Below are 258,581 nucleotides of genomic sequence, written 5' to 3'. Positions count from 1 at the left end.
CGGTGGCCGGCGCCTGTAGTCCCAGCTACTCGGGAGGCTGAGGCAGGAGAATGGCGTAAACCCGGGAGGCGGAGCTTGCAGTGAGCTGAGATCCGGCCACTGCACTCCAGCCTGGGCGGCAGAGCGAGACTCCGTCTCAAAAAAAAAAAATAAAAAAAATAAATAAAATAAAATATGTACTTATTGGCTCAGCACGGTGGCTCACGCCTGTAATCCCAGCACTTTGGGAGGCTGAGCGGGGTGGATCACCTGAGGTCGGGAGTTTGAGACCAGTCTGACCAACACAGAGAGACCCTGTCTCTACTAAAAATACAAAATTATATGGGCGTGGTGGCACATGCCTCTCATCCCAGCTACTCAGGAGGCTGAGGAAGGAGAATCGCTTGAACCCAGGAGGCAGAGGTTGTGGTGAGCCAAGATCATACCATTGCACTCCAGCCTGGGCAACAAGAGCGAAACTCCGTCTCAAAACAAAAAACAAAAAACAAACAAACAAAAAAAGTACCTATTGCACTTTTTGATAGTCTTTGCATCTAGCTGGGAAATAAAGCTCCACCGTATTATGTTGTGTCAAGCTACCATCCAATCACTCAACAAATATTTATTGAGCGCCTTCTCTAGGGCAGGCAGCACTCTAGATACTTGGTCAGTGGACACAAGAGGTGATGATCCTGTCATTGACAGCTTGGCACAGGTGGTACTTTCCTCCAGGTTCACCTTTCTCCTTTGCTCTACCTGGTGAATTTCTATTATCCTTCAAGACTCAGTTCAAACCTATCTCCTCTGGAAGGGTTTCCCTGTGTGCTTTCTCTGTGTTGTCATAACACTTTGTACATATCCCTTTTATTGCACTTCATTACCTTGTTCTCTACATTAATAGACTATTCTGGGGGGCAGTTGTAGTTTTACAGAAAAATTGAGCAGAAAGCATAGAATTACCACATACCGTCCTCAACACCTCCTCTCTCAGACTTTCCCCTATATTAACATCTTGCATTAGTGTGGTACATTTGTAACAACTGATGACTAAATATAGATACATTATTATCAACCAAAATCTATAGATTACATTAGGGTTCATTGTTTGTATTGTACATTCCATGGGTTTGACGAAGGTATAATGACATGTATCCACCATTACAGTATCATACAGAACAGTTTCATTGCCCTAAATATACTCTGTGTTCGACCTATTTATCCCTCCGTCCCTCCCCTGAGCCCCTGGCAATCACTGATCTTTTTACTGTCTCCATAGCTATGCCTTTTCCAGAGTGTCCTATAGTTGAAATTTTGCAGTATGTAGCCTTTCAGATTGGCTTCTTTTACTAGCAATGTGTATTTAAGGTTCCCCCACATCTTTTCATGGCTCTATAGCTCATTTGCTTTTAGTGCTGAATAATATTCCATTGTATGTATGTACCACAGTTTGTTTATCCATCACCTATTGAAAGACATCCTGGTTGCTTTCATGTTTTGGCAGTTATGAACAAAGCTACTGTAAAAGTCTGAGTGGAGGTTTTTGTGTGGATGTAAGTTTTCAGCTTCTTTGGATAAATACCAAGGAGCATGCTTGCTGGATCTTCTGGTAAGAGTATACTCAGTTTTGCCAGAAACTTCTAAACTGTCTTCTGAAGTTGTTGTACCATTTTGCATTCCCACCGGCAACAAATAAGAACTCCACTTACTACTCTTTATTTTGTCTGTTAACTGCTCTGCTCCCACCACCATCTACCCTTCAGATTGTGAGCTACCTGAGCATGATGGCCAGGTGTTATCATTGCATCTTCAGTGTTTGGCAATGAAATGTTTATGGTATTAATTATTTGTCGAGCTTAAATTTTAAATTGAGGCCGGGCGCGGTGGCTCACGCCTGTAATCCCAGCACTTTGGGAGGCCGAGGCGGGCGGATCACAAGGTCAGGAGATCGAGACCACAGTGAAACCCCGTCTCTACTAAAAATACAAAAAATTAGCCGGGCGCGGTGGTGGGCGCCTGTAGTCCCAGCTACTCAGGAGGCTGAGGCAGGAGAATGGCGTGAACCCGGGAGGCGGAGCTTGCAGTGAGCCGAGATTGCGCCACTGCACTCCAGCCTGGGCGACAGCGCGAGACTCCGTCTCAAAAAAAAAAAAAAAAAAAAAAAAAATTTTTAAATTGCAGAATGATCTCTCAAGTAATAGCACATACCTCTGGACACTACTTTGGTAGTGGGGAGGGGATTTAGAGGCATATGTTATGGCCAATGGAAGACCTAGCTTCTGTTCTGTGGATATGTTATTATCTACAGCATGTTAACATCAAGTTTAAATAATGTTCAGAACTAGAGTCCAATCACAGTCTTCGAATAACTTATCCTTTATATTTTCATTTTGTAACTTTTATTATTTTGTTAATAAACTGTTAAAGAATTGGCCATTGTGACCATGAAAACTACACTTATCGGCTGTCACCTAGATCCCACAAAAGACTTACACATCTCAGCGATAGCAATCTTTTGGCAATCCACTGGGGAAGACAGACAATGGAATAGGTAAGGGCAATGGAGAATCCAAAGCTGTAACAGAAGGATGCATTAAGGACCATGGGTGCCCAAGGAGGACTCCTAACCCAGTTTGGGCTTGAGAAGGTGCAGTGGATTAGATTCCTGTTCAGCAAATACTTGCTTTCTCCTTCCCTCTCCTGGGAAGAATAATCTTCCTCGTCAGACCCAGCTATGGGACTTGCTACGGCCAATGGAACATGAGTGGTCATGATGCAAGCAGAGGCTTTTAATGTGCTCATGTGGTGTTGTCCTTTTTTGCTCTCCTAATCCACCATGAGGAAAGCATCTCCTAGGTACTTGGTGCTCCCTAGGTTAGGATTCTGGAAGGAGAGACACAAAAGCAGACCTGAACCCACACCCTGGGCCAGAGCCCCCTCAGCTGACCTGCAGACCTGCGAGTGGGAAAAAATATTTATTAATGTTTGGGAGTTATTTGTTACACAGCGTAATCAGCAATAGTGACTAGTACAGAAATCCTCCTGGGGAAGGAGGAACAATAACAAATGTTATCCAGATGGGCAGGGAAAGGTTAAGAGAAAAGCTGGCTTAGTGCAGGCAGCTGTGAGTACAATGAATAATATTTATAACTGGCATGAGGCCACTCGATAATTTGCTACAAATGAGAAGTAGATAGATGGAAGGCAGACTAGAGCTGGTAACAATCACTATGGTAATCACTGTTAGTATCTAAACTGCTTACTCCTTCCGGGCAATGGCTCATTACTGGTGTGCCAATCATGATTATGCTGTTCCTAACTTTCCCAGCCTCTTTGCAGCTAGGGAGTAGCCAGTGACCCAGTTCTGGCCCTTGAGACTTAAACAAAAATGTTCTCATGGATTTCTGGGAAAGGCTTTTCTTTCCTGACGAGAGATGTCAGATGTGGTTAAGGCAGTCTTCCCCCTTTCTCCTGGCTTAAACAAGGATGCAATTGCCTGCGTTCTAACAGCCCTCTTGCATCTATGAAGAACGTCCAGAATTTCAGAGACATTGAGCCCATCAATTTTGAGCTCCTGAACTGAAACCTGCAACTACCTACTTCTAGACATCTTACTGTATGCAAAAAATAACTCCTTCTCTGTTTAAGCATAAGGAGGACTTTGTGTTAGGTATCATGTTCTGCATTAGCTCGCTTTCCTAACTAATATAATAGCTAACATTTACAAACACCACAAGCCTGGCACTGTGTTAAGCATGTCATAGCTATTATGCCATTTAACCTTAGGAATAATCCTATGGAAAAGTTGTATTATTGCCACATTAGAACTTTTCCCAGAGGTCAGATCTGCTAAAGGCTCTGCTACTCCAATTCTACCTAACTCCGGGGGTGCAAACCCTAGTCCGGCTGTACCTACTCCAAAACAATAAGCAAAAGCTTCACTCCACCTGGATATAGGCTGAGCCAGAAATCACTCTGAGAAACAGAGATTTGGCCCAAGGTCCTCAATCCCTTCCAATGACAAGGGAGAAAGTTGTGAGTCGGGGCTGAAGATCTCGGGGTTCTGGGGTCCCCACAACATTTCTGAGCTCCCTGCTGTCAAGTGGGTCACTGGGATGAGTAGAAAGAATGTTGATGATTCTCCAAATATTTCTGGATCCTGGGGTTAGCCAGTGTCTCTCTAGAAGCTCTGACAGAGGAGAGGGTTGGGTGTGTATGGAAAGGGTTGGGTGACTCTGTCAGAGTCAGCTTCATGATACTATTTAAACAAGACTTGTCTCCACTTGCTTCTGCTATTACTGCTTGATTTCACCAATCAGTTCAAGAACCAAACACCTTGGAATAGTTAAGAAGAAGGTGAAGCAGTCATTAAAAAAAAAAAAGACAGAAAGAACAAAATCATGTCCTTTGCAACAACATGGATTGAGCTGGAGGTCATTATCCTAAACTAACACAAAAAACAGAAAACTAAATACCACATGTTCTCACATATAAATGGGAGCTAAACAATGGGCACACATGGACATAAAGATGGAAACAATAGACACTGGGGACTCCCAAAGGGGGGATCATTAGAGGTGGGGCTAGAATTGAAGAATACCTATTGGGTACGATGTTCACTATTTGGGTAATGGACATGCTAGAAGCCTAATCCCTCCAGTACACAATTACACTTCTGTAGCATACATGCACATGAACACCTTGAATCCAGAATAAAATACATTTTTTAAAAAAAGAAAAAAATTGAATCAATATGTATGCATCATGAAATTTTTATTCCATTCTGATCAGGCACTAACAGAATGAATTTTTCTAAATGAGAAAGTTTGTCTTCTGAATTTTAAGCAGAGCACACTTGAATTTTGATGCTGATAATAAAATGCAGTATAGTGATATGTAATTCATCACTGTTTTAATTTTCTGACTGGTGGAAATTAGGCCAAAATAAATGCTACTCTCTGCTTTAAAAAATGCAGGTGAGCACTATCAATAATTCACTCCTTAGTATGCATTTCGTTTGCTTCTATTCTCTTTGTAATGCCTGGGTAAAAAATGCTCTAAAACGAAAGTTTTGTTAGGGGATGCTGAATAAATGTTGCAGAATGAATAAATGTGTGTATGAATGAGCTGCATTCATGGAAGATTGTTCAGAAACCTATGGGTGGGCTCCTCAGAGTTGTACCCAGGGGTGTGCGTGCAAATACACGCACATGCACACACATACACACACATTTTCAGAGGAGATGTGGAGCTTTCTAGGTCTTCTTGGGTAACAGAAGCAAGACTCAAAAGGTTTGAGAAGTTAAAACAAGGGGACTAGTGTAATAAGATTACATTTAACAAGGGCAGGTGTTGGACTCTGAACATTTGTTGAAAACTGCCCCACACATGGAGACGATGAGGGAGGTGAGGCTTAACAGACTCACGTGTGAAAAAGACAGGGGTCCCCTAAGTGGCCAGCCAGCTTCTGCACGTCAGGGGTAGGACCTGGCTGCCAAGAACATTAATGAGCTCCCAAGCTGCTTTAATACAAGCACGGTTTTCAGAGGGAGAGAGCCGATAGGACATGAGTCAGACCACACCTGAAGTCTGGGACTCACTTCTGGAAAGAAACACGGGCAAAGTGGTGACCAAACCAAAAGCCACTTGACAGAAGAAGGGACAAGGTGGAAACGCAGGGCAGAAGAGGTGGCCGTAAAGGAGCGAGAATACCGGGAACAGCTGGAGGGCAGGAATTGTGTCTGATTCGTCTCTGTATTCCCAGCTTCTGGGATGTCTTTGAAGCTTTGTAAAGATTTGCAGAATGAGGCCAGGCGTGTTGGTGGCTCACGGCTGAAATCCCAGTGTTTTGGGAGGCAGAGGTGGGAGGATGGTTTGAAGCCAGGAATTTGAGACAAGCTTGGTCAACATAGCGAGACATCATCTCTACAAAACATTTTTTTTTTTTTTTTTTTTTTTTGAGACGGAGTCTCGCTCTGTCGCCCAGGCTAGAGTGCAGTGGCCGGATCTCAGCTCACTGCAAGCTCCGCCTCCCGGGTTTACGCCATTCTCCTGCCTCAGCCTCCCAAGTAGCTGGGATTACAGGCGCCCACGACCTCGCCCGGCTAGTTTTTTGTATTTTTTAGTAGAGACGGGGTTTCACCGGGTTAGCCAGGATGGTCTCGATCTCCTGACCTTGTGATCCACCCGTCTCAGCCTCCCAAAGTGCTGGGATTACAGGCTTGAGCCACCGCGCCCGGCCTCTACAAAACATTTTTTAAAAAATTAAAAAGCTAGCTGGGAGTGGTGGCACATGCCTGTAGCCCTTTGCTCCTGGGAGGCTGAGGCAGGAGGATCACTTGAGCCCAGGAGTTCGATGTTACATTGAGCTATGATCACACCACTGCATTTCAGCCTGGATGACAGAGTGAGACCCTGTCTCTAAAAAAATTGAAAAGAAAATGTGCCGAATGAACAAACTGGGGTGTCCCAGATATAAAGAGCTTTCCCATAAAGGAGAGAGTTCCCAATCTGTGGGGGTATTTAAGTACACAATAGACAGATGTTTGCTGGGGTTGCTCTAGGAGAGAGTCAAGTGTCCAACGAAGATAGGGATAGGAATAGATGCTAATGATAGAGACAGGAGGCAGCCAAATGTCCCGGGTGAAACCCCACCTTCAAGACTAAAACAGCCTGAAGTCTGAGAAACCGGATTGCTGGTCCTGGATGAAGTCTGCCCTTTCCCAAATGATTTTCTCTAAATGCGGCCCACCTGCTTACCGGGGGAAATGGGTAGAGCCAGGGGAAGTTCACGACATTTGCAGGGGAGAGGAATCTGGCTTATGTGGTAACCTGGGATTCAGTTTGTGAGGAGGGAGGTTGTTGGCAAGACCCCCTCTGACTTTGCTGAGAGTTTTTCCTTCTTTTTCCTTTTCGCCCAATAAATTCTGTTTTCCTCACCCTTCTATGTGTCCAAGAGCCTAATCTTCCCTGGTCGTGTGACAAGAGCCTGGTTTTAGCTGAACTCAGGAGAAAGCTCTGCAACACTAAGTTCTATTGGGTCCCAAGGATTTTGTTCCATAAGGCTAGATATTAAAGCCCTCCCCATGTCTACGTCTCTGACATCTACTTCTCTTTTATTAGTGATGTCCAAAGAGAAGGGAGGAGGAAGGATGAAAGGAAAGATGGAGAAGGAAGGAAGAGAGGAGAGGGGAAAGAAGAGTGACCGGCACAAGGGCTTGGAGATCCCTGAAGCTGTTTTCCTTTCTCCTCACCCCCACAGGGAGGGATCCACACCGTTATGGGGTTTTTGTTGTTGTTGTTGTTTTGTTTTTTTTGTTTTGTTTTTCCTTTTTTGCATCCCTTCATCACGACATTCATTGTAGTGTACGGTAATTGTCTCTGAATGAAACAGCCTTTCTTTCCTGAGGCCTGGGTCTGTTTGTTTCATACCATCTTGTCCTTAACACACAGTGCTTGGTAAACAATACCTGTTAATAAACATTTGTTGAATGAATGAACGAATGAATGAATGAATGAATACTGCACTCTTTCGACTTGGTTAGAGACATGTCTTGTAGGCTGGCATGTACTTCACATAGCACTCTTAGATAGAGTTTGTATATGTTATTCCTTTGAAGGGAAAAGGAAGCCAGACAGTCAGGAGGAAAAAAAAAAAAAAAAAAGACATTCTGAAGAAGTAAAAACTACCCTTGTGGGTTTCAAAAATGTCTGGGCTATTATGCCTGAAGCTGAAACATTAGGTCATATTTACTTTTTCTTTTCTACAAACAGCTTATAGGTTTTCTAAAAAACAGAAAACAGACAACGAAACCTCTTGTTACTTTCTGCATGCCTCCTTTCCATGTTATTTTCTTTTTGTAATGAAATCTTATGAGCATCTGTCCCTGAAATTCTGGCTCTTGATAATCTCTCTTTTATTTGCTTTGCTCTTCAAAGTTTATGCAAATTGTACATGGATCTTGTACCTCGCGTAGGGTTTTAATTAGCAAAAGGCCTATAAGTACTTGAAAAAATTTCAATGAGGACAGGGCTATCCTAGTCTCTATTACAGTTCCTGCAGGTAGGGCGATGCCTGACACATAGTAGGTGCTCAATAAATACTTAGAGAATGAATAAAATATGTGCTGTCTACCTCGATGACAGATATTATATCATAAGCACATTACTAACATTACTAGTTAATCCACCAACACCCTTGTGGTTAAGTGTGATTCTGTTCTTAAGATAAACAAGAAATAAGATAAAGGAACTAGCCGATGGTGGTAACTCAATGAGTCAGAATTCAAACCCAGTGCTGCCTGACTCCAAAGCCAGGCTCTCTCTGCATCACAGGCTACTAAGGGGACAGCGGCATGTGGCTTCATTGAAGCTCATCCTGGGCATCTCCGGTAACCTGCCCAACCCCTTCCCTCCCCAGCTGCTCTTGGGGCCAGATCTCTGGCAGCCTGCTTTGAATGACTTTGAAAACAAAAAAGTATGTGTTCAGTGGATGGCTGGATAAAGGGTTAGGTAAATGATAAAGACATGACAGTAAAATCAATGGATGGATACTTACATACAAACACACGCTCCTTCCCCTGCCTGTAATCCTGGTGTTGGGAGGCAGAGGTAAGGGGATCACTTGAGCCCAGGAGTTCAAGGTTACAGTGAGCTACGATCATACCACTGCACTCCAGCCTGGGTGACAGAGTGAGGTCCTGTCTCTAAAAAACTTTCTTTAAAAAGATTTGCTGAATGAACAAACTGCGGTATCCCCAGATATAAAGTGCTCCCCTTCTTTACAGAGAAAGGCTGTACCTACAGTAGCAGCCTGTCCATTTCAGTCTGGCAACGCATCCTTAAAAAAACAGATTGGCCTCTAAGTCTTCCCTGCCAGTTCCACCCCTGCTGCCTGCCCCACCAGGATGATAAAGGCCCTGAAGTCTTGAAAGCGAAGCATACTTTTGTGCTACAGTTTTTGCCCAGACCTCATTAATTCAGGAAGATGATATACTTCAGCCAGTGGAAAGATATCGAATGCGTGCAAAGCCTCTTTAATTGTGGGTTTCCTTTCGCTGTCTGCTTCCTTAATAAATTTGGAAACTATTTTATGTAAATTATATTTTCTAAATGAGGTTGTTGCATTTTCGTGCTCTAGGAGCTGGAGCAGAGATGGAGCAGAGCAGGATGGAGGAAAAAAACCACCTCATGAAAATGCTCCTTCCCTAGGAGGCGGCATTGCCCCTGCTTTTCTGGTCTTGGCCAAATTCCTCCTAAGGATGCTGCGTGTCAGTGTGAGCCTTGAGGATGGGAAGGCAGGAGAAAAATGGTGAGACGGAGATCTTGGCACCAGGAGTAACTTCGAGGGCAGGAAGTATAAACTAAGCCTGGAGATGCCTGGGGTGGGATTGGGTGGCTTTAGTAAGGAAGATGTGTGGGCAAGAGGGAATGAAACTGAAATGGAGAAAAGGAGATGTTGATTCAGCCAGCAAGGCAGAGCTGGAACAGCAGCCCAGTGGGGCCAGGAGCCCAAAGGGTGAGACGGCTCCCTAAGCTCCTTCTCCAGGTCACACTTGGCCTCAAAGCCAGAGTCCCTGCCCCTGCCACTCTACTTTTCCACCTGGCTGGTCCACACACACTTGTGGCCTGATGACTCTTCCTGAGACTTTGGGGCTGAGTTGCCTGGGTTCCATTCTTTTTTGTTGTTGTTGTTGTTGTTTTGTTTGTTTTGTTTCGAGACAGTCTTGCTCTGTCACCCAGGCTGGAGTGCAATGGCGCGATCTTGGCTCTCTGCAACCTCCGCCCCCGGGTTCAAGCAATTCTCCTGCCTCAGGCTCCCAAGTAGCTGAGATTACAGGCGCCCGTCACCATGCCCAGCTAATTTTTGTATTATTAGTAGAGATGGGGTTTCACCATGTTGGTCAGGCTGGTCTTGAACTCCTGACCTAAAGCAAACCACTGGCCTCGGCCTCCCAAAGTGCTGGGATTACAGGTGTGAGCCCCCACATCTGGCCTAATTTTTGTGTTTTTAGTAGAGATGGGGTATCACCATGTTGGCCAGGCTGGTTTCTAACTCCTGGCCTCAAGTGATCTGCCCACCTCAGCCTCCCAAAGTGCTGGGATTACAGGTGTGAGCCACCATGCCCAGCCTTTTGGGTTCCATTTTTTCCTTTTTCTTTTTTGAGACGAAGTCTCGCTCTGATGCCTAAGCTGGAGTGCAGTGACATGATCTCGGCTCACTGCAACCTCCGCCTCCCAGGTTCAACTGATTCTCCTGCCTCAGCCTCCTGAGCAGCTAGGACTACAGGCGCGTGCCGCCATGCCTGGCTAATTTTAATTTTTGTGTTTTTAGTAGAGACAGGGTTTCACTATGTTGGCCAGGCTGGTCTCGAACTCCTGAACTTCTGATCCGCCTGCCTCGGCCTCCCAAAGTGCTGGGATTACAGGCTTGAGCCACTGCTCCCGGCCTTGGGTTCCATTCTTGCTCTGCAACTTACTAGCTGTATGATCTCAGGTATGTGTCTTAATCATTCTGTGCCTTGATTTTTTTTTTATATCAACGAAATGCATATGACAAGAATACGAGCCACATAGGATAATATGATTTATTCTCCCTCAAGCACTTAATAGTGCTTGGTACTTAATGAGTACTACATAGGATCAGCTATCATTATCATTATCTTCATCATTATCTATCTTTATCAATGACAGCTGTTGCCCAAGCCAGAAATTTCAGAATATTTTCCAGTGGGGAATGGATTTTCCATTATATTCCCATCCTCAATTTCCTGAAACTTTCCCTCCTCAAGACTAAGACAAATAAAAGACAAACTAAAGAGGAAGGAGGCAGACGTAACATAGAGAAGGCGCTTGCAAAGCTTAGACTTGAAGCACACAAATGAAAGGTCTGACTCAACCCAGAGTCCACTCTGACAACAGTACCTAGGGGGGCACAGCAAATTTCCTTCAGCCCTGGCTTGAGCAACAGAAGCAAAGACAAATGACAACCCAAAGAGGACAGGACCCAGGGGATCTCCAGGGACTTCAGTGGACCAAGAAGCAGAGGAAGGAAGAAGGGAGGAAGAGAAAGAAGGTCTTCAGGGAGGAGATTTCGGTACCGACTACAAGAGTGCCCACGGCCGTGTGTAAGGAAAAGAGGGCTAAGATTTCATGCTGGCTATGGGGCTGGGATGATGGCTGCTTCTAGGGCAGCTGCCTCTGCCTTTCTTCCCTCTGTTGACCCTGTGTGAGTAGAAACTTGAAGTAAAATGACTGCTTGCATATTTTTCTGGACTCTGTGGGGAATTTACTGGAAAAGAGCAAGTCTGTTGGTTTATAGATACCATCACCCAGTTCCTCTACAGCAGGGGATCGAAGGCCTTGAAGGGCTGATTCGGAGCCACCAATAGAGGCCTGTGGGTCCGACAGGAGGCAGCCAATATGTGAAAGTCCCTGGGCTACAATCAGGGGCTTTATCAATGAAATTATAGTAAATGAGACATTCTGGACAAAACAATTTGGGGTGTATGGGGCATATTTAATATCTGCCAACATACAGCCTCTTTGTTGAAGTCCCTTACAAGGGCTAGTTATTCAACTCTAAGTTTATTTAAAAATAAAAATCTAACCCATCATGGGCTACTTTTGGGGTGAGGGTAACCCAAAACTATTCGCTGTGATGCTCACAGTGAGACCTTTGTGTCCTGACTTTGAACTTAGAGCTGCTGCAATTTGCCTGCCTTTTTGATGTACAATTATGAAAACTAGTGGTTGGCTTAAAACCTTCTGAAATTAACAGCTAAAGACTTAGCTTCCCTGGGAGGGTAGGGGAGAACCCCTGCGGTGTGGTCAATGCCTGGTTATTGATAACTTATGCCTACAAAGCAAAGGAAGGTGAAGACAAGTAATAATGGAGACCTAAAAATATATCAACAAAAATAAATGCATTGTGAGGAAATTCCAAGCTCTATTAAATACACTTTTGGTGAAAGAAGCCCTGCAGAGAATTTCTTAATAAACTTCAAGGAGGGGAGGTGTTTGGTCACTGGAGTAGCCTACATAAGCAATCGTGGTATTTGCGGAATGTCAAACTGCAGAATGCCAGAGATAATCATCCAGCTCCTACCACAACCATTTCTTATGCTAGAACAAGGTTTTGGACAGTGGTTTGGGGTTGACTGAGACTCATATCCTCACGTTAGAAGATCCCGTTAATGTCATAGACTCTCCCACTTGGAAAGAGTATGTGAGTGTAGACACTCCTGCATAGAGCCAAGGCTTCCAAACTTCAAGATCTGCAGCCAGAGAGACACTGTCCTTATTTTAGACACCTTGGTAACTCATTCCAAAGTCCAACGATACCCACATCCAGGAAATTCTTCTTCATGTTTAGCCTAAATCCCTCATGCTTCAATGTAAGCTCATTTCCTCTCCTTCAGTCCAAAACAGAAATAGGGAACAGCTGCTCTCCACCACTGGTTCATGTGCTTGAGGACTTTCATTTCATCCAACCCCCAAATCTTCTCTTCTCCAGAATAAATATTCCAAATCCCAGAAACATTCTCTGAGATTTACCCAAACCATGTGCCCGATTACTTTCTAAGTGCTTCCTTTAATTCCAAACACTTGTCCAAGGTACCGTCTCAGCCTTCTCTCTTGAACAACACACATTCGTTGGGTGATACGGAAGACTGAAAGTAACCAAGCTTCCTTCCAAAATCTAAAGAAGACTTCTTACCACCTCCAGATGCCTTGGCATTGCCAGTCTGAAGTTTCTTCTGTCTAGTTTCATCCTCAAAATCCCCATTGCCACAATAGCTGGATTTTTTATGACTAACTGCACCAGATGCTGTGCTACACACTTTATATAGATCATCTCATTTAACATGTTGATATGGTTTGGCTGTGTCCCCACCCAAATCTCATCTTGAGTTGCAGCTCCCATAATTCCCATGAGTTGTGGGAGGGACCCAGTGGGAGATAATTGAATCATGGGGGTGGTTTCCCCCATACTATTCTCGTGGTAGTGAATTAGTCTCATGAGATCTGATGGTTTTATAAGTGGAAACCCCTTTCGCTTAGCTCTCATTCTGTCTTTGTGTGCCACCATGTAAGATGTGCCTTTCACCTTCTGCCATGATTGTGAGGCCTTCCTAGCCACGTGGAACTGTGAGTCCATTAAAGCTCTTTTTTTCTCTTTATAAATTACACAGTCTTGGGTATATCTTTATCAGCAGTGTAAGAACAGACTAATACACATGTACAACAACTCTGATGGATGTGTTTTTATCTTTTTTCATAGATGAGGAAATAACCTCGCAAGAACCCATTACTAATAAGTGACTGGGATTTGAACCCAAGCTTGTCTGACACAGAACTGAGGCTCTTGCCACAATGCCAGGCTAACAGGTGGTTCCTGCTCCAAAGAGTTCCATCAAGACAGAGATAATGAAAGGGCCAGAAATAGACCACAAGGAAAGCATCTCTCCAACTCTATTTCTGGAGTGCTGATCATGTCCTGTAGCTTTTTAATTTCATGCTTTGAAGCTGCTATGGAAAAATAACAAACTCTATTATCACATTTATGTTTAATTATGTCTGTACACACTTGTCTGTCCATTTTCATTACTCCTTGACTTGCTCCAAGGCAGGGACTTCAGCTTTGCTTTTATATTTTCAGCACCCAGCACGTGCCACCTACTGAATAGACACTGGAAATATGTTTAGAATATGACTCACTGACTGGCTAGCTTAATGGATGAATGAATGAAATACACACAAATCCACACATACTGGTTACTCCAATTCTCATATTCAGAAGGGCTTACAGATACATAGGGATCTCTTTGAATAAATGCTACTTTCCTTACTCCTACTCTCGCCACAAAACTATTTGGGGGACATTAAACAGTTGGAAGATAAAGATTCTAATCTTATTTTCCCCTGCAACTCAACATGTGATCTTGGACAAGTCATTTGTTTTCTCATCTGAAAAATGAGGGAGTTTGGCCTGGATGATATTTAAGGTTTTTTCCAGTACTAAATTTCCATAATTCTATGGCTGCCTACGTACCATAATCACACTAATCTAAATAATCACAAAAAACACTACTTCATGCTGGAGAAACACAGTCATAATAAACTAAGCAAAACCAAATGCCCTTCAATATCCTGTTGTGAACTATAAAATGCCCCTTAAAATCACATTTTCCCCTTGAAACAGGATGTAGGAAAAATATTTTCCTATTAAATCCTTTTAAAGCGCAAGGGAAAGCATTTATTCTGAGATTTGCTGTCCAACTCAATAAAAAGTAGAGGATTCAGCCATCTTAATCATGGAAGATACTGTCAAAAAACCAAAGGTGGTGGAAATTCAAGTTGGAAACCAAGATGCCATGCCAACAAAACAATGCACACGTTCTCTGGAGGGGATTTCCAAGTGTGTATCAAGCAGTTTATTTCTGCCATTATGTTGGGGAAACCAGTAAATGGGGTTTTATGAGGTGCTTTATGAAACTCCTGGGGTGGACGAAGTCAGCCCTGGGAAGAAGTTGCACCAAACTTCCCAACCTGGGGGCCAGGAGAAGGAGGGGAGAGAGAGGCCTTGAACTTTGGTGACTGTTGATCACATTGTTGTGAGTTGATGCCTCTAAAATGGGGTGAACAGGGTGGGATAAGTACCTTAAAAGAGGCAGAAAGGACTAGAAGCTTTCAGAAGAACATTGCCTTGTGTTTGGATATTGGTGTGTCTCCTACTAGGTTAGATCCTCAAAGGGAAAAGGTTCTGTTTTCTTAATTTCTGTAGACCCTTGGAATATCACCAGAGCAGGCCTACAAACATTGAGAAATGGAAAAGAGTAGGTGGATCTCTCTGTCTTCCAGGAAGACACAAAAGGGGTGTCTACCCAGCTCATAATCACCCTCTCTTTTTATTGGAGCTACCTCCTTGTGGTAGACTGAATAATGGCCCCCCAAAAATGTCCAAGTTAGGACTGAATGTGTGAATATGTATTTCATTTGGCAAGGGGCACTCAGGTTGCAGATGGAATCTGTGATGTTGATCAGCTAGCCTTCAGATAGGGAGCTTATCTTGGACTATTTGGGTGGGCCCATTGTCATGACAGGCGTCCTTAAATGTGGAAGAGGGAGGCAGGACAGTCAGTGTCAGAGTGATGCAATGTGAGAAGATCTCCACCCATCATACTTGGCTTCGGAGAAGGAGTGTAGAGCCGTGAACCAAAGAATGTGGGCAGCCTCTAGGAGCTGGAGAAGGCAAAGAAGTGGATTCTCCCTCAGAGTCTCCAGAATGGAACACAGCCCTTCCAGCTCCTTGATTTTAGTCCAGTGAAACCCATATTAGACTTTGATCTCTATAACTGTAGGATAACAAATTCGCATTGGTTAAGCCACAATGTGATCATTTGTTATAGCAGCAATAAAATATTAACATATCCCCTCCCCACAAATCCCCAGCCAGAGAGTGTATCCTGACAGTCACATTGGACCCAGATGCTAAAGCCTAGCTGACCAGACCAGGGCAAGGTCTGTCTCAAGCTGGGCCAGTTTGGGACTTGGGATTGAGACATCAAGTTAGACCCTTTCTGTGACTAGGGGTATATTAGTGTATTTTCATGCTACTGATAAAGACATACCTGAGACTAGGAAGAAAAAGAGGTTTAATTGGACTTACAGTTCCACATGGCTGGGGAGGCCTCAGAATCATGGCGGGAGGTGAAAGGCACTTCTTACATGGTGGCAGCAAGAGAAAACGAGGAAGCAGCAAAAGTGGAAACCCCTGATAAACCCATCAGATCTCATGAGACTTATTCACTATCATGAGAATAGCATGGGAAAGACCGGCCCTCATGATTCAATTACCTCCTCTTAGATCCCTCACACAACATGGGAATTCTGGGAGATACAATGCAAGTTGAGATTTGAATGGGGACATAGCCAAACCATATCATTCCGCCCCTGGTCCTTCCAAATCTCATGTTCTTATATTTCAAAACCAATCATGCCTTCCCAACAGTTCCTCAAAGTCTTAACTCATTTCAGCATTAACCCAAAAGTCCACAGTCCAAAATCTTACCTGAGACAAGGCAAGTCCCTTCCACCCATGAGCCTGTAAAATCAAAAACAAGCTAGTTACTTCCTAAACACAATGGGGATACAAGTATTGGATAAATACAGTCATCCCAAATGGGAGAAATTGAACAAAACAAAGGGGTTACAGGGCCCATGCAAGTCCGAAATCCAGCGGACAGTTAAATTTTTTTTTTTTTTTTTTTTTTTGAGACGGAGTCTCGCTCTGTCGCCCGGGCTGGAGTGCAGTGGCCTGATCTCAGCTCACTGCAAGCTCCGCCTCCCGGGTTTACGCCATTCTTCTGCCTCAGCCTCCCAAGTAGCTGGGACTACAGGCGCCCGCCACCTCGCCTGGCTAGTTTTTGTTTTTTTTGTATTTTTTAGTAGAGACGGGGTTTCACTGTGTTAGCCAGGATGGTCTCGATCTCCTGACCTCGTGATCCGCCCATCTCGGCCTCCCAAAGTGCTGGGATTACAGGCTTGAGCCACCGTGCCCGGCCTAAATTTTAAAGCTCTAAAATGATGTCCTTTGACTCTAGGTCTCATATCCAGGTCACACTCATGTAAGAAGTAAGTTCCCACGGTCTTAGGCATCTCTGCTCCTGTGGCTTTGCAGGGTACAGCCTCCTTTCCAGCTGCTTTCATGGCTGGCATTGAGTGTCTGTGGCTTTTCCAGGTGCCTGGTGCAAGCTGTTGGTAGATCAACCATTCTGGGGGCTGGAGAAGAGTGGCCCTATTCTCACAGCTCCACTAGGCAGTGCCCCATAGGGACTCTGTGTGGGGACTCCAACCCCACATTTCCCTTCCACACTGCCCTAGCAGAGGCTCTGCATGAGGGCTGTCATCCTGCAGAAAATTTATGCCTGGACATCCAGGCATTTCCATACATCTTCCGAAATCTAGGTGGAGGTTCCCAAACCTCACTTCTTGACTTTTGAGCACCTGCACGTTCAACACCAAGTGGAAGCTGCCAAGGCTTGGAGTTTCAACCCTCTGAAGCCACAGCCTCAGCTATGTTGGCCCCTTTCAGCCATGGCTGGAGAGGCTGGGGTGCAGGCCACCAAGCCCTTAAGCTGCACAAAGCATGGAGATCCTGGGCCCAGACCACAAAACCACTTTTTCTTCTAGGGCCTCCAGGCCTGTGACAGGAGGGGTTGACATGAAGGTCTCTGACATGGCCTGGAGACATTTTTCCCATGGTCTTGGAGATTAACATTGGGCTCCTTGCTACTTATGCAAATTTCTGCAGCCAGCTTGAATTTCTCCCCAGAAAATGGATTTTTCTTTTCTATTGCATAGTCAGGCTGCAAATTTTCTAAAGTTTTATGCCCTGCTTCCCTTATAAAACTGAATGCCTTTAACAGCACCCAAGTCACGTCTTGAATGCTTCTCTGCTTAGAAATTTCTTCCACTAGATACCCTAAATCATCTCTCTCAAGTCCAAAGTTCCACAAATCTCCAGGGCAGTGGCAAAATGCCACCAGTCTCTTTGCTAAAACATAGCAAGAATCAAATTTGCTTACATTCCCAAGGAGTTTCTCATCTCTATCTGAGACCGCTTCAGCCTGGATTTTATTGTCCATATCACTATCAGCATTTTGGGCAAAGCCATTCAACAAGTCTCCAGGGAGTTCCAAACTTTCCCACATTTTCCTGTCTTCTTCTGAGCCCTTCTAACAATTCCCATCTCTGCCTGTTACCCAATTCCAAATTCACATTCAAATTTTCGGGTATCTTTTCAGCAATGCCTCACTCTACTGATCCCAATTTACTGTATTAGTCTGTTTTCATGCTGCTGATAAAGATATACCCAAGACTGGGAAGAAAAAGAGGTTTAATTGGACTTACAGTTCCACGTGGCTGGGGAGGCCTCAGAATCATGGTGGGAGGCGAAAAGGACTTCTTACGTGGCAGCAGCAAGAGAAAACAAGGAAGAAGCAAAAGTGGAAACCCCTGATAAACCCATCAGATCTCATGAGACTTATTCACTATCATGAGAATAGCATGGGAAAGACCGGCCCTCATGATTCAGTTACCTCCTCCTAGGTCCCTCCCATAACATGTGGGAATTCTGGGAGATACAATTCAAGTTGAGATCTGAATGAGGACACAGCCAAACCGTATTAAGGGGTATCTCATATATTAATAAATGTAGGCGTTGAGTGGGGCTCATGTTCAGCCATAGGAACAGAGAAGCACAGAAAACTGACTTGAGGAGATGATAATGACAATGAGGAAGAGAGAGGCAGAAAGAGTTCTGGCAGCGTTCTGGTTTTTAGCTTCTCTATGAGGTAATGTATGAGTCTGCAGAACACAGTCCTCAGCCAGGTCACTGCCTCCCACTGGCTCAGGTTAAAGGGTGAAGGCAAAAGACCAAATGTCCTCAGTTGATAGATTCCTTCAACCAACTGAAAAATGCAGACTGGCCGATGTTGCCTCCCAGAGTCACACAGTTGGTGAGTTGGGCGGCTGAATTCAAACCCAAGTCTTTCCATCTCTGAATCTCAGGTTGTACGGGTGTTGTGTTTTTGTTTCCTATTAGTCATCCTCTGTTAACTGTTTCCTGGACTTCTGTTTTAACTGGAAAGAACTCAGAGATCTGATAAATATCCCTTAGGTACCCTATAAAAATTCCATGGGTATTACAATATTCCAGGCTACCATTGTCCCGAGAGGAAAAAAGTCAATGTGTGATATAGTTGAGGCTGGTCTAGGCTTACAGTGTGCAGAGGCCTACAGGCCAAAGGCAGGACGGGGGTTAATTGGGCAGTGATGTCCCCTTCTCTCTTCTGAGGGCCTTTGTTCACTAGTGCCCACCTCCGAGTAGCTCTGGGAGTAGAAAGCAGTGATGACGGATGCTCAGCTGCCCTTTGGCCTCCATCTTTGCCTGCTGGCTGGGCTTGTGTGATTCCCAACTGAATTGTGACTCTTGGCTTCAAGGATATTTGTGGAGCTCGAAGACCATCCTGCATGGTCAGAGTAAAGGGATGCTGACAGGATGGTCTTAATTCAGGGTGGTCTTAGTTCTGAGAGATTGCTGCCTCCAAAGCCGGACTCTTGGGCTGTGCCACACTGTGTGCATGTCATGCTGAGCCCCCCTGCACTTGCTGGGCTTTGTATTCCTGAATACTAATTTGGAGCAAGAGACAACTGAGTCTTCTTGAGGGCTAGAAGGGAGGAGTGGGGGTCTCCCCAAGGCCATTGCTGATGGCAGGAAACACCACAAACTGAGAAGCAGTTAGTTTTTAACCCTTGTGTCTCACCACAACCAAACACACACATGCGTGTGCACACACACACACACACGTCTTCCCATGTGAAAATCAACAAAAAGACATGTCTTCCTTAACTTCCTAAGTCAAGCTTCTCATGGTGATTGTCTGAAATATGACAGGTAAGAGTTCAAATCACACGTAAATGCCCCATCAACTTTGCTCTTTCTAACCTGACCTCTTGAAATTTAGTCGGATGGACTCAGGATGACAAAAGAAGAATCCTTGACATCTTGGCACCTGTTTTGTCCCTGTGCTGACTCTTGTTATCCAGTGGCTCCTAATGTTGAAGTTCTGGAGGCAACTTCTTGTTCACTATCCCTGGGACTGACTTGGCTGTGTGGGCAACTGTCCCCTTCCTCTCTCTGCACTTACTTGAACTGCTTAGAATGGGCTTTCTTTTATTCATTTTTGAGACAGAGTCTTGCTCTGTCACCCAGGCTGGAGAGCAGTAGCATGATCTCGGCTCAACTGCAACCTCTGCTTCCCAGGTTCAAGTGACATGCCTCAGCCTACCAAGTAGCTGGGACTACAGGTGTGCGCCACCATGCCCACTAATTTTTGTATTTTTAGTAGAGACGGGGTCTTGCGATGTTGGTCAGACTGGTCTTGAATGCCTGACCTCAGGTGATCCACCCACCTTGGTCTCCCAAAGTGCTGGGATTACAGGCGTGAGCCACCGTGCCCAGCTGAATGGTCTTTCTAGACTGAGAAGGGCAGCTCCTTGGGTGCAGACACTCCAGATGCCACAGCCGCTGCCAGAACCGCCATACAAGCTCTCTCCCATCTTCTGCATTCAAATAGCTCCTAAATAGAGAAGTTGGAAACAAGAGTTGAGTATGTCTACCTTCTCTGAGTCACACATGGAGAGTGAAATATTTGTTGCATGGACACACTTTCTGCTGCACATTTGATGAAAACAGCCCATTTTGGTGTGCTTTTTGGTTAGATTCAGTTCATTCTGGCCTCCAGTTTTCCTTGTGGGACAGGGGGCCTGGTCAGTTGTGATTCTCCAAGGGGAGATCAAATAAGAGATGGGGAAGGAAAGAAGAGCACCAGGCTAGGCAGCTGCAGGACTTATCAACCACAAGAAAGGTACAGACCCAGTGAAGCTGAAGGTGGCTTACCTGCAGGGCTGAGAACCCAAACAAGGGCTGAGGGCCACACCCAGGAAGTAGAGAATAGGTAATGGAGGAAGGATGGGCAGGGAAAAGAGTTAGGGTGCACACTAATTTCCTATGGTTGCAGTAACAAATGACCACAAGCTTCATGATTTAACGGAAATTTGTTTTTTACAGTCCTGAAGGACAGAAGTCCAAAATCAAAGTGTTGGCAGGGCCACGCTCCCTTCAGAGACTCTAGGGGAGAATTCTTCCTTGCTTCTTCCGGTTTCTGGTAGTCATCAGCATTCACAGGCCTGTGGCTGTATCTCTCCAGTATCTGCCTCTGTCTTCACATGGTCTTCTGTTCTGTGTGTCTGTTTTAAAGATATTTGCTATTGGATTTAGGGCTCACCAGGATAATCCAAAATCATTTCTTCATTTCAAGGTCCTTAATTTAACTATATCTGGAAAGACTTCTTTTCCTAGTAAGGTCAGGTTCATGGGTTCTAGGGATCAGGATATGGACATACCTTTTGGACATAGCCAACATTTAGCTCATTACAGGGTGGGAGGAGACAGAAAGTAGGATAAAACAAGCCAGTAGGCCAGGGCAAGGGGCTCAGGATCCAGAACAAGAATCAGGTAGGAATGAGGTAGTGGCAGCCCCTCCTTTAGGTACACTCTGTGTATTAGTCCGTTTTCATATTGCTGTAAAAATACTACCTGAGACTGGGTAATTTATAAAGGAAAGAGGCTTAATTGACTCACAGTTCTGCATGGCTGGGGAGGCCTCAGGAAACTTATAATCATGGTGGAAGGCAAAGGAGAAGCAGGTACCTTCTTCACACAGCAGCACGAGAGAGAGAGTGAAGGGGCAAGAGCCCCTTATAAAACCATCAGATTTCCTGAAAACTCACTCACTATCATGAGAACAGCATGGAGGACACTGCCACTGTGATCCAATCACCTCCCACCAGGTCCCTCTCCTGACACATGGGGATATAATTCCGATCACAATTCGAGATGAAATTTGGGTGGAGTTATAGCCAAACCATATTACTTCAATGGGTGGTTGGGGGACAAAGGCCACACCTCAAAGGGCTGGACCATGACAACCTCCCGTTTGCTTCCTGCATTTCCCTCCCTTTTTGTGCACATCTGTTTCAAAGCTAAACTCCTGGGGGAGCTGCCGGAAGAAACTCACCTTGGGCCGAGCTCAATGGCTCATGCCTGTAATTCCAGCACTTTGGGAGGCCGAGGTGGGTGGATCACCTGAGGTCATGAGTTCGAGGCCAGTCTGGCCAACATGGTGAAACCCTATCTCTACTAAAAATACATATTCCACACAAAAATTAGCTGGGCATGGTGGAGGATATCTGTAATCCCAGCTACTTGGGAGGCTGAGGCAGGAGAATTGCTTGAACCCAGGAGGTGGAGGTTGCAGTGATCCGAGATCACGCCACTGCACCCCACCCGGGGAAAAAAAAAAAAAACCTCTGCCTAAAAAAAAAAAAAAAAAAAAAAGAAAGAAAGAAAGAAAAAAAACCCAAAAGAAATCATCCACCCTGAATTCTTTATCTAGGTTCCCTATTGGGAACAAAAGTTTCTTCTTTGAGCTTCTCATCCCTAGAGTCAGGGTCCTTTCCAGAGTCCCTGAGGGGGAAAAAATGGTTTTCTTTTTTTTTTTTTTTTTTTTTTGAGGGGGGGTCTCGCTCTGTCGCCCAGGCTGGAGTGCAGTGGCGCGATCTCGGCTCACTGCAAGCTCCGCCTCCCGGGTTCACGCCATTCTCCTGCCTCAGCCTCCTGAGTAGCTGGGACTACAGGCGCCCGCCACTGCGCCCGGCTAATTTTTTGTATTTTTAGTAGAGACGGGGTTTCACCGTGGTCTCGATCTCCTGACCTTGTGATCCGCCCGCCTCGGCCTCCCAAAGTGCTGGGATTACAGGCGTGAGCCACTGCGCCCGGCAGGAAAAAATGGTTTTCAATGAATTTCATTAAGTTTACTTCCTAATGTGAAGGTATATGTTTTTGAAGGCCTTTCCTCTTGCGTTATAAATTCTACCCTGCCATGGTCACAGTCTTCCAAGGTTTCTGCCACTCTGACCCTGCCAGCCTGGTCTTTTCCACTGGTTAGGTTTAGGCACAACTGTTCTTTCCTCTCCATGCTTCATTCACTGAGGAATAATACTATTAAGATGGTGAGTGTAGAATACATCTAACATTCTTGTTTTGGTAGATACCTAGATATTGGTTGTCATCAGTCAGGACAGGCTAATGATGCTGCAGTTAACAAACACCCACAAATCTGTGGACAATTCTCAATCTTAGTACATGTCTGTGATGGTTAATATTGAGTGTCAATGCCAAACAAATGGAAGAACATTCCATGCTCATGGATAGGAATAATCAATATTGTGAAAATGGCCATACTGCCCAAAGTAATTTATAGATTCAATGCCATCCCCATCAAGTTACCAATGACTTTCTCCACAGAATTGGAAAAATTACTTTAAAGTTCATGTGGAACCAAAAAAGAGACTGCACTGCCAAGACAGTTCTAAGCCAAAAGAACAAAGTTGGAGGCATCATGCTACCTGACTTCAAACTATACTACAAGGCTACAGTAACCAAAACAGCATGGTACTGGTACCAAAACAGAGATATTGACCAGTGGAACAGAACAGAGCCCTCAGAAATAATACCACACATTTATAACCATCTGATTTTGACAAACCTGACAAAAACAAGAAATGCGGAAAGGATTCCCCATGTAATAAATGGTGCTGGGAAAATTGGCTAGCCATATGTAGAAAGCTGAAACTAGATCCCTTCCTTACACCTTATACAAAAATTAATTCAAGGTGGATTAAAGACTTAAATGTTAGACCTAAAATCATAAAAACCCTAGAAGAAAACCTAGGCAATATCATTCAGGACATAGGCATGGGCAAGGACTTCATGTCTAAAACACTAAAAGCAATGGCAACAAAAGCCAAAATTGACAGACGGGATCTAATTAAACTAAAGAGCTGCACAGCAAAAGATGGTAGTTTCATCAGAGTGAACAGGCAACCTACAGAATGGGAGAAAATTTTTGCAATCTACCCATCTGACAAAGGGATAATATCCAGAATCTACAAAGAACTTAAACAAATTTACAAGAAAAAAATCAAACAACCCCATCAAAAAGTGGGCGAAGGATATGAACAGACACTTCTCAAAAGAAGACATTTATGCAGGCAACAGACACATGAAAAAATGCTCATCATCACTGGCCATCAGAGAAATGCAAATCAAAACCACAATGAGATACCATCTCACACCAGTTAAAATGGCGATCATTAAATAGTCAGGAAACAACAGGCGCTGGAGAGGATGTGGAGAAATAAGAACACCTTTACACTGTTTTTGGGAGTGTAAACCAGTTCAACCATTGTGGAAGACAGTGTGGCGATTCCTTAAGGATCTAGAACTAGAAATAACATTTGATCCAGCCATCCCATTACTGGGTATATACCCAACAGATTGTAAATCATGCTGCTATAAAGACACATGCACACGTATGTTTATTGTGGCACTATTCACAATAGCAAAGACTTGGAACCAACCCAAATGCCCATCAATGATAGACTGGATTAAGAAAATGTGGCACATACACACCACGGAATACTATGCAGCCATAAAAAAGGATGAGTTCATGTCCTTTGTAGGGCCATGGATGAAGCTGGAAACCATCATTCTCAGCAAACTATCGCAAGGACAGAAAACCAAACACCACAGGTTCTCACTTATAGGTGGGAATTGAACAATGAGAACACTTGGACACAGGAAGGGGAACATCACACACCAGGGCCTGTCATGGGATGTGGTGAGGGGAGAGGGGTAGCATTAGGAGATATACCTAATGTAAATGACGAGTTAATGGGTGCAGCACACCAACATGGCACATGTATACATATGTAACAAACCTGCACATTGTGCACATGTACCCTAGAATTTAAAATATAATAATAAAATTAAAAAAAAACAACTGAGTGTCAACTCAATTGAAGGATACAAAGTATTGTTCCTGGGTGTGTCTGTGAGGGTGTTGCCAAAGGAGATTAACATTTGAGTCAGTGAACTGGGAAAGGCAGACCCACTCTCAATCTGGGTTGGTACAATCTAATCAGCTGCCAGCATGCCCAGACGAAAAGCAGGCAGAAGAACACGGAAATACTAGACTGGCTTAGTCTTCTGGCCTACATCTTTCTCCCGTGCTGGATGCTTCTTGCCCTGGAATATCACACTCCAAGTTCTTCAGCTTTGGGACTTGGACTGGCTCTCCTTGCTCCTCAGCTTGCAGATGGCCTATTGTGGGACCTCACCTTGTGACCGTGTGAGTCAATACTCCTTAATAAGCTCCCCTTTGTATATACATCTATCCTATTAGTTCTGTCCCTCTAGAGAACTCTGACTAATACAATGTCCTTGGTTGGCTATGCTCCATGTCATATTTACTTAAGGACTCAGGCTGATGGAACATTGGAACATTAGGGGTTGTCACAGTAGAGGGAAAAGAGAGCATGATGAATCATACATTAGCTCCTAAATTTGCTGCCCAGAAATGATACGTTGGTTTTCACTGGCAGCCTACATCTAGTCTCCTTGTATAGGAGTTTCTGCTGTAGGAAGCAATATTTAGGGATGCCAATACAGTTGATCCTTGATGACTCCTTCACCCTTCACAGTTGGAAATTCATGTATAACTTCTGACTCCCTAACATCTTAACTAATAATAGCCTACTGTTGACCAGAATCCTTATCAATAACATCAATAGTCGCTTAACACATATTTTGTATGTCATATGTATTAGATACTGTATCCTATCGATAAAGTAAGCTAGAGAAAATGGTATTAAGAAAATAATCAGAAGGGAAAATAAATTTACTATCCATTAAATAGAAGTGAATCATCAGAAAGTAAAGGTCTTCATCCTCACCATCATCACATCGAGTAGGCTGAGGAGCAGGAGGGGTTGGTCTTGCTGTCTTAGGGGTTACAAAGGCAGAAGAAAGTCTGAGTGTTAGTGTTCGCATGCAGTTCAAGCCTGTGTTGTTCAAGAGTCGACTGTGTATTTTTCAGAACAGTGTCTGGCCCAATGAATGTTTACTGAATGCATAAAGAAAACATAATTTGTGTACTACATCCAACTGGGCAGTTAAGTACTACGTCCAACAGGCCAGGCATGGTGGCACGCACCTATAGTCCCAGACACTCAGGAGGCTGAGCCGGGAGGATCGTTTGAACCCTGGAGATGCAGTAGTATACTCTTATATTTCTGCTCATCCTTTTAATCCACATCCCCTCTCAGCTTTATGGGGCTTAATATAGTTATTAGTCAACTGTCAACTGAAGTCACTTTGCTCTTTGAAATTAAAGAATAAACACAAAATTTAAAAAGCACAACCCCATATCCCACGGTCTGTGGAAAGTTCAGCAGCCACCTCAAGATCTTTGTGACTTATCTAGGAATTTTATGCACTGTGGTCACTTGTGGATTTACAACCTGATGTTTTGAGCTCAACTTGGGTGTTATATCCACCACAATCTTCTCTGCTCTTGCAAATCCAGACAGAAAACTTAGATTTTTGTCCCTACCCTTCTACCCAAAATATCCAACTGCAACAAACACGCTGTTCACACAAGGCACCACTCACTGAAGGCTTGATGTAGTTCAGCCTCCCTCCCACTCAAGGATCCTTCCCAGTTACCTACTTTGTACTTTCCTGGCCCCCTCCCTGGGTTCTGGCTTCTCTTTTTCTCCCCTCAATTCAATCCCCCTCACTTTACTATGCAGGGCAATCTCTCTTTCCTTCTACTCTGCCCCAAGCTTAACTTTGCATAGCCAAAAACTGATTAATGTCTGGATTAAACAAAGGGCCATTTATGCAAGATAGAATCATTGGCAGAGGTTTTGTAATTTCTTTCTCTTTTCCGCAGTAGGTGGAAGAAAGCTGTATGGAAATTCATTTTCCTTAAACTGCAAGAAGTGGCTACAGTTTGGGTTTAAATAATCTTTTCCTGGCTAGGTGAGGTGGCTCACGCCTGTAATCCCAGCACTTTGGGAGGCAGAGGCGGGAGGATCACAAGGTCAGCAGATGGAGACCATCCTGGCTAACACGGTGAAACTCCATCTCTACTAAAAATACAAAAAAAAAAATAGCCGGGCATGGTGGCGGGCGCCTGTAGTCCCAGCTACTGGGAAGGCTGAGGCAGAAGAATGGTGAACCCGGGAGGCGGAGCTTGCAGTGAGCCGAGATCGTGCCACTGCACCCCAGCCTGGGGGACAGAGTAAGACTCCGTCTAAAAAAAAAAACAAAAAACTTTTCCTTCCTCCTTTCTGGTAAATATACACTTTCTTGACATCTATTTCTGATAAACTTTATTTCTTTAACACAGTGGTTCTCAAACTTTTGGTCTCAACTCTTTTGCACACTTAAAAATTATTAAGGGCTCTAAACAATTTTTGTTTATATTGACATTATCGACATTCACTATATGAGAAATTAAAAACTTTTGATGTTTTTGAAAATCTTTTTTTTTGAAGTCTGGCTTAATAGAAAACAGCTGTTCTGCATTTATTCCGTTGCAATATCACAGTCTAGCAAACTCAACTGTATGCAACTCATGAGAAAGTGAGAGTGAAAAGGCAAATAACATCTTAGTATTATGAAAATATTTTTATATTGATGACCATTAAAACCACTATTTTAATACACATTCTACTTGTGCATCCTCTTTATGAAAAAAAAAATCTTGAAGAAATCAATGAGATTTTGAATATCCTTAGGCCAGGCATGGTGGCAAGTGCCTACAGTTCCAGCTACTCAGGAGGCGGAGCCGGGGAGGATCGTTTGTGCCCTGGCGTTCCAGTCTGTAATGAGCTAGGATGGCGCCTCTGAATAGCCACTGCAATCCAGCCTGGGCAACATAGCAGACCCCCATCTCAAAAAACAACACAAAACAGAACCATGAACCAAAAATGCAGAAGAAACTCATTGACTGACTTGTCAATTTTAATAGCTATGGCTCAAGACGGTACAATTAAAAACTATGCATGAAGGAAGAACACAATCCAGCGACACTAGGGCCACTCTTTCACCTTTGCCTCCATCTAAAGTTCCTATTCATCCTTCAAATCTCTGCACAGGTGACGCCTTTTCTCTACAGCCTCTTCCATCACCACAAATACGAGTGATTATAATAATAACATTATTAACGATTACTACCATTTATTGGCCACTTACTAGGAGCCAAGCAACATCAAAACACAGCACGCGTCAGCTCACTTAATTTTCACAGTAAACTCCGAGGAGGATGCTGGCTTCACTTTACAAAGAGGTGACTGAAGGCTGGAGAAGAAAGACCTCTGGCCTCTAGCTCTATGCCTTGCACATCTGCTCTGTCTCAGCACTTATTGCACCCCGAGGGTCACCGTCCAAGTGCCTCTGTCCTGCTCAAGGTGAGTCCTTGCAGTCAAAGGTCAAGGGTGACTCGCCTCCACGTCCCCCGCAACCAAACCGCCCGCTCTCAGTGAGGGAGCCACCAGAAGGGAAGGAGCCTCCCAGCTTCCCGGTCCTCACGCTCCCGGAGCCCACACGCCCCAGAAAAGCACAGGAGAGCTCGCTGAGCTCTCCGCGCTGCTAAACCCTCCAAGCTTTGCTGGGAGAAAGAGGTACCCGTGAGCTCGTCGCGGGGTTCCTCCTCCGCCAGGTGCGCCGCTGAGTTCGGAACCTTTTTCCTCCCGCCGCGGTAGCCGGGCTCAGGCCGGAACCTTTCTTCTCGCGTAGCAGTTGCCGGTGGGGAGGAGTGCGGGGCAGGACCAGTCCTCCAGCTGCCGGGTTCTCGCCGCGGTCGCCGGCTGCTTACGTGGGCGGGCCCAGTGTGGGGCTGCGGGTACCGGTCGCTATGGCCGTGGACATCACGCTGCTATTCCGGGCTAGCGTCAAGACCGTGAAGACGCGGAACAAGGCGCTGGGAGTGGCGGTGGGCGGCGGGGTCGATGGCAGCCGGGATGAGCTGTTCCGCCGGAGCCCCCGGCCCAAGGGCGACTTCTCCTGCCGGGCCCGCGAAGTGGTGAGCTGGTTGCTATGGAAACGGCGGGTTGAGGAGGGGGCAGTCCTGCGACAGGGACCCCGAGCCCCAAACCACACCCCGTCCCGTAAGCATTGTGTGAAGGGGGTGGCCCCAAGGGGGACAGGAGAGTTGGCCTCAGAGACCGGACAGCTTTTTGGGGAAGGAACAGCCTTATTTTGAGGAAGGGGGACGCATATTGGGGAACAGATTTCTCCTGCGGCGGCGGGGGTTGGGGGACGAGGATGGAGACCCTCAGAAATCTCTATCTGGAAAGTGCACGGGCGGCTTTGTGAGGTCATGAGTTCGCCGTCACTACAGACTTGCACTCAGGGGAAACCTCACTGTCCTTCGCTTCCTGTTGCAGAACTGACCACACCGTATTTGCCTGTGCTCTTTACTTGTCTGCCTCCCATCCCTAGTTGAGATTAAAAACCATATTCAACCGAACTCTTTCTTCCCTTTGTCTCCGCAATAAGTAGGGCTCAGTTCCTCTTGAGACGAGTTTAGGGTCATCTTTCGCAAACACAGTGTTACAGTCATCTCAACTACTTTCTGTTCCCTGATCAGAGCAGGTGTCCCTTCATCTCTCTGGGAACAGGAACCTTTTCCTTAAGGGCAGGGACAGTTGTTTTCATCTCACAATGCATGACTCATAGCATTGCTTAGTAAATGTTTGTTGAATGAATGAATGAACAAAATGGCTGTCTTTCCCGTTAAACAGAAAACTCCATGAGGGGAGAGATGTTTGTCTTGTTCCCTTTTGTGTCCGTGACACCAAGGAGGGATCTAGGTTTTGTGGGGCCGAAAGTTTTTATAGTTATGTCTGCCGTCTTTAAGAAATAAAAATCACCAAGAGAGATTCAGAGCTTTGGAAGATGGAAGTGAGGGACCCCGAAGCTAAAACCTCATTAATTTCACAGTAAATCCTACTCTGCTTGGCATACACTTGGCACTGCATAGACACTCAGATATTTTCGAATGAATGTATGCATGCATGCATTAATGACAGTTACAGAGGATGCTTAAACATCAGAAAGGGGTTGGACCAGATGAATACACTCTCCCTATTGATGAACATCTATGAAGCACCTACTTTCTGACCATCCTCATGTTAGAGTAATATGATGTAAAAGGAGTAGTGGAGTAGACGGACATAGACATAAAACAAGTGCCATAAAACCTTGCAAGTGTTATGTAGGGCACAAAGAAGAATGTGGTCAGTTCTACCTGAGGATCAGAAAAGGCTTTATAGAGGTGATGATGCCCAAAACAAATCTTGAAAGAGGATTAGTTGGCTCCAGTGCAGAAGGGCATCTCAGGCTAAGAGAATAGTATGTGCTAAGATGTGGAGGTGTGTAAGAGTCTGACATAAGTTGGTTCAATAAACATTTGAGTGAGACTGGTATGTGGGACTCTCATAAAAATTGGACTGGGAGAGATCTTAAAGGGCTTTGTATATCACTGCGGAGTTTGCATTTTGCCCTCTAGGCCGTCAGATGTTATATGGTAGAGAAAGTACCAGAGAAGGAGCCAGGAGACCAGGTTGTTGTCTGAACCCTGCAACTGTTAGCTATATGATTTCATTAAGCAAGTGTCAAGACCTCAGTTTATTTACCTGTAAATGGTCCTTTTTTTTCTCCTCCTCCTTTTAAAAAACTACCTTGGTCCTCTATATATAACATTAAAGTGGAAGCTTCCTAGGTTGAAATGAGAGGAAGAGAAACAGGACACTCTCCCTCCCAGTTTGGCCTAAGCACTTCCTGGGGTTCCTTTTGTAAAACTGTGGTATGAATATCACAGTATTGGCGTTGTAAGGGTCCCTTCTAACTCTGAAACCACTGATTTATGAACACTATGCTAATTTTGAGTCCTGCTCAGGGAAAGGGGGGATTTGGGAATGGTCGAGACAAGAGGCACAGTTGAGTTGGCAAGCCCTTTGAATAGCCCTGTGATCACTTCCACCTCTCCCTGAGTGGTGAAAATGTGTTTTAGACTTTTGAGTTAATGGGCCTCAGGGACAGTAACAGTCCTGTAGGGTGCTGAGTTCCCTGTCACTGGAAGTAATTAAACAGAGTGATGACTGCTTTTCAGAGATGTTTGAGAAGAACTTTGTGCATATGTCACAGGTTTGGACCGCATGACAGTGAAACTTCCAATTCTGCTGTGTATTGATGTGAGTAGGTGTCACATTACCTTAAGTGAGTACATGGGCTGTGTTGTTCAGGGACACTGTCCCCCTGACGTAGAGGAAACATACATTCTTTTAAGCAATTTTGATTTTGTGTTGTCATTGCTTTGCGTATTATCTCCTGTTCTTCCAACCATTCCCCACTCCCCATCTTCTCTTGTGGGAATTTTAACTAGAAGAGCTAGTGATGGATGTCCTGTGTTTCACTACGATTAGATGTGTCAAAAGTTTGCCTGTTATTTTGTTTGGCCTGGGTGGGAGAAAATAGATGAAGTAGGTATTTAGTATTTAGTAGGTAGACTCAGCAAACTTAGTAAAACTTAGTAACTAATTAGTGGAAATAGAAAGAGGAGGAGGTAGAGTAATTCCCAGTTTTCTGGTTGGAAAAGTTAAATGGTAGAAGATTACAATAACAGCATTTTCAGGGTTAGAGTTGGGTGCCGGTTATTCATGCCTTCTTCTTAATTCTAAATAGTAGAGAATAGATCCAAGGAGCCCAGTGGACACTGAAGTTTTATTAAGACAGCACGTGGTGGATAACTCCCCAGCAGCAGTGCTTACTGATAAATCTGGATTGGAGAACATAGCTGGAACTCAATGGGGTCCTTCAGCTTTGCTATATTTAGACCTTGGAGACAGTTGAGTACAAAATAGATACCCAGTGCATACGTACCTATGCCCAGCCAGTTGCATGGAGATTGAGACCTGCCTCAGCAATACGGCTGTCACTAGGCTGGGCCTTATGGTGGCGAGAAGTACAAGGGGGTAGAGACTCAGGAGGGCCCGTGTGGATGCCAGGTTCTCTCCTGTTATTCTCAGTTCTGCTTTCTTTATTCTTGAATGAAACTCATCCTGGGGGTAGTGATTATATCACATGTTGTAGAAGCATGATTCTCGGGGATAGTTGATTCATTTTCTCCTGCATTCCATGAAGAATCTGGAGTGTGTCAAAGAGTTCCCTCTTTCCTCACTTTTGAGTTGGCAGTTGACCAGTTATTATGTGTATCACCTACTAGGGTAGGGCTTCAGAAACATGTCTTCTCAGTGTGACATTTTTAGTGAATTCTTCCCGTCAGGGGCTGGCTTCATTTTGGAGGCCCAAGAACCAGATTTATTTACATATTGGGTCTAGAACCATCTGTCAGGGCAGATATCAGCCAAGCTCATATTAACCTATGTGTAAGTCAGAATACCAGTTAATTTGTTGTAAGCACTATAAGTAATGTGCAGAAGGATACAAATTTTGGAAACTCAGTCATTTTTGAGCTTCTGCTGTAGGTCAGGAACTCAGTTAAGGACTTTATGTGCCCGATTTCATTTAATTTTTCTCTTTTTCAGGGGATAGAAATATATTATTGAGTGATTTTATAATATTGATTGTATTATGAATAATGTGATTGTTGAATTCACATAAACTTGATGTTTGAGGTCTCTTACTACATGGAAATCCATATGGGCTCCCTCTGGTGGGTAAAGTGTCAGTGAAGTCTACAAATATTAATTACAACTTATGGTATGAAAACCATGTTATGTTTAAAACGTATTACATTTAATATTGACTTAAAAAGAGGCACCTTCAAAACTCCTCTAAAAGAAAGTGAATAAACCAAAGGAATGAAAGTATGGTATATTGAATGAACCCAATAACTCAGATATGGAAAGCTTGCAGCACAGTTGAAATTTTACATTCGGTAATACTTTTTTCTTTCTTACAGACTTTCAGATCCTCAAAGTCTATGAATACTAAAGTTTGCCAGCTTCCACTTATCACCATCTAACATATGTCTGTTTGTCAAAATGTTCTTATGGAATTTGTAAGCTGTATTTAACCAAGAGAGAGACACTTTCCATTTCACAATATTGTAACATTTCTATCTAATTTATAGTCAAATGATAAGAAAACTCTGGTGAAATGAACACTTGCCTTTTCTTGGACATTTTCTCCAGCAGTGAATTCTGTAGTCTTAGCAGAAGTAAGAGGCTACAGCATGTCTTAATCAGAGGAATTGAGACAGGAATTAAAAAGTGTATGTTCTGAATTATAAATACTTTTGGCTTTGCCAGTAACTTACTGTGTGATCTTGGAGAACTCACCTAACCTCTCTGGGTGTCACTCTTCTGATTTTTTAAATGAGAGGTTTTGACTAGATAATCTGTAAGGACCTTACAGATGGTTGCATGACTCAGAACTCTTTTTCTGAAAGTCCCAGGATATATTTTTAAATACTTTTTGCAGTGATAACTGCCCATTACCTTGTGATATTTTCCCAGATTCTCTGAAAGAGTGAGGTTTTTTTTTTTTTTTTTTTTTGGTTTGTTCTTTTTTCAAAGTTAGCATTTGGTGTGTTTTCACAAATGTATTTGATTCAAAAGTGGTTATATAATTTTATAATGGACTTTTATCAGCAGGGCACATTTTTGAAGTTGACTATTTTAAAATCTGATTATAAAATTAGTAGGTGCTCATTAAATAGAATAAGGAAGAAAATAGTTCACATTTAGTACTACTGTCAGGAAATAACCATAGTTAAAATTCTGGTGTTTAACTTTCCAGACATTTTTTCTATTAAATAAAATCAGGATTTTTCTACAATACTGTTATGTAATCCCTCTCCACATGCCCCCCTCCTTCCTTGGGGGAGTAGAGAGGGGTTACATAACAGTATTGTAGAAAACAATATATTTTGGAAATTTTTAAATATCAGTATATATTGCTTTTACCACCAGTTTATTTGGCTGCATAGCTATTAAAAATAGTAACAAAGAATTGATTTATCTGAACCCCTGTTGAAAGCTATTTAGACTGCTTCTAGTTTATTAGTATTTTAAGCAAACTATATTTTTTACCAAATTTGTTTGAAATTGATCATAGCCTCTTAAAAAAGACAAAAATTATAGTTTGTTTTTCATTTAATCTTTTCTCAAATGTAAAAAATTGAATGTCCTAATATTGATAAAAGGAAAATTATTGCTACATTATTTGAAAGTATTAAATGTTTTAGAACTTATTATCAGTTCTGGTTGAGTATAGAAAAAGGCATGTAATTAGAGGCAGACTACTTAGGAAAGCTTTGACTGACCTGGGAACAGATCTTTGAAGAGCAAGTCAAGTGGATGGATGGTGAACATGAGCCTGGTGTGCTCAATGACAGTAAGGAAACCAGCGTAACAAGGCCAGTGGGGGCTTCTTACTCAGCAGTGTGAAAACGGGGAGGTGCTATGGCCTGATTACAGAGGCCTTGAGAGCCATTGTATAACATTAGTGGGCAAAGGTCAATGGTGATCCTATATCTAATTAATGACCATTTAGAATATAATGAAACATTTATAGTAGCAACAAAAGGAGTTTCTAGTAATAACCTTAAAAAGAAATGTAAATGACCTAGTTGAAACAAACTGCAAAATTTTGTAGACAGATACAGAAGATTTGGACAAATAGAAACACGTATACCTGGAAGTGAAGAAAAGTGTTGTCAACACATCAATTATTACTTTAGTGCTCGCTTTGGCAGCACATATACTAAGACATTTTAGCACCAAAAAATAATATATGCATATGTGAATTTTTTAGTGAAACCCATTAGTCCAGGGTGTGTGTGTGTGTGTAAATTTTATCCATGCTAAAGGATGTGTTGTAAATCAGTAAGAAAAGGAAGATTTATTCAGTGATTGCGGATAATTGGTTAGCACTTTGGGAAAAAAAATAAATTTTTAGTTCCTTGTTTCATACATATATTAAAATAAATTTCTAGATGAACTAAACATTTAACTATAACAACCAAACTGAAGAAAATGAAGATAAATGTTGACATACTTTGTAGAAGTGGGAGGTCTTTCTGAGATTAAAAGTTTGGCTGGGTATGGTGGCTCATGCCTGTAATCCCAGTACTTTGGGAAGCTGAGGTAGGTGGATCGCTTGAGCTTAGGAATTCGAAACCAGCCTGGGCAACATGGCAAAATCTCATCGCTATAAAAAAATACAAATATTAGCCTGCTGCGGTGGCACACACCTGTAATCTCAGCTACCTGGGAAGCCGAGGTGGGAGGATTGCTTGAACCCGGGAAGCAGAGGTTGCAGTGATCCAAGATTGTGCTATTGCACTCCAGCTAGGAAAAAAAAAAAAAAGAAAAAGCGAAGTTTGCAGCAGCAGGGGTTGTTTTCTTTTCTTTTCTTTTCTTTTTTTCACGAAGCCTTGGAAATGTTCACAGAACAGCAGCAGCCTTAATAATACAATAATAATGATTTTGATGACGATAGTGATGGCAGCTGTCACAAGTGCCTTACGTAGAGACACTAGCATTATTCCCAAGTAGAGAGAAATTGTTAGCTAAATGTGACATACTGAAGAGTATGTCATGACATGAGAATTATATATTATTATATGTAATTAATATATACTTATATTATTATGTTAGCTTAAAAAAATAACTACCCAAACCAGTTACAATTAAAACTATGTATGCAAACCCAAAAAACTCTAGGCATGGAAATGACTGGAAGGGAATACACCAAAATGTTAACCATGGCTTTTTCTGAGTGATGGGACTTGGGTGATTTATTTTTCTGCTTCTATCATCCAGAATTTCTTTAATGAACACAGATACTTTTGAAATGAAAAGCAAAACAGAACAAGTAAAACTCCTGGCAGATGAGTTTTTATTTGCTGTGGTAGGAAATGGAGAATTAATAGCTTTTGATTGGAAAAATATTATGAGTAAGCAATATCTAATTCTATATTAAATGTGCAGTGGAGGGGTGGGGGCTATTTTAAGGAAGTCTGTGGTAAAATCTTTTGTAAAGGGAGTAATTTTCCTGTATCTCAGCTGGATTTCCAGTCTAGAGTTTCTTAACCTATATGAGAAAATGATCCACAAATGTTGCATTGATGTCTTAACTTTCTGGTTGTTATTCTAAAGCATAATAAATGATAATAATGGCTACCACTTGTTGAGCACCTACTCTACCTGGCCCTTTGTTAAAAGCTTTATAATTTATTTGACTATCCTTTCAAGTTAGGCTCCTTTATTCATGAAGAAACTGAGGTTCAGAAGGTTAAGCTATCTCCCAGGATGACGTCCCTGGTGCTGTGAGATGAGTAGTCATGGCACGTGTGTGCTGTGCTTCTCGGGTTGCCTGCTGCCTCCCAGCTCTTGGGCATGCACAGGTGTCCTGTGGCAAGATTGTCCCAGGCTGGGAACTGTGCTCTACTTGGCGTTCCACAGACCAAGCCTCTGGGGACTTGCTCCTTAGTGTATTATCACATCATCTGCTGTCTTTAGGAGCATATTTTGGTGCATACATTATATATTTGAAAGTGCTTGACTAGCTTTTGGGGAAATACGGCTGCTTCCAAACCAAACTTTTTCTTTTAATCAACAATTACCATGTGACCATGCATTTTTTTTTTTTTTTTTTTGACACGGGGTCTCACCCAGGCTGGAATGCAGTGACCAGTTCTCGGCTCACTGCAAGCTCCACCTCCCGGGTTCACGCCATTCTCCTGCCTCAGCCTCCCGAGCAGCTGGGACAACAGGCACCCACCACCACGCCAGGCTAATTTGTGTATTTTTAGTAGAGATGAGGTTTCACCATGTTAGCCAGGATGGTCTCGATCTCCTGACCTCTTGATCCTCCCGCCTCGGCCTCCCAAAGTGCTGGGATTACAGGCATGAGCCACCATGCCTGGCCGACCATGCATTTCTTAAAGATAAGTGTTGAGGCTTACTTTTGGGGAAAAGGGAAAAAGATTTGTGGTTTTAGTTAGTAAAATCATTGAGAGGGAAGAAGACCCAATTTATGGATTATAGACATTTGAAAAATTGTAATTCCCTTTTCTGTTGTTGGGATACCAGTTTTTAATTTTATTTGTTCATTAAACAGTCAGTTCCATGGAGATCTCTGGAGCTGAAATGGCTTTTTAGAATTGCCCAGTTGAGGCAAAGGGCCAGGGCTTTTTAACCACTGCATTGGCTAGCCATTGTCTGTGGGCTTCTCCCAGGGAAGGGCGCTAGCGTTGGGTGAGGCACCTTCCTGCTGCTTGAGACTCACATGGCTGTGAGCCAGCAGCAGGCAGTCCTCCTAGTACGTGGGGGGCCTCACTCTGAAAGGTGTGGTTTAGCCACACAACCTGCATTAGTTCATTTTTTGCATTGCCATAAAGGAATACCTGGAGCTGGGTAATTTATAACGAAAAGAGGTTAATTTTGGCTCATGATGCTGCAGACTGTACGAGAAGCATGGCATCGGCATCTGCTTCTGTGAAACCTCAGGAAGCTCATAGTCATGGCAGGAGTTGAAGGGGGAGCAGGAGTGTCACATGGTAAGAGAGAGCAAGAAGAGAGAAGGGGGATGTCCCAGACTCTTTTTAAACAATCAGATCTTGTGTGAACTGAGCAAGAATTCACTTATCACCAAGGGGACAGCGCTAAGCCATTCATGAGGGATCAACCCCCATGATCCAACACCTCCCAGCAGGCCCCACCTCCAGTATTGGGGATCATATCAAGAGGCTGATGTTTATGGGCTGCATAGTGGGGTTTCCTTGCCCCCTGGCTTCTGATAGGGGTCACTAATGGGAGGCTCCAGCAGGAGATGGGAAGGCTGGAAAAGAGGAGTTGGCTTGGGAACTGGGTAGAAGCTTTGCATCCACAGCCCATGACTCAGGTTAGGTGTCTGCCCACCAGCTCTAGAATTTTCCCCTGTGTAAGTCTAGCATCCTGGGGGTTAGGATGATTTAGCTAGTAGGCTAGAACCAGCCAGCAATGGACAAGGCAGCATTGCAGCCTCACTCAGGGTGACCCTGAAAGACAGTGGCAAAGAGAAGTCTTCCCTATGCCCAGAACTTGGACCAAATCATCACTGCCTTTTAATTTAAGGTAGTTTTAAATGTGTGTGTGTGTGTGTGTGTATGTATATATATATAATTATATATGTATATAGTTTTTTTTCTCTACCTCTCTTCCTTAGGCTCAGCATTACAGTGGGAAAAGTCAGGTATTTTAGGCTTACACAGATTTTTCTCTCAGTGATGTGGCAGTTCACACTTTCCCTCCAAATATGACCTGGTAAATGACTGTGTGGCATGTTGACTGTAAATCTGAACTGAAATGAAATCTGTAACCCATTATCAGATTCTGAATCAAGCTGCCTTGTCCTTCTCCAGTTTTTGTTTCAGTGGAAATGTGTGTTTTTATTCTGTCAATGGACAGTATGCATACCTAATATTAAAAGAGAATTATATAATGAACACGATGTAAAAGAGACTAGTTAAATACTTCAACTCCAAAGGTTTCCATTAAAGTAATAAGGAAATTACATTTAATTTTAACTGGTAGGAAGATTTTTAAAATGTTATTGCTATTAAGCATTTATTACCTACACTCAACCCTTTTTTTGCAAGTGAATTCCCAAAGCACAATTCATCTTTATACAGGTAGAAAGGAAATATTCTTGCAAAATATATGTAGTTTGATGTCTTCTTCTTAACTGTGGAGAGAAGCATATTTTTCCAAAGAATAGAATGTGATGGTTGATTGGAAACTTTTGGAGTTACAGGCTAACTCTACCTCTTGAAATAAGAAAATATATATAAATTGGTCCTCAGATGAAGGCGTTGTGGGGTACTTTACAGCCCTAATTGGCTCCAGACACAGAGGCAGTGATTTGTAAGCAAGCAATGACAAGAGGAAGTTAAATCAAAATTAGATTAAGAGAAGGAAGAAAAAAGAAGAACTATCAAGGAGAGGTGATGAATTTCCTGAAAGCTTCTAAATACCTATCTGTGGGTAAATGATGGAAAATCTGTGAATATATCTTACTTATGTCAAAAGATGAAATCTGGAAACATTTCAGTCCTAAAAAAATGCCTTACTTCTACCTATCTTTGAAGTCTTTTTTTATTTTTTCAATTTTTTTTTTTTTTTTTGGAGATAGAGTCTCACTGTGTTGCCCAGGCTGACCTCAAACTCTTGGGCTCAAGCATCCTCCTGCCTCAGCCTCCTGAGTGGCTGAGATTATGCATATACACCACCATGCCTGGCTTCAGAAGTCTTTTAAAATATTCATTACTTGGCACAGTTCAACCAGTGCAAGCATATTGGCTTCTATACTTTTCCATTGACTCAACTGCAATAAAATCAGCATCTTCCATGGTACACATGAAGTGGTATATTGGGAGGGTTGGTTTTCCTGTTTACGTTTTGACATTTTGTTGTTGTTCCAGCTTGTGTGAATAAAAATTTAGGAATTCCAACTCACCAGAGAGCTCCTCCACCCTGACTGCCATTTTTGCAGTTACATCTATCATTCTCCCTTTTCCTGTCCTCCTCTATCCAGTTAATTAACAAGCCCAAGAAGATAGACACTGTGTACCATTCCCCTCACAGCACAGAGCACAGTTCAGTACATAGTATTTGGAAATGAATTAAGTGAATAAGCACTTGCACTTTCTCTCCATCTCATGCATTCTGCTGCTTCCATAGGAGTTCAGACTCCTACCATCTTGTGCCTGAGCTGACACAGTAACGGTGAGCCCTCAGTCCCTTTCCATGCTAAGCCACTGTGTGGAAAATGTTGCTTTCATCATTACTTTGACTCAGAAGCACTCGTAGTACCACTCATTCTCCATGCAAAGATTCTAAGATATTTGGTCTTTATAAAGCTAGCCTAGCCACCTTTCCAGTGTTAAACCCCACACTTCCTCCATCATCCCACCAGTTTTCACCACACTGCTCTGTTAGTAGTCCCCTCAGCTTCTTGCCTCCTTCTTTGGTTCCTGCTGTTTCTCTTGCCTGGACTGCTTGCTCTCCTTCACTTTCTCAAATTCCATTGGTCTTGAAAGGCACATTCTAGCCTATACTTGTCTCCTCCTGAATTGAAAGCATTCGCTGCCTGTATTCCTTACTATAGAAATATGTATGGCCTGTGACATCCCTTGCCTTATTATTTTGTGTTTTTATTTAATAATAACATTGTCACTTAACCTTTTAGCTGCTACTGTGTTATCTCTCAAATGATATTGTTGATTTTGGGGCTTATTTTTGGCGTGGGGGATGGAAAAGGAGAGAGCAGGACTCTATTTTCCTGCTTCTTTGTATTTAGCACAGTGACTCTTGTACCCAGTAACATAGCCTTTAGACGGAACAGACACCATATTTTCTTGGTGTTCGTATTCCCAGTGCCTTGCAGAGCATCTGGCCCATAGTAGGGATTCATACATGGCATTTGAATAAATGAACAGAAGGCACATCTCAAATATTTGTTTAGTAGTTTTACCCCCACACTAAAAGAATCAACATAGGTAATTTTCCATCTTTTAAAAGCCATAAAGATCCAGTTTTCCATTTAGTTTTTTTCATCATTAACCATTCTCCCTCAAGCACTTCTCCTTTGCCTGCCTTGAGCTTCATACTGAAATTTAAATCAATTTCCTGTCATTCTTTTCCCTGTGAAATTGGAGAACAGCTGTTTAGTCACCTCCTTATAAATAACCCTTCAATAAGTTAAATTGCCTCTAGGATTTGCTTTCTCCAGATTAAATTATCCCAAAGTGTTTTCTTTTTTTCTCATAAAGGCCATTTCAAACAGAAACATTGGTTTTTTTAATTTTTTTTCTAGCTCTTTATAAAACTTTATTCTTTTCATAAATGTACCACAGGATACCCCTATATGGGCCTGACTGATGCTGTCTGGAATGGAAAGCTTTCTTTCCACATCTGGAATCTCATTCTCCTGTTTGTGTTGTAGAGTGCCTTGTTAGCTTTTCTTTTCTTTTTCTTTTCTTTTCTTTTCTTTTCTCTTCTCTTCTCTTCTTTCTCCTTCCTTCCTTTCTTCCTTCCTTCCTTCCTTCCTTCCTTCCTTCCTTCCTTCCTTCCTTCCTTCATAGCCTATCACATTTAATTTGCGGTCCCCTCTCACCCTCTCCCTGTTTGTCTCCTTTTTCTGTACATTTCTTCAAATGTGTAGCTTGATTTTCTTCCCATAAACACTAACTTGCTTTATCAGAAGTCTTATGGTTATAAGTTACAGAGAACCCAATGCAAATTAGCTTAAGTGATCAAAGGAATTTATTGATTTATATCACTGAAAAGTCTAGTGGTATGACTTAACCTCTGGCATGGCTGGATTCGGTGAACCAAACAGTGTCACCACAGGTCTGGTTTTTCTTACTCCCTCTGTTCTTTCTTGCACACACAGTGTTGGCCTCTCCTTTAAGGCGCCTCTAACACCCTTGCTTTGTGGCAGCCACTGAGCTGCAGCACTTGGCAGGCCTCACTTTCTCATAATGCCCCCTCTGGAGGAAGAGAGAGGCTGTTTCCTTGACTGGGATTCACTTTCTCTTACGGGCTCAAATTGAGTGATATTCTTATCCTCAATCCACTCCTATTGCCAGGAAAAGGATATACTGCTTAGCTTGGTCCAGTTAGGACCCAGCTCTGCATCTGACACAGTATGTTACTTCCACTCAATACATTTTTGGCTGAGAATCAGGGAAGAATTGTTTCCAAAGGAAATTTGGGGAACTCTTCCCAGAAGGAGGGTAGCAATGCATGTGGGTGGCCAGCAAGAGATGTACATTGCATTAAAAATTGTGCCCATTCACTCTGCTTTAGACATTATAAGTATCAGTTTGAACTAAGGGTATCTCTGAGAATGAATTATTCATTCACTTATAGTCACTTACTATTAAGCACCAACTATATGCCAGGTATACAACTAGGTTAGGTATTGGGTGTACAAACATGAGTGAGACAATGTCTGACTTTGAGAAACGCATAATCTAGGGAAAAAATAGACTTAGAGGCATATAACTAAAGCATGTTCTAATAAGTGCTGCTATCAAAGTGTATATGGGCACAGGTGGAAGTGAAGAGCTCACTGGGAGGGGTTAAAGGGAGAGGGCATAATAGGAGAGGTGAGTTTTGAGTTAAGCCTTGAAGGGTAAAAAGGGATTCCCCTAGAATGGGAAAGGAATGGCATTATCTTGAAGGCCATGGTGAACTATAAAAAGTTTTCAGTAGGAGACTAACGTGATTAGGTATGTATTTGAGAAAGATCATTCTGCTGGCAGTTGGTGGATTCGGCAGAGGTGAGAAGGACTGGCAGCAAGGAGGAGGACCAGTTGAGCTGTTGCAGTAATCAAGTATAGTCAAGATATGGCAAGGACCTGAACTCAGCTCGTTACTATAGAGCCAGGGAGTAGACTCAAGATATATTTGACAAGAGCTGGGACTTGTTCAATGTAGGAGATGAAAATCAATGGTTATAGATGACTTTGAGGTTTTCATTGTGGATAACTAGGTAGGTAGTTAAGATGAGTTTCGTTTTGTAGTTTTTGAGGTGCCTGCTGAACACCCAAGGGACACGTTTCCCAGGCAGTTGTAAATATAGAAATGTACTGGAGGAGAGATTTCTAAGCCAGGAATTTAGAATGGAGAAGACATCAGAATGTAAATGGAGATTGAAGCGTTGAGGACAGAGTGGAATGGCCCAAGGGAAATTTCAAGTCAGAAGAAAAGAGGGCCTCAGAGTAGTCCCTGGGAAAAGACTACATTTGAGAAGCCAGCAGAGGGTAAGAAGTCCGAGGAGGCAGCTATGGAGAACTTAGGCCTGTGGATCCCTCCAAGTAATAGGCTTGTTTTTACTTGGATTAGAGGTAATGTCACCCAGAATGATTTGTACCCTGATGGTTAAGAGCATGGACTCTGGGCTCTACCACCTCCTGTGGCTGATCTGTGGGTAAAATATTTAGCCTTATTTCCTCATCTATGTAATGGGAATAAAGTAGTACCTAATCTTGGAGGATTAATGTGAGTAAAGCACCTTGAAAGTACTTAGCACATAAGAAGTGCTGTAGAGTGTTTGATAAACACACGTGCCAGTAAACACATGTGTTTGTACATTTCTGTGTCTCTGCACTCACCATAGCTACCGGCCAGTTAATCTGAAATCCAAAATTAGTTTATTTGGACTTAAATAATTTGATTTTATGGAAACTCTACTAGTTCCAATGCAACAGTGCGAGTATCTGAACTTCTTGAAGTTTTCCAGATTATTTACTGGATTATTTTTTTTTACTGACGATTAATTTTTCCTCTGACTTTGATATACTTTTCTTTGTTTCTTCCACACTTCACATATTTTTATTGTTCCTAATACTTTATAGCATACAGCTTTTGTTTATTTTTAAAATTTACTTTCTCAGAATTATTCCTAAAGTTCTGGAATGCTCTGTGAGTTGCTCCTCTACATTTCAGTCAGTTTCTAATGTGTTACTTTTAATCAGGCTACTTTTCTCATGCATCTGTAGGAATTGGCAGTATTCTCAACTCCTTCCCATTATGGTCAGGGATATGAACTTACTGTCTTCTTCTTTCATTTTCCCAAGTAAATGTCTTGAACCACTGATTAGATCTGTGTGCCCACAATAACATAAGCAGGCACAAAGCTTAAATCTGATTTAAAGGAGAGGGCTCTATAGTCTATTACTCCATTACACTTTTTTAAGTGTCTAGATTAAAATAGAACAGTATTCAGGGTGTGAGTATGTTGCTGAGTCTCTAACACTCATTGAACCAGACATCATGTGTGTTCATTTTTAAATGATGGGGTGGGTCACTTTTATATTTATTATGAACACAAACACTGATGCTAACAACTGACATGTGAAAGGAAAGCAGGCAATAGTGATGAAAACCATTTAATGATTAGTGAGGAAACAAATATTGTTTAATGAAAATAAAAACCATGTCTAAAGGGCCTAATGCTGACTTTTGGAAATATAACCATGTTGCGGTCTTTTGTGTACCCTGTGTCCTGTACAGTAGATATTGTTTAAAATTGCTTGGGAACTGGAGCTTGCAATTGTGAGCCTGGAATGTCCTGCAGATAATTAAGTTGTGGTCAGGCTTTGGAAAAATAAAAAGTTCTCGAACTATGATTTTATAAACATGCTACAATAACATTTCTTTATATTTAACAGTTTCTTATAGAAAGTTGATACTCTCATGAGGCATTGATTAAAGGTAAAACATCAAGAAAGAAAAAATATTAAATTAAAACTTCACTTAGGATGTTGACAGTTGGCTTGTAATATTAAACAGATGTGTATGTTCCTGGGGATATTCTTCTTTCTGAACTGAATTGCTAAGTTGTATTTTTTTTTAATGACAACTACAAATTTTTGATCAGTTAATAATTTTAAATACCCTTTCTACAATCTTCTGTATTCTAACTTCATCTGTAGTTTGAGCCCTCTCAATGATATAATGATTGGTGAAAGCTTTGCTGCTTCTTAAGTCTTTCATTTTCTTTCTTTCTTCTTTATCCTCCCCCCTCAAAAGCTTAACTGGGCTCTTCTGATTTCATGATGCATACTTGGAGATTGATTCCTTGAAATAATTTTAGGATCATTGGGTGGAATTCTACCCTCGCAGATTTATGTCTGTAGTTTACTTCCATATAAGCTTCACTTTGGCATTTGAGTGCACAAGTTGACCTACATTGTGGTATTGTGTTTGTGTGGTCAATTGTAAAGGCTTCATAATACGTCTGTATAGCCAGCCATGCACATCGGCCTGTACCCCATGCTGTGGGGCCAAAGAAATGTCAGTGAGGGGACCTAAAGGAAACCAGGCCTTGGAGTCAAAAGAGATTCAGTAACTTTTTCTTTTTGCTATGAAGATTTTGCCAGACTTTTGCATTTTACTGGACAAATAACAGAGTCTAGTGAGAGCTGTAGAGTGGGGTGGAGGGGTGGGTTAGGTGGGTGAGTAGTCTTTGGTAAATGAAGTCAGGTGGGATTTTATAGGATGTGGTGAAAATGTTTTGCATCTTCAAAGATTGTTCAAGTCTTTTTGGAAGACTAGATAAATTCTACAATGTTTTTGGGATGATGAATTTTTTTTAGATACTAAAGATCATTTTGATTGTAAGTCTTCAACATGTGGACATCTTATGTTTTCTGAAAGATATATTTCACTAGGCAGGAGTCTTTGATTAACCTGGAGGAAGTTTTGTTGCTTTGAGTAGATTTATTTATCTTGGAACTATGTATTGTTTGCACAGTCTTCTTTTTGGAATCAGTGTTTTTTTTTTTCTCTGCAGATTCCATTTGGGAAGCTTTGGTTTGGGGCCTTAAGTATATGGAAGGCATTTTCAGTAAACACAAACAAAGGCCAGCTAGACTGTCTGAACAAATGCACCGATGTATTTTATAATACAAAACTTCAACTTCAAGAATAATGAATTCATTTTTAATAGCACATTACTTAAAACTGGCTATTTGTTCTTCACATCTAATAGTATAGCTTTTTAGGTATCTTATTTCTTAAAGTCTGTATAGAAGCAAAAATATTTAAAGTGCATTTTTATGTGAAAGTATTTGATGAGTACACATTTCATGTCTTCAACTTTTGTTCTCTAGCTCACTGTTTTAGAATTGCACTTACTATATTTTGTGTGTGTGGAAGGAAGGAGACCAAATATCTATGTACGACGTCTTAACAGATTTAATCAAATGACTGCCATATTCTCCTGGAATTTGAGATGCTCCTTAACAGCACCCTATTGGGAAAGAGTTGGGTTATTTGAGCTATATGCAAAAATACTGTTTAATTTCAGCATAATTTGTTAGGAGCAACCATTTTACTGTAAGAATCTGAAAAGCAATAAAATGTATCTGTTAAGGTTTGTACCAGTTAACTTGTTTCTGCGATTCATGTTTATTTCACTTCAATTCTCTTCCAATGTTTTACTGTGAAGGAATGTTGCAAGTATTTTGAATCGTTCATTGTAACTGGAATTTGTAATTATGAACAGGTTTAAGTAGAAAATGCTGTTTCGTTTTACTATTATTACTGCATCATAAGATAAATGATATTCTTTTATAGATATTTTGGCTTGGCTCACCAATCCTAATTTCAGTATCATGCCTGACTTAGCAATAAGCTGCTGTGATCAGCTACAGGGAATTGTATTAGGCAGGCTTTATTTTTCTGTATCAGTGTGGTATTGCAGTTTCGTCCACCTTTAAGTTAGAAAAGCATGGTTTTAGTATTTCAGTTTTCTTGTTCAATCATTCTACCATGGGGAAAGGGAAAGTAGAAAGTTTTCTAGAGTAGATGATGATTCAACAATTACACCATTTGAACTACTCATCCTTTTAAAATCTCATTTGAGCATTCTCTTTTTTGCCTATATAGCGTTCAGTTCTTCGCAGCTATTTTACAGCTAATGATTTGGTTCTATTAGGGAGAAGGTAATACATGCTTATTTTTGCAGCATGTTAATTCTATTAACTATTCAGTTACTGACTCAGGAGTGGATGGCACCTATTGGTCCCTAGTGGTCTGAAATGGGAAATGCATCTCCTGAAAATTTCATTAGGACTTTCCATAAAGCTTAACATTTGACTAGAAACAAAAATGTTAGCAGCTTTAGATAGATTGATTAGGTTATTTAAAGTGTTCCTTGAGCTACAGATGAAGTTAATAATTTTCTTAATCTCTTATTAAAAATAGATGAACTACGTATAAAAACTTGAGTCCTAGATTAGCACCTGTATTTCAAGTCACTTAGGGAATGGAGGAAAATTCTGTAAATGCTTGTGTGTTAAGTATATTGAGTAAACTGTCAGGATTTTTCTCTTTGTCATCTTTTTGTCAACTTTATCATGCTTAATTTTCAAGAAAATAATGTGTTTGTTACTGTGGTCACACCGTGATTTTGCATTGGCTTATGCATGATATTTTATTGTCTCTGTCCTAGAAAATTATAGCAGTTTTTATGAAGAGTGGTTTGTGGGTTCACACAACCCACTTGGAGTGCCATTTACTATAATTCTCTTCTAAAAGGACCATAAAACATCATGTAAATTGTTTAAAAAGGGAAAGACCTTTTTTGAGACAGGCTAAGAAGAAATCTTTCCAGGCTTTCTTTTGTTTCTTATAGTCAGTTTTATGATTTTAAGCTCCCAATTTATTTAGAGCGCTAATGTCATAAAATAAAGTACACGTGTGTATAAGTAAACCGTTGTGAGCTAGAGCTGGGCTAAAACTGGGTGGTGTTGATGCAGATAATATCAAATTCATTATTTTATAATCTTGTAAGATATGTTTTCTGTGACTTTGGAAATGAAATTAAAGAAATTAAGGAAGAAAGGAAAGGAGAGAGGAAGGAAGGAGTTAATTTATAGCTTATATATCTTTTTTTTTTTTTTTAACCCTTATGTTTTCTTAAGTAGTGATGTGTTTATAATCTACATTAAGGCACAATTTTTGGTAACCAGTCCTGTGAAACTCACATTTAAATTCACAAATAAATTTACTTAGAGAAATTTTCTTCCTTGGGAGTTTTACCATTTAGATTGGCTTGTTGCACTCAGTTTATATACACCCTTTCGAAGAAAGAATTAAACAGTACAATAACAAGGCCAAAGTTCTGTCATAGTTTTCTATACAAATGCCTTATTCTGATATTATCTTGGCTTTGTGCATGAGCCCTAAGGAGAGTAAGGATGGAAATTGTTAATAATTTTCTACAGCATTTACATGGTTCTCTGTGCTTTTAGTCACTTAATACAGGTATGTCTTATGTTTAACAAACCGTTATAAGAAAATTCATATATGTCTGAAATATAAATTGGGGCAGTTGTTCATTTTGCATAAAGATGTAACACATTTATAATGTATTTAAGTTTTAAAGCCACTTCCTTAGCACATGCAAGATCATTATATTTGCAACATTTTATAAGAACACTTACAGGCCAGGTGTGGTGGCTCATGCCTGTAATCCCAGTGCTTTGGGAGGCCAAGGCAGGCAGATCACAAGGTCAGGAGTTTGAGACCAGCCTGGCCAACATGGTGAAACCTCGTCTCTACTAAAAATACAAAAATTAGCCAGGCATGGTGGCAGGCGCCTGTAATCCCAGCTACTCGGGAAGCTGAGGCAGGAAAATTGCTTGAACCCAGGAGGCGGAGGTTGCAGTGAGCCGAGACCGCGCTTACACTCCAGCCTGGGCAGCAGAACGAGACTGTCTCAAAAAAAATAAAAACTAAAAAACACTTATAAAGGGAATGATGATTGCTATATTCATGTAGGTAGTGAAATGAACTTTTGTCTCTGTAAAATATTATCTTCTTTTGAAATTAGTGGTTTTTAAAAACACAGGATTATCTGTGTGGTTTAGAAACTCTTGATTTTATGACAAGAAGAGGTTATAAGTAAATCACGTTTATGCATTTTGTAAAGAGTGTTAGTAAAATTGCTAGATTTTCTTGAACATGGTTATAAATCTTTTTGTTTTAATTATAAAGCTTTCTGCATACATGTGTGTCTTTATGAAGAATGTCAACTTAGGTTTTAATTATGTGACTATAAATTCCCCTTTTCCTTATGTGTGAAAACACAACACCAACAAAAAACCAACTTCCTAAAATATACAAACTTGTGGGGATTATTCTTTATTCTACACTGTCTTCCTATTATTTTTCTGATGTTGGGGTGTTTCTATTTAGTATCACAGTAGCTAACTGAAGTAAATTTTGGGAATAGAAAATGAAGCTATAATTGGAAAGGAGATTTTGAAAAAACAGAAGCACCTGATGTCATGATGTCGGTGGGAATAAGGGGAAGAATGTACTGATGAGCCCCAGTACCGCTGGTTCGGAATAGCCCTGGGAATTCTATAGCTATTTTCCAAAGGATTGTTTGATTGATACAGTCAGGAGTTCCTGTGACCAAATCTCAGCCTTAGAACCAACTTTCTGTGATAAAGTATACTAAGCAAAGAAGACTGTGGCATTGTAACCGATGCTACTGAGTATGCCACAAATGTTCATACAAATTTTGTGTATTGTCAGTGCTGTTGCATAAATCGTTTTAATATGGGATGTTTGGAAATAAGATAGGCACTACACTGAAGGGACCAAATACTGAATTCTCCAAGTTAGATACTATTTTTCACTATGAATTTATAATATATTGCTATATAATAACATCATTATTACTGCAAGTGATGCAGAATGTTATGTTTAGAGTTTTTCTTTTTTTTTAAATTGGAAAATCGTTTAAATGTTAGCACAGACAAAATGTTTCCTATTTATTTATAGTTATTAAATAAAAATGTGTAGCACATTAGTCGAGTGCATTGTTTTATAAATTATTCAGTTGCAAGTATCTATCTAAGATTACTTTGCTTACAACTTAAATGCAGAATGTTGATGTTTCCTTGTTTCTGTTTTTCACTTGAGTCAGCTAGAAAATATTTTTCATAGACTTTGTATATAGCTAAAGATTTTTTTCTTATGTGAAAATCATCAATATGGCCAATTCCTGTTGGAAAAGAGGCATAATTTTTCAATTTTTTCCTCCAAAACTGCAACTTCAGAAAATATGTAAGAGATGTAGCAATTAACCTACATGCACATTTATAATACTAGAAAATGGGCAGCTAGTTATATTCAAAGACAGGATCTGATAGACCCAAATTGCTTAAAACATCACAGTTATTGAAGATATACCCCAGGGAATTTGAGAAACCATTTAACAGATGAAAGTACATTTTGAAAAGTCTGACCTTACAGGCAATCATAAAATGAATCAAAACAGTGCTTTTTTCCCCCTGAAATGTACAGAGCCCATCTGTGTCTAATCCAGTAATTATAGACTGTGTTCAATTACCTTTTCAAACTTGGAGCAGACTGGAGACTAGGCAGTGAACAAACACAGGGTTTTGTCTAGACCTCAATTGACCACAGTCTAAAACTTGAATTTATATCTAATTTTATTTTTTGTTTGGTTTGATAGTTCTTAAAGGATTCATTTTTGCTACTTGGTGTTTTACCTTCTTAGATTTGAGAAACTGCCTTTTCTCATCACAAAAGGTTTTGTATCTGCTATAGCTTATGCTGTAATCAGATGCTGTTTTCGGAATACTTATTCTTGTCTGCAAATCAATAATTTGCACTGGAGAAAAGACTGCATGGGGTGGGGGAAGGGATTTTACCAGTGAGTAGTATTTTTTTTAAGTAGCCTTTAAAATGTTGCTGCTGACTATAACTCTTTTTTATGTGCTAGGAAAAAATAATTTATTTTCTCCTTAAATTTAGAAAACTATAGGTAATTTCCAGTTGCTTTGTACACTTAATGTCTCCAAAAATATGTGTAGACTGCTAAAGCACATCTGTCTCTCTTTTATCAAATGTCTTATAGTTTTTTCTGGGTACACATTTTTATTTCATTTACTAATCAGACTGGTATCCAGTATAAGAGACAGTGTATAGTATTCAAAGTCCATTTCAAATAATTTCTCTTAATAAAGTCAATTTATGATCTGATGAGTCTTTGAGTAAGAATTAATTACCATGAACCACCACAGCCAGTTCAAAGTATTTAAATTTTATCCGGGAACCTTGGCTGTTCAAGTTTTTCTTAAAACACAAGGTAAACAAAAGATGACCACAATTTTTAGAACTGCTTATGTGGTAGTCAAAGCTCTTTTTTTCCATTATTTAGTATTCGCAGTTATTCGCCTTACAATTAGCACTGGAAACAAATGTTTTGAGGTATTATTAGAAGTAATCATTGCATATTAGGCCATGAATTTTTCTAGAAATTTTACAACCTTTCCTAGTATGTTATATTAATAAGTTTTACTCTTTTAGGTCTCACTATCCTTTGGAACTTTTAAGGACTTTGTCATTGGGGCGAGAAGTGGTTTTATTTGGTTGCATGAATGTACTTTCTGAGAATTATATGGAGAAAGTGAAACTTAAAGAGGATTACAAGTACCTTATGTTGAATGTTTTCATGAGACGTTTACTTGCAAACACTTGGATAATATGATTTCCTTCCCTCCTTCCCAACTATATTCCAAACAGTAGTTTATGGAACTATTGTTATAATTAGCCTCCATTGTGTGCTTCTTCGGATCTTCATAGAGAAGGCAAAAGATTAGCCTTCCTATCTGGGAACTTGAGAGACCCTTTGGATCCTCTTTCATATACCCCCTTATCTGATCCAAAGAAAGCATTCTCTAGTCTTTCTCTTTTTTTTTTTTTCCACTGCCCAGAGCCCCCTCCTAGTTCCTGCTTTCATTACCTAATGTGTGGGTACTCCCTTTGGTGGTTTGGATTTTTTATTCGTTGATTCATTGATTAACCTGTTTATGCCACTTTCACTGGATTATAAGCTCCTTCAGATCAAAGACTAGATGGATGTTATCCTATCCCATTGTGTTACTGCTTAAAACACAGTGCCTGGCTTGTGACAGGCACTTGCTCCTTGTTAACCAAATGAGGAGAGAGTGGATCATCCATTTGAGATCTTAGTATTGAAAGGTAGGAGTGAAGGATTTTTAAAAGTTAGTAGAAATCACATCTAAGTAACATATAACTCTCTTTTTTGCCATAACCAAATAACTGAACAATAGAACTTTTTAAAATTTCTCACTTTAAATTTTTTTAATGAGACCAATGATAGAATGAATTTTATTCATGAAGTCTCCATTTTCCATGGAAGCTATCTGTTGCTGTGCTTAAGAAGTTGATAGCTTTACTTACAGCAATTTTTATGCAGCTGCTTTCTCCATCTGTAGTGAGAAGACTGAGAAACATTTTTCTGATTCGTGTATCTACGTATATCTTTTTCTTCATGATTCATAAAGAAGCCTTCAGAAAGAGTCAGTAAACAGTATTGAATACTTACTACTTTCAAGGTGCCGCTTGATACAGTGAAGCTGTAATATACAAGTCCTGGCCATGTGGATTTTGAAGTGTGTGGTTGATGATCACATTTCCTTTAGGCTGGATTCTCACCTGCAATGGAAGGTGCCCTCTCAACAGTTCTTTCTCCAGTACTGACTCTTAACGTAATTGCATGTCCTTACCCCCACTGAGGTCTTCAGTGTCTTTATCACACCCCTACCCTCAGGTTAAAAGGGGAAGAAATCACACCATTTATAAAAGCAGTGATGGAACATCGGTCTTTATAAGAAAAAAACAGAAGTTTGTGATTGCCTGATCACAGTCAACTGGCAATTCATTACCGCATTAGCAAGGAGATATCCCAGACCTCTGGCTTTGCTGTCAATATGGAGTGCTGGGGTGGTTTTGACTCAGCATTAAAAATTTCATCAGCCATGCTGTTTTGTCAGGTATCTGTTTAAGATGTAGCAGTGTGATTTTTACTAACTTGATTTTAGAGATTTTCAGTGTGTCACATTTAAATAATCTACTTATGACCTTTGAAAATATCACTATACCTTTATGTTGCTCACCAGGGAATGTGGCCCTTAAAAGCAACCATAAGATCCAGGAACAGAGCAGTGAGAGCCATGACCATAAGATGACTTCCACGAAGCAGTCTAACTCTGTTGGTTGAAATCCTCCACACTCTCCTTTCCTTCTTCAAACCTTTTTCTCTGTAGTTTGATTATGATTGGCTCCTGGCCGGATAAAGTGGTGCTGCTTCTGGGATAAAACTGTAATCAGGCACTTGAGTCTTACTTCTACTGGAGGATCCCAGATGAATGGGAAACCCCATGAGCCCTGGCTTGCTTAGACAAAGCCAAGATTGGAGATCCAGGCCAGACAGGAGCCCATCCTCTATCTGAATCTCCACTCTCAAAGTACAGGTACTTCTTTACTTAACATAGAACCAAATTTCTGAGATTTCCTAAAGAGACAATCAGGGAAGGATTTCCTATGTCTGTCTCCTCTCATTCTTTGGGAAGTCTTAAAATTTTTCAACTTAGACTGCTTCCTTCTTTAAATTCTAAATTGAATGCCCTTATGTCCGTTTGATATGTATATTATTATTATATTCCTGGATTTTATTCTCAAACCCAGTTGGAGTTTCAAGACAAACAGTTGGTTTTCTGTCAGCCCACAAATTGAGCAATGGTTGGTCAATGATGGTCTTCTATTGATTGAGGCAGAGTCACATGTTAAAAGTATATTTTATTAATAGCCCACAAAGCATACCAACTGCCAGCTTTTTGCCATGTCTAACTTTGAGCAATATTTAGTAACAATATTCCCAGTTTTCATCTGTGGATTACTTAAATGTGTCATCCAGAAAGTCACTTTAAGATACATTGGTGAAAAAACCTTCAAGCTTAGATATTGTGTAATCTGCTTACCTACTTACCAACTCATGCTTCCCAGAGTACTGACTCACAAATGTGCTTCAAATGCAGAAAAGCAAATCTAGTTCAGTATTATAAAGGACTGTTAATGTCCTGGCTGTTTGCTCTATGGTGTGCTGGTTAATCAACAGTAGATGATTGTGGCAGATACCTATCCTTGGTCCCGAAACCACCCTTCTGTCAACAATAGTACCTTCCTTCTTCTTGGGAACTGATCCCCCCTCTGGCTTCAATCAAGTGGTTTCAGTACAAGCTGCTGTGTTTCCATAATATCTTCTACCCTCTAGGTCACAGACCAGAGGTAGCAACCAGACTCAAATCAGGCCAATCAGAATCCTTTCCTAAGGTTTTTTAAAGTTGAATTAGAAAAAAGAATTATTCTTAGTCCAGAGGCCTGGATTTCAGCAAACAAAGCGCAGGAGCTGTTGGTGGCCAGTTTTCATTGCTAAGCTGCAATGAGAAAATTAAGGCTAAAATGCAGACAAAACAAGTAGGAGTTAAGAGAGTTCTAGAGGAGTTTTAAATATCTGGTTTAGTTGTTTCAGAGCCTAGCAATATCCTTGCCCTTCCCATCTTTTGATCATTTAAACTAGTGGCTCTTGCAATTTTGCTTCTAGGGGATATTTGCCAATATCTGGAGACATTTTTGGTTATTACACCTAGGGGGCTGCTACTGGCATCTAGCAGAAAGAGGCCAGGGATGCTGCTAAATATTCTGCAATGTACAGTTCTCCCACAAACATCCCCGTCTCCACCCCCAAACAAAGAATTATCCAGCCCAAAATGTCAATAGGGCTTAGGTTGATAAAACCTGAACTTTAACCCATCCTTCATGTATTATCTTAGTATTTTTCAAATCTTCTCTCCTGCTTTGGAAAGCTAACTAGAATTAGTTTATGTTTAAGAGGACCTTAACCTAGGGGCGCACACACACACACACACACACAAATCATGAGTGTTGTTTGGTGATTGTACATATTTTTGGTCCCATATTTAAGATTTTTCAGTTTATAGCTGCCCTAGTATACAAATATCCCATCACCCAGGTTTAGAAGGACTATTGATCCCCCTACCATATTGATTCAAATAGATATTTCTAGCCTGCCTTGGGTACCTAAACAATACATATTCCAAACTATTGAAGCAAAGGCTATTCAGGAATTGCTGCTAGAATTGCATCAAAATTATGCTGTCCTCCCTAAGATTTCTTTTATGATTAATATTCAACTTATATATTAGAGATGAAATCACTATTTTTAGGAATGATTATGATAAAAAATCAAACATTCAGTTTCATAGAACAAAACATAGCTGTCGTATGAAGTCCGTGATAAAGTATTGCTGGCACAAGGAACTGTGAGTGTCCACATTAGCATAGTCTGGACAAGCTACATTCCTCTTTGAAACTGTCAGAATGCGTTGTACCTTTGATTCATCTTCCAACCCACGTTCAAGCCATGGCATGGATTTCTTTTTTTAAAGTTTTTAAATTTTTAAGTTCTAGGATACATGTGCAGAATGTGCAGGTTTGTTATGTAGGTCTACATGTGCTACGGTGGTTTGCTGCACCTATCAACCCGTCATATAGGTTTTAAGCCCTGCATGCTTTAGGTATTTGTCCTAATACTCTCCCTCCTGCTTGTCCCCCACCTCACAACAGGCTCCAGTGTGTGTTGTTCCCCTCCCTGTGTCCATGTGTTCTCCTTGTTCAACTCCCACTTATGAGTGAGAACCTGTGGTGTTTGGTTTTCTGTTTCTATGTTAGTTTGCTGAGGATAATGGCTTCCAGTTTCTTCCATGTCCCTGCAAAGGACATGATCTCATTCTTTTTTATGTCTGCGTAGTATTCCATGGTGTATATATTGCCACATTTGCTTTATCCAGTCTATCATTGATGGGCATTTGGGTTGGTTCCATGTCTTTGCTATTGTAAATAGTGCTGCAGTAAACATACATGTGCATGTGTCTTTATTGTAGAATAATTTATAACCCTTTGGGTATACACCCAGTAATGGGATTGCTGGGTCAAATGGTATTTCTGGTTCTAGATCCTTGAGGAATCTCCACACTGTATCCCACAGTGGTTGAACTAATTTACACTCCCACCAGCAGTGTAAAAATGTTCCTGTTTCTCCACAGCCTCTCCAGCATCTGTTTTTTCCTGACTTTTTAATAATTGCATGTCATGGATTTCTTGATGGACAGATTGATGAAAATAATGTTAGTGAATGACTTGACAAAGAGGATCTGAGACATTTAGCAGGTGCCTGCAAGTTAATTACCTAGATTAAGACCCAGATTTAAGATTACTTATATTTTACACACAATCTGTTTTTCTTAACTTTCTTTACTTTTTTTTTAAAAAAACTGTGACTGGGGATGATCTGTGTTTCTCTTCCTCTGCCTTCCTCCATTGCTTTGGTTAAACTAAAGTTAAACTAGCAGAGTATTTTGTGAAGCTGAGTTTCTCTTTCTGTCTCTCTCTTTGGCACACAGTTGACACATAGTAGGCACCCATTATAAAATGCTCATAAAATGATACGTGGTGATTTCCTGTAGTCCCCTAGCTCTAAATATTCTCTGTAGTCCAGTAACTCCCAGATTTATATTTCCAGGTCAGACCTCTTTGAAACCCTACACTTAGAAACATCTACAGATGTCTTCCTACCTGACATCATTTCTGTTACCTGAGGATCTAATAGACAATCTCCTTGCTGTTCATCACACATGCTTGATACGCACCTGTCTTAGGGCCTTTGTACTTATTGTTTCCTCTACTTGGAATGTTTTTCCCCAAGTATTTGCCTGGAGATACCTGTCTGCATAACTTTTACTTCTCCTCCAAACATTTTTTTGTATGTCATCTTTTCAATAAGTTCATCCTGACCACCCTGTTGAAAATTAGAATTCACTTTTTCCCTACACGCTTCCTAGATTTCCCTTACCTTACTTTACTTTTGCTTTTTGTCCTGTAACACTTATCACCACTTACCATACTTTGTTAACACACTTACTATTGATTTTAACATATTGGTTGTACTTATTGTTTATTATTTGTCTAAAATATGGCTGGATTATAACCAAAACCCATGCTCATTTAAATAAGGGTCTTTTGATTCCAAGTTAAATTTTTGTTACAAGACAACCTACAGAATGGGTGAAAATTTTCGTAATCTATCCATCTGACAAGGGTCTAATATCCGGAGTCCACAAGGAACTTAAACAAATTTATAAGAAAAAAAAACCCTTTAAAAAGTGGGCAAAGGACATGAACAGACACTTCTCAAAAGAAGATATACATGCAGCCAACAAACATATGAAAAAAAGCTCAACATCACTGATCATTAGAGAAATGCAAATCAAAACCACAGTGAGATACCATCTCATGCCAGTTAGAATGGCGATTACTAAAAAGCCAAAAAACAACAGATGTTGGCGAGGTTGTGGAGAAATAGAAACACTTTTACACTGTTGGTGGGAGTGTAAATTAGTTCAACCATTGTGGAAGATGGTGTGGCAATCCTCAAAGAACTAGAGGCAGAAATACCATTTGACGCAGCGATCCCATTAGTGGGTATCTACCCAAAGAAATATAAATCATTCTGTTATAAAGATACATGTGTGCATACATTCATTGCAGCACTATTCACAATAGCAAAGACATGGAATCAACCTAAATGCCCATCAGTGATAGACTAGATAAGGAAAATGTGGTACCTATACACCATGGAACACTATGCGACCATAAAAAGGAACACGATCATGTCCTTTGCAGGGACATGGATGGAGTTGGAAGCCATTATTCTCAGCAAACTGACACAAGAACAGAAAACCAAACATTGCCTGTTCTCATTTGTAACTGGGAGCTGAATGATGAGAACACATGGACACGTGTTGGGGGAGCAACACTCACTGGGGACTGTCAAAGTGGGGACTGGTGGGAGGGAGAGCATCAGGAAGAATAGCTAATGGATACTGGGCTTAACTCCTAGGTGATGGGATGATCTGTGCAGCAAACCACCATGGCACACGTTTACCTATGTAACAGACCTGCACATCCTGCGCATGTACCCCAGAACTTAAAATAAAAGTTGAAGAAAAAAAAATTTTTTCTTGTTACACAGCAGTTCCTTCTTGTTAACTTCAAAATAATCCTGACATTTTAGTATCTGGCACTCCTGGTCTCCAAGTAACAAACTTCATATATATATTTTTTATATAATCTTTGTGCAACACAAAAAAAAACCAAGATTTTCACCGAACTTTTGGGATGCTGTCAAGTGAAATACAGGATATGTGCCATAAATGGGAGGCAAGAAGTGACAGTTCAGAGATAGGTTGTTGTATTCTAGAGAAGCAAAACTGGGGGATATGGTGAGGTCCACATATGACATACTTAAGACACCATGAACAGACAATAAACAAAAACAAAATAACGGTGGTTTCAGATATGAGCCCTAAGTTGAAGTCCTAAAAGCAGGTGCTTTTCACATGGGCACTTCAGTGTCCTGTGCACTAGGGGGAATGTCAGCCATGATGTATTTTATTTAGTGGTGATTAATAATTCTCCTGAGCAGTGATAGAAAGCTAGCTAGTATTGAAGTTAAAAACATCCTATATTTGGACTCAGAATGCCTTTTACTTTTGTGTTAGGATAGCCAAGGTCATTTGTTCTGAGGTTGCCTCTGTGGCATGGTGACGGATCAGTGGTAAGCATGCAGTAAATATGGAATGCTTCCTTTCCAGGCTAGAACATAAGGGACTAGGAGACTTGTATATTTCTCTAGCTAGCTGCCGCTTTGTAACTTTTTTTTTTTTTTTTACTGTGAATATATTTTATTTAGTCATTTTTGTTTACAATTGAAACTCTGGGAATTCAAAATTAACATCCTTGCCCGTGAGCTTCTTAGAGACACCAGAAAAAGTTTCAACCTGTGTTCCACGTTGTTCTGCTGGGCTTTGTCCAAATGAACCTTTTTGAGCTGGCTGCCATCCAGTTTCACGTGGATTCTCTTGCCCACAATTTCACTTGGGAAGATCAAGTCCTCAAGGATTGCGTCATGCACGCTGTCAAGAGAACGCTCCTGGGATGCCTTTGCTTATTTTTTATGTGGCTTTTTCGAATTGGCTTAGGCAGAATTCTCCTCTGAGTGATAAAGACAATATGCTTTCCACTGAACTTTTTCTCCAGCTCGCATACTAGCCGGACTTGGATTTTCTGAAACGATTTCAGTTGAGGAATGGGAACAAAGATTATGATAGCTTTCTGACCACCACCAACTTCAATTTCCTTGGCTGCCATAATATTCAGCTCTGTGAGCTAAGCCTTGAGGTCCGAGTTCATTTCCAGCTCCAGAAGAGCCTGGGAGATGCCGGACTCTTAACAGTACACTGTAAAGTATGGGTTGTTTACCCTCATTGCATGGCTGACTGAGAGCTGCTGCCGAGCATCAAGAGGGAGTGTCATACTGCACATTGCAAGCAACACAGTGTACTGTGTTGCCAGCATTCTTTGGAACTCATCTGGCTTCTCGCCACTGGGCTTCACGATCTTGGTGCTCCAAGAGAACATGGCCTTCTCCTTGCTGAGCACAGGCTTAGGAAGAGCTGCTTTTTAAAAATTTAAGTGTTATTTGTAGATTAACATACAGTAAGCTTGACCTTTTTGCTAATACAGTTCTATGAATTTTAGCATTTTATGTACAATAGTCCCATCCCCCACCTTATCCATAGTTTAATTTTCCACAGTCTCAGTTACTCGTGGTCAACTGTGGTTTGAATTTTATCCTCTCAGTTCATCACAAAAAGAAAGGTGATTACAGTACAATAAGATACTTGGAGAGAAAGAGACCACATTCATATAACTTGCGAGAATTCTTCTGTTTTATTATTATTGCATTTATTCTCTAACTGTACCTAATTTGTAAATTAAACTTTATCATAGGTATGTTTGTATAGAAAAAACATAGTATCTATAGAGTTCAATGCTATCCTTGGTTTCAGGCATCCACTGGGAGTTCTGTACTCTCTCCCTTTGTGTGTATGTGTGTTTTGTATAACCATTTCACAATTAGGATGCAGAACAGTTCCATCTCCCTTCAGAAACTCCCATGCTGTCGTTTTGTAGTCACCGCCACTCCCCTGAACCCACAAACTGTTCTCCATTGCTATAATTTTGTCTTTTCAATAACATCATATAAATGGGATCATATAAATGGGATCATATATACCCTTTGAGACTGACTTCTTTTAGTCAGCATAATGCCTTTAAGGTTGATTCTAGATGTGTGTGTATCAATAGTTCCTTCTTTATTGCTAAGTACTATCCGTTATATGGAGGTACTACAATTATCTATCACCTGTTGAAGGACATTTGGGTTGTATCCAGTTTTTGGCAATTATGAATAGAACTGCTACAAATGTTTGTGTGCAGATTTTTGCATGAGCATACATTTTCATTTCTCTAGGGCAAATACCTAGGAGTAAGATTCCTAGGTGAGTGTATGTTTAATGATATAAGAAACTGCCTTACACAAATGTTCATAGCAGCATCATTCATAATAATCAAATAGTGAAAACAATCTGAGTGTTCATCAACTAATGAATGGATAAATAAAATGTATATCCATACAATGGAATATTATTCGGCAATAAAAAATGAAGTACTGATACCTGCTACAATATGGATAAACCTTGAAAATATGCTAAATTAAAAAAAAAAAAAAAAAAAAACAGGAACCAAGGGCCACCTATTGCATAATTCCATTTACACATAGTCTCTAACTTTCTAAGGTTCAGGACATGATTTTTCAACTTTCACAGTGCTGTAAAAGTGATAAGCATTCAGTAGAAACCATACTTGATTTTTTGTTTTTGTTTTTTGAGACAGAGTCTCTGTCACCCAGGCTGGAGTGCAGTGCTTGATGTCAGTTCACTGCAACCTCCACCTCCCAGGTTCAAGCGATTGTCATGCCTTAGCCTCCTGAGTAGCTGGGATTACAGATGTGCACCACCACGCCTGGCTGATTTTTTTTTTTTTTTTTTTTAAGCAGAGATGGTGTTTCGCCATGTTGACCAGGCTGGTATCGAACACCTGACCTCAAGTGATTCGCCTGCCTTGGCCTGCCAGAGTGCTGGAATTACAGGCATGAGCCACTGCACCCAGCCCATACTTCGAGTTTTGGATTTTGATTTTTTCCCAGGCTAGCGATGTGCAGTATGTCACTCCCTTTTGATGCTCCTCAGCAGCTCTCAGTCAACCATGCAATTATGAGGGTAAACAACCCATACTTTACAGTGTACTGTGTTGCCAGCTTTCTTTGAATATGACTTTGTCCAACTGTAGGTAAATACTTCAATAAGTGTACTGAGCACGCTTAAGGTAGGCAAGGCTAAACTGTGATGTTTGGTAGGTTAGGTGTATTAAATGCATTTTTGACTTCCCATATTTTCAATTTATGATGGATTTATTGGGACATAACCCCACCATAAGTGAAGGAATCACTGTATATGAAATGTCCAGAACAGGCAAATCCATAGAGTCAGAAAGTAAATCGGTTGCCCAGAATTGCGGATGTTGGGGGAAATGGGGAGTGACCACTAATGGGTATGGGATTTTGGGGGTGATGAAAATTTTCTAAAACGGATTGGGGAGATATAATTGCACAACTTTCGAATATACTAAAAACCATGGAATTGCACAATTTACATGGATGAATTGTTTGCTATGTGAATTGGAGCTCAATAAGTCTACTATTTTTTTTAAACTGCTGCTTATTTTCTAATGTGGCTGTACAATTTTTTGCTCCCACCAACAATGTATGAGAATTCTAGTTATTCCACATTCTCACCAGCACTTGGTATTGTTAGTATTTTTTATTTCAGCTATTTTAATAGGTGTGTAGTGACACATCATTGTTTTTTTTTTTTTTTTTTTTTTTTTGAGACGGAGTCTCGCGCTGTGTCACCCAGGCTGGAGTGCAGTGGCGCGATCTCGGCTCACTGCAAGCTCCGCCTCCCAGGTTCACGCCATTCTCCTGCCTCAGCCTCCGAGTAGCTGGGACTACAGGCGCCCGCCACCACGCCCGGCTAGTTTTTTGTATTTTTAGTAGAGACGGGGTTTCACCATGTTAGCCAGGATGGTCTCGATCTCCTGACCTCGTGATCCACCCGCCTCGGCCTCCCAAAGTGCTGGGATTACAGGCTTGAGCCACCGCGCCCGGCCCACATCATTGTTAATTAGCATTTCTCTAATAGCTAATGAGGCCAAACATCTTTCATGTGCCCCTTTGCCTTCTTTAGTGAAGTGTCTGTTCAAGTCTTTTGCTCAATTTTAGTTTAGTTTTTTGTTTTCTTAGTTTTGAGTTTGAGAGTACTTTGTACATTCTGAACAAGTCCTTTGTCATGTGTATAATTTGCAAATATTTTCTCTTAGTCTCCCATTTAACTTCACTTTTCCTTCTCTGAAAGTAAATACTTCTTGCTGAGTTTAGAGTGGTATCAGAGCTTTATTGTCTGTGTACTCCTGTATCCTGAGTGCCTCATAGAGTCTGGCACAAAACAGGTATTCAGTTAATATTTAATGGATGAATGAATGAATGAATGCGCTGTTTTCACTGATAAGCAACAGATTTTTTTTTTCTGAGAAATAATAAATATATAAGTAGATCTGAGTGGATCATTTTCCAGATTACAACATTTCCTTCCAGGCATCTCTTTAGAAAAAAAAAAATAATAATATCTACTATAGATTAGAAAGCATGGCATGATCCAGCTTGATTTGTTGAACATTTCATGTTCTCCTCCACCTCACAGCCTTTACATATGCTGTTCTTCTGTTTCAGAGAGCTCTCATAGTATGCTTATGTTTTTGCTTCATAGAATTTTATTTGTAAATATTTGTTTAGTGTTTTTCTCCCTACTAGATGTGTAAGTCAGTGACTTTTACACATTTTTATTCATGTATCCCCTAAAAGAATTTTGAAAAAAAACTGAGTAACCTCTCATATGTATCTATCAATCTGACATCTATAATTCTTCATTGTAAGTTTAAATAATTGCAAAGGATATAATTTTCAGTGCACTATAAAACTTGACATTTTAAGCGGAACTAAAAAGTTCCACTCTTTTAAATATATCTCATGGAATCTGAATACCATATTTGATATCCACCATCATTTGTTGAAAAAAAATTCTTAAAAAAACTTTACAGTCATCAGCTTTTTCTTCTTGAACTCACATTTCCATTTCATTTTCCCCACATAATGTCCTATCCCAGTTTATGCTTGGAAATGTTTTTTAAATTTTTATTAAAGTAATTTTTGGGGAACAGCTTGTTTTTGGTTACATGGATAAGTTCTTTAGTGGTCATTTCTGAGATTTTGGTGCTCCTGTCACCCAGAAATCTTTTCTTGATCATTTTATCATATTTTTGTGCCACAGAAATAGATATGCAAATTGAAATTTAATTTTAAAAAAAATTTCCAATGATGACCAAAAGTCTCTAAGTGTTGTATGTTGTGTTGTTCCGTGTTGAGTTACCTTTGTAATTATTACCAGTGTATGTGGATTAAACGACAACAGTAAAAATACACTATTTTATCAGTAGAGCCTCTCAAGGTGATGCATGGGTTTAGTTTTTGCTACCTAGGTTGTGTGCAAGTAGACGAATATCACTTTTTTAAAGAATCTGACAAGGTTTAATATCAATTTCATTCTTAGCTTTCATTTCTTAGAGACATAAGAGCTGAGAACCCTCGTTTACGTAAACAAGGAGATAAGAAGGGAGCTTTTGTTAGGGCACTGCCACTCCACTCACTTCTTGGAACTTCCTCTGAATTACATGCCAAAACTGCATTAACTTTTTTTAGTGACCTGTCAGATGACAACTCAGTTAGATTCTCTATTAATTTTGTTGGATGGAAAAAAATTGGGAGCCCTTGACTTGTGAGAGACTCTGTTGTCCAGTCATTAGAGTCATTCACGTTCTCAGCTTCCGCAGGATTTCTGAGCGTCGTTATGTTTGAGGTTTTTATATCCAGGACAGTGCAGCATAGTGGGGGCGGGTTTGGTGAGAACTCTGTGTTTGTGTTCTGAAGTAGGAGAAGGAGATTGCATCGGGCATGTGGGAAAGTAGAGCCAATGAAATGTGGGTTATGGCAGGTTCTCATGCAGAGCTGCGTAGGAAGAAGACAGATGAAGGTTGGGGATCTAGACATCAGTTCCCTTAAAATTACATGTGCCCCATACACCTTAGCAATTCAGCCTCCACTTCCAGGGATCCCCATCCCTCCACTGTGTGGACTGCTGCTGAAAGCTACAACAGGGAAAAGAGCTGTGTATTTTTTTTTTTTTTTCCTTCAACGCAATTTCCTCAACTCAAGGCATCTAGTAATAACTCAATAATTTTTTTTTTCACTGATATTGAATACTGGGAAAAACTTTTTATGTAAAATTTGACTCCAAACCTGTGAACCTTTTCAGTTTCATTTGAAAAGATATAAAAGGGAAAGTTTTATCCTTGAGTAGTCTTTTATGCCATGAAGTTAATTTTCAAGAACAGAAATATTCTTTTACAAGTAAAGTTTTTATTGACTCCTAGCTTCTTGCTAACTTAGTAACACTGCCAATTTCCCTAAATTCTTTTTCTCTGTTTTCCCAATTGCATTGTTTTAGTTATTTTTTACTGTTTTTCAAGTAGTAAGGCTCCACTCAAATTCTTTACTAAAACAATGTTAGGGTGTTTTTGGTACATTTTATACTAATGTAATTTTCACAAGATTAAAAAAATAGTGTTGTCATTTGTTTCCCTTTGCCCTATAGTGCTTTCGAGGTATCTAGCAGATACTTTTAGGTATATTACACCTAATAGAGGTCTTTGTGTGTACGTCAAATGAGTATGTTCTATGCTGTTTAGACATATTAACTGCAGATTGGCAGCTTCATCTTTCCGATAATGTGCAGGTTCTTAATGCTTAGGAGTATCCTGGAGGTTTCTGTTTTTCTGAGAAAATCTAATACAGATTTTCAGTTGCCTTTTAAAATGCTATACTTCTCTAGGAAACCTTATCTTTAATATAGCATCTGGTTTTCTGTGAAGTTACAAGTTTGAATCAGAATTTCCAGCTGTGCAATCTAGTTTTATGGAGCCTGAATTGAGAATCAAAAACTGGGTTATGTATTAAAATACCAGAAGTAAATGTTATCTTTCTTTTTATAAAACAGCATGACAATTGTATTTAAGTATTTCCAATTTGCAGAATTATTGTTCATGAACTGCTTCCAGAGAAGCAAGATTAAATAACAGCTGAACAGCTTTAAGTGAATAGGTTACATTATATTCTTCTGTTAGTGTCTTGTGAACCTAAACTCAGTGTCTCCACAGCAAAAGATGAGAATCATAGAATGTTAGAACGCAAAACAGCCTGAGAGGTCATGTAGTGTGACTCCCCTCATTTTCCAGATGAGGAAACTGAGGTCTTATTTTCCCTCGTGTAGAGAAGATATTAATAATTACTAACGAGTGAAATAATTGGGTTTAATTGCGTTGGAATAATCATGTTGTTCACTGTTTTAAAATGCAGTCATTCTGACAGTGAGAGGGAGTTGGCAGCAATGGTCCCAGAGTGTGGCCTGCCTGCCTTGGAGGCTGGGGGCGGTACTGTGAGGCAAACAGAATGAGAAACCATGTAGCAAAAATGTGGCTGTTTTCAGAAATGCTCCTAACTTTTAACTTTGTAACTCCTTTTTAAAGCTGTTATGTTAAGGAATGACAAAATCAGACAAAGGTTCAGTGTATAAAAATACTCTGGTATAGTTTGGCAAAAAGATGTTCATTACAGCATAGTTTGTCCTTATAAAAAATTAGAAGAAACAAACTAGGTGTCCAACAACAGAGAAACTGTTAAATTATGGTAAAATTTTTATTTATTTTTTTTTTTTTGAGACAGAGTCTTGCTGTTGTTGGCCTGGGCTAGAGTGCAACAGTGCCATCTCGGCTCACTGCTACCTCTGCCTCCTGGGTTCCAGCAGTTGTCCTGCTTCAGCCTCCCAAGTAGCTGAGGGTACAGGCACCCACCACCATGCCTGGCTAATTTTTGTGTTTTTTAGTAGAGATAGGGTTTGACCATGTTGGTCAGCCTGGTCTTGAACTCCTGACCTCAGGTGATCCACCCGCCTTGGCCTCCCAAAGTGCTGGGATTACAGGTGTGAGCCACTGCACCTGGCCAAATTATGGTAAATTTAAACAATGAAATGTTATGTAGCCATTAAAGGTAATTTTTTAGAAGAATTTGTAACTACAAGGGGATGTACTCATTATGGTGTTGAGTAAAGTAAGTAGAATATAGAAATTGCATGTCATATGGTTTGCTTATATGAGGGCCATACGGTCATCCCTTGGCATCCTCAGGGGATTGGTGTCAGGACTGCCTGTGGACACCAAACTCTGTGGATGCTCAGGTCGCTGATAAAAAGGTGTAGTATTTGTGTATAACCTACAGACATCCTCCTGTTTATTTCTCTGGATTACTTATAAAACCCAATACAATGTATGTACTTCATGAATAGTTGTTATGCTGTTTTGGTTAGAGAATAGTAACAAGAAAAAAATCTACACATGTTCAGTACAGGTGCAACCATCCTTTTTAAAAAATATTTTCCATCCGTGGTTGGTTGAATCCACGGATCTGGATGTGGAACCCATGGCCACACAGGGTCAAGTTATGTGCATAAAATGGAAAAGAATATATTACAGTGATGAAAGAGTTTCTTTCTAGGTGATGTTATTATGGACTGATTTTATTTTCCTCCTTGTATTTTGCATATCTCATAAACTCTCCACTATAAGCAGAAAATAAGGTTGGAGAAAAGAAATTTTAAACATAATTGAAGAGCTAAATTTTTTTGTGACACCAAGTGATAGAAAACTCTGAAAATCCCATTGAAGATAGGATCATAGACACATAGTCCCTGATGCCTGTGCTGGTATAGTCACACACGGCTGCCTCACCTCTGCCCCCATGGTGAGGATCCCAGTGGTTGGGGACAGTGACCCATTTGGAACATGAGCAGTTGGGTCAAATCCACAAATAACTGTTTTAAACAGCAGTCATTTTATTTGGAAAAAAAAAAAAAAAGTCGATTTGAAAAGCCATTTCCCCCCACTGAACGAACATTCCTTTATTCTTTCATTTAGCAAGCAGTTCGGAGTGCCTACTAGTTAGTTCCTCTGACTTGAAGATAACATTCTGCTACTAGTGATTTTTTTGCCCAGGGATTGTTGAAATTTTCATAAATCTCCTTGACAGAATGTTCTATTGTATAAGTAACTTAACAGTTCCTGTTCTCACCTGGTTTGGGTTTAATGATTAAGTTGGATTAACTATTGAATAATGAATGTTTGTGTAGAAGCCAATCAGTGAATACCTGTGAATCCAAAAATGCAGCTTTAATCAGTGCTAGGCTTGGTTGGGTCCATATTGCTGTTTCTTTGCAGTACAACATGGGCAAGCAGCTGTGCAAATGAAATGCTGTTTTTCTAAAAGGTAAGTTTTTCCAGAGCACAGTATGGTTTTCTTTGCTTTCAGAATTCTTTGAAAAATCTTTGAATATTTTGAAGTCCTCCATTCCACTTTATAATTTCAAATTAATAACTTCTTACTACTGTAATTTCATACGTTTTATACTACCCCCAGGAAAAAAAGTATTTACTTACTTCACATTTCTGATATTGATTTCAGTTGGTCTCATTCCACATTACAATCATGGCTTTCCATTCCACAAGGTATGGTTTAGAGTTGTGTTTCAAATTTGAAATGGGTTGTGCATTAATAAAGCTACTGTTTTTAATTTGAAAGAAAAGATCTTTTAAGGAAAGTTTGTTAGGCACTAGGATAAATTTTTGAAATGTTTGTCTTACATAAATTCATGATAGCCTCAAATTGTTATTCCTCTCCTAAGAAGTGGCACTTTCAGCTTCTTCATTTGCCGATTTGGCTTAGTTGTATATTTTGTTTCATATGCCATAACCAAGGAATTGTAGAGCTAGTATATGCTATCTATGTGAACTTTGTCTTCTTGCAAAAATAACCCTAAATTCTATGAAATAGGTGATGTCTTACTTATTCTTAAAGACCTTCAGAGATAGAAATTCTGTATTCTTCCTAGTGTTTAGTTTCTTTTGTTGTCTACATCTTTCTTTCTCTTTTTATTGAATAAAAAAACCTAGATCTTTTTCTTAAAACTTAAACTGCTTTGCTATTTGATTTTTGCTTACATTAATATAATCTTTTATTATGCTCCTTAAATGTCCTGATTTCCTATTTTGTGTTAGCTGATGGTTTTGCTCTGACAATAGTGTTTGTACACCAGTGAATTAGTATCACAAAACTGTTCTCCTTGGAGAGATTATGAAGTCTTTGATTTTGGATTGGACCAATGATATAGATAGTCCAAACACAGGTGCTTATTTTTATTTACTTATTCAGTAAATATTAATGGAGTACATATTATGTGCCAGTCTTTGGGCTGAGGATTGAAGATACCAAACAAACAAAAACCACCAGTGCTACTGTGTTCTAATTTAGTGTTTTCAGATGTAGCAAGTCTAATAGGGACACGTTTCTGATATCTTGGCAGTAATATTATTTTGGGCGGTTTATTATCATCATTGATCTTATTATCCAGTACTATTTTGCGAAGAAAAGTCACTGCAAATCTACTTGCTTCTTTTTGCTGGGAGTGCCTCCCTTCAGGGGAAAAAAAAAAAAAATCTAAAAAGAAAAAAAGCTTTCAACTTTAGGGAAGACATACATACATGAGTTGTAAGTTTTTCTTTATGAAAAACAGCATGCACTGAGTTTCTGTGGAACAAGAATTCCCCTTATCTAGAAAAGGATGACTAAGTTTGAATTTCCTAATTAATATAGTTATTAAAGTCTTAACGTGACTAATTTTAGTACGTAGGAAAACACAACATCGCTCATTTACATGAATTTGTAATCATCCCTTTCTTTGACAGACCACAGACCTTAGATAGAAACACCTATGAATACATTCTCTCTGGACAGAGGCATATTATCTCCTTACATTCTTGTGTCTTGGAAGGTAAAGTTGATGTTAGTTTACCTCTGCAGGAACAAGATAAATTTTATTCTAAATACAGTTGATACATCTCAGGAAAATAGGACAAGGTGATTCTGAGGATCGGCGAACAATTTTTTTATCGGCAGATCTTATTTGTGTTTAGGGCAGTGATAACATGGTAGGCAGTATGGACAGGAGTTAGGTGCGAAGATTCTAGAGACAGATTAACTGGGTTTTAATCCATTTCTGCTGTGTACTAGCTGAGGGACATTGAGCACAGTACTTAACCTTTATGGGCCTCAGTTTTCTCCTGTGTAAAATCGGGATAATCAGTTTTCTCATGTATAAAATAATGACAACCTTATTAGGTCATTAATGAGGATTAAATGAGTTAATGTCTGTAGGACAGTATAAAACTCTGGTGCATAGTGTTACATAAGTGATTTTGAGTGAGTGAGTAGACATTTAGTTATTCATTGCTGTTTTCAGTTTTAATCACATGTTGTAATAAAGTAACATGTTCTAGTTCCAGGGCCTGATCAGTCAGTGATGATTAAGTACAACATTTCTCCCCCTGGTTTTTCTGCCATGATGGTGCATTATAAGCATTTTAGAAAACAGAAGTCTGTGCTCCTCCTTGGCATGTTGTCCAGTAATCCTGGGAATTCAGCCTGTACTTCTGAGAGTAAATTGGAGGTCGAGCTATCCTGACCCCATACGAAGGAGACTTTCTTGTACTGGGGAGTGTGGGAGTCATCTTGTCTTCCCCGCGCCCCTGGCCCTGGAGCCGGAGAGAGGATCCTGGGCAGTGTCCACCGTGGGCCAGTACAGCCAATCCAGGGCCTAGATTTGGAGCCATCATACTCACAAACTGTTCTGGTTGAAACGCTGGCTTTGTGGGGTTTGTTTCATGTAAAACATGAAGACGCCCACCCTGACATTGTCTAGGCACTCTACTTAAGTCTCCTTTAGATGCAGGCTAGTTTGTCCTGGCCTTATGAAGGAGTTCTCCCCACCTCCTTCGACGGGTATGTAAGTCGCTGCTTCCCATGCATATCATCTAGTTATTTCAGGCATCTGTTCTTTTTTGCATCCTAAGTGCTTAAGGCTTACAGAATTTTAGTCTCCTGCATGACACCATAGTGTAACATGACTGGTGGTAGTTTTTTCCCCAGACTCATGGTGAGACAGCTGTTTAGCATAGAAAGGATTAGAGAGAAGATGTCAGCCTTTCTACCCACGGTTGGATTGGGCGGCACCATCCAAGGCTTAAGAATGACATGCAGAAGCTCCTGATTATAAAATAGCACAAATATGTTAGGCCTAAACTTTTCCTCCTTAGCAGAAAGGCTTGGGTAAGCTCAGTGGGTGGTGTGGGAGAGTGGATGTTGCATTAGAAAGGGTAGAGACTGCAAAGACAGGGCCACAAGTGAGGAATCCAAGAGTGAAGCTGACGGGGTGAGTGAAAGGGAGTGAATTTAGGAGCCCTTAAAGATGTAGAAGCTGGAGGACTTGATAGCAGGTTGGCTGGAGTGGTTCAGCAGGAGACAGTGATCAGCTGTGAGGCTGTTCACATAACCAAGACACAGGATCTCACTGGACTGTGTTTGGAGATGGGGGATTATCAGGTTGTGAGAGCCTCAGCGATTTTTGGGTGCCAGTTCATCCTGCTGCCTAGGCCTCTCCCTTACCTCACCACTGGCATTGCTATTTAAGAAATCAGTGTTCATCTCGCTTATTGGCAGCCTTGGCAAGTCCCTCGGACACTCAGTTTCTTCATTTTTAAATGGAGGATCTTATATTATTTGCTTTACCTTTCTCTTGGAAATGTAAAGAATTTATAGAAAGAGAGAAGTCTCGTTTTTGAAAGTGTATATGGAAAATGTAAACGTGCCTTAATGAAGGTACATTATTTGAGGAAATATAGTTCAACTATAGGATTAAAAAATTGCATTATCTGATAATCATAGATGTTCTTATTCACCTTCCCAGTATTTGAAACATAAATAATTTTTAGAGCCTGTAATGGGAATATGGACAGATAGTACCACTGCTCTGCTATTCTATTTTGCATTTTAACTTGTTCAATTTCTTTGCACTAGGATTAAAAACTTGAGTTTACTCAACAAAATTCATTTGCCTAAAAATGAATTTTATTAGGTTATTTTCCTGTTTAAAAATTTGGTCTGGGGGAGGTGCTGGAGATGGACTAATATAAGATTATCTTTTTTTTTTTTTTTGCATTTAAGTATACAATTTAAATATAAAAGAAAGCAAGCCAAGGCAGGAGGATCTCCAGAGGCCAGGAGTTTGAAACCAGCATGGGCAACATAGCAAGACCTTGTCTCTCCAAAAAAAAAAAAAATTAGCCAGACACGCGTGCCCTTGGGAGGCACTTGGGAGGCTGAGGCGGATGGGTTGCTTGAGCCTAGAAGTTTGAGGCTGCGTTGAGGTGTGATCATGTCACAGCACAGCAGCATGTGTGATGGAGCAAGACCTTGTCTCAAAAAGAAAGACAGAGAGAGAGAGAAGAGAAGAGAAAAGAAAGAAGAAAGCTGTCATCTTGTGTCTCCATCGTTTGTAAGAGAACATTTTAACATTGTTGGCTTACAGAATTCCTTCACTAGACATTTGAGGTCTTCCAATATTAGCCTAGTACTTACATATGCCAGGCACTTTTCTAGGCCCTTTGCATTTCATCCTCACACACACTCTGAGGCATGTACTATTATCTTTCCCATTTTACAAGTGAGGAAACTGAGGCAATGGCAGGTTAAGTAAGTTTGGAATGCTGTATAGTTCATGAATGTCAGCCTGTGTTAGGTCCCGGCAGTCTGATTCCAAAGTCCATGCTCAGCCACTTTCCTGTAGCTCCTGCATCAGTGGCTCTCAACCCTGATTGTACATTAGAATCATCTGGGGGCCTGATGGAGCAGGGTGGGGAAGGGATAAATAACTTCTACAGGGCCCTACATGAGACCACTCAGATCTTCCCTCTTCTGCTTTCAGGTTAAAAGTTACTCTGTCTCTGTTTTCTAGACCTTTGTAATCTCTTCTTGCCTTAATTTCTTGGCACATGTGGGGCTCCTAATGACCTTGTGCAATTAAGGACACACAGCTTTTTGGTTTAGCGCTGTAAGACAGGCACCATGGAGATAGGGAGATGCTTGCCACCTGTATGTAACCTGTGCACAACATTTTACACATAACCTGGCGCTTGATTGTTAATTCCTCAGCATGTGATTCAATATATTGTTATTTTTGCATCAGGGGAAGAACATGGATAGTTAATAAGATAGATCTAGGATTAAATAGCAAGTCTAACATATCTGAGCCACACTGTTCTTACCTATAAAATGGGAGAAGTGAGAATATTAGAGGACTCTTGTGGAGATTCAGTGAAATATGGAATACGCTCTGTAATGTAGTCATCAGAAATGAATGCTAAATACATTCCCTTGTGAGTGAAGCACACCAAGAAGACTTGGATATGAAAAATCACTTGAAACTATACTGTTCAGTCTTCAGTCAGATGCAAGAAGCCAGGGAATTTGGGGAGCTGGAATAGACCTAGGGATCAGGGAATGCAGTCTCTTCATTTTATTAGCAAGGATTGAAGCCTGGAGAAGGAACTTGACCAAGGGTACACTGTGAGCCCAAATATATATACAGTACAATATGTAGTGTACAAATAGTTAATACATACTTTCTTGGTGCTGTGATCATTATTAGTTTTTACTTCGTAGCGTTTGTCTTCTCTGTCACCTCAGTGTGCTTATGTATATGTTATGTAACCCTCAAAACAATTTTGTAGGCCTAGCTTACCTGACCCCAGTGTAAGACTTTGAGAGAAAATCCTTAAGGATACTACCATGGGATATGGGCCTATGGAGGTACTGAAAAATAACATATATTTACCTTGTTGACTTTTCTTGCATGAGAGGGAAAAGAGTTAAAGACACTCAAACCATGTGTGCTTGAAAGCCCACGAACCTCTTTCCAGTTCTTCTGTTTTCCCAAGAAAATGAGCCTGTTGTATCTTCATAATTTCTTGCATGTATAAGATTAAAAACAGAGGGGAATGAAGATATTCCAACTATATTTCTAGTAGAACACCAACATTTTGTTTTTGTAACCATGTTGTAAAAACTTCAAAACAGCATTACGCTCTGCAGTTACTTTTAAACCATTATTAATATTTTCTATTGATGCTTTAGTATAGATTTTTAGATTTTTAGATTTCTAGTATTGTTGATTATTATAATTTGAATTAAAAGTGAAAATTCATGATATGTACTTGGAGGACCAGTTGCTGTGGAAGTGTGCAGCCTACAATGAAGATAATAAGATGCGTCATTTGAATCAGTATTTCTCCCACCTAACAATATTTCTCCCACCTAAACAAAAACAATTTTTTTCTATCATAGAGGAATAGGTTTTAGAACTACCAAGGTGAATATGCTGTAGTGTCAATTAAATACAGTGGAAACTACCTACAATTTACAATTCCTAATCACTCTCTGTCTCTTTCTGCAACTCATTACATGTACCACAATGCCTTGATTCCCTTAAGTGCCTAGTAAATTTTCTCTTTGTAGGACTGTGGAATTAGCCATGGGCAGTGTGGGAGGAAAATGCCTTTGCCTTTTCCAAAAATTGGGGTTGCGTAGAGAAAATGATAATGTGTAGCATTTTTAGTGGTGCCTAAATGTGTATGGAGAAACACCTACTTCAGGCCTCTCCAAAGACTTTGATTGTCTGAAAGCAGAAATATTTGCAGTTTGACTTTACTTGGTGTTTACAGTACACTTTCTGAGCACTTTATGGATATTTAATATTTTATGACATGATCAGCAGTATCTTTTTTTCCAAATAAGTGGGTTTTTAAAAATATAATAATGGGAATCAGAATGTGGCTAACTTTTAAAATTATTTATTATGCAGAGAAAAATCTGAAGCCATGAATTTTAAATCTCATGTAAGTTAAATTTGGAAGTATGCAGATTTGCCCAGAATCTGAATTTCATAAGCCTTGAAAACTTTGACATTTTAAAAATATTTGAGGAGTTTGTCATTACCATCTCTTAAATGCACACATTTTTTTCAGGCTACTCAGGAAGAGAGTGGCTAAGCAGAGCATTGTAGAGTGCCCCAGACATCCTCTACTGGTTTCTAAATCTGAAATAAACTTCTTAGTCATATGGTGATAAGCAGAATTCAGAACATGTCTCTTTTTTAAAGCATGTGAAATAGAAAGTGATAGTCATCACAAAATGAAATTTGATTTATGATGTGTTGATGGATCGTCATACTAAGACACGCTGAAAATTATTTTCAGTTTCCTAATAAAAACAAAGTGAGTTCCCCTATGAGTGATTCTCCTAATTGTTATTGTTAAATGCTTTTCTTTATGCTTTTTTTCTTGCTCACACTCAGATAATCTACAACATTGTTTGAATGCTGTGTTTCACTTTCTTTTCTTACGAAAGGTTTTCAGTGAGTATAGTCCCTGAGCGAATCCCTTCCCACAAAGGACTTAACTTTCTATGCGCACAATTCAAAAGTCAATTACATGTGTGTGATTCATTGATCACGAAGAGTACCACCTTGAGTTAAAACACTTACACTCTGTGGAAAATTCTTTCTGCTCAAAAGAAGGTTCTTATTTCTAAGAACGAGCTCTGATTTTAATTAAATAAAGAGCATTTTATGCAATTTTTCTCTAAAGCTTAAGATTAATTTCTATGGTTACTAGGGATATAAATCTCTAGATTGCTTTAAAACAAAGATTTTTGTTTGGGAGAGACTTGACAGCTCCCTATAAGAGAAGCTATTACTTAATTTTTCTTTCCTAAGTTTAAACACATAAAAATATTTGTAATGATACCCCAAAGGCATCATAAAAATGTAAAATAATTATACTCTAAAATATCTAAAATTACAGGAAATAGACCTCATTTTAAAAAATGAACTGAGATTCATGGCTGGGTAACCGGGGTGTGACATACTTCAAAACCAGAATCTCTTGTCAGGATACTTTTAGTTTTTTAATGGCTAAAAAAAAGAAGTCTTTTGTCAATCATAAAAACTTTAAAATATGTTCATTCTATTAGGAAATCTTACTTTTTAGTTTCTTTACTTTTAACTTATATTACACTGTGGATGCACTAGATAGATCCCTTTGAGAGGCACATTTCAGTCTTTAGAATTAGATGGCATCACTAGGCTTGTGATCAACTATATCACAAGACAACCATTAGACTGTTTTTAATGATTATTTTTTAAAAGTACATAGCCATTTTCTAAACAGCTTCGAAAAAAGGCAGCATAAATCGTTTCCAGTGTTTTACTTACCCAAAGTATACTTCCTCTTTCGGTAGATAATGTTAACTGGTAAATTGTTCCCAGGTTAAAGGTTTGTCATATTTTAATAAATGTAGTGTAAAATCTATAGTAGAGACACTTCAAGGAAAAAACCCTCAACGTTTTCAGTAAATGAAATTAATATATATCCTTTTTCCTACGTTAGTATTATGGTATCATTTCTTTTGTTATTTTTATTTACTAAAACTTTAATTGAGCCTGATATAGCAAAACGTCCTCATGTTTTTAGGAAAAGTGAAATTAGATTTATAAAATGTCCAGAGTGAAGTTTTGAAAGAAATGGCATTTTGTATATAATATGGATGAATGCTGTTGAGGCTAGACGTGCTTGTAGTTTAAAACATGCCTGATCCGGGAATGCTTTGCATTAAATGAGTTTATATTTTGAGAGCAAAACGGGGAAAGAAAACACTTTCCCGCTTTTTTTTTTTTTAAGAGAGAAGAAAATTAAGTTGAATGCATATATTGAAAGTGCTATAAGCTGAATGTTTGGACAACAAAAGTAAACACTGATTATTACAAATGTACATTTGGACCACTTTGCTTTTATCTTTCAAGCAAAACATTTCCCACAGTTTTTGTGGGTTTTTATTTAAGTTGGGAAAACTTTGGAAGTTTGTGTGAAAGTATAAATAAGTTTGGAAATGTAATGATTAGAGTTTGATAATAAACATGCAAAAGCAAATGGGAAACTCTATTCAAGTCAGATGTAACTTTTAATAATGTTTTCTCTAAAAATGTATTTGCAGAGAGAAGAACAGTGATTTATGTGGATTTGAAACAAAGACTTTGGCTGTAATTTGAAATAAAGGTTAAATGTGAATTATTCAGTATGAACGTGGATAAAGTTTTTTGTTTTTAAGAGCTTCCTTAGTGATTGTTATAGGAGTCTCTGTGCCCTTTTCCAATTATGGGCACAGAAATTTTGCATGTATTTATAGATTCCATGTAAAAAACAAAATCCTTAGTGTCCAATAAGTTTTAAGCTGCATTTTACAAAATAAGCATCTGTAGAGAATCTTTTGGAGAAAAAACAGGAGGGAAAATGTTTTAGTTTGTGTAATTATTGAAATATACCACAGTATAGAGAATGAATAAAAATTTAAAACCTTAATCTGAAATTTGTTTTAAATCTCATTGTTATAAGATTGACCTCACAATTGCAAATCGGCATTTTGTGTTCAGTACAACTCCAATTCTTAAGGAAATTTGTCTGTTCTACTAGAGTAATAGTCTAAGTGTAGGAAGATGCCCCCTTTGGCTATTGTTACATATGGGCCGTTTTGAAAATAGTGGTCATGCTAATATTTGATCAGATAATGCTAACTAATGCTGTAGAGCTTTCGAAAGATTTCTTGAACATTGTGAAGTTTTGCTTTCCTTTCTTAGGTACATGACTATGTGTATCTCTTAAAAGTGTATATGTATTTGTAGGGGGCAGATAGTGTTACATTTTTATTATAAATTTATTACTTACAAGTTGATATGTGATTTTGAGTGAAATTCATTGCAATAAGAATGAAAATTTTTTGTATGTATGGTGTTTCAAATGCTTTACCTAATTAATTGTCTGAAAAACTGTTAAAGGGAGTTTAAATTGCATGTACTAGTTTTACATTTAAAGCTTTCACAGTGAGCTGAATTCAGATACAGGACCTTATTTTTTTTGTTCAAAGAAAGTACGAGCTCATGTAGAATGAAAAGATATAATTTGAGTCTCAAAATCAAAAGCTTTAATATACTGCTCAGGACCTATTATTTTTCTAGTAGTTTTCACACATTTTTTTTCTAGCAAATGTTATGGAGTGATTATTTTATGTTATTTTGAACACTTAAGTAGCAATCCATTTTTAGCAGACGAGCCCTCATTTTGTAAAACTAAGCTGTTGGCAATTTGCTAGTTTCTTTAAATTCTAGAAACCACTAAGTTTTACCTTTTCATTTTTTTCCAGGCAAAGAAGATGTTGTTAGACCATTCTGTAACTTATTTCTTGAAATAATATTTTCTGGCCGGTGTGGTGGCTCATGCCTATAATCCCAGCACTTTGGGAGGCTGGGGCAGACAGATTGCTTGAGCCCAGGAGTCTGAGACCAGCCTGGGCAACATGGCAAGACCTCGTCTCTACCAAAAAAAAAAAAAAAAAAAAGAAAAAAAGATTGTTTTGCATGTGTATTGAAGTGCTTTGAGTTTCTTGCCTTGTTTACTCCAAAGACGATCATAATGACTTTCTTCATTATGGGAAAAAGGAAAAAAGGAATCTATATATTTTTGAGGACAGGGAATGATGAAGCAAGACCCTGGCTTTTGCTTGGAATTTGTACATTTGTATTATTGGTCAAGGCCAACATACTCTGCATTTTATTCCCATTCACTTAGTTGAAAGATGACTTTGGAGGCAAGGCCATATATCTTGTTACCAAACCCTCTTTCTCAGAACTTCAAGATAAAATGAACATTCATTCCTTTGCTTTTGTTTTTGCTAAAATAGAAAAAAATCAGTTTGAATAAAGCGAAAACATTTCTACTTTTGGGGTTTGAATGTTAACAAAGCAGTTGAGAGTAAATTATTGACATCTATCAAGCAGAATGGTTGTTGAACGTATGTTCTTGCTATGCGCCACTCGAAGTTGCTTTTGCTATTCTCTTTGCTGATGTGAAGCAGAAACTGAACAAGGTAACGGTTTTGATGGTGAGATTAGAGGTAGCCAGGCTGACTGTCTCCTGGCTCTTAGAGACCCTTATAAGCTCAGGGCCACCCCCTCCCCTTGTTTAGATATTACTTGCTCTTTTGAGTTTCAGATTACAGGAGCAATTGATCTGCATGACCTATCTTAAGAACTTTAACTTTGCAGTGGAAACTTAAACCAAATGTATATCCTCTAGAGACAAATCATCTTAAAACTAGGCTGCTGTCATTTTAATGTACGGTACTGCTCACTGAGGAACAGTGTGGTGGAGAGCACCACCTAGTGGATGGGACCCATACTTGCTGGGCTGGGTAGGAGATTTCATCTACATTGATGTAACTCTTGCCCTTGTCTTGCAAATAAGTGATTTTTAATCTTCTTCCTAGCACATATTTTTAACTAGCGCTAGGACCCCAGGAGAATGAGATTGGGAGCAGTTGTGATACGTCAGTTTTCTTTGTAGTTTTCACACTGCTATAGGTGTATGTACTGGTGATTGACATCTCCACGTTTTCTCCTTATAAGCTGATATTATAATTCAAACAAAGCTTTTTTTTTTTTTTTTTTGTCAGTAGGGAAGTATTTAGTCTTTGGGGATTTTGTGTTTTTGAGTGCTCATGTTCAACCTCAGTAGTAAGAGACGGCTTTGGATAGAACCTGTTTGTTGCCACAAACTTTATGCTATGCTGATAGTCTGTTCACCTCACAAAAGGAGGAGTTGCTGCTGATTATAAACTGTAGGTCATAAATTGTTGCCTGCTTATTATAGAGACTATGTGCCTTTTGAGTGTACTAAAATATTTGCAAAAATTAGATGAAACAATTCCACATTACCAAAAAAACCCAACTTTTAACACGTAATGACCACAAATTTTAGGTACAGCCATTCCTTGATATATTTTTTAGAATGTCAAATTCTTGATAAAATGTATCACCCCTTCGTTTGTTGAATGTTCCTAGACATTTGTTGAGCTAGGAACTATGCCAGGCTTTGGGAATCCAAAGTGAACAAGACATAGTTCTTTTTGGACTTAGAATTTTTTAAAGTTTTAAAATTCTTCAACACAAAAAGGACTGAACATATTCCTGAGATGTGGAGTGTACTATGATGGGGTATAAATGCATTTGTTTGCTTAATATTTTCCGACATCTGGCAAATGCTTTTGAAGAAACTGCTAAATAAAATTGATGGATTTGTTTTCATGGGTTTGGCAGGTAGGAGGCGTCAGAAGGCTGCAGATAACACCTCTTTGGTTTCATTCTTCACTGAGTTTTATCCTCGGAGAGCCCAAGTTTGGAGGCATAGAGTGAAGAATTTAAGAGCACAGGCTTAGAGTCTATTCCAGAGTATAGACCCTGACTTTTCAACTTGCCAGGTGTATGCCTTTGGGCTAGTGTACTCATCTGTTTTCTCATTTGTTGTGAGGATTCAATGAGATAGTCTCCACAATGGGTTTAACACAGTATCTCACACATAGGAAACACTAAATGTTCAGTATGGGTTTAACACAGTGTCCGACACATAGGAAACACTCAATGTTCAATATGATTTATTATGATGATGATTTGGAAGTTTATTATGATGATGATTTGGATGATTCAGTGTAGGTGGTTCTCATGGTACACTCAGTCTTTCCCCACCACCTGCAAGCCCCAGATCCCTACTTAGTGTGACTGGTTAGTGCGACCATGCAGACAAACCCCCACTGATGGCCAGCAGATGTCTGTGAGTGCTGAGCTGGCAAGTTCTTCCTTATGCAGATGATGTTTACAGAAAGAGTATACCCTCGTGTGTCTCGTGTGTGTGTGTGTGTGGAATAGTGTTTACAATTAGAGGTACTTAACCTGATGTCCATGAACCAAAAGCCTCTGAAGCTCAAGATGACAGGCAGAAAGTTTTTTGTTTCTGTGTATGTGTTTATTTCTTTTATAGAAGAGATCAGATTCATAGCTTTTGTCAGGATCTCAAAGGCATCTGTGCCCCTAAAAAGGTCAAGAACTATACTTTAGATGACCGTGACTCTGTGTAGGGCCACTGGAGAAATTTAAAATACAGTCCCCCCTTAGAAAGTGAAACTCAAATATGAATTTTGCACTATTTGTTTTTGAAGATATGTAAATAATTTTAAAGATAGAGTTGATATTTTGAGGAACTCAAATATGAGTAAAATGTTTTTTCCTCTCGCCCCTCTTGTCAAGGTTCTGAAGAATTTTAAGAGCAAGAAAAAGTTAAGAATACAGGCTATGGAGTGGACCTAATTTCAAATACAGCTCCGATACTTCCTAATGAGTGCTCAAGCCTGTTAACTTGGCCTCTCTCCTCTGTAAAAGAGGAATGCTGGGGGTACCTGCCTCCTAAGTTTATAATGAGGATTAAATGCAATAATCTGTAAAAAGCCCTTAAAATTCTTCTTGGCATATAGTAAGTACTATAATAGTGCTTGCTGTGATCATTTTTGTTGCATATTCACTCAAAAACATTTCTAATGTATCCACATTAGTTGCCTGTTATGAATTGTCAAGGTAATTCTTTTCTTGTCTGTTTTACCTCCATCTTATTGGCATGTGAATGATATTTTTAATTTCTTATGAGCAGACTTTCCAAAGTTCTGCAGCTGAATTGCCCTAAGTCAGATAGCCTCAGTAACTGAGAATCCCAAATGTACCTGGAGCCTTAGAATGATTTTGGAAGCTTTGGAAAGCATAAAAGTAGAAAGAAACTGACAGGGTTGGTGGTAGGAGCTTTCAAATTGACTGAACACCCAAAAATTATCTAGAATTTCTGAGCTGGAAAGCATTTGGGGGATCTTTCCATCTGACCTTTGAAGCACACAGGTGAGAATCGTGCATCACCTGGTGACTCCAAGGTCATAGAACTAGCTGGGGGTTACCATGTGCCTGGAGTTGCCTTCCCCACCCTCTGCCTGCGTGCTGACCATCCACCACTCGTGCTTCTAAGAGAGCAAAGGGGATATAGGCTGCTCATGGAATTCTAGTATAAGCAGTGATCCCAGAAAAAGTGTGTGGTGAGTCAAAGACTGTTCTGTGCAGGAAAGTACCAGCAGCGTCGAGAAAAAGGAAAACTTTGGGAGCAGGAGAAAAGATATGGAGGAGAGCGCATAGGGGGCAGGGCAGGGACAGGCTACACGCTGTAGGTGCATCCCACAGAAATCTAGTGGTAGGAGATTAACTGGGTGTGCTTGGCAGAAAAGAAATGCCTGTTTCAACGTGCCTGCCGTCCACCCAGCATGTGTGAGCTCTGGGGTGAGGGTGAGCTGGGGCTCGCGAATCTGCCATTGCAATCATTGGTTTTGTTCCCTAGGGCCTCTTCTAGTAAGAGTATCTTGCTTACTGCCTGCGAGTCTAGCATTTTCACTGCCATCTTGTCTCCTAAACTCAAACCAGCCGCTTCCTCTGATGCACAGCTGAAGAAATGGCAGTCTTTTCCAACACTGGGCTGGGGGCACTGGCTGCTTTGAACCTATTGCAAGAGTGAGTTGAAGTCCAGAGTGGCCTTGTGGCCTTTTAAAATTGTCACTTGAATTGTGTATGTTTTTCACCTTATGCACTAAAGTTCACCTTGCCCTAGGGGTGAGACTGAAATAATGATGAAATGAAGAAGAAAACTTAGAGTAGTTGAGCACCTACTGTGTGCCAGACATAGTGTCAGACTCTTCACAGGTGTTATTTTCATCAGGGACTTGTGGTCTTCAGAGTTATTATTGTCTCAAGTTTATACCTCAGAGATGAAGGCTGGAAGAGTTTAAGCGACACAAGGCCATGTCACTAGTAAGTGGCAGAGCTAGGATCTAAACCAGGTCCGTTTGACCTGGTTTCATCCTATGCAGTATGGAGACTAAGAAGAATGCAGCATGCATGCACACCCTCCACACACAGCCTCCAGACCAGATGGGGTTTGGATTGAAACGCAAAGCAGTGCAAAGTTGGGTTGGATCCTTGGGTGGGAACTTCTTGTTCTGTTCTCCCTCCCCTCTTCCTCTCTTCTTTATTACCTCCTTCCTTAATGTGCCTGGCCCATGCTGGGTCTTACATATTTGTCAAGTGAACAAATGAAAGAAAGTTTTCCAAGCACACAGAAAAGAAAGTAGTGATTATTAACCAGCAAAGATTCAGAAGCCTGAGCCATGTCCTCCCAGCTATTGTGTAGTTTTGGATTGGGTTGTTAGGCAGGTAGGGGAGGAGAATATTTGTTTCTAGGCGGCGGTAGTTAGCAAAGCCTCTCCGTGATGTTTTTGTGGAGGAAATGTTTTTAAAATAGACCACTCGTGCTTCTAAGAGAGCAAAGGGGATAGGGCGTTTGTGGTTAGTTGAGCTGGCTGTCTAAGGGAAGGTTCTATGGTTCTGTGCTACTTTTTTTATCCCATTTTCATCTCATTTTTTGAATGATGATTTTTATTTATAGATCTCTTTAATGGCATAATGAGCAGAATTCCAAATGACAGGAAGCCAGGAAAAATGTGCATATAATGAAGACCTAGTTTATCAGCATTACTCATGGAAAAAGTCATTTTAGTCAATGTAAAGTCAGCTTGACTCAGTGACATGGAAGTGAGCATGCCCTTAGGTGGCATTACTAGAAGCCCAGAGCCTGGAACAAGGGAGGCAGTGGGTCGGCATTACTGGAAGCCCAGAGCCTGGAACAAGGGAGGCAATGGTTCTGTTTTCCTCGGCACTTCCTGCTGACACGGAGAGTACTGATTCTATTCTGGAAAATGCATTTTATTTGGGAGGCCCATGAACTATATTCAGAGGTAGTAAGTATGGCCAGAAGCCACAGATGTATTTCACATAAAAAATTCCTGAGAGCAAGGGCCTGGCACGGTGACTCACACCTGTAATCCCAGCACTTTGGGAGGCCAAGGCAGGCGGATCACGAGGTCAGGAGATCAAGACCATCCTAGTTAACATGGTGTAACCCCGTCTCTACTAAAATTACAAAAAAATTAGCCGGGCATGGTGCGCACCTATAGTCCCAGCTACTCGGGAGGCTGAGGCAGGAGAATCACTTGAACCTGGGAGGCGGAGGTTGCAGTGAGCCGAGATCATGCCACTGCACTCTAGCCTGGGCAACAGGAGCAAGACTGTCTCAAAAAAAAAAAAAAAAAAAAAAAAAAATTCTTGAGAGGATTGGGAATGATTAGCTTGGAGACGAGAGAAGACTCAGGTGGGGTGGATCATAGTAGCTGACCTCAATTCAGAGTAAGAAAGAGCTTTGTACTGTCTGAGGTGAAATGGATGGCCAGGGAGAGGCAGTGGGTGCCCTATCATGCTGCTCATTTGGCATAGCAGGTGTCTTCTAGACCCTTGCTAGTCTTGAGAATCCAAGCAGGGAGGTAGTCACTGCTCTGTGCGTCATCTAGCCTGTTCTAGGTGAATAGTAAGGTCAGATAAACTGGGAGTGGACGGAGCTTCAGAAATAGTGGGAATGTGTTCAGTAATGCCAAATAATTGTAGTTTGGGGAGCTAGAAGAATGGGAATGAAGATGTTTAATTAGAATGAAATTAGTAAGTTGGGGCTGGAAGGAGTGAGGAGGAAGAGTTGAGTACATTTGTTTTTTTCTTTGGGTGTAAGAGTCCTAGAACTCTTTTAAAATGGAAGTTGCATTGAGTTTAATGGGAAACTTAAGCACTATATGGTGCCACTCAACTTTTAAAATTAAATCATGAGTTCTTTGTGTCATCAACACTAAGATTCTAGGTTTTTGTTTTTTTAATTTCTGAATTTCTTTAAAGATGATAGGGGCTTAATATTAGAAAGGAAGCAATACATTCCAGGTAGAAAGTTAGTTGCTAATATGAGAAATTAGACTGCTAAATCCACCTACCTAGCATTAACCACCCGTGTCCCCCTGTTAACCAGCCCCATTGTCAGTTACTTGAGACTCCCTGAAATAAGAAGGTTGGAAATGGAAAAGTCAATCTCCTCTTTTGTGCACATGTTTTCTCTCCTCTGTCTCTTAAAAAACATATGCTGAATTCTGGAAGCCACAGTTCCATAAGATTTGTATTGGTTCTCAGCAAAAATCCAGACTAGGTTATTTAGCTACTGATTATACTTTTCCTAAGTTAAGATGGCCTTATTTTTTCTGATAAGATTTCCAGACTGATGGAATAAAGAACTTGATATATTCAGCTAACATTTATCACTTATTGCTTGCCTCAAGGAAGGTGGAAAGTGAACCCAGAATACCATATTTTAAATATGGTATTGCGTCCTTGGGCACGCAATTTTGAGTAGAAGTTGACTGATGGGAATGAAGACATTCTGGGCAGAGAGAAGCAGGTGCCAGAGTGCAGGGCAGGAAAGAGGAGGGTAGCTTAAGGAAAGGCTCTGTGGTCTGGCACGCAGGTGGTTGCAGGAAGTGCAGGAACAGAAGCTGGTGGGTGGGGCTGGCTCCTTTAGCCAATGTTTAACAAGGTGAGTGAATGGGACTGACTGATCAATTTCATTTGTGGAGTGAAAAAGAGAGAAGAGTCCAAAATGGCCAAGATATTCTAACTTGGAATCTAGAGAGGATGAAGGCTTTCTGTTCGGGGCCATCAGAACAGGAGGGACTAGGAGTAAGCCAGAGGGTGTGAGTGGCTGCATGAGGATACCGTTGGGACACACTGCTTTTGAGGCATCAGTGGGACACACAGTAGCAGTGTCTAAAAAACAGTTGGATACACTCAGCTTGAACACAGGAGGGAGGCAGCAGCCGGGTGGACAATTCTTGTAGACAGTAAATAAAGCTATGGATTGGAATGAGTGAGCTCAGCAAGAACATGTAAAGAAAGAGCCAAGGGCTGAACTTATAAGAAGTTTCAGAGATTAACAAAGGCAGAGGGGGAATGAATGAATGAAGAAAAGGAGTCATAGGTTTTAGAAAAGAAGCTAGACAGTGGTGTTCTGGAACCCGAGGGAGGCTAGTGCTTCAGGAGGGGACAGGGAAGGAGGGGGCAGGAGCAGGGAGGAGAGCCATCTGAGTTTGGTGAGGCCTGGTGAAGAGTGTCCCCCTCGATAGGAATTAGGGGGAAAGTGATAGGAGATAGGCCAAGCCCATAGGAGTTGCTTACTCAACAACTGCTGAAAGAAAAGAAGAAAGCGAGAAAGGAACAGTTCCTTTATGTATTCCCTCAGCAAACTCGCTGCTGTGGTCCTGGGCACAGTGGAATGTCTGTGGCTGTACTAGCCTCTTTTGTGGGCGATTGGTCACTGGGGAGTTTCTCTTGCACAGGGATAGGCCTCAGACAGTCCCCACTGTGACCTCAGCAGGTCAGCGTGCTCCAGAGGTGTGTTAGCTCTAAACTTTAAGCTCTGACTTAGTAATTGCTATTGATGCATTTTTCAATTAAGACTGAAAGGAGTTAGACTCAAAATTTAGTCAGTGGGCTCCAGGTTAAACTTGATCCTTGTGAAAATCACTGTAACTTATCAGTAGTTGGCAAATGTTATACAGCAGTGGGTTTTCTGGCTGTGCCTTTGGCTGCATACTAACTGAACAGCAAGCTGTGTCCACTGATTGAATGAAAAAAAAAATGATGATTTTGTGTTACAGGGAACTTTTTACAATATGCCAGAGGGACCCACTGGAGTCTCTTTAATCTTGAACAATGCTTGTTTCTTGCAGAGGCAAATTATGCAAATCAGTACTTAGTGTTCCATAATCAATCAGGTCTTTGTTGGAAGTGTTGTGAGTGCCAGCAGAACAGAATTTCTATCGTCCTGGGAAGGGTGAGGGGGGTTGCAAGTCAAACCACTGCTGTGATTAGCAAAGGACACTTGCCGACTGCTTTGAACTCTCCCCACAGTCAGAGTGCAGTCGTTCTTTGAGAAGAATCCCATCATTTTGTATCAGGGTTTTTGTTTTACAGTATATCGTGCTTTGGGTAATTCACAAAACACCCACGAAGGAACAGCTAGCAAGGCTGTTCTGTGGGTGACACATAAAAACAAAGCTGGGCCTGCTGCCTGGGATGGCAGCTGGCAGCCATGCTCCCAGAGCTCCCTTTGTGTGGGATCTGCCTAGAGTGCAGTGTTTCAGAATATTCCTGGACTCAGCTTATCCGCGGTGCACATGTATGTTTAAAATCAATCTCATTTCAGCTTCATCCTGCACAGAATGGTGAACCTTTATTAATCCTTTGATTCCAGATCAAAAGAAAGAATCAGAGAAATTTTTTAAGTCTTTGGGAAAAAATTGTGCTGTTTTTGAGAGAGGTCCTGTTACTACTGCTGCTCTAATGCTTGTGTTGCCATCTAGTGGATAATGGGAAGTATGTGGCTGCCTTAGTATGTTTGGAGTTTATTGGATCCTATTACTGATTCTTGAAGGGGATAGAAAATCAATTCAAAAAGTTTTTTAAACAAAGAAAATCCCACGTAGAGCATTAAATAATTATTGAGGAGCCACTTTGGGCTAGGCAGATGCCTCAGCAGCTTATGTCAGACAGACATGAAAACAATTCAGAAACTCACAAGATGGTGACATCTCTGCAAGGGATATATTTACAAGATGGATCCTTAACTTGGCCTGGAGATAGCAGGGAAGCCTTTAGGAGGTGTAACGCCTGAGCAGAGCCTCACGCGTAGGACTGAGTCAGAAGACAGGATTGGGAAGCGGGGAGGACTTTGCATCTGGAGATGGCAGCAGAGCGTAGGGCACTGGTGGGCCTTGGGCATGAGGACGTGGACTTATCCTGGGTTAAAGGGGAAGGTAATGTACAGTTTTAGTCAAGGAAGTATGTGGGAAGATTCACCCTTTTTGATTGTTTAATAACATGTTTTATCTGATTATAAAGATTATACATAGTAATTGTAGAAAATTTTTAAAGTGCAAGAAGTATTAAGAAGAAAGCAGTCTCCAAATCTTACCACCTACAATCATTGATACCTTGATGAGCAGTCTTTTAGATTCCCCTTTACATATGTATACAGCTCTAGGTATGCATTTCCTATGTTTTACGCAAATGGATCACACCATACATGCTTTGGGCAACCTCTGTTTTGTCCCAATTTTTCGCCTCTAGGTAATATGTTTATGGGACTTTCATCCATGTTAGTAGTTCCTGGTATTGAGTCCATGTCAACTGTGTAGATCCACTTATAGGACCAGCTCTCACAGGAGAACTGTTTGCCTATTGGGATGCTGTGTTGTTTTGTTTGGTCTTTCCTAGTAAAACCTTTATGTGTATAAGAACAGGTAATGTAAGAGAGTCTTTTTTTCCCCTGTCAAATGCATCTCATGTAGGGACCATACTACTGCTGTTTTATAATGAATTTGCTTTTATGGTAGATGGGTTTTATGGAGAATTTCAGTGTCTTGATGATCTAGGGAATTCGCCTCATTAAAATATAGCTAGTTAAAAAGTAAAGTTGATTTATCTTTGGAGAAATAATGGGATGAGTCAAATGAATGCCTGTAGTTTTAGAATGGAGTTTAAATAATTTGTTTGGTTAAGTATTAGCCTAATGAAGGAGCCAGAGCCTGGGTTATCCTGGATTGTGGCTGTTAGTTCTGTGCTGGCCCATAGCTATAGACAGTGCCTTTCACCTGAACAAGTTAGATCTCACTATGTCTACAGGTCCGGTAAATGCGACCTTCAGTGACTTAATTGTACTCAGATAGGACAGCAGGGTCATCTTTGTGGGTAGACTTGCAGAAGCTGAAGGCACACAGGCACTCGGTTTGAGACATACCAAACAAAAATTTATTTTTGAATTTATTTCAAGCCATTTATACAGAATGTGTTAGTTTACTGTCTTCTCATCTGCAAAATGGGGTAATAATGATATCTACCCTAAAGGATTGTTAGGAGAAGCAAGTGGGATGCAAGGATTTAGATTGGTACCTGCCGTATAGTATGTAGTACTCAAAAATTGACTATTAACTTGTGCCACTACTATTTTTTAAAAATAGTTTTTACCCAGTTCCCTTTTGTAGTGAAGCCCAGGGAGATTAAGCAATTTGCTCAAAATTTCAGCTGGCAAAGGTTAAAACTTTAGTGGAGCTTGTAAAATATATGCCTTTCTTCCCAGTTCAGCGGAACTACCTGAAAGAAAAATACAGCAGTCAGCAAGAAAAAGCCAAGTGGAGAACCTGGCTTTAGAGTTATGGCCCAATACGAGTGGAGCATGGACCAGAATATACCCTCTGTGCTGGCTGGCTGATCTGAAAAGAGGAGAGGACAGGGCAGCATGCTCTCCCTTCTCCAAATCTTAACACAGGTCTCTCCTCTTCTCTCTAAGAAGACTCAGTAAAGATTGGGAGATAGGCCAGGAAGATTGGTCCAGCTGAAGTCCCTCCACACGATGCATAGCAGTGGGGAATACGGAATCCCTTCACAGTAAGTGGCAAAGCAGGGAGTAGAACCCAGGCACCTTGGCCAACTCCCTGGATTTCATGCCCATCTTTCTTTTGTCCACCCTGATTCATCCAAGCCCCCCACAGTCTTTTGCCCAGAATTTCTCCTCTGCCCTCTATCCTATTCTAAGCTAAAAACTGGATATAGATTAATTCAAACGGGAGAACGAACCATCCTGGGTGTTGCTTTCATTACTTGTTTAAGCCATGTTTTCAGGTGGCTTGATGATTGATACTCAAAACGCACTGGTCTTTCTGACCATTCTTTTTTCTTTCTTGTATTTGTGGACCTTCTTCTCAATATCCCTATGGGCTTGCCAATCCAAAGCCCCCCATGTCGTAAAACACAAGGAACAGTAGTAGCCAACTTCAGAGGAGACAAATGTCCATCAGTGAAAACTTTTTTTTTTTTTTTTTTTTTTTGCCGATCTTTCTGTATGCAAGTGTAGTTAATTTTTTAAAAAGTCAACATATACAAATACTCTCACAATTACTTTCATGAAGCTCAGTTTATTTCTATGAAGAAAAATTCAGACCTAACTAAGCTAAACATAACATGAACTCTGTGAGTCATACAGGTCTGTGATCAATGCCAATTCTTCCATTTATTAGCCTCGTGACCTTGCATAGGTTTGTTTCCATGTTTACTAGGTGGGGCAGGAGGAGGTAATCTGATTCATACGATCGTTATAGAGGGGTGGAAACCACAGAGCATACATGAAGCAGTTTATGCACTACCTGGCACACACGTGGAGGGTGCTCTGTAAGTAGTGGTCACGATTGGGTAAAGTCAAGCGTGTACTGCATGTTGAATGGAGATGTAGTACAAAAAGAAAAGAACAGGTTGATGTTGATATTGCCCACATGGAGGCTTTTTCTCAGTTCCCAGGTGCTTCCTTGCAAATATAGTACTGGAAAACTGTAGTTGTGACTTGCCAGGATTTTGTGTAAATTTGGCAGTTAAGAACTCAAGACTGGTACTTAGACTGGCTGGATTGGATCCAGGCTTCAACCCACATGTCCCTGAGGAAATTTCTTATCTTCCCTCTGACTCAGTTTTCTCATCCATAGGGCAGCCATGATGCTGTCACTGCCTCCTGGGCATTGCTGGGAGAAGTGGGTGAGTAGCACACGCAGAGCTCTTTTGGACTTCCGCCTGACTGGGAGTGAGTTCTCAGTGAAAGTTTTGTTGTTGTTGTTGTTTTTGAGTGGCATTGATCCTGTTAAATGGAATTTAAGCAAAGATTGCAAGTACTTAGAAATAAAGTAGCCAGAGATCGTTGGGATTTAGTTGTTAAGTAAGAATTGTTCCTAGTTTGGTAGCAGAAAATCTCTACCTCAAAATGACTAAAAATGTTAAAAAGAAGAAAGTACTACATGAGTTTGTTTTGTTTTTTTTTGTTTTGTTTTGAGACCGAGTCTTGCTCTGTCACCAGGCTGGAGTGTAGTGGCGTGATCTCGGCTCACTACAACCTCTACCTCCAGGGTTCAAGCGATTCTCCTGCCTCAGCCTCCCAAGTAACTGGGATTACAGGCATGTGCGTCACCATGCCTGGCTAGTTTTTTTTGTTTTTTTTTTTTTTGTATTTTAATAGAGACAGGGTTTCACCATGTTGGCCAGTCTGGTCTTGAACTCCTGACCTCAAGTGAGTCGCCCACCTCAGCCTCCCAAAGTGCTGGGATTACAGGCTTGAGCCACTGCCCAAGCCCCGAGATTTTTTTAAATAACATGTTATTATGGAAGATTTCAAATATATACTAAAGTAGAATAGCACAAGGAACGCCCCATGTAAGCATGTACTCACCTTCAGCCATGAGCAACTGAGGACTCATCCTGTTGCATCTGTTACCTCCCCCTGTCTTATTGTGAAGCAAATCCTGGGCATTGTATAATTTTACTTGTAAGTTGTTCAGTGTATATCTCTAAAAGATAAGGATTCTAAAAACAGAAAGATAAATGAAAACATAATCCTAATACATAATATCATTATTACACCTAAATGAAATTTATTATTTCTTAATATCACTAAATATTAAGTAGGAGATTCTTTAGTGAAATAACAACAATATACAATGGACATGAAAATGACTTCAACATCAAATGAAACTAAAAAACACCAACATAATTTAACAGTACTGAGGGAGCCCATACTAGTTCAGCGTAATGGTTAAGGGTTAAGGATTCTGGTTCCAGCTCGGTCAGTCTTGAGCTTTGGTTTCCTCCCACTAAGAATATCTGTTTCCACAGGTAATCAGAGTTAAGTGAAATAGCTCATTTACATTAGTAGAGAGGAGACATTAAATAAATATTACATTCCTTTCCTTTTTCTTTTACCTACAGTTCAATTCTTGTTTTAAACTACAGTTTATGTCAGAAATACAGAATTCTCTATTCTTTGTCCATACCCTTCCTCTCTGGTGGAGACATATTTAATATGGTGGTGTAATCAAACCATAGCTCACTGATGAAAACTCTTTTCCGTGGTAGACCATCAGTCTGATGGAAGACGGTTCACTTGTGAGGACACATGATCTTGTGAAGCTGTTAGGTTGCCCAGTCTTAGTAGATTTCACATGGTGATGCTGCACCTTCTGAACACACCTCACTGACTTTTCTAGGAGAACTGTTTATTTGCACAGACCTCTAGCTTGTCTCTCTTCATTTTTAAAATTCACTCAGGTCTCTCTTCATTTTTAAAACTCACTCGGTATCTAGGTGGAGTCTATGTGATACATTTGATACCTTTTTGATACACCTAGTACATCAGGATGTATCAGATCTTGAAGCCTTTTCTGTTGGATCTCCTTTTTTTCTCCTCCTCCCTTTTCCCCCCCTTTACCCCTTTCCAACATTTAGGCACTAGTGGGTGTACAAAAATGAACAAGACAGAGATGCCAACCTCAAGGAACTTACTTGAAGTCTAGTGGGTATCACAGATAAATACTTCTAATGTAATGTGGAAAGTGCAAACAGTTATCTACAAAATATAAAGGGAGGTATTAGCGAAGGCTGCGTAGAGGAGGTGTCATTTAAGCAGAGCCTGAAAGATGGAATGGGGTTTGGGATAAAGGAAGGCTTTCCAGGCAGAGGAAGAGCAGTTATAAAGACACAGAGCAGTGAAAATGGTGTGTTCCTCCTGCTGTCCAGGCCTGTGAGGTGCCTCAAAACATGGGTTCAGCTTCCAAAGCACTCCCAGTTTTTAGCCCTTGCATCTTGTTACCTACTTGGTCCCACAGAGACTTCACCAATGATCCCTTTTTTCCCTGTGCCCTTTCCCCGCATCATTCAGTGAGATCAAAACTGTTAGAAATTGACACTAGTTTTAGATCCTTAAAATACACTTTTATTTTACTCTGATTTCCTTATCAAAGTTTACACCAGAATGGCCTTTCTGTTTTTAGAAGTAAGAGGCATTTTCTTTATGTATATACTTATTCCTGCTTTATCATATTAAGTGACTCTTCCAAAATTAGCACTACATATGGAAACATTTAAAGTCCAAAACATAGGCCGGATATGGTGGCTCATGCCTGTAATCCCAGCGCTTTGGAAGGCCAAGGGGGGAGGATCACTTGAGCCCAGGAATTTGAGACCAGCCTAGGCAACATAGCAAGACCCCATATCTGCAAAAAAGAAAAATCCAAAGCGCACAACTACTTAACCTCTCTAAAAATGTGAAAATGTAACAAGCACGTCAGAATTGTATGCACTATAATATGCTCTCTTTGCCAGTTTATTCTGAAAAATAGGACTAAGCCTAACAGTAAATAGATTAAGCTTGGCCAAGAGTCTTTATAAAGTTAATGGTAGTCATGTGATTAAACAGTCAAATCATTCTCTACAGAGATAATTGTGTTATGCTATTTGGGGACTTAGGTATGCCTATGTAGATAAATCAAAGATCTATTGAACTTTTTTCTTTGCTGTTGATTTGTCATGATTTTTTTTTAAAGAAATTAATTGAAAATTCAGAGCTCTCGAATTTCTAAAGAAATCTTAATGTTCCTTTATTTTTTCATTCTTAGCATTTAAAATATCATACATTGTGTTCCTGTTAAGTATTGAGTTATTATGCTGATGTTATTTAGTCAGTAATTACTTAACATACCTCTTGTCAAGAATTCCATTTAATCCTGAACCAGCTGCACTCAGTTTTAATAACCTTATTTCATAGAAGTTTCCCATTACAGAGCATATGAAGTTGGGATCACGTTTGTTAGACTAACTGCAACCTCTTGTATAATAAGTATGTGCTTGTGGGCTCCTGTGGGGTTTGCTTGCTCCTGGCACTCATCCCCAGGCACCATCCCTCCCTTGTAGAATAGAACTAACTAAAAGTAGGAGTGGGCAGCTGGATCTAACCTGTATAGTAGATTCCTCTGGACTTTTCAAAACTTTGTATGGAAAACTTTATGACTTCTTTAAAAAAAAAAAAAAAAAAAAAGGAAAACCTGTTGTGGATAGTAAGGCTCTTAGTTTCTCATTGCTGCTGGTGTGTTCGTTTCTCATTGCTGCTGTAACAAATTGCCTCAAACTTGTGGCTTACAACAACACAGATTTATTGTCTTATAGTTCTATAGGTCAGGTGTCCAAAATGGGACTCCCTGAGCTAAAATCAAGGTGTTGGCAGGACTGTGTTCTTTTCTGGAGGCTCTAAGGAAGGCCCATTGCCCTGCCCTTTCCAGCTTCTAGAGGCTGCCCACATTCCTTGGCTTCCTTTCCCCATCTGCAAAACCAGCAACATTGGAATGAGTCTTTCTCACACTGCCTTACTCTCATTCTCCCTCTGCCTCCCACTTCCACATCTACCGAGCCTTGTGATTACATTGGGCCTACCCAGATAATCCAGGATAATCTCTCTACTTTAAGGCAGCCTTACTCATCTGCTGCATAATTCCCTGTTCTCATGTAACACCATGTAGTCACAGATTCCAGCGATTAGGAGTTGGACATCTTACAGGGGGATGGGACTGGGGAAGCTGGAAAACCATTATTCTGCCTACCATAGGAGGTATAATCCTTCTGGGATTATTCAGCACCCACTATTTATTCAATATTTAGTAAAAGTTTTTGAGAGTCTGCTTTGTGCCGGGAACTGTGCCTGACAAGCTCTGGGGAAAGAGAGAGGACTCTCTGCCCTCTCCGAGCTTGCAGTCTGGTGAAGGCAAATCCGTCTATGAACTAGTCATTGTTATCATGAAGGAGCAGGTGCTGAAATGGATGCACTTGTAGCATTTTATGCGGGAATGAGATCTGACTGCAGCTGGGAGTGTAGGGTGAGTATGAGGAGGAAAAGAGAATCTTGAACGAGGAGGAAGAATTTGCCTGGGAGAGAATGATGGGTTGGGCATTCCAGGGAAAGGGAGAACCATATGAATATGCAAGTGAGGGGAAGGCCTGGGACTTGGAGGCTGAAGTGTTGCGGGATGGAGGCTGGAGTGGTGCAGGGTGTGCGGCAGGGACTTTCAAGGCTGAGTTATGAAGGGCCTTGTGTGCTGCATTTGGGAGTTTGAACTTTTTCCCATTGTTTAGACACTGAGATGACTCATTGGCTGTCCTTTGACAAATCAGTCTGCAGAGCTGCTTCCTTTAACTGCAGTGTATTTTGAAACCAGAATTCACCACTGTCAAGTATATTCTACCTACCCATTTCCCTTGCTTTGCTCATTTATACTGTTCACCTGGCCCCTGGAAGCAGTTGAGTTTTTGACCCCTGGTAGGCAGGGGAGGAGGTAAGGAGATGGAAACCATTGAAGGTTTTAAAACAGAAGAGTAGCTTGGTAAAATCTTGTATGTGATGCAATTAACCCCTTGCTTGCGTATCTCTTAATTTTTTTTCCCAACAGACTTAAAAGTCAGATTTCTGAGTAGGCACGGTGGCTCACGCCTGTAATCCCAGCACTTTGGGAGGCCGAGGCAGGCGGATCGCGAGGTCAGGAGATTGGGACCATCCTGGCTAACATGGTGAAACCCCGTCTCTATTAAAAATACAAAAAAATTAGCCGGGCATGGTGGCGTGTGCCTGTAGTCCCAGCTACTCCGGAGGCTGAGGCAGGAGAATGGCATGAACCCAGGAGGTGGAGCTTGCAGTGAGTCGAGATCGCGCCACTGCACTCCAGCCCTGGGTGACAGAGCAAGACTCTGTCTCATAAAAAGGAAAAAAAAAAAAAAAAGTCAGATTTCCTGATGCAGCCTAAGTGGAAAGCAAGAACAGGGATTGTAAGGCAGGCAGCAGTGGTACACTGGGAAACGCTGAATTTGGACTTAGTCCTGAGCTTTTGAAACCAAGCTCACATACTAAACATGTAACCTTGGACTAGTCACTTAGCTTTTCCCAAATGGTTAATGAGAACAGTAGGAATCATAGCACAGCAGGGTTGTTGGGAAGAGAAATAGCCCAAGTACGTGAAAGTGTTGAGCAATGTCAGGGATGGTGGACAGTCTCTCAGTCCTGATTTGCTATCTGTGAAATAAATGAATATTGTGACCATACTTAATTGTTTTTCTTTGATTTGTTTGCTTACAATGCCTTAGGGTATTTTTCTGAATCACATTTATAATAAGAGTCTAGACTATGTGGGAAATTTAGCTGAACCCAAACTGACATATCTCCAGACAAACCATGGATGTTTCTTTTGTGATCACTGCTACTTTGTATTTAGGCATATATTCATTCCACAGTGTTTATTGATCACCCCTGTGCTGCTTCTTGTGCTTACAACTGTAGGGGAAGCTGAGCAGCTCCTCCATGCATAGTTCTGCCACTGACAAAGAAGTGTGTATTTACAAGTTAGGTCAGAGTACATGGCCATGAATAATTGAGTGCCAAGAGGGTAGTGTGCAGAAGTCCTTTTAAGATCAGAGCAAAGTGAAAATTAGCCTGGATTGGCCTTGACAGAAAAATTTCCATGGAAGAGACGAAAGTTCAGCAGACCTTGCAAGGCTGGGGCCACGTGTTTAAAACGAGTGCAAAGTGTGTGAATCGGAAGCTGAAGTAAGATGTCGTCAGAGGACCAGCAGGTCACTGGCTAGTAGTCATTCTCCCTCTGGAAACATGTTTGTCCCCATTGACTGTGGTCTGAGCTTTCTTCCCACCACTTTTTATTTATTTGTGAATTGCTAGTTCCATGCACAGTACCTGACAGGTGCTTTAGAATAGGTTTTTTATTATACTAGAAACAGCCATCACAAACACAACGCTTTGTTCCTGTACGTTTGAGTTCTTTTTCTTCATCCATGGAAATAGCCCAGAGGAAAGACAGATATTTGCTATGTGGGGATAAATTGTTACCCCTGAATCTTTGCTTTAACTCTGCTGCTCTGCATGGACCCTATTTACAAACCCAACAGCTTCAGCTTTAGAACTGTCCCTTAGGACACTTGGAAGAAGGAATACTTGCTGTACAATTTTAGCTATAAGAAAAGAAAAGGAATTAACCTTTATTGAATGCATGGTATGTAATTACTAGACATGCATTATCTCATTTCATCTTTAAGTTACTTAGGAATCACCTACTTGTAGTGTCATAGGTCCTAACAGTCAGAGGTAGAAGAACCATCGATGAGAGACTGAGGCCCAGGAATGGTAACTAATTTGTGACTGTAGGAGAGTCTAAAACCAACGGTGCTCAGTTTGTAGCTTCAGAATCTTTCTGCAATTTGTGTTTTATTCTCTATTGATTGAAAATTCATTACATGACTGTAACATATCTATCTATATAAACTGTTGGCTTTCTTTTTTAATTTTAGATTTCTCACATTGGCAAACTGAGAGATTTTCTTCTGGAACACAGGAAAGATTATATTAATGCTTATAGGTAAGTACATTATTTTTTTACCAGGACTTTGGTGACTGTGCTCTTTTCTATGCCTATGTTTCTTTTGTGCTTTTTGCCCTCACCTTTTTGTTAATAACTCAGAGTTGTAATGAGGAAGACCAGTTTGGCAGTGGAAAAATCTCCTCAAAGCAAAAGACTCTGCAGTACTGCATGTCCTCAAAGTCATGAAATCACAGTATATCTTCCAGTCTATTTGTATCTCTATATATACCATTATCTCCTGTCAAATGAAACTCCATAAATACTTACAGAGCTGTATTTGAAGTTGGGGACACATGTATTTGTATGCCCTGAACCTGTGGAAGAACAAAGTTTTCAAGCCTCTGCTAAGCTATTTTTGCCCATCTCTTGCTGTCCCAGTCTGTGACACCAGTTTTGCTGTTTTGGTGACGTTCTCATGAGCACATTTCAGTCCTTACCCTCATGTCGCTGGGTCATGACTCCCTCACCAATTCCCAGTCCTCAGTCCTGATGGCCATTTTCTTCTTTTGTCCTTCTCCCGGGCTTTTGACACCTGCTAGAGGCAGCTACACACTCACTTTGGCATAGCCTTCATTTCTTAGGGCACTTTTGATGAATCCTTCTGTTCATCCCCTAATGTTACTCATGGTGACATTCCTTCTGGTGGCTAGGTCCAGTTTCTACTCAGTAGCCAGAGTCTTTTTTAAACTTTAACTGGATTATGTCGCCACCTGAGTAAACCCACCATGAATACCACGTTGCAATTAGGATTAATACCAGCCTCTACACTGCGGTCTCCCTGCTCCTGACCTAGCCCCTGGCCTCATTTCAAACACCGCCTTCCCACCATGGTGCTCCAGCCATGCCAGCCTTCCTTGAAGGTGCCATGCCCTTTCCTGGTGCAGGGCCTGGGCGTGTGCTGTTCCTTCTCTTCCCATGGTGGTTTCCTTTTCAAACTTAAAGGCTCAACTTAATACTCCCTCTTCCGAGAGGCCTTCTCTCACTACCCTTTATAAAATAGGTCACTTCTGTTAGTTTCTCCACCCTGTATATTTTCTTCAGTAACTAAACACAATTTGTAATTATTTAATAATTATAGTTTACGTCACCAGGCTGTACATGTCATGAGGTCAAGGACCTTGTCAGGTTTCCATCATGTTTCCGTAGTTCCTCACCCATATTTGGCACTCAGTAAATACTTGTTGAATGAATGATTTCCTCCTAGTCCTAAAGTCCATGACTAGCACAGCAGTTCTCAAGTGTGGTGATTTTGCACTCCAGGGGACATTTGCAATGTCTGGAGAAATTTTTGTTTGTCCCAAGAGGAGTGCTGCAAGCATTTAGTGGGTAGAGACCAGGAATGTGCAAAACTCTGGACAACTCTCCACAACAGGGACTTACCCAGCCCCAAACTGAGGAGGTGCTGACATTGAGATCCCCTGCTCCAGCTTGACCCCTCACTCCAGATTAAACTTCCTGGTTCGTCACAGGCTTATTGAATTCTAGATGCTTAGGGCACATCGGGGAATAAAATACAAGTATTCCTGCCCTCATGGCGCTTGCATTCTCGTGGGCTGGCAAACACAAGCACTACATGTATAGTACATTAGGTCATAGGTCCTACAGAAAGAAAAGGAAGAGTGGAACCAAGGTAACAAGGATCGGGAGTGCTGGGAAAGCTCGTGATTCTTACACAGAGTAGTCAGGATAGGCCCCATTGAGGTGGCATCAAAGCCTACTCCTCTGTGAAGTTTGGAACCTCTGATAGGATCTCTCAGTTCCCTCCTCACCTCATCGCGTTCTTTCCACCTGTCATAGAGAAACCCCTCTCTTTGTTTTTAAGGATACTGTCCTACATGTGTATAAACTAAAGGGAAGAAAAGAGCCAGATGACCAAAAATAGCTGGGAATCATGAGTGCAGCGGTGCCTGAGAAGCAGTGCAAGCGCATCCTTTATCTCATCACTCACACCGCCTCTCAGGTACTGCTGTATTCATGATTCCTGGCCAGTTTTCATCATCTGGCTCTCTTCTTCCCTTTAGTTTATACATGTGGTGTGAGTGCATCCTTTGTCTCATCACTCACACCGCCTCTCAGGTACTGCTATATTCATGATTCCCAGCTATTTTTGGTCATCTGGTTCTTCCTTTTAGCTTGTACGTTTGACCTTGCTTGCTCCTTAAGCCACAGGCACTCTCACTTCATTTCACGTCAGTGCCAAACACAGGGAGAAAGTCTAATCAGGGATCAGCCAACTTTCTGTAAGAGCCAGATAGTATAGTTTAGGCTCTGTGGGCCACGTATGGTTTCTGTCGCATATTGTTTTGTTTTGTTTTTTTACAACCTTTAAAAACCTTTAACCATTCTTAGTTCTCAGACCACAGGGAGCCATGCCTGCAGGGTAGACTTGGGCTACAGACTGCAGTTGACGTGACCTCTGCTTCCTCACCTTTTACTCCGCGCCAACCATATGGCTTGGTTTCCATCATTTTTCTGAAATTTTTCTCCTAATGCTCCTCTGTGACTTCCTAATCACCAAATCCAGTGGCTTTTCCTTAAGGGGAATATAAATAGACTTGTATGGTACACACTCTGGTGTGTCTACCTTCTTTTACTCCACATGTTTTTGAAGTTCTTGCATGTTGTGTATACCAGTAGTTTGTTCCTTTTTGTTGCTTTATTATTTGTAATATTCCATTGTGTGAAGTTACCACAGTTTGCTTATCCATTTATCTAATAGAGAATACTGGACTGTTTCTACTTTGAGACTAGTAGGAATAAAGCCTTTGTGAGTAGCATCTTCCACAAGTCTCTTTGTGGACATACTGATTTATTTCCTTTGAATAAATACCTAAGGGTGAAATTAGTGGGTCATACAAATGGTAGGTGCATGCTTAGCATTAAAATAAACTACCAAGCAGTTTCCCAAAGTGGTTTTTCATTCCTTGTAGCAATGCATGAGAGTTATAATTGCTGTCTATCCTTGCCAGCATTTGGTGTAAATAGGCTTTTCGATTTTAACCGTGATAATGTAACCGAGCACAGGCTCTGCTACTCACTGCTTGCAAAGCCAATAACAAGGACAAAAGGAAGGTGACTTTATTTCCAGAGCAAGCAGTGGGAAGGCAGGAGCGGTGCTGAGTACTAGGTCTGTGTGTCTCTTTCTGCTGGTACCTGTCATCTCAGGCTGGCGACATGTCAGCAATGGCCAGGTTGTAGACTACCCGCCTTGAGGTAATCTCTGGAATTTTGCGGTTAGATCTCCATGCTCAGTCTATCTCAAGTTAGCCCCTGGAACTTCCAGGTAAGCACATAATTAGATACATACAGTTAGGTAAATATGCATGTGTGGTGTTTCAGAGAAAGTATGTTTCAAGGCTGTATTCTAAGAATAAGGAGGAAAAAAAGGGTTTCTGCAATAAGCCATAGGATTACATCTTGAGACTAGGGAGAAAAGAGAAAAAGGAATAAAAAGTTTTAAAGTGTGCTTTCAGGCTATCCTGTCCAATTCTGGTGATAAATGTGAAATGGCAAGTCACTGTACTTGAAGCATGTCCTTCTCTAATGAGAATGGTGTTAAGTGCCTTGATGGTTTTTTCTCAGCTCTTCTACTTTGCCACAGTTTTTGATCCTGTTGACCATCATCAGTTTCTTGAAATTTCCTATTTCCTTGACTTCCACTGCAGTATTTTTTGGCTTCTCTCACCACTCATTTTTGCCTCTTTGTCCTTCATCTATCCCCTAAGAACTCCAGGGCTCTGTTTCAGGCCCTTTTCTTTTATTTGTCTCTACTTTGCTTAGGAAAAAAAGTTCTACCTACCTAGCTACCCTCCCACCCATCCCCCACCCATGCCCACCTTGTTTCCATCCTGAATGTTTATTCTGTATTAGGTACTCTGATAAGCACCAATTAGTCATATTTTATCTCATTTGGTCCTCACATCAACCCTGTGAGGGAGGTACTGCTGTTAAGCCTGTGTGGCAGGCAGGCAATGAAAGCGTAGTGATGACATAACCTGAAGATCACAGCTGGTGAGCCTCTGAGCCAGGGCAGGCCATGGAATCCTTGCCCTTCCCCACCACACATTCTTACTACCTACTGTGGCTTCCTCTCTCACCAGTATGCCAGTAATGAAACCACCTTTGCAAAGGTTGTAACAGTGAGAAAATTATGACAGCAAACGAGATCTAACCTAATCAACTCTGTCTTGCCTTTAACCTCCCAGATGCCCTTGATCATTACCGGTCGTAGGCCAAACTGACTTTGGGAGGAAGTTAATTTATAGTTTTAACTTTGAAACAAACACGATAACAGCCCCTCCTGGAAACAAACCCCCTTCTTGCTTGAGAACAAGGCCACTTTTGTAAAACCAACAAATTACCCACGAGATTAGAAATTATGGCTCAGGAGTCATGTAGCCAGAAGCCGGAAGACCACTAACCTCCCCAATTGCTCCTATAGATAGCATTACTGCTGTGAAACCTAAGATTGATGTTTGAGATATTTTCAGACCCCACATTTTGATGGATCAGCTGGCACTATGCAGACCAGGACACTGACTCATCTGGTCTTATGGCCCCCACCCAGAAACTGACTCTGTGCAAGAGGACAGCTTCGACTCCCTAGGATTTCATCCTTAATCCGACCAATCAGCATTCCCCATTCCCTAGCCCCCTGCCCACCAAACTAGCGTTAAAAACCCAGCCTCCGAATCTTCAGGGAGGCTAATTTGAGTAATAATAAAACCCCAGTCTCCCTTTTAGACAGCTCTATGTATATTTAACTCTTTTTCTATTGTAGTTCCCCTGTCTTGATAAATCGGCTCTATCTGGGCAGTGGGCAAGATGAACCTGTCAGGCGATTACAGTTGTTCCAAAATGCATGTCATTAGCACAGGCTTCTCCCAGTCCCCATTGCCACTGTCCTGCTCGCCCAGCACCTGTGAGCAGCACCGTTCCCATGCGTGCTGCCCACTCCTCCCATCCGCTCTAGAGTGCTTCAGTACAGCCTTTGTCACTTGCCTGATCTTTGTTCTCAACTCCCTGCTCTTTGGCCCTTCCTCTCCTGGTCTGTCTGGAAGGCACAGGTGTAGTCCTTATCGTTGTAGATGGAATCACACGCTTCCCTCTTCAAATCCCTTTTCTGCCTGCAGGATGTGGCCCATCCATACTTCTTAGATAAGCAAGACTTTTCATTACCCTCACCCACTTTTCCATCCTACCCCTTTCCTTCACGTGCCCTGCAGCTGCATTCAGAGTTAATATGTGTTCTGCCTCCAGGCCTCTACTCACACTGTCATCATGGCTGGTTGCTCTTCGCTCCGATCCACACATGTCACATGTTCACATGCTTCCATCCTGAGAGACCCATTTCTCACCACCACCTTCTCGGTAGAGCCTGCCCTGGCCCTGCCTTCCTATCTGAAAGCCATCTCTCCTGCCTCTGAATACTGACAGCTCTTTTTCTGTGCTTTTCTTATGGTACTTCTGACATGTGCCTGGTAGAAGAGTTATTTGTTCATAATCACCTCTACCGCATTTCTTGAGGTGAAAAACTGTCCTACTCATCTCTGCATGTTTATAGTGCCATGATTTGATCAATTTGATTAATTCATCAGTTTATTCATTCTGCAGTTATTTATTGAGTGCCTACCATGTGCCACAGACTATGCCAGGCGTGGAGTATAAAATAGTGAACGAACACAAACATGTTTGTCCCTGCCTTCATGGAGCTGCTAAAGTATTCATGCCAACAGGTAACATTGCAGATATGACAGGTACTGCAAAAACAGAGTACAGGTAGCCTTTTATTTTTCCAGCTTTTAAGTTCTGGGGTACATGAGTAGGATGTGCAGGTTTGTTACATAGGTAAATGTGTGCCATGGTGGTTTGCTGCACAGATCATCCCATCACCTAGGTATTAAACCCAGCATCCATTAGCTATTCTTCCTGATGCTCTCCCTTCTCCCACCCCCCACCCTCCAACAGGCCCCAGTTTGTATTGTTCCCCACCGCCTCGTGTCCATGCATTCTCATAATTCAGCTCCCATTTATAAGTGGGAACATGTGGTATTTGGTTTTCTGTTCTTAGGTTAGTTTGCTGAGGATAATGGATTCCAGCTCCATCCATGTCCCTGCAAAGGACATGATCTCATTCGTTTTTATGGCTGCATAGTATTCTATGGTGTATATGTTCCACATTTTCTTAATCTAGCCTGTCATTCATTGATGGGCATTTAGGTTGATTACATGTCTTTGCTATTGTAAATAATGCAGTGATGAACATATAAGTACTTGTCCATGTATCTTTATAATAGAATGATTTATATCCCTTTGGGTAGACACCCAGTAATGGGATTTCTGGGCCAAATGGTATTTCTGCCTCTAGGTCTTTGAGGAATGGCCACACTGTCTTCCACAGTGGTTGAACTAATTTATGCTCCCACCATACAAAGATACCAACATACCAGAATCGCTGGGATGCAGCTAACGCAGTGTTAAAAGGAAAATTTATAGCACTAAATGCCCACATCAAAAGCTAAAAAGATCTCAAGTTAACAACCTAACATCAAAACTAAAAGAACTAGAGAGCTAAGAGCAAACTAACCCCAAAGCTAGCAGAAGACAAGAAATAACCAAGATCAGAGCTGAACTGAAGGAGATAGAGATGCAAAAAAAAAAAAAAAAAAAAAAAACCCTTCAAAAAAATCAATGAATCCAGGAGCCATTTTTTTGGAAAAATCCAGGTTTTTGTAAAACATTAATGAGATAGACTGTTATCTAGACTAATATAGAAGAAAACAGAGAAGGTTCAAATAAACACAGTCAGAAATGTTAAGAGGGATGTCACCACTGACCCCACAGGAATACAACTACATGGAAATCGAACAACCTGTTCCTGAATGACTCTTGGGTAAATAATGAACTTAAGGCAGAAATCAAGAAGTTCTTTGAAACTAATGTGAACAGGTAGCTTTTGAGGAATTTAGCCTTGTCAGAGAAAGTGTCCTTGAAGAAGTGACATTTGAGAAGAGCTCTGAAGGAGTAGAGTTACCTAGGTAAAGCAAGAAGGAAGGAAGGGAATTCAAATGCAAAGGGGTTAGCACATGCGTACACCCTGTGGACAGCGTCTGCCCTATTGTGAAACATGCAGAGATGAAAAAGATAGTTTCTCACGCACTAAATATTTAGCGAGCAGATGAAGGAATGATGCAAGTCATCAAAAATGCCATTCGGAAAGAAAGAGAAAAGAAACATTCTAACCAACACTTCTAAAACAATTTCTGGAATAGACTCCAGCTCTCCACAGGCAGTGGCAGCACGGGTGTCTTGTCTCTGTCTCTTCCCCTAGCTCCATTTGCACTGGCTTTAGGATGGCATTTTACCGTAGGACTCATCTTCAAATGTGTTATGTAAATTAATGAAAAAGTTGGATTTGACAGATAAGGTAACATCATTAGGAGCATCTTTTTAGGATTTCATCTTTATGAAACAAGGAGTGGTTGTATTTCAGAAGCCTTCCTGTCACAAAGATAGAGAATATAAAATAAATCCTGCTTTTTTTTGACTTTGTCATTATATGCAAAAATGGAAATATGTCCTATAAATTCTCCAACAGAGAAAAATAATTATACCCCAGTTGAATTTTAAATAATCCTTGATGTTTTGTCTGCTTACACTTAACATACATAGGCAATTTTATGCTTTTTAAATGCATTTCATTTGCATTATTTTGGAATATACTAAACTAATTATATAATTATTCTGATGCATAGTACCAAGAAAACCTTATTTTTAAGTTCTCAGTTAAAATAGTTGGTTAACACTAGATCGTAGTGTCATTTTTATTTCTAAAGGTGTGTATGTGTATCAAATACTAATTTGATAGGCTGTGAAAATGGAAGCTACAGGGATTTTGTAAAATGTTACAAAACTTGTATAAAGCTCTCAATTTGTAGCTTCTTTCTTTAGTATCTGACAACTTAGGCTGACGAAGTGGTTGTAAATATCTTTTATAGAAATCCCTTTTTAACTTCCCTTTTCCTTGAAAAGACATCCAGCAAAGTAAATGCTTTGAGTGCTGGTTCGATTCACACCACTCCTTACGAACCATATGAATCTGTGAAACTCAGTGTCTTCCTCCAGTACCAGAGGTCAGCAAATACAGCCACAGGCCAAATCTACATTTTTAAATATACATTTAAATGTAGTTACATATTTTAATGTTGGGAAAAATAGTCACGATATTTTATCACATGTGAACATTATATGAAATTCAAATTTCGGTGTCCATAATAAAGTTTTAGTGGCACACAGCCACGTTCATTTGTCTACATATTGTCTAGGGCTGCTTTTATGCTACAACAGCAGAGTTGAGTAGCTATGATGGGCTACAAGGCCCACAAAGTCTAACATGTTTACTCTCTGGTGCTTTTCAGAAAAGTTTTGCAAAGCCGGTAGTGGGAGGGATAATCACTCAGGTAGCAGTGGAGAGGTTCAAAGCAGACAGTATGATTGAAATGCAATGTGAAAAGAACAACACAGTGGCATCCAGGTGTTCTTCTGGAACTTTGTAGTTGTTTTAAGCTTTCAATGTAATAGTGATGTTAAGGCAGTTATTATACTCAAACAGCAAAAGGAGGCTCCTGCACACTGTTTTTCGGTGTTCCCAGACTACCGCAGCATGGACTCTCGTCTCAGTACAGTAAAGAGGGCCTAAGCCTTCCCCTTTCCCAGCTACAAGGGCAGCAAATGCTAGGACTGAGGATCAGGTTCCCTGGGGGCCAGTGCCAGCTCTGCCACTTACAGGCAGATAACTTCAGGAGATTGAACTGTTGTCCCCGAGGCAGTCTTCGTCTTGTTAGGTCCATCGCCTCATTCTAGAAACTCAGTCTTTTTTTTTAAAGGTGGTTTTGCAGTGTTGCCCAGGTTAGCTTCAAAATCCTGAGCTCACGTGATCCTCAGCCTCCTGAGTAGTTGGGACTGTAGGCATATGACATGGTGCTTAGCTAGAAACTCAGTCTTTTACTCATTTTCCCAAAGCCAGTTGTTCATTGCCAACTCATGCATACTGAATTCTACTCCACCCCCTGTTTTGGTCCCTGTGAAAGAGCATGGGCTTTGGGGTCAGTCACACCTAAGTTCCAATCCCGATCCTGCCATGTATTTATCATGTGAATGACTATAACTCACCTTTGTGCTAGTTTTCTTTTTTATAAAATGTGGAAAATGTTCTTGTGAGGATTAAATTAGATGGGTATGAGAGTTCCTGACACACAGAAGTCTCTTGGTGAATGATAATTGAATTGGAACCCCATTTGACCTATGATGCGGTTCCTGGGGGTTGGAGGGTATTGGTTATTGAACAAGACAAAACCCACCTCTGTTTTCTGCCAGAGAGTTGGGAGGAGGCAGAAAGAAAGAAAGAAACAGAGGCAGGAGTCAGATCAACACAGTGGAGACCCTTTATCATTGGTAAAATCTAGGTCGGTAGACAAAGCTTAGGTTTGCAGGCGGGTGGCCTTGCTGATACTCTGCTCCTGAATTAGACACTCACTCAGCCATTAGTGCCACTGAGCAGTCGCAGCCCCTGGAGCACAGACAGCAGGGACAGGCCCCTTTACAACATAGGAGAGAGAGGAACAGAGCAGAACCTCTGCTGTCTCTAAGTAGGCAAAAGAGAGGAGAGAAAGCTGTGAGGAGTAATGCACACCCCGTGCTTTCTGCCGGGGGGCCAGAGGGAGGAGGCTCTGGGAGGAAGCAAGGTGTCATTCGGGGAAGTTGGTTCCCACAGAAACATGAGGATTAGGGAATAAGCAATCCCCCCAGTAGCCCAGGTTCTGTCCAGATGAAGAAAGGCCACCCTTATTATCTCTCATCAAGTTCTCCCTCCCGAAGGTAGTAGACAGCTTAAAGCCTTTCTTTTTCACTCTTCTGCCCTCCCAATGCAATGTGCAGGCCTTGGCCTGCTCCTAGGAACATTTTATGTGGAGTATGATCATGGAATTGAAAGAATATGTGTAGAAATATTGCCTTCAGACCTATGAGGCTTTGTTAGTTTGACACAATTAGGAAGCTGTAATTTTTTCCAGAATGTAGAACTCAGACTTTATTGACCCATTTAATTTTTTTTAATAATGACATTTTACTAGAGCAGAACAGCATGTAACCTAGATAGCCTCTGGCTAGATCTCTGAGTGATTTTAATTAAAAATAATGTCTCCACTTCTGGTAGATGGACCTTTTCCACAATACCCTGGCAACAAAACAATCTGGGAGAAAAAACTTTCTTGGTTTCTGTTGTTCTTACTAATAGAATAACCATACTGTCAATTTTCAATTTAGAAGGTTAATGTATATATATAATGTTTCCTAAAGGAACATTACCTTTTAATTGAATAATCAGTTTTATCAAATTAACCTTTAGACCTTTTCAATTTCACTGAGTTGGGTTTCCATTAAATCAAAATATAGAGTAGGAGGATGTTAATCTAATGTTCTTGGAACTAGTCATTTCTAGGTCTCTTCTGTCTGCAGGGTACATATTCACTAAGTTGGTACCTTTCTGATTCATTTGTCCCTGACCCCGTTAGCCTCTATTTCCGATGAGAAGGTTCCTAGTAGGGATGAACCTGAGGCTTTGGCCCCTCTGCTTGTTACTCTGGCTCCTCCCCAGAGGGGAGCCATTCATCTGGGATTGGGGGTGGGCTGGGGTTGGGGAGAGGGGATTGAGCTTGCTGGCTTGGCGCTTTTGTCTCACTGTTGGGTCTTCCCTTGGACGGAGTCCATTTTCTCATGGTTACCATCCCAAGCCTAAGTAACTAACAGAACAAGATCCTAAGGAGCATTGGAATAAGGAACTAATTCCATGTCACTCTTCAAGTTCCGTGGAGAGAGGATCGTCTATTCCCTAGGAGGCTGGAGGCTATGGGGTTTCCTTTTCAACTCTCCCTCAGAAAATGTGGAAGTGGGGTGGGGGTCGTGGGGTAGGGGTGACTCCAAGGGAGGAGGGGATGCTTATCAGGTGATTGGGAGTGAGGACTCTGTGCTCATCTCACCCCTTTCTTTTTTAGAAGGGCCTGTCCTCAGGATGGATGTATTCCCTGTTTGTTTGTGCCTGAAGTTTCCTAGAGAAGGCTTTGGGACAGCGATGCCTACCCGTCTTGAGGTGGGGGAAAAAATTGGTTCAGGAGGAACTTACTAGACAGCACAATCGTAGCTGTGTATCAAGCACATTCTCCAACTCATTCATTTGTTCAGTTCATTCAAAAGTATTTGATTACTGATTTATTAATTGATCAGCCTACTAAAAATGCTAGGCATTGCTCTTGGTGATGGGGATACAGCAGTGAACAAACAGAAGTCCTTGCCTTTGTGGAACTTACATTTTTACAAGGGGGAGAGACAGGCAAGAAAAGAAATGATTACGTAAAATATATGGAATGTTAGAGTGGGATAAGTATCTTTGTGGGGAAGGAAGAAGGGAAGTGGGATAGAAGATGTCAGGGAAGGGACAGTTTGTAAAGAAGGATTAGGGAAGGCCTCATTCAGAGGGCAACATAGAGTAAACACCTAAAAGAAGTAAGGGATCCATTGATGCTGCTATCTGAGGAAAGAACATTCCAGAGGAGGAGACAACCAACACATGGAAAGGTCCTGAGGTGGGAGTGTGCCTGAAATGTTTCGGGAACACCCTTCACCCTCTGATTCGGTCATTGTGTGGTGTGAGACCCCTCAGTAGCTGCCCCATTGCTCTCAAAGCAGAGCCTACATTCTTCATAGCCCAGCTTATGCTGCAGCCCTCACTCCATGCTCCTTCTCTCTCTCCCTTTCCCCATCTGGCTTACGTCAGTTGGGTCTATTCCGGAGGGTTTTCTACCACACACTCTTCATATGTGTTAGTTCTACTATCTATCTATCTAGATGGTTCTCTCACCTTTTCACCTGGCCTGTTCCTTCTCACCCTTCAAGTCTCAGCTTAAATGTCACTTGATGAGGGAGGCCTTTTCTTCTCTTCCCATCCCACTCAGACTATATTATGTTATCATTTGCTGCTGCCCTTTCCTTTGCTGTCTTTTTTTAGCCATACCATGTCTGAATACGGGAGGATGACAGACACAGAACGAGACCAGATAGACCAGGATGCCCAGATATTCATGAGGACCTGTTCAGAAGCAATTCAACAACTACGAACAGAAGGTAAAGTGCTCTGAAAGATGCAAACGGGCAACCATGAATATAGCAGGTAGTTAAACAGAATTCATATGGTGTGGCCGGTTAAAATTCTCTCTTCTTATGTTGATTTAGGTTTCAGAACATTAAAATCTTTTCTTTCTTATCAGTGTTTTAACCAAAGCTGTTAAAAGTACTGAAAAGGCTGCATCTTTCAAGTTAAACCAATGGGAGCAGGGAGATGGAAAGGACCTCTCCAAACAGAACCAAAACTTTACCTAGGGGCCAGGGACAGTGAAGACAAATTGTGTGTGTGTGTGCGCGCGCACGCATGCACGCCACGTGCGCGTCTGTTCTGTGTGGCAAATTGTATGTGTGTGGGTGTGTATGTGTGTATGCTTATGTGTGCCTCTGTTCTGTGTGGCATTTAGTGGGATAGGGGTTGACAGCAGCCCGGGGTACTTAAGCTCTCTACTTGTAATATTCAAGTAAACTTTCCTATCAAACCTTCAAGGTTAGGAAGGCTCTGGATCCAGGACTGCCTAGGTGGTACCCCAACTCCACCCGTCTGAGTCATATAGCCCTCTGCAAGTCACTTAATCTCCCTGGGCCTTGTTTTTTGTCTATGAAATGCAGACAATTAGGGGATGTATCTCTAGAGTTGTTATGAGAATTAAGTTAAATTCTTACAGCATGCTTAGAACCATATCTGGCACTAGGGTGCTTATTATCTCACTTTCATTGATGTTTAATTCTCACTGAGACAATGAGATGACTTCCCAAGTCACGCCTCTTTCTTGATTCTTTTTTAATTTGCTTAGGCATATACAGAGTACATTAAATAGTAAGTAGAGTTCAAAGCTGCCAGATGCTGTTGTGCTCACAACACAGACTTCTGTTTGGGAGGTTTTTATTAGAATGCTGATGGACCACTTGGAGACTCTGATGGAAGCAATAGGCATTCTTGCCAGAAAAATTTACATACACAAAATTCTATATGCAATTTCACAGAGCTCCTGAGTCCCCCACATGAATCTTGGGTTAGGCAGCCCTATAGTAAAGACAGAAATCATACCCTCTACCCTTAAGGGCATATATATTCATTGAGAGACCTAAAAAATACACAGGAATATTAACAACACCTACATTTACATATGAAACCATCTAACCTTGGGCTGTTTATTGCCTCTGAACTTTAATTTCTTCATGTGTGAAATGAGAAAACTCGGAATTGCTATTTTAGTTACTAGCAGTACATATGTAAAGTGCTAGCAGAGCACCTGCACACAGTAGGCAGTCAATCTCTCAGTCAGTGGTCACTGTCTTACCAAAACCAGTGGCACAGACTTTAGGTCTGGTAAGGCCTTTTAGCACATTTCTGTGTGGTGGATCCCAGGAGAAAGGCATCTGTGTGGCTAGGAGTCATAGAAGGTTTCCTGGAGACGGAAAGTTTGACTCATTGTCTAAGGGACCCTCAGAATGTGAGTGGCCTGGGGGAGAGGATGGGGCACCAAAGGCTGAAAAGCAGCACAGGGTCAGGCAGGGAGGAGTGTGTGATTTCAATTATTTAAACATGTTCCCTGAAGGTCAGCTTGAGCATTGGATGCTGTTAACACAGATGGGGGTCAGCATTCAAGAAGTGGCTGCATCAAATACTATCCTTAAGTGTTCTGATAAACCATAAATTATTTGACTATAGTTTTTCTACAGGTTTAATCTTTCACTCTTGTGAAGCCTAATAAATCTTACTCTTCTAAAAATGTAGTGTCTTGACACAAGACTTGTTTTATAGCTGTGTTTTAAAAAATACTCTCAATAAAGAAAGTGTTGTGAGGAAGCTGATGAATTGCTCTTTAGGATAATTGAATGCGAAGACCTGAACATTGTCCTTTTCTGTTACAGCTCACAAGGAGATACATTCCCAGCAAGTGAAGGAACACAGGACTGCTGTTTTGGATTTCATTGAAGATTACTTAAAAAGTATTTCATTTTCTTTTAAAGGTCAAATGTGGCATTTCACAATAGATGTGATGCAGAATTTAGCTTTGCTAGCTGAAGACTGTAGTGTCTCATTATATTTAATGATGCCTTTGCCTGAGAAGCTGTTTTAAGCAGTCTTTCTTCTGGTATTTTCCCCTGCAACAGGAGTCTGTAAACTTTACTCAGAACAGAGAGCCATCCGAGTTAAAAGAGTGGTGGATAAGAAAAGATTGTAAGTATTGCTTTCATTGGTGTTTCTTAATAATAGTACTACTAATAATAGCAGTTAAAGTTTGTAGAGCACTTACCCTATGCAACTTACCATATTTGAACTTCTTCACAAAATGCCATAGCTAGTGCTATGGGGCACTCACTGTGTGCCAGGCACCATGCTAGTCACTTTATTAGCCCACAACAAACCCTCATGAGGCAGGTACTGATTCCTCCCTCATTTTACAAATGAGGAAATTGAGGCTCAGGAGGCTTGGCCACTCACCCAAGGTCTCACAGTCCCACAGGCTGCGTAGCTGGGGTTTCAGCCCAAGCAGGCTGTTGGTCCAAAATCTGTGCTCTTGCCCATTTTGTCTCTTAATAAACTGATGAGGCTGGCACATTTTGAGCCATTTTACCTCAATCTCTTTGACCTGGGAGAGGAATGCAGATTTCTCCTTCACTATCCCAAGTGGACTTAACAGGTACCCAAGTAAAGGAAGAAGAGATTTTTGCTGCTACCTTAGTTCCTGTTTCTCAGCAGAGGCCTCGACTAAAATACACATTAAAATTGGTCAGATGGGAATTGTTCTCATTTAGACAGCAAAGTATAGCCTTGTCTCCTGCCACATCGTTAGCTGCCCTGTGCCAATTACTTTGTGCAAAAGACCTTGAGGGAAATAATGATGTGACCCTTCACAGTGTAGTTCATTCAACGCCCTCCTTCTTGTCCTTTCCTCGTCTTTAGGCACAAGGCATCTGACTAAAATGTACGTGTGATTTTATCACTCCCTTGCTTCCGTGTCTTACAAAGGCTAAACAGCATGGCATTCAAGGTCCGGGATGCCTGGACTACAGCCACAGTAACTCACCACAGTAGTCTGACAACTCCTGAGCTTGTCTATGCTCTGTCCAGCGAAATGAGACCACTGATTAAATGGCAATGTCAGATTGCTATAAATGTTTCTTGATGCTTACTCTTCACTTTTGTACTTACCTTGTAGCAGACTAGTAACAGACAGTCCATGGTCTGGTTCTGTTCCATGGACCACACTTGGAGTAGCGCTGGGTTAGAAAGTCACCTAGTATGTAGTATATGTCCAGTAAATTGAGTGAGTGACTGAGTAGTGGTAAAGGTGGCGTCACTGAGGTAGTGTGAAACATCTCCTGCTTTTGGGGTTCACAGTACCTGTGCCTGAGTGGATACGTTTGTCCGAAAGCTAGTTTTAAAATTATAGTACCATGATATTATATATCAAAAGGATCTTCTTTCTACCCAGAGCCTTTGTTGGAGGCATAAAAGAAGTACAGGCATACCTCGGAGATATCACAGGTGTGGTTCCAGACAGCAACAAAGTGAATATCACAATAAAGCAAGTCACAGAAACATTTTGGTTTCCTGGTGCATATAAAAGCTTTGTTTAGGCCGGGCGCGGTGGCTCAAGCCTGTAATCCCAGCACTTTGGGAGGCCGAGACGGGCGGATCACGAGGTCAGGAGATCGAGACCATCCTGGCTAACACGGTGAAACCCCGTCTCTACTAAAAATTACAAAAAACTAGCCGGGCGAGGTGGCGGGTGCCTGTAGTCCCAGCTACTCGGGAGGCTGAGGCAGGAGAATGGCGTGAACCCGGGAGGCGGAGCTTGCAGTGAGCCGAGATCCGGCCACTGCACTCCAGCCTGGGTGACAGAGCAAGACTCCATCTCAAAAAAAAAAAAAAAAAAAGCTTTGTTTATACTATAAAGTGTGCAATAGCATTATGTCTAAAAAAGTCATGTGCATACCTTAATCAGAACATACTTTATTGCTGAAAATGCTAATGTTTGTCTGAGCCTTAGGTGAGTTGTAATCTTTTTGCTGGTAGAAGGCCTTGCCTTAGTGTTGATGTCTACTGACTGATTTAGGGTGGGGATTGCTGAAGGTTGGGGTGGTTGTAGCAGTTTTTAAAATAAGACAACAATGAAGTTCGCTGCATCAACTGATTCTTCCTTTCACGAAAGATTTCTCTATTGTGTGCAGTGCTGTTTGATAGCATTTTACCCATAGCAGAACTTCTTCAACATTGGGGTCAGTCCTCTCAAACCCTGTTGCCACTTTGTCAACCAAGTTTATTCAATATTCTAAGCCCTTCCTTGTTATTTCAACAGTGTTCACAGTCTCTTCACCAAGAGCAGATTCCATCTCAAGAAACCACTTTCTTGGTTCATCCATAATAAGCAGCTCCTCATCCATTCAAGTGTGATCATGAGATTGCAGCAGGCTCCATTTCCAATCTTAGTTCTCTGGCTATTTCCACCACATCTGCAGTGACTTCCTCCATTGAAGTCTTGAACCCCTCAAAATTATTCATGAGTGTTGGAACCCACTTCTTCCAAACTCCTGTTGAAGTTGATATTTTGACCTCCCCCCATGAATCACGAATGTTCTTAATGGCGTCTAAGATGGTGAATCCTTTTCAGAAGGTTTTCAATTTACTTTACCCAGATCTGCCAGAGGAATCACTATCTGTAGCAACTGTAGCCTTGTGAAATGTGAGGTTTTTTTGTTTATTTTGAGTTAGGGTCTCACTCTGCCACCCAGGCTGGAGTGCAGTGGCAGTCATGGCTTACTGCAGCCTTGAACTCCTGGGCTCAAGCAGTCCTCCCACCTTAGCCTCTCGAGTAGCTGGAACTACAGGCATGTGCCACCATGCCCAAGATTTTTGGAATGGTAAGTGAGCATTGGCTTCAGCTTAAAATCATCTGCTGCATTAGCCCTTAACAAGCAAGTCAGCCTATTCTTTGAAGCATTGAAGCCAGCCATTGACTTCTCCTCTGTAGCTATGGAAGTCCTAAATGGGATCTACCTCCAATAGAAGGCTGTTTTATGTAAATTGAAAATCTGTTGTTTAGTATAGCCACTTTGATCAATTATCTTAGTTAGATCTTCTGGATAACTTATTGCGGCTTTTGTGTCAGCACTTGCTATTTTACCTTGCACTTTTACATTATGGAATTGACTTTTTTTAAATGTCACGAACCAACCTCTGCTAGCTTTCAACTTTTCTTATGCAGCTTCCTCACCTTTCTTAGCCTTCACAGAATCAAAGAGAGTTAGTTAGGGCCTTGCGCTGAATTAGACTTTGGCTTAAGGGAATGTTGTGACTGATTTGATCTCTCCAGACCACTCACACTTTCTCCCATCAGCAATAAGGCTGTTTTGCTTTCTTATCATTTGGATATTCACTGGAGTAGTGCTTTAATTTCCTTTAGTAACTTTTCCTTTGCATTCACAGCTTGACTGACTGTTTGGCACAAGAGGTCTAACTTTTAGCCTGTCTCGGCTTTTGACCCGCCTTCTTCCTAAGATTCATAATTTCTAGCTTTTGACTTCAAGTGAGTGACATGCAACTCTTCTTTCACTTGAACACTTAGAGGCCATTGCTGGCTTATTCATTGGCCTGGATTATGTCCCCAGGGAATAGGAAGGCCTGAGGAGAGGCAGAGAGTTGGGAACAACTGGGCCGGGAAGCACTCAGAGCACACACAACACTTAAGAAGTATGCCATCTTATGTGAACGAGCTTTGGGCACTTCAAAACAGTTACAAAAGTCACATCAGAGATTACTGATCACAGATCATAGAAATATAATAATAATGAAAAAGTTTGAAGTATTTTGAGAATTACCAAAATGTGACACAGAGACACAAAGTGAGTACATGTTGTTGGAAACATGGCGTCAGTAGATTTGCTCCATGCAGTGTTGCCACAAACCCTCCATTTGTAAAAACAAATGAAAAATGCAGTATCTGCAGAGTGCAGTGAAGCAAGGCATACTGAAGCAAGGTACGGCTGTATAAGAGCCACACTGAAATCGGAAAATTACTTTTGTCTAATGACTGTAGCAGGCTGTATTTAAGGTTTGCAAAAACCTCCCACATATTTTCTTGTCTCAAAACTGAAAAATCTGTCTCTCTTCCTCTCTTCTATCTCTTTGTGGTTCTTTTTAAATTTTAAATAGAACCCTGAGGGTTTTCTAATAAGGGACCTGGAAACAGATGCTGGCCAGGTAGAAATTGTTTGATTGCAGTTCTGAAATGTTCAGCCTTCAGTTAGAGAAATCAGTTTAAATAAATCATGGGGCATAAACCGATCTTTCTGATGGCTTTTTGAAAATTGCTTTCTTTCCCCCAAATTGGCTTCAACTAGTTAATGTGTAATTTCCCTGAGGACTTTAGTAGACATTCTGTATATAATTAGAATGTGTTTTTATCACTTAAAAAAAAGAAAGGCACTCAACTTTGAGTCTGCTGCACTGTAGTCTTTGATTCATTTAAATTGGAAACTCGTACATTAGCATCCTCTGGACACAAAGGATGACAGACATTAAAGGAGTCCTTTATTTAAAAGTCGGTGAAGCCCTTTGCTTCTTGAAGAAGTCAGTCCTGAAGCCATGCAGTGAGGCAGGGGTAAGGTGGGCATCTGCAGTGGTGGGGAGCAGCAGTTTTCCAGGGCAGGGTGCCTGACCCAAGCAGGGAGAAGGTGGCTTAGCATGGGCAGTTATAGCCTAAGTCAGGAGAGGGACTGATCCGTGCTGGAGAGGAATGGAGGGGGGTATTAGAGGCGGGTGGTTACATTTAGGAGAATAGATGAAATAATAAATAAAGGAGGCGGCTGGGTGTGGTGGCTCACGCCTGTAATCCCAGCATTCTGGGAGGCCGAAGCAGTTGGATTGCTTGAGGCCAGGAGTTCGGGACCAGACTGGGCAATATGGTAAAACCCCATCTCTACTAAAAGAAAAATTAGCATGACCTGTAGTCCCAGCCACTTGGGAGACTGAGGCACCAGAATCACTTGATTCAGGAGGTGCAGGTGGCAGTGAGCTGATATTGAGCCACTGTACTCCAGCCTGAGCAACAGAGCGAGACACTGTCTCTAAATAAATAAAGGAGGATATTGAAAGCTAGGTTTCTCACTATAGGAGAAGTGAAAGGGGAAAAGCCCTGTCTGTGGTCTTGGGTGGAAATGAAAGATACTGGCACGAATTCACAGTTTTCAATTTCCAAAGATCAATACAGAAGTACCTGTGGTTGTAAATGTGTGTATATGTACACATTTATACACATGTATGAAAATGCATGCATGTATTTTCTTGCTCTGGCCACTGAGAAGGCCTGGAAACAGTGACACTGTAATAGCAATAAGCATAGTTAGCACTCAGATCTTGTCTTCTGAATACCAATTTCACCTTCAGGGAGCCAGGCCTCTTAGAGAAATGGCTGATTCTTAAACTGGAGCAGGGAACATATAAAATAAACCTGGAACAAGGAAGGGCTCAGAACGTTAGGACATGTCTAAAGGACACAGCCATCAATTTGAAGCGGCGTCTACTGGCCAAATCAGAGATAACTTAAGCATAAAAATAAATGACAGTAGCACCTTATAACCCATTCAATGAGATAGGACATTATGAATCCATCTAAATAGGAGTAAGTAAATGAATAAATTGAAAGATTGAAATTGATACATAGTGTGAAAGCACTCCTCCCCCTGGTACTTACTAATTACAAAGCAGAAGAGAATAACTTGACAGCGGGGAAACCTGGCAGTCACCACCTTCATCAAGTGGGCAAAGTAAAACACACAACCTAATAGGATGCAGCGAGAAGAAAGCATCACTTTTGTGATTTCTGCCAGAGAAGCAAGACTTGAATCCAACCGCGAGGAAACATCAAACTCAAATTCAGAGATCCTTACAGAATAAGTGACACATGATTGTGTGTTGAGGTCATGAAACTCAAGGAGACCGAAGAGCTGTTCCAAACAAAGGAGACTGAAGAGAAGTACTAGTTAGGAGCAATGTGTGATGCTCTTGTTATAAAGGATATTATTGAGATAACCAGTCAAAATAGAGTTGGGGGCTGCACACAGTGGCTCACACCTATAATCCCAGCACTTTGGGAGGCCAAGGTGGGAGGATTGCTTGAGGCCAGGAGTTTAAGACCAACCTGGGCAACATAGTGAGACCCTATCTCTACAAAAAATTTAAAAATTAGCTGGATGTGGTGACATGCACCTATAGTCCCAGCTTCTCAGGAGGCAGAGGTGGGAGGATCACCTAAGCCCAAGAGTTCAAGGCTGCAGTGAGCTATGATCACAACACTACACTCTAGCCTGGGCAACAGAGTGAGACCTTATCTTAAAAAAAAAAAAAAAAAAAAAAAAAAAATGGGGTCCAAGGGAGAAATGGAAGTAATGTAATAATATTTTTCATAAGGTACTTTTTTTTGGTCTACTACTTTTTTAGTGTGGTCTACTACTTTTTTAGCATTTGCAACAACTTTAGTAGTAGATATTGTTGGAAGGATATTGGAAGCCAGGTTTCTCACTCAGAAGAATGAAAGGGATAAAGCCAGAATGAACCCTGTGGTGTTGGGTTGGAATGAAAGATACTGAAAGCCATTTTACAGTTAAGAAAACCAAGGCCGGCCGGGAGCGGTGGCTCAAGCCTGTAATCCCAGCACTTTGGGAGGCTGAGACGGGCGGATCACGAGGTCAGGAGATCGAGACCATCCTGGCTAACACGGTGGAACCCCGTCTCTACTAAAAAAATACAAAAAACTAGACGGGCGAGGTGGCGGGCGCCTGTAGTCCCAGCTACTTGGGAGGCTGAGGCAGGAGAATGACGTAAACCTGGGAGGTGGAGCTTGCAGTGAGCTGAGACCTGGCCACTGCACTGCAGCCTGGGCGACAGAGCGAGACTCCGTGTCAAAAAAAAGAAAAAAAAGAAAACCAAGGCCTAGAGGTTAGGTGGTAAACCAGAGGAGCACCTACTGTGTGCCAGGCTTCATGCCAGGCACTTTCTCATGAGTGATCCCATTTAATCTTCGAAATAAGTCTTTGAGAAAGGTGGTATTTTCTCCGTTTTGCAGATGAAGAAAACTTGGACAAAGAGAATAAAATTGGCTGGGTGTGGTGGCTCATGCCTATAATCCCAGAACTTTGGGAGGCCAAGGCAGGTGGAGCACTTAAGATCAGGAGTTTGAGACCAGCCTGGTCAACATGGTGAAACGCCATCTCCACTAAAAATACAAAAATTAGCTGGGTATAGTGGTGCACGCCTGTAATTCCAGCTACTCAGGAGGCTGAGGCACAAGAATCGTTTGAGCCTGGAAGGTAGAGGTTGTGGTGAGTTGAGAACGTGCCACCGCACTCCAGCCTGGGTGATGGAGTGAGACTCTGTCAAAAAAAAAAAAAAAAAAAAAAGGATAAAATAAAACCCATCTAAGACCACATTAAAAATAGTGGCATTCTAGAATTTAAGCCCTTTGTTTTCTCCAAATCCCATTGTAAATGTGTCTTTTTCAAGGCAGCCAGTCAACCAGTGGTTTAAGGACTCTCACCTCTAGACTGTCATGGGATTTGTGGAATTGCTGGAGTAATCTGACAGCCAGGACAGCCTTGGAGGGCATCAGGTCAGTCTACTGTGCAATGTGACCAAGGAGAAAGCCCCCCACCACTCAACCAAAGGTGGTAGCCTTTGGTCACCATCCCAGACCACTCCCCTGCTGCTCTGTCAAGGCTCCTTCCCCTCCATAGTAATAGCCAGAAGATCAGTAGCTAGTTGGGCCAGCACTGAAGACCCTACCGAGTCCCTTGTACAGATTTTACCACTGTACTCTTTTCTCTGAATTATTTGCGTTATTTATGGGTTGTTTCAGCAGTTTTCTTCTGTTCCTCCATTGGTCTGCATCTTGTCAGAGGAAAAAAATGTATATTCCTTTAAGACTTCACAAAAAAATTGTCTTATTAAACCATTCTGCCTTTTGTTATTTCACAGTAATAATAGCAGCAGCAGCAGTAGTGTAATCGTTGTAGTAATAGCTAATTTTTGAGCTCTTATTATGTGATGTAGACTGTGCTGAGTAAGCACATACAAACCAGTAACTCTAACAAGAAAGATAGTCAGAGCCCCATTTTATAGGTGGGAAAACAGGCTAAGAAATTTTATTTGTCGTTTAGTAACTGGAAAAAAATCCGAAACTTCTGGCAGATGAGTATCTTGTCAAGCTAGTTTAAAAATTTGCTCATGTGTCACGTTGCTCAATTCCTACATCCCACAAACTAATATTTGAGGTAAAATATTAAGTCACAGATGCTAAATTTAATAAGCATATATATATACCTAGTGTCAAACATGGAGCAAATCCTCAGTTTATCTTTAAATAGGTTTCTCTTTTAAGTTATGTTTTTAGCTGGCTTTGTTTCCTTTGCTTAACACATTTTTTTTTGAGACTTACCCTGGCTGTGTTCTTCTTCATTGCTGAACGGTACTGCATTGCATCAAAGTACCTCCACTGGCTTATCCATCCTGTTGGTGGACATTTAAGTGTTCCCATTTTTTTGGCTATAATGCATAAGGCTGCTGTAAACATTCTTTTACAGGCCTTTGTGTGGACCTATCTTTTCATTTCTTTTGGGTAAACAACCTAAAAGTGGGTTGTCATAGTAGAGACTTAGTAAGAAACTGTCTTGAGTTTTCCAAAGTGATAGCACCATTTGACACACTGTCCAGCAATGTGTGAAAGTTACAGTTCCTCCACATGGCACGATTGGCGTTGGCCATTTTTTCTAGCCATTCTACTGGATGTGGAGTGGTATTTCATTGTGGGTTTAGTTTGCATTTCCTCACTGACTAATATTGTTAATCACCTTTTCATGTGTTGATTGACCATTCATTTTCTTCCTGGGAAGTATCTGTTGAAGTTTTTTACTCATTTCTGTATTGGAGAATTGTTTGGCTGTTGATTTGTATAGGAGTTCTTTGTATATTCTGCATACACGTCCTTAGATACATGCTGCAAATATTTGTTCCTATTCTATGGTTTATTTGTTTTCTTAATGGTGTCTTTTGGTGAGCAGAAATGTTTAATTTTGAGGAAGTTGAATTTCATTAATTTTTAGTTTGTCTACCCCAAGGTCACAAAGATATTCTTTTATGTTTTCTTCTAGAAGCTTTATGATTCTGGGTGGTATGTTTATTTAGGTCTATCATCTGTCTCAGACCAACTTTTTGATAGAATGAGATGGGGTTGTGGTTTATTTTATTCTATATAAACATCTGGGTGGGATTAAGGTTTATTTTATTGTATATAAATATTTATTATATCAATGTTTGTTTAAAACACTTTCTTTTTCTCACTGAATTGACCTGGCATCATCATCAAAAGTCAGTTGACCGAAACATGTATATGTCTGCTTCTGGACTCTATTCAGTATCATTGGTCTGATTGTCCTTATTCTACTGCCACACTGTCTTGATTACTGTGGTTTTATCATAAGTCTTGGAATCAGCTAGTTGTAAATCCTTCAGATTTCTAATTTTTCAGTACTTTTTTTGCTATTTTAGATTTTTGTGTATTTTCATATCAACTTTGGAATCACCTTTTCAGTTTCTTCAGAAAATCTGCCAGGATGTTTATAGGGATTATGTTGAATCTATAGATCAATCTGGGGAGAATGGGCATCTTAACATCTATCCACAAACATAGTATATCTTTGCATTTATTTCTGTCTTTGACTTTATTTTTAAATTTCTTTTTCTCAGCAATATTTTGTTATTTTCAGTGTAGACATCTTGCTCATCTTTTGTTAGATTTATTCCTGGATTTTTTAATTCTCTTGTAAATGATACCATTTTGTTAATGTTATTTTCCAGTTTCTCATTGCTAGTATATAGAAATACATTTTTTGTATATTGATCTATGTACAACTGTGAGTAATCCACATGCAGTTCTAGTAGCTTTTTTTGTAAATTCTTGTTGTTGTTGTTGTTGTTGTTGTTGTTGTTGTTGAGACAGAGTTTCGTTCTTGTTGCCCAGGCTGGAGTGCAGTGGCTCCATCTTGGCTCACTGCAACCTCTGCCTCCTGGGTTCAAGCAATTCTCCTGCCTCAGCCTTCTGAGTAGCTGGGATTACAGGCACCCGCCACCATGCCCAGATAATTTTTGTATTTTAGTAGAGACGAGATTTTACCTCGTTGGCCAGGTTGTTCTTGATCTCCTGACTTCACCTCAGGTGATCCACCTGCCTCAGCCTCCTAAAGTGCTGGGATTACAGGCGTGAGCCACCACACTCGGCCTTTTTTTGTAAATTCTATCAATTTTCTACATACATAATCATACCATATATGAATAACAGTAGTTTTGCTTTTTAATCTTTATGCCTTTTATTTCTTGTTCCTTTCTTGTTTTATTGCACTGGCTAGGGCCTGGACCTCTGGTACCATATTGAATAGAAGTGTTTAGGATGGACATCTTTTCCTTGCTCTTGATTAAGGGACAAGGATTTAATACTTCACCATTAAGTATGAAGTGTTGGGATTACAGGCATGAGCCACTGCACCCAGTGCACCCATGTTTGTTTGTTGTTTTTTTTTTTTTTTTCACATTTGTGGTTCATTTTTTTATGTGTATATCACAGAAGTAGTATTATGTAGCTGTTCTTTATCAGGTTAAGGAAATTTCCTTTCTTATTGAGGGATTGCCTACAAGAATTCACAGAACTCAGAAATGCTATTATACTCACAGTTACAGTATATTATAGTGAAAGAATACAGATTAAAATCACCAAAGCTAAAGGGAACATAGGACAAAGTCCAGGAGAGACCAGGTACAAGCTTCTAGCTGTCCTCTCCTAGTGGAATAGTGTAGACGCACTTAATTCTCCCAATATGTGACTCCCAATACCTGTGTCACCATGTACTGTCAATCAGGGAAGCTCACCTGAGCCTTGGTGTTCAGGGTCTTCACTGGGGGTCAGTGATGTAGATGTGAAGTGCTAGCATAGCAGGCCATAGTTAACTCAGTCGCCATCCCCTCCAGAGGTCAAATTGATTGTCATGTCAGACCCCTGTTAACTTCAGTGGGGATGGCACTTGGTTCAGAGAGGCTGAAGAAGAGACCCCAAGCCAACAAACAGAACGGAGTTTATTTGGGGGAGCTTATTTATAGAGCAGTCCAGTGGCAGTGGGCTGCACAGGAGAACCACTACTGCTTGTAAAAAGAATGTAGTTTATATAGCACCTTCACTTAGCCATCCTCCCACCAAGCAACCTCCACATGGCAGCCCTCATTTCTTCAATTGCCGTCAAGTGTGTCTGCCGTGCACTGATACAGTGGCCCAGGCCCCCAGTCATAAATCACACTGTTAGCATAAACTATCTGGAATGTCCCCAGGTATACAGATACTGTCATCAGACAAGATATTCTAGGAGCTTAGAGGTTATCTCCCAGGAGCCAAGCAAGGGCCAGTTTTTTCCTTGGAATGTGCAGAATTTGAACACCACAAACCTGCTGAGTCATCCCTTTATTGCATACCTTATTTTCCTAGTTTGCTGAAAGTTTTTATCATCAGGGTATCTTGACTTTTTCAAATGCTTTTTCTACATCTAATGCAATGATCATGTAGGCTTTTTTCTTTTTTTGTTAAGGGGATATATTACATTGATCGATTTTCAAATGTTAAGCCAACTTTGTATTCCTGGGTTAAACCCCATTTGGTCATGATACATTATTGTCTTTATATATTGCTAAAATCAGTTTGCTTGTATTAAAGATGCTTTTATGTTCATGAAGATATGTTTCTAATTTTCTTGTAATATCTTCATAGGTTTCTGAATCTGGGTAATACTGGCCTCATAAAATGATTTTGTAATTGTTTTCTCTTCCTCTGTTGTTCACATCTACCAGGTCCTTACCTTGTTCCTCATCCTAGGGAAAACACTTAGGCTTTTATCATAAAGTATGATGCTCACTGTAGATTTTGTACATGTTTATCAGATAAGGAAGATCCCTTCTGTACATGCTTTTTCCCATCTTGTTTGATTGCTCTAGAGCACTATATAAAGGTATACATTCTGTTTTACAGCTCCATAGTACTGCAGAGTGTCTTCCACCAGTTCCATGTTGATGGACATGTGGATTTTTCCTAGGCTTTCGCCATATTAAAATTGAATTACAAAGTTGCTATAATCAATAACCTTTTCATATTATCATTATATCTTTGGGATAGAGTCCCGTAAGTGGGATTGCTGGATTAGAGATTAAATACATGTTAATTTGCAGGGTATTACCAAGGTCCCCTCCATAGGAGTCACACTGTTTGGCACGCTCACCATCAATACACAGAAGTGCCCTGCTTGACAGCCTGACCCACCCATCATGTCTTCACATTTGGGTGTTTTCACCAGTCCCAGTAGGCAAGAAATAATGACGCAGTGTAGTTGTTGATATGCATCATCTTATGAGGAAGATTGAGCATTTTTCATGTGTTTAAAAGCCATTTACATTTGTGTGAACTTTCTTGCCTAGTTTACTGTAGAGCTGTTGGTCTTTTTCTCTTTTTACTTTACCTATGGTGGGTTTGTTTTTTTTTTTAAATAAACTTGTTATTTTAAGAGCAGTTTTTAGGTTCATAGCAAAATTGAGCAAAAAGTACCAAGAGTTCCCATATACCCCCTTCACTGTCCCCCCACCCGCCAGTACACTAATAGCCTTCACCACCAATAGCCTTCACCACTGTCAACATCCCCCACCACTCATGGTGCTTTGTTTTGTTTTGAGATGGACTCTCCCTCTGTCACCCAGGCTGGAGTGCAGTGGGTGATCTCGGCTCATTGCAAACCTCCACCTCCCAGGTATAAGCAATTCTCCCACCTCAGCCTGCTGAGTAGCTGGGACTACAGGTGTGTGCCACCACGCCCGGCTAATTTTTGTATTTTTAGTAGAGACAGGCTTTCACCATATTGGCCAGGCTGGCCTCAGACCTCAAGTGATCCGCCCTCCTCGGCCTCCCAAAGTGCTGACATTACAGGGGTGAGCCACCACACTTGGTTCACCCATTTTTTTTTTCACATGTGTGGTTCATTTTTTTATGTGTATATCTCTGATGCATTTGGAATTTACCTTGGTGTACAGTGTAGGCAAAGGGAAAACATTTTTTCTTTCATATAACTACCAATTATCCCAGTGCAACTTATTAAACCATATCATGTATTAAATACACATATGCAATTGAGTCCGGTTTTGAATTTTATATCCTATTCATTGGTCTGTCAATCTTTTCATGCCTTAATACCACACTTGGTTTTTTAGGGTTTTCTTGGCTATTATTCCCTCCCCTTCCTAATCTTCATGATATTTTCATTATCAATCTTTTCAAACATATGGCAGAATTGAATTTTGCTATGAACGCCTATATACCTATACCCTAGATTTGAGCATTTACATTTTACTATACATGCTGCTTTTACCTGCCTATCATTCTATATTCATTTAGCCTCTTTTTAAAATAGATTTCAGAGTAAACTTCTAACAGTGCCCTTCCCCTTAAATACTTTAGTATGCATATCATTAACTAGAGTTCAATATTTGTTTACACTTTTTCTGACCATTCTTGCTTATTTCCAGATGAATTTCATAGTTGATTTGTCCAGCTTCAGGATGGGACCTGGTGATTTTTTTTTTTAATTGAGATCACATTACACTTATAAATTAACTTAGGGAGAACTAACATCTTTATATTTCTTTTTCTATCAAGAATGATGTGTCCTTTCTTTCCTTTGTGTCTTTCATAAGTCTTTTTTGGTTTTTTACATATGGGCTTTGGGCTTAAGTTTATTCTAAAGTTTTTGTTGATATTGTTAGTTTTCTTTCTTTTGTTTTGTTTTGGCTATTGCAAGTAGAATCATCTCTTTCATTGTATCTTCCAACTGTAAATGAGGTACATTATGATGAACATTTAAGTCATTTTGTTATTGTTGTTATAAGCAGTGCTGTGGTGAATATCCTTATAACTTTATCTTTGTGCATATTTTGATACTTAGAATAGCAGATTGTATTTTCCAAAGAAAGCTGCCCCCAAATATATCCCATACCACATGCTCTTCTTAAAAAGTGATGTTATCACTGCTCCATTGAGAAAGCAAATTGGAGTCTGAGTTTCTTCCCCTAGAACCCTAGTGGACCATCGCGAATGCGTTGGGCAGTAGAATATGGCTAGGATCATGATTTCTGACTTCTAAGGCAAGGTTATGAAAGGCATTGAAGCTTCCACCAAAGTCTTTGAGACTGCCAGCCCTGCAGGCAGCCAGCTGCCATGCACCAGTAACACACTCATGCAGCTCCATGAAGAAGAAATGAGGCTCCCAGCAAGCACCAACTTGCTAGCCATGTGTGTGACCTCCTTGGAAGTGAACCCTCCAGCCCTGGTCAACCCTTCAGATGACTGCAGCCCTAGTTGCCTTCTAACTGTACCCTCCTGAGACACGCAGAGCCAGAACCACTCAGCCAAGGTGTTCCCAAATTCCTGACCCCAGAAACACTGATCAGTAATAAATCTCACTGTTTCAAGGCACTAAGTTTTATGACTCAGCTGTAGTAACCTGAACAATTAAAAAGATTGATAACACAGTTACTTTTGAAAAATTTTTTTTGTTAAATTTTGTAGAGGAGCATTTCCTAAATCATCTTTTTTGAAAACTACTCTCAAAAAACTCTATGAAGAGAGTCTCTGCAATCAGGTTATTTGCAAAAGCCATCCTTTTTGGAAATTTAGAATGTATTTGAGCATATTAAAGGCTCTGAAAACTTATATAGTGAAACACCTGTCTAGGTTTGACTCAACTTTCTCAGACTGATTTGACCACAGAAGTCTTTTCCCACAGCCCAGGATGGGTAGAATATACCCCACATGGAGCAGTTGTTATAAGCATGGGCGTCAGAGCTAGGTTCCCTGAGGTCATGTCCCAGCCCAGCCATTTGCTTACTGTGACCTGGGCAAGTTTCCTAACTTCCTCTACGCCTCAGTTTCCTCCTTTGTTAAAAGGTTGTTAATGCTAGTACCTACCTAATGGGGATATTCGAAATTAAATAAATTTATCCATATATATTGCTTAGAAAAAATGTCCACTATATAAGCCATTAACAAATGTTAGTTAGTAATATCACCCTAATATGCATTTACATTGTTCCTTTAATTATAGTCTCTCTGCCTAACAATATGGAATTTATCCTAGATCTTTTTAGCACTCTGACTATAATTTTATAGTGTTTATGTAGATTCTAGCAAAGCTATTACAAAGTCCGTTGTTTCATAACCAAAATTTTTTCTCTTATTAATCATTTACTTGTATTTATAATGCATTCATTCATTCAACATATATTTATGAAACTGAATACCAGGCACTAATCCAGAATCTGGGATCTAGGAGCAAGGCTGACAACCAACAGATAAATAAACAGATTATAGACTGTGATAACTGCTATGGAGAAACCAGGTGCAGAGGAGTGGGAGGCAGCCTTTCCTTGATAGAAGAGTCAGAGGTGGCCTCTCTGAGTACGTGAAACTCAGCCAAGCCCTGTAGGCGGGAAGGAAGATGATGTCCTGGGAGATGATGTCCTGGGAAGAGCCTGTGGGGAAGAAGCAGGGGAATGCCAAGTGCAGAGGACTCAGTCCTGAAGCGAGTCTGTGCCTTCGAGTGGGTATTTAAGGACTTGTGCTTTCAGAGTTCACTTATATTAAGATGTGACTTAGAACATGTACACGTGTGGGTATAGGTATATATGTGTATGTGTAAGTATATATGTTGGGGGGTATGTGTGTGTATATATATATGGGTAGGGGATATATATGCATGTGTTTGTATGTGTGTGTGTATGTGGGGGTATATGTGTGTGTACATGTGGGAGTATATATCAGTGTGTGTGCATATGCATATGTGTGTGTAGGTGTATGTGTGTGTGGAAGGGTATATGTGGGGGGTATATATGCATATGTGTACATATATGGTGTGTATGTGTGTGTAGGGGGTATATATGTGAGTGGGGGTATATATATGTAGTATATGTATGTGGGTATGTATACATGGTGTGTGTATATGTGTGTGTGTATATATGTGTGTGTACGTGGGTGAGTATATATGAATATGTGTATGTGGTATGTGTGTATATGTGGGGGATATACATGCATGTAAGTTTGTAGAGGATGTGTGTGTATGTAGGGGGTATATATGTGTGTGGGGGTATATATATGTGGTATATATATTGTGTGTATACATGTGTGGGTATGTGTGTGGGTATATATGTGGGAGGGTATATATATGTGTGTGGGTATATACATGTGGTATATATATGTGTGTGGTGTGTGTATGTGTGGGTATACATATGTTGGGGGTATATATGTGTGGGGTATATATACATATGAATATATGTATAATATGTATTATATATTATAATTAATAACATATTCAGCAGTCTTTTTGCATTAGTGTCTATTACTGGGTGAGCATCAATCCAGCTTCCTGGGTTTGTTGAGTGTGGTGTCAGTCTATGGAGCATATTCAGCACATACCAACCGTAGCCTGCCCCTGCATGCTGGTCACTGTGCCATGGCTGCAAATGCAGAGGGCGTGCACAATCTCTACCCTGCAGGCAACAATGCCAGTGTTAAGTGCCCCAGTGGAGGTGTGTCCGGATAGCCACTGGGCCCAGAAGCAGTGACTGCTCCCCAGTACGGGGGCACAGGACAAAATTGCAGGGTCACATGTGACTTCTTCTGTTGTCAAAAAGGAATCCTGTTATGGAAATAAAATACCTGACTGCTAATTATGTATTTTTAGATCTAAGCTGGAACCAGAACCAAATACAAAGACAAGAGAATCCACATCTTCTGAGAAAGTTTCACAGAGCCCTTCAAAAGACTCTGAAGAAAACCCTGCCACTGAAGAACATCCAGGTACGAATTGAGATGAATATCTTGCCTTGCATTTCTGCCTTTTGACATGTTGGCAAGAGTACACCACAGGAACGAAGTAGCACAGTCTCAGACATGTTTTGGTGTTTGTATTTGCATAAAGCAAAGGAAGCAGGAGGTGGCAGCCTTTGTGTCTGTCACAGTTGATCTTCGTGACTGCCACGGAGGCAGGAGGTGCTTTCACCCAGTCACCTGGGAGCTGGCGGGGTGCAGGAGAAAGGGCCTGCTATAGAGGGGTGAGGCCAGGATCTGTCTGCCTCAGGAGCCCTGTGTGCCAGCCTCAGGAGAGGCAGCATTGCCTCCCTGGCAGCCGTGCCCTGCATGTCAGCTCTGAGCTTACAGGCCTGCGCCCAGGTAGAGTGTGCAACCTCAGCGGCCTTTCACAGCCAGTCAAACCAACAGGACAAAATGCAAATCTGTATTGATGTGCTGCCTGTCACCACAGATACTAGACGGCCCAAGGCTTAGAACAGTTCCTGATGCACAGGAGATGCAGAAGAAATACAGGGTCTCCATGAAGTCCGAAAATGTGGGGGCACATACACAATGTGGTCATGGATGTCTGCGATCTGTGTGTCTGGCTGGCACCCCCACATACGGATGCCTGCATAGTTTGCTATATCCGAGAGACAGAGTGGAACAGGGTTCTTTGCGTGAATCACAGGGTGATGGCGTGCTGGAGCCAGGAGAGACCTGGGAGTCCCCTGTGGCATCCTTCTCCATAGTCTCATGGCAGTTCTTATTAACTCTTGTCTTCCAGATGCTAGGCACAGTTCTGGACATGTCACAGAAATTACAGGTTGAGTATCTCTTATCTGAGATGCTTGGGACCAGAAGTGTTTTGGATTTGGAGTTTTTTCAAATTTTTGCATATTTTGCATTATACTTACTGGTTGAGCATCTCTAATCTGAAAACCAAAATCTGGAAAGCTCCAATGAGTATTTCGTTTGGGTGTGACAATGGAGCTCAGGAAGTTTCAGGGATGTGATTCCTGCCCTCAAGGAGCTCACAGTTGATGGGAAAGATAATGCTCTAGCCCCTGGGAGAAAGTAAGTAGCACCTCAAGAGAGGGCAGAGGGCCAGGGAGACTTCAAGAGGAGGCGGCACTAAGAAGTGAGTCTGGGCCAGGCGCGGTGTTTCACACGTGTAATCCCAGCACTTTGGGAGGCCAAGGTGGGTGGATCACCTGAGGTCGGAATTCAAGACCAGCCTGACCAACATGGAGAAACCCCATCTCTACTGAAAATACAAAATTAGCTGGGTGTGATGGCACATGCCTGTAATCCCAGCTACTCGGGAGGCTGAGGCAGGAGAATCACTTGAGCCCAAGAGGCGGAAGTTGTGGTGAGCCAAGATCAAGCCATTGCACTCCAGCCTAGGCAACAAGAGCGGAATTCCATCTCAAAAAAAAAAAAAAGTGGAGCAAAGAGAGAGCGGACCTGAAAAAAAAAAAAAAATGAAAGCTTAGAAAGTTCTAGACAGAGGCAGCAGCATGAGCAAATGCTCAGAGGCCAGAAAGCCTGGAGCTTGGGTGGAATGTAGTCAGTAAAGAAGACCCCTGGGGATCAGTGAAGCCCGTCAGTGGGAGGAGAGGCGGGAGTAAGCTTGGAAGAGCGGGTGGAGCCTTGAATGCCAGACTAGGGAGTCTGGACTTGCCTCTGTGGCACCAGGGTGCACGGGTGGCCTGCGCAGAGGACTGGCTTGGTAGGTGCTGTGCTTCAAGCTGATCCTTATGGCAGCCTGTCAAGAAGGCTTCTGATGGCCACAAATGAGCATGCTGTAGAGTGTGAGTTCTGCTAAGAGAACTTTCCCATTCTAGCTCAGAGTTAATTTATGCTTAGTTCAGATATGAACAAGGTTTCTGTTTCTAATTTTGGTGTTTTTATCCTTAAAAAAGAAATCAACAACAGTAAAAGCTTGAAATGGATACCATAATGAGGACAAGTAGGAGATAGCTCGTAAGGTGGGGGTGGGGGGTAGATGAAAGTACAAATGTTCCTACCCAAAGAATGTCATCTCAGGAAAATACCAGATCATTTCTAAAGATACTTTTAGCCAACCTTTTACAAACATGTTTTTCTATAATGACACTTCTGGTAAAAACAGCCATTTTTCTAAAAGCCTGCATGCACTAAGTTGTGGATGACATGGAGACTTTTTTTGTAAAGATATATTTCTAATAAATAACCATAACTTTCAGTCATGGCCTGCCTAGTCAGCTTTCTCTACCCTGTTGCTATCATCATGTTCTCTTCCCCTATTCAAAGATCTGGACTTGTCACCATCTCATGGGGCTGAGGTCGACTACAGGAAATTTACTGAGATTGAGGAAAAAAGGAAAAGAAGCAGTATTTGCCTTTGAGTACTTGGAAGCTCACTGATAAGCCCAGAGACACCACTGAGACACACAGACACAAAGTGATTTCATTAAAGTCTCCCCCGAGGATCCATCCCTGCCATCCCTCTCCCCTCCGCTCCCAACCCCACCCCACTGATGAACTGCACAGACCTCTTACTGTCATCCTGGGCAGCAGCAGTCCTTTCTAGGGGCCTGTGGTATTGACATGCTTCATGGAGGATACATCATGTTTTGTTGATCATAATGAAAAAGTTCTCCAGATTAAAATGTCCCTACGCTCCCATTCAGCAGTTCCATGCCCAGGTGTCTGTCCTAGAGAGTCACTCCAGCATGTGTACAAAGCACAGACTGGGACACAGTACCATTATTACCCCAGTGAACAGTCTGAAACCACTGAGGTCTGTCAGTGTAGTTATGGCTAAAGACTAGTGTATCCTCACGATGGAATATCATGCAGCAACTTAAAAGAACAAGGTAGATCTACTTGGACGATCTCCAAGATGTATCAATAAATCATACAAAGCAAGTTTTAGAACAGTATGTTACCATTGATATCTGTGTGAAAAGCAAGCAACCATACACACAAAACTGTGTATTACTTGAATTTCATAGGTAGGCAGGGACTCATATCTTTGGATGTGAATATGTTTAGATAAAATCTATGACGCTACATCAAAGCAGTAACTTCTGGGAGAGGAATAGGATTGGGGAACGGTATATCACTTCCTGTATATATATATGTGTGTGTGTGTGTATATATATACATGTATATGCATACGTATTTTTTACATTAAAAATATGTCTTACAGTCTTTACAAGTAGAGAGGTGTATTTGTGTCCTGAAGTAAAACATACTTTAAGACTCATTCTGAAGAATGTCCATTTAGTTTGCAGCCATTGCTGACATTGGTGCAATATTGAAACCGTGCGTAGGTCCCCTCCCCACCACACGCACACATGCATGTGCCTGCACAAAGACAATTTACAGCCTAAATGTTGTGAAAGAATTATGTCTGCAGTTCCTGAATATTAGCCCAGAGATCATGAAATATATGGACAAAGCTGTAAGATTCTGCTCCATCTCATGTTTGTGTTATGATTACATCCTAAGCCAGCCTATTCTAAAATGAATATTTGGTCTTCTATTTTCAATTTTTTTTTGAACAGAAAAGATTTTGGCTGAAACACAACCTGAATTGGGAACCTGGGGAGATGGCAAAGGTGAAGATGAGTTATCCCCAGAAGAAATACAAATGGTAATACTATTCTCTGCCTAATCATTTATTTTTAACTGGTTTTCATGAGACTGTTTCATTGAGAAACTCATCCTCAATGCCCTTGCCCTGATTTTTATACTGAGTTTTAAAAATTATAAATGTGTATCTTATATACACTTTCCCATTTGAGTTCCTAATTCTTAGTGTGCCTTTCATATGCTTTAAATTTGCAGTAGCATAATTAGAGAATAAATTTTTCCTTGGAAGAATTTTACTAATAATAGATGTCTTTTCAACAACAGTAAAATAGTCGTCTAGACTAAATAGGTCTTTTATAAATGCCACTATGATGCTTTTTAATTGTTTGAATTGCTAGTGCTATGGTAATGTGAAAAAAGTAAGATAATGACTGAAAAGTGAAATCTTACCTTAACTACTGATAGCACCTCCTTTTAGTTACCTGCCCTCGAGTTTCCAGCTGCTTAGCTTATCATCTCTAGGTGGGTTTCAAAAGGAAACTGATAGGTCTGCCAAGCCCCTGCCAGCTCATGTCCAGCAGTGTGTGTGCAGCTCATCTGGATACTGGTGTGACAGAAGCCAAATGGAATATGCTACCTGTGTGTGAGAACAGATGTCATCTAGAGCTGCTAGGATGTGACACTGTCCTATGCCTAAGACGTGGGGAATGTGGCTACCACACAGCATGCCTCCAGTGACTCTGCCTGGCAAGTGACAGCATTTTAAGTGTGCAGCAGTTTGCAGTGGACAGAATTTTTTGATTCTCATTTTATCCATGATACTCTTAATAATTGCACCAAGAGGTGGTGGAACATTAGCATCTCATTTTAACATTGGCAAAAGGCCGCAAAGGGTCTTGCCCAGAATCCCCTAGTTAATCAGGGAAGAGCTGGATTTCCAGCCCTCAAGAAGGTAAGAAGTGGAGCGTGAAAGCAGCTCTGTTGAGGAAGCATGGGATCCAGTCTTTTCCCAGCCTTGAGCCTCTCGGACTGAGGCATTTGTGTTGCTACTTATGCCACCTGAAACTTCAAGTTCTCTCTGTCTACTCCTGGCATGTCTTACAGGTCTCAGGTGTTTTTTTTCCCTCAGAGAGGCCCGGTGATCCCACCTGCAGCAGCTCCCAGATACTGTGTCCCATGACCCTACTTGATTTCCCCCCATATCCCCACTAGAGCACAAGCTCTGTGAGAGCAGAATCTTGTCTTGTTTTCCTCACCATATTCCTAGAGCCCAGAACAGTGTTTGGGAATTCTTTGTTGAATACATGAGTGACTTTGATGAGTATAACATAAAAGCTATAGGTTGTTTTCAACAGTAAGACAGAATCATCAGTAATAACTATTAGAATGTTCTAGTGTTCAGTTATTACTAGTATTATGGATACTTATGAATGGCTTCTCTATCCCAAGCCTTTTGCATATGTTGTCCTGTTGAATCTTCATGACAATCCACTCAAGTAGGAATTATCACTATTATGCAGTTGAAGAAAATGATGCACAAAAACTAAAGCCCTGCCCAACGTCACAGAACCAGTAAAACAGCAGAACCAAGCTCTGGCTCCAACCCTGCGCTTTTTCTCCAGTTGGTTCTGGTGGTCTAGGTGAGTGTTGCTGCATAGGAACAGCGTGGCACACTGACATAGGCCAGCCAGACAGGAGTCAGAACAGCCACGCCGGCCCACTGAAGCGTCATTGTTAAGCATAGTTGTGAGGCTGGGGACCTCCAGGGATGTCCAGGGCCACATGTCTGCTCTCGTGAGCATTGGCTGCCAAGGGCAGAGGACTGGCTTAGCATCCTCTTGCTCTCTGGACCCCCTGTTTCTTCTCCATGCCTGAAATAAAAGACTGAAACCAAATCTCTTTCCTAAAAATGACATGAACAAGTGAAGGCAAAATAAAGCCAAAAGCCAAAATCCAAAAGGCAGCACAGCCTAGTGGGAACAGTGCATCGTCTGACTGGAGTCCACACCTGGCCTCTCATCGTTGCAGCCCTGGGCCCTCTCACTGCTCGGGACCTCTGTTCCGTCATCTGTGAAATGGGCAAATAATGGCCACCTCACAGGTGGGGCTAAAGTCTGAGTGAGCTGGCCCATGAGGTGCGTGCAACACAGTGCTTGAAAAATTCTGTTTCCCCTTCCTTTACCCTTCAGAGTGGCAGGTTATACAAAGAGGCAGAAGAGCCTCTCCCTGCACAGGGTGGAAGAGATTGGGCACAGCTGCCCGTGTGCCATCAGTAGGGAAGGACTGTGGTGTGTATGCTGTCATGGCAGGGTCAGGGCATGCAGGATGGCAGCTGGAGCTCAGACCATTTTCATATGCCTTTCATGTACAATTCAGTTTCGCACAGATTTATCCACCCAGATGAGGGGTTTCCCCTTTAAAATCATGGCCTTGGAAGCTTGAAACTGATTCCAGTGATGGTACTGTTAGTCCTGACTTCCCTGAGACTTGCTTTGGGGGTTCTCCTTCAGAGCCTGTGATATTTTCTTTGGAATGCTAAGCAGAGCTGTCTTTATCCTTTATAGACAAAAATAATTCTGAACTAAGGAAATGACTCAAACACCTTAAATTGCCCTGCAAGTTTCTTGCCTTCCTCTCCAGCTTCTTTCCTGTTCCAGAATTCACCTTATGACTTGAATTAAGTGCTCACCAAATCCAGCAAATGGGGGAGCTAGGCCCTCGAGGTGCACATTGTGTAGAGGGTGGTTAGAGGAAGACAGCCGCAGGAATTCCAAGCAGTCATTGCGGTCAGTCAGGTTGAGAGATGACGAGGGCCTTGAGCCAGGAGTGGCAGTGAAGGTAGTGTTGAGAGCTGTGGCGTGGGAAATGGCCTGCACTGAAGTGTGAGATGAGGAAGGAACCTTGCACTTTCTGCCATGGGAGGGTGCACAGAAGGTGGGCAGGCTGGGGCTGAGCAGGAGATGATGAATTTCATGTAGACAGGTGTGAGTTTGAGGCATCTGTGGGACATTCATGAGAGGTGTCTATGGGCTCCAGGGCTCGGGCTAGAGAAAAGCACGTGGGAGACATCTTACAGCTGATGTCTGAAGCGTGGGCTTGAGCGAGGCTCTCTAGAAACAAGATGAACAGCGAGAAAGGAGAAGGGGTTGTGGACACCACCCTGGGGTACACTCCACTGGAGGGAGGCTGGGGCGGAGAAGCCCACAAAGGAACATAAAGAGGGATTGGATCATATTCCCATCTTACAGCCAAATAATGGCAGAAGTTTCTTAAAAATCTCTTAGGTTTTCATCAGTTTATATGAAATCCTTTTATGAGTGGAAATGAGTCATTTCCCCAAATATTATACCATTGCCCCATTTCTTTGCTAGAGAAAAAATGTGTACAGCTCTGTCTCTTCATTAAGAAAGAATACATTTGTGTTTAAGAAGAGTTTACCTTCTGTGTTGGGCTTTTTCTTTTTCTTTCTCTTTTTTATTTTTATTTTTTTATGCACTCCACCACTCTTCATAAAGGAAATAGCTAGAATAACAGTGGTGTGGGTTGTTTGTCCAAGGATTTTTGCCTTTCTCTGGGAGGCGGTGGTGAGCTAAGTATGTTAACCTTTGCAGCTATGTGACTTAGCAGCCTATAGGTGTGAAAGGTGGACAAGAGGAAGGCTGGCAGTGAGGATATCCATAATCACCTGACGCTCCCATCCCGCGGAGGGATGATGAAAGAACATGGGCTTTGGGACTAGACAGAGTTGACCATGAATTTATACCACTTACTATCTTTGTAAGCTGAGGCTAGAAATCACTGCCATCAGTGATCTCTTCAGAATCAGTACCCCACAGAATTGTCTCAAGTGCTGGATGCAGTAGCACCTGTAAGAGCACCCAGCAGAGGGCAGTGCAGACCAAATGGTGGCTCCCTCCCACCAGAGAGATACTGCCATGTCTGTGCACGGTGGCATGCCCTGCACATGTGCAGCACGTGATTTAGTAACTGATGTATCAGAGTACGGCTCCTCTTCCCACAATGAGGTTGATGCAGCATGCTTCTGTTTCATTCCACTGTCCTGAGTCATTGTCTAAAGACACTCCCAGTAACGCTGGTGATTCCAGCATGGAGGTATCAATGACTAAAGCAATCAGAATCAGCAGACTTCTTACTTTCTATTGTGTTACTGCAAGAGGATCGGGCAGAAGGCTGTAATGTTCAGTACTTTTATGACAGGCTAATTAATGTCCAGTTAACTTCTTTCTTAATTGGGAATAATAGGTAAGTACCATATCTTATAGTCTGACTCACTCCAATCTTATTTAAAAGGCCTAACTCTGAAAATAAAGAGAAAGAAATATAACACTGTTGGTTTTAAATTGGAAAATGTTGTAGCAAATCGTGGTCATAATTCATAATCACTGTTTCGGAATTTTTCCTCAGGGTAAAATAATAAATTAAGCCCAATATAGCAATATAATTCATTGTTTCACCCAAAGGAACAGTTATTACATATTCCAAAATGGTTGCAGGGTATTATATGATTTGCACGATAAATTTCCCTATATAATTCACGATACAGATATATTAATGCCTTTGAGTTCGCAGATGTTTGTGGTCAGGCTGAGTGGAACCAAATTGTTTTCCAAAACAATTGGAATTGTCCTGGGCCCTGCCAGCCTCCTTAAGTAATAGTGACCTTGTAGTTGTCTGGGAAATAGGCCTTTTGTTTTTTAAACACAGAGGCGGCTCTCCATTAAAACTGGCCATTGGCAAACCTCTCTCCTCAGCCCTTAGCACCTTTGATCCTTGAGGCACCTGGTTCTCTTCCTCTAGGGACTAGGTATTTTCCATCAAGAAAATGCCTCCCTTTCTAAAAACACAGTCACTTTACTTGCCTCAGGTAAAACCACCTGCATTTATTGATGTACTCCTTGGGATAATTTTTTAAAACATGAATGTGGCTTCTGTTTCTTAAATCCACATGAAAGTCATCTTCCAAGGCCCTGTCCCCTGAGGTAGGCCCGTAGAAACCCCCAGTGGCTGGCTGGCAGGGCTTGCCAGTTTCAGCTCATGGATCTAGAACAAGGAGTAGTGGAATCTGAATGCCACATAGTGAGAGCTGGACAGACCCTGGGGAGGCTCCAGGTTTACAGGCACAGCAAATGCTGGCTTCCACCAGAAGGATGTGGCAGGGTCCGTCTACTGGCGCATTATGGGGATCACAGGGGATCGAGGTGAGGGTCACACAGCCAGGAGTGCGAAGGGGTTTGGTACAGAGAAAGCACGTCTGGAAGAGTCCAGAAAGGGCCTGGGCAGGGGACTTCTGAGCTATGAGGGCCAGAGGGCTTTCTGGGATGGTCCCCTGTGCTCTTCAGTTAGCTTTTCTTGGCTCTCTGTGACACAAATACTTCTCTTGGCCTCATTTTATACTCAAAGGCCTTTGTAGGAGTGATTTTCTTTTGAAAATTAAAGAGGATTAGCTTAGAAAAGGATTTCTGTAACAATATATTCACAATGTGGATTTGTATCCCTTAAACCAGATTAGAAACCTTTTAGCAGGGCTTGATTGAAAAGTCTGACTGACTTCTAAATGGGATAAAACAGTCGAATAAATGATATTGCCTAACACGCATGTGACATATACCATGTGCCAAGTACTGCTCTGAGCCCGTCAGCATATGTTCATTTATGCAACCCATATGGAAGAGAGTATTGCTGGCCCCATTTTACAGAGAGCTTAAGTCACCAGCCCTAGGTCACATAGCTCCCAAGTCCTAGGCTGTTCAACATGATGCTGTGCTGCCATGGTTGGAGGGTGGGGGAGAGTGCTCGTCTAGCTGAGAGAAAGCATCGTGTTTTGGTAAGAGACCTTAACAGCGTAGAGCAGACGGACCAATGTAGGGAGCCCAGAGCAGCAGCTGGCAACCACCATGCATGGAAGGCCCAACCTGCCCACTGTACCCACCATCTCGGCCTCTCACCTTCCTTTGCAATTCCATAGGAAATGAGAATTTCCTTGATTGTGTTCAGGTTTGTCTTCACAAAGCATCTAGATACCCTGTCTGTCGTGCTGACCTTGGAGACCAGGTCTTTCATTCAGCACCGCACCTTGCAAAGTGTGACCACAAAGAGACAGATACTAGCTGCTGAGGCTCAGCGAGCTCTGGAAGAAGATGCTGTGGGTGCATTTCCCAGTGCCTGGGAGAGTGAGCTGGCTGAAAGCCACAGTGGGCCTCTAGGGTTTGCGAATAGAGGGTAGAAGTGGTCCCCACAGCATCTGACCACTCACTTTGCATATCCAGAAACTGACACCCAAGAGATTAAATCATGATAGACAGCATTCACCGAGAACTTACTATGTGCCATGCACTTTGGTAGACAACTCACATGTATTCACTCATGTATTCCTTCTGACAACCCCACTACTTAAGTACTGTTACTATCCCCATTTTAGTGACAAAGACAGAGACACCCAGAGATTGTTACCTCCAAAACAGCTTACTGCTTAGAAGGTGAGAGGCTAGAAGTCCAGCTGTGGCTTTGCAGCCTCAGGGTCAGGCAGAAAAGGATAAGAATCACCACATCTGTCCCCAAAGAAACTGACAGGCCCACCAGAAGCCAGTGACTGGCCCAGCATTGCCCCAGGGTTCCTACAAGGCCCCCAGAACTGGCTCCCATATCCACCTGGTACATGCACCACTACGCCTGCCACCCAGCAACAGATGAAGGGAGGCACACAGGTTTGCCATTTAGACAGTGTTGGAAGCCATCCTGACACCTGGTACAAGTCAGTGTTGTCAGCAGCCTTGCTATGACCTAATTGTCCTGGGCCCTGCCAGCCTCCTTAAGTAATAGTGACCTTGTAGTTGTCTGGGAAATAGGCCTTTTGTTTTTTAAACACAGAGGCGGCTCTCCATTAAAACTGGCCATTGGCAAACCTCTCTCCTCAGCCCTTAGCACCTTTGATCCTTGAGGCACCTGGTTCTCTTCCTCTAGGGACTAGGTATTTTTCAGGTGGGGTGGAAGGAAATTAGGACCAGCATCTGATCCCACTCCTGACTGCAGTGGAGGGCGGACGTGGAGCTATCAGAAGTAACAATTACGAAGAGGCCTAAGAGGAGGTGCCGCACATAAGTGCCTTATGCCACACGCCCTCATGTTGGGGAGGAAACAAGAAGAGCTTTGTTCCCAAGGAACAGACCAGGAATAAATCACCTCGAACCACTAATTTTGTTTAGGAACAGTTTCAAAGCATAAAGGGGACTGTGGATTTAAAAGGGCAGGACTGTATTTTGTCATTAGAAAAATTCAAGAAAATGCTCCCCCCGCCCCCTGCCCAAGAAAAACTGAGTAGTACCTGAATTAGCCAAAGTGAATTGGCGCCTACATGTTTTAGTAATTACATGTTTTCCTTAAATACTGTCCTTTTAAGTAACTGTTGAAGTTAACAGAGCTGATACTTTCAAACTCAAAAGTGGAAGTTTTATTCTCTTAAATAGCCTTTGTCTTGCCTAATTAAAGGGGCCATAAGCAATTCTGTGTCAGCAGCCAGCAAGGCAGCCTGCTGTGGATGAGGTGGTCCTGCAGGGAGCTTTCCGCCCTTCCCAGAGCTTTGCCCCAGTCCCCCTGTTTTCTGGCCTGGCAGGTCTGGAGTGCAGCAGATGCCTCCTTGTGTTTTGATGAGTAGCCGGGGCCGAGAACTGGTGTCCTGTCATGTGTGAGGCCCTGGGCTGGGCTCAGGGTCCAAAGGAGGACAGCTGCCCTCCACAGAGAGAAGACAGGTCCCTGAACAAGTGTGAGAAATGTCCTTGAAGAGCCAAGTACAGGGGAACTTGGTAACAAGAGTGAGGAAGTAAAAGAAGGTGATTCAGTCTGCCCTGAGGTATCAGATCGCTAGGAAGGTGCCTGGGGTTTTGAGGGACCTCGTGGAGTTCTGCAGCCAGGCAGGAAGCTAGCCTGTGCAGAGCAGAGCTGAGGTGGGAGATGTCACGTGGCCAGGTCATGGATAACAGTGTGCCTTAGACCTGATCTGTAGCAGCAACGGGCAAGGCCAGCATGAGGCATTCTGGCATGACTAGCACTTGAGATCACTTTGACCAAGGATTGGATAACAGGCTGGAGGCAAGTGAGAAAGGATGAGGGTAGAACGTGGACAGTAGGGGAAGGGCTGAATACAGCAAGTGCATGTGTGGGGGCAAAACTGGTGGACTTAGGAAGGGGCGCATGTGTGAAGAGCACCTGCATAGAGCACAGCTGGGGTACTTGGAGGGGAGGGGTTCTGGGTGGGAAGGAGACTGCTGGGGAGGCCCTGCAACTCATTTCCGCCCTAGGACAACGGGAACAAGGTCAGGCTGTTGCATGAGTCTGTGCATCCCAGCGCAGGAAGTGCCAACATAGCCCATGATGGTCAGCTGCCTCCCATAACCATTGTTTCCCTTGTATTTTTGGTTTACTAAGCAAGTGATAAGCCAGATCTTCAGTCGATTCGGAGCCTCTGGGGGCTTGCTTGTATTTATTCCTCCCACCCCTGTTACAGAATGCTCGGAAAACATTTGTGGATTTGATGGCAGCTTTAACTGATATGAAAGAAAGAATAACTGGAATGCCTTTGCAAAGTTACGTTCCACACAGTTCCCACCCTCAGGAAGCTCAGAGTGACACAGGAAGTTTGGGATGTGCAGTTTATTACAAGGCAGAAGGGGACTACTATCCGAAGATATTTTCAGAAAATGGTAGGCCAGGGATAGGAATATGAGAAATGAGTTTGAGCTTAGGGGCCCGGGTAGGTCTCCTGGAGAAGTGGGGCCTGCGGGACACACCAGGGAGGAAATGCAGGATGCCCCTGACTCCCTGCACATTCCGGGAGTTGAATGGACCCACAAGGACAGGGCTGTAGGGGCCTGCGGTGAGGGCAAGGAGCTGTTCCTTGTTCCTGTCCATTCTCTGTGCTGAGTTTCAGGAGCTTCCATCCTTTTCTTTCGCCCATATCAAGCTGGCAAGAATGGCTGACAGAGCAACTATCTGTGCCAAGCTCACTCAGCTCCAAGAAGCTCCCATGTATCCCTGGTGTCAGGGCACCTGGCCTCACCCAGCCTGAGCACTGGGAAACATGCTGGTCTGGCTCTGGGCCTCTGTCCCTGTTGAGCAGTGGAGTGGCCAGGGGCATGGCTCTGAGGTCAGAGGGGCCCAGGGGCAGCTTGGCCAAGCTGCCGACCCCCCCTTCCTCTCCAGACCCTCCCCACACCAGATCCTTCTCCATATTAAAAAATATATATAGTCCTTCAGTATACTTCATGAGAGAAAACAACAACAAAAGAATTTTTTTAATAATGGTACCAGAGGCAGGAAGCTGGCCGTGGGAGCCCAGGGGAGAGCGCATAAGTAGATACAGCTACAGCCATAGCAGTCAGCTTGCACCCCTGGAGTGCAGTGGTTGAGATGGAAAAGTCCATTACCAGGCAGCACAGCTGTTTTTTAAAATTTTCTCCTGAAAGCAGGGACGTTGTTCACACTAATGCTCTCGGTCATCCAGCACCAGCCACCGTGTTGCTGCAGCTGGAAATGGGGGCTTCGGCAGTGGTTCCTGGAGCGCAGGTCCGCTTTCTTGTTAGACTCTTGCCTAAGTTCAGTATGATGTCATCCTGAGTGTGTTTGTTTCCTCGCAGTTTGAACAGGAAAATCAGCGACTCATTGGTGAAATGAACAGCTTGTTTGATGAAGTGAGGTATGTTTGTAGCTCCTCTGTGAGCTGATAGCCTGCTTTACAACTTTCCAGAAACTAGGAACGTTATTTACCTTGGTGCCCAGGCATCCACATGGGGCCCCTGGGCTGGTGCAGCTCCCCTCAGCCATTTTGACAGGGCTGGGGTGGGCATGTGGCCTGAATCTACAACTCCCTCAGCCTGTGGGCCTGTGGGTTACCTCCCGCCTGCTGCCACTGCTGCGGGGGGCCCAGGTGCTTTCTACCCCAAGAGATGCAGGAGTGACTGCAGATTACCTGCGTGTAATTTCCACCACCATTTGGGCTGTTTCCATGCAGCGACTCTGAAATGAAATGGGGCCCTCGTGAAGGACAGCTGACCAAGGGAAGCCCTCTTTTGCAAATGGCTTCACTGGGGTCTGCCTGCTCCTGTACCCACCAGGGGGTCAGGAATGCAGAAGGCAAGGCCTTGGTCACCCGCACGTGCACCCACTGAACTCTAGTTTCTGTGGGAAGGCCTGCAGCATGCTGAAAGTAAGGCCCAGGACTTTGCAGAGCCTTTTGTATTATGGACATGTCCCCCAAATCAAATCAATCCTGATGCTGCACTCAACACAGCCTGAGGGTTTTCTCAGTGTAGGTGTCAGCCTCCAAGGGGCTCTTCGCCTTCTGTCCTCAGATGGACCTCCCAGTCCTCCTCCAACAGCCTACCTTTCACTGTCCGTCCCCGCTACTCCCCCATGCCCAGATACTCACTGGCTTTTCTTCCCCCATCTCCTCCCCTGCCCTCCTGCCACTGTGACACTGTTGGGATTCGTCTCTGCTTCCACCTGGCCAGGAGCTCAGCTCCCACCACTTTTCGCCTCCTGCCACTTCCTGTCACTGCTTTGTGCTGGAACAGCAGTTAACTTCAGCCTGGGCCACCTTCCATTTGTAAATAGATGGGCCCCCACCTGTCCCGCAGGGTAGCCCAGGCTGCCCCTGACACCAGGAAGATGGCTAGCCCAAGTGTTTCAGATCCGACAGAACACTCCGTTGCCAAACCAAGACATGGCATTTTCTAAATGAATCAGAGGAGCTTTTTTCTTGGAACAGGGAGTTGGTTTGAGGGTAAATACACTTTTTTCTTTAACCCGCTGAGCAGTAACAAAGCAGGATCATCAGCATATTCTGACCTTCTGAATCCCCACCATGTGTTACCATGGTGACAAGGCTAGGCAGAGAACTTACTGGAGACTGCTTTCTGTAACTGGGGCATAACCAGACCCTCCCCGCTCCTTGACCAGTGACACAGAATGCAAAGGGCCCTGCCCACACCCACCTCTTGGGACTGGGGCTCAGTTGGCATGGTAGAGTGGACTTCCAAAAAGCCCAGCGTGCTAGGCTACACCGGGAGGACAGGGAAGGTGACCCAGTAAGGAGAGTTTGCCTTCCTCTCCAATCTCTTCCCCCAGCCGACATGGTATGCTCCCCCGTCTCTCCCACCTTCATGTAGAAGACAGGATTTCTTTAGAAATGTGTAACAGTCCTGTTAGATTACCAAGTACTAATAGTTAATCTATTCTTCTTTTTATGAAGGCAAATCGAAGGGAGAGTGGTTGAGATTTCCAGACTCCAAGAGATATTCACGGAAAAGGTTTTGCAACAGGTAAAAACAAAAACAAAAACAAAGTAGCTGTACGTTTTAACTTAAAGGGGAATGTACTTGAGAGACATTTTTCCCAAAGGCTGCTGCTCTGCGCAGCCAGGAGCAGAGCCATGTGTTGCTAGCAGGTGTGCGTGCGCAGAGCTCCTCAGGGAAAAGCTCTCACTACCCAGAGCTGCCTCTGCACACGTGTGATGGAGGAAGAGCTCCCCACAGGGGATCCACTGGCCCCACTGACCACGCCATGTGGTGGTGCATGCAGTGGCATGTGGGAGGAGAGTCCAGGCCTGGCAGTCAGGGTTCTGGATGTGCTGGGTGAGCTAGGTAGCCCGGCCAGGCAACAGTTTCCCATCTATAGATTGGAGTGACCCCTGCAGGGTTGTTCTCCATTTGAGAGAGAACTACAGAACGATGCTGACGGGCAGTTGCTTTTCCGTCAGTAGAGTTACAGGAGCTCAGACCCAGGCCTCTCACAATGCAAGGTCCATGCCACCTCAGGGATGGTGCCTGCATGGGAAATAGGATTGTTCTTTTCAAGTCAATTTTCTGAAATTCTTCCAGCCAATAACTGGCAAAACTTTTAGGGACCTAATAAATTTGCCCTTTTCTTTTTAGCACCCAAAGACAATGGGAACGTTTGAAAGACAAATTTTTCTCCAGTATGTTAAACTAAACTACTTAACTTAAAATACTTCTCTCAAAATGACTTTCCATAAACCACACAGCCAGAGTGAAATCATTGTAAATGAGGTACATTAAGTCTAACAGCAGTTGGAAGTTCGGGTTCATAGGAGTTGCTCTTTTGAATAACACTATCCTGCTTCAAACCTCCCAGCGGCTGCAGGGGGCCTGGAAGGGGTGTGCAGAGCACAGGCAGAGCCTTGCCTTGGCTCACCAGGAGTTTCTTTTTTTATTTTTTTTTAATTTTTTTTTGGAGACGGAGTCTCGCTGTGTCACCCAGGCTGGAGTGCAGTGTTGTGATCTTGGCTCACTGCAACCTCCTCCTCCTGGGTTCAAGCGATTCTCCTGCCTCAGTCAGCCTCCCGAGTAGCTGGGATTATAGACATGCCACCACGCCTGGCTAATTTTGGTATGTTTAGTAGAGACGGGGTTTCACCATCTTGGCCAGGCTGATCCCGAACTCCTGACTTCAGGTGATCCACCCGTCTCGGCCTCCCAAAGTGCTGGGATTACAGGCATGAGCCACCAGGCCCGGCCCACCAAGAGTTTCTAAGGCCTGAGGAACGATATGTGTTTCTTGTTTTTTTCATCAGTGTTACATTGTAGTTCATATTGATTCTCTCATTGGAACCTTGGCAGTGGTCACTTAGCTCACACTTCGAGATTCTCTAAAATGGGGTGATGACAGGGCAAAGCCATCTCGGTAACATTCATTGCTGGGAATAGAGGCCACAGGCTGCCTTCCTCCCTAAAATGTGTCAGGTTTCTCTAAAAACCCACACTAGCATTCATTCCGCCCTGACCGTGTTAGGAAGCAGCTTCACCACCACCAAAAGGAGGAGAGAAGCAGGCACTCCTGCTCGTGAGGCCGTCTAGCACCGTTGCTGCTCCTGCGGGGCCAGACGCCCCCTTGTTAGACCAGGATCCCACGCTCCTCAAGCTTTCCAAGGCTTTGTTTGGAGTAAACGTTTTATGTAAGCATCCTGCATCCTATTCTGATTTTAAAATTTAGCCTGTTTTTTTAAAGATATAATAGTAAAACACAAAGCACTGTTTTTGAAGCTAGCATATGTATTTCGAAACACATATATGTTAAAGCTTACTTCTGTGGACTTCAGAAAGAAATGAGAGACTAGAAGGGAAGCCTCTGGCATATGGTGGCTGCTCCACAAACAGTAGCTCTTAGGTTTTTGTCCCTGTCATCAGCAAGTGGCGCAGGAGGGATGGTAGGTGCAGTGGAAGGAGCACTGCAACAAGATGGGGTCTCAGCCCTGCGCGGTGACTCACGCCTGTAATCCCAGCACTTTGGGAGACCAAGGCGGGAGCATGGCATGAGCTCAAGAGTTCAAGACCAGCCTGGGCAACATAGGGAGACCCCCATCTCTACAAGAAAGTTTTAAAATGTAGCTAGGTGTGGTGGCGCATGCCTGTACTCCCAGCTACTTGGGAGGCTGAAGTGGGAGGATTGTTTAAGCCCTGTCTCAAAAAAAAAAAAAAAGTCTCATCTCAGTCCTGCCACTTGGTTGCTATGTGACACGACTTTTGGTCAAGTTAGTAAACTTCTCTGAGCCGTGAGTTTCCCTTTCAGAAAATAGGGGTAATACCTACTTCTTGGGGTGCTGTGAGGGTTTGTGGCTGTGCAAGTAAAGCCGTTTGCCCTTGCTGACGGCTGCTGTTCTTGTCATGATACATGCTTCGGGGAGGAGGAAGTTGCTGTATAGGTCAAGCATCCCTAAACTTAAAATCCAAAACGTGAAATCCTAAGTGCTCCAAAATCTGAAAGTTTCTGAGTGCCAACACGACACTCAAAGGAAACGCTTGTTGGAAACTCTGAGTGCCAACATGATACTCAAGGGAAATGCTCGAGGGAGCATTTTGGATTTCAGGTTTTGGATAAAGGATACTCAACTTGTATTTATCTTTTCTTCCACAGGAAGCTGAGATTGATAGCATTCACCAGTTAGTTGTGGGGGCAACTGAAAATATCAAGGAAGGCAACGAAGACATCAGAGAGGTAGGTACTGTTTGGGTTCCCCAGGTCCGACGTGGTGCAGCACTGAGTCCGAGCAGTGGGTGTCAGTCTCACAGGCATAGCTGCCCAGGAGCCTTGCTGGGCAGAGCTCACAGGGCAGATCACAGACTTGTGTGACCATGAGGCCATGGTCCATTCCAACGGAGCTGCGTGTGTTCATGAGACCCACCACCCATTGCCCACCTTGGCTGCTGTTGAGAGGCAGTGGCTCCCCAGCCTCCAAAGGAGCAATCCAGGGTGGGTAGGGGTACTCCTGGCAGGGTCAGGCCAGCTCCCCGTGTACAGGGATGCACACAGGTGGACGAGCTTGCTGGCCCCCACCAAGGGGTCAGAGCCTGGCCCTTACAGAGGACACTACAGCCATCCTGTTGAAGGGACTGTTTCTCGAGCTCAGTCCTCAGGGTTGGGTCACTACAGACATCGTGTTACTGGGAAATACAAAACTTGGGGTCACACTGTGCTCGGGGCCTTTAACCCTGGGACAGAAAGGAGTGATTCCGAGAGTGTGTTGAGGGAGAACTGTGCCGGACACAAATGATGGCCAAACAGAGGGAACTAGAACCCATTTGTCTTCTGGTGGATCTCAAACCCACTTTTTGGTTTTGCTTAGTAATTAAGCCATCTATTCAAGGTAAGCACAGATGGAGTGACACCCATAGTTACAGCCAGGATCAGGAGAGCACGTGGGAAGAGTGGGGCATTTCAGAGCTGCTCAAACCACACTCCTGTGTGATAAAAACCCCTGTGCTCCCATCCCTGCCCAGGCCATTAAAAACAACGCTGGCTTCCGTGTGTGGATCCTCTTCTTCCTCGTGATGTGCTCCTTCTCTTTGCTCTTCCTCGACTGGTACGACAGCTAGCCTGGGCCGCGGGGGCCCAGCACGAGAGTCCGCATGGGCGCTCACAGACTGCGTGCTCCATGTACCTCCGGTGCTGGAGCATGGTATGACCAGATTTTATCACAGTGCCATTTGAAGGGAAAGGGGTTCGGACAGACAGACATTCCCCAAAAAGGGATACCCCGGGCCAATGGTGTTCAGCCCGTTTAGCAGCTGAAAAATAAAACAGTGTACACCAATGGGAAGCAGCCTGTGTAGCCATCATCAGGTAAGACAGACTGAATGCGGGAGCTGGTGATTAGCGGCTCCTGAACTTGAGGCTGCCTTGGCAGGGGGGCTGCTCCAGTAGCAGGGGCACAGCAGGCCTCAAGAGCCCCTAATTGTCTCAGGGTTCAAAGGAAGTCACTGACCTTTCCCATCCGGTAGCTTCAGGGAAGAAAATAACGTCTCTCAACAAATGATTACTTCTTTGTTTCCTTGTGGCTTCTTGTCTGTCTGAGTCAACCAATACACAGACTCACTGGATTATAGAAAAGAAAATTCACATCTGCCTTGTTAATCTAATAAATACAATTACAGACCCTTCATGTGTTGTCAGTGAGTCTTAAGTTGAGAAATTCAGTGGCAGCCCAGCCATCTCCTATCAGGGAAGAAATGCAGGGGAGACTGGGGCCCTCAGTGAGGGGCTGCCTGGCGTGCTGCCCCCAGAGCAGGCAGGGGGTGTGGGAGGGCCAGTTTCCTGCCACTGGGTCCAAGGAGCCTTTGTTCAAAGGAGGAAGTGGGCCACAGGAAGAACGGGCCTGCTGCTTTCGTGCCTGTGCATCTGACCTTCCGGGAAGTATAAACAGGAACACCTATTGGCAACTGAAGGCGTGAGACATCTGGACCACATCTGTACAGAAAGCATCCCAGCGCCCACATGGGCATGAGACAGTTGGCACTGCGCCTGGTGAAATGCGTGTGTGTACAGACAGTCCACTGGGCAGCACCGGTATCCTCGTGTTCTTTATTTGCACAGAGTGAAATGTCAGAAGTTACATGTAAATGAATTCACAGTCAATAAAGTCCACGTCTACTGGGAAATACAGGCTCGGCCTCTGCACTGTGTGCACATGGGCTTCACTTGTCTCTATTCAGATGTGCAGGGAAGCTTTGGCACTGATTTATTGCTCTTGAGTCATTTTCCACAGCTTAACAACGCCCTTCTCAACACATGCCTCTGTGATGCACACCGCTGTGCCAAGGTCACGGTCTGTGTCTCCAGACACCCTTGATGATAAAATATATTTTCTGTCTTAGAAGCTATTTCAGGAAACAATAGTGGAGCTGACCACGGTCACCATGCCTGTTCACAACACATCTCACACTATTTGTCATTTATTTCTGATCTACTAAAAAACTGAAACTTTTGACATGTACACCAGAAACAACACATTCAATAACATAGAAGAAACGTCTGTGAATGTCTTTTTTCTATTTAATTGTTTTACACACTTAGTTCATCTAACTGGCAATCTTGTAAACATAAACTTTAATATCAAGATTCAAACTGGAACAATTTTCTTACAAAGATCGTGAGTTGAAATTTGTCATTTTGTTTGCACGGTGCCACACCAGCCCCCCACCCCACAGCCTTTCCTGCCTGTTTCCCACATCAAGGGATATCAGTTTCATAGAATAAAAATTAAAGTAGCCCTAGCTTAATAGAAATTACATTTCCACTTTTCCCACCCAGCTCATTTCTTTAAAAACTAACAGGGCTATTGGTGCAAATGTATTCATAATAGAAGTGAACGAGAGGGCCGGTGGGCGTTCTTTCCTATCAGCTCATCCCACAGCAGACAGACCAGCTGCAGGGAGAGAGTTCTGCACCTCACGGGCCCAGGGCCATCTCTTCCAGCCCCTCCCTCACATGCTCTGCCAGTCTACACACACTGGAGTGAACCCCAGCTGTCGCCACCCAGGTGGGTGGTGCCCCTCCCTCCTTATCAAGATGCCAGAGTCAGAGGGGAGAGAGTAGTAAATCCACACCGAGCCTGCCACATTGCAGGGCCGTCCCACCGCGACTCAGGACTCAGCACGGTGGGGGGCAGGTGGGTCTCTGTCCTCATTCTCTATGCCACTCACTACAGTGCATCTTGGCAGCAGTCAGCACAGTTACCTGCTGATGGCAGTGGAAGAAATGCGAAGGAGGCTTGCTCTTAGCACAGCGAGAGATCACTCTAGATATGGCTATGGAGGAAGGTTTGCAGACAGTAGGGTGGTTTCAAGAAATCAATTCCACAAAATGCATTTATCTGAGGTCCAAACCCTTGGCATATCCAGTGTAAATTTATTTTTTGACAGCATCCAATAAATCCCAGTAAAGGAGCTAAATGAAGATCTTAACATGAAAAGTGGTGTCAGAGCTCTTTAGGCAATGCTGAAATGCACTTGATTTTATGCCCGTGGGTGGTCGGCAGCAAGTTTTATTTGCAAAGCAGCATTAGCAAACAGAAGCAATTGCACCATAAATGAGTAACCTCTAAAGTATCAGTAATTATATTTAATGAAATGTCCCTCAAAGTCCCTTTGTTACTTGCAAGTGACACATTGTAAGGAACTTGCCCATCCCGCTAAGCTGACTTCTCAGCCGCTTCAGTCTCCTGCTCAGACAGCTTCTCTTCTGACAGAACTGACATCCAGGGCGATACAGAGCGCGTGATGCTCTGCTTGGCCAGGTTGTAGTGGTTTATGACTGTGTAAAATTTCTCCCGGGCACTGGAGTCTTGCTCTGCGTAGTAGCTCTCCAAGCCTTCTGGGATGCACTGGGTGTTCTGAAAGACAAGAGGCCATTGAGAGCACGCGTCGGTGCAAGAGGGGGTGCCAGTGTGTCTCCATTGGCGGCCAGCAGTTACTGAGCACCTTCCTTGAGCTTGGAGGAACACATACAGTGATGAGCAAAAACGGGCATAGATCTCGCCCTCGGAGTGCACAGCACAGGGGAAGCCTGGCCTTGATTATTCTTCATAGACTGGCTGGTGAGTGTCATGGCAGACGGACACTTGGGCTCCAAGGGCGCCAGTGTAATGGGACAACAGGCCTTACTTCACTGAAGATCTTGCACTAGTTGTCATTTTTAATCAATTGGAAAACAATGACACTTCCGAAATGTCCAGAAACCACCAATTCAAATGAGGACGGAAGGGAAGTGAGAAGGGCTTCCCTTGAGCTAGTTTCTCAGCAGAACTTAGCTAGGTGAGACGAGGGCGGGGCAGCACTCAAGGCAAAGGAAACCAGAGTGGAGAGAGGCCTTGGGGCAGGAGTCAGAAGAGCGGTACTGGAAGGAGCTGGGAGGGGGGCCTGGTGACTCAAGGAGCAGCTGGAGGCTGCTGAGGAGCTCAGGAGGGGTGGGGGTGCCAGAAGCTATCCCCTACGGGCTACAAACCCTGCAGAGGCCAAGGACTCCTAGGGTTGTATGTGGAATTCTGTTGTGTGGGCATTCTGGAGGGAGACCGTTCATCACTGTCATCAGCTTGTTGGGAGTCTAGGGCCAAAAAAGGTTAAGGTCCTGCAGCCAAGGCTGGTGGCCTGGCAGTACAGGAGCAGACCTAACCCACTGCCCCACAGTTAGAGCTGGTGTTGGTGGGGCACTAAGTGGGCATGGTGGTCAGTGTGCTCATATAGCTCAGGGATCCCACACCATCACCCCAAGGAAGGCGTGCAGAGGTTGCTAACTGTCTACCCATTTTCCCCAGGGAGTTGATCAGGGCATGTGGCACCCACCGAAAGACTACATTTCCCAACCTGCCTTGTAGCCAGATGAAGCCATTGACTGATTTCTGACCAATGGGATTCAAGTGGATGTAACCAACCCGGTTCTGCACTGGGCCCTTAAAGGGAAGCTACCTGCCCTCCGCCATTCTGCCCCCTTCTGGGCCAGCTCTGACCATGCGGAGGACAAAGCCCTGGGGGCTGGCAGGGCAGCAGGAGACAGGGAATCAGAGCTCCGGGATGACTTTGTGGGTCCCACACTGCCTTTAAGCTTGGAGTTTAGTGTGAGAGCATAATAAACCTTCCACCTTGTCAAAGCTACGACTATTTGTGCGTCTAAGCAACCAAAGCATTACACTAATAGCCAAGAAGGGTCACTTTATCAAATAGGAAAAGTGAGACTGCAGTTGAGTCAGGGGTCTCCAGCCTTAGCCACCACCACTGTCACCTGGGAAGAGTTTAAAAACTCCAGATTCTCAGGCCCTCCCCACAAAAATGTGACTCGGCAAACTTGTGCTGTAGTAATCAGTATTTTTAAACATCTTCCCAATAAGCCTAAGGTTCAGCCCTACTGAGTCCAGTGTCCAAAGTGGTCAAGGCCACTTTGCTGGTACGTGGCGAAGTCCACAGCACTCACCAACTCCTGGTACTTAACAAGAAAACCCTGAAGTTTCCACCTCTGCCACCGAAAGTGCTGGATTCCTTTCCCCGCCCCAAGTAAATACAGGGTGGTGAACATCTGGAATCTCTTTGATGACTCAACATCTCCAGGTACCTCAGGCCAACACTAGGATTCCCAGCGGTGGCTGCAGCACCAGTGAATGAGGACGGGCAGGAGACATCTGTGCCTGGCTTACCCACGACGTACCAGGGAATCTCCTTGGGGAACCTCCTCGCCCGAGCGCAGGTCTTTCTCTACCTCTGAAGCTAAAGGCAGGTTAACCGGGCTCCCCAACTGAGGGGCCAGCTCCTGAGGCTGTCCTGCTGTGTCTAGGCCCATCTCCCCCACCCGTGGCAAGCAGGAAAAGGGAACTGCCCAGGTTCGCATTTCCCTCCTGACATTCTCATACTGGCCGTGTGCAGGATGCTTTTCAGGCATTCTCTCTCTGTGAGGTGAGTTCCACTAGTCCCACTCTATAGATGGGGGAAGCGAGACCCAGACAGGTGACTACAACCTCAATTCCACGACCCCATACCGTGTCACCCAAGGTACTGATCCAAGACTTCCCACCCAACCCAAAGACGGAAGAGTGAGAAAAGGAAGGCCTTACAATAAGCTCTACCCAGGGGGCGCTGGTCAGAACCGTCTTTTCCATTGGCAGTCTTAAATCTGGCCAACATTCATCCAGTCCCTGCCGTGGGGCACACTGGCCTGAGAGGTGGATCCCAGCTTGCCTTGACCATCTCACTCACTGGAGCTTTCATGGAGGTTTCACCCTTCGGTGCCCTCAAAGACAGCAATTACAGAGCTCATTTTATAGAGGGGGACCTGAGTTCAGGGAAGCCTACACCTGCCCTGTAAGTCAGGGCTGCAAATAGAACCAAGGCTAAGGCCACAGTCTACACAATATCTGCTACCCAACGTGGGGCCACTTTGGGCCCAATGCTCTGAATCCGGAGGCCCCTCTGACGTGCAGGCTCATGTGACGCTGCCTGGCTGCTATGTAGTGTCAGGAGCAGACACGGGGTGAAACACGTTTCGCTGAGAGAGGAAGAAAGGCGGATCTCAGATGTTCTCACATGAGCAGATTTGGAGGCCTGAGTGTGACCTGGCATGTCTTGTTCTTTCTCTAAGGGAGTGAGCTCCTGTCTCCATTTGGAAATTCTTATGCTGGATGCCTGCTGTGTTTAGGAAAAGGAATGTCAGGGTGAGGTTAGCAGGTGGGCCGCCCATCAGGTTTATCTCATGCCGGTTCTGTGCTAGGCACCAGGACCACCAAAAGGAGCATGATACAGCCCAGGCCCCAGCACTGCTGAAATCGGCCCTGCTGGTCCCCTTGCCCTGCCCGTGGGCTTCACTCAGAAAACCCGAGCTCATGCTGCTGTAGCATCAGGAAGTGGCAGGCCTGTGTCATCCTCTGCAGAGGGAGGGTGGTACCTACCTTAGGTCGTGGCTGACAGATCAGATGTGATGTTCTGTGCCCCAGCGCTGGCACACAGAGCCACTACGTGGTCATGACTAGAGGCTGGGAAGATGGCGAGGGGGTGGGGAGGGGCCGTGGGTTGGGGGTGCACTAGACAGCACTTGGGTCTTACAGAGGTTTATCAGGAAGTGGATTCTGGCAGCAAATCCACACCCCCATTCCCTGCAGGCCAGGCCCTGTGGTTCAGGCGGCGCCAGGGGTGTTTTCCCTGTTTTGGCAGCTGTGGCTGCTGCCTGTCCTCGGAGGTAAGTGACTCACCTCCACTGGCTTAGGGCAGGTGTACAGGGATCAGCTCCTGATGCCACCCTGCCCCGTGGGGAATCCATTCTGTTACCAGCTCATTGAACCCTAAAGTCTAAAGATGAGAATACTTTATACCTATAAGGCCCTTGTGAGCGAAGAGCTATTTTCAGAAGAGAAATGACAAATGGAATGTGCTTCTCACCAACACTGCCCCTCGTCCAGTGTTCAGGGGCTGCCACTGGCAGGAGGGCAGCACTACAGGAGAAGGGAAGCTTTGGAGCCAGGCCCACCACACCAGCTGAGTTCACGTGGAAGTACTTTATCTGAGAATCTCAGGTCCCTCACCTATAAAATGGGGCTAATGAGTCACCCCACCGTGTTGCTGAGGACTCAAGTCAATGCACGGTGGTTCATGTTAAGAAGCCGTGATGTGCCTCAGGTCACAGAGTGGACAGAAAAGATAAAGCCAAAAGACACCACCTAAGTACAGCCTTTTTATCACCAGCGTCTCCATCTCAGCCCCACCAGGACGTTGGGAAGCACCTGACCCGCTACAGAACAAACAGCCCATTCAGATCGGCAGCACCTGCGTCAGGAAGGCTCCGTAGGCCAAACTCCCCTCTAGCCCACCGCCACGCCCCTTCACGCTGTCCTCTCCACCTGCCGCTCATCATCCCTCAGGGAAACGGACCACGGGTTCTCCTCTTCCCTCCCACCTTGGCACCCAGCAGAGCACTGCAAGACCTGATGTGGCCAACACCTGTGGAGTGGCGGCCCCGCTCAGGGCTGGCATACGAGATGGCTCAGAAACGGCCCTGCCCTCCAGGTGCCCCGCCCAGGGAGAAGGACAGATGGAGTCCCCACATGCCTCCCACACAACGTGGCTGCCTGAAGGCAAGGCTGGGGAGGCACTTCGGTGCCCGTGGTGGCAAGCACCCCAGGGGGTGAAGAAGGGCTTCCCAGTGGAAGCAGAACACAGAGGCCTTGCTGTGAGCGCAGATGGGCTGGGGAAGGCTCCCTGCGGACACTCCCGCCACCCCCCTTCCCATCTCATACAGAGCTGACATCACCTGTGGGGCGTGCATCGAGGGGCGTGTGGCCCAGCTGGGCCTGCATGTGGAGGAGTTGGGAAGGCTCCCCACCTTCTCTGGGCCTCATTCCCTTACCTATGAAGCGAAGCTGATGACAGACCTGTCTTGTGAGGGATGGGAGGACTGAGGTAGCTAAGTAAGTGTGTTCTTACCAGCACCCGGCACTCGGTCAGCACTGGAAACGAACAGCCACTAAGGGCCGGGTGCGATGACTCATGCCTGCAATCCCAGCACTTTGGGAGGCTGAGGCTGGATCACTTGAGCGAACCCAGCGTGCACACAGTAGGAGGCACTTAGTAAATACCGCACGTGCTGACTATACCGAGTGAACTGAAGGGCGTGACCCTGGGCTCCACGAAGAGCCTGTGTACGCCCTCAGCCACCGGTAAAATGGGGATATAACCAGTGTACACCCTCAGCCACCGGTAAAATGGGGATATAACCAGTGTGCACCCTCAGCCACCGGTAAAATGGGGATAGAACCGGTGTGCACCCTCGGCCACCGGTAAAATGGGGATATAACCATCCACCTCACAGGGCTTCTGGGTGCATTCCACGAGCAACTGGTATAAAAGCCCCACACAAGCTGCCCAGCGTTGACAAGCACACGCACAAATACGGAAGAAGGAGAGCGGGGGGACTTCATGAGCTCACACCTCCCCTTTGTCCAGCTTCGGCCAAGGGCAGCTGGATACAGACCAGCAGCTCCCTGGCCCTCCCAGGTGCCTTCTCCGGAAAGGACGCCCCCTCCTTCGATGCTAGTGGAAAATGCCAAAGTCCCACAGGACATCACTCCAGAACAACTTATCAGGGGACCCTCCATTCCCAAGGCTGGCTGTGAATGGGAATCACCTGGAGGGCCTTTTAAACAACAGGTGCGGGGCCCCTTCCTATGTGGCCGCCAGTCTCATCTGCAGCCGGGCACAGGACCGGGGCTTCATCTCCTGGGTCATCTCCCACCCAGGCCAGGTATCCAGCGGGACTGGGGCTTGCAGGATGGGAAAGACAGTTTTAGCCGCCCCCTCCTTCCCGTGGGGAACCTGCTCCAGGCCCAGAGAGGATGAGCCAGGAAGGAAGTCCAGGGCAGCCAGTGAGTTGCTGGCCTCAGTTATTTGTAAGTAGTCAGTTTTGGTGGGGACTTCTGGCCCCCAGGAAGCTGTCCTCTGCTGTCCTCTCTCCTGCTCAGGGCCAGCTCCTGGGCCAGCCCGTGCTCCCTCTCCATGACATCGGCCTCCCTGAGTAACTAGCTCTGCACAAGGCCCTCTCCTTTTACCCCTCTGCCTCCCAGATTAAATCAGTCCTCCAGTCTGTAGTCTCCCCTCCATCCCCAGTGCCCCGGTCTTCTCTTCCCTCAGCCACTGCAGCAGCCTCCTTTGTCATCTCACTGCCCCGTCTCTCCCTTCCAACCTCCAGCCTCCCCAGATTACCCGAGAGATCACCCTATCACTTCCCCTCCTCCAGGGGCCTGTGTCTGGCACTCAGGGTGCACCCCGTCTGGCCGTAAGCTGGTTCGTCCTCCACTGCCTCCCTGTGCCTGAAGCTGGCCCCTCACCAGCACACCCCCACCAGCACGCCCCCACCGCCCACTGCTCCCTCTGTGCTCCTCTAACATCACACACCCCTTCCCGCTGGGTCAGTGCCAGCACTGCCCTCCTTTCCTGAAGCCCACACCCTCTGCTTCTGTTTGTTGTAAAGCCCTGGTGTCCTCTTAGCCTCCAAAACAGACTCAAACTCTCCCAGCCGCAGCCTAGGGCATGGACAGGGGTTTGCTGAATAAAACATGAGTGAAAGGGTGAGGGCTTTCCTTGGTTGGGCACACTCCCCCAAGACCCGCACATGCCCTGGCTTGCCTCCTGGAGACCCACTCCTCCAATGTGGACCGTCCTTCTAGAAACTACCATCCACATGCCCATGCCCAACCCCTGGGCCCTCTTTCCTGTCTGTCTATAGCCTTTGCATTCAGTGTGCGATTGACTTCCTCACCATTCTTTTGAGAACATAAGAGCCTTGCGAAGGCAGGGAGCTGCACCTGACTGGCTCTCGCCTGTGTTCCAGCACCTAGAACAATAGCAAGAGCTGCTGGCACGGCGTGGGTGCCACGTACATGCCTATCCAAGGAAGGAAGAGCTGAATGTCGGGAGCCTGAAGGACAGCATGACGTGGAAGGAGAAAAAGGGACTTGGGCTGGACAACGTGAATTCCAGCCTTTCCTGCTAACTGCGTAAGGACTCTGAGTCCTCATATCGGCAAAAAACAAAACCTAAACGAAACCCAAACCTAAGTTACCCAGTGACAGCTGACGAGCCAGGCTTCCCTGTGCACGTGCTCAGTGCCAGAAACAGTTGGCTTCTCCTGCTTTATTTTAATCTCAGCAGTGCCAAGCCCGGGAAATGAGCATCTCACACTGACTCTGGCAAGTTCAGAGCCAGCTACGGAGTGTATGGATAATGGGAGCCCACAGCAAGCGCGTTTTACAGCCACGCGCGGCCTAACAGCATTTGGGTCAACGATGGACCACGTGCCACGGTGGCCCCATAAGACAATTGCGGAGCTGAAAACTCCTGTCGTCTGGTGACCTCGTAGCCACTGTATGGACAGAACACAACACATGCCTCACGTTTGTGGAGGTGCTGGTGTAAACACACCCCCTGCACTGTCAGCTGTATAAACGTCTTGCACATAAAATTACATACAGAACATAATACTTGGCCGGGCGCGGTGGCTCAAGCCTGTAATCCCAGCACTTTGGGAGGCCGAGATGGGCGGATCACGAGGTCAGGAGATCGAGACCATCCTGGCTAACACGGTGAAACCCCGTCTCTACTAAGAAATACAAAAAATAGCCGGGCGAGGTGGCAGCGCCTGTAGTCCCTGCTACTCGGGAGGCTGAGGCCGGAGAATGGCGTGAACCCGGGAGGCGGAGCTTGCAGTGAGCTGAGATCCGGCCACTGCACTCCAGCCTGGGCGAAAAAAGGAGACCCCCCCCCAAAAAAAAAAAAAAAAAAAAAAAGAACATAATACTTGACAGTGATAATAAATGCCTATGTTACTCGTTTATGTTACCATACTATACTTTTTAATCAGTATTTTAGAGTGTATGCCTAGTTATTAAAAAAAAAAGTTTAAAAGAGCCTCAGGGAGCTCCTCCAGGAGGGATTCTGGAAGAAGGCAATGTTATGTTTTGTTTTGTTTTGTTTTTAGACGGAGTCTCACTCTGTCCCCAGGCTGGAGTGCAGTGGCGTGATCTTGGCTCACTGCAACCTCAGTCTCCTGGGTTCAAGCAATTCTCCTGCCTCAGCCTCCCGAGTAGCTGGGATTATAGGCGCCCGCCACCACGCCTGGCTAATTTTTGTATTTTTAGTAGAGGGGGTTTCACCATGTTGGCCAGGCTGGTCTTGAACTCCTGACCTCAGGTGATGCTCCCACCTCGGCCTCCCAAAGTGCTGGGATTACAGGCGTGAGCCACCACACCTGTCCTGGCATTGTTATCCTAGGAGATGACAGCCCTGTGCCTGTCACTGCTCCTGAAGACCTTCCAGTGGGACAAGGTGTGGAGGCGGAAGGCGGTGATACTGTTGATCCTGACCTTGTGCAGGCCTGGCTAATGTGTGTGTCTGTGTCCTTAGTTTTTAACAAAAATGTGTTGAAAATTAAAAAAAAAAAAATTGAAAATTTTTTAATAGAAAAAGCACATGAAGAAAAATAATATACAGTTGTGCAATGTGTTTGAGCTTTAAGCTAAGTGTCATTACAAAAGAGTCAAAAACTTAAAAGTTTATGGGCCGGGCATCGTGGCTCACGCCTGTAATCCCAGCACTTTGGGAGGCTGAGGTGGGCGGATCACCTCAGGTCAATAGTTCAAGAGCAGCCTGGCCAACATGGTGAAACCTCGTCTCTACTAAAAATACAAAAATTAGCCAGGTGGTGGCGGGCACCTGTAATCCCAGCTACTCGGGAGACTGAGGCAGGAGAATCACTTGAACCCAGGAGGCAGATGTTGCAGTGAGCCAAGACTGCGCCATTGCACTCCAGCTTGGGCGACAGAGCAAGACTCCGTCACATTAAAAAAAAAAAAAAAAAAAAAAAAAAGTTTATGAAGTAAAAAGGTTACAGTGAGCTCAGGTTAATTTATTACTGAAGAAAGAATATGTTATGAATCAAGTGTAGCTCAAGTGTCCAGCGCTCACTCCGTCTACAGGAGTGCACAGTCACCCCTGGGCCTTCACATTCGCTCACCACCCACTCCCTCACGCACCCACCCAGACCAGCTTCCAGTCCTGCACACTGCATTCATGATGAAACTGCCCTATTCAGGTGGACCATGCATTATCTTTTATACCCTGTTTTTACTGGACCTCTTCTATGTTTAGATACACAAATACCATTGTGTGACAACTGCCTCCATTGTTCAGTACAGTAACATGCTGTCCAGGTTTGTAGTCTAGGAGAAGTCGGCCATACCCTACAGCCCAGGTATGTAGCAGGCTGGGCTGTGTGGGTGTGTACAGTACACTCTGTGAGGTTGGCACAATGATGGAATTGCCTAACAATGCATTTCTCAGGACGTATTCCTGTCACTAAGTGATGCATGGCCAGGCCTCCTCCTGGCTCCGTCTTCTCTTTCCACCCTTATCTCCTCTCCCTTTCTTTTCTTTAATCCTGTTGCCTTGCATGCCACTTGTGGGCTTTTTGGAATGACCATTATACATGCAAAGCGAGCATTTCCATGCCTGTAGAGAGCCCAGCACCAGTGTGGCTCCCACGGTGGGACAGGCAGAAGAGGGACATGGGTCAAGAGGGTAGGTGTGCCCCCCAGCCCTGCTCCCCAGTCCCTGCGTGGCCTTGGGCAAGGCCTTCCTCTCTCTGGGACTTGGCTTCCCCCAGTATGTCCTCTCTCTTTCATGTGGCAGACATGGTCCCCTCTCCCTCCCTCCCCCAGAGCAATCCGCTGGGACCCGGTAGGTAACACCCTGGGCATTTCCCTGGCTGGGCCCACTTTTGAGGAGGGCCCTTCCCTGGACTGCTGAGGTCAGCTCCCAGGGGCCGAGTCCAGGAGTTTCCTTCCTGTGGGTCTCATGTGTCCCCTGCCTACCTGCCCTGCTCTCCAGTTGAGCCTTCCGCAGGGACACTCCTGACACTGGCCCTCTGCTGCTCTAAGGCCTGTCCCTGGGCCAGCTGGGGGAGACGGCAGGAGCAGCCTTGAGTTCAAGGGAGAGAACAGGGGGTGCAAAGGCACCCCACGGCCTCTGGGGGAAAACGGAGCTTTACCTTGAGGACGAACCCATCGGGGCAGGCGCGATCATACTTGTACACCTTGTAGACGACCAGGAAGACGACGCAGGTGAGGAAGGCCAGGGCGAAGAGGACCAGCACAGAGACCTGTGGGCAGAGGCGGGACGGGTCGTCAGGGGTGGTCAGAAGGCAGCAGGACAGACACACACACTCCCGCACACGCAGGCCCCCCGATACACATGTGCAGAGACTGCCTCTGGAAGAACCTGGGGAGGGCAGCTGAGGACAAGAGGTTAGGAGCATCACTTTTCACTGGGCAATTTTTTGTAACATTTTAATTTTTCACCATATTAATAAGTGACCTTCATTTTAAATTAGTTATTTTTAGCACCCAAGGTCCTGCAGAGAGCTCAGGATACAGATATGAGGAAGCCCCACTGTTGCCCAGGCAGCTCTCGGGCCACTGAGACACGTCTGAGAAGCGGGGTTGGCTGCCCACTGCCCCAACACGGCCGTGGTGCATCAGCTACCAGCCAAGCGTCCGCTCAGCAAACGTGTCCTGAGCCCCGGGCTCAGTGCTGGGACGCAGTTTCACACGGACACCAGCCTGCTTTTGCGTGGGGCCAGGAAAGACAGAACCTCTGCAGCCCCATCAGCCTTTGCCCTTGGCGGTTTCCCGTGTGGTTAGTTAGTGTCCTCAAGGACAGGGATTCGGTTTTCTTCACCATGGTGTGCTGAGCACTAGACAGCCCCAGCACACAGTAGGTGTTCAGCTGGTGTTTACAGATGAACTCACAACAACTGCAAGACAGCTGGCTTGGAGGGGGACAGCCTGCCCCAGCTGGAGGGCATGGGGCATGGGTCACTAGATGACACTGGACCTGGACCTTGAAGGCACCCGGCTGCCAGGGAGCCTGGCAGAGATAAGAGTATGTCTCAAAGCCAAAACGGGCCGGGTGTGGTGACTCACGCCTGTAATCCCAGCACTTTGGGATGGCGAGGTGGGTGGATCACCTGAGGTCAGGAACTCGACACCAGCCTGGCCAATGTGGTGAAACCCCATCTCTACTAAAAACAAAAATTAGCCAGGCGTGTTGGTGGGCACCTGTAATCCCAGCTACTCACTAAGCTGAGGCAGGAGAATCGCTTGAACCCGGGAGGCAGAGGCTGCAGTGAGCTGAGATCGCACCACTGGACTCTAGCCTAGATGACAGAGCTAGACTCCACCTCAAAATAAATCAATAAAAGGCAGTGTGCAGATGGCCCCCCTCCCGCCCAGAGAGGCAGAGAGAGCGATGAGGCTCCCTGGCCAGGTGGGAGGATGCCGGGCACCAGCACGTGGCAGGGCCTCCGTAATCTTAGTCTGGACATGCACAGAGCTGCTCGCTCCCCACCACCCCTCTCAGCAGCCTGGGGGCTGCAAGGGGCTGGGACCCTCCCCTGGCCACATACAGACCCTACAGCCAACAAGGTTAAAGAACGGGGAGCTCTGCTGCTTCCTAAGGCTGCAGTCCCAAAGCTCCACTGGGTAGACCCTCCAGCAGAGTGCCCTCCTGAGCCCTGCCCGCCTCAGGAACTCTAGGCTTGGAGTCCCCTGACCCCATGGGGCCCCCGGTTCCCGTCTGTGAAAGGAGACCAAGGGCATCCCAGGCACTGGTCCTGGGGAAGCAGGAGATGTGCATGAGAAAGTGCCCCATCAGCCGTGCAGCATGGTCACCTAGAAGACGGGCGGCCAGCCCTGCCGTGAATGCCGCGGTCACTCTGGGCAACCCGCCTTCTCTTTGGGAGCCCCTGTGCACCCCCTGCAAGCAGCCCAGACCCCAGCACCAGGGCCCATGGTGCAGATTCTGCCTGCAGCTGCACCCTTGCAGCTTACCAGCCTCACCACCTTGGAAGCCCCGAACCTCTCTGAGCCACAGACTCCTTGCCTATGACATGGGACGACACCTCCACTACCTCTCCATCTCTGCAAGGCTGCAGATGCCTGGAGAGCCACACTAGTCACCGCAGCTCATCCCCTGCCTCCACTTCCCAGGGGTCCTCATCTCCAGGCCTCACAATTGTCCCCGAGCCTACATCTTGACTGCAGGGAGCCCTGGCTGCAGGACCAGCTGAATGGGGTGGCTCAGAGCTGAGGGACGTGGCCTCTCTGCTGTCAGATTCCTGTCCATTGTGCTGCCAGATTCATTGGTCCTAGGCGCTCTCAGCACTGTGCCCGGAGCAGGACAAGGGCTGCACCAAGACCATGAGACCCCAGCCCAGGCTGCTCTCGAGCGCCACCTGGCTACCTGCTATGCCTCACCGCCCGCCCTCCCGTCTCCCCAGCTCACACCCACTACAACTCCAATGAGACCTGTCTCCTCTGTGTCCCCTCACCCAGGGAGGGACCCCTCAGGCCCCTGGCAGGCAGATTCACATCCCCTCTGAGGAGGCCCATCCTCCTGGTCCCCAAGTCCTACCAGTTCCTCAGTCACGACTCCTGCCTCCACTCCCCCAACCCCGACCGACTGTGGGTTGCCTTCTCAGGGCCATCACCCTCTCTAAGGGCCAGAGAAACTTCAGTCCACTGGGACAGCCTACAGTGCATATGGAGCCTATGCCTGACAAAGGACGCAGACAGGATGGAGCCAGGCTGCCCCCCAGGGCCGCAGCACCCACAGGGAAAGGCGCCAGTTAGTCCGGATCACAGCTGCGGTGCACAGGCCGGCGCAAGGCCAGGGCAGCAGAGCGCGGAGCTGTGGTAAAGCAGGCAAAGCTGGCCAGAGAAAGAAGGCGCAGCCGTCCGACGCATGTGGCAGCCAGAGGCAGTGGCAGGAGCCCAGCCGAGGAGGGCCGCCTGAGGATGACAGCCGCAAGCCCTGATGATGCCTGGGGTCAGGACAGGCTCTGGACAGGGGCTGAGGCACAGACCCTGCGGCTCTAGCTCACTGGCCGGGAGTCCAGCACCTGGCTCCAGCCTGTGAATGGCAGTGAAAGGAGCGCCTCCCAGGGACGGGCCCAGGATGCTGAGGACAGCGCCTGGGCGGGGGGGAGCACGGCGAAGCCGTCTGCTGTCACTGCTGTTATCCTCACTCTCATTTCCTCGCTGGCCCTGGGGTGTCGCCTGGCAGGCAGCAGAGCGGGCTCTCAACCCTCTAACCAGCTGCCCTGTCGCACGCTCACCCGGGGCCACCCTGCCTTTCTCCAAGTCTACACTGCAGGGCTGCCTCACTCAGGGTAGTCCAGAGGACTTGGTTCCATCTAACTGGCCTCCTTCATAAGCCTTTATATTTTATTCTGTGCATCTGAAAACACTATTCTGAGAAGAGATCCAAGCCACCACAGGTGAAGATGTCCTGTTAGAAGAGGGTTTCAGGGGCCAGGCGCAGTGGCTCACACCTGTAATACCAGCACTTTGGGAGGCAGAGGTGGGCGGATCACAAGGTCAGGAGTTCGAGACCAGCCTGGCCAATATGGTGAAACCCCATCTCTACTAAAAATATAAAAAATTAGCCGGGCATGGTGGTGGGCACCTGTAGTCCCAGCTACTCGGGAGGCTGATCACTTGAACCTGGGAGGTGGAGGGTGCAGTGAGCCGAGATCGTGCTATTGCACTCCAGCCAGGGTGACAAAGTGAGACTCCATCTCAAAAAAAAAAAAAAAAAAAACAAAACAAAGAGGGTTTCAAGTTTCAAGTCCTTGAAGAGATGAGGCATCATTAAACCTGTTTCTCCAGTTGGGAAGCCACATCAGTTTGGCTCCTGGCACCCCATCTGTCTAGGTTTAGAAAGAACCCCCATTCTCTACTGCAGGGCTGTGGGGGAACAGCCTCCTCGGGCGTGTCCTCTGAAACCTAGCCAAGCCTTTCCCACAGGATCCCGGGCCTGATGGCTGAGGAGCCAGCAGAACCGTGCAATGAGAACGTGAGAACGTGAGAGTCCCTAGAACAGTCGAGGGGAGAAGGCAAAGAAATACATCCAAGGAGAGTCAGCAGGTGGCCCGGGATGTGGCAAAGCGCTCCCCTACAGGCTGAGCTCTCTCTTCCCCTTGCCCTGTGCAGACTCCGGGGCTGGGCTCTCCTCTGCCACTGCAGGGCATGGCGTGGGGTCCATGGCCTAAGGAGAGAGAGGGCCACGGGCCTTGCCAGAAGCTGGCTCGGAGTTGAATCCTGTAAGCTGCTGACTGTGTGATCTTGAACAGGTCATCTGGCCTCTCTGGGCCCCACATCTCATCACCCAAGTAGGGACACCATGCCTCACACCCTGGCGCATCTCAGGAGAAGGACAAGAGACCAAGAGTTGAGAGCACGCTGGGCCCCTCAAAAAGAGATGCTGAAGGTCAGCCCCCAGGATCTGTGAAGACCTGATCTGAAAATAGGGTCTTTGCGAATGAGGCCATCAGGGTGGGCCCTAATCCAACCAAACTCGTGTGTCTTTATAAAGAGGGGAAATTTGGATGCAGACAGACAACCACATGGGGAGAGGGCCGCCTGAGGACGGAAGATGAGAGAGCACTGGGTCTACACAGCAAAGCCAAGGATGGTGGCAACCTCCAGGAACTAGGAGGGGCAAAGACAGAGTCTCCCCTGCAGGTTTCCAAGGGAGCACAGCCCTGCCGATGCCTTGATTTCAGACTTCTGGCCTCCAGTAGCGGGTAGTAAATTTCTGTTGCTCTGAGTCCCCCCAGTTTGCGGTACTTTGTTACGGGGCTCCTAATAGCAGAGTGACTTCAGAGGGCTCAGGACCGGCTCCCCTCCCCTGCACTTGTTCTCTCTGCCATTATCCCGTTCCTTCCGCACCATGTCAGGCTGTCCTGCCATCTCTCCTCCGTGCCCTTCAAAGCCCTGGCCAGGCCCCCTGCCCCAGGAAGGCTCTGGAACATCCCAGCCTCTATCGGGACACCAATCGTGCATGCAGGCACCAAGGAGCCCAGCACCTATTTTTCCCTAATTAAAGTGAAATAAAAGTGTGTCACAGTTTGGAGATTTTTCTAAGTCCCTGCCCCCTCCCCATGAGATACTTAGGATTCTGGAACAATGGATGACGTTACTGAGCCAGACATCGCATTTCCTCCAGGACCGTGCAGTATCTTTTAAGCTTTCTCTACAACAACATGCCATGATCGTAAGCATCTTGGAGATCCACGACCACCAGCAACTCCATCTTTCAACCAATTGGAAAATACTTAAAAGATGGACAAACTAGCCATTCACTGCCAGGGTCTAACAGTGAGGTAGCCCTGGGTTCCTGGCCTGCTTGGCCGCACACAGTGACCCTGCGAAGGGCATCCACCCCAACGCCTGGTTTCCTGTGAAAGGGGGATGCTGGCCTAGCACCTAAGTCTATGGTGGGGTGTGCAGGAGACCCCATGGCTAGCAAACAGTGGGCGTGGTGAGCTGGGTGAGCCATTGTTACCCAATGGGAGCCCCACTCCCACACAATGTTGCAATCTCCATGCTGGGCAGAAGCTGGAGACCATCCAATTCAATGCCTTTCTTTACACATAACAAAGGCCTTGTCACTGAAAAGGCAGCACCTTCAAGTCGGCGAACAGGACCCAGGTGATCCTAAGAGGCCGGTGTTGGCTATGCAAAAAGAGAGGTGGCAGCCATTCGCAGTGGCTCCAGCCTGGGTACAAATGGACTCAACTGTGGCTGCCGATGAGAATCATAGGAGTCTCTAATGTCCCCAGCGTCTGGACTCCACCCCAAGTAGTGACAGTGGCATAGCAAGTTTAAAACTCCAGATGCCTCCTGCATGCAGCCTAAGCTGGAAGCAAGGGGAGAAACAAAGGATTCCACATCTGGGCAGCATGCCTGGGGGCTCTCTAGCTACACACCCCACCAGACCTTATACTCTCACAACAAAACACTACCATTAGGAGGAGCTCTGGAGACGTCCGCCGCCTTCTGTAGTCTGGTCATCGTTTAAACTCTGCGTACTCCTTATACAACACCTGCAAGGCAGTATTACTGACCGTGTTTTATAAATGGGGAAATTGAGGTTCACATGTCCATGACTGGGCCCAGGCAAACTGGCTGTCGTTGGCTGAATAATGGCCCTAAAGACACCTAGGTCCTAAAGACTCCCGAAACCGTACATGGTAAGGGACTTTGCTGATCCAATCAAGTCAAGGACCTTGAGAAGAGGAGATTATCCCAGATGATTAGGTGAGTTCTAAAGGTAATCACAGGTGTCCTCCTAGCAGGGGAGCAGAGGGAGGTGCCCCTGCCGAGAAGGCAGCGACTTGAAGACAAAGAAAAGAGCAGAGAGAAGCTTGAAGACATTGTGCTACAGGATATGAAGGCAGAGGATGGGACCATGAGCCCCATGCAGTTCCAGAAGACAGAAGAGGCAGGGAAACAGTGCCTCCCTGAGAGCCTCCGGACAGAGCAGGGCCCTGCACACCCCTGGATTTTGGCCCAATGAAACTGACTTAGGACTTCCGACTTTCAGGCCTGGGGAGAATGCCCGTGCACCGTCTTCAGCCACGGCATGGGTGGTAATTTGTTACACTCACTTCTCCTTTCAAGTTCATCTCCCCATAGATGGAACCCGAGGGCAGGGCTATGATTCACACATCTGGCACAGAGAGGATGCCTCCTGCATGTTCAGTGTGTGCATGAGTGCGTGAGTGCATGAGTGAGTGAGTGAGTGAGTGAGTGAATGAGTGAATGAATGAATACAACCGGCAGATACTCCATCTCCTAATGAGCACATACGGAGCAACTCGGGCACCTGGAGCCGACCCAGAATAACGTCTACACATCGAACAGAACATGGATTTAGTTTGCAGGAGGTGCTGGCTGTCTTGGTTTTATTAAGCAAGTGATCTCGCCTGGGAAGGAAGCAGATCCAGGGCGGGTCTTCTGTCCACGCCCTGTGGGTTGACAGACAGTATCTGACTCCCATGCCTGGCTTCTCCAGGTGGGCCAGGCAGTCTCTAGGTTGGGAGAAGCGCATTTCCTTAGAAGCCGGGACTTTCTTCCAGGGCGCATTATCTCTGTCAAGCACAGGAAGCACGGGGCCCGGACCTGGGTCCACAGTGCCTGCAGGAACCCACAAACATGTTCAAGTTTAATTTTGTTTCAAAATCAAAGGAGAAAGGCCGGGTGCCATGGCTCACGCCTGTAATTCCAGCCCTTTGGGAGGCTGAGGTGGGCAGATCACCTGAGGTCAGGAGTTTGAGACCAGCCTGGCCAACATGGTGAAACCCCAACTCTACTAAAAATACAAAAATTAATCAGGCATGGTCATGGGTGTCTGTAATCCCAGCTACTCAGGGGGCTGAGGCAGGAGAATCGTTGGAACCTGGGAGGCGGAGGATACAGTGAGCTGAGATCGTGGACTGCACTCCAGCCTGGGCCACAGAGCAAAACCCCATCTCGAAGAAAAAAAAAAAAAAATCAAAGGAAAACAATAAGAATAGCAGGCTGGGTGCTGTGGCTCATGCTGTAATCCCAGCACTTTGGGAGGCCGAAGCGAGAGGATCACTTGAGCCCAGGAGTTCGAGACCAGCCTGGGCAACATAGGGATAACTCATCTCTACAAAAAATAAAAATAAATAAAAAATTAGCCGGGCATGGGGGTATGCACCGTGGTCCCAGCTGCTCAGGAGGCTGATTTGGGAGGATTGCTTCAGCCTGGGAGCTTGAGGCTGAAGTGAGCCGAGATGGTGCCACTACACACCAGCCTGGGTGACAAAGCAAGGCCCTGTCTCAAAAAATCATCATCATCATACTGACGCTGGTGAATCTATACTGAGGAACTCTGCCTGGACTGTATTGATCTTTAGACCAAAGCAGTCAAAATTTTCTCTTTTTTTAGTGAAGGAAGGGGCCCATGATGGCCAAAGCACCTCAGTCCCAAAAGTCCCCGCCTTCTTCCTTCTTACAGAATCCCCAGGCAGCCAGGGCACATTCTCAGGCGCTTTGATGTGGCTGAGCAGCCCTGCAGGGCTGTAGGGTCCCACAGCATCACCCCGGTGTTAACTCTTCCCAACACAGGCTGAGAACTGCTAAAGAGCCAGCCTGGCTAACTTTGCTAGGCAAGGCTTCTGGGAGGAGGGGTCCATGTCCGAAAGGAGGAGGAGCTTACCAGGGAGGAGGGAAATGAGAGTCCAGCAGGGAGAAATGGTTTGTGCCACAGGCCTGAAGCATCAAAAAACCTAGTGTCTATGACCAGTGTGGCTGCAGCATCACACATCCTGCAGGAGAGGGAACACGAGCCCAGCGACAAAGGTGCCTGTCTGCCACATCAAGACACTGGAAGCAGACAGGTCGCGGGTGTTTCAGGACCCCAGGAAGCAACTGCCACTTTGTGACAAGCTAGCATTCCTCACAGCACAAGCAGTCATCTGAAGGACAGATGCCTATCACTGACATGCATGCATGTGTGTATTACAGCAGGGTCTACATTATCCCGAAATTTACATCACTTCTGTGCAGCTGGCAGTAAAAGCTCTAAAGCAGGAGCAATGGGATTATAGCTGCTGGGCAGGGATTTGTGCTCATTGCTGTGCGTCCCACAGTTGCCTCGAGGTGGCCCAGCCCCCACTGCTGTGGGCGTTAAGGGACAGTGCACTGGAGCAGTGGGTGCAGGGCTCCACCAGGTTTGTGTCGTTGACCTCTTTGGCAGCTGTGTGAAACCACAAATCCTTAGAATGATGTTTTAAATGCAAAAAACACAATACATACACTTGCAAAGAAAACTGATTATACTGAAATACTGGTATAGAAATATTACAAAAGTATAAATTTTTCATATAATATATATGCATTTATTAACACATTGAACAAGATCTGATACTGTGGCTTCAAAGGAACTATGAGCAATAAACACTGTCCCAAGATCACATTGTCCCACAACTGCATTGTGATATAAAAACACCTGTGATTTGCACTGGTGACAAATTCACAAGTACTACTAATACCTCTGTAGTTTACCGCCTACATTAAAAAGTGAAAGAATTTGTACACTGAAAACTGTAAGAAATTTTTGAAAGAAATTAAAGGGAAAGACATACTGTGTTCATAGATTGGAAAACTTAATATTGTTAGGATGGGAACACTTTCCAAACTAATCTACAGATTCAAAACCATCTGTCAACAATCCAAAGGCTTTTTTGTTTGTTTGTTTGCAGAAAATGGAAATTACAAGGGACCCTAAAGAGTCAAAACTGTTTTCAAAACCAGTCTTGAAAACAAAGAACAAACTGGAGGAGTTCTCAATTTTAAAACTTACTACAAAGCTACAGTAATCAAAACAGAGTGGTATTGGCATAAGACAAGATATACAAATCCATGTAATACAATGGAGAGTCCAGAAACAAAACTATGAGTCCATGGTCAACTGATTGTCAATAAGGGGGCCAAGACTATTCATTCAATAAGGAAAGAACAGTCTCTTCAACAACGGTGTTAGGACCACATGCAAAAGAATGGTATTGACCCTTACCTCACACCATATACAAAAATTAACTCAAATGGGTCAAATATCTAAATATAAAAACTAAGCCATAAAACTCTTAGAAGAAAACACAAGGGAAAAAATCTTCATGTGATTTGGCAATGGCGTCTTAGATCGGGGGTCCCGAACCCCTGGGCTGCAGACCAGTACCAGTCCATGGTCTGTTAGGAACTGGGCTGCACAGCAGGAGGTGAGTGGTAGGTGAGCAAGCATTATTGCCTGAGCTCTGCCTCCTGTCAGATCAGTGGCAGCATTAGATTCTTATAGGAGCATGAACCCTACTGTGAACTGTGCATGCAAGGGACGTAGGTTGTGTTCTCCTTATGAGAATCTAATGCCTAATGATCCTTATGAGAATCTAAAGCCTGATGATCTCACTTCACCCCCAAACCATCCCCTGCTCCCTGGTCAGTAGAAAAATTGTCTTCCACAAAACCAGTCCCTGGTGCAAAAAGGTTGGGGACCACTATCTTAGATAGATATGACACCAAAAATACAAGCAATAGAAGAAAAAATAAATGATACTTCACCAAAAATTTAAAATTTTGTGCATCAAAGAAACGAGCAAGAAAGTGAAAAAAGAACCTACAGAATGGTAGAAAATATTAACAAATCACATATCTTATAAGGGCTTAGTATCCAAAATATATAAGGAACTCTTAACAACTCAACAACAAAAACATGGCTGGGTGTGGTGACTCACAATCTGTAATCCCAGCACTTTGGGAGGCTAAGGCGAGAGGATTCTTTGAGTCCAGGAGTCTGAGAGCAGCCTGGGCAACATAGTAAAACCCCATCTCTACAAAAAATACAAAAATTAGCCGGGTGTGGTGGTGAATGCCTGTAGTTCCAGCTACTCCAGGGGCTAAGGTGGGAGGATTACTTGAGCCCAGGAGGTCGAGGATGCAGTGAGCTGAGATCCCACCACTACACTCCAGGATGGGTGACGGAGTGAGACCCTGTCTCAAAAACAACAACAACAACAATAAAAACACAAAAAGCCTGATTAAAAAATGGAAAAGGATTTGAGTAGACATCTCTCTGAAGAAGAGATACAAATGGCCAAGAAGTACATGAAAAGATGCAGAACATCATTAGCCACTAGGGAAATACAAATCAAAACCACAATGAGATACTACTTCATATCCACTAGGATGGTTATAATAAAATAAAACAAGTGCTGGTGAGGATGTGGAGAAATTGAAACCACTGTGCATTGCTAATGGGAATGTAAAATGGTACAGCTCTGTGGAGAAGTTTGGTAACTCCACAATATGTTAAATATCAAATTACCACATGGCCCCACAATTCTACTCCTGGGCATATATCCCCAAAAATTCAACAGGTATTCAAACAAAAACTTGTAAATGAATGTTCATAGCAGCACTACTCACAACAGCCCAAATATGGAAACAACCCAAACGTCTTATCAACCAATGAATGGATAAACAAAATGTGGTCTATTGGACAATGGAATATTACTCAGCCGTGAAAAGGAATGAAGCACTTGCAAATGCTACAATGTAGCTGGGCTTTGAAATAGCAAGCTAAGTGAAAGAGGCCAGATAGATGTTCACATCACAACTTATAAGATGCTATTTCTATGACATGTCTAGAATAGGTAAATCACAGGGACACAAAACAGATTTGTGGCTACCAGGGGCTGGGGGAAGGGGCATGGGAGTGACTGCTTAATGGGAATCAGGTCTCCTTTTGGGGTGATAAAAATGTGCTGGAACTAGCTAGTGATGATGGTTGGACAACACGGTGAATGTGTTAAATGGCACTGAATTTAATATGGCACTTACCTTAAAGTGGTAAGTTTTATATTTTGTATATTTTACCACAATTATTTAAAGACCATTCTTTAAATAATGGGCCAGGCCGGGCATGGTTGCTCATGCCTGTAATCCCAGCACTTTGGGAGGCCAAGGCAGGTAGATCACGAGGTCAGGAATTCAAGACCAGCCTGGCGAAGATGGTGAAACCCCATCTCTACTAAAAATACAAAAATTAGCCAGGCATAGTGGCGGGCGCCTGTAATCCCAGCTACTTGGGAGGCTGAGGCAAGAGAATCGCTTGCACCTGGGAGGTGGAGGTTGCAGTAAGCCGAGATTGTGCCACTGCACTCCAGTCTGGGTGACAGAGCAGGACTCCGTCTCAAAACATAAAAAAAAAAATAAAAATAAAAAAATAAAGAATGGGCCAGAGGAGAGAGGGAGGAGGCTGAAGGTGTCGCAAACTATTGTGGGGGTGCTGACAAGAGACCGTGAGCCCTAGCGGAAGGCAAGGGAGTGTTTTCTAGAAAGAACAGCCGGTCACAGAGAAATACAAACAGGATCTGGGCCTCAGGGTGCGTTTATAACAAGATGATAAGGAGGGAACATGTGTCCTCGAGGCTCAGGGATCCTGGGTGATGGCCGTCACCCAGCATCCTGACCACTCACTGTGTGTGCTGTCACTCACAGAAGGGCCCCACCTGGGCTGGGCATTACACGGTCACAGAAGTGAAAGGCAGTGGCCCGTGGCCTCGTTCTCGCAACGCTCACCGTCTGGACAGTGCAGCCTGAGCAGCATCAGCACTGGCTGTGCTCCTGTCTGCCCTCTCAGGTCTGGGGCCACTGCCCAGCTTAGGGTCTGCACGGGAGTCGCCCTACAGGCCCCACTGGCGTGGAGGATGGCACACAGTGGGCTTTGGTGTGTCACCCTCATTAGCTGGGTGACCTTGGGCCTGTTCCTTAACATTTCTGGCCTTAATTCGTCACCTACAAAATCAGGACAGCAGGGTCAACCATCAGAGACTGTTACTAACAGTGAACGAGACAGTGGTCATGGCACCCCAAGCCCAGGCGTGCACTGGGTCGATGGCGCCAGGTCGATGGCGCTGGGCGGCTGCTGTCACTCTCCCCATCCTCCTACCCTCACAGGGCGGGAGAAGGAAATGAGCATTTCTGCTGAGTAATGCAGTTAAAACAAAAAAGGAAAAAACTTGGAAAAAGAAGATGAATCCCGACATCTTCAAGCGTTTACAGCCCTAAATATTTTAGGTAACCCACACAAAAGTGAACACACACACACACACACACACACACACACACAGATGACTCAACCCACATGGTATCCGATCCAGCCAAAGCCCCCACACTACAGCTGGCCTGGGGAAGGTGGGCTCCGCAACCACAGCCCGAGGACCCCACAAGATGCTCGCATAGCTAAAGGTGAGGGGGCGTCCACACACACTTTCAGGGTCTCCAATACCACTCCCACGGGAAGAAACCCGACTCCCACTGCTGAATGCCAAGGAAACGGCATCACTGTTCATAAATATTTAAGAAATGCATCTTGAAACACACCAGGGGCTTACTGGAGAGTGTGGAAACAGATGGGCACGCAGGAAGCTCAAGGTCATTAGGGATGTGAAGGAAAGACACAAACCACCCCCAGAGTCCTCTGCGACAGGACACAGAGGGACACCCCCACCAGAGTCTGGACTGCCAACCATGAGGACCACGCAGACGGACGAGGTCTCTCCTGCCAATATGCTCCCCAGCTCTGCCCTGGCAGTGAAAGGTGTTCCTGTGCAAAGCCAACCTTGGAACCTCTCACGGCCCCAGGGTGACATGGTAGCCGGTGAGGGGCAAGGCTGGACCACCCAACCCTGAACTCACATCACAGGCAAACAGGGTGTGGAGACCTCTCCAGTGTCAGCAGCCAGTCATCACCAGCACCAAGAAGCACAAAGGGCTGCAGTGGGCCCTGAGGGAGCCTTCCTGTCACCTGCCTAATGACGGTCCCTAATGACTGTCTCCAGATCGGAAGGAGAACCGCAAGCAGCGGCTCCAGCAGCCCCGACCCGCCGTTCTGCAGGCATCAGTGGGGAAGCACAATTTCAAAAATGTTTAGGTTTGGTTAATTTGAGAAACATCTCAGCCAGTGTTTATTCTCAGCGTAAATATGCCTCCGATTAATTAAGCGACTGCTTTCCTTGTTGACAAGAACCTCTTTGGAAGCCCAAGCTGCTGGCCGCCGCTGGGGGAGTCCTCCTGCCATCCTGTGTGGCAGTCTCTCAGAACCTTCTCCCAGTCAGCAGTTACTTAGCAACCAGCCTAGCAACCTCACAGCCAAGAGATTAATCCCCAAGTGACAATCAGAAAGCTGCATCCAAAAAGACACTCCGTTTCAAGGATGCCATCCAAAGGCCTATAAAGATGAGGTCTCCTGAGCTACACAAATTAGAGACAGGAGGGAACAAACGATTTACCTATCGCTTCAACGTCAGAAAGGTGAGATTCCATTCCTGCGATTCACGCACGGAGATGAAAGAGCTAAGATGATGGCTGGGCCAGGGAGCTGCACAGAAGCTGTCCAGTCACTAGCAGGACGAGGAAGATGCTCTGTCCCAACCACAGCTTCGACTGGGCCCTGGCAGGGGGGCACACAAGCCAGGGAAGGCAGATCTCTATTCTGGACCCTCCATCATGCCCGTGTCTCCAGCATAGCCTGCTCCCCATGTGCTCCCGTTTCAGAAAGAGAGACCCCCAGCCCTCAACCAGCTGCAGCTTCACACAACAGCAGCACGACTCGTTGTGTGCACATGTTCAGGGATGCCAGAAATCCACCTGGACAATAAAAAGCTGGGAGAACATTCCAGAAAGGTAGGCACCCTTAGCATTCCCAAAAGGCACCAGCTCTCCTCACCCTTCCCGGCTTCTGTGCCAGAATGGACTACCATCGAGAAGGTTCAAAAACTTGGGATACATTAGGATCACCTGGAAAGCATTTGTTAAAACGCATCACCCTGGGCTTCAGGGTCCCTGTGTTAAAATCAAACTTCAGCTGATGCTGACAGGTAGATCCAGATACACCTGGGGAAACAGCACTTTTGAGGTTGCCTCTCACATCCACCCCACAACAAGTGGGCAGGGAGTTAGGTAAATCTCCTTCCCAGTTGAGAAGGGGCTCGGAGCAGGCACAGGGAAGAGACGCCCTTAGAATGCACGTTGTTCAGCTGCAAAAGTCCAGTCTGCAGGCTTCCTGGACAAGCTAGTTGGCTGAAGTATGCCACAGCAACAGGCTTCTAGAGCCTCCTGCCCAGCTCCTACTGTGCCTCTGCCACTGACTGACTGTGTGGCCTTGAGCAGGTCACCTGTCTGACTTGGTGATAAGTGGCAGGCATCACCTGTTAGAGGCTTCCATGCAAGCATGGCCCCGAGAGAGGGCTCAATCCGACGAGCTGCCACTGAACTTACTCAACAAGCAAGGACCCACAGGCAGACCCAGGAAATCTTGCCAAGTCCCCCATTCACGGGAGGCCAGCAGCACGATTAGTCATCCATTTACTTATCAAGCTGTTACTGTGCGTGCAAGAAGCGCCAGGGAGATGATATCAAGGAGCTCTTACCGTGGCTGGCACGGAGCAGCTGATGAGTAAGTTCTGTCTGCACAAAGAGTCCCGAAGCCTTCATTTTTGGCTGACATTCTTGGCTCAGGGGGTCTCTATGGCCTTGTTCCCCTCCTCAGGTCACCCGTTCAGGCTGAGGGGCCTGTGCTTGGAAGGGCCACACCAATGGACCTTGCCAGGACACATCTGGTCACAGGTTTTGCACCCAAAGAGAAGAAAACCCAACCCAGACCCTCAAAAGAGGACACCTGGGGGAAGGGAGTCTGGAAACCAGGACTCAGGAAGAAACATGAGAAAAAGAAGCTGTACACTGGGGAGGCTTCCGGGATACCTGAGCCTGCCAGGTCTCTGAAGGCCTTGGGGCTGGGGAAGGAGGGCGCCACACATTCTGTGTGGCTCTAGGCAGCAGAGCAAGGGTTTTGAATCAACAAAGGAAAAGGATTTGTAGAAGCAGAATGGCTCAACAGCGATGGCGCCTGGGGTGAGGGCTCCCACGCAAACCCACTTCTCCAAGAAGCCAAGGAGCTCTGGTGCCACAGCCGAGAGCAGGCAGCCAAGGCTGTCTGCCTCAGTTTCCCCTCTATGTAAAATGGAGCTATGAGGGTGCCTACCTCCTGAGGTGTTTATGAAGATTAAATGAGGTAATATGAGCATAGGAGTGCGAAGCAGAGTCCAGCTCATGCAGCACTCCGTCACTGTTACATGCTGTCGCGGCCTGGCTACAAAGGGCACTGGAAACAGGACGCTGAGGTTTGTTGCAACTGAGAGGGACCTAGGAGGCTTCCCGGCAGAGGTGTGATCTGCACCTGTCCTGGGAGGAGATGGAAGGGATGGGGTCTGGGAAGCAGCAGGCATCCCATGGGAGTGGGGAGGGATGGTGGGAAGGCTTGGCTTTGAAGCCACAGAGTTCCAGAGGGAGCACCCAGCCACCCTGGGGCCACCTGGGGCTCAACAGCCTTATATGTGAAGGGGCCAGTGCCACCCCCTTCAGGGTGGTTGTGAATCATAAAGGAAGCCAGGAAAACTAAGCAGAGGAACACACCCAGCGGACTTAGTCCAGTACAGTCATGTACTGAGCACCTACTGCATACATCGCCTTCTCAGACAGCCACAGGAGGTGGAGGCAGGGAGACGAGGCAGGGCCTCTGCGGCCAGCAGCCAGTCTACTGGGACAAGCACAATCGCCCATGGTCTTCTGAGCCTTCAGGTTCTGGGCAACAGGGGCTGGGTAACCACAGAGTCCCAGCCAAGGCTGTCAAGGGCCCTGGTGGCAAATTTGCGTCACCCATTCCTTAGGCAAGAGACCTGGGGACCTGTTTCAGGTGGTCATGTGGGAAAAGTACAAATGAAGAACACCAGAGGTTGGGGACAGAGCCTGGCACACCATAGACACTCAACAGATGAAGCAATAGCTGTTCAAGTGTCACACTGCGCCCTGCTCTGTGGGGATCTAAAATGCCGGGGCTGGGAAAGCAAAGGGCAAGGCGGGCCTGAGAAACCCAGACACACTCAGACATCAGACAGCGTTTAGCCATCAGGACAGAGGGCACCGTGACCTTGAAATCAAGGCCACTCCTGCCTCAACCAGGGGTAGCAGCCAAACCCAGGTACAGATGGGACAGGACAGGTGAGTGGCAGCAAATAAGGCACACGCTAATCCCACTGGCCAGCACAGAAGACAGGTTTGACCTCGGGTCAGTATGTCTTGGCCCTGGCCATGAACCTCAAACACATATGAACAGCTGAGCCAGGAGCCACCAAAAGAGCCTCTCAGCACACACGACATCCTTACATACCAGCAGGGACAGACACAGACTGCTCTGTGCCTCGACTTCCCCATCTGTAATACCGGTAATACAAATAGTACCTACTATTAGTAGGTAGCAGGCAGAGGGCTGCTGGGAGGATTCGCTGAGCTGACACAAGTAATCGCCCCACAGCAATACTCACAGGACCCGCTGGACCAGGCAGGCCCTGACAGGCAGTGTGTGGCAACAGGAAGAAGGAGGGACTGAAAGTCAGATTACGCCCTGGCTTCCCCAGTCCCTCTGTGGCTCCAGCTTCATCTGGTAACCAGGGATGGCCCCCAGTCCCGCCTTCTGTGATCCACAAGGTTGTCACAGAGATCAAATATGATGCCATACCCACAGGTGCTCTGGACACTGCAGGGGTTGGGGGTGGGAGTTCCTGTGCCCCCAGCACAAGCAAACTGCTCATGCGGTCAAGTGGAGGGTGACCAGAGAGCCAGACAGGGCCGCTCTGCAAGGCCTGGGGCCCACCGATGTCTCTCAATTCACCGCCTTGAATCTGGATGAGGCTACTGCTTTACCCTCTCTCTCATGTTTCCCAAAGAATGAGTTTCCTGATAAAACATCCCAGCTTGTTCTTCAACCAACGCGGCCTCTGAAGGCAGCCAGGCTGACAAGAACGTTCCTCCCACCCAGACAGGCTGGAACCCTCCCGCTCTGAGCAGCACCCCTTCATCCCATCGGGATAGGGGGAAGGATGGAGGATACACACAGGCCCAAAGCCAGATCCCCTGCAGATGGGATCCTGGCTCTGCTGTGTAGAGCTGTGACCACTCTGTGCCTCAACCTCTCCATCAGTAAAATGGGTTGTACAGATAGTACTGGTGTGCCAGGAGGGTTGCTCAGATGAGCTCACTAGGTAAAGGGCTGGGACCCCCGTCGGGCATGTGATCAGCGCTGTGCGTTATCTTTTTGTTATTGTCTGCTTCCTTCCTGGAACTGTTAAGTAAATATTTTAATGTTTGGTAAGTGATTTTTCATATGTTTATAACCTTTGTCTAAAAGACAGTTCGTGGGTGGGTTTTCCCTGTGATCATTTTGGAAGAGGAAAGGAAGAAAGAAATGTTCAAAAAGCACAAGGACAACATCTTGGCAGGTAGCCAGAAGCTACTGGGTGTGCACAGCTGGGATCAGCCCAAACAAACAGCATGATACCCTGGGCCTCTCTGCAGGGCATCTCTGCAGCTCAGCGGACCCCTTCTGGGGGCAACAGCAGCATCTCCCCCACCACAGGACCACTCACCTTAAACCTCTCGGTGACACCCTCCGTGATGCTGACGGTGAACTCAGCAATTTGGGGAGGACGTGCTTTCCCTTTCTTGCGGTCAGGTTCATACTCGGTCTTAGTTTTCACGACCACCTTATCCAGGAAACAGAGAAACAAAAGTCAGATGCATTCAGACGATCTGCCCAAAGAGGGTGGGTCTGGGAGCTCCCACATTTGAAGTCACCATTGGCCAGGAAGAAATCCACAAGAAGAACGGGAACAGCCACTACTTTTTGGAAATCTCCTCTGTGCCAGGACTTTCAGAGAAATGTCCCATTAATAATCCTGATAGCAGTCGCAGGAGGGAAACATTATAACCGAGGGCCACAGAAGGTAAGCTCATCGGCCAAGGTCACGCAGCTCATAGGCGGCAGGGCAGGGATGCAGCCTGGCATCTGACTCCTAACCCAGTGCTCCTTTCACCCACCAGAGCCGAAGCCTGGCTTGGCCCAGGAAGCTGGGAGACTGCACCTGCTTTTTCACTGGCCTTGCCATGCCACCATGGGCACAAGAAGAGGAGGTCTGAGGTCACTGTCCACAGCCCTCCAGGACTGGCTGGAGAAGCTGGTTGCCAGCCTGTCAGGAAACAGATCCAGGATCAACCTCTTTGTCTCCACCCCCACATCCTCCTCTCCCTCTGCCCCTGCCACAGCCCCTAAAGGGTCTCCCTGCTCTCATTCCCCTCCACCCCCTACTGTGAGGCAGAAGGATGTTTGTCCAACCTGGAAACCAGCCCTTGCATCTCCCTACACTCGAGCAGCTTCAGATGGACCCAGGAAGCCTCCCCACCCGGGACACTCACAACCCTGGCCTCAGCGGCGCTGCCTTCATCACTCCCCACACCCGTTGCCAAGGACTGTTTACTTCTCTGTCCCACTGGACTGGGAGGTGTTCAGGAGCAGTGTCAAGGCGTTATAGGTCTCTAATCCCCAAACTTCATTCCCCAAGCCAGGTTCCAGGACAGGCTGTTGCACTAGAGACAGTCAGCCACCTCCAAGCTCTTCTCCCTCGAGGGACAAGGCTCCCTTCATTGGGCGATCTGTCACCATCTCCACCATGGTGGGGCCCAGGGCAGAACAAAGAGACCCCAGCAACTGGGGATGGTCAGCCCCCGGCGGGCAGCCAGAGGGCCTCTCAGCCGGCACTGTGACCCCCAAAGCCAGCCTTGGGGAGAAAGAACAGCAGAGCCCATTCCAGGTGTCACTGAAAAATGATCCCAAGAGCCATAAACCTTATAACCACACTCTTGGCCCCTGGACCCCAACTCCTTTTCCACCCAGTGCTCCTGTGATGGAGAGGGAGGGGGTGCCTGGCATGGGCTGGCCTGGGCACCCACCCCTGTGAGGCACCCATTTCTTGAGGCAGTGGTTGGGTGCCACCTTGTCATTCTTAAACCCCAACTGGACCCAACTAGCCATGTGACCTTGAGCACGCAGGCCTAGACTGGCCAATGAATGGGAACAAGGCTACTGCTGAAGACGAGGAAACCCACAGAAACCTCCACCCTGTGTGGGGGCCGCATTCATATTCTGTCGACCTGGGTTCTATCTGCACCTGCCACGAACAGGCTAGGTTACCTCGGGCAATTCTCAAACTCTCTGTGCCTGCATTTCCACACCTGCAAAATGGGGGTAACGTTGGTAGTGACCTCATGACATGTCAACGCATCAAAAGAATTTAAACCTGTAATAAACCTAAAAATAGAATTTAAACCGGCAGAATAGTTCCTGGTGCAGAATAAGCATCCAGCAAATGTGAGGGGAGACCACTCTGCTGCCAGCACTGTGACTGCTGTCACCGCTGCCCCTCCAGCACCTCAGCACTCCATACACGTTCTCAGAACAGATTCTTGTTTACAGTCCAACTGTGTCACCACCCCTCAGAAGCCATGTCACCTGGAACAGGTGACATCGCCTCCCTGAACTCTGACTGTTAGCAACACGTTGCTGTTGTTCAGGTTAAGAGAGGTCTTACATGAGCGACATCTGGCTCCAAGCAGGGTGGAGTAAGAGGCACCGCCAGAAACTTTTGCATCCTGGAGGACTGTAACCTTCAGCCCAGTGACCTTGGGCATGTCCCATAAATGCTCCGAGGCTCAGTTTCCTCATTGCGACCTTAGAAGCCATCTGGAAAATGATCCCAAAGCCATAGCCCTGTACCCACACTCAGTCCTGGCTGGAAGTCCTGGCTGGACCTGAGACTGGTTGCCCCTCTTTGGACACTTGCAGACAGAGGAGACTCATCCCTTTTCTAGCTGCCTAGGCTACGCCTGGTCGACCTGATTAGTTGGTGAGGATTTCATACCTGCCTGAAACCCTCCTCCCTGTATAAACCAACCGTGCCAAATGGTTCTGGAATGGAACAGACCCAGGATGAGAGAGGAGGCTCAGGCCAAGTGAGGGGAATCACTTGATAGAGGTGCTGCCTCAGGACACGGAGTTCCTGGCACAGGCGCCACTGCTCCTCAGCCAAGCAGCTGGGGGCCGAGGCAGGAGGGGGCGTGGGGGCCTCGGGGCCAGGCAATGCTAACTGGACAAGTCTGATGCCTAGACAGGGAGGGGTGGAGCGAAAGCTGAGGCCTCAGGCAACCCTGCCCCTCCTGCAAAGCCTAGCCTGGACCATCAGTGGCCCAGAGTGGCATCACCATGGCCTGGGGGGCACAGGTGTGGCCAGTTGATCCCCCTTTCTTGAACTGAAACCCCTGCTGCCAGCCTCTTCCGCTCCTGCCTCCCTCCCCCGATAACACACACAATAAAGCTGGGAGGACACCTTCACAGGGGTTAGGGCCCCCACCGGGACACCCCCACCCCACAACACCCGCCCCGCCAGCAATCACCAACTTGCTGGAAGGAAGGCAGAGCCCTGACTCAGAGCCCCTTTACCAGGGACTAAATGAGAAAATAAATAGAAAAGCACTTCCGGGAATTATTGGTGGCTGCGGTGGTTTGTAAGCGGCAGCAAGATGCTGAGAACAGATGCTGTGTCTACGGTCTTAGATATGAGTTTTACAGTACAATTGCCTAGACATGCAAAGATCTATTTACATTTTCAAGTGTTAACTCCTGGAAATATTATTCTTAGCAAATAGAAACTACTTAATTGGATGCTATATTCAAAAAGAGGAGATTCTTTAAATTCAGCAGAAAACACTTTGGGGAAAGGTGGATGAATGGTTGTTCCCAGTGACACCAATACTGAGCGAGCCCAGGCACTTATTTGCAGATTTCACAAAAGGAACAAAGAGGAAGGAGACCCTGTGTGAGCGCGCACACCCTCCTGCACCTAGCGCCAGCCTGGCAGGGGCAGGCAGAAAGGGCGAGAACAATTCAGCCCTGGGGAGGGGCCATCTGACCAAGGAGAACGCTCCCCCGCCTCGGTGGGGCAAGTCGGGCTAAAACTGCCACACCCGGGAAGGTACGGGGGCAGCCTCGTCCGCCCCAAGGCTCACCCCCGATCCAGAGCCCCTGGGGCCACGGGGCAAGGGAGGAGCAGGGCAGCTGCGGGGCTCCCAGGAAAAACGCGAAGGAATCTTGCCCCACCGCGTTCCACTGTCAGGACTAGGATATCATCTAAGGCAGAATCCCGCGCGGGTACACTGTCCTCGCCGCGCTCCCTTCGGCCTCCCGAGCCCGCCCCCACTTCGCGTACCCAGTGCACGCGGCGCGTTTCTTTTGTTGCGGCCACCGTGCGAGATTTGGGGGTGCGCACCCGGCAACGTGGAGGGGCGGGGGGGCTTACCTTATCCGGGGGCGGGAACTGCAGCTGATTGACATCGAGGGGCGTCATCAGGGGAATGGTGTCGAAGCCATCCTCCAGCAGCGGCTGCTTGGTGCCCTTCTCCGCAAAATTGTTCCCCAACTTCACCATCGTTCCGGGAGCTCCGAGGCTGCAGCCTGCGGAGGGAGGGCCGGGGGGAGTCACCGCAAGCAAGACCCGGGCGGGGCTGGGGAAAGCGGGCACCCACACCCACCGCCGTCCCGCTTGGTCTCGGGGAGGGGTCGTGGGGACGCGGTGGTCACGGCCTGATGCGGGGGTCGGAGGGTGCTGTGTATTTCTAGACCTTCATCTCGCAGGACCCAAGCGCCAGGCGCAAGGGCGCACAGCGGCCAGGGGAGGGGGCGCCGCCCCTGCCCAGCCCCTCCAGACCTGGTTCCCCGTCCTGGGGCAGCCGCACCTGGGCGACCCGCCGTCCACAGCCCCGTCCCGCGCACTCGGGGAGATGGGAATCCCCCGGGCCCCTCTCCCGGGCAGGCAAGGTCCGGCCTCGGCGAGCCCAGGCGCGGCCGGCCGCACTCACCCGCGCCCGGCTCCGGCAGGTCAGCTCAGCGTTCCGAGCTCCGCGCACCGAGCTCCGCGTCGCCTGCTCCTGCTCGCAGCAATGGCGGAGGCGGCGCCGCGCGCGGACCCGGGAAGGGGAGCGAGCGATTGGGCTCCGCGGCCGCTCCCTCCTCCTCGCGCCGCCGCCTCCCTTCCTGCCGCTCCCGGGGGCTGGGTGCGCGCGGGTGGGTGCGCGCGTGTGGCCGCGCCTCTGCCTTGACGCAGCGCCCGCCCGGCCGCACAAAGGAGTGCGGGGCTGGGCGGGAGCCTCCCCTGGGACCTCGCGCCCGCCCTGAGCTGGGGGAGGGAACAGGGGACAGGGAGAGGACGCACCCCGAGGGGGCCTCGGAGCGGCGGAGGGCGTCCGGAGCGTGAGGGCTGCGGGCTGCGCCACCCCGGGCGGCGGCCTGGGGGCGAGGCGCTCAGAAAGGAGAAAGGGGAGGCGGGGACCCTAGAGACACAGCGACCCCCAGGGGTGCGGGAAGGTTCAGAGAGGGTCCCCGCCCGCAGCGCGCCGCGCTCACCTGGGGGTCCTGAGGAGGTTCAAGGGTTTGTGGGGATGAGTCCAGGAGGCGCTGGGTGGTGGCAGACGCCAGAGCAGGGCGCTCCTGAGCGCTGGGTTGGGGAGGGGGCGACCAAAAGAGGGCGCGGCCAAAAGAGGGCGCGTCCGCGTATAAAGGGGGCGCGTACCCAAGAGGAGGAGGAGGAGGTTTTCGGTGGTGCGAGAGGCGGAGTAGCGCTCTCCCAGGGCTGGGGTGCGGGTGCCCAGGACGAGGCTGCCCCAGGCAGCGGGAGGGAAGTCTTTCTGGGCAAAGAGCGCTCAGTGCGCCGCGCGGAGGGAGGCGGAAAGGTTCCTCCGGTCTGGTCGGAAGAGAAGGCGGAGGTCCCACCGCAGCCGCCGCCCGAGCATCCTGGGCACAGAGGAGGGGCCGCTGGGACGATTCCGGGACTCAGAGAGAAGGGGGGTGGTTCTAGCCTGACCTGCGCCCGCAAACTCCGAGCGCAGCCGCTGTCGCAGCTTCCCAGAGAGGGTCTTGTTTGCAGACCTCCAACCCGACCTGCCTGCAGGACTCGCGGATGAAAGACTATGGGGTGTGGGGGCGAGGCCGAAATGGGAGTGGAACCCGCGGGGGAGGAGGCCGGCTGCGGGGATCGGTGCCTCCTGGACAACTGGGCCAGGAGCTGGGCCCTGTCCGGCGCTGGACGCGGTGGAGGCATCCCCCGAAGTTGATACTTTTTCACACCGTTTCCAGGGACTTCCCTGTGGCACTACGGAGGGTCGGGGGCGTTTTCCATCAGCCGACTGAGAATCCCGGGATTAAGCCAAGAGCACAGGAGCAGTCACCGCCTTGAGCCCCAGGCACAGCCTGGGAACTTGCCGCGGATGCTCTGATTTCAAAACCCCCAGGAGGGCTAGCCGACTTTGACAGGTGACCTAGTGGGTCTCTGGTAACTCACCCCAACTCTCCAGTCAGGGTCTAAGTGTGCCTTTGACCACAGGCCAGCCTGGTCTGAACCCGGGCTCTTGGCAGAGGCACCCCGCCCCCAACCCAGGGAAAGCAGGTGTCAGACTCTGGCCCCTGCCATGGGCCTCAGGGACCCACGGAAGCCACCTTTCTGGCACTTTGATGCCTCCCTGCAGCAGGTGAAGAAGAGATTTCTCTCACTTAGCTTTAGAAATCTGCCTAGGCATCTGCCATGAGGATGACTCACTGGTCAGGAGAAACCCTTTGGGCTTAAGCAAGGGAATGGCTTTTTCCCCGTCTCAGTCTCAAGCATTTAACAGAACCCAACACACACACACACACACACACACACACACACACACACACACACGGTCAGAATTCCACACCGGGAGGAACAAAGTGGAGGCCCTCCCCCTTCCTCAACGACTTTGTCAACTGAGGAGGACAAAGAGGCAAGAAGGACCTAGGTTGTCCCAGAGACGGACAGTGGACAATATCATGTTTCTGCCAGCTGGCTTTTCGTGCTGTCTTGGATCTTGACTGGTGCTGGTTGTTGGGACTGTTTCATCCTGTGGTTTTCTTCCTCTGCTGATTATGTCTGGGCCCTGTGAAGGGCGTGGACAATGCAAAATGCATGAGACACACAGCCACCCGCAGGGAGCTATGGACAAGGGCAAGTGTTTGCTGGGAGCAGTGGCCCTGTGGGAGGGAGTGGCCTCTGCCTCTTGCCAGGAGGGAGGACATCCAGAGACTGTGGGTAAAGCATCCTACAGGTGGGCCTGAGAGAGGTGCCTGCAGAGGGGAAGGCATTCCAGGTAGGGGAACAGAATGTGTTAAGACAGTATATAAGCTTCCTGCCGCTGTTGGAACAAATCTGGCTTAAAATAACAGAAACGTGTTCTCTCCTGGTCCTGGAGGCCAGCAGTCTAAAGTCTAGGTCCCAGCAGCGCCGCACTCCCTCTACAAGCCACAGAGGAGAACCTGTTCTTTCCCCTTCCAGCTTCCAGTGGCTCCAGGCATTCTTTGACTTGTGGCTGCATCACTCCAAACTCTGCCTTTATGTTACTCCAGTCACATTGCCTCCTCCTCTTCTCTGTGTCTCTTAGAAGGATGCTCATCATAGGATTTAGGGCCTGCTTGGATAATCCAGGATAAGATCTACCTCTTAAAATCCTTAACTTAATCCTGTCTTTGCTGTGTAAGACAATGTTCACTCTTTTACTATGTAAGGTAAATCACAGGTTCCGGGGATTAGCATGTGGACATATATTTTAAGGGTCTTCATTCAGCTCACTGCAGGCATTAAGCTTGCAAGGGTGTGGTGATTTGGAGAACCTAAGTCATTCACAAAGGATGGCAGAAATTAGGTTGAAGAAGCCACGGCCACCAAAATGGGGATGACTGAGGCTGTGATGGTGGTTGCAGGTCAAACAGATGTCAGGTATTTTCACAACATACAAAAAGGAAAATCAATGGGATGTGATCTCCCCCGCGACCGGTTTTATCCCAGCACCAACAATTTTAAAATCCAAGTGCCACAGAAGATTGTTAACACAGACTAAGTTTTTCTAAAGGATTCTTTTTTTTTTTTTTTTTTTTTGAGACAGAGTTTTGCTCTGTAGCCAGGCTGGAGTACAGTGGTGCGATCTCAGCTCACTGCAACCCCTGACTCCCTGGTTCAAGCGATTCTTCTACCTCAGCTTCCTGAGTAGCTGGGATTACAGGCACGTGCCACCACACCCAGTTAATTTTTGTATTTTTAGTAGAGACAGGGTTTCACCATATTGGCCAGGATGGTCCCGATCTTCTGACTTCGTGATCCACCCACCTCCGCCTCCCAAAGTGCTGGGATTACAGGTGTGAGGCACCGCGCCCAGTCCTAAATGACTCTTTTAGGAATACTTCCAGAGTTACTGATCTCAGGCACAGACCATCACTGCCTGTACGATTGTAACCCCTACCCGGCTCCCTCTCCTCAGGGCAGCCAGGCGCTGCTCTCTAGTGACCCTGGTACTTCCAGGTCCAAGCCTTTTAGCAACTTCCCTTGTCCCACTGGTTGAAGTCCAGACTGTCACAGCAAGAGGCAATGTGACACAGTGGCTAAACCGTGGCCCAATTTTGAATCCTGTCTCTCTCTTAACAGTGTGACTTCAGGCAAGCTGCTTAACCTTTCTATGCTTCAGTTTCCCCATCTATAAAATAGAGATAATGATACCTCCATCATAGCAGTGTTGTGAGAATCAAATGAGCTATTCTTATTTTGTTTAAGTGCTTGTTTTAGGTATTCCTATTGCTTTGACCTCTAATTCTATACTCCTGTGGTCTCTATTCTTAGCAGCCACTGCTGGAGCCAGGGTGAGGTGATAGACACTTTTCCTGGTTATGTGACAAGTATTCAGAGTGACTAAGGTGACTCTTCCCCTAGAGACCTGGTGAGCCTCTTTGCAGCTCAGAGAAGTCAAATGATGAGCCCCGAGCCACAGGCTTCCCTGCAGAGCTGGGATGGGTAGCAGGCTCTAGTCAGGCCTCCCACAACCAGCCAGATGGCCAGAATGGATGAGGTCCTGCTGCGGGGGTGGCCACCCAGTGCCATCAGCCTCTGGAAGTTCAGTGGCAGGTGATCAGCGGAAGTTCTACTCTGTTTTTCTGCAGCCTGGCCATGTCGATCCAGAGATGCTTCATCCAAATGTCTTGTTTTTAGATTGAGATGTAATTCACATGCCACAGATATCACCAGTTTAAAGTATACGCTTAACTGGTTTTAGTGTATTCACGAGGTTGTACCATCATCACCACTAATTTCAGAACATTTTCATCACCCTGTAAAGAAACCTGAGTCCTACAACAGTAACTCCCCATACACACTCTCATTTCTGATGGTTTTAAGTTTCTCAGGTCCACTTCTCAATTCACGGGATCAGTCGGCACACTGACACAGACGCGGGAGAGACATGAGGCTCTGCATCTTTCTGCAGATGGGACAATCCATTTGCAGTGTGAAGAATCAGCCCACCTAGGTGAAGTCATCCCTGTTTCTCCTTAAACGCTGTCCTCTAGGCAAATTCTCCATTCCCCCAAGTGCCTGCCTCCAGGCCTTTGCAAATGCTATTTCTCTGGCCTAGATTGCCTTCCCCACTCCTCATCCATTTTGCAAACTGCTCCTCATCCTCCAAAGCTCAGATCCAATGTTGTCTCCGCTTTGAAGCCTGGCCCTTCTTTATGCTTCTCTATCCCGGAGTCTGGGTATTTACATTTCTAGATAGATCATGAGCAAATCAGGCAGAATCACTTAATCTTTCATTTCTATATCCCCCCCGTCTAGAGCATGGCCTGGTAATCAGGAAAGGCTTGCTTAATTGAATAGGCATCCACTTCTTTTACATTCACAGTAAAGTAAGACATGTGAACATCACGGATGTAAAGTCGAGTTCAAGTGCATAGTAAGAAACTCAGGCCAGGCCTGGTGGCTCATCCCTTTAATCGCATCACTTTGGGAGGCTGAAGTGGAAAGATCACTTGAGCCCAGGAGTTTGAGAACCACCTGGACAGCAAAGTGGACCCTGCCAAAAAAAAAAAGAAAAAGAAAAAGAAAGAAAGAAAAGAAGGAAGGAAGGGAAGGAGGGAGGGAGGGAGGGAAAGAGAAAATTAGCCGGGTGTGGTAGCACACACCTGTGATCCCAGCTACTCAGGAGGCTGAGGTGGGAGGATCCCTTGAGCCCAAGAGTTTAAGGCTCACAGCAGTGAGCTGTGATAATCACAGCAGTGAGCTGTGATAACACCCTGCTCTCCAGCCTCAGCAACAGAGCAAGACTGTCTCAAGTACAAAAAAAAGAAAGAAAGAAAATTCATGGTCTAATTAAAACTGAAGGTAGGTTTGCCCATGACATCACGGTGATACTCTCTTCTTAGAATTGACCTTACTGCAAAATGCTCATTTCTGGAAAACCCCAAATGCTATTATTTAAAATACATAATATATAAATGAAATCATAAATGCGGTTTCTAGTGCTCTCCAGGGTTTTATTTACCTTTGTGTTTCCCAGCGCTTGGCCACATGAGACGCTCAATAAATTGCTAAGGAATGAATGGACTCACTTTACTTCTTTGCTTTTACTGGGTAAATACGATTATGGGGCTCAGAAACATTTGATGACTGATGATGTATTTAAACAGAATTATGTCTGCGTGTTTAGTTTGGGGGTTTGGGGATTTTGTTTAGCTTGTTGTTGCTGTTTTGTCTTATAGTCTTAATGAACCACTCAGCAATTCCTGATTTTCCCAAATTATTTCTAAGATCCATTTTGCTTTAGCTGTGAGGCACTTGACCTTGGGGGAGTGTGAGCAAGAAAAAGACAGCCAAAGGCTTTGGTGAAAAGCCCTCTGTGGCCTGCGTTGCCTCATCTGTAAATTGACAGGAATGGTCACACGTGTTTTCTTCTTTCAGCGCCAAGATTTAATATCTAAGAAAAGATGATTTACAAATGCCCCCCACTGGAGTCCTGCTTTTGGATTTGAGATGAGGGCCTTGCAATGCGGGCTGATCGAGGGGTGTGAAGGCAGCAGGAGCCGAGTGTTCTTCTGTTGAATACTCACCTCCTAGATGCTGGCAGCTCCGAATTCCTCTGGCCTGCTCATTTTCCTCTCACAACTCAGGCTATTTTCAAATAACCCAACCTGTCCAACTCCAAAATTAAGGACATTAGAGTAGAAAAATATGTAGGTCAAGAAATGTTCTCCCTGTCTAGGATTTTCATCATGGAGAGGAAGGAGGGGAGGGAGGAGAAGCAGCCCAGCGCCCAAACTCAGCAGAGGCAGGGGAGGGAGGCACGTGAGGACTTTTCTTTTTTTTCTTTCTTTTCATTTCTTTCTTTTTTTTTTTTTCTTCCTTCCTTCCTTCCTTCCTTCCTTTCTTCCTTTCTTTCTTTCTTTCTCTTTCTTTCTTTCTTTCTTTCTTTCTTTCTTTCTTTCTTTCTTTCTTTCTTTCTTTCTTTCTTTCTTTCTTCTTTCTTTCTTTGAAACAGAGTCTTGCTCTGTCACCCAGGCTGGAGTGCAGTGGCACAATCTCAGCTCATTGCAACCTCCACCTCCAAGGTTCAAATGATTCTCCTGCCTCAGCCTCCTGAGTAGCTGGGATTACAGGTGCCTGCCACCGTGCCCGACTAATTTTTTTTGTATTTTTACTAGAAACAGGATTTTGCCATGTTGGCCAGGCTGGTCTCGAACTCCTGACCTCAAGTTATCCGCCCGCCTCAGCCTCCCAAAGTGCTGGGATTACAGGCATGAGCCACCACGCCCAGCCGCACATGTGAACTTCTAAAGAGTGCATCCAATATGCCTATTTTTGGGAGAGGGTCAAATTCAGAAGATAGAGCTCTACAAAGTCTTGCAGAGGGGAGGGGATGAAATGTGGACTGAGAGAACGATTATGTTAGGGTCAAGGGTTTTTCCAAGGTTCAATAATCTTCTAGTTCACACCTTCATTTTATACCTGGGCCAGCAGGGAGTAGGGTGCATTGTTGTCGGCCACTCAGAGGAGAGGTGGAGCCTGTCCCTGGGCTTCTGCCTGTTCGGTTACCCCCAGTGAGCCATGGCAGGGGAGCTCACAGACCAGGCCAGACTCCTGCTGCCACAGCAAAGCCCCCGACTCCAGGCACCCTCGCGGTTCTGATCCACCAATGGTGCTGTGCGGGCCTCTGCCCTTGGCCCATTAGATCCTGTCTCTAGGACAGGAGCTGGGCTGTATGGACTGTGGCCGCTGCAGTGGACTCCCTTGCCCTCTGGCCAACAGGCATTTGCCCCCCGGCTCCCTCAGGCTGGCCCTGTTCCTCAAAAAAAGCCACCCCTCCTCCAAGGCAGCCTCAACCTGTCACACCCCCTCCCCTTCTCCTGCTGGCCCAGGGATGGCAATAGCTCTCTCTCTGCAAGCCCAGGCTACTGAACGCTTCTTCTGAGCCCTACGCCCTGGCCACCTTTGCAGACAATTCTTTGAAAACCATCTACTCAAATGACCCCATTTGGCGTGGCCCCTGCAACCTCTTGGCATCTTGACTGATACAAATGCTGAGAACACTTCTTACTCCCTGAAGCCCCCTAGAGCCTCAAGGAGGAAACCCCTCTTTAACCATCCTCCAGGCAAAGAATTAGATGATGAAGATGACCATGAAATACTTTCCATTTCATTATCTTTTTTTTTTTAGCTTCACAAAATTCTGAAGTAGAAAGGACAGGTAGTGTTACACCCGTTTTTCAGGTAAAGTAACAATGATCATTGGTGTAAATGACCGTACTAATAGTATCTGTCGTCAGTGAATACGGAGGGAGCACCAAAGGGCTTTCTAGGTATTTCTTGCAATGCCCTCAACCCACATTCTAGGGCTGTTTCTATTCATAGTCCATCTCTCAGATGAGGCCACAGAAGCTTGGGTGACAGATGATTATTAAGAAGATGCTGGGTGTTCTCACTTATAAGTGGGAGCTAAATAAGGGGAACACATGGACACAGGGAGGGAAACAACAGACAGTGAAGCCTGTTGTGGGGGCGAGGGAAGGGGGAGCATCAGGATAAACAGCTAATGCATGCGGGGCTTAATACCTAGGTTGATAGATGCAGCACACCGCCATGGCACACGTTTACCTATGTAGCAAACTTGCACATCCTGCACATGTATCCCAGAACTTAAAATTAAATTAAATTAAAAATAATAATACAGGGCCGGGCGCGGTGGCTCAAGCCTGTAATCCCAGCACTTTGGGAGGCCGAGACGGGCGGATCACGAGGTCAGGAGATCGAGACCATCCTGGCTAACACGGTGAAACCCCGTCTCTACTAAAAAATACAAAAAACTAGCCGGGCGAGGTGGCGGGCGCCTGTAGTCCCAGCTACTTGGGAGGCTGAGGCAGGAGAATGGCGTGAACCCGGGAGGCGGAGCTTGCAGTGAGCTGAGATCCGGCCACTGCACTCCAGCCTGGGCGACACAGTAAGACTCCGTCTCAAAAAAAAAAATAATAATAATAATAATAATAAAGTAAAAAAATTAAAAAAAAAAAAAGATGCTGGGAAGGTATGTTGGCAGGAGGGAGAAAATCAGACACTTCAAGAACTCAGTCAGAGTCCAGGTGTAGTGGCTCACGCCTATAATTCCAGCACTTTGGGAGGCCAAGATGGGAGGATCACCTGAGGTCAGGAGTTCGATACCAGCCTGGCCAACATGGCAAAAACCCGTCTCTCCTAAAAATACAAAAATTAACCAGGCGTGGTGGTGTGCCCCTGTAATCCCAGCTACTCGGGAGGCTGAGGCAGGAGAATCACTTGAAACCAGGAGGTGGAGGTTGCAGTGAGCCGAGATCGCACCACTGCACTCCACTCTGGGTGACAAAGCAAGACTCCATCTCAATGAAAGAAAAAAAAAAGAACTCGGTCAGAGGAGTGGACTCCGGAGCAGCGATGCAGTCCCCTACTGTGCCTAGGCCCAGCCCTTCTCTTGGCCCATGCTGGTTGACGGGAGACCTAGCTATGCTTCTCTTTCCCTTCTTGACTCTAATAAAGCAGGGAGGGAAGATCCCCTAAAGCCGAATCCTCTCCTGCAGTCCTGAGGTGATGCTGGTCCTCATACTAGTCATGTGGCCTTGGGCAAAGCGTGCCTCCACCTCCGTTTCCCCTTCCCATGAAATGAGGGGTTTGGACTAGAATAACTTAATTCTCCTCCCCCTGAGAAGTCTCCCCCCTACCCACTGTGTTCACTGTCACGATGGCAAGAATGGCCCAGGATGAATCAGAACCTGATAAATCAGAAAATTATCAAGGACACACTGAGGTCAAGCAAGTGATGACACGTGACTGGGGGGATAAATAACGAAGGCCACATAATTCCATCCTGCCCTTCCCCCGCTTTTTTCATAAGCAGTCCGGTGTCCCTCAGCACCAGCTAAGTACCAGATTTCTAGCTTGTAGCAATAACTCGTATTAAATTATTTAGCCAGTAAATGATTATAAAAGCACTTTGCCAAAGTAAAGAACCACAGAAAGGCCAAGTTCTAATAACAGTAATACCACCATACGCTTGAATTAATTATTGAATTTTTTAAAAGCCCACAGATGAATGAATGCAATTCATTTCATGCTTTGTGGAGCCAGGGTCCCTGGGAGAGTGTCTAAAATTCGCAGGCTCCCCGGAGTGTGCTGGAGATTACACAGCGAAAGGCTGAACTGCATTGCAGGCAGCGCAGCGATGACCTAATGGGGCTTTTCCGTCTGGAATGCCTCCATCCATGCAGCTGGGGCTGGGGTTTGGTGGCCACAGCACAGTGAAATTAGCACGTAACCCCTAAGTCAGCCCTGATCCCCAGGCCCTGAGCTGTCCTGCAACTTCTGGCCATGACATGATTTAAAAAAAATTTTTTTTAATGTTCATAATGTGTCACCTTTTCTCCCCTTGTTTCTCAGGCCCAGCTCAGGACTAAGGTTGGAGTCCTCATGAGCAGATTTTCCAGAGATTGAATTTTTATCCCTCTAGGTCTAATTTTCCTCATTTTGGACCAGAGTCATTCTAAAATGCAGGGCACGTTGTCCTGCCTTCCAGAACAGAGGATGTTGGAAAGAATTTAACCTCTTGTTGAAGAATCAGGTCAGTTTCATGAACACCATAGACCAAATGGGGTCGGGTGCTATGGGCTGGGACCCGCGCCCCACACTGGCTGTCCACAGGCTGTGGGCTTGGCTAGACTTGCCCCTGCCCTTGTCGCTGCCTCTGTGGCCACCGTTCACACAGGGGTTGCAGGGGCGATTCTCACTATGCACCCCTCACTCTTTCCAGAGCACTGTTTCTAATCTGCTATGAGCAGAGAGTCCAAATTGCCGAACTTATCAGAATGACATCCCAAAGAGGCTGTATTGGGTTGAAAGGTGTCCCCCCAAAATTCATGTCCATCTGGGACCACAAAATGTGACCTTATGGAAATAGGTCCAGTCAGATAGAAAAGGTAAAGATCTTGAGATGAGAGCATCCTGGATGTAGGGTGAACCGCAATCCAATAACTGGTATCCCTATAAGAAGAAGGGACATGGCTGGGCGTGGTGGCTCACGCCTGTAATCCCAACACTTTGGGAGGCCAAAGCAGGCAGGTCACTTGAGACTAAGAGTTCGAGACCAGCCTGGCCAACATGGCGAAACCCCATCTCTACTAAAAATACAAAAATTAGCCAGGCATGGTGGTGCATGCCTGTAGTCTTAGGCACTGGGGAGACTGAGGTAGGAGAATCGCTTGAACTCGGGAGGCAGAGGTTGCAGTGAGCCGAGAAAGCACCACTGCACTCCAGCCTGGGTGACAGAACAAGACGCTTTCTCAAAAAAGAAAAAAAGAAAAAATGAAAGGACACAGGGAGACACACAGAAAAAGGCTGTGGGACAAGAGAGGCAGAGACTGGAGGGATGCGGCCACATCTAAGGGCTGCTGAGGATCCCCAGGAGCCTCCAGAAACTAGGAAAGAGGCAAGGAACGGAGCCTCCCATGGAGACTTCAGAGGGCACAGAGCCCTGCTGACACCTTGAGTTTGAACTTCCAGCCTCCAGAACTCCGAGACAATAGATTTCTGTTGTTTTAAGCTGCCCAGTTTATGGTAATTTGTTAAGACAGCCCCAGGAAATGAATACAGAGGTTCTTGAGCCCAGATAGTTTTTCTACTTTTTAATGTGTTTTCCCTTTATGTTTAAATATATTACATATTTGGACATCATATGCATTGTTTAGAGTTTTCGAAGCATTTCACGAGTGTGAATTCCCCGGATTGATTAGAGCTCAGTAGAGGGAAGGTGCATGGTCCCCGCTCAATGCTGCTGTCCCTCCCTGGTGGCCTTTGCAGGACAGGGCAGGGATGGCTTGCTGCACTTGTCTGGAGCCTAGCCAGCATGTGGTGCTGCTTCTCCCTGAGCAGACTGCCTCTATGTTGGGTTTTGGAATCATAAATCTGCACTGGAGGATTGGGGTGGAGCCCAGAAAACGTTAGTCCCAGGGCTCTGGTTCTCAAAGTGCAGTGGCTGGACCAGCAGATGAGCTTTTCCTAGGAGCGTGTTGGAGATGCAGATGCTCAGGTCCCACCCCAGACTTGCTGAATCAGGAACACTGCTTTTTAACGAGCCCTCTAGGGAGATTCTGATGCACACTTAAGTTTCAGAATCATCGGTTCTGGGTTTGTAAACTGGAATTCTGCAGGGTGAGCTGTACTCATTTGTATACTTTGAAAATTGCCAGCTGGGTGCGATGACTCACGCCTATAATCTCAACACTTTGAGAGGTCGAGGTGGGAGGATTGCTTGAGCCCAGGAGTTTAAGACCAGCCTGGGCAACATAATGAGACGTCGTCTCGATAATAATAATAATAACAACAACAACAACAACAACAATCCGGTGAACTTAGTGGTGGAGCACATTTGTAGTCCTAGCCACTTGGAAGGCTGAGGTGGGAGTATCACTTGAGCCCAGGAGGTTGAGGTGACAGTGAGCTATGATCATACCACTATACTCCAGCCTGGGCAACAAAGTGAGACCTTGCCTCAAAAAAAAAAAAAAAAAAAAAAATGGAAGGGAGGAAAGGGAGGAAGGGAGAGAGGGAGGGAAGAAAGAAAGAAAGAGAGAAAGAGAGAAAGAGAGGGAAGGAGGGAGGGAGGGAGGGAGGAAAGGAGGAAAGGAAATTGCCTTTATTGGAAAACTTAAAAACCAGATTTCACAAAACATGCAACTTTACTGCCTTCTTCTGAAAAATTAAAAGACCTCACAACAAAGACGTTCCCATGTGGCAAAAATCAGCTCGACTGGGAGAATGGCTGCCCACCTCCTGCATCCACCATTCCCTCTCCTGCCTTAGATGTGAGGCTTGTGCCTCACTCACCTTGGCTGCCCAGTCTGCCTGGCCCTGTGGGTGCTTGAGTGTGAGCCCCTCATCCAGTTCAATACCTCAGTTTACAGGTAGAGAAACTGAGGCACACAAAAGGAAATGAGCATGTTCCAGGAACCATGCAATGCTACCGATTGCTGAGTGACTGGGCAGCTCAGAAGCCTTTGCAGTTACTTGAGGTAAGCACGAGAAGTCCATGGGAGGACCTGGGAACCCTGAGATCCTCAGGAGCTCAGTTCTGGAATGAGAAAATCTTGGTGGCACTCACAGTCCAAGCTGGAGAAGGTGAGGGTGGAATGAGGGTAAGGCCATGGAGATGGACAGGAGACACAAGAGATGGTCAGAGCATGGCCACAAAAACACCAGCCAATAATAAATGTTGACAAGGATGCAAGGAAATTGGAACTATCATACGTTGTTGATGGGAATGTAAAATGGTGCAACTACTATGGAAAACAGTATCAAAGTTCTTCAAAAAGTTAGACATAGAGTCACCCTATGACCCAGCAACACCACTCCTAGGTATACACTCAAGAAGACTGAAAAATAAGTTCACACAAAAATGTGCACGTGAATGTTTATGACAGCATTAATCATAATAGCCAACAAGTGGAAAGAACCCAGATGTCCATCCACTGATTAAGGGATAAACAAAATGTGGTCTAGCTGTACAGTGGAATATTACTCAGCCATAAAAAAGGAATGGAGCACTGACACATGCTACAACATGATTAAACCTTGAAACCATTCAACTAAGTGAAAGAAGCCAGACAAAAAAGACCTCATGCTGTATGATTCTGTTTATGTGAAGCATGCAGAAGAGGCAAATCCATAGAGACAAAAAAACAGATGAGTGGAGGGAGTGGGAGGTGACTGCTGTTGGGTATGGGATGTTTTGGGGGGATGATGAAACTATCCTGCAGTTAAATAATGGTGATAGGTATATGACCCTAAAATATACTTGTAAAAAGCCCAGCAAATTCCATGCCTTGAAATGGTGAGTTTTTATGTATGTGAATTGTTATATCTCAATTTTTTTCTTTTTTGAAATTTTTAAATAAGTCATTAAAAGACTCTGTGTTTTTTTTGTTTTTGTTTTTGTTTTTCTTTGAAACAGAGTCTCCCTCTGTGGCCAAGTTTGAGGGCAGTGGCATGATCTCAGTTCACTGCAACCTCCACCTCCCGAGTTCAAGCCATTCTCCTGCCTCAGCCTCCCAAGTAGCTGGGACTACAGGCACGTGCCACCATGCTCAGCTAATTTCTGTATTTTTAGTAGAGACGGGATTTCACCACATTGGCCAGGGTGGTCTCAAACTCCTGAACTCACATGTATCTCAATTTTTAAAAAGAGATGGTCAGAGTAAAATGAGGAGGAAGACGAGGGATGGCAGGGAAGAGGATGACTCCGAACTTGCAGCAACTGAGCCTGCTGTGGGCCTGTCCTGTGCCAGTGGGCGATCTGCAGATTTTCTCTCCTTTAATCCCCTCCCAGCTGTGGGAGTGAGGGAGGCACCCTCATTCACCGCATGTTACCTGTGAGTAAACTGAGGCCCAGGAAGGTGAAGCACTTGCACAAGATCACACAGCTGGGAGGGAGGAGCTGGGTTTGGGTCTGTCTGTCTCCAGCTTTCTGTGCCCTCTCCTTTCCCGCTTCTGGTCTGTGAGCCCTGGAAGAGCAGAGACGGAGCTCGTTCATCCCCCAGGCCTTGGCCTAGTGCGGGGCCTGTTCCCCACCATGTTCTCATTAAATGGTTCTTTAATTGCATTGAAGAGACTGGAAACGGGCAAGAAATGGGGGATACAGGACAGCGCCATTCACTTCGTTCTCTGGGTCATCTTGGTTTCTGAAGATTGTTTTTAAACCTCCAACAATGACCCCTGAATGTGAAAGGAAAATGTTGTCCCAGGAAAAGGGGCGTCTGTGCGTGCAAAATGGGAGGCTGTGCTGAGAACACTCTGCCCGTGTTGCTCCTGCGTCGCCTGGTGTGGAAGGAGATGAGATTTATAAATGATACAGCTAATTGTGTTTTTCTACAAGATTAATTTTATTGTCCCATTATCTGCTCCTTCCGCGTCCATTCAGGGGTGGATTATGTCTTAGCTTTCATCTCTGGAGTTTTCATTAATAATTAGGTCACCTTTTAGCCAGGAGCCCTGGATATCTCAGGCCAAGGAAACTTCCAGCTGGAACGGAAACCCTTTGTGTTACAGCATTCCCCCTGCTACTGTGGGTGCCTCTGTGTCAGAGGAGATGGGCGCTTCCTCCAATATCCGCTGTCAGGAGTGAAAAGGCCAGTGGTTCTTTGGGCTTACTAGGTTCCAGACCCTGTCTGGGGGTACTTTTTTTTTTGGTGAAACCTCACAATTGCCTGTGAGGTCAGGACTGTTGCCCCATTATACAGATGAGACGACCGAGCGGCCCCTCTGCAGGATTAGAGAACATGAACTCACCTAACCACCAATTTGAGCCTAGGCGGCTTGCCCCAAAGCCAGTGTTGTCCCCACGTTGTCACACAGATAGCTCTCACTCCAGAGTCTAGAGAGTCGGAGGGCGGAGTTCCACTCTCCCGAGATCTTGGAGAACAAGGTGCATTGAACATGTTGACATCTGCCCCATATTTTTGGCTGGTGGAGATGCACAGGGGCTGGAAGGGTTGGAGACCGTTGACTGAGCAGCAACCATGCACCACACAAGCTCTATTTCTTTCTTTCTTTTTTCTTTTTTTTGAGACGGAGTCTTGCTCTGTCACCCAGGCTGGAGTGCAATGGTGTGATCTCGACTCATCGCAACCTCCACCTTCCAGGTTCAAGCGACTCTCCTGCCTCAGCCTCCCGATTAGCTGAGATTACAGGTGCGTGCCACCATGCCCAGCTAATTTTTTGTATCTTTAGTAGAGACAGGGTTTCACCATGTTGACCAGGCTGGTCTCAAACTCCTGACCTCATGATCCGCCTGCCTTGGCCTCCCGAAGTGCTGGGATTACAGGCATGAGCCACCGCTCCCGGCTACACACAAGCTCTATTTCTTATCTCTGGTCCTCACCATCATCCTAACAGGTAAAACACATTTTCTTCTATTTTCCATATTAAGTAACCGAGGTGCTGGGGCCAGACACTGAATGACTGGGACCCAATGTGGGACCCAACCCAACAGCGCATGTTGAGCATTTGGGGTGCTTAGGATTCTTCACAGTAAGTAAAGCTGTAGTGAACAGCTTTGGGCATATTCTCTGTGCACATCTTTGATAGAAACTGTTGGTATAGGAATTCCTAGAAATGGAATTAGTGTTCAAAGGGTACAAGGATTTTCATCTATTATCTAATAGAGAGGCTGGACAGCTAAATCCTTGGCTTTCCAGACTGCCTTACAGAGAGGGGTTTCAGGAGATCCCCTCCTGGCCAATGGGACTCTATGCAGTCTTTGGGGGTGTGTGGAAAACCTTTTGTTCTCCTGTGGAAGAGGGACATACAAGTCTGGCATTACTCTTCATCCTTCCTCCTGCCTTCCATGTAAAAATGACACCTGGGCTGGGCACGGTGGCTCACACCTGTAATCCCAGCATTTTGGGAGGCCGAGGCAGGTGGATCAGTTGAGGTTCAGAGTTGGAGACCATCCTTGCCAACATGGTGAAACCCCATCTCTACTAAATACAAAAAATTATCTGGTCACGGTGCATACCTGTAATCCCAGCTACTCGGGAGGCTGGGGCATGAGAATCGCTTGAACCTGGGAGGCGGACATTACAGTGAGCCGAGATGGCGCCACTGCACTCCAGTCTGGGTGACAGATCAAGACTCTGTCCCAAAAAAAAAAGAAAGAAAGAAAGAAAAAAGAATTGACACCTGGAACCACAGCAGCCGTCTTCCGTCCATGAGGCTACAGATCTGAGGATGGAAACCAGCCCTCAAAGTGTGGTCATCTTTGGGCCGACTGCACTGTACTATCCACCAGACACTTCTTGCTCTGTGAGAAAAACAAAGTCTTACTTACTTAGGCCCTTTTGGGGCAGGATTTCTGCTCCTTGACACTGAGCACACTCCTAAATGGCATCGGCTCAGACAGGTGAAATATAGCAGAGATGTGGGTTATCCCCAACGTCTATTCTCCCCTTCTTCCATTGCAATAAAAATTCCCTCTAGGCATGAGTCTGCAGGAAATAAGAACTCCCTTGTCGTGTCTCCCTTTTGGCAAGGTGTGGCCCTGTAGCGACATTCTGGCAAGAGGGATGAGAGAAGTGCGCAGCAGCTCTAGTGACCTTCCGGAAGGGACACTGGTGCACAGCCCTCTCCTTGTCTTGCTGTCCCCTTCTCCCTCCTGCCACCTGTTGTGTGGATGCCATCTTGGGCCATTAGGTTGAGGTTCCCACCCAGGATGGTGAAGCAGGGTCCTGGGAGGAGGTGGGCCTGAGGACCCCAGGGGGCAGCGCCCCTCCCTCTATGGCCCTGGACCACCTACAGACTTTGTAGCCAACTCTCTCGTTGAAGCCACTGATACTTGGGATTTCCTGTCTCTCACCGTCAAACCTAATCCCTGCTGTACTCATTCCCTGTTGCCGCTGTAACAACCTTCCACAAACAGGCTGAACCCAGTACAGATGAATTCTCTTCCCGTTTAGAGCTCAAAGCCTAAACTCAGCTTCACTGGGCTGAAGACAAGGTGTCGGTTCCTTCTGGAGATGCTGGGATAGAGTCGCTTGCCTGCCTTTCTCACTGTCTACTGGGTGCACTGGTGTTCCTTAGTTGGTGGCTCCTCCCCTATCTTCGAAATACATCGCTCCAATTTCTTTGTTCTCTTTCCTTCCTTCCTTCCTTCCTTCCTTCCTTCCTTCCTTCCTTCCTTCCTCCCTCCCTCCCTTCCTTCCTTCTTTCTTTTTTTGATGGAGTCTCACTCTGTTGCCCAGGCCGGAGTGCAATGGCACGATCTCGGCTCACTACAGTCTCTGCCTCCTGAGTTCAAGCGATTCTCCTGCTTCAATCTCCCGAGTAGCTGGGATTACAGGCACACACCACCACACCCAGCTAATTTTTGTATTTTTAGTAGACATGGGGTTTCGCCATGTTAACCAGGCTGGTCTCGAACTCCTGATCTCAATTAATTTGCCCACCTCAGCCTCCCAAAGTGCAGGGATCACAGGCATGAACCACCGTGCCCGGCCAACATCACTCCAATTTCTGTTTCCCTTTTCACATTGCCCTTCCCTCAGCCTGGTTCCTCCTGACTCCCTCTTCTAAGGACTCTTGGGATGACATCAGACCGCCCTGAATAGCCCAGGATCATCTCTCTGTTCCAAGATCCTCCACATAATCATGTCTGCAAAGCTCCTCTTCCCATTTAAGGAGCCTTTTGTAGGATCCGGGGATTAAGACATGGACAGATTTTGGGGGCTATTGTTCAGCCTACCTCACAATCTGGACTACATATTTGTGTCTCCCCTAAATTCCTGTGATGAAACCCTAATCTCCAATGTGACATATTGTGAGATAGAGCCTGTGAGGAAGTGATAAAGGTGAAATGAGGTCATCAGGGTTGGGCCCTGATCCAATATGGCTCTGCCCTTGTAAGAAGAGGAAGAGACAGCAGAGCGTACCCTCTCTTTCCGCCACAGGAGGACAAAGTGAGAAGGTGGCTGTCTGCAAGCCAAGAAAGGAGCCCTCACCAGAAATGGACCCTGCCAGGCCTTGGTCTGGGGCTTCAGGCTTATGCTCCCATGAGCTGGATCATTGCAGTTATATAGAAAACAGGGCCCTGATTTGAACGTTGATAAACTGCCATCACATACACCTCTAGGATATTTGGGAAGTGTGATGGGAATCAGACAGGCCTGAACTCAATCTCAGATGTAGGACTCACTGACTCCCTGCTGGCAAGCAAGTCTCAGTTTCCTCATCTGTAAAATGGGACTGATGATCCCAGTGATGATGTCATGCAAGCTGGCTCAGTGTGGCTTAATGCCCAGCACTCGTGGGCTTAGGGTATTGCTAAGCACATGCCCTCCATTGCCACTATCTCCCACTCCTGACTCAGCCACCCTGCCTTGCCCTTATTCACTCACTCATTCATTCATCCAACATGTTTTACTGAGGGTCTATCCTTACGAACCAGGCACAGCATGGGGCATCAGGAACACACTGAATAGATGCAGTCTCTGCTCTCCAAGCTCCATCATGGAAGTCCCAGTTTCCCTCTTCAAAGGGCTGACCAGTCCTTCCCCTAGAGAAATGTGGGAAGCTGTCAGGCATTCAAGCTGCAGCGCTGCTCAGCTGCGTCCCACTCCACCATGGGGCTGGAGCGCTGCTTCCTCATCTGTGATCAGAGGCCTTCCTGCTCCTTGACCCGCCCTTGCAGGCTTGCCTCCCAGCTGGAATGGAATGAAAACAAATCAACACTTTGCAAACTCACAAGCACTATGGACACAAGAGGAAGCATTATTTTTTCCCCAAACAATAATAATCATAAGTCTTAGCCTTCGTTAAGCACCCACCATGGGTCAGGTCTTGTCCTCGGTGTTTGTCCGAATAATCTCTCACGACTCTCAGCTCCTTCTAGGAGGCGAGGGGTATCAGTGTCTCCAATTTCCAGGTGAGAACACTCATGTCCAGAGAGGCCCCTGCAGCTCCACGCCAGCCCTCAGTGACTGTAAGGGTGGATGGACCTTTTCAAACCAAGGGGTCAGTGGTGGAAAATGGCTTGACTCTGCGTCAGAGAGGCTGAAGGGAAAAGGCGGGCAGCAGGATGTGTGAACCAAAGCCATGGCCTTAGGGGTGGGGAGGCGGGTTTTGGGGGCAGGGAGGAGGCGGGTTTTGGGGGCAGGGAGGAGGCGGGTTTTGGGGGCAGGGAGGCAGGCTATGGGATTTTAAAAAGAGGCATCACCCAGTTGCACTCTGAGCCAGTGTATTAGTTCATTGTCAAGCTGCTGATAAAGGCATACCCGAGACTGGGAAGAAAAAGAGGTTTAATTGGACTTACGGTTCCACGTGACTGGGGAGGCCTCAGAATCATGGCAGGAGGTGAAAGGCCCTTCTTATATGGCAGCAGCAAGAGGAAAATGAGGAAGAAGCAAAAGTGGAAACCCCTGATAAACCCGTCAGATCTTGTAAGACTTATTCACTATCATGAGAATAGCATGGGAAAGACCGGCCCCCATGATTCACTTACCTCCCCCTGGGTCTCTCCTACAGCACATGGGAATTCTGGGAGATACAATTCAAGCTGAGATTTGAATGGAGGCACAGCCAAACCATATCAGCCAGTGTGGAAGAAAGGAAAGCAAATCTATTGATTCCCAAACCATCAAGAGAGGCAGGTGCAATAATTTATCAGGGGACTTTGGGAACTAAGTACGTAGTGGGCTCAGGGAAATGAGGGGTAGGAAGTAGGGCTGACCCAAATCGATTCACAGGGAGACATATGACAGCCCCTTCAAGATGCTGAACACTCCCAGAGATAGATATTTACTGCTCATGAAGAATGATTTCACCCATAACAAACTCTGAGCACAGGCCATACCTTTTGGAGTGGAATTCAGTATTTGCTAATCAAACAGCACTGATCAGAGACTGCCCAATGACACAATTGACAATCGTGCCACCCCAGGAGTATTGATGAACCTGGCTCTGACCCAGGTCTCCTCAAGTGACCTGCAGGGATTCTCCGAGGCTCCGCAGGGCTCCTGCATCAATAACAAAAGCCACTTCAGTAGCAGTAGCTTCTGTCTTCCAATAAGTTCACAAGCACAACATGTGACAAGTAGCAGAGTGGTGTGAGGAAGATAACTGGGCCAGACTAAAGGCAACACAAAATTCCCTGGGCACTTATGCCAGTTCTATGTTAAGTATTCTAAGGTGTGTTATTACCTCATGTTGTTGTCACAAAGATGTCATCATCCTTCTTTTTTTTTTTTTTTTCCTTTTTGAGACAGTCTCACTATGTTGCTCAGGCTAGTCTCAAATTCCTGGGCTCAAGCAATCCTTTTGCCTCAGTCTCTCAAGTAGCTGGGACTATGGGCTTGTGCCACCACATCTGGCTTCAGTCCTCATCTAAGCCAAATAAAATTTTGTTTCAGGGAGATTAGGTGCCTTGCCCAGATCACACTGGAATTCGTTGGCTATATTTTGTTGATTTTCACACCTATGTTCATGAAGAATTTTGGTTTGTAGGGGTTTGTTTCCTTGTTATGTCTTTGTCTAGTTTTGGCATTAGAGTCATGCTAACCTCATGAGATTAGCTGAGAAGTGTTCTTCTATTTTCTCAAAGAGATTCTGCAGAGTAGTTATCCTCAAATATTTGGTAAAGTTAGCCAACAAAACCATCTGGGCTTGGAAATGTCATTGTTAGACATGGGTAATTTATACCCAAGACATGGGTAATTTCATTCATGGGTAATGTCATTGTTAGACATGGGTAATTTATACCCAAGACTGGGTAATTTATAAAGGAAAGAGGTTTAATTGACTCACAGTTCCTCAGGGCTGAGGAGGCCTCAGGAAACTTACAATCATCATGGAAGAGGAAGCAAACACATCCTTCTTCACATCATGGCAGGAAGGAGAAGAATGAGTGCCCAGTGAAGGGGGAAGCCCCTTATAAAACCATCAGATCTCATAAGAACTAACTCACCATCATCAGAACAGGATGGGAGAAACCGCCCCCATGATCCAATTATCTCCACCTTGTCCCTCCCAGAACATGTGAGGATTATGGGAAATACAATTTGGGATTTGGGTGGGGACACAGCCAAACCATATCATATGAGACATATTCATTTTATCCTACTAATGTCTGTATGACCTGTAGTGTTTACCCATCTTTCATTCTGGGTCTTGGTAACATATCTTCTCTCTTTTTCCTTGGCCAGTCTTGCTAGAAGCTTCTCTCTTTCCCACTTAGCAATGATGCTCCAGCTCCCAGCCTCCTTTCTCCTCCTCTGGCAGTGACTCTCCTCTGAGCCTCAGCACTTGATGGTTTCACTCCTGTCCTACAGAATTGGAGATCCTTAAGTTGGGAGGGCCCTTCAGTGACCCCTGGTAGAGGCTTCTTCCTGGGTGCTTCTAGGAAGACTGGCTGGTGGTCAGGCTGCCTCCATGTGCCTCTCATTGGAACCTGAGTTCTTGTATCATGTCATTTGTTTCTACTTTTGGCAACTTTCCCATCAAGGGCAATAACTGCTACCACTTACCAAGAGTGGCAACACAGCTATTTGGGTGAGAGTCTCATGTGTGACTCTGGCAGCCACTCCCTGGGCACTCCCCTCTATCGAGTTCTGGCCCTTTGGGCTCCAGGCTTACCTCCATGCCTTCTTCTCTGTCATATCATGCTGGATGGTGCCAGCCCTGGAACCAGGCTGCCTGATCAGAGCCCAGCTCTGCCCTAGGTCACCAGCTGTGTGACCTTGTGGAAGTTACTGAAACTCTGTGCCTCAGTTTCCTCCCTTATAAAATGGACCTAATACTAGTTTCACTTAGAGATGTTGGGAAGATGAAGTTAGACTCATCCATGTGGCTGGGACATAGTAAGAGCCCAGTGTCAGCTGTGAGTTTTAATCTCGTGCTAACCCATCAGAGAGTGCACCCCTGGCATTTCTTTTCTCCAGGCATTCTTAGCAGCTTCAACTGTTTTTACCTAGCTGCACCTTCGTGTCTAACCTTTTACCTTCAGGGTCACCCCAGGCAAGACATGTGCTTGTTCATCAATGTGCCCCTGCCAGGGTGAGTCCTGAACTGGCCCAGAATTCAGATTCTGCATCAGAGGTGAGATGTGTAGACACGATGCTCTGGGGGTTCCTTAGAATCTCCACAGGGAGGTTATTCATGAGGTCTCCAGACAGAAGGGCCCTGAGGAAGGGAAGGGAGAACATTCTAGAAGGAGCAGCCCCTCGGCACATCTAAGCAGGGCTAGATGGGGCATGTGGAAAGGTGAGGAGCTGATGTTGCCGAGAGAAGCAGAAGTCTTCAATGGCAGCTGTGTTTGGCTGCTCCACGGCCCCCAAGGATACCCCCGTCCAAATCTGCAGAACCTATAGTTGTTACTTTATATGCCAAAAGGGACTTTGCAGCTGAGACCAAGTTAAATGTTTTTGGGTGTAAAGCTTATTCTAGGTTATCGGATGACCCGACCCCTGAATGTAATCACAGGTGTCCCTATAAGAGGGAGGTTTGATGCAGAAGAAAAGCTGGAGCAAGATGTGACACTGCTGCCTTTGAAGGTGGAGGAAGGAGTTGCCACCTGAGGAATGCAAGGAATGTGAAGAAAGCAGCTCCCAAGCTGGAAATGGATTCTCCCAGGGCCTCAGAAGGAGTGCAACCCTGCCAACACCTTGCCTTAAGCCCCATGAAACTCATTTCAGGTCGCTGCCCTCCAGAACTGCAAAAGAATACATTGCTCTTATTTTAAGCCACTGAATACATGCTAATGAATTTGTTACAGCAGCCACAGGACACTGATACACAAGGCTAAGGGAAAGGTTTTGGCTGTGTCCCCACCCAAATCTCATCTTGAATTCCCATGCGTTCTGGGAGGGACCTGGGGAGACGTAATTGAATCGTGGGGGCGGGATTCTCCCGTGCTTTTCTCATGATGGTGAGTCTCACGAGATCTCATAGTTCTATAAAGAGACATTCCCCTGCACAAGTTCTCTCTCTCTTTGCCTGCTGCTATCCACGTAAGATGTGACTTGCTCCTCCTTGCCTTCTGCCACGATTGTGAGGCCTCCACAGCCATGTGGAGCTGTAAGTTCAATAAACCTCTTTCTTCTGTAAATTCCCCAGCCCTAGGTATGTCTTCATCAGCAGCATGAAAATGGACAAATAAACCTAGGGAATTTTTAACTTCCTCCCAAGCATACATAACCCAGTGAAGAGTTTTGAGCAGGGATGTTTAAAAATACAGTGTATGCATAGGACATCTGAAGTCCCTGAAGGCCCACAGATCAGAAGATGCCTCCATTAAAAAGATAGTTTTTCACTCACAGTTTCCAAGAGGAGGAAGCAGGCCACACCCGGAACCATACAGGAAGATGGGTGCAGTCAGGAGGAGGAGGCAGAGGGGAGAGCTGTGAGTAGGGACTTTGACTGTGTTGCTGTGGGACAGAACCAGCAAGAAAGGTAGGCAGGCTTAGGATTGGCCAGTTTGAATAACTGAAGCTGCTCCAGGGCACAAGGCTGTCCCTACCAGTCTGGTACCTGCCCTGGGCTGATGAGGACAGGTAGATGTGGCTGGAGCAGTGGAGCCTAAAAAGGCAGGTGGCTGCAGCACGGACTATGGGTTGGTTGGTTTATATTTGAAAAGTGCCTCTACCCAGAAGAGGACTCCTCTGAGGAGTGGGGGAGGTGATGAGGCAGGCAGGAGGTCAGACAGGGTGACTTAAGCCATTATCAGGTTGTTCAGAACAAGGCCTTTCTGGCCCATGCATGGAGGATGGATGTCAACAGTGTCAAGTTCACAGAGGCTAGAAACACAGGTGACACCAGGTGTAATGCATTCAGGCATGTCTTAGCAAAATCACCATGGTAGCAGGGTGGAGAGACCCCCTCTGGCAGCTGAGCAGGCACAGAGGGCTGTGTATTCAGTAGGTGCATATATCAACCCTCCTGCACCCTGTGTCCCCTCCCAGCCCCTCCTGGAGCTGCCTTTCCCCTCCCTACCCCAGTCTGTGCTCTGACCACACTGCAGTCTCGTGGGTGCCCCCCAGCACCCAGCAGCCCTTTCCTTCCGCATGAACTCCTCCCCATCCCTCCGGGCCAGTGCAGATGCTACTCTCCCCTGGAGAAATCAGCCCCGACAGCACCCGCTGTGCATACACGGTGCTCCCTGTGCATTCACCATGAGCTCCCTGCCATGCTGGGCACTTCTCACAGATCACTGGGTTGGCTCTGACGCAACTGCCAACATCCAGTCATTTTGACCTACAAAAAGTGGCAATTTAATACAGTTCAACCTAAATCCTTCAGTTAATCCTCAAAATAATTGTGTAAGTTAGGGGCTGTTTGCCAGTGATGAAACTGAGACCGAGATGATTTGGGAATTCAGTCACAAAGCTCACGTTCATTTTCTGTGGCTGCCATGACACACACCACGGTTTGGGTGGGTTAAAACAACACACATTTATTCTCCCACAGTTCTGAAGGCCAGAAGTCTGAAATCAGGGTGGCAGCAGGGCCGCTGCCCCCGATGGCTCTAGGAGAGAATTCCTCCTTGCCTGTTCCAGGCCTTCTCTTTGGTCTCAAATCTCCCTCCGCCTTTCTCTTGCAGGAACCCTGTCGTGTCTTTGGGATCCACCTGGATGATCCAAGTTGATCTCCTCTGGAGATCCTTCACTGAATTGTATCTGCAAAACCCTATTGCCAAATAAGGTAGTTGACATGGTTAAGCTCTGTGTCCCCACCCAAATCTCATCTTGAATTGTAATAATCCCCATGTATCAAGGGTGGGACCAGGTGGGGACAATTGAATCATGGGGGCAGTTTCCCCCATGCTGTTCTCATGATAGACAGAGTCTCACTCTGCTGCCCAGGCTGGAGTGCAGTAGCGGAATCTCGGCTCACTGCAACCTCTGCCTCCCAGGTTCAAGCAATTCTACTGCCTCAGCCTCCCAAGTAGCTGGGATTACAGGTAAGAGCCAACACACCTGGCTAATTTTTATGTTTTCAGTAGAGACGGGGTTTCGCCATATTGACCAGGCTGGTCTCAAACTCTTGATCTCAGGTGATCTGCCCACCTCGGCCTCCCAAAGTGCTGGGATTACAGGTATGAGCCACAGCACCTGGCCTAAGATCTGATAGTTTTTTAAAGGGCTTTCCCCTTTGCTAGGCTCTTATTCTTCTTCCTGCCACCATGTGAAGAAGGATGTGTTTGTTTCCCCTTCTGCCATGATTGTAAGTTTCCTGAGGCCTCCCCCATCATGCAGAACTGTCAGTCCATTAAACCTCTTCCCTTTATAAATTGCCTGGTCTCAGGCAGTCCTTCGCAGCAGCATGAGAACAGACTAACACAGTGGCACTCGCAGGTTCTGGGGATTTGAGCACAGACACATCTCTTTAGGGGCCACCATTCAACCCACTACAGCTCATAAGTGGCGTCATCAGCTGAGCCCAGGGTGTCTCCAGTCACAATGCTGGTGTGTGGTTAGGGCTTGCTTTTGTACCACTTCCCCACCTGACACGCATTGTGTCTGTGTAACACCTGCCCAGCCCCCACATATGGACTTGGCTTTGGTCATGTCCAAGCTCCAGATCCCAAATCATCTGGAAGCCTCTTTCTTACCCTCCCGAGTGTTTCCCCACATGTTCAACACACACTCAGGGTGGTTTTCTTATGTCTTTAATTTCTCGGCACAAAACAAGTCTAAAAATAAGCATTCACTGCTTCTCGTCAAAAAATTCTGAAAACCATGTGTAGGAAGAGCCTGTGTTGACAAGGGTATGAATATCCTGGTGGCTGATGTCAAATGGGGCAGTTCCATGTGCTGGGTTCTGTGCAGGACACAAAGCTGACACTGGCCAAATCCTGCCGTGGGCAGCTGACCTGTGAGCAGCTGTGCAAAGCCCACACAGAATGAGCTGTGAACCCTGAAAATCTGAGACAGGTCTCAGTTAATTCAGAAAGTTTATTTTGCCAGCCGGGCATGGTGTCTCATGCTTGTAATTCCAGCACTTTGGGAGGCCGAGGCGGGCGGATCACGAGGTCAGGAGATCGAGACCATCCTAGCTAACACGGTGAAACCCCATCTCTACTAAAAATACAAAAAAAAAAAAAAAAAAAAAGAAAGAAAAATTAGTCAGGCATGGTAGCAGGTGCCTGTAATCCCAGCTACTCGGGAGGCTCAGGCAGGAGAATGGCGTGAACCTGCGAGGCGGTGGAGCTTGCAGCGAGCAGAGATCGCGCCACTGCGCTCCAACCTGGGCGACAGAGTGAGACTCCGCCTCAAAAAAAAAAAAAGAAAGAAAGTTTATTTTGCCAAGGTTGAGGACACACACCTATGACAGCCTCCAGAGGTCCTGACGACATGTACCCAAGGTGGTCAGAGCACAGTTTGGTTTTATACATTTTAGGGAGACATGAGCCATCAATCAACACATGTAAGATGGACATTGACTTGGTCCAGAAAGGTGGGACAACTCGAAGCAAAAACAGGACAACTCGAAGCGTGGAGGGAGCTTCCAGGTCCTAGGTAGATAAGAGACAAACGGTTGCATTCTTTTTATTTTTTCTTTGAGATGGAGTTTTGCTCTTATTACCCAGGCTGGAGTGCAATGGCGTGATCTCAGCTCACCACAACCACCGCCTCCCAGGTTCAAGCGATTCTCCTGCCTCAGCCTACCGAGTAGCTGGGATTACAGGCATGCGCCACCATGCCAGGTTAATTTTGCATTTCTGGTAGAGACGGGGTTTCTCCATATTGGCCAGGCTGGTCTCACACTCCCAGCCTCAGGTTATCCGCCCACCTCAGGCTCCTAAAGTGCTGGGATTACAGGAGTAATCTGGCCTGGTTGTATTGTTTTGAGTGTCTGATTAGCCCCTCCAAAGGAGGCAGTCAGATATGCATTTATCTCAGTGAGCAGAGGGGTGACTTGGAATAGGATGGGAGGCAGGTTTGCCCTAAGCAGTTCCCAGCTTGACTTTTCCCTTTAGCTTAGTGATCTGGAGGCCCCAAGATTTCTTTTCCTTTCACATAGCGGCTGTCTAGAGTGAGAGAGCTGAATGGGGACACCATTTCAAGGACAGGAACCAAGACATTGTTTCCTCCTGACTTCACTGAATCCCCCTTAGTGCTCTGTCGCAAAAAGTATTATTATTCCCACTTTAAGGAAGAAGGCAGCGGTTCAGAGAGGCTGGAACCATAATAGGCTCGGTGCCCGGTGCGTGTGGCAAACCAGCATGCCAGGACATGGTTGCGGCAGAGGAAGAGGTTCCATCGTAGGGCCACCAAACGAGGAAATGGAAGGAAACCTCAAATTCATCTCCCCAGGGAGTTTGGGGCTGAGGTTTTTCAGGGTTTTGGAGTGCACTGATGTGTGAAGGTGGTTGATTGCTGGAAGAGTGCAGGATACAGCCGTGGAACCTGGACCAGGGAGAGGAACCGCTGCATTCTCCGGCCCATCCCACCGTCCAGCTGCCCGCAATTCCTCCCCGTTCCTCTGGAGGGGGCTTCAAAGTGTTTGCTGGAATTCAAGGTGTGAAAAGCATCTTAAGGGATCCTTAAACAAAAGCCTAATGATCAGAAAGCCGAGCTATAGTGTAGCTTATTAGTCTATTCTCATGCTGCTAATGAAGACATACCCAAGACTGGGTAATTTATAAAGAAAAAGAAGTTTAGGCCGGGCACAGTGGCTCGTGCCCATAATCCCAGCACTTTGGGAGGCTGAGGCAGGTGGATCACCTGAGGTTAGGAGTTCAAGACCGTCCTGGCCAACAGGGTGAAACCCCTTCTCTACTAAAAATACAAAAAATTAGCAGGGCGTGGTGGCCGGCGCCTGTAATCCCAGCTACTCAGGAGGCTGAGACAGGATAATAGATTGAACCCGGGAGGCAGAGACTGCAGTGAGCAGAGATTGCACCATTGCCCTCCAGCCTGGGCAATAAGAGCAAAACTCTGTCTCAAAATAAAAATAAAAATAAAAATAGGGCTGGGCGCTGTGGCTGGAGCCTGTAATCCCAATACTTTGGGAGGCCGAGGCAGGTGCATCACTGAGGTCAGCAGTTCAAGACCAGCCTGGCCAACATAGTGAAACTCCCTCTCTACTAAAGATACAAAAAATTAGCTGCGCGTGGTAGAGCGCACCTGTAATCCCAGCTACCCAGGAGGCTGAAGCAGAAGAATCACTTGAACCCGGGAGGTGAAGTTTACAGTGAGCTGAGATTGCGCCACTGCACTCTAGCCTGGCAATGAGAGCGAAACTCTGTCTCAAAAAACAAAAATAAAAATAAAAAAGAGGTTTAATGAACTCACGGTTCCACATGTCTGGGGAGGCCTCACAATCATGGCAAAAGGTGAAAGGCATGTCTTACATGGCAGCAGGCAAGAGAGAATAAGAGCCAAGTGAAAGAGGTTTTCCCTTATTAAAATCATCAGATCTCATAAGACTTATTCACCGCCACAAGAACAGGATGGGGGAACCGCCCCCATTATTCAATTATCTCCCACAGGGTCCTGTCCCACAACATGTGGGAATTATGGGAGCTACAATTCAAGATGAGATTTGGGTGGTGACACAGCTAAACTGTATCCTATAGAATTTCTGTAGGAACAGTGGGGATGCAAACGGGTTTTTAAACAGTCTTATGACCCTAATGTCAGAAATCCTACCTCTAGGAATGATGGGTAGTGTCTAGTGCTACATGCAAATGGTCAGTGTCTAGTGCTATGGGACTTCTAACAAAAGGGAAGTGAGCCAGAGTGTAGCCTGATGAAAGCTTAATTATAACTAGATTTCTGTGCAGAATTCTTATTAACCCTGTGAGGACGGCTTCAAGGCTAAGTGAGTTGGTCAAGGTCATACAGCCACAAGCAGCGAAAGTGGGTTTTGAATCCCTGTCCCTTTAACTCTACACTGGGTAGGGGATTGAGAGGGGAGGGGACTGAGATTGGAAAGACTGTCGTGAAAGTGACAATTGTACAGAGCTCAAAGGCTCAGGCTGCTGGGGGGTTGTGGGCTGGGGTGCAGCCCACTTGAGAGGTTAAAGGTCGAAGCTGCAGAGCAGCCACACTCCAGGAGGATGATGCTGTGGATGCTGCACTGTGGGTCAGCTGGGCTGAGGCTGGGGGCTTTCCCTGCTGCCAGTCCTGTGTTTCACAAGCAGGTCCCCTGCAGTAGCCTGCAGCGTTATTGCCTCACAGACAATAAATTAGGGTCTTTAAACCATAAAATTGGCATTTGGACTCTAGTCATGTGCGAAGGGCTCAGCCCGCTTCTGTGAGCTGTGAAACAAAGCGTCCTTGGTTATGAATAAATTAGGTCCTTCCCCCTTGCAGGGGGGACAGGCAGCTGGGGAGATGGTGCATGATTCCAGAGCAGGGAAGAAAGAGCATGAGGTGTGGGGTTATTTCAGGAGGCAGTGACCTGAGAGTTTATTTATTTAACAACACTTAGGTAGGACTACCTTCAAGCCAGGCACGTTCTGTGCTTTACAAAGATTAGTTCATTTAATCCTTTGACACCCTGGGAGAAGGAACCGTTATCATCCCCATTGTACTAAGAAGAAACTCAGGTACATAGAAGTCATTTCGAGCCCAAGATCGTGCGGCCAGCGTGTGGCAGCAGGGTGACCCAGGTGGCCTGGCTCCAGAATCCTTGCTCTTCTTCCCCATTGCTAAACGGCCTCTTCATTTGGTGACAGTCTCGAAAGAAGGTCGAATTCATGTGGGGGCCTTGAACCCTGTGTTAGAAGCTTGACTCCGCCCTGGGTGACGAAAGCCTCTAGATGCTAAAATGACTGAACGTGAAATGGTGGAGCCATTGCACTCACATTCATAGCAGCATTATTCACGGTACCCACGAGGCGGAAGCGATCCAGGTGTCCATCCATGGACGAATAGATCAATAAACTGCGGTGGTCTAGCCATGCAGTAAAGTACTGTCCAGCCTTAAAAAGGAAGGACATTCTGACACACGCGCCAACAGGGATGAATTTGGAAGCCTTTAGGCTAAATGAAAAAAGCAGTCGCAAAAGGACAAGCAGTGTGTGATTCCACTCATGAGAGGTACCTGGCAGTCAAATTCAAAGAGGCAAAAAGTACATTAGAGGCTACAGGGGCTGGGGGAGACCATAGGGAGTTACTGCTTCATCGGTACAGAGTGTCTGTTTGGGGTGATGCAAAAGTTTTGGAAATAGATTGTGATGATGGTTATATGACACTGGGAATGAAATTAATACCAATAAATGGTATTATAAAATGGTAACACACGCTGGGTGCGGTGGCTCATGCCTGTAATCCCAGCACTTTCGGAGGCCGAGGTGGGTGAATTACCTTACGTCAGGAGTTCGAGACCAAGAAGACCAACATGAAGAAACCCCGTCTCTACAAAAATACAAAATTAGCCGGGTGTGGTGGCACATACCTGTAATCCCAGCTACTGGGGAGTCTGAGGCAGGAGAATCGGTTGAACCTGGGAGGCAGAGGCTGCAGTGAGCCGAGATTGTGCCATTGCACTCCAGCCTGGGCAACAAGAGCGAAACTCTGTCTCGAAATAAAATAAAATTTAAAAATGGTAACATAAAATGATAAATTTTATGTTATATATGTATTTCACCTCGATTTTAAAAACCCAGTGGAGTGAAAGGAGTTATTGTCTCCATTTTACAGATAAGCACATGGGCAAGCAGGAAAGGGTAACACGTCCAAGGCCAAATAGCGCCCTGCAGAGCACATTCGTCTCCATTAGAAAATGTCTCTGCAGCTCCAACTGGACAAAGAGGCCTCCGCCTGGGGACGGCCCTGAGCAGCCAGGGCTGAAGTTGTGCGGGGGACAGCAGGCAGAGCAAAAAGGCACAGGGAGTGTGGGAGTTATGCTCCTGCCTTCCAGCAGCTCACAGGGGTGGCCCTGTGCAAGAGCTCTGTGTGGGGGTGAGGGTGGGGGCCACGGGGCTGAACTCTCCAGAGAAGGACCCAATTTACACTCAGGGAATGCGTTCCAAGCAGAAGATCTTGCCACAACGGCAGAGAGAGAGATTTATGTGTTTGGCCCTATCTCCTTAGATTGACTTTTCCTGAATCACAAAGGCTCAGGGAGGAGGCAGGAGTGGAGAACAGCTCTCGAGATAAAGGAGGTCGTTGGCGATCAGGCATTTAATGACCGCCCTTAATCTGGTGAATATGATGCTACAGGCGAGGTGGCCATTTTTCCCGACTGCAAAGAGAGAGTCCAGCCTCATAGTCCCAAGGAGGCCCCAGACCCCGCATCTAACAGCCATGGACCCGTGCGGGCAAGGGGTGCTGGGAGTGGAGAGGGCTTGGCCAGGGATGTTCTGAGACCCTGGGAATACTCGGTCCACCAGCAGGCCTGGGGGTCCTGCTCCCCCTGAGCTGTGACCTGGGCCATGTCTGCCCTTCTCTCCCAGCATCCTCCACCACAGGCTCACTGGCCCCCACAGGACTAGCCGTCCACAGTGCTGTGCTGTTAGTTGGCTAGTCCCTTGGCTTCCTAAAGAACAGCCTCCTCATCCAACCACTGTGCTCCTGTGTCACCTTTTCTAGAAATTCCACCCAAGGCCTACAGGGAGAGTTAGCTGCCCCTCTTCTCTGTCTGTCTCTGTCTCTCCTATTGCCTCATTACAGGGGGAACCATTTCCAAGGGAGGACCCAGGTCAGTTATCTCTGGAACTTGTCAGGCCTGTTACACGGCTGGTGTAAAATCAATATTGATTGAAGTGAATTGGATTAAAATGAAACACTGAATAGAAATGAAATGAATTGAAATGAATTATAAATACACTGACTACAAGTATATGGAATGAGTTGAAAGGTGACCTCCAAAAAGAGATGGCCATGTCCTAACCCTTGGAACCTGTGAATATCACCTTATTTGGAATAAAGATCTTTGCAGATATAATCAAATTGAGGATCTCGAGATGAGATCATCCCAGATGATCCTGAACCCCAAATCTAATGACAGTGACCTTATAAGAGACACATAGAAGAAAGACAGAGGAGGAGCCCACATGAAATGGAGGCAGACATTGGAGTGAGGCAGCTACAAGTCCAGAAACACCCAGAGCCACCAGAGGTTGAAAAGAGGCAAAGAGTTGTCACCTAGAGCCTTTGGAAGGAAGTGTTAACCTTGAAGAATGAGATTCGGAGAATGTGATTGAGTATAGAGTTTATTCAAGGGCAAAGCTTAAGGATGGCTACCAGGGAAAGCACCAACTCCAAATGAATGGGCTCAGAGTTTCCAACATGGAGGAGTTAAGGTTTCAATGATACCAGTAGAGAAGTTCCAGCAAGATTACATCAGCTACTCTACAGGGCCAGGTGCATACATCGCAGCACCTGGTTACAGATTGGTTACAGATTGCTTCATACCAAGGAAGATTACTTTATTACTCCATGAGGAGGGGCAATGATCTGAGGGGATCTTATCTCTGGTACAGCTTGGGTCTTCTTAATTATTTATTTATTTTTTTTTATTTTTTTATTTTTATTTTTTTTGAGACGGAGTCTCGCTCTGCCGCCCAGGCTGGAGTGCAGTGGCCGGATCTCAGCTCACTGCAAGCTCCGCCTCCCGGGTTCACGCCATTCTCCTGCCTCAGCCTCCCGAGTAGCTGGGACTACAGGCGCCCGCCACTGCGCCCGGCTAGTTTTTTGTATTTTTTAGTAGAGACGGGGTTTCACCGTGTTAGCCAGGATGGTCTCGATCTCCTGACCTTGTGATCCGCCCGTCTCGGCCTCCCAAAGTGCTGGGATTACAGGCTTGAGCCACCGCGCCCGGCCGGGTCTTCTTAATTATTAACAAGAAGAAATAAAGGCAGAAGTTGTGCAGCTGCAACCCATGTGACCGAGATTGCATAGCCACATTGCTCTCAAGGCTCAGGTTAATTGGAGGTTTCAACAGTTTTAAGCTTGAATTATTTAACTTCACATTTCCCCCTTTTCATCAAGATCTTTTCAAGAAAGCTTCATAGATGAACTCAAATGGTTTTGGCTCCTTTTATGTCGGGACCTTAGTCCCTTATTGCTAGAAGGTTCCTTCCTAGAGTGTCATGTCCATGGCAGGGGGAATGTCAGGCTATCAACCTGATGAGGTAGGAGCCTAATTTAAAGCAATATGAAGGAAGTGACTTTGTGACCTGAGTCAGGCTACACAGCTGCATCTTCAGTTAATGCAGCTCTTCAAGTAACCATTAATTTCGTTTCTTCAGTTGTGAGTTGACTCCATTGCAAATACATCCTGCAGCAGCAGTGAAGACAAAAAGAAGGCAAAACCCGCCAGGCGCGGTGGCTCACGCCTGTAATCCCAACACTTTGGGAGGCCGAGGCGGGTGGATCACTTGAGGTCAGGAGTTCAAGACCAGCCTTGCCAACATGGTGAAACCCCGTCTCTACTAAAAATACAAAAATTAACCAGGCTTGGTGGTGGGCACCTGTAATCCCAGCTACTTGGGAGGCTGAGGCAGGAAAATTGCTTGAACCTGGGAGGCGGAGGTTGCAGTGAACCAAGATTGTGCCACTACACTCCAGCCTGGGTGACAGAGTGAGACTCCATCTCAAAAAAAAAAAGAAGAAGAAGAAGAAGAAGAAGAAGAAGGAGGAGGAGGAGGAGGAGGAGGAGGAGGAGGAGGAGGAGGAGAAGAAGAAGAAGAAGAAGAAGAAGACAAAACCCAACAATGATGATAATTTCTAGAACAAGTAATAGCTTTTGCCACCAAGTTCCCAAGATCCCAACCAGCTGCTTAGCCAATCGTTTAGGGAGGGCATTGGATCTGAAAGGATAATTATTTGGGTTTTCATATCAGCCATTAATTTAGTGATGTTATCTGATTTATCTGGGATATGGATACAGTAACCAGTTTTTATGATAGCATAGGTTCCCCCTTGGGCTGCAGTGAGTATGTCTAAAGCCATATGGTGTCAGGTAAATGCACCTGACAGCAAACATTTAAGCATATCCTGAGACTGACCCTGTGTGGAAGATGCACCTGAATGTGTACTGCCAGCTAGAGAACCTGGGAGTGTATGGCTTCTTGGCCTTTTGGCTAAGATCAAGTGGAGAACCTGGGAGTGGACAACCTGGAGATTCGTTCCTTATCTATGGTAAACATCTGAGTCCTCATCCCATCCCATTGAACATGGGCCATACAGGGCACTGAGGTTCTAAGTTTTGGGTTAAATGGAGGCTGCCAGGTGTAGGTTGTTAAGGGGAGACAGTGTTAAGTGAAAATGCTATATGAACTGCATGCTGTTTGCAAGCATTTGTGGTTTCCCTGCTCAGCCTGCCACCACTAGACCGTTTCTTATTTCTTTTTTTTTTTTCCGACAGAGTTTTGCTCTTGTTGCCCAGGCTAGAGTGCAATGGCATAATCTCAGCTCACTGCAACCTCTGCCTCCTGGGTTCAAGCGATTCTTCTCCTGCCTCAGCCTCTTGAGTAGCTGGGATTATAGGTGCCCACCACCACACCTGGCTAATTTTGTATTTTTAGTAGAGACAGGGTTTCTCCATGTTGGTCAGGCTGGTCTCAAACTCCCGACCTCAGGTGATCCACCCACCTCAGCCTCCCAAAGTGCTGGGATTATAGGTATGAGCCGCCACGCCCAGCCTAGATGGTTTCTATATATAAGGGGGTTCTCTTGTCTAGAGAGAGTCTCTCCCCTGTGTGTAAGCCCCTAATAAAACCCTGTGTCTTATTTGCTGGCTTTGGGTCTCTTAGCCTCGTGAATCTTGTGCCTTCCCTATTGAGGTTAATAGGGGTTCGGCACAACACACACTGTTCTGTGATACAGCCTTTCTCATAAGAGTAACTTTGTTGTTGAATAACGAGATGCCCATGTGGCTATCATCTAGGGCATTCTGTGTATAAATGGTTAGGGCCTCTGCATGCCAGATGACATCCTTAATACCCAGTTGTGGCAGAAAGATGGAAGCTAAATGATCACACCAATGGAATACAGAATGAACCCAATGAACTCAATGATTACGAGTGAGGAGGATTTGTGGGCTTTGAAAGAGTATAAACTATTCAACCTTGTGCCCAGGCATAACCCCAAAAATACTGTCTTAACCATCCTGTGGGTAACCATGGACATAGTTGGTGCTGCACAGCAAAGATGTTCCATTTGGAGATAACAAAGAAATAGCTGGTCACTGTGCCCTTTCAGTGGGATGCCAATCAGTGCCCTGTAATATAATGGTGTGGATACACTCTTATCTGGATATCCATCCCATATCTCTAGTGCTACTGGGGCAGGAATCTTTGGGGTGATTATTTTGTTCCCAACATAAATGGGCAAGCTAAGCTGACCAAAATAGGGGGTACACCAGATAAAACCACCCCAAATTTGTGTTACACGATCCCAAAATTGAGTTGTCTCATTTCTCAGTTGAGGCAGCACCAGTGTTGAAACTGACAAATGGGCCGGGCGCGGTGGCTTACACTTGTAATCCCAGGACTTTGGGAGGCCGAGGTGGGCAGATCATGAGGTCAGAAGTTCCAAACCAGCCTGGCCAACACGATGAAACTCCATCTCTACTAAAAATACAAAAATTAGCCAGGTGTGGTGGCAGGCCCCTGTAATCCCAGCTACTTGGCAGGAGAATCACTTGAACCCGGGAGGCGGAGGCTGCAGTGAGCCGAGATCGCACCACTGCACTCCAGCCTGGGCGACAAAGTTAGATTCCATCTCAAAACAAACAAACAAAAAACTCACAAATGAGTTTCTTTTACCGAAAAGTTCTTCCCATGCCCTTTGCTTTGTAGAGTATTAGTATGAACCTCACCCTTAGTTACATTAGTGTTCAGCACCGATAACTGTTTTTGAAAAACATGGATATTGGCCGGGTGCGGTGGCTCACACCTGTAATCCCAACACTTTGGGAGGCCGAGGTGGGTGGATCACCTGAGGTCAGGAGTTCAAAACCAGCTTGGCCAACATAGTGAAACCCTGACTCTACTAAAATACAAAAATTAGCCGGGCATGGTGGTGCATGCCTGCAATCCCAGCTACCCGGAAGGCTGAGAACCCGAGAAACAGAGGTTGCAGTGAGTTGAGATCATGCCACTGCACTCCAGCCTGGCTGACAGAGTGAGACTCCATCTCAAAAAAAAAAAAAAGATATATTTCAGATATTGTATCCAATCCTATCCTTGGAGAGGAGATGCCCACCATGGTAGGTCAGAACCACCAGAAAGAGGCGTGAGGCCGCACACCCAACAAGTGTTCTCTTGAATCTATCAGCATACTCCTAAGCACATTGCAAAAAGGGATTTGCTTCACAGGCAACAGCTGGTGAAAGTAGTGACAACACATAAGAAATTTATGGAGAATTTGCAAAGGAAGACCATCCCCATCTATTAGTGAGTGATATAGTTTGGATATTTGTCCCCACCCAAATCTCATGTTGAAATGTAATCCCCAGTATTGGAGGTGGGGCCAGGTAGGAGGTGTTTGGATCTCATGGGGGCAGATTCCTCATGGTTCGGTCCACCCCTTGGTGACAAGTGAGCTGTCACTCTGCATTCACACGAGGTCTGGTTGTTTAAAGGGTGTGGCACCTCCCCCACTGTCTCTCAGTCCTGCTTTCACCATGTGACATGCCTTTCACCTTCCGCCACGACTGACAGCTCCCTGAGGCCTCTCCAGAAGCCAAGCAGATGCTGGCGCCATGCTTGTACAGCCTGCAGAACCATAGGCAAATTAAACCTTCCTTCTTTATAAATTACCCAGTCTCAGGTATTCCTCTATAGCAATGCAAGAACGGCCTAATATGAGTATAAATCTTATACATTCCTTTAGTTGCAGGCCTGATGTGGTGTCTTGGGAAAGTTGACTGCCTCAGATGTCATCTTCTCATTCTTATTGGTTCTGGAGAATTGCAATCTTAGATCACCAGTTTGAGATGAAGTTCAATTTGGTAAAGCAGCTTTCTTTTAATGGGCAACATGTCCATAAATGGATTCCTTTTAGCTTAGTGGCACAAAGTCTGGTTAGGAGCACGTGATAAGATCCCTTCCACCTTGGCTGGAGAGAGTCCTTTAAAAATTGTCATTTCCTAGGCCGGGTGTGGTGGCTCACGCCTGGAATCCCAGCACTTTGGGAGGCCGAGGCTGTAGATTCAAAGAATCTGCAGAATCAAAGCCATGATTGTACCACTGCACTCTAGACTGGGTGACAGAGCAAGATCCTATCTCAAATTAAAAATAAATAAATAAATAAAATTTTAAAGTAAATAAATAATAAATAAATAAATAAATATTTGGGAGGCCGAGGCAGGTGGATCACCCGAGGTCAGGAGTTCAAAATCAGCCTGGCCGATATGGCAAGACCCTGTCTCCACTGAAAATACAAAAATTAGCTGGATGTGGTGGCAGGCGCCTGTAATCCCAGCTACTCAGGAGGCTGAGGCAGGAGAATCGCTTGAACTCTTGAGGCGGAGGTTGTGGTTAGCCAAGATCGTGCCATTGCACTCAAAAGCCTGGGCAAAAAGAGCAAAATTCCATCTCAATAAATAAATAAATAAATAAATAAATAAATAAATAAATAAATAAATAAAAGTGCCATTTCCAATAGACGAAATCTCCTGGGTAAAGTCCATGGTCCTTGAGTTCTGTACCTTCTCGAAGCTCACTTTGGAAAGGGTCTTTTGCTAAATTAGTTTTTAGTTAGCTGCCTTGTAAGGCTGCTACAATAACACAACATATCCCCTTTTAATATCTTAGATTCACAATTTCCCAGAGAGATTTTCATAGGTCTGCCTGTTTACAATTTCAAATGAGGACTGCCGGTGTTTACCAAGAGAGTCTGATCTTAAGAAAACCAATGGAAAAGCTTTTGGCCCCCTAAAATATTTATTATTTATTTACTTTTAAATTATATGTATTTATTATTTTTTAAAATTTGAGATAGGGTCTTGCTCTGTCACCCAGGCTGGAGTGCAGTGGTACAATCATGGCTTTGATTCTGCAGATTCTTTGAATCTGCAGCCCTGACCTCCCAGATTCAAGCGATCCTCTCACCTTAGCTTCCTGAGTAGCTGAGGCTACAGACGTGTGCCACCATACCTAGATAATTTTTTTTATTTTTTGTAGAGACAAGTTCTCTCTATCTTGCCCAGGCTGGTCTCGAACTACTGGCTCATTATCTTCCCTCCTCCGCCTTCCAAAGTGCTGGGATTACAAGTGGAAGCAAACACGCCTGCCCCTGACCAAATTTTAAAACTTCAGTTAATTTTGCCAATTGAGTTGATTATTCCGTTTGTGCATTCCACTAACCCAGACGACTAGGGGAGAGAGGCACAATGGGAATGTTGAGGAACGGGTCAGATTTTGCATACTGCCTGGAGAAGTTCTAGAGGGACTCCCCAAGTCAGAATAATTTTTTCTTTCTTTTTTTTTTTTTTTGCCTCAGAATAATTTTCCCTAAAAGGATTGTACTTACTACTAAGGCTATGGTTCTTCTGTGTGGAAATGCTTCTACCCCATGAGGAAACATGCACCATCACTAGGATGGGTTTGTGTCCTTGGAATGGAGGCAGCTGAATAAAATCTAGTTGTCATAGCTCAAAGGGGGTTTCTGGTAAAGAAAAATAACCTTGAAAACTATGTAAGGGTTTCCCTGGGTTAGGTTTATGTGCAGTGTGGCAGCGATTTCACAACTTATGAGTAACGGTTGGAGAAGGTTCCCAATAATATTGTTTTCCCTAAGCAATCATCTCATCAGGGCTCCAGTGAGTTAAGTCATGCACATAAGAAAAACGACTGTAAGGCCGGGCACAGTGGCTCACGCCTGTAGTCCCAGCACTTTGGAAGGCCAAGGTGGGCGGATCACAAGGTCAAGAGATCGAGACCATCCTGGCCAACATGCTGAAACCCTGTCTCTACTAAAAATACAAAAATCAGCTGGATGTGGTGGCAGACGCCTGTAGTCCCAGCTACTTGGGAGGCTGAGGCAGGAGAATTGCTTGAACCAGGGAGGCGGAGGTTGCAGTGAACTGAGTTCGCGCCATTGCACTCCAGCCTGGCGACAGAGCAAGACTCTGTCTCAAAACAAAACAAAACAAAACAATAGCAAGACCATTGGTCCACCCCAAAGCCCAGGCTCAGGAAAGTACAGTCTCCCTTTTGTTTCCCAATTTTATTGTTCTGCTTTTGGAGCTTCGGATTGAGCTAATTTTATATCAGAATCAAATGCTTCTTTAAAAGCTGAAATGATTTGATTTTCACATTCAGGTACTTTTAGGGCAGTCTTTTTTGGTATACTCTCTGCTAATAGAGTTACCTTGTTTTCTGCAATGTCTGACTTCAAATGGCCTAAAATCTGGATAATAGATAATTATTTTGGTAATACTATGGCTTCCAATAATTGTAAAACAAAGCATCTTTTTTTTTTCTGGACTGACCAGAAGAGGCTAAAAATTATCTTTGTTTTCATAGCATTCCAAAGTCATGAGCTACTCCAAAAGCATATCTATTATCCGTATAAATATTAGCAGTTGTTTCTTTTGCCAATTGACAGGCTCTAATTAATTCTGTTAACTGTGCTTGCTGAGCAGAGGTGGCTCTTGGAAGATAAGCACTTTCTGTTTCTTTAGTCAAAGATGCTGGAGCATAACCTGCATGATACATTCCAGATTCATCCTTTAAGTAAGATCCATCTGTAAACCGCTAACATCAGCATGAATAAGGGGAGTTTCTTGCGGGTACATTGTAGGCGAGAGAAGCTGATCAGTTAAGATGGTGCAATCATGCAGCATTTCATCTCAAAGCAGAAGCAGGAGTTTAGATGATTACATCAGGAGATTGTAATATGCAGAGCCCAAGGAAGAATTTCGTAAGAAGCCAGCTTACTGACTGATAGTGTTGAGAGCGGTGTGAATGTAGACGCACTTTCACTGAGTGTGAAACAAAGAGAGGAGAGATCGCATCTGTTTCTTCAGTTGCCCTTAGAGGAGAGATCGCATCTGTTTCTTCAGTTGCCCTTATTAACAGGTCAGTAGCAGTTATTGATCTCATGCAAGGTGGCAATTTTTTTTTAATTTTGTGGATATAGAGTAGATGGATATATTGATGGTGACCATGTGAAATTTTGATATAGGCATGCGAAGCGTAATAATCGTAGCAGGGTGATGGAGCATCCCTCACCTCAAGCATTTAGCCTTTGTGTTGCAAACAATCCAATTATACTATTTTAGTTATTTTTAAATATACAATTAAATCACTTTTTACTCCTCTGGTATTTGCTAGCAAATGCTAATACTAGGTCTTATTCTTTCTAACTTTTTTGTACCCATTAACCATCCCACTTCCCCTACCCTACCCCGGGTACCCATCTCAGCCCCTGGTAACCATCTGTCTACTCTCTATCTCCATGAGTTCAACTATTTTTATTTTTAACTCCTACAAATGAATAACATACAAAGTTTGCCTTTCTGTGCCTGCCTTATTTCATCTAACATAAAGACCTCCAGTTCCATCTGTGTTGTTGCAAATGGCAGAACCATTCTTTTTATGGCTGTATAGTACTTCATTGTGTATATGTACCACATTTTCTTTATCCTTCCATCTGTTCGTTTTTGGTTTTGTTTTTTTGAGACTGAGTTTCACTATTGTTGCCTAGGCTGAAATGCAATGGCACGATCTCGACTCACTGCAACCTCCATCTCCCAGGTTCAAGCAATTCTCCTGCCTCAGCCTCCTGAATAACTTGGATTACAGGCACCTGCCACCATGCCCAGCTAATTGTTTTGTACTTCTAGTAGAGACAAGGTTTCCCCTGTTGCCCAGGCTGGTCTCAAACTCCTGACCTCAGGTGATCCTCCCACCTCGGCCTCCCAAAGTGTTGGGATTACAGGCTTGAACCACTGCACCTGGCCCCATCCCTTCATCTGTTAATGAACACTTAGCTTGCTTCCTAATCTTGGCTATTGTGAACAGTGCTACAGCAAACGTGGGAGTGCAGATATCTCTTTGACACACTGATTGCCTTTCTTTTGCGTATATACCCAGCAATGGGACTGCTAGATCATATGGTAGCTCTATTTTTAGTTTTCTGAGGAATCTCCAAACTGTTCTCCATAGTGGTTATACTAATTTACATTCTCACCAACACTGTACGAGGGTTCCCTTTTCTCCACATCGTTGCCAGCATGAGTTATTCCATCTCTTTTGGATAAAAGCCATTTTAACTGGGGTGAGATAATATCTCATTGTAGTTTTGATTTACATTTCTCTGATGATCAGTGATGTTGAGCACGTTTTCATGGACCCATTTACCATCTGTACATCTTCTTTTGAGAAATTACTTTTCAGATCTTTTGCCCATTTTTTTAGTGGGATTATTAGATATTTTTCCTGTAGAGTTGTCTGAGCTCCCTATATATTCTGGTTATTAATCCATTGTCAGATAGGTAGTTTGCAAATATTTCCTTCCATTCTGTGGGTTGTCTTTATTGATTATTCCTTTGCTGTGCAGGAGTTTCTAACTTGAGCAATCTCATTTGTCCATTTTTGCTTTGGATGCCTGTGCTTATGGGGTTTTATTCTAGAAATCTTTACCCACTCCAATGTCATGGAGACTTTCCCCAGTGTTCTGGCAGTTTCATAGTTTGAGGTTTTAGATTGAAGTCTTCAATCCATTTTGATTTGATGTTTGTATATGGTGTGAGATAGGGGTCTAGTTTCATTCTTCTGCACATAGATATCCAGTTTTCCGGCACCATTTTTTGAAGAGGCTGTCTTTTCTCCAATGTATGTTCTTGGCAACTTTGTCAAAATCAGTTCACTATAGATGTATGGATTTATTTCTGGGCTTTCTGTTCTACACCTCTGGTTCATGTGTCTGTTTTTATCCCAGTATCATGCCATTTTGGTTACTATATCTCTATAGTATAATTTGAAGTCAGGTAATGTGATTTCTCCAGTTTTGTTATTTTTGCTTAGGATAGCTTTGGTTACTCTGGTTCTTTTGTGGCTCCATGTAAATTTTAGTATTGTTTTTCCTATTTCTGTGAAGAATGTCATTGTTATTTTGATACAGATTGCATTGAATCTATAGATTGCTTTGGGTAGTATGGATATTTTAACAATACTGATTCTTCCAATCCATGAACATGAAATATCCTTTCATTTTTTGTATTGTCTTCAATTTGTCAAACCAGTGTTTTATAATTTTCACTGTAGAGATCTTTAAATTATTTGGTTAATTCCTAGGTATTTTTTTTGTGGCAATTGTAAATGGGATTGCTTTCTTGATTTCTTTCAAATATTTTTTGCTATTGGTATGTAGAAATGCTACTGATTTGTGCATGTTGATTTTGTATCCTGCAACTGTTCTGAATTTATCTGTTCCAATTGTTTTTTGGTGACATCTTCAGGTTTTTCCAAATACAAGATCATATCATCTGCAAACAAGAATAATTTGACTTCTTCCTTTCCAGTGCAAATACTCCTATTTCTTTCTCTTGTAGGATTGCTCTAGATAGGACTTCCAGAACCATGTTGAGTAATAGCAGGGAAAGTGGCCATTCTTGTTATGTTCCAGATCTTAGAGGAAAGGCTTTCAGTTTTTCCCATTCAGTATACTAAGTGTGGGTCTGTCATATATAACTTTTATTATGTTGAGGTATGTTCCTTCTATAACTAGTTTTATGAGTGTTTTTATCATGAAGGGATGCTGAATTTTATCAAATGATTTCAGCATCCATTGTAATGATCATATGTTTTTTCTTCAGTCTGTTGATATGATATGCCTTACGGGTTGAGTTGTGTGTGTTGAACCATCCTCCCTCTATCACTGGGATAAATCCCTCTTGGTTATGGTGAATGATCTTTTTAATGTATTGTTAAATTCTGTTTGTTAGGTTTGATTTGTTTTGTTTTGTTTTGTTTTTTGAGACAGAATTTCGCTCTTGTTGCCCAGGCTGGAGTGCAATGGTGCAATCTTGGCTCACTGCAACCTCCGCCTCCTGGGTTCAAGTGATTCTCCTGCTTCAACCCTCCTAGTAGCTGGGACTACAGGCACCCACCATCACGCCTGGCTAATATTTTTGTATTTTTAGTAGAGACGGGGTTTCACCATGTTGGCCAGGGTGGTCTTGAACTCCTGACCTCAGGTGATTCACCCGCCTCGGCCTCCCAAAATGTTGGGATTACAGGCATGAGCCACTGAGTCCGGCCTGTTTGTTAGCATTTTGTTGATGATTTTTACCTCAATATTTAACATGAATCTTGGCCTGTAGATTTCTTCTTCTTCTTCTTCTTCTTCTTCTTCTTCTTCTTCTTCTTTTTCTTCCTCCTCCTTCTCCTTCTCCTTCTCCTTCTTCTCCTTCTTCTTCTTCTTCTTTCTCCTCCTTCTCCTCCTTCTCCTTCTTCTCCTCCTTCTCCTCCTCCTCCTCCTCCTCCTCCTTCTTCTTCTGTGTCTGGTTTTGGTATCAGGGTAATATTGACCTCATAGAATGACTTTGGAAGTATTCCCTACTCCTCTATTTCTCAGAATAGTTTGAGTAGAATTGGCATTAATTCTTCTTTAAATGTTTAGTAGAATTCAGCAGTGAAACCATTGGGTCCTGGGCTTTTCTTTGTTGGGAGACTTTTCATTATGGCTTTGATCTCATTACTTGACATTGGTCTGTTCAGGTTTTGGATTCCTTCCTGGTTCAATCTTGATAGGTTGTATGTGCCTGTGAATCTATCCATTTCTTATATATTTTCCAACTTATTGGCATATAGTTACTCCTAGTAGCCACTAACGATCCCTTGAATTTCTGCAGTGTCAGTTATAACGTCTTCTTTTTCATCTCTGATTTTATTTATTTGCGTCTTCTCTCTTTTTTTCTTAGTCTGGTTAAAGGCTTGTCAATTTTGTTTAACTTTTCAAAAAACCAACTTTTTATTTCATTGATTTTCTGTATGGGTTTTTCATTTCAATTTCATTTATTTCTGCTCTGATCTTTATTATTTCTTCTACTAATTTTGAGTTTAGTTTGCTCTTGCTTTACTAGTTCTTAAAGATTCATTGTCAGGTCATATATTTGAAGTTTCTCTACTTTTTTATGCAGGCATTTATTGCTATAAACTTTCCTTACAGTGCTACTTTTGCTATATCTCATAGATTTTGGTATGTTATGTTTCCATTATCATTTGTTTCCAAAAGATTTTCAATTTCCTTCTTAATCTCTTCATTGACCCACTGGTTATTCAGGAGTATATGGTTTAATTTTCATGTGGTTGTATAGTTTCTAAAATTTATTTTGTTACTGATTTCTAGTTTTATTCCATTGTGGTCAGAAAAGATGATATTATTTCAATTTTTAAATTTTTAAAATGTTTTAAGAGTTGTTTTGTAACCTAGTATATGGTTTATCTTCGAGAATGTGCACTGAGGAAAAGAATGTGTATTCTGCAGCCATTGTATGAAATGTTCTATGAATATCTATTAGATCCATTTGGTCTAAAGTGCACATTACATCCAATGTTTCCTTCCTGATTTTCTATCTGGAAGATCTGTCCAGTGCTGAAAGTGAGGTGTTGAAGTCTCCAGCTATTGTTGTACTGTGGTCTGTTTCTCTCTTTAGCTCTAATAATATTTGTTTTGTATAACTGGGTGCTCCAGTGTTAGGTGAATATATATCTATAATTGTTATGTCCTCTTGCTGAATTGACACCTTTACCACTATATAGTGACCTTTTATCTTCCTATAGTTTTTATCTTGAAAAGTGTTCTGTCAGATGTAAATATAGTTACTCCTGCTCATTTTTTGGTTTCCAAATGGGATGGAATATCTCTCTTTTTTCTATCCCTTTGTTTTCAGTCTATGTGTGTCATGATTAGTGATATGTGTTTCTTATAGGCAACAGATCATTGGGTCTTGTTTTTTCACCCATTCAGCCACTCTATATCTTTTTGCTGGAGAATTCATTCCATTTTCTTTCAATGTTATTATTGATAAGTAAGGACTTCCTCCTGTCATTTTGTTATTTGTTTCCCCATTGTTTTAGTCTTATCTTCCTTCTTTCTTCCCTTCCTGTCTTCCTTTTAGTGAAGGTAATTTTCTCTGGTGGTATGATTTCATGCTTTTCATTTTTTAATGTATTTGTTGTATGTATTTTTATTTTAGGTTACTGGAAGACTTGCAAATACTATCTTATAACCCATTATTTTAAGCTGGTAACAACTTAACACTGCTTGCATCAACAAATTAACAAGCAAAAAGAAAACTAATAAAAACTATGCCTGAACTTCAACCCCACAATCTTTAACTTTTCATTGTTTCTATTTATATATTATTGTACTGTCTATGTCTGGTAAAGTTGTTGTAGTTATAATTTTTGATTGGGTCTCTTTTAGTCTTTCTAGCTAAGTAGAGTAGTTTACACACCACAGTCACAGTGTCATAATACTTTGTGTTTTCCTGTGTATTTACTATTCCACCAGTGAGTTTTGTACCTTCAGATGATTTCTTGTTGCTCATTAACATCCTTTTGTTTCTGATTTAAGTACTCCTTTAGCATTTCTTGTAGGACAGATCTGGTGTTGATAAAATGCCTCAGCTTTTGTTTGTCTGGCAAAGTCTTTATTTCTTTTTTACATTTGAAGGATATTTTTGCTAAATACATTATTATAGTCTGAAAGTTTTTCCTTCAGCACCTTAAATATGTCATGTTACTCTCTCCTAGTCTGTAAGGTTTCCACTGAAAAGTCTGCTGCCAAATGTATTAGAGCTTCATTGTATGCTATGTGTTTATTTTCTCTCACTGCTTTTAGGACCCTTTCTTTATCCTCAACCTTTGGGAGTCTGATTATTAAATGCCTTGAGGTAGTCTTCTTGGGTTAAATCTGTTTGACGTTCTATAACCTTCCTGTACTTGGATATTGATATCTTATTCTAGATTTGGGAAGTTGTTTGTTATTAACCCTTTGAATAAACTTTCTAGCCCTGTCTCTTTCTCTACCTCCTCTTTAAGGCCAATAACTCTTAGATTTGCCCTTTCGAGGTTATTTCCTAGATCCTATAGATACGTTTCATTGAATAAGAATATAGTTTATTCTTTAAGTGTAGGGGTGTGTGACTTAACCCTTGCCTGGCAGGACATTAGGTCCTGTTTATAATTCGGTATCTTATTGCCACAATGTCTGTTCCGTCAAGTTTATGAGCTATAGTTTATCATTGGTGCTGGTGAGTTGTGTCTAAACTGCAAAAGGGAGGGGATATAATCAGATGTTTCCAACCTTCCTTCCCATCATGCCTGAAAACTAAGTTTTTAAGATTTTGGGGGGATTCTCTTGGCCAAGGGAGGGTCCATTCATTTGGTGGGGGTCTTAAAATTTCATTTTTAGTTTGCACTAAGAATGTTTAGAACTCAGGGACCCCTTTTCTTATGTTTACTGGTTTATTAGAAAGGATACAGATGAACAGGCAGATGAAGAGTTGGATGCCTGGGGAGGTTTGGAGGGGACAAGGAACTCCTATTGCCCTCTTGGGGCCTCCACAGCACCTCCACAATTTCAGCACACTGGAAGCTCATCGAATTTGTGGTTGAAGAGTTTCCTAGAGCAAATCTCCACCTCTCCTTTCCCAGAACTCAGTGGGTAGGGCTGAAAGATGGCACTCTCTAATCACTTGGTCTTTTTGGTGACCATCCCCATCCTGAAGTTATCTAGGGGCCCCACCCTAAGTTGCCCCTTTAGCACAAACTAAAGGGTGAGTTGAAAGGAGCTCATTATGAGTAACAAAAGACTCCTATCACTCAGGAAATGTGGCTCATGCCTGTAATTCTAGCACTTTGGGAGGCCGAGGCAGGCAAATCACCTGAGGTCGGGAGTTCAAGACCAGCCTGGCCAACATGGTGAAGCCCCCTTCTCAACTAAAAATACAAAAATTAGCCAGGTGCGGTAGCGGGCACTTGTAATCTCAGCTACTCAGGAGGCTGAGGCAGAAGAATTGCTTGTACCCAGGAGACAGAGGTTACAGTGAGCCAACTGTGCCACTCCACTCCAGCCTGGGCAACAGTCTGTCTCAAAAAAAAAAAAAAAAGGCTGGGTGCTGTGGCTTATGCCTGTAATCCCAATACTTTGGGAGGCTGAGGCAAGTGGATCACCTGAGACCAGGAGTTCGAGACCAGCCCAGCCAACATGGTGAAGCCCTTTCTCTGCTACAAATTAGCCAGGCATGGTGGCATGCGCCTGTAATCCCAACTACTTGGAAGGCCGAGGCAGGAGAATCACTTGAACTCAGGAGGCAGAGGCTACGCTACAGTGAACCAAGATTGCACTATTGCACTACAGCCTGGGCAACAAGAATGAAACTCCATCACACACACACACACACACACACACAGAAATTGCAAGGGTTTAGGTGCTCTGTGAGGAAAACCAGGAACAAAACCCAAACATACATATTTCATATTGCAGGGGCCAAGAGAAAGTTGCCCCTTGGCCCACTGAAGGTTCCTGAAAATGAACTGACAAAAGGCAGATCAATAGGATAAAAAGATCTACACATTTATTTAACTTGCATAAGCACAGGGGAATTGCAGGAGAATGGTTACCCAATAACCCAATGAAGTCCAGAGGCTTATATATACCGTTCTTCATAGAGGAAGGGGAGATGAAGAAAGTGTGCAATTTGGAGGGATAGTCAATGGTTTTTAGAGGGAATGAATGCACCCAGGAGGCAAACATTATTTTGTGAATGATTCCCCTTGGAAATTGAATGGGACGAGAACAGACAATGGTTTGGCACAAAATTCATCAGAGCTCCAGGTGCAGTGTTTAATTTTGTCTCTTCCTCTGTGATATGCGTTTTAATCTTCTCTGGTTAATGAAACTTTAGAGATGGGGTCAAAGGTGAGAGAAGAAAAATAGCTCAGAGCAATCTGAGCTCTGTGAGGTCTGCAGGCCCAGAAAGACACATCAGTGTGGGACTTCAGTCGATTCCTATGCCCTGCCACTCCCCTCCCCACCCCTGCATCCATGCCTGAAAGAAATTGTTTGAAGTCATTTTGTTCCTGATGATGAGCTGCCTTTTCCATTATCTTCATGTTCCTAAAATTTGTGATGCAAAGAACAATGTATCGCCAATCCATAACTTGTGTTATTTTCATGTAAATTTTTGCGGAACAACTCAGGAACTCCCTCTTCTTTTCCTTTGAAAATCCACTTGTACCTGTGGATAACTGAGGAATGTGCATTGAAGGCAACTTGAATCTACACTCCCAGTTGCAATCCTTCAGCTTGGCCCAAATGAACTCTCCACTTATATGAACTTTGCCTCAACGCTTGGAACTAGCATGAACTCTGTTTTCAGAAGTCTCATTGGGTATTTCAAGTGAGTTCTCCTGAATTTGGATCTCCCACTCTTTGGTGGGAGGTCTAGACTTTATTTGGGCTTTTCTTTAACCCTGTTGTAAGGCCTCTGAGCCCAAGCTAAGCCATCATATCCCCTGTGACCTGCACATATACATCCAGATGGCCTGAAACAACTGAAGATCCACAAAAGAAGTGAAAATAGCCAGTTCCTGCCTTAACTGATGACATTCCACCATTCCTGCCCAACTGTAACTGATCAATTGACTTTATGACAACACACCCTCCCCATCCTTGCAATAATATACTTTGTGATACTCCCCCACCCTTGTGAATGTGCTTTGTATGATACACCCTCCTCGACCCTTGAGAAGGTACTTTGTAATATCCTTCCACCACCTTAAGAAGGTACTTTGTAATATCCTCCCCACCCTTGAAAATGTACTTTGTAAGATCCACCCCCTGCCTGCAAAAAATTGCTCCTAACTCCACCACCTATCCCAAACCTATAAGAACTAATGATAATCCCACCACCCTTTGCTGACTCCTTTCTTGGACTCAGCCCACCTGCACCCAGGTGAAATAAATAGCCTTGTGGCTCACACAAAGCCTGTTTGGTGGACTCTCTTCACAAGGACGTGCGTGACACCTGTCTTTCCTTTAACAGTGAGAGCTTTGGACTCTTGCCTTTGGATAGGAGATGTAGGTAGAGAGCTCTGCAGACAACCGTCTTTCTTCTGCTTCTGTCTCAGGACCAGAGGTTCATCTAAAGGTTTCTATGTCTCTGTCTCACAACTGAGGTTCAGGTCAAAGGATTGGCAGTTAGGCACCAGTGGCTTCGTTTTGTCTAGCATGCGTTTAAGATTGCAGCTATCGGCTGGGCGCTGTGGCTCGTGCCTATAATCCCAACACTTTGGGGGGTCGAGGCAGGCAGATCACCTGAAGTCAGGAGTTCGAGACCAGCCTGGCCAACATGGTAAAACCCCATCTCTACTAAAAATACAAAAATTAGCCAGTGTGGTAGCAGGCGCCTGTAATCCCAGCTATTCAGGAGGCTGAGACAAGAGAATCACTTGAACCCAGGAGGCGGAGGTTGCAGTGAGCCGAGCTTGCACCACTGCACTCCAGCCTGGGCAACAAAGAGCAAAACTCTGTCTCAAATTAAGAAAAAAAAAAAGATTGCAGCTGTTTTCTTTCTTCTTCTTTTTTCTTTTGTAGAGACGGGATCTCATTTTGTTGCCTGGGCTGGTCTCAAATTCCTGGGTTCAAGCAATCCTCCCACCTCAGCCTCCCAAACTGCTGGGATTAGTCAGGAGCAGGCATACCCAACCCTGCAGCTGTGTCAATCGAAAATTGAACTCAGCCTTTCATTTGTGACCAATTCCAGTTTGTTTCTACTGAAAAGTGTGCCCATTTTTTGCCTTTCTAGGTGGGTATGTCTGGTTCCCCCCATACCTTGAGCACTCTGCTGCCACCTGGTGGTTAGAAACAGTCTAAACTACATCACACTTTGACCCTAAACACACTCCTAGCCTTGGTCACTTTTGAAAAGTTCCTAAAATATGAGAAATCAAGCTTCAAAATCTGAGCGCTCTTTTTGGAAACACCAACTGGATTTATGTATAACACTTATGGGACATCTTTTTTTTTTTGAGATGGAGTCTCTGTCACCCAGGCTGGAGCGCAGTGGTGCCATCTTGGTGCAACCTCTACATCCCAGGTTCTAGCAATTCTCCTGCCTCAGACTCTCGAGTAGCATATGCCACCATGCCTGGCTAATTTATATATATATATATATATATATATATATATATATTTTTTTTTTTTTTTTTTTTTTTTTTGAGATGGAGTCTCGCTCTGTCACCCAGCCTGGAGTGCAATGGCCGGATCTCAGCTCACTGCAAGCTCCACCTCCCGGGTTTACGCCATTCTCCTGCCTCAGCCTCCCGAGTAGCTGGGACTACAGGCACCCGCCACCTCGCCCTGCTAGTTTTTTGTATTTTTTAGTAGAGACGGGGTTTCACCGTGTTAGCCAGGATGGTCTTGATCTCCTGACCTCGTGATCCGCCCGTCTCGGCCTCCCAAAGTGCTGGGATTACAGGCTTGAGCCACCGCGCCCGGCCAATTTTTATATTTTTAGTAGAGATGGAGTTTCACTCTGTTGGCAAGGCTGGTCTTGAACTCCTGACCTCAAATGATCCGCCCACCTCACCCTCCCAAGGTGCTGGGATTATAGGTGTGAGCCACCATGCTCAGCTGGCATCTTCTTATAAATATCTAGGACAATGAACCCACCTAACCCAGACAGTCATAAGCAGCAATAACCAAAATAGGAATCCTTTGAAATATCTAAAATAATTCATCTGCATGCACAATTGGAGAAAATAAAAGCTGGCTTTAGGGCCAGGCAGAGTGGCTCATGACTGTAATCCTAGCACTTTGGGAGGCCAAGGCGGGCAGATCACCTGAGATCAGGAGTTCGAGACCAGCCCGGCCAACATGGTGAAATCCATCTCTACTAAAAATACAAAAATTAGTTGGGAGTGGTGGCCTGCACCTGTAATCCCAGCTACTCAGGAGGCTGAGGCCGGAAAATTACCTGAACCTGGGAGGCAGAGGCTGCAATGAGCTGGGATTATCCCTCTGTACTCCAGTCTTGGTGACAGAACAAGACCCTGTCAAAAACAAAAAACAAAAAAGCTGGCTAATTTAGAACCAGACAAACTGAATAGGAAACCTACTTTATGTTTGTCCCAGCTGAAATCTGATCAGAAGAGATTTGAAGGGTATTTTTGTTATTGTTGTTTGTTTATTTTTTGAGTGCCATGGTCAGAAGTCAGCTTAATTAAAAGCTGATATTTAGGTGATTTTTTTTTTTTTTTGGAAAAGAAAGGCCTTCCTGCTTTTTCCTTTTGGATCCTGTTTCTGGAAAATTTTTTGGTTGACTGAAATCTCTTTTTAAATGTGTTTGATTCCTCTGTTGGCTTTCCATTTCATTGGCGTGATTTTTGCTGAGAAAAATGTAAAACTTTATTGGTCTTTTAGGAAGCTTAAAAACTCCCCAAATCAGCTCCTCTAAGACTTATTCTATTTTCTTTCACTTCTGCTCCTCCTTCCTTTTGCCATTTTTTGATGCCACATGAAGACATCGAGAGGAGCCTTCTTTGTTTGTTTTTTTGAGAAAGAGTCTCACTGTGTTGCCCAGCCTGGGGTGCAGTGGCGCGATCATGGCTGTTGATGAAATCAGTCCCTACACTGGGTACCAAATTATTATCCACAGAAATAGTCAAACTCTGTAAAATATTTGAAGAGATTTATTTTGAGCCAAATATGAGTGACCATGGCCTGTGACACAGCCCTCAGGAGATGCTGAGAACATATGCCCAAGGCCATTGAGGCACAGCTTGGTTTCAGACATTTTAGGGAGACATGAGATATCAACAAAATATGTTGACAATAAACATTGGTTTGGTTCAGAAAGGCAGGACAACTCAAAGTGGGGTTGGGGAGGGGAGGCTTCCAGGTTATAGGTGGATTTAAATTTTTTATTTTATTTTATTTATTTATTTTTTTTTTGAGATGGAGTCTCCCACTGTCATCCAGGCTGGAGTGCAATGGCGTGATCTCCGCTCACTGCAATCTTCGCCTCTTGGGTTCAAGCGATTCTCCCGCCTCAGCCTCCCAAGTAGCTGGAATTACAGGCACAGGCCATTATGCCTGGCTAATTTTTGTATTTTTAGTAGAGATGGGGTTTCACCATGTTGGCCAGGATAGTCTCGAACTCCTGACTTCAGGTGATCCACCCACCTCAGCCTCCCAAAGTGCTGGGATTACAGGCAGGAGCCCCCACACTGGCCAAAAGAGTTCTAATTAGTTGGCCTAAGAAAAAGTAAGCACTTAAATATTTTATCAGAAAAATAGAAACTTGAATGCATTTTAGTTCACATGCCTTGGGTAAATCTTGTAAATAAAACTAGTGTGTTGGTTTAATGAAAGCAGCCGTGGCTTCTAATCAGCAAAATACCCATGTATTTAACTGTAGGGTTTCCCAGTCTGCAGAAATGCTTAACAAATAAATACCTTGAGATGATGGTAGCTTTGTTTAGTGAACTATTCAAGCATAATTGTTAAGAATAAATAAATGAATGTAAATGGGATAAAAGTTTATAATCCAGTTTTTCATAGTTTGAAACATAATTCTTAGTAACTTAAAGTCATGTTAATGCTAAATTAAATAATAATCATAAAATGTTTAAGTCACTTATACGGTTTAAAGAGCTAAACACATTTAGATGTATTAATAAATGACAATCAGAAAACCATCTTTCAGAAATTATGAAATGGCTTCATCTACAAATACTAGTATAAAATAATTCAAAATTACTTACTTCCTGAGTTTTTCACTGGAAACTGGGGTTACTAAGAGTTAAAATTTACCCCACTGGAAATGAAAAAAGAAAAATTAAATTTAAAAAATGAAAAAAGTGGCCGGGCACAGTGGCTCACGCCTGTAATCCCAGCACTTTGGGAGGCCGAGGCGGGTGGATCACTTGAGGTCAGGAGTTTGAGATCAGCCTGGCCAACATAGTGAAACCCCATCTACTAAAAACATAAAAATATAAAAATTAGCTAAAAATATAAAAAATTAGCCAGGCTTGGTGGCGGGCGCCTGTAATCCCAGCTACTCGGGAGGCTGAGGCATGAGAATTGCTTGAACCTGGGAGGCAGAGGTTGCAGTGAGCCGAGATTGCACCACTGCACTCCAGCCTGGATGACAGTGGGAGACTCCATCTCAAAAAAAAAAAAAAGAAAAGTTAAAATGGTAGTTAATATATGTAATTAAAACTACTAGTTACAAAAGAAGCAATTCTATATACAGAAAACAAACGAAAATTGAAAAGAGAGAGTAATTTGTTTTCTTTTACATGAGAAAGAATTTCGTGTGGTCAAAACGATACGGGAGAAACCACTTTTTGTCCTAAGGGGAAATGCCAACAGGAAAAAGGAAGTATAGTCCAAAACTGAAGGTTACATGAGCTGTAGAAGGTTTGTGGGAGATACGGCCAGGCATGGTGATCCAAGATAGAAGCACAAAAAGGTAGAAATAAATGAGGAGGCCGAGCGCGGTGGCTCAAGCCTGTAATCCCAGCACTTTGGGAGGCTGAGGCGGGTGGGTCACTTGTGGTCAGGAGTTTGAGACCAGCCTGGCCAATATGGTGAAACCCCATCTCTACTAAAAATACAAAAAATTAGCTGGACATGGTGGCGCACACCTGTAATCCCAGCTGCTGGGGAGGCTGAGGCAGGAGAATGGCTTGAACCTGGGAGGCAGAGGTTACAGTGAGCTGAGATCGTGCCACTGCACTCCAACCTGGGTGACAAAGCGAGACTCTGTTTCAAAAAAAAAGGTTTGTGGAAGATTAATCTCATGAAAGGAATTTTGTGTGTATTCAAGTTGGCTAAAATTAGAAGGGGATTATTTAGTTTTTCCAAAAACCGAGCAAACTGTGCATTAATATGAAAAGCACATTGATGCAAGGTCAGAGTCTGGGCCCTAGTGTTGGAATAACAGAGTTTTCTTGAATCATCCATCTATTCTTTAATATGTTCCTGAAATTTGTGATAAAAAGAACAATCTATACCCAATCAAAACTTGTTTTAATACAAGTTCTTGATAAACAACTCAAGAACTGTCTCTTCTTTTCCTTTAAAAATTTGATTTTAACTGCCGCTAATTGGAGTGTACATTCAGAGCAATTTGAATCTATGCTCCTGGGCTGCAATCCTCAAGCTTGGCCCAAATAAACTTTGTACTTAATGTTGCCTCAACTTCTTCCTTTTAAGTCAAAAAAGGCAACTGTGTTCCTCACTGGGGGTCTGTTTTCTAGGTAGATAGGGGAGCTTCAGAGAATAGCCGCCTCCTCTGCTTTGAGAGACACAGAAGGTTGACAGGCGGAGGAGGGGGAACAGAGAGACCTTGAGGCTGCTGCTTCAGGTCCGCATGGTAAGTGTCATATATTAGAGTATTGTTTTCTGTGCTCCAACAATAGTATACGACATGGCCCCATATCTGTCCCAGAGAGAGTCCCTTGTCATACTTGGAAATTTTTCTCTTTATGGCTCTTGTCATGAGTATCTCAAGTCCTTTTACTCTGCACCATTTGTACACATTTGTGGTCCTACTGGATATACAATTTCGCATCCCTTCTCACTTAGCATCGTCATTATTCTAAGTTAGTACACACCCTTTTATTTTATCAATGCCTATGGTTAGACATTTAAGCTAATTTTAATTTGTTTCTGCCACTGTTCCCCCCCCCCCCCCCCCCTCCAGATGTTGTAACAGCAACTTTGTATAGAAATTGTGACCACATCTCTGATGATTTCCTTGGGAGAGAGTTTTAGAAGTGGAATCATGGAATTAAATGGAGTGGATCTTTTGGCCGCCCCTGGGAAACACTATCCAATTGCTTCCCGAAAAGAGGCCGCAGCAGTGTAGAAAAGTGACTCTACAACACACAGTTTCCAGCATTCACAATTACCATTTACAAAAACTTTCACTAATTTGAAGGCCAAGAAACGGAATCTTAACATCAGTTAGTATTTATTTGATCACCAGGGGGTGAAAATATTTGCAGGCTTGTTAACTAGTAACATTTCCTCCTGTGGATTGCCTGTTAATTCTCTTTGCTGCTGACCTTTTTTATTTTATTTTATTTTATTATTTCAATAGTTTTTGGGAGTACAGATGGTTTTTGTTTACGTCAATGTAGTGAATTCTGAGATTTCAGTGCACCCATCACCCAAGCAGTGTACACTGTACCCAATATGTTGTCTTTTATTCCTCACCCACCTCCCAACCTCCCCCGATCCCTACCCCTGCTTTTGACCTCTTAAAAGTACAACAAAAGGCCTGACGTGGTGACTCATGCCTGTAATCCCAGCACTTTGGGAGGCTGAGGCAGGCGGATCACCTGAGGTTGGGAGGTTGAGACCAACCTGGCCAACATGGTGAAACCCCATCTCTACTAAAAATACAAAAATTAGCCAGGCATGGTAGTGCATGCCTGTAATCCCAGCTGCTTGGGAGGCTGAGGCACTTGAATCACTTGAACCCAGGAGGCAGAGGTTGCAGTGAGCCAAGATTGCACCACTGCACTCCAGCCTGTGCAACAGAGTGAATCTCTGTCTCAAAGAACAGAGCAGAAAAGAAAAAAGAAAAGAAAAGAGATTCAGAGGCCGGGTGCGACGACTTATGCCTGTAATCCAGCACTTTTGGAGGCCGAGGTGGGTGAATAGCTTGAGCCCAGGAGTTCGAGACCAGTTTGAGCAAAATGGCAAAACCCATCTCTACCAAAATTCAAAAATTAGCCAGTCTAATGACCTGGTCTCAATTAAATAAATAGATTAAATATTTCAAAAGAAAAAAGAGATGCAGAGACAGACACAGGGGAGGAAGGCCACGTGACAACAGAGGCAGAGACTGGTGTGATACAGCTACAAGCCAAGGGGGGCCAGGACCACTGGAAGCGGGAAGAGAAGAGGAAAGGTCCTCCCTTAAAGTCATCAGAGGGAGGATGGCCCTGCCAACATCTTGACTTTGGACTTCTGGCCTCCAGCCCTGGCAGAGAATACATGTCTGTTGCTGAAGGCCACCCAGCCTGGGGTCATTTGTTCTGGAAGCCCCAGGACACTGATGCAGGGCTTATGGCTGTGCGGGACAGGCAGGATGGTGTTGGCCAGGTGACTGAGATGCAGCAGAGCTGGGTACATGTGGGCATCAGGAAGACTGGACTCAACCCTAGCTCTGCCACCCAGAGCTGACTGGCTTTGGATCAGCTATGTAGCCTCTCTGTGCCTCAGTTTCCCTTTCTGTAAGTTGAGGATACTAATAAGTGTCCCATGAGGCTGCTATAAGGATTGAAGGAGATGATGCAGCAAAATAACACAGGAACAGAAAAACCCCGCATGTCTCACTCATAAGTGGGAGCTGAACGATGAGAACACATGGACACAGGGAGGGGCACATCACACAGTGGGGCCTGTTGGGGGTGGGGGTCTAGGGGAAGGAGAACATAAGGAGAAATACCTAATGTACATGACAGGTCGATGGGTGCAGCAAACCACCATGGCACATGTATGCCTATGTAACAAACCTGCACGTTCTGCACATGTATCCCAGAACTTAAAGTATCATCAAAAAGAAGAAAAAAAAAAATGGAAGGAGATGATGAATGCCTGCAACACCAGACTCTCACATAGTAGTTGCCCAGATATTGTTATTCCTTTTTTTCTCCATTGCCGTTTTAAGCCTGGGCCCCAGCCTCAGACAGTCTGGGTTCAAGGCCAACCTTGCCACCTCAGCAGTATGACTTGCAAGTCACAAACCTCTCAAAGCCTCAGTTTCCCTCAGTCCCCCCATTTGTAAAAGGGGGCTATTGAGAGATCAAATGAGACATCGCATGCAAAGTCCTTACCTGTTCCCCAGCTCATAGGAAGACCTCATCTGAAAGTGGTTAAGCAGTCTATGGCCATATCACTCTGAACGTGCCCGATCTCGTTTGAAAGTGGTTAAGCAAGTGCCGGGGGAGGAGGGGAGGGTGGCTCACGCCTGCTTTGGGAGGCCAAGGCGGGTGGATCATGAGATCAGAAGTTAGAGACCAGCCTGACCAACATGGTGAAACCCCATCTCTACTAAAAATACAAAAATTAGCTGGGTGTGGTGACACGTTCCCATAATCCCAGCTACTCAGGAGGCTGAGGCAGGAGAATCACTTGAACCCCGGAGGCTGAGGTTGCAGTGAGCCAAGATCGTGCCACTGCACTCCAGCCTGGGCAACAGAGCAAGACTCCATCTCAAAAAATCCAAAAACAAAACCAAAAAAAAGAAAGTGGTTAAGCACATTGAAACTACTGTATGTTGAAGGACTATAGACCTGTAACACTTTGCCCTTCAAAGCGGGGTCCGTGAACCACAGCATGAGCACTGCCTGGATCCCGGAGAGAAACACGGAATCTTGGCCTATCTTAGAGCAGCTGACTCAGAGTGAGCCCGTGATGAGACCCCCAGGTGAGCTGTATGCACAGGAAGGTTGTGGGAAGTTCAGCTGTGATTTGGTGTTTCCAACCTCTCACCACTCTCAGATTCACCCAGGAAACGTGCTTTGATCACAAAGTCTCAGACCTCCACCTAGGACGAGGTAATGTGGATTCACTAGGGACAGAGCCTGGGAAGCTGCATGTTCAACAAGCTCCCGAGATGATTCTTTTCACCTGGAGACCTGGGAAACACCTAGCAATGGACCAGCATGGGGAGGCTGGATAGCCTGGCCAGGAGTTTTGTTGATCATGGTAGCCTGGCCAATTGGGTGGGCATGTGGCCTAGGGAAGGGTTAAAGAGGCCAGATGAGGACGCTTGATCCCTGGAGATCAAGGCTGCAGTGAGCTGCGATTGAACCACTGCACTCTGGCCTGGGCAACAGAGTGAGACTCTGTCTCCAAAAAAAAAAGAAAAAAAAAAAAAAAAGGGCTGGGCGTGGTGGTTTACACCTGTAATCCCAACCCTTTGGGAGGCGGAGGCAGGCGAATTGCCTGAGGTCAGAAATTCGAAACTAGCCTGGCCAACGTGGTTAAACCTCATCTCTACTAAAAATATAAAAAAATTTATCTGGGCATGGTGGCACATGCCTGCAATCCCAGTTACTAGGGAGGCTGAGGCAGGAGAATCACTTGAACCCAGGAGGCAGAGGCTGCAGTGAGCTGAGATCATGTCACTGCAATCCAGCCTGGATGACAGAGTGAGACTCTTGTCTCAAAAAAAAAAAAAAAAAGTACAGTACAGTTAGGAAACTAGGAAGCTAGGAGCCATTGATGAGGGCGGAAGTCCTGGAGAGGAAATTCAAGAAATGACAGTGAACCAATCAAGAGCAAAAGTAGGCCTGGCGCGGTGGCTCATGCCTGTAATCTCAGCACTTTAGGAGGCTGAGGCGGGTGCATCACTTGAGGCCAGGAGTTCAAGACCAGCCTGGCCAACATGGTGAAACCCTGTCTCTACAAAAAGTACGACAAATTAGCTGGGCGTGTTGATGCACATGTGTAATCCCAGCTACTTGGGAGGCTGAGGCACAAGAATTGCTGGAACCCAGAAGGCAAAGGTTGCAGTGAGCCCAGATCACGCCACTGCACTCCAGCCTGGGTGACAGAGTGAGACTCTGTCTCAAAAAAAAAAAAGGCGCGAAAACTGCCTGTTTTGTCAGGATTGTACAGTACAGCTGGCCTCACACACGGCAGGCATTTTGTTGATCACCGTCATCCGGCCAATTGGGAGGACATGTGGCCTGGGAGAGGGATAAAGAGATCAGGTGGCAAAATGTCCAGCACACAGAGGAAGAGTTCCCAAGAGATGTGCTGAATGAATCAATTAGCGAGTGAGTAAAGAATGAATGAATGAATGAGTGATCAAATGGCAACAGAACCCTAGAAAAGGATGGAAACCTCTCAGGATTCCTGTAAGAGTGTCCCAGTCCCTTGGGGCAAGAGTATCTCCACAGCAAAAGCCTGCGCTTTATCTGTCAGCCTGGATTTCCTGCTCAAATTTAGCTAATAGGCGTGTGAGTACCTAACACACACCAGGCTCTGAACTACACACCATGACGTCTATCATCACGTTCAAGCTCATACGCCCCATGCCAGCCCTCCCTGAGGTAAATAACCCTCATATACAAGAGGGACCCTCCTGCCACCCTGTTTATTACCTTTGTAGCACAGACTGTTCTCTGAAATGACCTTGTTCATTGTTTGCCTCCTTGTCTGCTCTCGTAGAACATAAACTGCATGAGATCAGTTTCCTGGGTGACATGGCTGGGTCTGTAGCTCTGGCATCTTCATCTCTCTCTCTGCTTCCGTCATCACACCGCCCTCTTTGTGTCAAATCTGCCTCTGCCTCCTGTTTATAAGGACCCTTGTGATTGTATTTAGGACCCACCCAGATAATCCAGGATAAACTCCCCGTTTCAAGACTCACTCCTTCACATCTACAAAGTCCCTCTTGCCATACAAGGTTCCCTTCACAGGTTCGAGGGATCAGGTCCTGGACAGCTCCAGGGGCATGTCCAGATGACCACACAGGACCACACAGGACCTCACAGAAGGCATCCTTCGTGGTGGCTGCTGGAAGACAGGGCCTGAAAGGTGTTGTCCGCAGCGATTGCCTGCCGAAGGAGCTGCAAAAGGGAGCCTCCAGTGATTCGGGCAGTGGGGATGTAGCAGGCTTCAAGGAACCCACTGAATGACGGAGGGCCAAGTGTCTGCCTGGCCAGGGCCATTGCACAGCTAGGAGTGAACTTCAGCGCCACCAGCTATGGAAGACTGTTCTGCCTTCTTTACAGCACCCCCTGTCTTCGTCCATTTTCTGATCCTTATAACAGAATGCCAGAAACTGGGAAATTTATAAAGAAAAGAATTAATTTCTTACAGTTCTGGAGGCGGAGAATACCACAGTCAAGGGACTGCATCTGGTGAGGGCCTTCTTGCTGGTGGGGACTCTCTGCAGAGCCTCAAGGTGGCACAGGGTATCCCATGGCGAGGGGGCTGAGCATGCTAGCTCAGGTGTCTCTTCCTCTTGTAAAACCACCAGCCTCACTCTCTTAACAACCCATTCATCCATTAACTCATGAATGCAGTAATTCATTCATAAGGGCGGAAGCCTCATGACTCCGCTTCTTAAAGTCCCACCTCTCAATACTGCCACATTAGGTATTATGTTTCCTTTCTTTATTTTTTATTTTTATTTTTTAGAGATGGGGTCTTGCTATATTGCCCAGGCTGGTCTCAAGCAATCCTCCTGCCTCAGCTTCCTAAAGTGTTGGGATTACAGGTGTGAACCACCGCACCTGGACAGGATTAAGTTTCAACATGAGTTTTGTAGGGGACGAATATTCAAACCATAGCACCCTTCTAAATCACAAACACACTGGGGGAGCCAGGAAGAGCCTAGTGCAGGAGAGAGGCCTGCACGGGGTGAGCAGGAGAGAGGAAAAGTCCGGCCCACTCCTCCATGCCCAAGACCTGGGGCAGAGGAGAAGTTTTAAATCAGATGAGAGCTCTCAGGCTTGAGAACCACCTGGACCTGACTTTGAATCCCCAGATAACAGCACATTTCACACAGTCTCTCCGGAGCATGGCTGGAAAGGCTAAGGGATCTGTAGGATTTCATCCTGAGATGGGTTGAAAGGGACAGAGATGAGAAAGAAGAACTTGCTTCCATGACCCTTCACTGTGGCCATTTGTTCAATAAACTGACTTTGCTCTCATCCTCCCTTCTGGGGGACTCGAGTAGGCCTCACTTTAAGAAAAAGCCTGTAATTCCAGCACTTTGGGAGGCTGAGGCAGGCAGATCACCTGAGGTCAGGAGTTCGAGACCAGTCTGGCCAACATGGTGAAACCCCATTTCTACTAAAAATACAAAAATTAGCTGGGCGTGGTGGTGGGCGCCTGTAGTTCCCAGCTATTTGGGAGGCTGAGGCAGGAGAATTGCTCAAACCCAGGAGGTGGAGGTTACAGTGAGCCGAGATTGTGCCACTGCACTCCAACCTGGGTGACAGAGCGAGACTCTGTCTCAAAAACAAAAAAAAGAAAAAGAAAAAGCTGATGATGACACCAGCCTCGCCCCGCCCCCCGCCCACCCTATAGGAGAGCATCAATTCCTTCCTTCACAAGAGGATTCTCCCTGGGCATGCATGACGTGCCAGCTGTGCCTGGAAAATCAGGCCTAGTTAGCAGCAGCCGCATGGCCATGGATTCTCACCAGCCTGACCGTAACCAGGCTTTTTTTTTTTTTTTTTTTGAGACTGACTTTCACTCTGTCACCCAGGCTGGAGTGTGCAGTGGCACAATCTTGGCTCACTGCAACCTCTGCCTGCCAAGTTCAAGCAATTCTCCTGCCTCAGCCTCCCGAGTAACTGGGATTACAGACACGTGCCACCACACCTAGCTAATTTTTGTATTTTTAGTAGAGATAGGGGTTCACCATGTTGGTCAAGCTGGTCTCGAACTCCTGACCTCAGGTGATCCTCCCTCCTCAGCCTCCCAAAGTGCTGGGATTACAGGCGTGAGCCACTGCGCCCGGCCTAACCAGGCTTTTACACAAACAAGGAGTGAATGTGTTTGTCAACAGCAGGACCTCATGGACAATGCGTCAGTTTCTGGAACCTTTCTCAGGCATTTTGAAACCAGAACCTTGGCCAGGGGCTGGGGGTCTCTGCCGGGCATCTTTCCAGCTCGCCCCACCATCCTGTTCACACTCATCATGAACGCAGGCCGTTGGTGAGGCTGAGGCTGTGTCCTTCAGAGTGGCTGTTCCCTTTTGTCCTGGTGCGTTTGTATCTGTAAGCACGAACAGGGAACCAACGCCAGGCTTGGCACTAAAGGGGGCTGAGGATAACAGTGACCAACATGCAGCCGCTGCAGTGAGGGATCTCACAGTCCAGTGGGTGAGACAAGCAAGGAAACCGAGGAGGTCAGGTCCCTGCTGGAGGGAGGGGCACAGGGAGGAGTGGCAATGCTGGCAAGTCCGGCACACATACTTGAGCCAGGCCCCAGGGGAACGTGGGCATGATCGTCCCACGCTCACCCCAGACTAACCCTACGAGCTAGGAGCGTGACTCCCCCAATGCATGGAGGAGAAAACTGAGGCTCCGAGGAACATGCCTCCCATCACATGGCAATGGCGACGGCGGCTATGTGAACCTGGGCAACTGTCAGTCACACCCGTAAACGCTGTGAAAGTTGCAGATACCAGGATAAAATCACTTCTGTCAGACTTAGACAAAATAGGGCTGGGAAGGCGTGAAGGAGGCTCGCACTTCCATGTCTGAGATAAGAACTGTTTCCAAGGACTTTCTAAAACCCCACCAGAAACCCTTGCACGTCCTTCACGCAGCTCCTGCTTTGATGAGGCTTACCACTGGACGTTCTGCAGGACTGCAGGAACGCAGATAAGGCGTGCTTGGAAGAACATTCGCCCAGCACTGGCATCTCCACCAAAGCACTGACAACAACTCTGGCTTTGAGCCTCGGGAACCAGTGAACTCTGTTTCTAAGCAGCTTATGTAAATCTCTTTTTCCCAATAAAAGCGCCCCTTTACCCTTCCCTCGCCAAATGCACTGATGGCTTGCATGCATTCCGGATTATCATCCTTATTTCTTACTCCCGAGTAAGCTCGACATATTTAGAGATCATTTTCTCTGGTGTCTTTTTTTAGGTTGACCACGATGCTGTTCTGCCCAGTTGTGACCCGGTCCCCTGGGTGAAGGTGAGGAGGGCTTATTGTACAGTAATTGCCGAGAAAGGTAGAGGGGATGGGAATAACGCAGGGATGCCCTGGAGGGGGGACATGAGCAGAGGCACGGTGGTAGGGGTATGGGGGGTCCATGGATGGTGGGATCTGCAGAGATTCAGTCTGGCCGGAAGGAGGGGTGTTGGGAACCCGGTCCAGGGCTCAGCACAGGTGTAGAGGGGTCTGAGTGACCCAGCTTCTACTTCCTGTTCAGCCGCATTGCTGCTGCTTGACCCTAGGCCTTGGGATCGCCTGGGAACAACCTGTGGGCATCCTGAGCTGCTTCTGATGTCCCACCCATCACCTTGACCTGCTCAGAGCAGAGCATTGTTCTGAAATCTGAGGCACTGCCCTGCCCTCTTATCTCTGGCTCCAGGAAGGGCCCAGTGTCTCTGGCCGGCTCTAGGTCACCTCCTCCTCCTCCTGAGTCCTGTAAGTTGCCAGGCTGATGAGAGGAGTGGGGCCCTGAGGATGCGCTGGATCAGAGCCCTGCTCCCCTTGATTTTGCTTGCACAGCTGGGAGGTCTGTTTGAAAAGCGCGGTTGCATAATTGCATCCCTGGGGTGTTGGCAGGGAATACGTCAAGATAGCGATTGCAGAGCTCCAATCCGTCTCAGATACAGAAGGCACCTGCAGGGCATCTTGGCCCTGTGCTGGCAGAGGCTAGACTCTGGCTTTGCTTTTGAGGAGGTTGAGTCCCAGAGGCTCACTTGCTCTTGACCAAGGGTGACAAAAACAGAGAGGAGGGAAAAGGAGAGAAACAGTTCCCGGAAGAATAGACATCAAAGCAGGGCCTGACATTCGCTCCTCCCCACCTTCCAACAGCTCTGTCAGCAACGAATTTCTCCTTGTCTTAACGCCTTTCTGCTTGAAAAAACCTAGAGTGGTTTCTGTTTTCCTGAAGGACCCACGCAAGGCCTCTTGTGTAATGTGCACCCAATACACAAGCATTCTCCTTCCTTCCCGTCCTCAGAACTGTTTTACTGGGATCCTTAACGTGTTGTTCATTGAATGTACCCTTCCCTCAAGGTCCGCCTCAAACGTCACCTTCCTCCATGAAGCCTTCTTGGATCACTCCAGCTCCTAGTGGTTGCTCCCTTCTGCCAACTCATTCATTCATTCATTCATTATTCAATGGATGTTTATTGGTGGCCCCCTGTGTGCCAGAAAAAAAAGTTAAGATACTCCATAATGCCTCTCAGTTCCATCCTATTCGAATGGACAGTGCTGAATTTGACTTGAGGTTGTGCTCCCGGAAAACAACAAGGATTAGGAAATCCCCTCACCCGCTTCGTGTTCCAGGAAACAGCTTACTGCAAAGAACCAACCTTTCCCAGTGGACTTAGGCAAGACCCACAGATGCCCACCCACGACTTGTTTGTTTGAGACAAGCCAGGCACAGAACTTCCAAATTCTCATTCTTTGCCTCATCAAAGATTAGCTAAACTGTGTATCCCCACTGATCAATCTGGACTTGTTAATTCATCTGATTGACTCTAGTTTAATTCAGCTTCTCTCCTCTCCCCAGGTCCCCAAACTTTGATCTACCCTCTGCCTGGGCTAGTGGATGCCCCCTCCTAGTGGCACCTCCCAAAACCCTTGGCTGGCCACAGGAAGGACATTCTCTCATCCGCTGATTAATCACTCCCCCGATACTGTCCATCTCACTCCCCGCACCTGGTTTTGCCTAAGCCTTGTCTGAGCCACCGCACCCGGCCTTCATTTCAATATTTAATATAGTTTTTCTTTTTCTTTCTTTCTTTCTTTTTTTTTTTGAGACCGATTCTTACTCTGTTGCCCAGGCTGGAGTGCAATGGTGCGATCTCAGGTCACTGCAACCTCCGCCTCCTGCGTTCAAGTGATTCTCCTGCCTCAGCCTCCCAAGTAGCTGGGACTACAGGCACATGCCACCATGCCCAACTAATCTTTGTATTTTTAGTAGAGACAGGGTTTCACCATGTTGCCCAGGCTGGTCTTGAACTCCCGACCTCAGGTGATCTGCCCACCTCAGCCTCCCAAAGTGCTGGGATTACAGGCATGTGCCACTGCACCTGGCCTGACATGGTTTTTAAATTTGAATTTCGTGGGTGGCAAGCCACCCAGGTGCCAAGGCAAGAGACCGAGGGACACAAGCTGTTCCAGTATAATAAAGAAAATATATAGAATAAGAATAGTTATACTATAAATAGATTATAGATATTATTACATATGAGTATCATTAATCATTAGTTTGTAGTATTACTCTTTATTCCAATATTATAATAACCTTTGTTCTACAATTATAACCTAGGAAAAACCAGGCCTTACAGAGATAGGAGCTGAAGGGACACAGTGAGAAGTGACCAGAAGACAAGTGTGAGCCCTCTGTCACGCCTGGACAGGGCCGCTAGAGGGCTCCCTGGTCTAGCGGTAACGCCAGCGCCTGGGAAGGTGCCCGTTACCTAGCAGACCTTGGTCTAGCGGTAGCATCAGTGCCTGGGGAAGGCACCTGTTACTTAGCAAACCAGGAAAGGGAATCTCCCTTTCCCTGGGGGAGTTAGAGAAGACTCTGCTACACCACCTCTTGTGGAAGGCCTGGCCCACCCACAGCCATCCAGAGGCCTAACCGTCTCCCTGTGATGCTGTGCTTCAGTGGTCACGCTCCTGGTCCGCTTTCATGTTCCACCCTGTACACCTGGCTCTGCCTTCTAGATAACAGTAGCAGAATTAGTGAAAGTACTAAAAGTCTTTGAAATGCATAGAAGAAACAATGGTGTAAGCTGTCCTCTCTCTCTCTCCGCCTCGGCTGCCAAACAGGTAAGGGCCCCCGTCCGGTGGACACATGACTCGCGTGACCTTACCTATCATTGGAGACGGCTCACACTCCTTACCCTGCCCCCTTGTCTTGTATCCAAGAAATAACAGTGCAGTCAGGCATTCGGGGCCACTACTGGTCTCCGCGTCTAGGTGGTAGTGGTCCCCCGGGCCCAGATGTCTTTTCTTCTATCTCTTTGTCTTGTGTCTTTATTTCTACACTCTCTCATCGGTGCACATGAGGAGAAAAACCCACAAACCCTGTAGGGCTGGACACTATAGAATTCGTCAAACATTTTGAAGAACCTCCGAGACATTTTCTGCAATGGCTGCAGCACTTTCCATTCCCACCAACAGTGCACGGTGGCCCCAATTTCTCCACGTTTTCACCAACGCTTGTTATTTTCTATTTTTACTTTTTATTTTTTTAATAGCAGCCATTGTAATAGGAGTGAAGTCATAGTTGCTTTTTATTTGACAAATCAATACATATTCTGAGCACTAAGTGCAAAGCCACAGCGGATGTGCAGGCAGGCAGGATGAGAAAGTGAAGGCTGCGCAGGGCTTTGCTGTGAGGGCGGGAAGGTGCCACCTTCTTGGGGCCTCTGCCCTGAGAGCCCCGGGGCCCAGTGGGCGTAAACCTGCAACAGACGCGTGAGTGAGTGAGTGCTGGGTGTCAGAGGCTCAGACTTCCACCATGCATGCACCACACCCTAGTGAGAGGCACAGAGGCACAGCGACCAACTCAAAGACCCAGCATAAAGGCATTCCGGAACACTCCTTCCTGAAGGGGCTTTGGAGATGATGGAGTCTGGGGATGCTGGAGACCTTCCTCGTTGGTGCAGTTAGTCAGGCTGAAAACATCTGCAGCAGCACAGTGTGGAGGAGGACCCTAGAGTCGACCTGAGCTCCGCAAGAAAATGCTGCAATCAGCAAGCGAGGCAGGCCAGGGCATGGGTTGTGGGTGAGCAGGAAATGTCTTCATTATTATTTATTTATTATTATTTTTTTAGAAGGGGTCTCCTCTGTCACCCATCGTCTAGGCTGCAGTGCAGTGGTGCAATCTTGGCTCACTGCAGCCTCAACCTCCTGGGCCCATGCCACCCTCCCACCTCAGCCTTCGAAATAGCTGAGACTACTGGTGCACAACACCATGCCTGGCTAATTTTTGTATTTTTGTAGAGCCGGGGTTTCGCCACGTTGCCCACGCTAGCCTTGAACTACGGAACTCAAGTGATCCTCCCTCCTCAGCCTCCCAAAGTGCTGGGATGACAGGTGTGAGCCATTGCACTAAGCCAGAAATGTTTTCACAAAGCAAAAAAAAAAAAAAAAAAAAAAAAAAGCAAGGCCCAGAGAGGTCACGTGCTTTCCCCAAGCTTGCACAGCAGGAAAGGCAGAACACAAATCGCCTGATGGCTCTTCTGTCAGCCAAATGGGCAGATAAATACGAAGCATTAAGTGTCTTTTTCTTGCTTTGTGGCTGCCCTCACCAGCCACATCTGCCAACGCGAGGGACAGTCCCTGTAGCACACGTCTGGGAAACAGGGCTGGAGCCCATAGCCTCTGCATTCCCATATCAGCTACTTCTCTGGAACGAAAACCAACACTAGCTGCTGAAAGAGAATTGTAAAACCTTAAAACCACAGGGCTGAAGGGAAACTTTAGACAGTTTCCAGTCTACTGCATTTTTCCCCCCCAGAGGGAATCTTGCCAAGGCTGCAGTGCAGTGGCACTATCTCGGCCCAGGGCAACCTCTGCCTCCTAGATTCAAGCGATGCTCCCACCTCAGCCCCTCAAATAGCTGGGACTACAGGTGTCCGCCACCATGCCCGGCTAATTTTTGTATTTTTAGTAGAGACGGGGTTTCATCATGTTGGCCAGGCTGATCTCGAACTCCTGATTTCAGGTGATCCACTCGCCTCGGCCTCCCAAAATGCTGGAATTACAGGCATGAGCCACTGCATCCAGCTTCTAGTCTACTGTTTTCTCATGTGCCTGATTTCATGGGGAAAAAAAGTCAGTGGTTAAAAAATAATGAAAATTTTAAAATGAGAAAAATGCCAGGTAACATTTATTTTTAAGTACCACTTGGGTGCCAGGCACTGCATTCATCACCCTGGATCTATCCATTTTGATGAGGTTGCCAGCTTAGTCTGCATGAAATGCTGAGATTCCAGTAACAGATTTCCTTCTTTGCCTTGCCTACCGGGAATCTCATAACTGAAGGTGGAGCTCAAAGGTATTGTTAGGACTGTATGTATATTAGTTTCTGGGGTTGCCATGACGACGAACCACAAACTGGAGGACTTAAACAACAGAAATTGATATTCTTACAGTTCTAGAGGCCAGAATTATGAGATTGCAATATTGACAGGTTCCCTCTGAAGGTGCTGGGAGGGACCTCTCTTCTAGCTCCTGGTAGTTTCTTGGCCTGTGGCAGCACTGTTGTAATCCTCACATGGTGTTTGCTCTGTGTGCGTCTGTGCTCAAATTTCCCCTTTTAATAAGGACACCAGGCTGGGAGCAGTGGCTCATACCTGTAATCCCAGACCTTAGGGAGGCCAAGGCAGGAGGATCACTTGAGCCTGGGAGTTTGAGACCAGCCTGGGAAACATAGTGAGACCCTATCTCTTCTAAAATAAAAAATTAGCAGGGTGTGGTGGCATGTGCCTGTAGTTGTAGCTACTTAAGAGGCCAAGTCAGGAGGATCACTTGAGCCAAGTTTGCAGTGAGCTATGATCACACCACTACACTCCAACCTGGATAACAGAGCAAGATCCTGTCTCAACAAATAAATGAATAAAATAACAAGGATGCCAGCTATATTGGATTAGGTGTCCATCCTATTCCAGTGTGACCTCATCTTAACTTGACTCATGATATATAGATGACTCTATTTCCAAATAGGGTCACATTCTGAGGTCCTGGGGTTTGTGACTTCAACATATGAATTTTTGTGGGACATGGCCACCTTCTCGCCGTGTCCTCACATGGCCTTTCCTTGGCATGTGCTCATGGAAGGTGAGTGAGTGAGGTCTCTGGTATCTCTTCCTATAAAGGCATGAATCCTATTGGATCAGGGTCCCACCCTTACGCCCTCATTTAACCTTAATTACTTCCTTAGAGGGCCTGTCTCCAAATACAGCCATACTGGGAGCCACAGCCTCACCATATGAATTCTGGGGACACAGGCATTCAGCTCATAACAGCATGTTATGTATTTCTATGTAGGAACCATATCCCCTGGCTTCATCTCATCCTGCACCTCTATTTTCCCTTGGCATTTCCATAGTCTTCTTGGAGCAAGGCATGTGTTTATAAACACAAAATAGTGGAACTGTCCAGAGTTGATATAGGACAGCACCCCCATGACTGATTGGTCATTTCCTGCAGTCTCTTCTGTCCCCAAGGTCAGTGGTTTCACTGTTGTTCTTTGAAGTTTCTGGGGGTCTCCTGGAGCTCAAGGCTGGAGGGGAAAAAAGGATGAGGGGCCAGGCACATAGGGCTCTGGGTTCCCATCCTCCTATCAACTGGATCATCGAGTTTTTCTGTCCTGTGGACTGGGCTTCCACATAACATGTCACGAATATGTGTTTGAAAAGCCTGCAGCCCAACGAGAACCACCAGCTTAGCCAGAAGGAAAAAGCGTCTCTCCTCAAAGCTGAGAGTTCTCTCTCTCTCTTCTTTCTTACAGTCAGTGGTCAGGCAGTCTACAGCAAAGAGCCCTGATAAATTCACCTGGTAATTTGAGAATCTGGGAGATGGAAAATAAAATGACCAGCTTCCATTAGCAATAGGACTTGTCTGTTATGGGCCTCACTGCCCTGGACTCTAGGATTTGAGAATTACAGGCAGCTTCATTTACTGGGCCACTCAGCACTCACTACTGGTGCCAGGCATTGGGAGCACTAGTGCCACTGCCCCAGAGGTTTTGAGAGGAGAGCCCCCTGGGCAGGTGGGGCCACTGCTTGGCAGAGGTTGGGTATGTGTGCAGGATTACAACAGGCCAGGGGGTGGTGGAGGGCATGGCCAGCTCCAAGGCCTGCAGGAGGTGGTGAGGAACAAGATGCAGACACACCTATGTCTGGCTCTGAGCAAGCTTGGACCCCCGAGGATGGGTTCCCCTGGCTGCAGACATGAGCACGGGCTGACTGGGGCCTAGAGACCCCGAGTCCTCCAGTCATCATGAAGACTCCAAATTAGGGAGATCACCAGTGGTGCAGGGGTGGCTGAGAGAATGAATACTTTCCTCCGGGACAGTTCAGACTCTCAAAAGCTTTCAATTGGATCCCTTTGCTTATTTTTCTGCACTTCCTTGTCTCAGAATTCAGAAATTATCATTATCTGCAGACCCAGGTACAGGGTGAATTAAATTGTAGGATCTTGATATATTGCATTTGAAGCCTTCAAACTTGAGTAACTTCATTAGTTTGCTAGGGCTGCAGTAGCAAAGTATCAGGAGCTCAGTAGCTTAAAAAGAGACATTTCTGCTCTCACCATTCTGGAGGCTGGAAGGCCAGGATCAAGGCGTCTGCAGGTTTGCTTCCTTCTGAGGCTCTGAGAGGGAATCTGTGCCAGGCCCTCTCCTGGCTTTGGGTGCTTTGGTGCAATGTTCGATGCTCTCTGGCTTGTGGAGGCCTCACCCTGACCTCTGCCTTCGTGTTCACAGGGCGCTCTCCCTGAGTGCATGTCTATGTCCCAATTTCTCCTTTTCACAAGGACACCTGTCACAACAGGGGCCTTCCCTACTCCAGCAGGACCTCATCCAAACTAATGGCATCTGCACTGACTGTATTTCTAAGTAAGGCCACATTCTGAGGTTCTGGAGGTTTGAACTCCAAGATGTGAATTTGGGAGGGGGTGCAACTCAACCCATAACAGTAACTAACTTGCTTGGATTTTAGGTAAAGTCATTAGTGGTCATTTTGACACAAGAATAACGAAATTATTTTGTTTAATACAAACTCCACCTCCACCATCCGTTCATTAAATAACTCCTGAGTGCCTGTGATGTGCCTGGCACTGTTCTGGGCCTAGAGGAGATGCAGTGAATGAGAAGGACTGGAATCCTGTTCCCTTGGCCCCTGCAAGAGGAACAACCACGAAGGCCCACATGAATTGTGGATTTACCCCCATCCCAGGCTGTGATCTGGCCCTTAATGGGCCATTTCCTCTGTTCCTCACAGCAGCCTTAGAAGGTGGGCATGGTTATTACTCTCCCACTTCACAGAGGGGAAAACCGAGTCACAGGACCAAGGTCATGGCCTGGTTTCTCTGAGCTGCCTCTCTCATCCCTCCAGGTGCTGCTCAACAATCATTTGACCTCAACTGAAGTTGATACTTTATGGTGACAGAATTTTTCAAACAAAAATCGGGCCCCCCAGCATGAATATATTTAAGAAGCAGCTGAACTCATTAGCTGGGCATGGGAGCACGCTCCTGTAATCCCAGCTACTCAGGAGGCTGAGGCGAGAGGATTGCTTGAACCCAGGAGGTGGAGGCTGCAGTGAGCTGAGATTGCATCACTGCACTCCAGCCTGGGTGACAGAGCGAGACTCCATCATAAAACAAAAAACAAAAGCAGCCCCAGAACACAAGGCCCTGTAGTTGCTGTTCCCACTTGTGTGGTTTTTTGTTTGTTTGCTTTTTGTATTTTTTTTTTTTTGTGAGGTGGAGTCTCGCTCTGTCACCCAGGCTGGAGTGCAATGGTGCGATCTCGGCTCACTGCAACCTCCACCTCCTGGGTTCAAGTGATTCTCCTGCCACAGCCTCCTGAGTTAGCTGGGATTACAGGCGCCTGCCACCGTGCCTGGCTAACTTTTGTGTATTTAGTAGAGATGGAGTTTCACTATGCTGACCAGGCTAGACTGGAACTCCTGACCTCAGGTGATCTGCCCACCTCAGCATCCCAAAGTGCTGGGATTAACAGGCCTGAACCACCGCACCCGGTTTGTTCCCACTTCTTTGGCGAGAAGCGGCAAGAAGGGGACCGAGTTCCACTTTGAACCCCACTCCACAGGGGAACTGGATTCAGCTTCAGCCCGTGGGCGTGGACTCTGAAAGCAGCCACCTGGGCCCCAGCTAACCTCATGTCATCCGCACAGCAGTCTCGTGGGACAGGGCTACTTGGTGGTTATTATTATTTATTGTGGTAAAATACACATAACATGAAATTTACTATTTTCACCATTTTAAAGTGTACAGTTCAGTGGCATTTAGTGCATGTACAAGGTTGTGCAACCATCCCCATTTTATTAGTCTGCTCTGGCTGATATAACAAGATACCATACACTGGGGGGATTACATTTTTTTCCCACAGCTCTGGAGGCTGGAAGTCTAAGGCTTAAGGTGCCAGCAGTCTCGGTGCAGGGACTCACATCGGTAATCCCAGTACTTTAGGAGGCCCAGGAGGGAGGATCGCTTGAGGCCAAGAGTTTGAGATCAGCCCAGGCAACAAAGTGAGAGCCCATCTCTACAAAAAATAAAAATTAGCCAGACATGATGCCGTGTGCCTATAGTTTACTAGGGAGACTGACGCAGGAGGATTGCTTGAGCCTAGAGGGAGGCTATGGTGAGCCAAGACTGCATCACTCTACACCAGCCTGGATGACAGAGCAAGACCTTGTCTCTTTATTTAAAAAAAAAAAAAAGGAAAAAAAGGTGCCGGCAGGGTTAATTTCTGGTGAGCCCTCTCTTCCTGGCTTGCAGACAGCCCAGCCTCCCCGTATCCTCACGTGGTCTTTCTCCATGTGCAGAGAGAGGCAGAAAATCTGGTGTCTCTTCCTTTTCTTATAAGGACACCAATCCTATGGAATCAGGGCCCCACCCTACGACCTCATTTAACCCTTATTACTTCCTTAAAGACTCCCAACTCCAAATACAGTCACCTTGGGGATTAGGGGGTTCAACATGTGAATTTTAGGGGGAGGGGGACACATTCCAGTCCATAACAACCACTCTCTAGTTCCCGAACTTTTTCATCAACCCTCACAGAAACCCAGTGAGCAGTCACTCCCCATTCCCTCTCCCCCAGCCCCTGGTCACCACTAACTTACTTTCTGTCTCTATGGATTTGCCTGCTCTGGACATTTCATAAAAATGGGATAATAGGCCGGGCGCGGTGGTTCATGCCTGTAATCTCAGCACTTTGGGAGGCCAAGGCAGGCAGATTGCTTGAGGCCAGGAGTTCGAGACCAGCCTGGCCAACACGGCAAAACCCCGTCTCTACTAAAAATACAAAATCTATCCTCGTGTGGTGGTGTGTGCCTGTAATCCCAGCTACTCAGGAGGCTGAGGCTGGAGAATTGCTTGAACCCGGGAGGTGGAGGTTGCAGTGAGCCGAGATTGTGCCATTGCACTCCAGCCTAGGTGACAAAGTGAGACTTCGTCTCAAAAAAAAAAAAAAAAAAAAAGGATAATATAGTATGTGACCTTCTGGCCTTCTGGGCATGGCATCTTTTACTTAGGATAATGTTTACTATGCTAAAAGGTATTTATTATCTTGATACGTACTGTTTGTGCATATTGATGGGTTCCATGTGACAGTCTGATCCATGCATACCACATGTAAAGATCAGTGCAGGAGCACCAGCCTGGGGCCCCACCTCCCAGTTTAGAATATTAATCACCTTGAACGTGTATTATTTCTTTGTGTTGGAACATTTCAAATCATTTCTTCTAGTCATTTTGAAATATACCATACAATGTTGTTAGCTATATTCTCTATTGTACTCTCAAGCACGATAACTTGTTTCTTCCATCTAACTGTACGTGTGTACCCATTAACCAACCTCTTAGAGTTATTTTTGTTGTTGTTGAGAAGGAGTTTCACTCTGTGGCCCAGGCTGGAGTGCAGTGGTGCGATCTCGGCTCACTGCAACCTCTGCCTCCTGGGTTCAAGCAGTTCTCCCACCTCAGCCTCCCAAGTAGCTGGGATTACAGATGGGCACCACCACACCCGGCTAATTTTTGCATTTTTAGCAAAGATGGGGTTTCACCATGTTGGCCAGGCTGGGTACTCCTGGCCTCAAATGACCCGCCCCCCTCAGCCTCCCAAAGTGCTGGGATTTCAGGCATGAGCCACCACGCCTGGCCCCTAGAGCTAGTTTTTAAGCCCATTTTTACAGGCGGAGTCACCGAGGCCCCGCTGGGAGCTTGGCTGAGTTCACACCACTGTCAGATGCAGCGCCTGTTGGGAGCTGGGAGGTGGGGCCCCGGGCTGGGTTGCTCCTGGGGCAGCTCCAGCGTGAACGCTAAAGTCCAGGCCACAGGCAGCTCAAAGGGTGAAAGATACTTGAGCAACTGACTTCCCTTCTCAGGACACGCGCCTCCAAACCGGGACAAAAGAGAGCGCCACTCTCCAACGGGCCCCTGGGAGTCGAAGGGGAAGGTCCCTAATGTCCTTGGTCACCTGCCCAGGGTTGCGGAAATGCTGCCTCTGCTGGTGGCCTTAACACAGGGAACAGCCGGCCCACGTCTCTGCCGGTTGCCAGTGGCTATGTTGCCATCTGGCGGCTGGAAGGAAATGCTGTAGCCCTGGGAATTCAGGGAAGAGGGAGCTTGGACTGAGCTCCTCCCACCTGCTCAGAACCCTACGGGACCTTCACCAACGTCCTGAGCTGAAGGGAAGTGACAGGAATTTCACAGGGATTCAGAGTCAGTGTCGAAACACACGTTTTCTGACAAGGGAAGATGTTTATGGCAATTTGCTACGTGAAAGGCAGATTACAAAGTAGGATGTATGCTAGAAGGTACTTTGTGCCGTCATTGGCGTGTGAGGGTTCGCCTGTAATCCCAGCACTTTGGGAGGCCCAGGCTGCAAGGGATCACGAACAGAGATGGAGACCATCCCATAACATGGTAAAACCCTTCTACTAAAAAGCAAAAAAAAAAAAAAAGAAGAAGAAAGAAAGAAAGAAAGAAAGAGAGAGAGAGAGAGAGAGAGAGAGAGAGAGAGAGAGAGAGAGAGAGAAAGAAAGAAAGAAAGAAAAAGGAAGGAAGTAATAGCCGGGCGTGGTGGCAGGCGCCTGTAGTCCCAGCTACTCGGGGAGCTTGAGGCAGGAGAATGGTGTGTGGACTGGCATGGCTTGCAGTGAGCCCAGATCGCGCCCACTGCACTCCAGCCTGGGCTTAAAAGAGCTTGTGACTCCATCTCAAAAGACAAACAACAACAACAACAACAAGCCTTCAAGTGTCTATATTTCTTTGTGTCTGATTGCAGAGGGAAATGTCTGATAGGAAATAAACCGAGTTGTGAACAGTGTACGGTATCAGACTGTCAAGGGATTTCACGAGAGAACGCGTGCGATGCATGAAGGCTTTTTTTCTTTTTACTTCTTTGTATTTTCTGATATATTTTCCTGTTGTCCATGTATTATTACTTAAGTAATTTAAGAAAAAAAGAAGTGGCTGGGCACGGTGGCTCACGCCTGTAATCCCAGCACTTTGGGAGGCCAAGGTGTGAAGATTTCTTGAGTTGAGGAGTTTCAGATCAGCCTGGGCAACATAGTGAGACCTTGTCTCTACCAGAAAAAAAAAAAAATTAAAAATTAGCCGAATGTGGTGGTGCACGCCTGCGGTCCCAGCTACTCAGGAGATTGAAGTGGGAGGATCGTTTGAGGCCTGGAGTTCCAGACCAGCCTGGGCAACATAGTGAGACTCCAGCTCTACAAAAAGTATATATATATATTAAAAAAAAAAAATTAGCCAGGCGTGGTGGTACTCGCCTGTGGTCCCAGACTATTTGGGAGGCTGAGGTGGGAAGATCACATGAGCATGGGAGGTTGAGGCTGCCATGTGCGGTGATCACCCCTGCACTCCAGCCTGGGCAACAAAGTGAGACTCTGTCTCAAAAAGTAGTTAAAATAATGGGGAAGAATGCAAGACGCTCCTGGAGCAGGATGGGTGATGAGTATCGTGACTACAATAGCAGCAGGTGTCTCTCCAGATCCATCACAACCCGGCAGGTGAGCCCTGCACTCTGTTCCAGGCTGCATCTGATCCTGGCTTGGGACTTTGCTACCAGGTCTTCCTGGAACTTTGGGACCCAATTCTCCTGGCTAGGTGGTATTGGGCAAGTTCCTTGACCTCTTAGGGAGTCACTTTCCCCAACTGTCCATGGGGCAATTATGAGATACACCTTACGGGGTTCTTATGAAGCTTGAGTTGACTTGCAGAGTGTTTACCATTGTGCTGGCACATGATAGACATGATACATCCTTGCTACTGTTATTATCCAGCAAGTCACTTCACATTTTGGGGGGTCTGTACAATATGGAATTCACACTAGATCAGCCTGCCTGCAAGTACTGCCCTTGCACTCCCTGCCTCAGAATCATCTGGAAAACCAGCTAAATGCAGATTCCTAGGCCTTGCCCCAACCTATAGAATCATTTCCAAACATCTGCATTGTCAGCAAGTCTTCCAGCTGAGTCACAAAAGGTTGAAGCCCATGAAAATAGGATATAATTGCTAAGGTCCCTTTCTGCTCAGACATTTTAAGATGCTGGGGGTTTTCTGATGACCTGCCCAGCCTCTTGGCCTCTGCTCCCAACTTGGTAATGGAAGCCAGGTCTTGACCCTGGAAGGTTCTACCAAAACCTAGCCATGGGCCATTCTTAAAAAATCATAGAGCTCTAAAATGGAAATTCTGTAGCCATTGCACAGTCACGACACTGAGGATCAGTGAGAAGAGGGCATTTGTCACATAGTCAGCTAGCGATGGAGCCAAGAACACAGTCCTGGTGTCCTAACTGGGATAAAAGGTGTGTGCACACATGTGAGAACACACACACATGCTGTTATTCTCGCTGTGAATGGCCCGTGCTGTGTGTACAGCACAAGGTCAAGGTCTGGTCCACTGTCAGATAATTTGCTGTCCAAGTTTGCAATCACGCATATCCAAGCCTTTTCTCCTCTTCTGAGATTTTCTTTCTTTAGGATAAGGCTTTGGGGCCAGGGTAACAAGGACAGAAAAGGAAGAGACAGGAAATGTGAACAAAGAGAACTTTGGGGTTTTGGTTTGTTTGTTTTTGGAGACAGAGTCTCGTTCTATTGCCTAGGCTTAGGTGCAGTGGCACAATCTCAGCTCACTGCAACCTCTGCTTCCTGGTTCAAGTGATTCTCCTGCCCAGCCTCCCGAGTAGCTAGGATCACAGGTGCCTGCCACCACACCTGGCTGATTTTTGTATTTTTAGTAGAGAAGAGGTTTCACCGTGTTGGCCAGGCTGGTCTTGAACTCCCAACCTCAAGTGATCTACCCACCTCAGCCTCCCAAAGTGCTGGAATTACAGGCATGAGCCACTGAGCTCAGCCTAGACCTTTGGTTTTAATGCTATTCCCTAAAGTTTTATTCTACAAGAGCAAATTATTGTCCTCATCAAGCAGATTTATTAAAAAATGTGACTTGGCCTAGGTGTCTTGTTTTCTGAGCCTTTGGCAAATCCAGTGCCTGGCATACAGGAGACAAGTCCATAAGTGCTTCCTGATGAAGATAACTCTTAAGGTTTTTAGTCTGAGTAAAATGCTCAGGATTAAAAATCCTGGAGGAACAGGATTGCCATTTAATAAGGTGGCCATGAATTGAGGAAAAGACAAGGAGCTTGGTCTTGAAAGCTCTTGGTCTGGGGTGTCTGTGAAGACGCTAGTAGGCAGCTCAGGACAGGAATCCAGAGTTCTGGGAAGAGTCACAGGCAGACAGTACTTAAGGCCATGAGATGTGAGTGTAAGAGTTAAATAAAGAGGAAAGAAACACGAAAAGCCACTCAACAAACATAGGTTTATTTTGGAGAGTAAACCTGAGAGGGGCTTCTGGCCGAGTTAGGTCAGAGGCCCTCTCTCTTACAGACTAAGAGTATTTAAGGGTTCAGGGTGGGACAGCTTATCACAGGCTCAGAATGTTTCTGTGTCTCTGTCTTGTCTGGGAGGGAGAGTTTTTGCATCTGTTCCCATACATCTTCCTGCAACTGCAGGCATACCACCTGTCTGCTTTTAGCTTCCCTGTCTCAGTGTGCCTAAAGGGAAAGGAATGTGCTTATTAGGGCCCACTGTTTTACTGGGGCCCATTGTATGAGGGTAAAGTTTGGTGATTACCCAAGAGACTTTCCCTCCTCCCTCTGTGCCCAAGCTGTCTTATCTGTGTTTCATTGTCTGCTCTTCCTGGCTGCTTGTTGTTAGAAGAGAAGTGATTTCCTTGAAATGCATGAGGTTAGAAAGGGGGCTGGAACTTAAAAAGTGGAGTTGTTTGTCCAAGATGACGGTGCTCCTGCTCTGTCATTGAGGAGATGGCCTAGGGACAGAGCAAGGCCAGAGAGGCAGGGCCTGTGCTCTTAAAGTTGGGGCACCCCAACTTTACAATGTGTGTTTGGATAGGGGAAGGAGTCCAAGTCAGAGCCACCCATGCATGAAGGGGAAACCTAGCAGGAGTGGTCCTCTTGGTTCTTGTTTCAAGGAGAAAAATGGAATTCACTTGCTGCTGAAGTGTCATATACTGCCTAAGAGTCATTAGGATGGGGACTGAGAATTCTCACTGGGTTTAGCAATGGGCAGGTCGTGGGATACCTGGGCAAAAAGTGTTTCGGTGGGGTAATGGGACAAGCGTCTGACGAACAAGGTTCAGGAGAAAAAAATAGATCAATCTAGGAGGTCCAATATTTTGACTAAAAAGTATTCCAAAGACATTCATTTGACAATTTGTTACTGAGCATTTAGTGTCAGGCACTGTTTTGGGCACTGAGGATAAAGCAGTGAACAAAAGAGACACAAAGAGTTTATATCCTGGCCAGGCTTGGTGGCTCATGCCCGTAATGCTAGCACTTTGGGAGGCCTAGGCGGGAGGATTACTTGAGCTCAGGAGTTTGAGACTAGCCTGGGCAACGTAGTGAGACTCCGTCTCTATTAAAAAAAAAAAAGAGAGAGAGAGAGAGAGCTTACATCCTAATGGGGGAAGAATATATAGTAGGTCAGATGGTCAGATGGTGATAATAAGACTTCATGAGAAAAAGCAGAGGTGGGAAATCAGGGGTTGGGGGCAGGTTGGTTTTAGATGGGAAAGTGCAGAGTCCACGGGCACAGATGTGGGAAGGTAGGGAGGTGTTGTGGGAGCTTGAGGAACGTTCTTTCCTCTTTTCTCCTTCCTTTCCTTCCTTCCGTCCTTCCTTCTGTCCTTCCTTCCTTCCCTTTCCTTTCCTTTCCTTCCCTCCCTCCCTCCCTCCCTCCTTCCCTCCTTTCTTTTCTTTTCTTTTCCTTTCTTTTCTCTTTTTTTTTTGAGACAGCCTTGCTCGGTTGCCCAGGCTGGAGTACAGGGGTGCGATCTCACTGCAACCTCTGCTTCCCAGGTTCAAGAGATTCTCATGCCTCAGCCTCTTGAGTAGCTGGGACTACAAGCGTGTGCCACTATACCTAATTTTTGTATTTTTAGTAGAGATGAGGTTTTACCATGTTGGTCAGTCTGGTCTCAAACTCCTGAGCTCAAGTGACCCGCCTGCCTCAGCCTCCCAACCTGTTGGGATTACAGGCGTGAGCCACCATGCCTGGCCCCTATTTGTTTCTAGGTTCTGAGAGAAATAGGAAGCAAGGCCATAAGCATGACGGGCGAGCTGCAGAGGTCTGAGAAGATGTGACACAAGCGCCTAGGGTAGCATGTGGCCTGGATCAAGGAGAGGGGATTGTAGGA

The 258,581-nt window shown here is 44.9% G+C and overlaps 2 protein-coding genes, 2 long non-coding RNA genes and 1 pseudogene across 11 annotated transcripts; 1 reads left to right on the top strand and 4 right to left on the bottom strand.

Annotated features, from left to right (window-relative positions):
* Nucleotides 1-16,042: 16,042 nt before the first annotated feature.
* LOC116274218 lies at nt 16,043-28,236 on the bottom strand. Its single transcript, XR_004182850.1, has 3 exons — nt 28,139-28,236; nt 19,954-20,120; nt 16,043-16,081 (listed from the first exon to the last, which is right to left on the bottom strand). It is a non-coding gene; the product is annotated as an uncharacterized LOC116274218 (long non-coding RNA).
* Nucleotides 28,237-28,270: 34 nt separating this feature from the next.
* Nucleotides 28,271-154,342, top strand: STX18 (syntaxin 18). 5 transcript variants are annotated; one of them, XM_017958568.3, is made up of 11 exons: nt 28,271-28,535; nt 95,139-95,206; nt 107,271-107,386; nt 109,262-109,339; nt 109,505-109,571; nt 126,206-126,321; nt 129,867-129,955; nt 139,545-139,603; nt 141,158-141,227; nt 143,839-143,919; nt 148,514-154,342. In XM_017958568.3, the coding sequence occupies exons 1-11, from the start codon at nt 28,368-28,370 to the stop codon at nt 148,571-148,573; spliced, it is 972 nt and encodes a 323-aa protein (XP_017814057.1). In that variant the 5' UTR covers nt 28,271-28,367; the 3' UTR covers nt 148,574-154,342. The 5 variants fall into 5 exon arrangements, with proteins under 5 accessions (XP_017814057.1, XP_003898515.1, XP_021793906.1 ...); XM_003898466.5 differs by lacking the exon at nt 148,514-154,342 and adding an exon at nt 144,702-145,361; XM_021938214.2 differs by lacking the exons at nt 139,545-139,603; nt 148,514-154,342 and adding exons at nt 110,830-110,882; nt 144,702-145,361.
* LOC100998713 lies at nt 57,675-58,440 on the bottom strand (annotated as a pseudogene).
* NSG1 (neuronal vesicle trafficking associated 1) lies at nt 145,769-180,797 on the bottom strand. Of its 4 annotated transcripts, XM_009206517.3 has the most exons (6): nt 180,003-180,797; nt 179,459-179,527; nt 178,900-179,054; nt 175,138-175,254; nt 157,276-157,386; nt 145,769-147,592 (listed from the first exon to the last, which is right to left on the bottom strand). In XM_009206517.3, exons 3-6 carry the CDS (start codon nt 179,026-179,028, stop codon nt 147,392-147,394), a joined length of 558 nt encoding a protein of 185 aa, XP_009204781.1. In that variant the 5' UTR covers nt 179,029-179,054; nt 179,459-179,527; nt 180,003-180,797; the 3' UTR covers nt 145,769-147,391. The 4 variants fall into 4 exon arrangements, with proteins under 4 accessions (XP_009204781.1, XP_003898517.1, XP_003898516.1 ...); XM_003898468.4 differs by lacking the exon at nt 179,459-179,527; XM_003898467.5 differs by lacking the exon at nt 180,003-180,797 and having other exon boundaries at nt 179,459-179,577.
* On the bottom strand, nt 168,824-174,041 carry LOC103884203. The gene is made up of 3 exons (XR_646714.4): nt 173,958-174,041; nt 172,698-172,897; nt 168,824-172,272 (listed from the first exon to the last, which is right to left on the bottom strand). It is a non-coding gene; the product is annotated as an uncharacterized LOC103884203 (long non-coding RNA).
* Nucleotides 180,798-258,581: the final 77,784 nt, after the last annotated feature.

The sequence above is a fragment of the Papio anubis genome, chromosome 3 (assembly GCF_008728515.1).
Source record: "Papio anubis isolate 15944 chromosome 3, Panubis1.0, whole genome shotgun sequence".
Taxonomy (NCBI): Eukaryota; Metazoa; Chordata; class Mammalia; order Primates; family Cercopithecidae; genus Papio; species Papio anubis.
Note: the sequence above shows the minus strand (reverse complement) of the source record. Positions and strands in the feature narration are given on the sequence as shown.

Coding starts and splice junctions, on each gene's coding strand:
- STX18 (XM_003898466.5), top strand. CDS start 28,368: ATGGCCGTGGACATCACGCTGCTATTCCGGGCTAGCGTCAAGACCGTG. Junction 129,956..139,544: donor CCCCAGAAGAAATACAAATG/GTAATACTATTC, acceptor GTTTCCTCGCAG/TTTGAACAGGAAAATCAGCG. Junction 141,228..143,838: donor CGGAAAAGGTTTTGCAACAG/GTAAAAACAAAA, acceptor TTTCTTCCACAG/GAAGCTGAGATTGATAGCAT.
- NSG1 (XM_009206516.4), bottom strand. CDS start 174,303: ATGAGCAGTTTGCTTGTGCTGGGGGCACAGGAACTCCCACCCCCAACC. Junction 157,387..174,036: donor TGCCTGGTCCAGCGGGTCCT/GTGAGTATTGCT, acceptor CTCTGCCCACAG/GTCTCTGTGCTGGTCCTCTT. Junction 147,593..157,275: donor CCGATGGGTTCGTCCTCAAG/GTAAAGCTCCGT, acceptor CTTGTCTTTCAG/AACACCCAGTGCATCCCAGA.